Source organism: Mercenaria mercenaria, chromosome 16, assembly GCF_021730395.1.
Source record: "Mercenaria mercenaria strain notata chromosome 16, MADL_Memer_1, whole genome shotgun sequence".
Lineage (NCBI taxonomy): Eukaryota > Metazoa > Mollusca > Bivalvia > Venerida > Veneridae > Mercenaria > Mercenaria mercenaria.
In genome coordinates, this window is record NC_069376.1 from 19002451 (window position 1) to 19290808 (window position 288358).

The 288358-nt window shown below is 34.4% G+C and overlaps 8 protein-coding genes across 15 annotated transcripts; 4 read left to right on the top strand and 4 right to left on the bottom strand.

Annotated features, from left to right (window-relative positions):
- Positions 1-30297: 30297 nt before the first annotated feature.
- LOC128549511 (uncharacterized) lies at positions 30298-114507 on the bottom strand. Of its 3 annotated transcripts, none has more exons than XM_053526275.1 (3): positions 114311-114507; positions 37033-37744; positions 30298-32587 (listed from the first exon to the last, which is right to left on the bottom strand). In XM_053526275.1, exons 1-3 carry the CDS (start codon positions 114317-114319, stop codon positions 32580-32582), a joined length of 729 nt encoding a protein of 242 aa, XP_053382250.1. In that variant the 5' UTR covers positions 114320-114507; the 3' UTR covers positions 30298-32579. The 3 variants fall into 3 exon arrangements, with proteins under 3 accessions (XP_053382250.1, XP_053382252.1, XP_053382251.1); XM_053526277.1 differs by lacking the exon at positions 114311-114507 and adding an exon at positions 99376-99597; XM_053526276.1 differs by lacking the exon at positions 114311-114507 and adding an exon at positions 95824-96781.
- LOC123546739 (uncharacterized) lies at positions 85099-88638 on the bottom strand. The gene is made up of 2 exons (XM_053526278.1): positions 88023-88638; positions 85099-86093 (listed from the first exon to the last, which is right to left on the bottom strand). The coding sequence occupies exons 1-2, from the start codon at positions 88101-88103 to the stop codon at positions 85758-85760; spliced, it is 417 nt and encodes a 138-aa protein (XP_053382253.1). The 5' UTR covers positions 88104-88638; the 3' UTR covers positions 85099-85757.
- Positions 114508-117221: 2714 nt separating the features above from the next.
- Positions 117222-126030, top strand: LOC123541407 (heavy metal-binding protein HIP-like). Of its 3 annotated transcripts, none has more exons than XM_053526279.1 (5): positions 117222-117352; positions 120213-120483; positions 121842-121949; positions 122981-123436; positions 125230-126030. In XM_053526279.1, the coding sequence occupies exons 3-5, from the start codon at positions 121862-121864 to the stop codon at positions 125655-125657; spliced, it is 972 nt and encodes a 323-aa protein (XP_053382254.1). In that variant the 5' UTR covers positions 117222-117352; positions 120213-120483; positions 121842-121861; the 3' UTR covers positions 125658-126030. The 3 variants fall into 3 exon arrangements, with proteins under 3 accessions (XP_053382254.1, XP_045182801.1, XP_045182802.1); XM_045326866.2 differs by having other exon boundaries at positions 120213-120394; XM_045326867.2 differs by lacking the exon at positions 120213-120483 and having other exon boundaries at positions 117235-117352.
- Positions 126031-139041: 13011 nt separating this feature from the next.
- LOC123541139 (complement C1q-like protein 4) lies at positions 139042-143127 on the bottom strand. Its single transcript, XM_053526281.1, has 4 exons — positions 142974-143127; positions 142064-142174; positions 141448-141585; positions 139042-140617 (listed from the first exon to the last, which is right to left on the bottom strand). The coding sequence occupies exons 2-4, from the start codon at positions 142152-142154 to the stop codon at positions 140202-140204; spliced, it is 645 nt and encodes a 214-aa protein (XP_053382256.1). The 5' UTR covers positions 142155-142174; positions 142974-143127; the 3' UTR covers positions 139042-140201.
- Positions 143128-154524: 11397 nt separating this feature from the next.
- Positions 154525-169238, top strand: LOC123540450 (adapter molecule Crk-like). Its single transcript, XM_045325486.2, has 10 exons — positions 154525-154697; positions 161096-161745; positions 161925-161988; positions 163263-163385; positions 163829-163988; positions 164584-164628; positions 165578-165712; positions 165833-165916; positions 166780-166872; positions 167536-169238. Exons 2-10 carry the CDS (start codon positions 161118-161120, stop codon positions 167650-167652), a joined length of 1449 nt encoding a protein of 482 aa, XP_045181421.2. The 5' UTR covers positions 154525-154697; positions 161096-161117; the 3' UTR covers positions 167653-169238.
- A 28965-nt stretch (positions 169239-198203) lies between these two features.
- Positions 198204-204438, top strand: LOC128549834 (caprin-2-like). The gene is made up of 4 exons (XM_053527504.1): positions 198204-198303; positions 199730-199837; positions 200262-200507; positions 201735-204438. Exons 2-4 carry the CDS (start codon positions 199750-199752, stop codon positions 202157-202159), a joined length of 759 nt encoding a protein of 252 aa, XP_053383479.1. The 5' UTR covers positions 198204-198303; positions 199730-199749; the 3' UTR covers positions 202160-204438.
- Positions 204439-240574: 36136 nt separating this feature from the next.
- On the bottom strand, positions 240575-259254 carry LOC128549513 (adapter molecule Crk-like). Of its 3 annotated transcripts, none has more exons than XM_053526283.1 (10): positions 259088-259254; positions 253967-254616; positions 253726-253789; positions 248882-249004; positions 248432-248591; positions 247723-247767; positions 246624-246758; positions 246423-246503; positions 245489-245581; positions 240575-244548 (listed from the first exon to the last, which is right to left on the bottom strand). In XM_053526283.1, exons 2-10 carry the CDS (start codon positions 254592-254594, stop codon positions 244432-244434), a joined length of 1446 nt encoding a protein of 481 aa, XP_053382258.1. In that variant the 5' UTR covers positions 254595-254616; positions 259088-259254; the 3' UTR covers positions 240575-244431. The 3 variants fall into 3 exon arrangements, with proteins under 3 accessions (XP_053382258.1, XP_053382257.1, XP_053382259.1); XM_053526282.1 differs by having other exon boundaries at positions 258556-259254; XM_053526284.1 differs by lacking the exon at positions 248882-249004 and having other exon boundaries at positions 258556-259254.
- A 17137-nt stretch (positions 259255-276391) lies between these two features.
- LOC123540451 (uncharacterized) lies at positions 276392-285324 on the top strand. 2 transcript variants are annotated; one of them, XM_053526285.1, is made up of 9 exons: positions 276394-276548; positions 279524-280173; positions 280353-280416; positions 281867-281989; positions 282310-282469; positions 283131-283175; positions 284141-284275; positions 284396-284479; positions 285175-285324. In XM_053526285.1, exons 2-9 carry the CDS (start codon positions 279546-279548, stop codon positions 285310-285312), a joined length of 1377 nt encoding a protein of 458 aa, XP_053382260.1. In that variant the 5' UTR covers positions 276394-276548; positions 279524-279545; the 3' UTR covers positions 285313-285324. The 2 variants fall into 2 exon arrangements, with proteins under 2 accessions (XP_053382261.1, XP_053382260.1); XM_053526286.1 differs by lacking the exon at positions 284141-284275 and having other exon boundaries at positions 276392-276548.
- The last annotated feature ends 3034 nt before the right edge of the window (positions 285325-288358 follow it).

The window sequence follows — 288358 nt, forward strand, 5'->3', positions numbered from 1 at the left end:
ACTTCGGATAGAATATCAAGTAAAGACATGTGTTGATAAAAAATAATTTGTAAGGGTAGATTTCTCGGAAGCACGGAGTACTAAAAACACAGCCTCAGAGCAACGTATTTGTAAAGTAGGCCAACAACAAAAAGAAGCTGTAACGGAAAAAAATATTGCAGACGGGTTACTTCAAAATCTAACAAGTACAAAAAATTATGCCAATAAATGATAAGGGAGTATGTAGGATGAAGGGTGGGGAAGGATTGGAAGGGAAAGTAAACAAGGTGAATATACAAAGGAAATGCCACATTCCTTAATTCACAGTTACACTACAACGTAAACCAAAATAGCACAGAAACTCATATATCAAAGATAAACACACACCCAACTAACTAACATAGAAAAACAGACAAGTAGGATTTAAGAACACTGCATGGTACCGCTTTAGACACTCAAAGTAATTGTGCATCGCCCCAGGACCCCGGTAGCCAAGATAAAGGGGGTGGGGGCACGAAAACCAACTAATAGTAAAGGGGGAGGCGACGCCAAAAAACGGAGGAGCGCAAATGCAAGGGGAAAGGAGGGGCGACAGGGGAGCAAGGAGAAGGAAGAAAAAAAACGTTTAAAACAAACAAGACAACATACGCAACAGAACGCATTTATATTCTCTCTCTTACTTCGGACAGAATATTAAGAGTATTAAGTACTGTTCTACGATAATTAAATGCGTTTTATATACCAGTCTCTTACTTCGTACAGAATATTAAGTTGATAAAAACGCGTTTTACATTTCGTCTATTTCTTTGGACAGAATATTAAGTTCAATTTTGTGATGATAAAACATGCAATTAATACTCCTTTTATTACTTCCTGCAGAATATTAAGTGCAGTACTATGTTGATAGAATGCGTTTTATACTTCATCTCTATTTTTTATACTTCATCTCTAAAATTCCTGCAAAATATTAACTGCATTCGAATATTGTTATACGCCGTCTCCCACATTGGGCAGACTTTTTAGAACAGAGCTGTTTGTGAAAATCTTTTCTTTGAACATTATCCTGTATTACACCGTTAAGCCTTTGAAGCTGGTAGACCTTTTAATAACTGATTTTCAAAAAGGTAATAGAGAACTATAAATATATTTGCATTTGCCTCGTTACTGGTGACAGACAGTTCCATTATTTTCTGGCGTGTCAAGAACATTGTGCATTATCCACTTGTATGGCATTTATGATCAGTCAGCAAATAATATTCATCTATTTGTAATGAAGAAATAAATTAAGCTTTCTTTTTTTCGTTTACATAAATCTATTTCTAGCTACCCTGCAGTTCAGTATTAGAAAGAGATAAGTCGAAACGTTATTCTCCATGGGTCCTCTTGGTATCTTAAATTCTTTCATTTAATGTTAAAAATTTGATACCAACGAATTCATTTCCCCTCTGAATAGCCGCTTTGTTCAAATAACGAAGTGTCATGCCCTTTTGGCCAGTGCAAGGAAATGTTAACTGATTTCACAGTTTTCTCAAGATACCAAATCAAATTTGATGTAGTATATATATAGATTATGAACACTTAATTAACAGCTTGTTCATGATTATGTTAATCAAACTGATGATAACTAACAACAGGTACAGTTGGGATTATTTTTCTTCAATGCTATTCAATGTAAAAATATCATGAACAAAAGTTCAAAAGGAAAAGCCACTATCAAAGAACACAGCCAAAACATTATTTGATTTTATTTACGAAAGTTTCTGTTCTGTTGTAAAATTAAACAAATAGTAGCCTTAGAGTTTTGTATACGTCTGAGATTGTTATGTTAAAATATTATGAATGAAATATTTACTGTCAATTTCTGGAATATTAGGATCGATCTATACGCTCCTGGCGTTAGCTCAGCATTAGAAACATGTTACTAGTTAAATTTGCTCTAATATAATTGATCTCTTCGCGGCTGCGTCCCATGAATGTAATTCAAACTGATTTGCCCTTGCTTTTTGTATAAATATTTTTAGGAATTACGAAAAAATCAAGATACAAGGTATTAAAACATCATAGTTGCCATGGTAACTTTTGACTTTAAGAAATGAAAAGGAACCAGGTTCAGTGTTTGATATTCTGTTCATAAAGTAGCAATGGTATTCCATTAAGGTCATAAAATGGTACAAAAGCCGTCGAAAGCTCGTTATTATATATAATTGTAAAATGAGAAAAGGCATTACTGAGGCACACGGGCCCGCTGCATACGTCTTTTATACTACTGCAGTTTTCTTATAAAAAACATCGAACAAGTAGACTTTTAAATATACAAGTAAACCCGAAATAAGCTTAAATGTTTTAAGTATCAATACTCTCCTTCTTTCAATATAAAATACGTTTAGAGGCGATAAGATCTTACTTGAAGGGACAGAAATAAAAAACAAAACGTTACACCAGCTAAAACTAAAAAAAAACACGAAATTCAAAGAATTGCTACTGATAAATAAATTTGAATCTATCCTGGTGGCAATTGAAGAGGTTAGCTGATTGACCGCTTAAGGTGCGTGGCTTTTAAGTACAGGTAGCCGATAAGGGAGGTTCAACACTTTGGTGAAGGCTTACAGAGGTTATTCAAATGCTTTTGACATATCCTTATAAATGGATTATATGTCTTACTTTCAAATCTGTAATATCAACGGTTCAACGCAACAAGGGCGTATCTACATATAATTATTATATGCAGATACGCCCTTATTGCGTTGAACCCTCGATATGTGTGTTCAGGTTTAACGTCTTTTTCAACATTTTTTCAGTCATAAACGACAGTGACTACTTGTAGCAGTGAGCACAATGTCCAACTTTATAGTGCTGCCTCACTGGCAGATTACGCCATAGACACGTGACATGATGCCACACCCAGTCACATTATACTGACACTGGGCTAACCAGCCCTAGCACAATCCTCTTAATGCTTAGCGCCAAGCGAGGAAGCTACTTGTACCATTTTCACGTCTTCGCTATGACACGGCCAGGGCTGGAAGCGGGCGCTCTACCACTAGGCTACCGAGGCAGTCAAAACTGTAATGTATTTGATGCTATGAATAACATGCATTGTTTAGAATGGTGATAAATCTTTAAGCTTTTACGATAGCAACATTGATCAAATCTATTTTCTTCATGGTAATGCAGTAGATCAGAAAGCATTTCCTCCTATTCCGCTATATATAATACTTCCCAGCACGGCATCAATAGCACTATAGTGCCTTTGGCTTTGTCTGGGGATGTAGTATTGAAATGTTAGGTTTTGATACGTTTTGCAATTGCATTGCGAGGGTTGGACATAAAACTGTCGCAACTCCATTTTGCAGCAACAAAAAAATAAGATAAATGTATACCCGAATTAATCTTACTTCGTGCTTTTCTTTTTCACATCGACGTCATAGAAACTGAGATCCCGCCTATGTACATTGCTCTATGTCCACCTTTTTCGTCACGTTTTGGCCTGTATGTTATCATATGCCCATCACATAGAACAATTTAAGAATATTAAATCGCTTCAGCAAATCAGTGTGACGAACAGCTGCCACATGTCTCTTCGTTATGTTAGAATTATTTTTCAAGTCAAGTGAAGGAAACCGCAAGAAGTTAGAAAATGTTGAAATTTTGCATAAAAGCAATGCTGCTGGATACTTAAAGAACATATAAGTTTTGTTTATATAAGTTTTGTTTCATAGTCTTTGATAGATAATCATAATTATCTCTTGCGTATGTTGACTATTATTTCCAATTTTCTTTCTTATATCTGTTGTATGAATTGTGGATGTACAATTTCAGATCGAATAATGTCCAAAGAATGGCACTTTACGCCATGCTAGTAACGCAGAATGAAATGTATTGAATGTATTATATCTGTTTTTATATTATCTATTCCTCTCAGAATCAAAGCTAGCTGCAGAGAAAGTGTGCAAACCATTCATTTTAGACAGTGCTGTAATGAAAGTTACAGTTCATATTGACACTAGCCATAGATGTGCAATTAGAATATAAAATATGTTTTGCTTTTAATATCATTAAAATAAGCTATAATTTCATTTCAGGACACGGTTCTGCTGAAAATCTTGGTATTAATTTGTATTCAAGAACTATTGAGTGATCTGATTTGAAGTGTTGTTTTTTTGTGTGTGTGTTTTGATATTTAGAACGTAATTCAATGTCCATACGAATGAATCAACTTTCTTTTAAAGGCAGAAGCTTTAGCGTGTTTAAGACGACCGGTCATTGTTCCGTTGATAAAATGGCACACAATATTATGTGGAATGAACAATTTGCAGGTCGTGGTTCAACTGTTGCTGTGATATTAGAGAAGGTTTTAGAACACATCCCAACATTACAAAGGTAACTCGGTCGTCTGATTACCCAGAACAGAAATAGCATTATGTAAACGCAGTAAAAGTGTTCAGCAAAGCCACCCTGAAGTAACAGAAACGTTTGGTACACCAGGTCATTGAAGTATAAAACAGATAATGTCTATAGGTATTTAAGCTTAATTAGAAAACTAAAAGAAGTTTGTCTAGAGAAATGCTTAATGGTTTTCATTCAGTTTAAAGGACATGATTTTTTACTTTGAAAGTGCAGCTGCCAAATATTGTTTCAAACAAATTCTTTTTGTTTAGGTTGAAGCTCTGCAATAGGTGATCGGGCTTCATTTTAACTTGTTTTTCAAGACTTTATTTGGCAGTAACTACATTTGTATGCACATGTCAGTATTCTAAGAAACACCCGGTTTTCAGGAATATCGGACAAACGTCCAGGCAATATAAATACAATCCAGAAATGTCTGCAGACATAAAAAGAGGAGACATTGCGAGCATGTTAAGGTTCATGCCAACAGATGATTTTATTTTCATGGAAGAAGTATGCTGTATTGATTAGATAAAATGTTCTTTCTGCTTAACTTTTAAAATATACGAAGACTTTGACAAATAATCGTGTTTGTGAAATGACATTTTGACTTACTGATTTCCAAATTCACTTTTGTGTGGAATCAAAAAAACAAACTGTCGGAACACTTCAGACTTTTCTGTCAGAACATTTCAGGATGTCTTTAATTTGGTAGAAATTTGAGGTGGAATGTTTCTATGAACGTTTCTTGATCTTGAGTCTTGCAGAAAGCTTTAAAAAATTCTATGTAGTTTAATACAAACGCTGCTGTACGATTTCTAAACTCTTCTGTAAATGACGCCATTTCAAGAATGCGTTGCAGGTGACCTCACTATGTGCAGGCAATTATAATATACATACTGCCACTTTCTTTTCATTATGCAGTAGAGAACGAACATTCCTTATTAACTACATATAGGGACGTCAAATATGATGTTTTCTTGAAATGATGTCATTTTTAGAATAGCTTAAAATTCAAAGAGCGATACTCGTATGTTATGATTATTGAAAACGTTTCAAAGGCTCGTTTTGCTTATTTTGTTCAACATTTAAAAGCACATATTTTGATTTTGAAGTATCATTCTTTAAAAATGATCATAGAATAGTATCCAGTAAGCATATGGGATACTTGAACTTTCAGTTTGTATTCTGTTAAATGTTCTGTTAAGAGTAATAAGATCATTAGAAGGTGGTTTATAAATTTTATGTTTTTAGCTCACGTAAGCAACACCACATGAGCTTTTGTGACCGATAATTGTCCGTCGTTCGTCCGTCTGTTCATCCTTTTCGCACATCAGAATGCAGTGAAGTCTTTGTTCGAACCCAAGCTTTACTACTCTATCAAGGTGTTAAACAAAATAACACCCAGTTAGAACAATATTGGTGGCAAACTTGCATATCATTACTTGCATAGTCGCCCCATAAGTATTGTAAAGCATGCAGCTCGGCTGCATTAGGATTTTATAGTAAAAAGAATTAGAAAAATTATTTAAGTTCCACAGTGCTTCTTAATGCTGTTCAAAACATACAGTGTTAAAACTCGCGTGTGCTAACTCCAGAGTCTTTGTTTGTCAATGTTAGCATTACTTTATCCTATCTCCGGATAGTATTTTTTAGAGTAACTTGTTTCCTAAAAAAATGTTTTTGCTCTATCTCCAGAACAGTTTTCTAAGTTTCTCAAAACTAGTTTGCTTTCATGTGTTATTATAGTGTGTAATAGATTTAATTTACTACCAACAGATGTCAACTTCCGAAGTATTATTTCGACCAACTGTGTGATGCAAAAATTATGAAAGGTGAAAACTTCGATTACCCCACAAAACGTAAAATGGCAGACGGGAGATTTTAAGAATAAGGCGACGGGTGTTTTATACGTCACTGAATACCTCATAACAATGTTTTTCTAATTTGTCCCTATTATACCCTTAATCCTTCGTTTTTATACGTTTCATTATTGCGTATATGTTTATTCCCTACGGAAAATGTCACTGAAAATGTCATCAAATTATGGTGTCTCTGTTATACTTGAATTATTCGTTATTTTCATACGTTATATTGCATTTATGTTTCTATTCTCTGTGAAAAAACGTGCATTGTAAACATCAGTGAATACGTCATGACGTTTCGTATTTAATTTTCTCTGTTATCCCAAATCCTCTGTTATTTTCTCTCTCTATTTTTTATGTTTTAATTACTTGATGTTGACCCTAATAATGTAACGTTAAGATACAATCATTAGCATAAGACAAGGGTATGTTTTCTTCGTCAGTATGTGATTAAGTTTATAATATAGATAATATAGGACAAAACTGTTCATGTATCATTTCTCGTTGACAGGGATATATGTATTTATATAAATGAATTGAAATGCAATATAATAACAGAATTTATGACATTAATAAATTGCGATGCTTTGATAACACTTAAAGGTATCTGTCAAGAAGTTACTCAATCAACATTATTTCAGGCTTCAAAATGTTATATTCAGCTCCAGATTATATGCCAAACGATATATACGATATGCATAATATCTCAGTACGTCTTTAAATGTCTCAAGTAGGTCATGTTTCCCATGATTATACCCAACTATTTGATGTTACTCGTACCTTATACCGGTATCTACATCTTTAGAACATAAAAAGCCCTCGTAGACAAATCAATTGATCTGTCATTATGTGATTTTCACATCATTACATTTGTTATCCTCTTGTCGATCTCTACGTCTGTCATAGATTATAAGCTACATCGCTTCAATAGCTAGATTGTGGTGTCTACTTTGAGTGTGGGAGGCTGGGAGTTTGCTTGCTGGCCGCGTCATACCAAATACGTGAAAAATTGTACTGGTAGCTCCCTTGCTTGGCTCTCAGTATTTAAAGGGTTATACCAGGATGTAAAATAAGCCAGGGTAAGTAAGTATCTGTTACAAGATAACTATTTTGTAGCATAAAAACGTCGTCTGTGGACCATAAGCGATATTACATGAAGCTGACCATTTACAGTTTCCTCTGCAAATCAGTCACACGTTACATTGAACAATTTTTTTGGGAAATGTTTCAACGCAAGCATGTAATCTTTAACGTAAATTTGTAGGAATAACTATCAAAGGTACTTACCATCAGCATCTAATTATAAGATCCATGCATGTGTTCTTTTGTTATTGTAATTTAGTGGAAAATACTTGATGTGCAATAAGAAAAATGGTTTTCCTAACATTAAGAAGTGGAATAAATCCAGTAAATAGTTTCTCTGAAAGAAAACGACAATTTCCGCAATTAAGTCTGAGTTGGAAGTCATTCCGTTTACAAATTGTGTATCATGAAAACCTCGGTAGTGATTTAGTATCGTATTTGTGTCATAAATAAAATAGCTACGAACGACGTAATATGGTAATAGTGATATTATTAGTAATTTGTTTCTTTTATTCTTACTTATGACACACTATAAGTGCATACTAGTCGCATTATGTCTCTCAGTGATGCAAATTGCAGAAATTTTTTCGTGGTGGAAAGCAGAAGAAATATTTGCACATAATCACATTTTGACATTCGGAGAAAAATTGTACGGAGCTTCATAGATTGAAAGTCCCAGTCTCACCATTGAGATACGGTGAACATTTATAAGAAAGACAATGGGGAATTTTTGTCGTAGTAGATGTTTACTATCAAATTGGCGATTAGAACAATATTTTGGGCAAAAAAGATAAGGTTTGTACAAAGTTTGTCTTTGATTCTTTAGCAAGATGCCGTTTCTGAAATGTTTGCAAATTAACCACGTGCTGCACAATCTTGTTTTTTGCCAGTTTATGAGACCAAAATGTAACATAAGAACTTTGATACCGTGTTAAAATCGAAATAACATATTATCTCAAATAGTAATATTTACTTGGTCAAAATCATTGGTGTCTTTCGGATGCAAAGCAACATATCACTCTGATTGACAATGATTTCATTCAACTGTTTGTAATAATTGTATTATTTCTTAAGTATAACATTTCAGTCAGTTTAGAACTTTAGTGCAATAGTCTAGAAGTTCTCTCAGTATTCTTTTAACATTATATTTGACTTTTAATGTATCATTGCATGATCATATCACAGAATAGTTCTTTCAGAATTATACACTTACAACTTATTGCGTTAACAATAATTGTATATTTGATGGTAAATTTTTGTTAGTCTAATAAATGACGTTCAATAAGCTAGCTTGATTGTCTCATTCATACAACAAACAGTTACTAAGGTCGTAATATCAGTATTCATGCGTTATCCCTTTTTTTGTTCCGTTTATCGCAATTAATGCCACAACGCAAGTGCATGTGTTTTGCAAACTGCCGCTCTTCCCAATAATTATAATTGCTAACAGTTTCTCTGGAAGAGAACGACAATATCCGCACATAAATCAGAAAGTGATGTCATTTCGTTTACAATAATATTGAATAACAAGAAAACCTCTTTGGCAAAACGCGAAATAAGTTCTATGTGGTAATTTCATTAGTGTGTCACAATAATGTAGTAATATCTGCCATTGCAATGTTGTTACAACTGGTTGCTCTTATTGGTGTTTATGCCACAGTATAAGTTCATTTGAGCTGCTAGACCCGTTCTGTCTCTCAGTGGTGTAAATTGCTTACATTTTCTAAAGCCATATCCGCAAATAAACATCAGACTACCAGACCATGAGATAAATTAATGGAGCTCATATGAGCCGTGCCATGAGAAAACCAACATAGTGGCTTTGCGACCAGCATGGATCCAGACCAGCCTGCGCATCCGCGCAGTCTGGTCAGGATCCATGCTGTTCGCTTTCAAAGCCTATTGCAATTACAGATACTGTTAGTGAACAGCATGGATCCTGACCAGACTGCGCGGATGCGCAGGCTGGTCTGGATCCATGCTGGTCACAAAGCTACTATGTTGGTTTTCTCATGGCACGGCTCATATATTGAAAGTCCTTATGTATATGCTTTTATTTCATTTTTAGATTTAAACATTTGAAGCAAACTACACTTGCCTTATAAAAATTAAGGGTGATGCATTATAAGTATTACTGTAGGATGATATAATAAGTCGGTTGTAGCAAGTGCTAATACAGACTGACAGTTTTGTTTTTGTAGGGTTAACTTACTAAATCACAATTACAGATCATATGGAGTCTTGCCAGCTATGATTGTGGAGGAAGATTCCGGTTATTTCACCACTAGCGGGCACCTAGGTTGCACCACCGACCTTCCGTAAGCTATCTAAATGCTTCCTCACTCAAAGAATTCAGCAACCCGAACGAGGTTCGAACCCACATCGTTGAGGGAAAGGTTATTTCATTACTAGCGGGCACCTGGGTAGAACCACCGACCATCCGTAAGTCAGCTGAAAGTCTTCCTCACTCAAGAATTCAGCACCCCGAGCGCGGTTCGAACCCATATCGGTGTGGGGCAAGTGTTTTAAAGTCAGTGGCTTTAACCACTCAGCGACGGAGGTCTCCGGACAATATTAAGACGGCATGCACTAGCCACATACTTACATAAAAGAAAATGATCCGACTTCCAAGATCACAAAATCAACCGGAGTTGTTTTACATTTTATGTCGTTAGATTTCTCTTAAGAGGAGTCACCATAGTATGAACTAAAAAATCGATGTTCAGTTGTAGGATATAATTACTCGGCTGCAGTGGATGCTAAAGCAGACCGACAAGCAATTCTCAATTATTTATGATAATCCTATTACATCTGTAATTCGTTTGCATGTAATTTTCTTGCAAACCCAATAGTGTCCATCAGCAAGAGATTCGGAAATTGTACGTCAATGACTGTCCATGTAGCTCAAACAAATTGTATAGCCTATTAACTTAGCATATTGTTAATCGGTAAATATACTATGGTTTATGGTTTATCTAAATGTGGAATACAACTTCGACAAATGTTCCTGTAATAAAAGTACATTTCTGTTAATACATCGACTGACTGAAGGTTAATTACGTATCGTCTCTTCATTACCTCTTTATCATCACAATCCTTTAGCAGATAATTCTGATGAAATGTTTGACATGAAAGCGAGGATTACTTCGTTCAACACGACAATGTAATCGATAGGAAAGGAATTACTTACTTAATTATTGTATACGAGTACTCGTTGGTTATAATGTATGTATGTACTTTGGAAATATATGGTGTTGATGAAGAACTCTGAATATAAAATAGCGTCACTTTCTATCATTCCAAATAACTGACTTATTTAACACTTGACCTACATTAGCTATGTTGATCAAGGAACTGCTTCTTCAGTCAAGTGTCTACGTCGTTTAAGATATTTTATTAAAGATCTTCAGCTAAGAATGCAAGACAACAGCGAACTTTATAGCCATTTCAGACGTTGATTTTTCAACCATCCGCTCATTTTATCCAACATGTATCATTTGCATTTACGTATTCACCAAGTGCTATTGTAGCATTGTCCAACCGCTTATTTAATCCATAAGAGCAACAAGTCGGAGATGCCGAAATCCCATAGGGAAATACGTAGAAGCACAGATATTACCGATTGTCAGGCCCGGATCGAGGGCCGGGCCGGGCCAGGTTGTCTCGTGCCCCCCCCCCCCCCACCCCCCTCACTCCCCTGACTGAAGCACTGTTGAAAAAACAGCGTTAAACCCCAAACAAACAAACAAACAAACAAACAAACAAACTTTTCCATGTGTATGCATTTAGCTTGTTAATGATAAATGTACAAATCCACATACCCGGTAAAACGGTTTTCGTATGCTGCATTTTAGAACTCGATCTCTCCGATTTGATATTAAAGTTTGCTTTACATACAGAATTGATAAACAAGGAAATATCGATAGGTATATTTTTTTTTCTGCCCTGTTTCGTCGGTCCCTTAAGGGTATTTCTTTTGATGCAAAGGCATTGAGTACATAGGTTCTTAAGGTTTGCCTTTTATATAATTATACAGGAACATTTTTGTGTTTTACAAGTTATGCCTTTAGTTACCACTGCGTGTGTTGAGAGATTCACCTGGCGGGGATTACTTTTATTTACGCTGTCCCATGACTATTGAACATGCTGGGGGTAAAAGTGAGGTTGGGAGCGCACCATAAACCGGTTTAATCTCCCCAGTGGTGTTTTGCCACTGATCGATCCAAGGCGGTGCCCCACTGTAGTTCTGTATTTGTTTGTTTCGTCCGCGTGCTTTGTATACGAGTATATGTGTTAGAAGTGTGCGAATCTTCGTGCTGTAGGTTTCGTTTTGGGAAGGCTGCGTATTTGGAACGTGGCATTCCCTGTTTGACATTTATCCTTGTTTTTAGATACATATCATTCACGAATATGTTGTCCTGCTTGACAACAATTCAAATTGTTTCTTTTCTTGCCAGTATCTCGTATTAAACGACATTATTGTTGTCCAAACATTAGACAGAATAGGTTATTGACGCTTAACAAATATTTATCCCTGACCTTTCTTTATCAATCAAGTTAACAGTGTTTATAAAATTGATTAACTCTAACTCAGTAAAGTGAAAAGTTCTGGATAATGTAGTAAATCTGGAAGTAATCTCCAAAATATTTATTTTTAGCCCGCGCAGAAAAAATGAATACTCTGTGATTAGGAACAACGATCAATAACTTAATGTTATTGCTCTTTCGCAAGATTGTTCCAGTGGTTTCTACATTATTACACTTCGTGTTTCTTGGTCAGATTCTATATTTGTCATGGATTAAAAGCTGTAAAGCAATTACATGGTACATTTAACACTTTCTTGGAAAAGTATTGTGACATGAACATCATCCTTAGACATAAATAACAGCACTCTTGATACCACAAACATATTACTGTTTTGACACGTTAACAAGTTATATTTTATCCAAAAAATAAACAGCTCAGAAAAAAAACGGTTTGTCGAGTACAATAGATCACATCTGTAGTAATACGAACTGACGAGGGTAAAAATATCAACAATCCATGTAAATTTTGAAAATTTAACAACATCTTTCACCACTTAATCTGACAAACTCTGACAAACGCAGACCACATCGGGATTAGACAGGCCTTAAAAACAACTCCACCATAATTTAACACACTTTAAAAGCATTTGAATTATCATTAGTAAGCGATAGAAGCACTAAATGATATTCTGCATAAAACCAGTAATCGTGTGGTTTCCAAAGCAAATATATAACGAAAAATACCTGATTTTCTAAGATTGCGATACACTCTATTCACTTCGTTCACTTAGTTAACTTTAATGACTTCATAAATTTAAAGAATAACTGTGTTAATATCAAAGTTTTGACTTCTGTTGGACTTGTTTTTATGCTAAGTAAGCAATAATGCCAGTTGCATCAAATGTATACACTTGCCATGTTTAAAACGGAACAAGTGAAAATACCACTGTGTCGCCCAACACGACGAAAATGAACGGTAGTGAAAATGCATACTACGGTCCACGCCCTGTAGTCAAGGATTGAGCAGAAGTCGACACTTTTATAATTAAGGTGCAATATGGTGTCCTGTCTTAAGTTTGTTTGTTTGTTTTGGGGTTAACGTCGTTTTTCAACAGTATTTCAGTCATGTAACGGCGGGCAGTTAACCTAACCAGTATTCCTGAATTCTGTACCAGTACAAACCTGTTCTCCGCAAGTAACTGCCAACTTCCCTACATGAATCAGAGGTGGAGGACTAATGATTTCAGACACAATGCCGTTTATCAGACAGTCACGGAGAACATACGCCCCGCCCGAGGATCGAACTCGCGACCCCGAGATCCGTAGACCAACGCTCTTACCTACTGTGCTAAGCGGGCGGGCATTCTAAGGTATATCTTATCACGAATCACCGTATCGAAAGGGATATTGAATAAAGTGTGTTATAAACGTTAAGATGTGGGGTACTGTATAGGCGGCTACGTTAGTTGAATGCTTTTCTTGTTGGACGTTTGTCCTTGTTTATAAAATGCTATTCACACACACACACACACACACACACGCGTGCGTGCGCGCGCATGCACGCACGCACGCACGCACGCAAACTCTTACTTCGCGCATAATAATAAGGATAAAATTATGTTGTTAAATATTTGTTTTTCATAATTTCTTTTTTCTATCATGTAAGAGTAGTTTAGTCTGAAAAGCGTTTTAGCGTTCTGCTTACAATTGATTTTGTAAAAGCTACGCAGTGATGTATACGATGTAGGAATACATGTTGCTGGCAGACAGGTCCATTATCTTCTTGCGTGTCAAGAACGTTGTGTATGTCTTTAGCGAAAATATATAAGGCCAGTTTGCAAATGATTTATCAATCGCAAATGAAGAAACTGTTAATACCATATCCGCTTGTAGGTAGACTAGACGGGGTGTGTAGTGCTTGAATTATGTACAATTAAGTTATTAGGTTTGAAATAGCATGTTTTTCGCTTTGAGTCCTCTCTGGTAGCTTTTCCTGTTTCCTTGTATTGTATAGAAATTGGCATAAGGTGAGTAAAATCATTTTACTAAAAAAATGCAAAATGCGTAATAATGATGCGGTTTATATTTGGCTTATAATTACACAATAAGGAGTCATTTCCAAAATTACCGCCGTGACCCATGAAGTGTATAACAGATAATGTATACCAAATTAACAGCTTTCTTAATCAATGAACCTAATGCTTTAAATGAAATTTAAAAATGTTTTCATCAGGTCAGTATCAAAACACGTAGCAGTTGCCAATAATAGAGGATTTTCATGATAAAATAGAAAATTGATAATAATTACGCATGTTTATTTTTGTAGTGTTCGTAGGGTACAAACTTTTCTTGCAAACATGATCTTAATGTAGAAACAGCCGATTGTATTACTTGCTTGATAAATACACATTATTTCTCTTAAAACTTTTAACACTGTTTCCTTTCTGTATTGATGTGTGTTCCTTATTCACGTTTGCATGTAGCTCTTGTTTTGGGCAAGGGGTCATTTCTTTTCTGTTAAAGACGTAAAAATTAAGTATTGCTACGGTCTTGACCTTCAGCATGATATTGAATTATATCTCATGAATATAACGGATAGCTTTAATATCAGCTAGAATGGGGATAAAATCGAGAGCTTTTATAATATCGTGTTGCAATAAGATGGTAATGTAATTATTCGGAAGTCGTTTTCAGCTTTTATAGAGATAAATTTCGCTTTAGAGAAGATATCACAGCGCAGAATCCATTGTAGCAAAGCGCGTTAGGGAAAATACTGGAATCTTAAATACAATGTACGTTAAATGTACAGTGAGCAGAACATCACGGAAAATTGCAGGACGAATTATTTGTTGCATAGTGTGTGATCATTTCCTTTGAGAACAAGTTTATAGAAGTTGACGTCATTTAATACATAATATGTGTTTCATCGTTGAAAGGGAAAGGCAACGTTGTTCTAACGTTAATTCTGTCTGCTGGGATGTTTTAAATCATTTAAAGAAATGAAAGAATTCTCAAGATTAGAGTAAAAATGAGAAAGTTATGCGCATTTTAATATTTGATCAAATTTGCGGCCATTTTGTTTCCGTGGCAATAAAAATCAAAAATGGCGGATTTATTAAATCTTTAGATACACATCTGAACTGTATTTACTTAATTCTGTAAAATAATTTCTCTACTCTTTTCCAGTTATAATGAAAAAAATACATATATATTTTACTCCTTACACTCAAGAAACATGTGAAAATTAATCTTTTTAAAAGTTATTAACTAAATAAAGAATTCAGCAGTGTGTAAATGACGTCATAAGTACACTAAAATGGCTGCCTCCATGATCAGCAATTTTCTTAAATTTCGATTTCCGATTTTTAAAATTCTTTCGGCGTTATGGAAGGTTTGAGGATGGCTTTCATATAAAATTAACCTATTGTCATGCTTACCTTACCCTTTAAGGTATAACTAGTGATAGGTTAATGGCTTTTGTAATTGCTAGTTTGTAAGTTTCCCAACATGCGAAAGATAGAGGGCACACGCTGTTTCAATTGAAGTATTGTTTCTGTTAACAATTTAAACTCTTTTCTGTCAACCGAATGCCTTGCGCTCAGGATAGTCAACAAATACATGTTTGGTATATCATCCCCATACGTAAATGTTTAGTTTTGTAAGTTTACGCTTCATGCTTTTTAGTCCCCTACTGGTTGAATGGGCTTTTCCGTCCGTCCGTCCGTCCGTCTTTCCGACGGTACGTCCGTCCGCAATTTCGTGTCCGGTCCATAACTCTGTCATCTATGAAGGGATTTTAATATTAATTGGCAAAAACGTTCCCCATAATAAGACCACGTGTGATGCGCAAAACTCGGACCCATAACTTAAAGGTCAAGGTCACAATGGGAGGTCAAAGGTCAACAGGGCTTTTTTCCTGTCCGGCTCATAACTATGTCATCCACGAAGGGATTTTAATATTATTTGGCACAAATGTACCTCATAATAAGACGATGTGTCATGCACAACTTTCAGACACCTAGCTCAAAGGTCAAGGTCACACTTGGCAGTCAAATGTTTACATAGCATGAACAGGGTCTGTTTCGTGTCCGATTCAAAACTTGGCACAAATGTTCCCCATGATGACACGACATGTCGTGCGCAAAACCCGGATCCCTAGCTCAAAGGTCAAGGTCACAATTGGAGGTCAAAAGTTAAAGGTTTTTTTTCTGTCCGGTCCAGAACTCTGTCATCCATCAAGAGAATTTAATATTACTCGGCATAAATGTGCCCCATTATGAGACGACGTGTCACGCGCAACACCCAGAACCCTAGCTTAAAGGTCAAGGTCACACTTTGAGATCAAAGGTCAATGGGACTTTTTCCTGTCTGGTCTATTTGTCATGCAAAACAGGATTTAAATATCAGTTTGCACAAATATTCCCTTGAATGAGACAATGTGTTGTGCGCAACACCCGAGCCTATAGCTCAAGGTCACATTTCTTCTTCATGCATGGAGGGATTTTGATATAACTTGGCAAAAATGTTCAACACCGTGAGGCACCCTTGTTTTTAGAATTATGTCCCTTTGTTATTACTATAAATAGATTATATTGTAACTTATTTATTACTGGCCGTAGGGAAAATTCGAGACCAGTTTTCTTTGGTACAACATGCATGTTACATCCAATTTTTAGGAGCATTTTTACCTATCTACCTGGTAAAGAGTTTGTGGTGGACTTATATTATATATATATTTTAAGGATCAGTTTTCCTTTGTTCTTACTATAAATAACTCATGACACTTTTTTGATAATTGGCCAAAAAATGCCATATGAAAACAATTGTGGGTTTATATATATATATAAATTTTAATCCAAGTGTTTTGTTATAACATATTGTATATATAGTACAATATTGTTTTAACATCATTGACAGATATCAGTTCATTATGTTATACTGCAGTAGAGAAAATTAGGTGCCTTCCAGTTGGGGACTTTGTATTGCATGGCAATACTTCATTCACTTGTTGTTATCAAAAAATTGCGGATGGACATGGTGGGGATTAAAAGTATGGAGCTGGCCGCAATTAATGGGTTTAAGCTCCTCAGTGGTGTTTTTGTCACTGACCGTTCCAAGGTGGTGGCCCCACCCCACTGTGCTTGTTTATGTGTTTGTTTCTCAGATATGTGTCAACAGTGCGAATATTTGGTCGAAGGTTGAAAGTATTGCTAAATTCGTTATTTTTGATTACTTCCCGCTATGACTATACAAGTTCATATGTAAGATTGAAAATTTTGTTGATTCATCATTTGATTATGTAGATTTGGACAACTTTTTTATCTGTTTTTTTTCACATAAAATTAAAACCACTGCGGAGGCATCAATTTATATCCGTTACATTTCCGAAACACGTCCTGAATAACTCATAACATTTCTAGCGACGTGTGTAATCTGTACCATTTGTCTGTTTTTCAAAGTATAAATGTTATGTGTATTACTTTTTATATCATTTTTTTGTTGGATTTAACGCTGCACCGACATATGATAGGTCATATGGCGACTTTCCAGCTTTTAATGATGGAGGAAGACCCCAGGTGCCCCTCCGTACATTATTTCATCAGAGCTGGCACCTGGGTAGAACCACCGACCTTCCGTAAGCCAGCTGGATGGTTTCCTCACATGAAGAATTCAACGCCCTGAGTAGGGCTCGAACCCACATCGATGAGGGGAAAGTGATTTGTTTTTATATCATATATTTATCAAGATGTTTTACTTTAAGTTCCTGCCAGACAAATATTATATTTATGCGTGTTGTAAAGCATTTAAATGATGCGTCTATGATATATTTATGACCAGGCTGCAAATAATTTATCACTCGCTAATGCAAGTAATGCCAAACTATCACTGTAGCTAGAAGGCAAACACTAACTTAAAAGTGTTAGATAGGCAAAGTTCTACAATAGCTTTCTCTTATATGCCGTATGTGCGTACATGTAGTTCTCTTTTAAACGCCCTTGTTTTGTTTCTTTTTCTTTCATTGTTTTATGAAAGTTACTTAAGTTACTTTTAAGATGGACTATTGAGAAATACATTTCGGGCAATGTGTTGTACATTTGTATATTGCGACTTACACACGCCAAGAGACACCGACATTATTGCTTGTTAAGCATAAACTATTTCATTAACTCCCAATTAACTCTCTTTATCCCTACCTTTTTCGATTAATAGAGTTAATGAAGTTATCAAGTCGGAGAAGTGAAAACAAATAACCAGTATCAAAATTGTGAATCTATACACAATCCGGGAATCGCCGCGCGTAAACCATTTGCTGTGTGGCACTACGGCTGTGCTTGGGGTGTACTATGCCACCAGGAAATTTACCTTTACCTATTATCTTAAACACCACCTTTGCATATAATTAATTTGTGGTTGATAATGAAACGGCTTATACAGCTTATAATAAAACACCCTCGACAGCACTCATGTTTTCCATCACAATGGGCCAGTTTACCAAAAACAAGGGAGCTCCTGTTACCACTCGTCTTTGTCATGACGCTGCCTCCGCTGGGCTATCGAATTAGTTGCACATCTAAGTAAATTACTGGTTTCTAAACTGATTTTAATTATACGAACATTGTTTCCAAATACACACTCTATTTAGTCTTTTGTGTGTTTCTATTATTTGTTGCGGTGGTTCGATTTTAACGTTTTCTCTTTGTTGATAAGCGAAATGGAATTGTACTTCCATTACGATAATGTGATTATTTTCCTAAATGAAACGCGTTGCTTTAATAACATGTAAAATATGGGATATATCCAAGTGCTTTTGTGATTTCAGCATCAGATTAAATCTACTTTCTTTATGTTAATGCAATTTATCATCTAAGATTTATTCATCTATAGAGAATATATACCAACATGGCTTCAATTGCACCACAGAGCGTTTGTTGTAACGGGCAATCCAGTTCGATCAATATAGTCTTTACATAAGGCCTGTTATACTAACTTCGATAGCAGTAACTTTTGGATATGACATTCACATAGTATCTTAGATATAAACATATGCTTATCAGCTACCAAATTGACAAGAGCTTTTATGATTTCAGAATTCTTTAGGTCTATTTTCTTTATGGTAATGCAATTTATCAGAAAATGTTTTCCTTCTAAGTTTTATTCTACTAAAGAGACTGTAACCAAACATGACATAAAATGCTGCAGTGTTTGTTGCAACGATCGATATGGTCTTGAAGTTAGGCCTGTAACTAGTTTTGATACATGTAGCAGTAATCAAGTTTTGGATTTGACGTTCCCACATTTTTTAGATATAGATATAGGCTTATTTAATTTGCTATAAAATTTGCTAATGAAGCAATATTCTTTTGCAAAAAGATGAGTTTGTACAAATTGCTTCAATCAGTAAGTACAAAATCCAAAGGGATCGAAGATATCAATTAATAATAAACAACTCTTGTTTTTGTACGTATAAAACAGAGTTGTTTATTACAAATTGTTTCAGTCATCTCTTTTGCAAGATGCCATTCAGATATTTGCGAAAAAGCTACGTTTTTTTTTCCTTATCACAATTATTGCATTGTTATTGTCAATCTATGAGAGCTGATTCTTTTTTATTCTTTCTTTTAAAATTACTTTGACGTATATTTTTACATGTTCCATATTTTCTTAAAGGTATACAAGATTTATCAAATCACATTTTGTTTAAAAGTGCTACATACAGTTTATATGAACGTTATATTAACAAGTAACTCGCTATTATGCATTAGCTTTAAAACAGCAAACTTTTGATACATGTATTTTAATTTTTATAACAGCTAAACAAAGTAGAGTAAAAATGTGTACTAAAACAATGGATATTTTAATAATCGACTGTTACTACATGGTATTTTAGCAAGAATTTAGCTTTACATAAACAAGAAATTGAATTAATTTACAAAATTAGTAAAGTTAAGTGACTGTATATGTTTGAAGCAAAAAAAAAAACTAAAGATAAAATATTTTAGCGAAAGACGGGCATTGGGTATCTATAATGAAATTCCACTCACTCTTTTGAATAGTTCGTCAGGAAAATAAGCATAAGGTCATACAAAAAAAATTGTAAGTGAATGCAATAAACAAAATGTTAAATATTTGTATTGTTACTAATATATTGTGTATATAGAGCTATGGTTATAAATTATATATGATACAAGTCATGCAGTAACCGTTGCCTATTGAAAAAAAAACTTACAGTGTTTAGTGGTGGTTCACATTTCTACTGTGTTTAGCTTATACATATATTAAGTTTGTATAAATTTTAACTTTACGCATGGCACTGTTAATAAACACAAATATATTTACTTAATGTTTACATAAACTGTATGTAAAATTGTTAATATTTTCAAATATAACATATTGGCCTTGTATAACTTTAATAGTGTATTTAAAATGAAAAAAAAAGCGAATGTCGTTAAACTTCGTAGTCCATTTTGGTTGTAACTTTTATTGTAATTTATCATGCAGTACATTATTTAAAACGCGCAAATATTATTTTCTTCTGTTCTTCAGTGTTGCCATCCGAAAGTAAAGGACATATCATTACACAATGAAGAGGTGGATGGCATAGTGTCTTCGAAGAAATAACAAGAGGGAATCGGGTGTTCTTCAGCTTCAAGATGATAATTAGGCAGTTTCATACTCAGTCTGTCGAAAATAGATCGCAGTACCAATCTTTCCGTTTGTCAAACTGCTCTTATCATATACTGTAACTGGCTTTTATTCAAAATTTAGAGAAAATAAATCATGTACTGTCGATATTATTTCATAAGGGTTCTAGAATGAGAATTTCATTCTATACAGTGGCAGTTGTTTTTTGATAAGTCATTTTTAATTTTAAAACCCATTTATGATTTGTCTTGCTTAAAGAAAAGCAACAAGTAGAGTTGTGTTGAATGAAATAAAACAATGCTTATTTTATATTGATCCGTTTAGATTTTCATTCGACGCCGCCAGGAGGCGGTGTCGAGTATATGGGATACACTTTTATTTTGGACCCTGTAAAGATGGTAATGAATAGTTTCGGAATGATAAACTGAATACAGTGAATAGTTTGTAAAAGGACCCACGATATTGCACAATAGATTTTAGTAAATAAACAAAAAATGGCAAAAAGAAAACGTAAGAAATGTATGTAATACAACTTATTATGTGATATAAAACAATGTTATCTGTCTTTCATCTCCTTATTTGTAGAGCAGAAAATATTTTTTTATTTGTAATTTCGTCAAAATATTGATCCATTTATTGATAAGGGAGGTTACTCTGTAAGTCAAGTTTTCTATTTCTGACCTTAGAATGACCTACTTACCTATCTAATTTTCTATAAATAGAACACACCACATATATACCATACTGCAACGCGTGAATTGCGGACAAGGGAGCGTTCATGTAGTTTACAATTAGTAAACTTCGAACAGAATATCAGAAAATAAAAATACGGAAAATTACACTTTGCCTGCATAAAATTCCTTGGAAAAAAACGCATTAACAAATTAAATAACGGAATCAATAAGCATATATATGTTGAAATGAACGTAGGAAGTGCCGCTGTTAACTTTTTTTAATTAATCTTTTGTCTTATTTTCTTTGTTGGCAGGTACAGTGATGTTCAGAATGCGCGCATTTTTGCAGATTACTTTTACAGTTGCATATTTATATAATTGTTATGGTTACCTTAAGTTTGAAGCATAGAGTTTCCCATTTGTGACCATGTACAACTGGTCAGAATGTTTCTAAATATTTTATAAACTCATCTTTATTCTAACCTTTGGCTTTTTTTTGTTGCTTATGTGTCAAATACTTATTGTTTACAGATATTCACTGTTATCTAAGGTGTGCAACAAAGGGCCATCATTTGGCTGAATTTGTCAGTGACGGATTAATACTTCTTTAAAATACGGTTAGATCGAAATATCAAAAGCCATGGGACGATAACTTATCAAAGCATCAGTGACTTTCAAATATATTTCCTTGTTGAATTTATATTTTCATTAATTTTATATGACTAGTCAGTTGCTCTGGTTGTATTATTTTTTGTATATGTCCATTCCTGTCTAACTTAAAAAAAGATTTTCATTAAAACATTTTCTACACTTTGGCAGTGGGTTATTATGCTTGCTAAATGCTAAATTTCTTATAATATTAGATTTGAATCTAGACACTGACATATTCCTAGTAACCTTACGGTTCAAAGAGGACTTCAAGTTTACCGTTAGTCCAAAAAAAAAAAAAAAAAGAATTCTATGATATTCCAAAAGTATATAAGGAAGATTCATGACATTTGTTTTGTGAATAGGGGCAATTTAGAGATTATTCATGTTATATCATTCTTTTCTTGGACAAAATATTTGGTTGTTTTGGCAACGGAAACTGCATTCTGAAATCTATAATGTAGATGACTGACTGAAGTCCATGAAACTTCATCAGTGAATAGAAAACACTCATTACATTATATGATAATAAAAATAATGGTTTCTGTGAACCACAAATTTGAAATAATTATCTTTCAACATTTCCTCATTTCCCAACAAACTGCATTTCTGTGAAACATCATACACATGCTCCTGCATTAGTTGGTGAAATAATTACTTTAATTTTGTGTCTTAAGGGACCACCTACTCGCAATGTCAATGTCATTGCAGGTAGAGGATTTGTATTGCATGGTAATACTTTTCTATCATGCCTATTTTTCATGCTTTTAACAGTTTATAACATATATTGTATTATGTGGTAATGTTGATAATTTGTAACCAGTCAGACTAACCAAACTAATAATTAGGTGATTTCTCATATTGCAATAAATGTACTTCAAACACAACACTTGGTGGCGTCTTTGATGCTTGCATCAATGAATTTCCTTGTATACAAATGTAGTATTATTAACAGCTAGTACTTAACTTGGAGATACATGTTTATAGATTAACGTAAAAGTATCGAAGCACATCCTGCAATCAAGCCCGTTATCACATTTCAGTACATTCAGTTATAAAGTAACTAAAAATATGCTTGTGTTTTCAACATAGTACATACGTTTAATTGTATGTCTCTAGAACAACTGATATCTTATGACGAGTTTAAACTTCATCTGTTGTATTTTCATGTACTGTCGGATTATGGGGTTTATTTAGGAGTACCTCATGGGGCAGCTCGGCGTTGTAAATTTCATGACCCCACATAAAATGACTCGTTAAAAACGAGCGTGCAATTGTTTTTGCTTGGATGCCTTCCGTGCTTCTAAATGGCATTATTCAAGCTTTTATTAATGAGTGCAGAAGTTTAATGTTTTACGATACACACATCAGAAGCTTTGTCAGAATTACGGCCATTATTATCGACTTAGCCATGTATGTCGTGCATAATGAACACCTAATTAAGGACTTTGTCTCTGCTTTCACCAATCAATACTGTTTCAGTCCAGGAACCTAAACGCATTGCCTAATACCCCAGTCACACATACGGCGAGGATAGCTACGTCTAGCCACGGATAGAAACGTAGTAATCCGTATCGATCCGTATCGATTTGTACCTGAGCCGTACCTTAAAGTAGTAACCCGTATCAATCCGTACCAATCCGTACGGCTCAGGTACGGATCGGTACGAATTACTACGTTTCTATCCGTAGTTAAACGTAGCTATCCGCGCCGTATGTGTGACTGTGGTATAAAACACATACTGGTTATTACTCCGAAAGGGACCTCCGTGGCCGAGAGGTTAAGGTCGCTGACTTTAAATCACTAGCCCTTCATCGATGTGGGTTCGAGCCTCACTCAGGGCGTTGAATTCTTCATGTGAGGAAGCCAACCAACTGGCTCACGGAAGGTCGGTGGTTCTAACCCAGGTGTCCGCTCGTGATGAAATAATACACGGAGGGGCACCTGGGGTCTTCATTCACCATTAAAGCTGGAAAGTCGCCATATGACCTATCATGTGTCGGTGCGACGTTAAATCAAAAAAAAAAAAAATTACTCCGACAATGGAAGTATACGATTCACTCTGCCTTGCAGGTAAAGACTTGTGTAACTGATTGATATGTTGAATTTTTTTGTGTTAAAAACTTACCTATCGTTTACTATAATACGTTCTCGTTTACCTCCTCAATATAACCATGCATGTTTCATTGAAAACAAAACTGTCATATTAACGTTCGGTGACTGATGTCTGGACCTCTTCTGATAATTACTTACTACAAATTATATGAGTAATTGTAATGTTTAATGTATATTACAAGTATACTTACTTGCCAAGTGGTTGCTCCTTCGCTCTTTTGCCGCAGTTTATTGAATGGTCCACGTAAAAATTTCTATCAAATGCCTCTCAAACACATACAATTTGAAAACTATCTCAATCAAGGATGGCCATATACTTCTGTGATAATTCCTGACCACCTGATTTTAGTAGCAACGTATAACTTTAAGCAAATTAATTGATCCATTTGATCATTACAATTCTTTTCTTTTTTAACATTTGAAACATGATCAGTCCCCATATTGATTCATCATAATGTAGTTGCCATATCTTTACACTTTTTGTCTTTTCTTACATTTCAAGCATGTTAAGTAACCATTGATTCGTCATTATGTAGTTTCTACATCATTAAACTTCTTGTCTCTTTGTCAGATTCTATGTCGGTCATGGATTAAAAGCTGTAAAGTAATTTCATGTTTAATTGAACACTTCCTCTGAGAAAAGTGTCGACGCTGGCACATATCTTAACGTTTATTCATTGGAGCAAGATGAATATCTGCGCTTTAAATACTATCATAGATATGATTTTATTCCAACAATATTCAGTTCAGGCGTAATTGTTTGTCGCGTCCAATATACGACCGAATTACTTTTTAAAAGCATTTTGGATTTGCGTAACGAAAGGCGATGATGAAATTTATTATTTTTTATTGATTATACTGGTATGTCTGTGATTAAGGCACTTATAAATTTTGTTGTACATAAGGCCAAATTCCATCATTTACACGAAGATTAGTCATTAATTTACGGCCGTGATTATGAGAGCCTTGTACTCATGAGACTTTATTGGACTTTTCATTTTGCTTAGCGCCAAATCAAAGACGTCCCCGTCTTGTTTCACCTATGCTCCTTTCAACGCGACCTTTCTTTTTAAAATGATTGTTTGCGCTCATAGGCAGTGTCACATTAAACATAACGTATTTTGGCCCGGGTACGTTTCCTGTATAAAAATCTGATATTCACTTGTTTTGTATTTTACATCCTTTAATTTCAATCGGTTGTATTTAATTTTTTTATGATTTAAAAATTGTTTTGTTTCTAAACTTTTTATAATATGCATGATGTTTTTTAAAGGTAAAATTCACTAGTTATTTATTCGATAACTTTATTTTTTCAAAATACCAGAATCATTAAAAATAATATAATATACGTCGACGACTTTGTATTGTGGATTTTATGTCCTGCGTTGCGTCTAGATGATTAAATTCAGCGAACACAATAAGTGCTAAAAATATTTGACCTGATATTTTTCTAATTCCATTATCTTCATTGTACAAATAGACAGAAATACTTGTTGAGGTAGTAAAATGACAGTTTATTTCATTATCTCACATGAATAGACTCGGTCAAACCGAACCTATATGTACCATTGTTGTGTTTCCATCGGTAATATAATTCACACAAGAGTTATATATGTTATAAATATATGTTCATACATTTTTCTTCTCAGAATAATGCATGTCGCACAACACATTGACACAATTTGTGACAGCTAAAAAAATAAGAATTGATTTTGTTAATCATTTGAAGGAAGGACTTTGAAATTCTAGCCATGATGGAATATGAATTGGATTTGTGTAAACATGTATACTTGGTCTCATCCATGGTTAATACCAATAACATGTAAAGTCATTTAAAAAATTAAAAAATGATACTGCGATCTAATTAGGCGCGTTGTTGATCATTTATAACACATATCATCCTTGAATGATTTACAGTATTTGAAAAAAAAAAAAAAAAAAAAAAAAAAAAAAAACACAACATTTTCTAACAATTATCAAGCGCAGTTCTCTTGAAACAGTAAAACGCTTGAGGTATAACAAACATTATTCATTTAATCATTATCATTATTTGAAATGAGTATTCACTTCACAAGATAACCTATGAGGTATTGTCGCCACTTGATCGCTGGCGATGGCCTTTGCTTTGATTTTAGTTTAGGTCTATTTTAATCGAAAAAATTTAAGAGCCATAACATTGAAACTTTGCACACTTATTTATCACCATTAGATGCTTGCCTTGTTCAAGAACTATAACTCTCTATGGAATTTGTCAGGATTATGGCCCTTTATGTACATTGAAAATTTGAATTTCGTATTTAAAAACGTAAAGAATCATTTGATAAACTTTATACATTCAAGTCTCATCTTTTTTTTTTCGCTGAGGAATATTGTTCATTTTATCAGTTGAGAGTACCATGCGAACGTAAATTCCAAAACTTGTTTAATGCTATGGAAGCTAGTTATAGGCCTAATGTAAAGGCAATATTGATCGAACTGGATTGTCCGATACAACATACGCTCTGTCATACAGTTGTTAGGGATATATTCTCTATAGAGGAATAAATCTTAGAAAGAAAAGATTTTCTGATAAATTGCATTACCATAAAGAAAGTAGATCTTATCGGATGCTGAAATCATAAAAGCTCCTGTATGCATCCCTGATATTTAATGTTATCACAGGAACGCATTCCAATTGTTATCATATCAAAAGTACAGTTCCTTCTTGCTTAGTATTAGCAAAGAAAAAAGTTGGAATCGAACGACTGCATCAAATTATAACAAAAGGAATAACTGAAAAGAAAAGAAAGGTCCCATCCATCAACGAGTTACTTAGATAGATCATGCCTGAATAGCCTAGTGATAGAATCTAAGCAGAGTCTATAACACAGGTGTTAAAATTGGTACCAGTACCTCTACTGCTGGTCGCTCAGTATAAAAAGGAAACTGACTTCTCTTTTCTCATACATGTACCTACGTGAGAATGAGGTGCCGAAAAAAGGTTTTAAAACATAACAGAACGAAACAAAAGTATAGTTGAAAGTTATGACGGGCAAGGGATTGAAAATTTGAAAATTCCACGAAAGTACTGATATCATGTCAGGAAAAATCATGAAATAAAAGTTTAATGAAAAAAAATCGGCTTATGTTCACAATATCTGTAGCATCTGATCGTATGTAATTTTCAGTAGTTCTTTCATGATAGACACAATAGTTAAATATCATATAGTGTTTCACAGAACTAAATTTGAGCCGTGTCATTAGAAAACCAACATAGTGGCTTTGCAACCAGCATGGATCCAGACCAGCCTGCGCATCCGCGCAGTCTGGTCAGGATCCATGCTGTTCGCTTTCAAAGCCTATTGCAATGAGAGAAACCATTAGCTGACAGCATGGATCCTGACCAGACTACGCGGATGCGCAGGCCGGTCTGGATCCATGCTGGTCGCAAACCCACTATGTTGGTTTTCTCATGACACGGCTCATTTTATTATTTATAACAATTATAGTCAAAATTGCACACTTAGTGAAACCTATCCCGTATAATTACATGCAAGTGACTGACCTATAATGTATGAGTAATTTTAGAGCCTGCCACAAAGATGTAAACAGTGGTATTTAGAAATGTGTCTCCTAACAGTTCACATTTGCACAAATAAGCTTCTTACAATATAGACGGATAGATAACCGTTCCCGTTTTGTAATATTTTAGACTGGCCCGACTGCTAGGAGCTAGGCAAATTGATTCAAGCATGAATCTATTTTGCAGAACAATTACTTATTTGAGATAATCAGTAAATATATATAAACATTTTAAAAAAAAAAACTGAAAATAAACGACTATGAAATAACCCAACTTTTTTATCCTGGAAATGTGCACTTGCCAGAAATACGTAATGTTAAAAGCGACATTTCTCATCAGCGCAAACATGCTTTTTCACGAGAAAGGTCTCGTTGGAAAGAACATTGGTGAAGGTAGACGCGGACGATTTTGGTTTGGCGCTAGGCAAATTGAAAAGCCCTAGACAGTCTCGTGAGTATAAGGCTCTCATTATCATAGTTGTAAATTAGTGGCTGTAATCTTGTAAATGATGGAATTTGGCCTCACGTCAAACAAAATATAATAAGCCTTAATCACAGACAGGCTAGTATTAGTTACATATGGATTTTTCAGTAGTTCTTTTACGATAAGAACGAGAGTTAAATATCACATAGTGTTTCAGAACACTAACTACTTTAGACAGGTCCGGCTCCAAGGAGCTAGGGAAATCGATTTAAGCTTCAACCATTTTTCCAGAACTATTATTTATTTCTGATAATCAGTAAATATATATAAACATTTTAATAACCAATTAAAAATAAATGCCTTTAAAAAGCACACGTCTCTTTTATTCGAAAAAAAAAACTTACACGGGTCAAAATACGTTATATTTAATGTGACAAGGCTTACGATTGCAAACGTGCATTTTAATGAGAAATGTCTCGTTGGAAAGAACACAGGTTAAGCTAGACGGGAACATCTTTGATTTGGCGTTAAGCAAAAGGGAAAGCCAAGGATAATCTAGTGAGTATAAGGCTCTCATAATCATGGCCGTAAATTGGTGACTGTAATGTTCTTGTTAATGATGAAATTCGGCCATACGTTAATCAAGATGTAAATAGGCCAGAATCAGGGATTTGCCAGTATTATTAACAGAATGTTAGAATGTTATGAGGGCACATTGATCACAAACTTATTCTATGTATACTAAGTTTGACTGACACCCAATTATCTACTTTATCTTTTCTTTTTTCTAAAGTTTTTTTCAGATCAAGAACGCTTAAAATTATTTTGGCTTCTTTTGAGAAAAGCGCTTTTAGCAGAAGGTATATTTTCAATGTTCATAAAATGTCTATAACAGAGCTGAAGACTATTATCAAAAACAACCACCTAGAAATTCAATACTGATTATTTCCGTATTGATCCATGCGCTTTTGTGCTAGTAATCAGACATGATTATATTTATGTGCGATGTATGCGAGCTGACCATGGTTTCAGTGTTGTTATATTTTCTGGGCCTTTGGGATCATGGAGTCCATTCTATATCACTGTAATAGAGATCTGCCTAAGCCGGTGCTACGGGACGCGAGAGTTGTTGCACATTGCATTACCTTTTACGAACAGACTCAATCAAACCGAGTCCGCCATTATTTTGTTTGGTTGCATTCTATGCTTCCAAAGGATCTTCATACAGATTTTATTAATCAATGTTTAACTAGTAAATTAAAGCTAAAAAGCCAAAGGTATTGAAAATAACCATTTTAAACTCAACAGTGGCGTTTTGCAAATGATTCTTCGAAGGTGGCGCACAGCTATATTCCTTTATGTGTTTGACTTGTCTTAGTTGTCTATTCGTGTTTACTTTGTCTATTAATGTGTGTATAAATCTTTAATACAAACATACATAATATAAGGTTTTGCTTATTAATAAATAGTACTCGTCTGTTCGCTCATCTAGGCTAAATTCTGCTGTTTTTGCGCATGCGTGTAATCTATTTTTAATATATGACAGCAGCTGTAAGCAATCTAAGTGACGTTCATATAAATAACTTTAGTATCTATCAATTCAAGCAATTTCATTGGCTTAAACGAGATGTTCATACATCGATGAACCCCTTTTGTGTCTTTTTTTATATCATTTGTATATTTCAGCGTTCTTCATTTGCTGAGACTGTTATAAGTAATATCCAAATAAATAAAAAGAAACTACAAAAAAATGAAAACAGGACAAAAAAGAATCCGGCGACAACTGTCTTATTTCTGAACGAGCACTGATTTACTTAGCTCCGGTGATTATGGTTTCGATTCAAAATTTGATAAAATGTTCTTTCCGAAATTTTTGATGAGGAGAAATGAAAAATATGTGCGAAATCAGGTTTCTTTCATAAGGGTTAATGTTCATATCGTTCAGGACAATATTTATGTTGTGTTTGTGTATATACTGTTTAGTTTTTCATCTTAAAACATTCCGGCTTGGGCGGTTCCAATACTCCCGCTATAATAACTTTGGTTATTGTTGAATCGCCCCTTTGATAGGTGCCTGCTTTTCTTTCTTTTTTTTTCTTTTGGACACTTTAATTCAGTTTGATTGCCAATTCTTGATATTTAACTGGGGACCATACGCCACTTTTAATGGATTTGCACACTGTGTATCATTGAAGGTTCATGTGCACCGCCGTATGAATACATCTGCGGATGTCTCTAAATTGTATTTTGGTACTTATAACATGTGTAAATGTTGAGTTCTGCTCAACCCGGGTCTAGCATTTTGAATTCAAATTTTACAGTGATGATATATATATATGATATTACAGTCTGAATTTTGGACAACTAGACGTTTGTCATAGAAACCTTAAAAAACAGGAACAACTGTTATCGCACTTTATACTTTTATTTGAGCAATAATAAGAAAAAAGACCTTTATGCAAAATATACAAAATTACAAATATATTTTGTGAATATTATGAAATAAATGATAAAACAAATGAAATATTTGAAAATATGGTTGAAAATATGATTAGTTTATACACTTTTTATTTCAATCTAAGACGCGCAAACTAAATGTAATGTTAACTAATTAAAGTAGCAAATGATGTTCTCACTAAAATATGTAACAATATTTTAAAAGCAATTGAATATACAAAAAAAAAATGTACTGTAATACGGCTTGCGCCAGGGATTGGAATTCACACAAGTTTATGTTCAGCTGACTGCAACATTTATCATTAATTAACACTGGTTTGATCATTTACATATTGAATTAAGTTCGTTGGTCCGTAATGACAATTCGTTTAATTACGTATTTTCCGTATGTAATACAAGCACGGAAATCAATGTGCTTGTGACGGACGAACAATGCCGAAGTTGGATACTGGATACGGACATTACGTAATCACACGGAAACTGCCGAATGTCATTACGGGAGATTAGGAATAAGAAGATCAGTAACCAATCACTCCCAACCGGACTTCGGCAAGTACTAGTGATCAATTTTTTTGTATACTTACATTTACATTCACAATATGCGGACTACTTTGCAAACAAAAGTACAGAACTGATTACGCGTACGACTGTATATCATATTACTCAGATTACTGAGCACGTCATTTATATAATTTCATCTCGGTTTAAAGTCGTGTTTTGTTTCTTTTCTCTTTTTTTTTTTCTTTTTGGATTTGGAATTTTGTAATCCGTATCTCAAACTAACTGTTTCATTCACCTTTTCCGTAAAATGGTTTTTCATAAATTGCAGCTTTATTCTGCAAGGTCCAGATATAAACTTTACACTATTTTTTTGTTTTACGATATTAAATAGAATTTAAAAGAAAGAAATCTCCAATTGACGAAATACTCTGCTGAAATGCGTTTGTACAACACACTGATATGACGTGATGACGGTCAAAGCTGGCGAGCCAGTGTGATCTCGAGAAATGTTGCAACTCTCGGGTCAGCAGATTTCATATAGCAGAAAGCAGAAAATAATATTCATGCCTGCTGCTATCGTTCATCTGACTCATTTGTATGTTGATTAATATATAGCTATTTCATCTTGTTTGTAGTGTCAATAGTTTCCTTCTTTATATAGTCCAGCACAGCATACGTTTTAAATTCTACCATTTTTGTGAAGGGTATAGGGTCAGTATGAGAACATGGACCTCACATTGTATTGTCGAGCAAGCGTTAGTTTTATTTGAAAATTTCTCTTAATAAATTATAATGAATAATTCAGAATATTTCTATCAGGCCTAAATCTTAATTGTCTTTGTTGTATCTTTGATGTTCTTTCAACTTCCAATGTTAATACTTTTTAAATAAATCATGTTGTAATATTCCAACTATCACTCCGCAGTGTGAGGCATTCCGGTGTTGGTTTACCATGTTTACTAGTATTTCAAACTTAGATTTTTAGACTCAGTTTGAGAAAGAAATACATTATTTGTACTGTTACATTAGACAACTAGATTTTTGTTCAACTTTTGATATGTACAATCACTTTCGAGGAAGAGTGTCGGGTTAATACAAAAGTATGTTCCCAGCACCCAGCGTTCAAGCCTAATATATTCCATTTTAACTTCGTATATTTAATTACTTCATTTTCATCAGGAAACATAAATGTAATGAAATTATTGGAATGACAACAGACATCGTGGAATATGTTGAAAACACCATGCACAATATTGCGTTTAAGCGTTTCCCGTAATTTGAGCACTGTGAAATGAAATTTAAATAAAGTTATTTACACACCTGCGCCTTTTATTAGACATAATATCATCACAGTTTATGAGCTTCATAGACATAAAAAATTAACTTGTACCACTTCAAAATATTTCACGAAAATAACGTGCATATTTAAAAGTGATTTAAATTGAAGTCTGTAACTGTATCCGACGTCAGTAAAGCCGACATCAGTGTATCCGAAGTCAGTGAATCGGACTTCAGTAAAGCCGACAGCAAAGTATCCGACGTCAGTGTATCCGAAATCGGTAAATCCGACGTCAGTAAGTCCGACGTCAGTGTATCAGACTTCACTGTTTCTGGCAGAAATTATGTTGACTCAAATGTACAACTAAGAAAATCGACGTAGAGTCAGTCCTGTGTACAGTTGAAAAAAATGACCAAGTCAACTTTCATGTTACGCTACTAGGAGTCTGAAATTAAAGGTAAGTTATAATTTATATTTATTTAAACAAATTAAATTATACAATAAAGTAGGCATGTTTTCCACTTGGCATTTAAAAAAATAATACAATTATTTGTTGAGAAACATAAAATAATTCTATGAATGAAAGTCTTGTTAATACTTTTAATACTTTATATAACATATATATTTATTCTATACACTTGTATGCTCACTCTCTTGATTTTGTAACATTAAGCTAGCTGTTGGCTATTACAGTAAGGTAAATACCTACATTGACATATATGCAAAAATGAAAATGGTGTCTTATATGAGATTTAAAGGTATGCTAGACCCAAAGTTCATATTTGAACATTTGAACACTTACTACATATAGTTTATGTAAGTATAAAATTCACAAAATACTCTGCGTTAGACACATAGTAAATGTGTACTACCACAAAACTGGAGGATCTTTTGGCGATCGACTGTTTCTGCGTGACATTTGATTATAAACATAGTTCTCCATACAATTAATTTACATTATTTAGTGTGACGAGGATTTCTATATTTGACGATAAAATATTTCAGTTAAAGACGGATATTGCCTTGTCTGGAAGAATATTCAACCACTTATGTACATGTCTATAGGCTACATAAATTTCAATATGTCTTAAGTATTTTTTTTCCTTAAAAATGTATAAAAATGTATGTAATAAGAGGGATCCACAAATAAATTTGTTCAAGGTCACTCTAGGAATTGTCCCTAAATCAGTCAAGTCCCATCATTAATGATTAACAATTTACTGGCGATTGCATCCCTGTCTGTACACTATTGTCAGTTTTAATCAACTTTGTAAAATTTTATAAATGTAGCGCCCTTTTCTGAAACAAATACTTGCATACCAAATACAGTCAGAATCTGATGTTTCATTTATCTACTTAATATCACTTGAGGCTGCATTTTTTCGGATGATTCAAAACCAGTCATTGGATTGATATTCTGATTCCACTGCTTTTGTATTAAAGGACGTCTTGTTTTTCAAACAGACAAGTTGTCAAACTATTGCCATCCAATATGGTAAAAATTCGTGCATCGTTATGCAATATATAATCAACGACTGTCAATGAAGAGAGAGAAGCAGCGCTGTTAGTGTTACAACTTCTGGTAGATTTGATTCCGTTATCAGAATGTAATTAATTGTATTAACGTTTTCTTCTTGGAAGCACGAAAGGGTTAATGAAAAAAAAATCTCATTTAGTTGCAAAGAAATTCCTCTTATCGAACAATAAAAGAAGCAGTAGCATACATCATGCACCTCATTAAATAAACAAAACTCAAATGATACCGGGCATGCGCAATAGTAATCCAATTTTTCAAAATGGGAAAATATAGTAGTAAGAGCTCTCCTGAGCGCCATGATGACATAGATACATATACAGTTTTGAATACTTCAAGAGCAGTAACGCTGACGTTAATTAATATAATAAATTCTTACACGACCCGATTTGTTTTCCTGTTAAACAAAGAAGACAAAAAATTGTGTGTAATTCACTTTACAAATACGTCACAGTTATTACGTCACAGTGTCAAACGTATACTTTTTCTTAAACAACCGTACCTATTTTTGTACTTAGTATGAGATTACATGACCAAATATAGGTACATTATGACGTGTGTGTTTCATGAAGATTCCTACAAAATGTGGTTACGTCACGTGTTACGATCTGAAATTTTATAACTTTTTCTCCAACAAGGGCAATGACTGGAAGCCATTTTTTCCAAGTTGGCCGCGTTCTCTGGCCATACACATTAAGGGAAAAGAAAGATTTTCAAAAAGATTGCTCAAACAATGAGGTATACAGTGCGTTGAGGAAAAGACGGCGATGTCGATGTAGGATGCTAAGATGAGCTAAAGTCAGACATCATGCTATCGCATGTTTCTTTATTTGTTTGTGTTATTATTGTTGTAAAACCTTTCCAACATCATGTTATATGAGTAAATGCATGCATTTCACAAAGCATCGTTACTGAATGTTTTCACATTTGATCACAGTCCCTTGGACAGTTGTAGAAAGGAAAACCTGAAACAGACTGACATTTGACGGCCGTCTGTCTAAAATATCTCATAGAATTTGATCTTCTGAAATGTCATATTAAATGCCAATATGGTTGAAAATGATTTAATTTTAATCTGACAGTCTCCGTATTGTATTAATGGTTAGACTAGGGAATATTATTCGACATTAATGGTATAATTGCGACATTGTATTAATCGACTGCTTTGACTGAACTCGTGTTAAGAAGAAAAGCAACGTCTGCTTCAAGTAAAAACAACCTCAAAAGATTGTTGCGATAAATGTCTTGAACCACATCCTAATTTATTACATAAGTTATACGACAGAATATTACAGGGGAATATCCGACTGGATCATTAAATGAATGAAGGAAACATGTTATTAGAAAAAGTATTTTTATACAAAAATGTAAATGGGCTATCCTGCAGATGGCGCTTTATTCTTGATATACAACAAACGTATATACCGTTGGTCTACATTCTGGGGTTCGGTCTCCGGACTGACAGCAAAACCGTCTACCCCTACATCACCACGGCTCATACAGAATGAACTTTTAAAACTTGATACTAATGAAATAATTATTTTGTTACAGCGGATGACAAATGAAATATTGATTTCAGAGTGTGTTTTCTAATTAAATATTTTACTGCGTCTCTCAAGGGGAATTTTGTATGCAATTAATGTCGGCTGTGGATAAAAAATATAGGGCAACTGAGTTCAAATGACAAAATTCAGAATTGGTCTGAAAACAAATTCTGATTCGGAATATCCAGTTTTATTACAATATTTTTACAGTCACTGTGCGTTATTGAAATATGAACGGTATCTTGTAATTTTACAGTGAAATGGCAATTTCTCAGCGAAACAAAAAACGTGGAAATAAACTACAACCTTATTTGCGTTAATGTGAAGGACAGGTATGTAAAAACATTCGGCAGTATCCGTTCGTTTACGTATACCCGTATGCAATTCCGGCATTCTTTGGCTGTTATGAAAAGTAAGTTTCTCTTATGACCGAAGGATGCCGCAATTGCATACGTAAAATACGAAATGGCACGGAAATTACCGAGTGCCATTACAGGCCGACTACCTTCATAACTGAGCCGCGCCATGAGAAAACCAATTTTGTGCGTTTGCGACCAGCATGGATCCAGACCAGCCTGCGCATCCGCGCAGTCTGGTCAGGATCCATGCTGTTCGCTTTCAAAGCCTATCGCAATTAGAGAAACCGTTAGCGAACAGCATGGATCCTGACCAGACTGCGCGCATGCGCAGGCTGATCTGAATCCATGCTGGTCGCAAACGCACTATGTTGGTTTTCTCATGGCGCGGCTCATATGTTTATTTGTAATGCAATATATTGTATACTGGTAGTAGCATTTTCAAATACTGAAAATTACACTAATCTAAAGCGCTCGTGTTCTACATTCAGTACAACAGTTAATTTAAAGATATAAAATGCATATGTTACGTGTTTGTTGCCAATGCAGCATCACATTGTATTTACTCAATCTAATATAATAATTTGAATTTTAGTCCGTTTAATTGAATAATTTGAATTTTGTTTTCCCTGAAAAGCGATCATTTCTAATGGGCAGCAATAGCGCTTTTGAAATACACAAAACAGCAACAGTAAACGTGCATTTAGTTATTAACTGTAAAAGGCGTTCACACGTATTTTCTCTTGCTACAACGAATTTCAGAAGATACCAATAATTGCATTTTGCAAATTAAAAAATGTGTAAACAACTCTAAACTGCATCGTGAAATTGCAATTTCAAGCGTGTAGTTGTTTAACTATCCTCGTCAATTTCAAGTCCTCCTAAGTTTCAAGTGTATAACCGTCGTCTGCTAGGTTAAATTTACAGAACTGCCTAACTTGTTTACGGCTCATGCGAATATTATCATGATGAACAGAATAGTAGCTCCTAACAGGAAATTGTCTTTATTTTAACTTCGTGATATCCGATGTCCATTTCTTAGTAGCGAAAACTTCTTTTTTATCTTTAGATATTTGACATGAAGAAAACCCTTACTGAATGTATTTAAATTTACTAAATATATAGATTAAAGGTGTAAGTAGACCTACATGCATTCTCCAATGCCATGCAGTAACAGTTCGTTGTTTTATTAAAACTGTTTTTTTTTTCGTGGAAGTGGTAGCTACATATGTATTAAATGTATACAATTTTAAGTTAATGCAAACAACTGTTTATACACATACACCTGTTTATCATATATGTGTATAGTATACAAACTATATGTAGCAGTTGTTAATATTTTCAAATCCGACATTTGGGTGTAATATACCTTTAAATAAAATATATATTTCATACATTTTCGCGCCAAATCTCGTAATCTAAAAATAGATCTTGAAGCTGTAAAAATTCAACTTACCTATACTTGAATAAATTATCACAATTAAGACTGCTACCAATAAGGCAATTCCAACGCTTAAAAACGTAGTATTTAACACTTTTTTTAATATCCTATATTCTTGTGGATTTGAGCTGGCTAAAATTTCTTCTGCATTGGGTTCTCCTTTCATACGGTTATCCTGTAAGCACAAATAAAATCTTTTAAAAATTGACTTTTTCTTTTTCACTCTGTGTTGATTATTTTCCGTATCCGTTACAACAATATCAATTCCCGCCGTATCCATTGTGTCGTCTGCTAACGGAACGTTATTTCCTTGAATAGTTCTAACATTCGATATGGAAGCACTGGCATTTGTTGCCGGTCTAAAAATAGCACTATTGGAATTCTGTTGCAAACTTGTAGGTCTCGCTTTCGCTCCGGATCCAATTACTGCATTTGGTGCGCTTATCGTGCGCGGTTCATTTGGCGCGTTCGCAGTCGTCTGTGTCGGCGAACGCTTCTTTTCAGGTATTATTATTCTGTTTTGATAGTACAAGGCACTTCTCAGAATGCTGGTTGTTGGCGGTCTACCAATACTGTTCACGGCAGATTTCGAACCAGTGTTATTTTGCGGTGAAGGTGTACCAGATTTGTGATCGTTCGTCATCTTTGATGGTTTTTTCTTATCGTCTGCTTTTCCTAATGTTTTGGTTCTAGACACATCTTCAACGTGCACACCCTGGCCTGATGCCTGAAACGGAGAGGTCAGTATAGTGCACAAAATCAATAAATTAGACATATAGATAGATCTGCGATTGAAGTTATATTAATGTTATCAATATTCAAAAGTGATTCACTGTAGATTGTGTAATATTCGCGATTGTCTTATTTTTGAATATATTTGCGAATGATGCCACTCGCGAATTCAAAATATTTATTATTATTAATATGCATTGTGTCAAAAACAAAACAACCTCCTATTTCGCGAATTTCTAACACCGCGAATAATGTGGCTAAACACGGAATCGCTAAATAAAGCGTACCCACAAAAATCCTAATCTACGGTATTCGAATCTATCAATAGTTCAATATAACACAGTTTTAAATAAGCAATTTATACTGTGTACTGAACAAATCTTCTATGTGTTCAGTAATTCCATGTCTGTACAGCCAGATGAATTTATAGCTTTTGTTCAAACATAATCTTTTTTCCTGCTATGTAAACATAATTTAGTTTTCCCGGTAAGGTAAACACAATATCACTTTCCACTTTGTCAATATTAAAACACAATTTACTGTCCGCTATTATTTCAATTGAAAAGGATAAATAATTCAAAATTGCTCCATAAAAGCTTTATATTTTTGACAAAATATCATATCCCACGTATCAATTATTGAATTCCGGACACATTTCGATTTACTCATAAAAGCTATATTGTACTCACATGAGTAGGTTTGTAAATAATATATGAGTTATGACAGGAGAACAGTCAACCGCATGAATGGAAATTTAAAATCGAATGCTTTTATGGTTTTAAAATTAGCCTATGTGTTTGTTAGGTTTTCAAGAAGAGGCGATGCACATGTACTAATTCGGACACTATTTCAAGAAGGAGCAAGCATTTTTGTATATTATTAAGCGACTACGTTCCTGAGGTCCCTTGGATAGCTTCCTCGCATGTAAGCTCGCTTCATCATGTGCAGCGCTCCAACCAGCACAGGCGAGATAGTTTTTTAGCGATTTGTTTTGTCTGTTACATAAGACAGAATACATTGTATATCAATAACATTGTTTGGAGTTCAGATGCAAATGATTAATATCACGAGGGTGCAGCCCGAGTGATATAATAATACACGGTATTATGTACATCTTAAATGGCATCCACTAAATATTTGCCTTTGTTCGTGCAGTTTACTTTTCCATCACGCCGCTATGACGTTTGACGCTCTGACGTAATAATTGTGACGTGCACACTGTGTTTTTGTTGCATATTAACACACAGTTTGGCATTCTTTGTTTGTATGAAAACAATTAGAAATGTTTCGTTTTTAAGTCATATCGACATACTTTTGTCAAATTGCGATTATTGAGCTTTCTGGGGTCCCCTTATTCCAACCCTGAAGAATCGTGTTTCTTATGTTTACAGCCAAATAATGATACAATTTCTTCCTTTTGGTATTTCTTCAAGTATTAATTAAAAGCAAACTATTCATTTTGAAAAATCCGTGCATTTTTACAATATAAGTTTTGCTCATCACACTTGTCAAGATGTGATCAAAGTGAACAATTAGCAAGCGTTGTCATCGTTACGTGTGTTGTAGATTGCCCTGGTGGGACTACTTGCAATTCCACTGTCATGTACAGTGTAAATATGTAGTTTTAGAACATGCCGGGGTTGGTGCATCTTTAACTGATGCAACTGCGCAAGTGGTGTTCTTGCCACTGACCCTACCAAAGTGGTGTTCCGCTGTTTCTTTTATTTGTTTTGTCTCTGTTATCAACATGTCGTATTTTTGTGTATGTGCTGATAACGTACACATTCGTACGTACACTGATATAGAGACCTGGCTTGGGGCTGCGATTTTGGAACGTGGCTTTTTTTTCGACCGCGTGCTTAACCTTATTTTTCAGCGAATTTGAGGTGGCAACTGCCTGATTTTCCAGAAACAAGGCAATGCTTTCTATCTCAGTACTTTCAGCGTTTTAAGTTTTAAGAAACTGGAATATCACAATGTCAAAATGCTTTCTGAAATTGCCTTTTATTGACATTTTGATAAAATGATATTGTTTTTTAGCATCCAGGATGTAGAAATCAGAGATACTCAAGATTGCGAATGCAATTATTTCCCGTACTGAAAGAGATAAAGATTCCCCAGAGTATTCCGTGAAACTAGTCATGAATAATGGATGGAAAAATGAGATGGCTCTTTGCTTCAAATGATTTGTCATCTGAAAAAAAAGAATTTGCGGGTCGATAACGGATATACATTTCAACATGTTGCAAACATATTGCTGTCCTATTTTTTTCATTTGTTGGCACGAGACCTTGAAAGTTCGAATAGGTTTCCTCAAAGCATTTATAAGCAGGCGTTATTGTATACCACAATGATGGATTTGAAAATGTGTAGTTATTCTTTTCGCAAGTACCAGATACAAAATTATTTAGTTATAATTGCACAAGTAGACTTTTGATGTATGTAAGGATAATAAAATTCAATTCCGTCTATTTATTACACGTTTTTCTGTGAATTATCGAAAAGTTAGAGTGATATATATCATATATTTTCCGAAAATTAAGTCAAAAAATGAAATAAAAAGAAAATGTGTTCGTTTTAGGTGTAAGATCAAAATATCTTTCACGCTATATCTTTACTCGTGGCTATAGGCGACTCCTGTAAAATTGCGTCTGTTGTTCACTCGTGAAAGATATTTCAATCTGACGTTGAAAGAAACAAATATCCACTATATTTAAGGCAGTGGACCCGTAATGGCAATCTGCAAATTACGTATATTTTACGTATATTTTCCGTATGTTACTTCGGCATTCTCCGGCTTTTTACGGAAACCCATGCAAACGTTTATCCGAGGACTGCCGAATTGCCAAACGGCAAAACGTTATCACACGTGATTTGCCGACTGTCATTATGGGTCCGCCACCTTAAAAGATATTTATTTTGGCAATGTTTATCATGCAAGGGCATAGGCGAAATTTTATTGCATGTACAAAGTATTAAGGTGTTAAACATTGCAATTTTTATACCGCAAAACCAGCCTTAAACGCTTTTTCAAAAGTTCAAAGTAACATTGTAACATATGATGAACAGCAGTCAATCTTAACATTGTAACATATGATGAACAGCAGTCAATGTTCTTATGTAGATAGTATATTTCACGGATATTTCACGGATAGAAGAAAATGCTACATGCTACTGTTTAGGGCAGGTTTAGTTCACAAATTCATGAATACTCTCTCAAAGAACCAACGATAACATACACACATATATAACATTTTCTCAACTTTTTTAATGTCGTAGGAGTACATGTAACATTGTTTTTCTCTTATTTATTTGCTTTTCGTTTCATCAACATCATGTTTACTTTAGACAGAAAATCTGTGAGAAAAATTCCAGTTTGCAATGTGCGTGCAATTAAAAGATTAACCTTGCCACTTTTGAAGAAAACAAGTAAGAGATTGCAAAGGTGATGGATAAGATGTCACTTAAAGTGATATGGTAGCAAGTAACGGTTACAGCCTGTTATCGCCTTAGCCCTGCGCGCTGAGCAAAGAAGACGACACTGTAACCTATACATTTATAATTACTTTGTAATTGTATCACCTACTTTTAAAATATGCTCAGTCAGCAACTAGATGGTTTTTTTACCTTTACACTTAATGTGTACACTCTGTCCTTGCTCCCTAATAGTCAGTAACGATTTTGACGGGGAGGGGCTTGGGTCTTAGTACCAATAATTTCAAAGTTACAGATAAGTTTGAAAGACATATTCAGATACTTTGGACCAAGATTTTTTGCGGGTAGTCACATTGTTTCTTTAAAGAGCTTAACCAATTAGTTTATGTATTCCGAAATTCACTTGGATATTCCTACGGTGAAAATGATTTAATGAGCTGGGAAATATGTAACTAGTTCCAGCTAAAAGGGTTAATATGGCTGTTTGTAAAAACTGCTATACAGGTTATATAACACACTAAATAGTTGTTGTTCTTTATTCTATATAAAATTGACCTATTTCCAATGACCGCAGCATACATCAGGACCCATTTTAAATGTCTGTAATCTACATTTTCTTGAAGAATATTGTCAGTGCTAACTAAAAATCAAAAGAAAAGTGGAGGTCATGTTTGATGCAAGAAAAATAATTTGTCAAACACACAAACTGCAAAATCAGCTAAAAAATGAGACCCCAAATTATACTGGTGGTGTATGATCTAAGTTTCCATGAAAAATTTTGTTACGTTGTTATTTCATTATGAAAATGCTACCTACATGTCAAGCATAGATCTGTCATGTGATTTTAGCAAAAAAAAAATGCAAAGAATATAAGGAAAATAGCTCTGTAGAGTAAAAAAGAACAACAAAATCTGAGGACTATTTGTATCCGCCATTATTTTCCGCGCCATTCTGTATGCCTACAGATAAGTCCACTATTCAAGGTAGGAAACTATTACAAGAACGATGTCTGGAATAGCTGAATGAGTTGCCTCTCTTAGAATATTGACGCTGATAGCTATTTTCTCATTCCGCTCCCTGAAATCAAATTTATTTGTAGTAGTCTATTAATACATCGTTTTCACAAAGTACTAGTATCTCAAACCGGGTGTATGGATTGAATTTATGTGTCGTCTGCAGACCGTTATACACTGTATCTTCCATACATTACAACTACCAAAGACTATAAAAACCCAGCCCAAATTGATACATGAATGTTTATTCTGATCGGGTTCCATCAAAAAGGTTTTCGTGAGATTTCTGTATGAAGCAGGCTTTACTTTGAAGTCAAATGCTACATACTAGTTATAAGGTTAAATACGGTACAAGCAAAAACCGTCGTCACTTTATACCGCCTTTTACACTCTCAAGACAATCTTTACAATTCCTCGATGCTTCAGCTATACTTAGATTTCAAGTGAACACATAAAATTATGCAAAAAACACACATCGCATATAAGGAGTGAACCCTTGCGTAATGAGCGTCATGTCAGCACCTACATTATTCCAGGAATAATCCATTAATTAAAACTTCATTCGGAAGTTAAAAACGTGTCGCGTGTTCCGTTTGATACTTGAGAAGAATCAATACTTTTCTCGCCTGAGAAACACTACTAAGAATATCAAGACCTCCCAGATGAACAAATTTTCCAACTTAGCTGGGGCATTCATCACGTCTGGTTAAAGAATGTATCATATTTAAGGAGCTGTATGTATAGGCAACCTGGTGTCTGTTTTAAGGTAGTGGGACTCTTAATGACGCTAAGCAATTTTTGTGCGATGACGTATTCTCCTTATCATACTTCGGCATTTTTCGGTATTCTTCGGTATTCGTCGGCATGATAAGTACATGGATTGTCATACCTGCCGGGAAATGCCGGAAACGAACGGATATTTTAGAGTGTCATTACCGGCCCACTACCTTAAGAATATACATTACAGTGAAGTTGCTTTCTACCAGAAAGTCACGAGACTGCCATATCCGTGGCTAGTAAAGATTTGTCTGAGATATTACCAGATTGGTAAACTAGCTTCTATCATTGTCTATACTAACAGATAAAATAACATATCAAAATCATTTACATTGTTTTAAAACCTAAATATGACAACTACACACACATAAAAATATACATTTTCGGAAATTAGAATGATTTAAAATGGCGTCAAAATATTCTTGCAGGCGCAAAAAGATATCTTTATGATAATGTCAACTTAATATTTCGTTCTTCAAAAAGTTTGAAGGCATTTTAAATCCCTGTAACAGACCGGATGAATTTGTTGGGTGAAGAAATATACTTCTCTAGATCTACATACAGTTTGAAAAATGGGCTTTGTACTTAAAATTGATATGATTTATATTCTTGTTCAAAATCCATTTATAACAACTAAAGAAAAAAAGACTATAAGAATCTTTCACTGGTTGTGGGAAAATGTGGAAATATCCGGCACGAGGGTAACTGTTTAGGCGGTAACGAGGCACGAGGGTAACTGTTTAGGCGGTAACGAGGGATGAGGGTAACTGTTTAGGCGGTAACGAGGCTAAAGAGTTACCCGAGTGCCGGATATTCCCATCTTTACCCGCTGCCAGTGATTGATTCTTTTTATTGCATGCCTTATTCTTCAATTTGTAGAAGATATAAAGAAAAACTAAGGCGTTAAGGTGTTTGTTAACGAAGGCGTTAAGGCGTTTCTTTAAAGCGTTTATTTATTAAAGTAGCGTATAAATTTACGCATACATTCATAAATTATAGTACGAGAGTCATCTTACACACCTGGGTGTAAGATGAGTTTTTCTAGCACCGGAAAAGCACGGGAAAATCCTGTCCGGCGTGCAAGAAATTACTTCCTAATTCATAGACATAGGTTTTTCACAAAACTGTACCAACTCCACCAGCTACATTGTACCACCGAAACAAAACTTGAAGTTATTATACGAAGAGTACATATTTTTGTTCATTGTAAGAAATTATGCTTATCAGGTTTGTTTACATTTCTATAATTCTCCTTGAAAATGCTACCAAAATGTCAAGTATAGGTCCACAAGGAAATAAAAACAGGTTACGGCATACACAAAGCGTGAAAATGCCAATTTAATTGGGAAAGTGGGTATTTTTTCTTTCCCTTTACGCAATCACCCGCATAGCCCGGAAGTGCTGCTTGATAACCTATTTAGTACTTTTGTAACTTCCGGTGTTGCGTGATTTGAAATATACCGCAAAATCATTAAGCCCATGATACCAAAGGAAATTATAATTATAAATAATCACATTCATTGCTGTATTGTGTGTGATATTAATTGATATTCTCCGCGGCACTTTTACATGATGTCGTAAAGATTAATGAATGGATAATGGGATAACTGATTGACGATTTTCCCGCTACTGAAGCGATATTCCAATGCAACAGACTGGTTGACATCACTTTGGTAACAATATAAATACAAAATATACTTGTTGATAGGGATAGGGATAAACCTTGTCAGTAGATTGAACTCAAATCCTCGGATAGGTCATATCGCTCTGGAACTAAGTTTCATGTAAAGACGCAGAAAAGTTTTGTTTTGTTTGCATTGGGTTTATCCCTGTGTTTTTTTTTTCAAGCAGTTTTTCAGTTACGTAAGCAATTGCGTAATCAAATCAGTGTGCCTGGTGATTTATAAGAAACGGATACTGTTGGTAAATGGCGTAAATTTAGTAAAAAAATGCAAATTGTGATTATTTAAGGTAGTGGACTCTTTATGACAATCGGCAAATGCGTATGCGACGACGGTATGTTCCGGATATATATGCCGAATGGTCTAACGGGAATAAGTCATCACACGGAAACTGCCGAGTGTCATTACGGAGCCACTACATTAAGAGCTAATGCTTCCTCACCTATATAACCGGATTTGCAAACACAAACTATGAAAATGGTGCCAAAAACGGTAGTCGCTTAATGGCGGATTCAGCTAGTTCTCAGCTGTTGTTGATTTGTTTGTTTTTGCTCTGTATAGCATTTTCCCTCATCTTCATTGTATGCCCGTTAACTTGACATTTAGATACCATTTGCATACCAGAATGTGTCATGGAAACTTTGGTCATACACCACTACTATACTTTTGGTGTCAGTTTTGTTCTTATTTTGCAGTGTGTTTGACATTACATGTAAATACTTTCCAGTATAAAACATACCCACACTTTTCTTTTATTTATTCATCACTGATAATAGGTCATAAGTTTTAATATAAGTTATATACGATGGTAAAATTCAACAACAACACGTGAATATTTATCTTTTATCAACGTTTCGGCGCTTACGCCTTCATCAGGATAAATACATAATAAAACAACGGACGTGACGTCATGAAGTAAACGTTACGTTGAATGGCGGAAAAACGTATAGATCTACTGTTTTTTTAAAATATTACATAAATTAATGTGAATAATAAATAGCAAGTTTAGTACATTACGGATATAAGAATACAGGATTTCCTATAGCAGTATATATAAAAAACCATAAATAGGAAAAAAACGTAATAGTACTAAACAAACACATATACATGTAAAATTCATTACACATTAAACAATGTTTTTGAATCATGTCCATCAGGACTGAGTGTTTTTAACTTATGAATCCAGAATGTTTCCTTGCATAACCGGTTAATTTGATTATTTACCACATCAATAGGCATAAATGTGAAGTCATCAATACTATGGTCATCTTGATTAAAATGACCAGCAACCAACGTGGAATATGCAGGATCTGTAAAATTAGATATGTCAAATTTATGGCTATTCATACGCCGTGAAACCTGTTGCATAGTCTGCCCAACATATTGCATATTGCATCTTTTACACGTTATTAAGTATACAACATCTTTAGATTGACAGTTTGTATCATATCGTAAAGAAAATGTTTCTCCTGTAACTGTACTGCTAAATGTGGATCCAGAGTTGATTCGTAGACAGTGGGAACATCGTTTCCTGTTACATTTCTGCGTGATGTATGTTTCAGTGTTCAGTTTGAAGTCGGAACTTACTAAGTAGTCGCTTAAATTTCTTGTACGTCTGTACGCCACTATAGGTTTGTATTCGTCATGAACAAATTTAACATTTGTATTCTTTGCAATGTTCAGAAGATCCCAATACTTGTGAATTGTTCCACCTATATTTGGTAATGATGGATTATATTCTACGGTGAAAGGAATAACACTTGTTTTATTTTTATCTGAAGGCGTCAGGGCTTCGTTTTGTGACGACCTCGACACCTTATTGAATGCACTGTCTATCACAGAATCCGGAAAATTTCTATCTTTGAAGTAGCTCCGTAAATCATTAAGAGATGAGTTGAATTTTTCGTCATTAGAAATAATTCTCCTGTACCGCTTTGCCTGACTGTATGGGATTCCATCTTTGCATTGTTTCGGATGACAAGAGGTGTAATCTAGGTATTGATGGGTATTTGTTTCTTTCACGTAAATATCAGTGTCAATTCCTAGCGATTTTTTTTTTTTAATATAAGTTATAGACATTTTAAAGGATCGTGCTGTGTGCTGAAGCCATTGGATTTTTCTCAATTTAATATAAGAATAAAGAAGGCCAGCCATTTATTGTGTATATATGCCTGTAGAATAGTACATATAGAGAAACTTGACAGGACATGTACAATTTTGCAACAGAATATTTGTTGCTTTAACGATGTATTAGTGTGTTTATTTTAAACCTATTATTTTCACATCCAATCACCGCTTCCTATTCGCACCACGTGGTTGTGCAGATATTTCATACATTATTTTCCATCTTCTTTTTTTTTTTTTGTACGAATTTACGAATTTTCAAGTTAACTTACGACAATGGCAGATGACCAATAAAAGTGCCCTAGTGGGTTTCAAACGGCCTTGTAGTTGGGAAGGCTCATATATGTTACGGTACGTGTACATGTTAGATTCTTACATTTCTGCACTGTGCCTACGCCTGAACATTGAAACCTGTAGAACTTTCCCCACGATAATTAATCTGCAGCAGCGCTATTAATTAATTATTGTTCATACGTAGGCGCCTCTCTAAAATCCCCTAAGCCACTACCACGACAGTCGCTGATAATACGAGCGGAAATTGCTTACTCGTGTCTCTACAACAGAGACTTTAAGCGGGATTAAAAATACAGCTTAGAGATTATTCAAGGCGCCATCTAGACTGCTTTTTTGGACAAAAGCTGCGTGATTTATGAGGGGAACGATCGTGTCATAGCGGGTTTCAACCTTTATCCTGTTTTATCTACCGACAATAAATATATATTGACTTGACTTGTCTTGACTTGGAGAGGCTCTTCGTTCATTTTTTCAACACATAGGTAACAATAAGACATTCCATGCTGACGGTAAATACCAAACATTTCCGAAGGTAAATGCACGTATATAATTATATTTTTAATCAATTTTCTGTCATATTGTACACCAACGATTTGTATACATATTCATAGCATACATTCGTGATAACACGCAATATTTGAGAATTTGAAATACATCTCTCTTAGGTGAAACAGGATAATTACGCATTGACACATTCTTATTCAATGTAACAAAAGGACAATTCATGATCTGGTAATTTTATTTTCTAGTAGTTGGTATTGTCTGGTTCTGTCGTTTAGGCGGATTCTGTATTCCAGAAGGATCATATTGGGCTGTTCGCTTGGTATATATAAATATATATATATATATAAATATTATATCGTACAAGTTACTTTTATTGGGAATGCATGCACTATCGGGCAGTACTAAAATAGCCTGATATAATTTGTGTAATTAAAACGCTCAGTTTTTGATCAACATTTTTCTTGTTTTCTCTTTGATTTTAAGACAATAGTCTCCATATAACAAAGTATTTTAAAGAACGCCAATGATGGATCCTTTATAAATGTTAAAACCTTCTTGGTATATTTTCAACTTGTCTTTAAAACTTGATACTAAGATATTTTCAAGTGTAAATCTCATTCAGTTTGAACCCCAAATCAAAATTTCAACTATAATCATTATTAATTTTGTTGGTGCATGCTGAAAACCCAGTACACGTCCATTCTTACGACTTTTAGTCGTAACAAATCAATGAGCGTAGCAGTGTATGTCGAAAAATTACAACAACAACTTAAGAACCCATTCAAATAGATATTGAAAACAATTCTTCTTATTATTAAGCAAGTGCTAAAGCCACGGAATATGTTACCTTTCATGCATGAACAGACTACAAACAGTGGCAGATATCCAGCAAATGATTTAATTTCCTCAAACCGCAGCTATAATGCAGCACAAACATGCGATAAGCAAAGAACAACAATTAAACAACAAGCAGAGAGCAAACTGGGAAAGGAAAACATCAAGGTACCGCCTATCGGAGTTTGCTGTTATTTTCATTGTACAAAACTCAGAACTTTTTCCTGTTCTTAAACATGTGGCCAGCGTAACATTACAAGGGTGGGGTTGTGTAGACTTTGTTTTATTTGATAGGTTGCGATCTCTTATGTGTGTTGTTGAATATTACCACAAACTACTTTTAATTGTCGATAATTACCGATTTTCAATAACAAATAAAATTTTAAGGAGACGATTTTATTTACTTTTCAAGAATTCAAATATTGTCAGTTAGCAGGTTCATAGAATGAGGATTTCAAGAAAATCGCATATTACGTTTCCATTCATCAATTGAGTAAAACAATATAAATAGGTCTAAATAGTAAATGTCAGAAGACAAACCATGGTGTCAACACATGAAGAAGATAGTATTTTAAGCTTTGTGACGTAACAAAAATGAGCACCGCCTCGGTAGCCAGGTGGTAGAGTGCCCGCTTCGAGTCCGGGAGGTCGCTGATTCGCTCACATATCACGTCACACCAAAGACGTGAAAAATGGTACTAGGAGAGTCCTCGTTTCGCACCCAGCATTAAGAGAATAGTTCCAGGACTTATCAACCCGGTGTCAATATAATGCGAGTGGTAGGGGTATCATGTCACGTGTTAACGACTTGACATTCCAGTGAGGCAAGACTAAAAATGTGGGCATTATGCTCGCTGCTAAAAGTAGGCAGCGTAATTTAATTAACTGAAAAGTTGTTTGAAAAAGACGATAAACTCGAACACACTACGGACATTAGAACTTGTGACAATAATTTGGGGCAAAACGTAATTTAAGCAGTGTCATCTACTTTGAATCAGTCGCTAACCACTGTCTCGTATGCAGAGATTAATATCATCATAATACCAATTACAAGGCGGAAATTCCATCTAGAGTATCAGTCCAATATCTAATGCCGTTTCACTTAGCTTTGATACATAATTTGTACACGAGAAAATGATCTTTCTAGATAATCAAGTGTATATTCAAACCGAGCCAGCCCATTTCAGTTATTTATAAACTTCCCTCATTTTGCATTGTGCATTAAAGGTTATGGGGATTATGATAAACGCATAAGATTTGTAATTGTTATGTGCTCTCTATAACACGCCATGTCTCTGTCGTAACGTAATAAAAATGTAGGACGATTTTACCACAAACTACAATAGTTTTTCATCATATATATCCGATATTGCTATAAAATCGGCGTGTTTCTCAGACCATTGTGATTCTATCATGTTTCTCCCTTTATTGTGATTTTATCATGTTTTTCCGATTACTGTGATATATTCATGTATCTTCTAGCAGTGTGATGTTTGTAATATGACCCCTATTACTCTAAATTCTATTTAGACTAGTAGCTTTAACTAACTATTATTATATCAATTTGTTTTGTTCGTTTTATAATCAATCAATATATCTAAATTATCTACAGTCCATAAAATAAACAAACGTGTTTGCAAACATGGACGAATCTAAACAGAAGGGGAAGAAGCATTTTTTAGAGATATTCCGATGGCAAAATTCAATACATATCCGTAGCTCTGACCAACATATAAACCGGACCAGTCTATTTTATAAGTACATCAACACGGCTGACCCATTTAAACGAGCTGTAGAAGTACTAATAAGCTTTGATAATGTGGCAGTTGAGTCCAATAAGTCCAGGGGTTTTCACTGCCACATTATCAAAGTTTATTAGTAATACTATTTTGATTAAAATAAAATAACCACACGTACTGCATTGAAATGGACATGTCTTTGCAAAGACTGAACAAACAACTGCCTTTACATTTGTTGCAAAAATACTTACCTTTAAAAAACATAACTTGCATCTTGCTCAAAGCACCTTTTAACCACGAAACAAATCAGTTTAGCTCACCTTTAAAATTAGATCATTTAGAAATTATTTTGATGTATTATAGTCTGCCTTTCTAACCATTTTAATCCATAAAATAACACTAGGACAGTTCTGAACAATTTTCTTATTTCTAATGTTTAAAACCTCTACATATCCAACGTAGAATGGCGTACTTTTATCTGTCATTCTTCACATGAAAATTCTGTACCACAGTTGTTTTATTGGCTCTTCCGCCCACTCAAAAGTTGATAAAACACTAAACTGTTCTTCTTTAAGAGTGTTGGTGCAGAACAGACGCCATTGAATGAGAATTTATTAGAAGCTACAGATAATTAGAATAGAAAGTAACTGATGTTCTGCCAGTTACCTCTAAACCTGACTGCCTGTAATTTTTAGGGTTGTGTATGTTGATTTTATTTTGGCATTTAACATTTGAAATCTCTTACGCGTCACCGAGAAAAAAAATCCAATAAAAATGACGGCACTTCAGGTAGTTACGCACATTCGATTCATTTCCTTCTACAATGCAGATTTTTATTAAACTATGAAACTGAAGAATAAACTAGAAAACGTGGCAAATAGAAAAGATAAAGTTTTGCGTCTAATTTTTTGCCAGACCGATATAGAAAATTTGGACCTCCCTTTGTTTTCAGAGTAGGAGTCTGTGGGAGAATCAAAATTTTGATGACATATTCCCGAACTGATTTGTTTAAAGTAGTTTCAATGGAAAGTTTCAAAATCATAGTAAATCAACACATTGCCTATTAAATGGTCAATTAAAATGTATATGTCCGCATGCTTATTTCTGAGATATGTGTCCATGTTTTAAGAGATCAGCAATTCAATGCAGATCTGACGGTATTATTTGGGATTATTTCATGTGTCAACATCTAATCTATCATTTCATATCTTAAGGTAATAAGTTAAGATACCATTTTATAAAAGTGAACATGAGATGATATACGCAAGACAATTTTCCGTATACCGTACACCAGTCCCATGTTTTGTTCTATCATGTTATTCGGATAAATTCATATGAAAATTTGTAATAATTTACTTTTGTCTGTATACTCACATGTTGCATATGTAACTTGAGTTAATAAAGTCATGTTCTGTTCTGTTCTGTTCTGGATAAATGACGTTACGCAATGACTGTCATTTGATAATATGTGCAGAACTACCTTAACAATTCTTTCAAAAATACAAGCAAGATCTAAGTACAGGTTTACTTTAAACTGTATAATCTGAAAATTTATTCCTGTTAAGAATTTCTTCATGTGTATATACCAAAGATTCGAGCTTCCTAAAGACTGCATGCAACATTATCATGTACAGATAGTTAATAGTCAATGTCTTTTTATATTAAGGGTCTGGTAAATTGGAGATCACAGTATCCCAACTGTTGGCAAGAAAACTTATGTCGGTACACTGCACATGAAATTAATGTCGCTATTAAAAAATCTATTTCAGAATACATAACAGATATGTCTACATTCGACACTCGAGAGACAAAGAACTATAAGGTAATGTCTTTTCGTGGTAAGGTCCTAAATAGCATTAGCCATAGCTTTGCTAAGATTAGCAATTGTTTAACCTCAGCTTCTTCATGCCTCTACATGTAACGCATTGCATTTAGATATGAATATCAATCTGTTATATACAAAGAGAAAAAGGATGCAATGCTTTTAAGGACTTGCTACCTCTCCCAGGAAACATTTTTAGAACCTGCTCATTTTATTATTGTGAAGCAAAAAAGTGCTCTTTGATATTATGTTACATAGAAAAAAGACTCAAAGTACCCTGAAATAAGAAATAAGACAGTAGTATGTTACCAGAACAGAACAGAACAGAATATAACATACCTTTATTACCTCGGAACTTGTACATAACAGTTATTTGAGTATACAAAGCAAAAATAATATTCAATTCAATTCAATTCAACATGACATGGTGATATAAGCATGTACGAAGTCAAATAGCATGTATAATTTTATCATGGTTGTTCTTTTGTAAATCATTCAGAAAGATGATTAAATTACAAAATATATATGTATATATATAAAGCAAGAGTGAGTGGACCAACAAAAAAGAAAAAGAAAAAAAGAAAGGGATGGGGAAATGTTACTACAATTATCCCGCAATCACGGTAATATTTGAAATTACCTATACTGTGACCGAATTATAATTTCCGAAAAAGACTGTATAGTACTTAAAATTCTATTGAAATAGACTATACGTTTTGACCCTGACGTGTAACTGTGTCAACATGTGCACTTTGGTTGGCATAATTGTCATGAGTAGTGTGTGATTCATGGATACATTTTTTTTCTCCCATTCTTATTCTCTTGGTATTATATTATATGAAGGAATATTCACAGCAGGTGAGTTTGTTATTCCCTATCATTAAACAATAAAGCATTTCCAATATGGGACTAGGGATTTGAATCTAGGAGAAAGAGAGAATAAATAGGAAGAAAAAAAACACTCCAAATAACAAGCAGGTGTAAACTTGATTACTCATGGTAGAGACTAGAACAGCTACTTACTCAAAAAGTAAAATTAAATAAATCTAATATAAAGTTTAACATATAACCAATATTTGCTTATTGACATCAATAATTAAAATAAATAGGAAAGAATAGATGAGTTATGAGTGATATAGTGCATATAATCATGTATAGATCTATACATAAGATATAAAAAAAAATTGACATAATTAGTATCTTATTTTGACCTGTGCCAATAATATTTTTAAAAATTTACAAAGTTTTGATAACTGGTAATTGGAATTTGTTGTCAAAATTTCTTTGTATTTAAGAACATTTGGCCTAGTATATAATAGTATTTTTTCAAATAATTTTTTCTTTCTTCTGAGAAGAAGGGACACTTTAAAAGGTAGTGAAATTACCAAATACATGTACAAGGACAGTATTGTGACAAAGGACAGCTTGTCTTGTCAGAAATTGCATCAATGTAATAAAGTGCATTTAAAGCGTATGTTTTATGACCGCTTGGAGCCGTTTTACGTTTTAAATACCACTCAAAAACAGACTAAAATAAATACTACTTTTATGTTGCTTTATTGTGCCCCTGCTTTAAAAGAATCTTCCTATATTCCATACGACTGGACATATTTTTAACGGAACGTGTATTTCTATATTTAAGCTTGTTTGAAAAAAATTATAACTAAATATTTTGATGCTTCCGTTACAGGAAAAAAGAACGAAAAATGTATTTGTCAATTAAAACTAGTTTGGAAAAAGTATAAAATAAACTGTGATAATGCAATTTTTAATAACTGTGAAAAACAGCGGCAAATATATATCTTTCTCATTTGTAGTCCGATTTTCACTTTTTTTTTATTCGTGTTATAACCAGGTCGGAGACTTCCCCTGGATTGAGAGACATTCTCCCGGTCTATACATTGTCTCTCGTTCAAAAGACAAAATGTCTTTAGATCGAAAGACTCCAATTAGCTTAAATAATGAAAATCAATGAAAGAGTAATTAAAACTCTCTTTTTAGAATGCGCAAATTTATTTCAAATATAGAAAATTATCTTTCTTTTATCAAATTTTCAAAATAAAATTATTTGGGAATTTTGTTTAAGCATTATAATGCTTAAGCAAACTTCTACGATAATGTGTCTCTTGTAAACTTTACTTGAAATAACAAGTTGTTTCAATGAGTAAATAATGCGACTGTAATAAAATGATAGTTTTAATAATGATTTTATGTATTTTCAATACTTAAGCTAAATACAGCCTTTCGATCGAAATACATTTTGTCTTTCAAATGAGAGACAGTGTTTAGATCGAGAGACTGTCTCTCAATCCAGGGGAAGTCTCCGACCTGATAACTTCACCTAGTTCCTTCTAAACAGAAATGCTTCGTAATGTAGCACATAACCCTTGTAATAAAAAAAGAAAATATATTACTTCAAAACGAGTATAAGCATATACATAAAATGACATCATTTGTCATCTATGACAATTTTACTACAGAGTGTAAAGCCCACGTCTCCACCCTGCCGCCCCCCCGGGTGTTCACTTATATGTATGTAAATGGGAAAAAACTTTAGACAACTTACCTACACAATATCTTCAATCAATACAATCGTCACATCAAATTGTTCAATTCTATATTCTGAAAGCGATATTCCATCTACCAATATCATAATGTAAACTATAGAACATAGCTTCCAACAGTTAATAAATTAAATACGGATGTTTTCAGTGAATGTAATTGTTATTGTTATAAATCCACCACAAAGGCGGCAAAGAGCACACCATAAAATATCCCAGTAATTTCTAATCATGTACATTTCATGGAAAACATGCGCTTAGAAAACACGGAATTCACATGATTATTGGTATCGCTGTCCTCCATAACTGATAAATAATAAATCTGCTGTTGAACGAAAGGGCTTGTGTGACAATTTAATTGGACAGCATATGAAGCTTCCATACAGTTGTTGCGTAAAAATGGAATTGTTTCGTCCGTAATAAGGAATAACATTGGGAAATTTGATTGCATTTATGATGCTTTTAGGGTCTATGTTAAAAAAGAACAAAAAAGAAAACGTTTCATATAGGAAAAAGAAGCTCAACAAAAATATATTGACTACTTGCGTGCGTGCGTGTGTGAGTATGCATATATAGTCGTCATACAGGCAATTCTTCTAGAAGACTCTAAGTAATTGTAAGTGGGAGATAAATGCACCATATAGGAGACAATTAGCCAATTTGCATTTAATAATATTTTATAGTCTTTTGACCATGCCAACCACTAACTTTCATGTTGTTCCTAGGTCTACATGCGCCATAAATATTATTATTGTCATTCTAGTTTGCTAGTTATCATTGTTTAGGGGCATGTTACCACGTACTATTCACACTTTTCCCATGTTTCTATTTTCAGTATGAATACAATTCAGAAAGATGTTAATATCAAATATACATAGCTGTGAATCAATCCTTCCATTACAACACGTATCTCTGATGTAATAATACATTTGTAGGGTCTAAAACAGATGTTGCCGCATATGTTTAATTCTTATATATGAATTGCAATATGATTAATATAATATGCAAGCGCATGATGTACATTCTGAATTTTTAAGCGTAAAAATAATATGAATAATGTGAATTAAAGAAATAATCAACTGGTAACAAACAAAGAAGCAACGAAAAATATCCAAGATAGGCACAAGCGTGTTTTAAGAACGCAGCCATCTAACTTAGGTCCTGGTTGGTATGTACAAGGCGGTACAAGGCGTGAAAACAGCAACGACAATAAAAAGGCATTTTTTTTTACAATTTTTGCAATTATTAAAATTTGGAGATTAGTCTAGAACTCAAGCGTCTGATTGGTTATTTTGAAAACAATACCGACCAATGAAAAGTCTGTATTCTTAGCCTTTAAGTGAGGTGTTGATAAACACATTAAGATTATTTCTCCAGCTTTTTGATGTATCAAGTAAAGATACTCTGGTCTAGGAAAAAGCGGTTGAGGAGTACTTTTAACTGTTGTATAATTAGTTTATTTGTTTTTTAAGCTTATTTGCAGTCGCCACTGGACTATTTCTCCAGAAGACTTAATTAATTATGCTAGTGGAAGGATACTGCAAGATACAGAAAACGCTCGAATTCTAGAAGATTCCCTGGTTCTTAAGCGTGGCAGGTGTAAAACATCCGTCACAGGTCTCTAATCGCAACGTTAGTAATTTTCAAGTTGATGAGCTGGGGCTCGAACTCAAGACCCCTTATTTCGTTTTCAGACCGTGTTACTACTGGATCTCTGCGTCCACTCGTGTAATAAAATTACTTAAATAAATAGTTATTAATTCACTTTAATACATACAGTTAATACAGAATTAATTATCAATTGAAAACACGATCGAAATTAATCATGAACTTTCGTCCTTGTAATAAATTATTAAAACAGCATATCAATTATACGCGAACATATCATGCAAGTAAAAATATTGCAACAATAAAACTACGATATGATCAAAGTGCTCCTGCTATTGCATACCTCTTCGCAATTCTAAAAGTCTCCCACACACTTAACAGAACTTACAATTTACAAGTGCATTTTACTGGAAGGCAGACGTCAATGTAACAATTTTATCGAACAGATTTTTATATAAAGCATAAATATTCAGAAATAAATTGCCATAAGGAATGTAGGTGCTGTAACAAGCTGTATCCGATTTTGAATTCAGGAATCTATCTCACTTGCATGTTTCTTATATTAAAGAAACTTTTGATTGCAAAATCTGTATATACAACGATCTCTAATATTTTCTTATTGTCGCACAAAAAAATATATGGATGACTCTTATCATACAAATTATAACTTTTTCATGTATTCGCTCAATACATATGATTAACTTTTTAAACTGCTCCAAGTTTAAAAGCAATAGCTTTCACCGTAAGGGAGAAAAGTTGACCTAAACGCAAAACCTTTCCAAGGAATCTGATATGTTCTAAGCCCAAAAAGGGGCCATAATTCTTGCAAAAAGCAGGATGGAGTTATGTTTTCTGACGTACAGAGTCAGCTTTTGATGGTGAGCTAGTGTTGCAAGTTTTAAAGCAATAGCTTTCACAGTTTAGGAGAAAAACTAAACCTTAACACAAAACTTAACTAAGAAATCTGATTTTCTAAGTTCAAAAGGGGCCATAAAAAGCAGGGTGGAGTTATGATTCCTGCTGCACAGAGTCAACTTTTGATGGTGAAAAGGTGTTGCAATTTTCAAAGCAATAGTTTTAATAGTTTAGGAGAATATTTGACCTAAACATAAAACTTAACCAAGAAATCTGATATTTTCAAAGTCCAAAAGGGGCCATAATTCCTGCAAAAAGTAGGATAGAGTTACGTTTATTGCTATACATAGTCAGCTTTTAATGGTAAACTAGTGTTGCAAGTTTTAAAGCAATATCTTTGATAGTTTAGGAGAAAAGCTGACCTCAATATAAAACTTAACCAGGCGACACCGACGCCAACACCAACGCCGACGCAGATCAAGTGATGACAATAACTCATCATTTTTTTTTTAAAATTAGTTGAGCTAAAAATGGCGTTAAACCCAAAACAAAGAAACAAGCAAAAGAGAGAGATATATTTTTCAGTACTCCTTTATAAATAGTGGGATCACATCACATTTTTTTTCTGTCTGACAAGGATGCAGTTCTTCTATTATTGAACTATTTTTTTCAGCAAACTCTTTCAAAACCTATTAAACTCTAAGGATTAGTGTCAGTATATAACACTTCTTCGGGGATTAGGGGATCCTCCAGGCAAATGGCATAACATTTTGATTATTTTATTTTTTGTATTTTGCTGCTATGACATTTGATCAAAATAAACAACTTTATTTAATTATCTTTCTCTCCTAGATAATAAAATTAAAATGATAATTACGTGGGATAAAAAATTCAGATCACTATGATGAAAACACCTATCTTGTCACTTTGCAACAATTTAAGATATGCTTTCAAGGTCAAAATTATTCATTTAAAACACGTTTTGGTCATAGTTTTAATATAAAATATTATCTTTGCATTTCGCTGATTGGGGTTGTTGATACATACACAGAATGAAAGTCAGCAAGAGGGCATATATTTGTACAAAGGATATGATAACATAAGAATAATCTGTATAGTTGCAGTGGTGCTGACTTAATCAAGCTTATTGCTAGCAATCATATGCCCTCAATAAGAACCTATTTAATACCTTGATGTGGGTAGAAAAATGTTTTTCTGTTTTCCCCGGGCAAATTACCTGGGCTGAATATGATTCCTATCACTCTAAATGCTATGTAGAATGGTCGCTTTAACTATTTTTAATTATATCAATTGGTTTTGTGAGTTTTATAACCCATCTATAATATCAATTTACCTAGGAATAACACTACTTTAATTAAAATGAAATACTATAGCAGTTCAAAGAATGCAGCCACATAATTATACAGCATGTTTGCAGAGACTGAACAACAACTGCCTTTACAATTATTGCATAAAATGCTTCCCTTTAAGAAACATAATTTGCATCTTGCACAATGCACCTTTAAACCACGAAACAGTTTGAAGTAACAGATAACTTTAACTCACCTTTAAAATTAGATCATTATTTTAATGTAATATAGTCTACTTTTCATACCATTTTAACCCATAAAATAACCCTAAGACAGTTCTGAAATAAATTTCTTATGTCCAATGTTTAAAACCTCTACATATCCAACGTTTGATTGCGTACGTTTCTTTGTCATTCTTCGCATGAAAATTCTGTACCACACTTGTTTTATTGGCTCTTCCACCCACTCAAAAGCTGATAAAACATTAAACTGTTCTTTAGGAGTGTTGTTGCAGAACAGACACCATTGAATGACAATTTATTACAAGCTACAGATACTTAGGGTAGAAAGTAACTGTTGTTCTGCGAATAAACTCTAAACCAGACTGCCTGTAATTTTAAGGGTTGTGTTATGTTGATTTTATTTTGGCATGTGACCTTTACAATCTTTCACACACTACCGAGAAAAAATCCTATAAATATGACGTCACTTCAGGTAGATAGGATCTTGTGTCTGATTATTTGCCAGACTGATATGGAAAGTTTGGACCTACCCAAAGTTTTCATAGTGGGAGTCTGTGGGAGAATAAAAATTTTGATGACATATTCCCAAACTGATTTGTTTAAAAGTAGCTTCAATGGAACTTTTTAAAATCATAGTAAATCATCACATTGTCTATTAAAGGCTCAAAATACTCCGAAAAAAAGAAATAAGACAACAGTATGTTACCAAATACATGAACAAGGACAGTATTGTGACAAACAGCTGACAAAGGACAGTTTGTGATTATCACGTCTTGTCAGAAATTTGCATCAGAATATAAAGTGCATTTAGAGCGTATGTTTTATGCCCGTTGGAGCCGTTGCACCTTTTATCACCACTCAAAAACAGACTAAAACAAATACTACTTTTATTTTGTTTTGTTGTGTCCCTGCTTTAAAAGAATCTAATATATTCCACACGATTGGACATTTTTTAACGGAAAGTGTATGTCTGTTTTTAAACTAGTTTGAAAAAATTATAACTAAAATTTTGATGTTTTCGTTACAGGAAAAAAGAACGAAAAATGAATTTGTCAATTAAAACTAGTTTGGAAAAAGTATAGATTTTCTAAAATAAATTGTGATAATGCAATAATTAATAACTGTGAAAAGCGGCAACATATATATCTTTCTCATTTGTAGTCCGATTTTCATATTATTTTCATTCATGTTATATCTTCACCTAGTTCCTTCTAAACAGAAATGTTGCGTAATGTAGTTCATAACCCTTGTAATAAAATAAAGAAAATATAATATTACTTCAAAACAAGTATAAGTATATATATAAAATGACATCATTTGTCAAACAGTAAACGGTTTCTATGACAATTTTACTACAATTATTATTATTATTAGATTCTATCTTTATTTCCTCCATAACTAATTTTAAAAGAGCATTTACATGATAAATATATAAGTACAGGAAAGGAACACATTATAAACACAATATAAATACGAACATTTTTTATCATAAATAACAATAAATGTAACGTAGTAGATCCTCTATTATAGTAATGTAACATTCTAATATGGCTCGATTTGATTTCCAGTTAAAAAAAGAAGAAAATCAAGCTCTGTATATTTTACGATAAACAACGATTGACGCGCGAGAGCATTATGACATCAATTATGACGTCAAATTGCCGCATGATGTCCGATACATTACTACTCGGGTAAATGAAGTCCAGCGTTATATTTATTAAAATATATCAATGAGCATGTCAGAATTAAAAAAATCAAGGCCTTCTTGATATTTATCGTCTACTATACCACGGTTCATCGTTAAGATGCTTCAGTATTTAACCACTCCAATATTATATATATAACCGATTAAAACAGCTAACCTGCACAATATCTTTAATCAATACAATCGCAACATCAATACTATTTTCTGAAAGCGATATTCCATCTACCAATGTCATAATGTACACTATAGAGAACATAGCTTCCAACAATTAATGAATTAATACGGCTGTTTTCAGTAAATGTAATTGTTTAATACATCCGCTTCTCTTTACCAATAAGTCGGCAAAGACTAGAAAGAATCCTAGTAATTTTAAATCATGTGCACTTCATCGAAAACATGTGCTTAGAAAACAAGGAATTCACATGATTATTGGTATCGCTGTCCTCCATAACTGATAAATAATAAATCCAGTTTAAAATTTCTGCTGTTGAACGAAAGTGCTTGTGTGACAGTTTAATTGGACAGTGTATGAAGCTTTAATACAGTTATTGTGTTTACACAAAATACAGATTTATTGAAAAATAAATATATTTATGCAAGTACGGGACGGTACGGGTTTTAATATTATTCAATTGCGGAGCACGAAAAGCTTACGCGCAAATTATCAACAACTTCAAGATTGTCAATAGAAGAGGTTCTAGCACGTACAGTTCTGATGTTTTACTACAGTTTGATGTCCAACACAATGTAATGTTATGCTGCAGACATCGCCGTAGTGTACAACACTGGACAATCGTATTTGTATGGTTTTAATTTTCTTTATTCGTACTCGGTCATTTTCGACCCAGTAATATAGTTTACTTGGTGCTAGAGATGTCTTTGCTGTTCATGGGAGATTCTCATAGAGCTCTATTTCTTGCGTATATTTATAAACTGCAAAGATATGATTTACTTAATATTGATTCGGCAATTGACGTGAAGTTCTGTGGAATTAGTGGCGGTTGTTTAACAAACTCGAACCATGTCCTGTTCTTTCAAGATTTATTAATGAAGCATCATCCTGACTATAGTGTCATGTTCATTGGTAGTAACGATATTGATTAACCAGGCTCTACTGCATTAAATGCAGAGACCACAGCATTACGAAATGTTTCAATTGCTAAACTTTTCTTACGTTGCTACAATCCGAAACATATCTTTATTTGCCAATTTATTCTAAGGCAACACACCCGCCACATCCCAGCGTACATATACAATGATTTTATTACTGAGAAAAGCAAACAGGGTGTTTAAGCAAGAACTTGGAATACTTAACGTACTGGAATTTGAAAGGAATGAAACATTCTAATGCTAACATTTTACAGGTAGATGGTACGTGTTCATTTCAACAACCTGGGATTTGAAATTTTTCCACAATGTGAGAGAAATGATTTTGAAGTGCATTGCAGATATGTAATTCACACATGTACTGGAAGATACTGTATTCTAAATGGTGGCACAGTTGTATCTATATTATCATATAACAGTAAGTATAGACATAGTAAGTAAATTAGCCATCATATATGATAGAACCAAACCCATATGGGGTCCATTTCAGTTAGATAAACAAGACTTCCTGCAGGTTTATGAACATGGCAGATCTTGTATATCACAAATTTTCTGTCCATTTGTGGTAAAAGACTAAATGTAGTTAAATGGACTAATACAATTATAAAGTCTAAACACATTGTCTGTATGTGTTTATATAGTTTAAATGTAGTTAAATGGTCTACTAGAATTATAAAATCTATACACATTGTCTGTATTTGTTTATATTCTGTTCCACTATATAAATAATGGTTACAGACAAGTAATCTGCAGTCAAATACACCGCAAGTTGTCAAATGGGCAACAAAATATGATCGTTTTGACAACTGTCTACTTTATGTAATCAAATGGGGCTGCATGGAGTCAAATAGGTCTATGTTACTCTGATTTTTTGTCCGTATTGATGTAGTCAAATGGGCTACAGTGTAGTCAGATGGACTACTTTGTATAGTCGATGGACTTCTATTTATAGTCAAATGGACTATAGTAGTCATATGGACTACATTATTTAGTCGATGGATTATTTTTACTGTATGGCTAAAACACAGGATGACTGCCATACACTTAAAAATGTTAAACAAGAAGAGATTGTTGTAAATACAGTATTATCTCGTGGAAGTTGATCTTTACATGCTGTTTTGGGTATAAGATTATAGTAAGTAATATTAGCCTGTCATATATGATATAACCATTTCAGTTAGATAAACAAGACTTTTCTGCAGGCTTATGAACATGGCAGATCTTGTATATCACAAATTTTCTACCCGTTTGTAGTAAAAGACTAAATGTAAGTAACTGGACTAATAAAATTATAAAGTGTAAACAGATTTCTGTATTTGTTTATACGTTTGTGGCCGATTAGTTTAAATGTAGTTAATGGTCTACTAGAATTATAAAATCCAGACACATTGTCTTTATTTTCTTATATTCTGTTTCTACTATATAAAAAAATGGTTTACAGACAAATAATTGTAGTCAAATACACCTCAAGTTGTCAAATGGACAACAAAAAATGATTGTACTTGACAGCTGTCTACATTTAATGTAGTCAAATGGGCTGCATGGAGTAAAATGGGCTACTAAGTCTATGTTACTCAGATATTATGTCCCTATTGATGTAGTCAAATGGACTATAGTGTAGTCAGATGGACTACTTTGTATAGTCAGATGGACTTCTTCGTATAGTCAAATGGACTATATGTAGTCATATGGACTACTTTGTTTTGTCGATAGATTATTTTTACTGTATGGTTAAACACAGGAGGACTGCCATACACTTGTAACATGTTACAAGAAGAGATTGTTGTAAAAACAGTATTTCTCGTGGAAGTTGATCTTTACATGTTCTCGTATATGGTTTTCTATTTCATATGCCACCAAGACAGCGAAGGCTGCTGCATCTGGGGAAGCAGCTAAACCAAACGAAGAACAAACCAAATTGAGCAGGTTTTAGAAGCTAACACATCCAATTTATCAGAAGAAAGACTTGAACACAATTATATCAAATGTTGTTCCTGCTGTCACACGAGGTATGTCGTAGGTTTTAAAAGATCTCGATTTGAAGGTACTACCGCCTGACTATTCAGAACCAAAACTTCGGAAAAGAACATATACCTTTGGAATCCACACAAAGCACTTCAACATTTGCGTCAACACCAACTTTGCCAGCTTCAGTTATGAATCAAAATTCTGCCACATTTTGCATCCATATTTTTTTGGTATTGATGAAAAAATCAAAGCTAAGATTGTATCAGATCAGTTTGTGGAGTTAGATTCCATATAAAATAAAGGTGATTATCAATATCATTTAGTCGAAATGGCAGTGGGAAACCCCCGTTCAAGAAAGTTTTAAATCGTCGACAAGTATTAAAATGCTGGATCAAGGGTTTAATACATTTCATTTTTACAAGTGTTTACACAGACAGACACCCAACATCTGCTGCTACTTTAATGAAACATTGCGACATAGTTCGTAAACTTGCAAAGCAATCGGGGATTCCGCTGCCATTTTTACGATAGACAATTTAGTCTCTTATAAGAAGCAAGATTGGCTTCGATTTCATATGGGGAAATCGATACCCAGTATACACGCAGGCACTGGTCATGGGTTAATTAAGCCAAAACAAAAACAGTCTTTTCTTGGCGCAAGATCCCACTAAAACAACCCGTGCTTTGATTTTAACAACGGGTTTAGTGCCAGAAAATCGTGCATCTTTCAGCACAGATGTCAAAAGTGCCCCGGTCCTCATGGACGAATTGTGTGTTTTTTAAAAGGTGCAATCAAATTTCAAGTCAAAGAACTGATAACTTAACCCTATGCATGGTGCCTGCAGTCTTAAATAAGGCTACTTTTCATATTGTTACACCAATTAATTCTGATAACCTACGATACTGGCTCCAAGGTGCGACTTGAAATTAACTGAATATTTGATGAATGGCTTCACAAGGGCTTTAAAATACCTTTTTAAAAGGTACTCATTCTAATAAATTTCCTGGAAATTTAAATCTGCGACTGAAAATTTAGAGGGCATAAAATCACTGTTGAAATTGATGCGGGTCGTGTTCCGGGTCCTTTGAATGAACCACCTTTCAGCAACTTTATGACCTCAACTCTGGGTTTAGTACCAAATCAAGAACCCAGTGAATTTCGTGGAATACATTATTTATCATTTCCAGAAGGTCAATCTGTTAAGGCTGGAATCCCATCAGAATTGTGTTTTGCTCAATATCAAAATATTGATGATGCAGTAGAACTTGTGAAAACTATTGGACCTGGTGCGCTTCTGTCAAAATTTATGTCCAAAATGCATTTAAAATCATTCCAATTCAGTTGTAGGCTTAGTAAATAAACAAACATCTCAGGACCTAAGTATTATATGCCTGATCAAAAGATTAGTTCTACAATGTTTGAGATATAACTTTTTGTTTTAAGACACACATTTTAAAAACATTGCAAGGTTATCATAATTTAGTTCCTAAAACAGACACACGTTTGCCAGTTGCATAACTTAATACGGTCAATGGACGTAGTTTGCAATTCGCAATTTCTACTTATACTGTTAACAGCCATTTATTTATTGACCTTTCATGTTTTCCTTCGAGTTGGAGAATTTACTTCTTCCTCTCCCGACTCGTATATCATAGTAGTAGAACATGTATATATAACATTCAATCGAACTAAATAGCTTTGACTTGGTTCTGAAAAGCTATAATTATAGTCAAGGCAAGACCCATAAACTGCATATATCATGTTGTCACTATGAATTAGGTATGTGCCCATTGCATGCATTGTACTCGTATTATACATTAAGTAACGCTCCACCTGGCCCACTATTTCCGTTTTTGATAATCATCCAGTGACAAGATATATGTATATTTTTTTTTTGTACCAAGCTTCAAATGTCACTCACTCGGTTACGGTATAGTAATGACTTTTACAAAGGTCATAGTTTCCGTATTGGTGCGGCATTGCAAGAGGTTTATGGGAGTTTCAGAAAAAAAAAATCGACCTTTTGGCAGTGGTTTTCAAACGCTTATAAAAATGTATATTCGCATTCCTATGGGAAAAAATTAGATGGGGGTCCAAGCTCCAATCATATAGGTATATCATGGTCACAAATGTGATGGGGTCAAGGGTCTCTCGCCTTGTGATTATCATGTTAACAAGTATTATTCAGTTATCCTCTTAAGACAAATATCAGTATTGGATTTTAGAAGTCATACACCTTTGTTTGGGGTGGATTATTTTTATCAAGTTGATATCTAGTTTTCTTATGTTTGTAATTCTTATTGCTAATTGTGCGATGGGGTCATGGGTCTCTCGCACTTATGTTATCATGTTACATGTACACAAAGTTTATTAGAAGGCAGTTTTGCATGTTTTCATAAGTTACTGATATTTTGCTTGTATGATGGTGCCAAGGGATGCTCGCCTCTATTTTGTCATGTTAAATATACTTGTACCATTGTCTACAATTTCTGCATGTTAGAGGATGTAACACTTCAACGAGTATTCTTCAGTTATCCGCTTAATACAAATATCAGTATTGGATTTTAGAAATCATACACCTTTGTTTGGGGTGGATTATTTTTATCAAGTTAATATCTAGTTTTCTTATATTGTAATTCTGATTGCTAATGGTGCGATGGGGTCATGGGTCTCTCGCACTTAAGTTATCATTTTACATGTACATAAACTTTATTAATAGGCAAATTTCTAATATTTTGCTTGTGTGATGGTGCCAAGGGATTCTTATCTCTATTTTGTCATGTCAAATATACATGTACCATTTTCTACAATTTCTGCATGTTAGAGAGTGTAACACGTTAACAAGTATTCTTCTGTTATCCTCTTAAGACAAATATCAGTACTGGATTTTAGAAATCATACACCTTGTTGGGGTGGATGATTGTTAGCAAGTAATATTTAGTTTTTTATGTTTATAATTCTTATTGCTAATGGTGCGATGGGGTCATGGGTTTCCTCGCACTTATTTTATCATGTTACATGAAGTTTAATAGTATAGGCAATTTTGCATGTTTTTATGAGTTACTGATACTTTGCTTGAGTGATGGTGCCAAGGGTTGCTCACCTGTATTTTGTCATGTTAAATATACCATTTTCTACAATTTCTGCATGTTAGAGGGGTGTAACACAACACAGTAGTAAGTTTGATAAATAAATGATACACTCACTTTCTTCGGATGGGGTTATTGCTAATAACTTAATAAATGAAATTCAATTATATTATGTTTTGCAATATGTGGCATAAAGGTTAGATCCCCACCTTGATGATGCATATCAACTGTTAATATTTGTCTTTTCTTGATAAAATTAGTCACCTATCACATATTATGTATGATGCTGTAACAGAACCATTTATTGTTAATTGTGTTTTCAAATTCGTCATTTAGATATTAAATGACAGATTTCAATCAAAGATACGTGTTGGGTTTTGATTTGATTTTACTACATCATCAAACAGAGCTCATAAAGTGAGTGTAAGATATATATGCCTTGGTTATATGGAGCTAATGCAACGGAGCTTGCATAAATACAGATTTATTGAAAAATAAATATATTTATGCAAGTACGGGACGGTACGGGTTTTAATATTATTCAATTGCGGAGCACGAAAAGCTTACGCGCAAATTATCAACAACTTCAAACCCTCCTCCCATCCCTGGTATGCTCAGTATACCTATTGTTGTAGATAGTTCAACATGTGTCATCAATTTTTTTTGTCTTGATAGATATGTCATTACCGTTTCATTGTAAAAATGATGTTCAACATATGATAGTCATTGTTATAATAGATATTTCTCATACTTCTTAATTGTTAGCATGGCATTCAACATACATTTATAAATGCTGTATTGATACTTCACATGTAAATATAAATATATTGATATCATTACTTTTATAAACTGTAAGGCTGACATTCAGCGTGCTATTATTATTATGCTAGTTATTGTGCCATTACTTTTTGACTATAAGACTGACATTCAACATAATATTATACTGATCATTGTTAATTAATGGATATGTATTTTAGTATTTTCCTAGATGTAAGACTATCATTCATTGCTTATTGGCATAAAGGTTAGATCCCCACCTTTGATGATGCATATCAACTGTTAATATTTGTCTTTTCTTGATAAAATTAGTCACCTATCACATATTATGTATGATGCTGTAACAGAACCATTTATTGTTAATTGTGTTTTCAAATTCGTCATTTAGATATTAAATGACAGATTTCAATCAAAGATACGTGTTGGGTTTTGATTTGATTTACTACATCATCAAACAGAGCTCATAAAGTGAGTGTAAGATATATATGCCTTGGTTATATGGAGCTAATGCAACGGAGCTTGCATAAAATGAACTTGTTTTGTTGTTTACCGTAATAAGGAATAAAGTCGGGTAATTTGATTGAATTTATGATGCTTTTAGGGTTTATGCAGCTCTACAAATACATATACAACTTGCGTGTGTGTGAGTGTGTTTGTGAGAGCATGCATATAAAGTTGTCATACTGTCAATTCTTTCAGAGGACTCTAAATAATTTTAAGTGGGAAATAAATGCACGATAAAGGAGACAGTTAGCCAATTTACAGTTAAATATCTTTTATAGTCTTTTGACCAATCCAACCGTAAAAACTGTCGTGTTGTTCCTAGGTCTACATGCGTCATATATTATTGTCATTCCATTCTATTTTGCTAGTTATCATTGTTAATGGGCATGCTGCCACTATTTACTTTTCACACTTTTATCGTGTTTCTATTTTCATTATGAGTAAAATTCAGAAAGATGTTATCAAACATACATAGCTGTGCATCAGTCTTCCCATTACAACATGTATCACTGAGGTAATAATACATTTGTAGAATCTTAAACAGATGTTGCCACATATGGTAATATATGAACTGCAATATGATTAATATATATGCAAGCGCATGACGTGCATTCAGATGAAAGTTTAAAAGATAATATAAATAATTTGAATTAAAAAATAATCTACTGCTAAACAAACAAAGAAGCATTGAAAAATACACAAGATTTAAGTAGCCGTGTTTCAAGAGTGCAGCCATCTTACTGAAGTCCTGGCTAGTATGTACGAGTGGGTACAAGAAAACAGCAACGGGAATAAAATTGCAAACTTTTCTACAATTTATGCAATTATTTAAGAAATAATAAGTTCCCAAACGTGGTTTATCGTAGAATAACCCGAGTTTTGAGTTCTTAAGCGAAAGAATATATCACGAAGGCCGTAGGTCTAAGTGATATATTGTCTCGCATAAGAACGAATACCTCGGGTTACTCTACAATAAATCACACTTGGGAACTTATTATTTCGATTCTAACACGACAAACTAGTATCAAAAGTGTTAGAAAAATGGTAACTACTTTTTACGACCGTGCTACGCGCCTGGATCGGATGACGTCATTGCATGCGAGCGGTTTATTGCAGAATAACCCGAGATAGATTTTGCTATACAAGTATGTAGGTTATTTGCTGGTTGTGTTAGAATAAAGTTTGGAGATTAGTCTAGAACTCACGCGTCTGACTGGTTGTTTTGAAAACAACACCAACCAATGAAAAATCTGTATCCTAAGACTGCACTTCAAACTTGGTCTTTTACCCTTTGAGCGAGGTGTTAATAAACACATTGACTATTAAGATTATTTCTCCAGCTTTCTGATGTATCAAGTAAACATACTCTGGTCTGGGAAAAACCGGTTGAGAAGGAGTAATTTTAACTGTTGTATAATTAGTTTATTTGTTTTAAAGTTTATTTATAGCCGCCATTCACGGGGCTACTCCTCCAGAAGACTTAATTAGTTACGTTAGTGGGGGGGGGGGGGGGGGGGGGGGGGGGGGGGGGGGGGGGGGGGGGGGGGGGGGTACTGCAAGATACGGAAAACGCTCCAATTTCAGAAGCTTCCCTGGTTCATTAGCCTGACAGGTGTAAAGCACCCATACACAGGTCTCTAGTCCAATGTTAATTATTTTGCAGATTGATGAGGGAAGCTCGAACTCTTTGTACGCGAATATATCAAGCAATAAAATATGTAAATGCTCTTCGGTATGATCAAAGTTCTCCTGCTATAGACATATTTCAAATTGCAATTTTAAAAGTCTCCCACACAGTCTACGGAACTTATAATGTACAGGCGCATTTCACTGGAAGGCCGACGCCAATGTAACAATTTTATTGAACGAATTTTTATGTTAAAAACACAAAAACACTGAAACAAACTGCCATAAGGAATGTAGATGCTGTAATTAGCTGTCTCCGGTTTTGGCATTAGAAATCTATCTTACTTGCGAGGTTTTTATTAAGAAACTTTCCATTGCAAAATCTGTTTATACTACGATCTCTAATATTTTCTGATTGTCGCGCACAAATAAATACACGGATGACTCTTATCATACAAATTATTACTTTTACATGTATTCGCTCAATACATATCATCAAGTTTTTAAATTTAAAACAGAATCACTATTGTCACATTTATATTACTCTTGAATCTTAAATTATGATTACTATTGCTTTAAAGTTTCAATGTATGATTACTGTTGCTTTAGATTTGTCAATGTATGATTACTGTTGCTTTAGAGTTTCAATCTATGATTACTGTTGCTTTAGAGTTTCAATGTATGATTACTGTTGCTTTAGAGTTTCAATGTATGATTACTGTTGCTTTAGAGTTTCAATGTATGATTACTGTTGCTTTAGATTTTTCAATGTATGATTACTGTTGCTTTAGATTTTTCAATGTATGATTACTGTTGCTTTAGAGTTTATATCTATGATTACTATTGCTTTAGAGTTTCAATGCATGATTACTGTTGCTTAAGAGTTTCAATGTATGATTACTGTTGCTTTAGATGACAGTTTAAATCCAAAATTGCTACTGCTTTCGAAATTTCTTCAGAGTTTCAATTTAGTATGATTACTATTGCTTTGACTGAGAATACATATTAATATAAAAGTACAATATACAATGTTTTGGAAAGTGTATTTATTTGCTTGTATTTGGTGTTTTGCTTAAAAAAGGGGAGCACTTCAAACGACCATGAAGGTATGGATAGTAACAGAATTGCATGTTTGTATAAGATGTGACCGCCCTCTACGTTTTATTGCAGCTGCAAACTATTGTTAATTGATATCAATGTTCGCTAATATCAATTTAGATACGTACTTAACACATTTAAATCGTACACATAATGTAGACAATATATTCTTAATCAAATGTTGAAATTAACTCAGAATCGAATCATGCAGTCATATAGTCTTATTTTGTTTTAAAAGCTCAAGCATTTTGTTTAAATAAGATAACTAAATACTAATTTAAAAACTATATTGCATTTATTTAAGTGACTCGCTTATATTTGTATGATAAATGACAGTTGCATAGAATATTTCAAAGAGTACCTTTTAGATAGTCTTATATCTGTTTATTACGCTTGTGTTGCGTTAAATGCAATACATGTTCAAACTATGTGAAACACTCGTACTGTCTTATTATGCCAGAAGAAAACTTTTTGATTAACTCCACACAGTTAATTTTGAAACAATATTCGTTCTTTTAAACAGTACAACAAGACAATGATATATTGTGTATTTTTATGCTAATGGCATATAATGATATATTACTATTTACACGCAGCTGTTTTGAATTCAAATCTCCACTTCAGTTGTATTTTTTGTAAGCTTATTTATAGTGGCCACTATTTAGAGTATCCCTATTAACCTTAAGCCTGCTGGCGGCAGCTGATTCTGCCTTTGCAACCAGAGTAGACCAAGATCAGCCTGCAAATCCGTGCAGACTGATCTTGGTCTACACTGTTCGCTATTCATTCAGTAAAATTTCAGTAAACTCCCCTTTGAATAAAAGTGGTACTGCCCAAACTGAATTATGGGCCAATTCATTTTAGAAATTTGGCAGGGTAAGGGTTAAAGCATCAATTCATAGGTCTTTTATGCAAGCATTTTGGAATGAAGGAGCACGGGCCGTCGCACTCACTAGCCCTGGTTTTATTGTCAGTGTTACCACTGAAACACTGCGTTTGCTCTGAATATACAACACTTACCTTACTTTAGCTTGCTTACAAAGCTAGATTAGGCATTATTTGAAACGCCATCTAGATATTATAAGCGTAAAATATCTTATTAGGTAATGCGATCATGTCCTAGCGGGGCTTGATCCATATCATCCGAACGAGGCTCACTGGTTTCTCTGTACTGAGCAACTGTCATACACTCCCAACGGTCCCATACAATATACATTATCAAATACAAAATTCCGAAGGCAAAACTATCTAATTATTTATAGTAAGTTATATTCGAGTTGCATATTTATAGCATCCATTCGTGACACCACGCAAACTTTGTTAACCTTTTAGCTCTAAGTAATTAGAAAGACGTATAAAATTCTACGTCTATCTATTTTCAGATGTCTGAATTTTAGAAAAGATGAAATATAGAATGCATGGACACACAATGTTCTGTATATAAAATATGCATTATATTATATGACGCCAATACCGCTCCGTTTGAAGTATTTCTTAACAAATCGGCGAGAAACCGGCACAAAAGTGTGCGTTTAGCGTATTTACCATTGCCATCGGTTTAAAACCATATTCAATTGGTGAATACAAAAATAAACGGTTTTGCCTAAGTAAAGGTTGTATAGTCTTCCATTCTTTGTCCAATTTTCCCACCTTATATAGATATTATTTTACTGCAATGTCCTGTGGGAATATTCCGGAATTTGTATGACGCCAATTACGCTCCGTTTGCAGTATTTCTTAACAACAGAAAAATAAATATAACTGTGTGCGTGTTTAGTGTATTTACCCTTGCCAGCGGTTTATAACCATCACAAAGTCGCTTTTAAAATAAAATCTACTACGGAATACAGAAATGTCTACATTTGATACTCGGGACATGTAACATAATACAGATAACCTAGGACCAATGTCACTTTCCTAACAAAGTCGTAAATATCATTAGCCTAGGCTTCGTGACAGGCTAGCTATCAATTCACACAAGTTTCTCTGAAATACGTCCTCCTGGCTTATGTAGGTGTTACAGAATGATACTTAACATTCAGCTCAACAAACGGAGACAGAAAATACAACAAAGTTAACACTTTGCTAACACTCATTGGAAGCGGCTAAGCCAGAACCGCCTTATGAACCAAAAAAAGATATTTTTATAGAGGTCTTAAATAATGAATATGACTGTTAAAATATGTACTGCGACAAAGAATAACATATAATTATAAATTCGTGTCAGTACTTTGCATTACATACTTAATTCGGACTAAAGACGAAGCCATTGTTATAGTGGACGTGGAAGAATTAGATATTCGATGTTTTTTTTCGGTATTAATGTAATTTAGTCGTTGAGTGACGCATATAGTTACCAAAGCAAGATACTAAAAATCTTGTAAAAGAAGCCATATATTACAAAAATGCAAAATGTACTGAAATGGTACTTAATTTAACTGTTTGCATTTTTTGATTATTTGATGCGCTTCCAAAGACATCGACTTGCAAAATTCCTTGTATAATCATTTAACATATTCCAAGAAAGAACATTTAGTTTTGATTTCAGATTATTTTTTCATATATCTGAAGTAGTGATGACAGCCAGTTTTATAAAAATGCAACGAATACTTTTAGTTTAATACATTTCGGCCACATAGACATTACTTTGATAAATGCAACAGCACGCAATACAAATGACGCCCATTCCTAAACGTCAAAGTAAAAATAAACATCATATCATATCATATCGTATCGTATCATATCATATACCATTTATATATCATATCAGATTATATTCCAGATTTATTTAGCACCCATGTCGTGAGTGATAAACAAGTTCAAAGGTTCTTTACACACAATGGCAGCCACCCAGGGCTTCAAATTCATCCTTTACCAGTATAGCCGTAGAGCTAACAGAACAAATCAGGACAGAGCAAAAGAAACCTCACAGAAAATCTTTTAGATATTTAGACATTTCTGGTTAACTTAGCCCGGCTCTTTGCAATAGACAACCTGCTCAAATAAAAACACATTAAAAGAAAGCATTCACCAAAAGAACTCATGACACAATTAACAAGAGCTGCCGTAGGACAGCAACGCTCGACTATTCAACAGCCTTGTCAATTGAATGAATACAAAAATTGAAAAAGTGGCATACTTTTGTAAAATGCGAAGTAGAGTAATTGAACCTCTGCACTGCATTTCATATCATGACAGTGACATGTGTGTAAAGTTTCAATCCTTTCCCATTAGTGGATACTGAGATACCAGCTTACATACAAAAACTTAACCAAAAACTGCTAAGTCGAAAAAGGGGCACCATTTTGTAAAACTGCAAAGTAGAGTTATGGGACCTTCACAGTGCATGTAAGATCATGACAGTGAATGAGTGTGTGAAATTTCAATCCATTCCAATTAGTGGATGCTGAGATATTAGATTACAAAAACTTAACCAAAAACTGCTAAGTCAAAAAAGGGGCATAATTTTGAGAGAAAAAACAAAGTAGAGTTATGGGACTTGCTTAGTGCATGTCAGATCATGACAGTGAACAAGTATGTGAAGTTTCAATCCATTCCCATTAGCAAGTACTGAGATACCAGCTTACAAACAAAACCTTAACCAAAAATTTTTAAGTCGAAAAAGGGGCATACTTTTGTAAAAAAAGCAAAGTAGAGTTATGGAACCTGTGCAATGTATGTCAGTTTATCACAGTCAATAAATATATGAAGTTTCAATCCATTCCCTCTAGTGGTTACTGAGATACCAGCTTACATATAAAACCGTAACCAAACATTTCTAAGTCGAAAAAGGGGCATAATTTTGTAAAGAAGCAAAATAGAGTTATGGAACCTGTGCAATGTATGTCAGTTTATCAGAGTGAACAAGTGTGTGAAGTTTCAATCCATTCCCTCAAGTAGTTACTGAGATACCAGCTTACATACAAAACCTTAACCTAAAATTTCTAAGTCGAAAAAGGGGCATAACTTTGTAAAAAAGCAAAATAGAGTTATGGAACCTGTGCAATATAAGTAAGTTTATCACAGTGAATAAGTGTCTGAAGTTTCAATCCATTCCCACAAGTGGTTGCTGAAATACCAGCTTACATACAAAACCTTAACCAAATCGGGACGCCGACGCAGACGCGAACGCAGACGCCGACGCATGTGCGAGTCCAATAGCTCTACTATTCTATGAATAGTCGAGCTAAAAATATATCCTTTGGATGTATACAAAAATACTAAGGCAATGTAAAACAAAAGTGTAAGCAACGAAAACAAACAAATAAAAGAACTTAGTACGGTCGGTCCCGCACTAGAAAGATAACCTGGGGACAAAGGTTTTGACAAATCGTATTTAGTCATTTTCTCTTGAATATCCAGTCACCAAAATAAATCGACAACACAGCCCTCAGGAAGACATCTCAATCTTTACAAATGAAAGTGAAGGATGTTATGTAGCTATGATTTTGATACCACCTACCTACACGTAATCATTCTCACTAGCAAACACGCTACGTACAAGCTGACAGAGTTTTGCTGAAACTGCTATTCCACATATACACAACAATTTTCACTGATAGACGAAGCAAGTATCTATTCTTGCAGAATTCTTATATAATTCTTGTCCTTTAAATAAATTATTAAAACAGTCGGTCGCTTCTGAACGAAAATGCCATGCACAGTAAAAAGGTTTTGCAACAAAACATATGTATATCCCATAGGGTATGAGCATATTTCTTATATTTCTCATGATATTGGCATATCGTATCGTTACTCTAAAAGTCTCCCACGCAATCTCGGTACCTTGTAATTATTACTGCCATTTAAGGATGTAGGAGCGAATTTTTTCTAACGAAAAGAATTTTTTCATACTCTGTGAGCTTGAAGAACATTTGTTTCCAAGACAAACAAGAGAAGAAAAAACATAGGTCACCGAACTCGTTTTCATTTTATAGGGCATTTTCTTCACCCACTGCTTAAGCATTTCTGAAATTTTGTAAAATTAGAAAAATGGTGATACTTTATGAAACATATAATATAACACTTAATGTTATAGGGATTTCAGGCGTTATAGGTTAATATGAATACAAGGTGATGCTAGTATTATATAAGCATAAATGTCACTAACAATTCTGTTTCATTTTCACATATTGACATAATTACCCCACCCACTTTATAGTCAATGGAAAAAATGTATTTAGATCTACAAAAAAAATTTCTGACGTTAAGATTTTCAAAATATTTTGCAGCTTTAATGACCCACAAAAATGCTTCAAAATGGAAAGAAAAGTTGGGGTTACCGTGCATCTAAGAGATTTTTTAAGAAAAAAATGTTAAAAATTGGTGAATTTTTATATTTTTTGTTCTTTTTGTTTTAATATATGTTTTCTAGATAATATAATGTGCTATCTTGAAAGCTTTTATTTCAATTATAGCTCATTATTATATGTATCAGTCAGGAAAATTTCAAAACCAAACCTAATCTACTTTAATAGATATTTGACATTACCTACCCCTACCCCATTGTAAATCTTACGTCAATTTTAGGCAAATACCAGCCAAAAATAAGGGTGAAAAAAATTTTTTTCGCAAAAAGTAGAATTTGTTTGCTTAAAAGGTACATTATTAGCCATATTTTAATTATCTGTCATTAATTTTTGGCAAAACTTTTGTTAGAAAGCACTATTCGGAGAAACATTTTTCAAAATGGTGGATATCCTGAAAAAAAACGCTCGTACATCCTTAACAAGCTCTCCTGTTGAAAAGCAGACGACAATGTGACACTTTTATTGACCGGATTTTCCTTTTAATGCAAAGACACTGAAATAAACCGAAAAAAGAAATTTCAGAGTTTCACATGAGAAATCTATCTCGCTTACATGTTTGCCTAATTTTCAGAAAATTTTGATTTGCACAATATATTAATTTCTTATAACGATTTCTTGTCTTTTGGTTTTGTCACACACAAGAAAAGACAAGATTGTCACTAATTATATCAATTATAACCAGTAGTTGCTTATAAATAAATAAATATTATAAATACTGCTTAAAAACTTAAAAAAGAACAAATACTTTCGCAGTAGTATTGTCCTTAAAAGCACATCTGGTAGTTTCCTTCTTACAGAAAAAGATTTGTCTGAACTTCTCTGAAGAGTTACATCCATTTGAAGGAGTGAATATGATAATAATATACAATGTGTACGAAGTAATATTTATTTACTTATTATTGACGGAAAACTTCAAACGAAAGCTCATGTAGATATGCGTAGTAACACAGTTGCATGATTGTACAAGGCGTGAACAGCTTTTAATGTAATACATTGTTAACTGATATCCACCGCGGCACTTCAAACGCTGTACTAAAACTGCAATAAAGTGTAAATTGTAAATGTTCACACTACATGTAAATGATTTATGAATTACCGATAGTTAATTATTCCGGTGTAACAAATTGGTGGACATTAAATTTATGTTGCTTGGAGAGAACACATATTTAGACTAAATAACTTTCTAAGTCTAAGGCTGATTTGATTAAACGGCCAAACGTTTCTTGAACTTTGAAATACAGTGATACACTGTACTGTCAATGAAACGTTTATGTTAAACGGTGTAGTTAGTATTAATTCCTTTGAGGCCAAAACTCCGTAGTGCTGGAGGAAAGCTATTCACTATGGAAGAAAAAAATAGGAGGCGTATAGTAACGCTGTTAATCAAACACAATACTTGACATGTTTCCTTAATTAAGCGTCTATGTTGTTTATTATCTTGAATGCTTTGTTCATCAATTAATTGTCTATTATGTTTATTACCTGGTGTTGTTTAAGCAACTATCTGTTATGTTTATTATCTGGTATGATGCGTTAATCAATAAATTGTCTATTATGTTTATTTCCTTGTATGCTCTGTCAATCAATCAATCAATCAATCAATCAATCAATCAATCAACTGTCTGTTATGTTTATTACCTGGTATGCTCTGTCAATCAATCAATCAATGAATCAATCAATCAATCAATCAATGAATCAATCAATCAATCAACTGTCTACTATGTTTATTTCCTGGTATGCTCTGTCAATCAATCAATCAATCAATCAATCAATCAACTGTCTATTATATTTATTACCTGGCATGCTGTGTTAAATAATCGTCTATTATGTTTATTACCTGGCATGCTGTGTTAGTTAACCGACTGTCTATTATGATTATTACCTGGTGTGCTGTGTTAATCAATAAATTGTCAACCAGTATTATGCTTATTACCTGGCATTTTGACAATCATTAAAATATCTCAGTCAACATGATCAAGATCAATCAACATGATCAAGATAAAATTCGTTTTGTTACAAAAGAAAAATACGGTATTTATCGTTAAAATTATATACGAAGTGAGCGAGGAAAGTTCGTTCCAAAGGAAAACGTAAACCAGCAACAACGCGCATAGTATTTAGTGATAAGTTGACATACTGCAGAAATTTGCTCAATATCAGATTTTTTTTATTGGAGAAGGTAACTTTTTTCTATACACTCATTACAACAAGGACTTCGACTTTTGGAAATTAACAAACATACTTCTTTAACTGATTCTAGCACCAGCAGATCTTTAGTAATTCTTTGTACAATACAAAAGCGGCAAATTATTGATAAAATTTGTAAAACAAAACTAATCACTATTTAGTGCACTGCGACATATTTGTGTTGGTAAGTCTGTAAATGCGTAGACCAAAGAAATATACTAATAAACCATTTTTGACAACGTTGCATGAATAAAAGGCAACCTTTCAATGAATGTCAAACGTTCATTTTAACTTATCCCGTAATAAAACCCACAAAAAGACCAAAAGGCAGTCATTTTTTTTCAGTGAATAGCGTGTCCATTATGAACCTCAGTAAAAAATACAGAAATTTCGTACTTGTAAGGGAACGTTTAATGTGAAGACTTCATTCTTATTTTCTGAACTATCAAAGTTCAAAACATGGCTACATATTGTAATATAACATAAATATAGCAGAATGTGTTAACGCCCAAAATTTAAACATTTAAAACTATTTCTTCCTCATCTATATTCCACGGACGACAACAATTACTAATATCACTACATCAGTGTTAAATACACGTAAACATCGGCGTAGATGTAGACGTAAATGCAGGCGTAAAGAAAGACCAAAGTAGGCGCTAAGATTGACATAGATGTTGACGTAAACGTAAAAATAGGCATAGAGATTGACGTAAACGCAGGCGTACATATAAGTGTAAAGATAGGCGTAAAATTGTCATAAACGCGTAACAGAGGCGTAACAAAGGCGTCTAGAAATCTCACCCACTTTCATATTTTCTTCTAAATTACATAAAAACCACTAAGAAGCTGATGATACAAGCGGAAATTATTACTCGAGTCCATACAATCTTACTTAAGCTGTATTGTGAAACAAGCTTCGGGATTATTAGAAGCACCCTTTAGATTGTTTCTTGGAAATAAAACACAGTTACGTACGTATCTTATACGGATTTGAGAAAACCTCTGTAACGGAACACATCCATCTATTTCCGACAAAAAAGGTAACAACTGTTAGACATTTGGACGATCTAATATAATCAGGGTGGTCAACTCACTTGACATTGGGATACCGTATACACGGAGAGAACATCTTGATTTGCCTATATTTTACTTATCAATTGGCGGATTTTCCTAAAAAAAAGTGAGTCGAAGACAGCAAAATGAGTGGTTTTTTTTCCAAACAAAGCACCTGCCACCAGTCCCCAGTACCTTTCTCAAACACTTCGCTCAAATGTTTTCCATAGAAAACTTGTGTAGATAACATATACACTTTCGCAGTTGAGCGAAGTGTTTGAGAAAAGAACTGAGAACAGTTTGCAGACATTTTGTGCGGAGGAATGCACTAATTTTATACTGTTTTCGATGTTATTTAACTTATGAAAATCCGTCAATTAATTAGAAAAAAAAAATAGGCAAAATACTACCTTAATTGGGATATATTTTTACGATATCCAAAAGTCACGATGGTTGGCCGCCCTGATACAATGTGCATTAACAAACAGAAAATATTTCCAAGAAAAAAAATAGTATTCAATAAATTTTAATCAACTTTCTGTCGTTATATTGTATCTCAGTATATGGAGCCTATATCTATAGCAACCATTCGTGATAACAAGCAATGTCTGAGGCACGGCACATATATCTCTAAGTAATTAGAAAGATGTATAACAATCACCGTCTATGTAAATTTAGATGAAGGCGAAACATAAAATGAATTTGAACGTCAAATGAATTTGAACGTATATTCTTTTGGGAAATTATTCATTGACACTTTAGTTAAATGACTACAATATTATCTTCAACGGCGGCTCCTGAAATGCACTATCAGAAGTGACTCTCGCTATTTCACTTTAGAAAATACAATATATGCCCGAGTTTTGTTTGTTTGTTTGTTTGCTTGTTTAGGTATTTATTGTTTTTCCTAAAAATCAGTTAATTACCAGTCGAAAACTCGCGTTTAAATGTAAAGTAGCACAGTCATCGGGATACAACGGTGATGTAAAATGTTAGTGTCCATTACAATACAACTCCCTTGCAAATGATCCAAACTTATTTCAGATATATACCATAAAACTCTTACCTAAAGATATTGTGATATTTGCTCTCCTGTACAAAAACATAATTCACTGCTTACAAAAGGCACACTTTTGTGACAAAACAAGCCAATGCCGTCAGTTTTGTTCAGCTCCTTTAAGCATTCAATGAGTATTTAATGAAATACAGTACGCCGTTCATACCAGTAAAATACATAAAATCAGATCAGTATTTAATTAATCTTCTAATGTCCTATACGATGTATTCAGACACTGCATATTCTGAATTCAACATGCACTTTTGTGTTATTCTTCTCATGACAATGCCATAAAACACAATTATTCTCCATGTCTCTTGTGCCCACTCAATGCCTGATAAATTACCGAAGCGTTCTTTAAGCTGTGCTGTTGAACAATAGATCACTGTGTGAAAAGTTATTAGAACTTCTGAGTATTGTTAGAAATACATAATAATGTATTGGCGAAAAAACCGTAAATAAAAAAAAGTCGGCACTCCTATAAAATGTTGTGCATGTTGCTTGAATTTGGCATTTCTATGGAAGCGTCCTGGTGCCAGCAGAGAGGTTTAAATTTGTTTTACGTACGACTTACTATCTCCTACGTAGGAGTTAGTTTCTCCTACGTAGGACTTAGTATCTCCTACGTAGGACATAGTATCTCCTACGTAGGACTTAGTATCTCCTACGTAGTACTTAATATCTCCTACGTATCTCCTACGTAGTACTTAATATCTCCTACGTAGGACATAGTATCTCCTACGTAGGAGTTAGTATCTCCTACGTAGGACATAGTATCTCCTACGTAGGACTTAGTATCTCCTACGTAGTACTTAATATCTCCTACGTAGGACATAGTATCTCCTACGTAGGACTTAGTATCTCCTACGTAGGAGTTAGTATCTCCTACGTAGGACTTAATATCTCCTACGTAGGACATAGTATCTCCTACGTAGGACTTAGTAACTCCTACGTAGGAGTTAGTATCTCCTACGTAGGACATAGTATCTCCTACGTAGGACTTAGTAACTCATACGTAAGGGTTCCCATTTTGCGGCGCTGCAACGTTCTGTGGTCCTACTTGCGTTTCCGGTACATGTGTTAATTGAACATTGCAAGTTGACTTTTTAATTGCGTGCTGATAAAAGGCATTTATTGCAATATTTCATTTATTTTCTAAACTATTTATACTCTTGTATTTTATGTGTTGTCTCGAGAAGGGGCTTAAGTAAATAACTTTTCATTGAATTCCGTGAAATAATCTCTTAACCACTGTTTCTAACCAATATTAACAAAGAACGAATTTATATAGACCTGATTGCATGATACGATTATCAATGTTCTATAAGATTTAGTAAGTTTCAACTAGTCAATTATTCTTTTATCTAGTCACTCTGATCAAACAAAATTGTAAAGGTTATTTCTCATGAAATTAGCTCTTATAAAAAAATAATAGCCTCTACTGTGAAGAGCGATAAAGGGGAATAAATCATGTTTACCAAGTTACTCGTCATTAATTTCTTCTCTCTAGGCATAAACTTAACAAAACAAATGATAACCAGATTTAATGACTGAAACCTACAAATTCGCCGTGATATTCGGTAATTAAAAGATTTTACTGTAAAAAACAATGCTTCACTTCATTTAAATACTATTCTATTCTTCCTCTTTTTCACAACATATACAATATATAGAAGATACACACACCATGTTAAAGAAAGCAAAACCGTCGGACCACAAGTTGATATGACATTAGTTTTTCGGAACACTATTATTGAGTGTATTCTCCGGAATAGATCATAAAATTCAGTAGGAAAAATATATAAAAGTGGGCTAAATATAGTACTGTAATTAAGAGAAAATATACAGTAATTAAGACTCTGAGAGAGAGAGAGAGAGAGAAAGGTCAAGGTCACTTTCGGCCGGGACGGAACTATTTTTGTCTGTTCTAGATCGGTATTTAACCAGTCGGGCGTTCAATTCATACGCATCTGAACTCTGTCAGGGTTCCCACGGTCAGGGAAAGTCGGTGAATTTTGTAATTAGTGAGGGAAATTTGGACTTTGGGCAAAGTCAGGGAAATTTGGAGTTGTACATGCGCGAATCCAGCTTATTTTCTCAGAGGGGGTCCGACCCCCCTCCCCCACCCGGAAAATTTTGAAATTTAGCGCTTTCAGCATTCTGGGCATTTTAGGAGCATTTAAGAACACTTTTCCACTGCAAGTTTATATATAAAATACCCCTTATTTTCACAGTTTTACGTGCTAACCTGTAAAACAAGTTTTCTTCAAGGTACAATTCTTAGTTTCTTTTAGATAATTGATATAAATATGAATTATGTCGGGATCGTATGAAGCAGCAGCCGCATATACTTTGAATGCGGTCCTAATATTGCCTTTTTCGAAAAAACAAACATTTTCTTTCCTTTTTCTCTTCTTTCCTTTTTCAAGGATTTTCCAGAGGGGGTCCGGACCCCCGGTCCCCCCCCCCCTCTGGAACCGCGCATGTTGTAGGTCGAAGGTTTTAGGAATCAGTTTTAACATTAGCTCAAAAGATAACATTAGCTTAAAAGATCTAGCAGTGTTTTAAAGCTACTTTGTAGGCAAAATTATTAAGGCACCTTATTTGAAAGATTTAGCTTGTAAATCTTAACCCTAAGACTGCACTGCCTGGTGACCACTTTTGTGGCCCGACTAATTAGTGTACTAAAATTGACAGAGGTCCACTTTTCGAAACCTGCTCATTTTAAGACCGATGTCAAATGTTTTATTCATTATTTAATTGCTCAAAAGCGTTTTGATGAAATTGAAATAGTTGTTATTTTGTGCACATATAGACGTCAGTTCCACCATGACTTCGTCTACGTGATATTTCGCGCCATACATTTTAAATGTATAAACTAATTCTGACTATTTTTTCAAGGAAAATTAAGCACTTGTTTTTCATAAGAATAAAGGATGAATAGTTCAGTAAAATATAATTTCTAAAACACTCGCCTTTAAATATAATTACAGACTCCCAATTACTACTCAATCATTAAGTTTAATCATATTTTATTGTACATATATACGGAAACATAAACAACAATCACATACATCATATATGTCATATATACAAATGGGTTGGGCTAAAAGTTATTGAAACGTTATGTCGTGCTATAATATTAGAAACATCAACGTTCGTAAAGCGACGGTTGTATTTGGATGTCGTCGTGAACGTCGTTAGCAATTTTGAATTTATAGTGTGGCAGCATTTTTCGCAAGAGAGACAAGAAATAAAGAAATGTTTAAGAAAACCCAACTTTTTGACCAACCTAAAAACGCTCAATGTAATTGCTTACAACGGTAAGCCAAGAGCTCTTTTGGTTTAAAGGCATGCAGCAAGCATTTTCTTGAAACAAGATATATCATAAATTTTATTTGATTTCTCTTAGAGAGAGACAGAGAGAGAGAGAGAGAGAGAGAGAGAGTCTACTTTTGTTGATAATTGTATCTTAATTAAAGAGCTATCTGTATAATTAATTTCATTACCTTAAAAGATATTTCAAAAGAAGATATATCTCTTGGAGAAGAGCTTTCAGTCACAGACAAGAGACAGGTTTAAATATAGCTTTCTCTCAATTAAACTTCTATCCCATCATAATGCAGATATTGAATTGAAACTTCACATGTGTCTTTGGGGTTATAAAACTAGTTGATAGCATCAAGTCCCATAACTCTGACCTGCATTTTAGCCAAATTATGCCCCCTTTGGACTTAGAAAATCCTGGTTAAAGTTTTGCGTGCAAGTACATACAGTACATGGTGCATCTTTGATGAGTATAGGTCACTTCTCAGCCAACTTGGGACGGGGGCACCATCTGCCCGTCCCTGGATCGGGGCATGTTCAGAGATGATTTTAATAAGCCTTTCAAAAGGAGAAACAGTTAAATGCGAAGAAACAGTTCTATCATATTTGAATGAAATTTTACAATGGACATATTAGAATCGAAATAGTTCATAGCAAAGCTGTGTTTGAACACTATACACTCCACAGATTATACGTCGTATGAAATATTTTCTCGGTATACGCCCTCGTAAAATTATTACGCTCGGCGAATATAAATAGTGTTGAAACACGGTTTTGCTATAAATCATTTCTTAAATGGCTACATCGACGCCTGGATTGAGTACAATAGCCCTCTTCTTCGAATAATCTAGGGGTGTAACGATACATCGAACTATCGATGCATTGCGATACTAAGTGTCCCGATAGCATGCATCGATAGAAAAGTCACGATCCAATAACAATCGCCGATAGTTCCTTCAACAATCGATAGTTTCGATAGTTTTGAAATTTTAGTAAATACAGAAATAATTTATAATATATAAACCAAGAAACAGAGCCAGCTTTCATTTGCACCTCGGAAAATGTTTACGTCTCCATTACAATAATTACCCTCACGGAATTTAACTACCATAAAGGACTGAGAAGTCTGGGAGATAATAAGTTTAGTTTCTTCGTAACTTTGATTAAATATATTTAAATAACCTGTTAATCTTAGATGAGAAAATGTATTATGGACATGGAGAAAGAAGGCTACTTGTATTATACAGCAAACTGTTCGGTAGGGCCTTTCATTTAGTGCTGGTACACCTTAATCCGATCCGTTAATTTTCGTCTTTTTCGATGCTTTGGGTTATTAAATATGTTGACATTCGCAACAAAATGGCCGATTCGTTTGAGTATACCTTGCATAGGTTTATTGTTTTACTTATTGTTCCAAAGCCAAGGAAGGCAAGAAATATTTAATGTTAGAATTATTTCTGTCCATTTCATTTATACAAAAATCTCAATGTGTGTTAACAGCAATTATAAACAGTGCCGTCTCTTACACTGTAACAATGCCAGTTGGTAGCTTTACTGTATAAAATATGATGGCCGATAACTATTGCAATAGTATCGCAATAGTAACCTGCGATAGAATAGTATCGCAATAGTTTTTAAGCAATATCAATAGTATTGCAATAGTCAAAATTGGCCTCAATAGTCACCCCTAGAATAATCTAGTTAAAATGCTTATATTGGCGTCCGTTAATATTAAATATTTATAGGTTATTAGCTTTGTATCGGGAAATATGCACGAGTTCTTCAGCGGAAATATTGCGCGACTTTAGGAGCGCAATATTCTTCCGCTGAAGAACGAGTGCATATTTCCCGATGCAAAGATAATAACCTTTTTATTACATACGCATCTACACGTATAAATTTTATGTAAATATCATAAATATGTTAATAGCCTGAATAGGATTGACAATACTGAACTAAAAAGAAAAAGTAGTGCAACAACACTGAATTACGTCACGCACCCGATATGAAATTCAGGCGTCAGTGTATGGAAAATATTGACGTTTCCGGTACCAGTGCAACTTAACGGGGAATAAAAACGAGTATGTAATAAATAACTAATATCCATGAACTTTTGGATCAATTCTCGCACAAGAGCAAAGGGTTACAATAGATGCGTTTACTGGTTCTTTAAATTGTTAAACACTGAAATTGTTCCTGCTTTGCTAATACTGAGATTAACTATGAATTGATTTAAAAACACTATTTAATATGTTTACAACACTCAGTTAACAGTTATACGTCATTTTCATGTTTTACAAATGAACATGGTCAACTTGTTTAAAATAACTTGTAAGTAACGGAGTAGCCTGTGCGTCGACAGACTTCGCCTTATATTGGTTGGTCTTGCATTTAGGCTTAGTCCTGGTGAAGTTCGTTTAATATTTCCCGTCGGAGAAATTGGTAAAGCAGTGCAGCATCGTCTGCTGTTTTGGCAGGCATCAGATTATGGTCCGACATGATGATGGTACACAGTTCAAACACCGTTTCGTCACATGTAACATTTCCCTTTTGAATACTTTCCTCAAGACACAAGTTCACCTGTGCTTCAGATGTACGACAAAGGTAATCCTGACAGCCGAACATACCAGGACAATGATACATCAGAAATGGTCTTCCGTATGGCTGGTTTGGATTGCTTGATGGTCTTATACGATGGTTATTCCACAGTTTAACTATAGAGTTAAGTTCTTCCTGAAAAAAATATATAGATAAAAGTATTATGGCGAAAGAAAGTATTTAAGATACACGCTATATATAGGCCTGTATTTACACTTTTTAAGACTTCGCACACACTTTTAAATGTATTTGTTAACACTCCTTTTAAATCTCTATTAAGTTTCAGTGGAATCTGAAATGTTATTTTTTACGTTCAAATTTCATACCGGGTGTGTGACGTCAGTTTCAGGTATATCGTCACGTTTAAAAGTTCTTCAGCGACGATAATTTCAACTTCACTCACGCTTCATAAAAAGATGTGTACCAAGTAACAATAATTAAAAGTGAGGTATGCGTAAGTAATAAAAAGAGTACTGTATTGGATTTACATTGGAAAATATGAATTCGTTCTTTTGCGCTCTAAAAGTCGACCAATATTTCCGTTGCAGAACTCGTGCATTGAGAACTTTTTATTTCATACATACCGGTATCTGCACGTATAATGTATATATGCAAAGATAATAACCTTTTTATAACATGCATATCTACATGTATAAACGAAATGTGTATATTTTAAATTTGTTCGTCCGTGTATTGAAAAATATTGACGTTTCTGGTACCATTGTAACTTACCACAGACACGAGTATCGGACCTGGGACAAAAAATATGGCCTTATTTACATCCTGAATGATTCCAAAATGAAAACTATGTAGTGAAATATTGGCCCCTTCAAAAGATACATATATCTACTGAAGGCTAGAATCTCGAGAATCGAGCCTGCGAGCGATGGGTTCACTTCCCGAGCCGTTGTGAAATAAAGTCTTTAGACAATTGAGCAAACTACCTATCACAATTTCGCATGTACAATTAGCTACAAATTGAGACCAACCCCAAGTTTCTAACCCTCCCCGTTCATGAAATATCTATCAGAATGCTGCAAGTTCAAGGTAGAAAGACATGTGGCACAACGAAACGGTACGAAATTACGGACTAAAAGATGTTTGTCAGCCTAGCACGGATCAAATGCATTTGCCATGAATAACAAGTATTACTAAATATGTAAATTATGGCCACTCACCACCGTCAGTAGCATCTGCTACACGCGATTTTTCCGTCGGTCTTTCAATTGTATTCTCCGCCATTGAAACAGATATGATAATATCCGAGTAATTTTGTACGAAACGTTGCGGTTCTGTCGGAGGTGTGTCGCTATTGGCCAATCAGAAATTGAGTTTAAAAATACTTAATGAACTCGGTTCAATGGCGTAGCATTCAATTGAAAAACCGTGGAAAAAATTTGAAACGCAAATATGTTGAGATGTCACTGACGATTTTGAGTGGCCCTAGTTTATGTATTAAGTTATACTTTTTAGTACTTTTTTTATTGAATTTGAGCCGTAATCGGCGGACAGCTATACTTTAGTCTATGTTTACGTACCGATTCTTTGTGCCGCATCTTTATCTACCAGGGACTTTCAGAAGGAAGGCATTCGTTTCCTGATAGATATTTCATAAACGGGAAGGGCTAGAGACGTGGGATCGGTCTAATTTTGTAGCTAAATGTATACGGGAAACAGTGATATGTAGTTTGTCCAGAGAATTTATTTCACAACGGCCCGGGAAGTGAACCCATTGCTCGCAGGCTCGATTCTCGAGATTCTGGCCTTCAGTAGACATATGTATCTTTTGAAGGAGGCTCATATTTCACTACATATTTTTCATTTTGAAGTCATTTAGGATGAAAATAAGGCCATAATTTTTGTCTCAGGTCCGATACTGGTGCTTGTGCCTGGTCACTAAATTATATATTTTAACACGACCAGCAAATAATTAACCTACATTCTTGTAGAGCAAAATCTGTTTCTATAAAAGTAGCATCATTATACGATGAACGATATAATCGAAAATCCGTGTAGAAAGGTCAGAAATCTGTCATATGTTTTATAAAAAAAATATAGACGTACCTGAATTAAGTCCATGAAACAAAACTGCAGAACAGCCTTATCAAGGAAGCTTCCGTTGAAATCACCAGTACTTTTCAGCATTGTGAAAAAATCTATCCAGTACTGAACATTTTCATTTCGAAGTATACCCCACCAACGCTAAATTCTTTGATTATGGTTACTTGATCCTTGTAAAAAACAGCTGTTTGTTAACTGTTCGTCTCTCTGACCCCTAAGAAAAATGACCATCTGTCGAATGTAAACATTCTCGGTGCCATAATCTGACCTAGCACGCGTTGGACAGCCTTGCAAATGTTTCACAGCATTCATAAAATAACTAGCAATTATCTTAGGATCGCTGTTTGTTTTGTGCACCTCAAGCCAAATTATGAAACGAGAAAATCCATCGATAGCTCCGTTGATACACAGCCCATACGGTTTCAATTTATCATACCCGTCGATATGCCATAAATAATTAGGTCCAAGATTCAGGTACATCCGACGTTGAAGACGAGTTCTCCTTCTCTGTTCAATACCTTCTTTGTCACAAATATGCATCATCAGGCGAACTGTTTCCTGTGTAACAACATATCCCTCTTGAAGGAGTTTCTGATGCATCATCTTGTATCCAAGTTGTTTGCTGGATGTCATTGTATTTTCCATGACATAGAGAGCAACACTAAGTTCATCACTTTTATTTATGCGTCTAAATAACTTCATACGTGACAATATCCGTTTAAGGCTTCCTAAAGAAACTTTAAACCCATTTATTTTTTCAAGACAAATTAATATTTTACGGTATTTCATACCAGATGCAAAATATGTTTTTATAAAGTCATCCATGCCGTTTAGTTTTAAATTACACACGTTTCCTTACTAAATAATAGTACACACGAGTATATTTTTCCACTGCGCATGCTGGAGACTCTTTTAGTCAGTGACATACGTACGAGTTACTAAGTCCTACGTAGGAGATACTAACTCCTATGTAGGAGATACTATGTCCTACGTAGGAGATACTAAGTCCTACGTAGGAGATGCTAACTCCTACGTAGTACTTAATATGTCCTACGTAGGAGATACTATGTCCTACGTAGGAGATATTAAGTACTACGCAGGAGATACTAACTCCTACGTAGGAGATACTATGTCCTACGTAGGAGATACTAAGTCCTACGTAGGAGATACTAACTCCTACGTAGGAGATAGTAAGTCGTACGTAAGACAAATTTAAATCTCTCTGCTGGCACCAGGACGCTTCCATACATTTCACATTTGAAACATTTACGAACGTAACAATAATTCCATTACATTTAGTCCTAAAGAAAATGTGAAAATATGCGACCTTACACTTCTGTTTAAAATCAATTTATAGAAATGTGGTTGCTTAAACAAATGGCTGCTTAATAGAGATGACCGCTAACACTAGCAAGATGTTATCAGCTCTTGGCATATTAATCATGATTATAAAATCTGTAAAACCGGAACCCTTGGAAGCATAGACTGCAACCAAGCAGAATAATAGCATACTCGGTTTGATTGAGTCTGTTCATGACTTACTTAAGAACAGCTAACGTACACTATATCCGACACCATAGGGGCCGTTATCATACTTTTTGTATATTTTAATTAAGATGAGAATAGCAGCTATTTAGGCTTACAAAGATGTCTGTTCACGTAATCTCAATATGACGCTCTCTAACATCCGGGGAATTATGCCTTTGATAGGACTGGCTTAGATACATCGATGAATTTATAGTTGACTTTTGAAATGACACATCCTGGTTACGTGATCCAGTTGAAGCGCAATGCGGAATGTTTGTTCTGTTTGGAAGACTGTTGTTTTACTTTCAGAACTTTGTATGAAATATACGATTTGGGACTGAGTTGGATTTTAAAATGGGTGTTAATGTTCGAAAGCGCCCTTGTATTGTGATATAGTATACAGTAGGCCAGTTTGATAACGGTCCCTGTGTGTGATATGCAACAGAGGAAGTCGTGCTCATCAATAAGCCACTTACTATATCTTTAGCTTGGCATTCACATTCTCATGCTATTGAAATCTGTTTCATTTTCACATCTGTATTGTGTCTCCATCGGTAATTTTGGACTTATTATGTTAAGTTTAATTCATATACCAATACTCTTAACTGAGAAATGTACAAACTTTATATAGCAAAAAGTTAGACTAATATATTACGGGTGTAATGAATAAGAAATTCAATATACGTTGACTGAAGAATTGTGCCGCGGCATGCCCATATTGTTTGCACAAACTTTGTCAGTACATTGCACACCTAATGATAATGATGAAGATGGCCATCAAATAAAAATTCGCATTTCAATGATAATTTTCTTCTATTAGCATTTTCTACTTAAAAGAATTGTCTATTTATAGAATGTCATGGAATGTAATGCTGATTATCTGTACTCAGTGTCTTTTCGTGACAAAGTTGTAAATAACATTATAGGTCTTATAGTTATGGAAGGCTACTAATCAATTCACACAAGCCTGTCTGAAATACGATTATGTGTTATTTATACTTTGTCAACAGAAATACCTAACACTCAGTTCAACTTATAACAACGTAGAGGGAAAATTCATTATAAAACAAAAAAGGTTAATAAGCAAGTGAAAAATGCAGAACCCGGTCTTTTGAATGTTTTTGCAACACAAAAACAACTTTTTCAGAAAAACTCTTAGATAGCATATTAGGCAAAGGAAACTAATGCCGCCGATGTTGTTAATAGCACTAGCGTAAGTCTAATGTAACGAATCAACACACACCAGACTAAGCATCAATTATGGACCGAGACTGAAATCGAAGGTAACTTTACTGTTTTTTTTTCTGTGTGTTTGAACTTGCACTGAAAAATTGCTAAACACCAATATCTATGTCCTAAATTACATGCAATGTGTATTTTCTGCAGACATTCATGATGATATTCCCCAAGACAGTTACATAAAGATAACAGTCTAGATGTGACCAGTTTATATATTAACTATTTATGACGGCACAACAAAAATTTAAACATTCAAAACACGGATAACTAAAATTTAACGACAATGTGTGGTAACAAAAGTCCAAAAGAGAAAGCCATATTCAACGAAATTATGCGCCAAAAATTTAAGTATACGCCCCTGTAGAACCACCGCCAGCCAGCTATATAGCTTCCTCACAAGATAAATTCTACACCCAAGCGAGGCTTCAAACCCTTATTATTAGGGGCAAGTAATTCGAAGCAAGCGATCTTACACACTCGGCCAGGGAGCTCCCAAAATTGAGTGCACATGTGGATAAAGAAGATATCAATGGAATTTAAAAAAAAAAAACAGCAACAAAATATAACAAACAAATACAAATATACACAAATAAGGCACACAGCAAGACACCATGTTTAAACTTCAGTGGCACAACGATTTCCGGAGAGTTAGAACCGGTTAAGCCTTTTTTTGTCCAATTGCATTTGTTCCATTTTTTTTCACACTTATTAGTCATGTTTCTATCTTCACAACGAATCAAACACCATTGTTAATATTCCAGAATGGCGTTATCTGATACACAGTGGTGTAGGTCAATTTCACACAACAACAGCATAACGCATCTGTATGTGATTGAAACAGATGTTGCAATATATGTTAATATGTCTTTTATATGTGTAACGCTGCGCGTGTTCCGGGAAGTTTCTTTGGGGAATTTTTTAGCTCAAATTCTGTTTTTCGAATATTTATTTGTTTGTCTTAAGTTCGCTTAATTGAGGGAATTAGCAAAATCCAGATTCTGTTTCTTCATTTATTCAGTTTTCAACAACAATATATGGATGTCCACATAATAACAATAATTTCTATCAACACAATTACATTAATTAAAACTTTGTAATTATCTAGTCGGATATCTCGACATGAAACACAGAAGTATATGTCCTTCTTATTTCGTAGGTAAAAATCTTCTGATTTTCTTTAATCATTCACTTTTTATGAGGTTCATGACAACAATAAAATTAACCAATGATATTGCAGGAATCCTACATGTCCCCTAGCAACAAATCTCGCATACCGCGATACCTAGTGAGATTTCACGTGATTTCACGTGGTCAGGGACCTTTGTCTGCGTGTCAAAAGATTATTATCTTACAGATATAAAGATTATGTAATAAAATGCAATAAGTCTATTAACAGACATTTAAAAGCAATTACTTTGACACCGCAAGATTTTATCAATCTAGTAAGATATAAAACATTTCTATAATGACAGCCTGTAAATTTTTTGTTCTTTTAAGATTATTTACAAAATTCGAGTTTTTACATATACAACTATTTTTAAGCATTTTAAAACAAATTATTCGACCGTTGTTTAACACTAATGTCACTGCATGACATATGAATGACAATAAACACATGCATATAGTTTATTCTGTTGAAAATTTAGTATCAAAGTTAAACAACTAATAAAGTCAAGTGAGAGAGTTCCTCTTGTAAACGAAAGCCAAAAAATATCGTTTAAAGTAAGTGTAAAACTAAAATATAACACTAACAGTCAAACCTGTTGTAAATTCCCCTTCGAATAAAAATCACCGCTATAAAATCTGCTTAATAAGGACAGTGATTTCGTTTCCTGTTTAACCAAAAATAATGTAAATTTACCAGTGACGAGATAAGATTCTTTTGAGGCAAAACTATTGTAGTTTACTTAAAAGATTTTATAGCCTCCGTGGCCGGCTGATTAAGATCGCGCTGATTTGCCTCTCAAAGATAAATTCAGTTGGGGTGTACATAACTTTATATGAGGAAGCTATCCAGCTGGCTTCAACAAGGTCGGTTGTTCTACCCACGTGCTCGTCTATGCATGAAACAATGTCCAAAAGGACACCTGGTTCTTCCTTCGCCAACAAAAGCTGGAAACTTTATCATATAACCTTAAGTGTCTCAGTTTGACTCTATAAACAAAAGAACAAAGTAAAAAATTTATTTCTACTGATGTCAGTATAAGCGGGTTCAATAATCTTGCAAAATGACAACTGGAAAATTTACTGAGCAGATCGTTTAATGTGTTTTGTTTTGTAGGAGGATTTAAGATGAAGGTTTTTAAGGATGGCGAAATTGTACTGCAAACCGTAAATCAGGCGACAAATTTTTCAAAGAAGTTGTAGATTTATGTTTTTGGGGGAATATACAGGAACCCATTTACCGAATGTAGTACTAGGAACGTTTACGCATCTGATACCTCAAACAAAATCCTGGAAAAATACATTACAGAATTTGAGAAAGACATCGAGCAGGCATTAACAATTGTATGGCGTTAATTCATGGTTTTGCAGTAAGCTATAATTTTGAAAAAAAATCGGGTAAGAGTAAGAAAATATAACAATGTTACAAACTGAGCCGCGCCATGAGAAAACCAACAAAGTGCGTTTGCTACCAGCATGGATCCAGACCAGCCTGCGCATCCGCGCAGCCTGGCCAGGATCTATACTGTTCGCTAACGGTTTCACTAACTGCAATAGGCTTTGAAAGCGAACAGTATGGATCCTGACCAGACTGCTCGAATACGCAGGCTGTTCTGGTATCATGCTGGTCGCAAACGCACTATGTTGGTATTCTCATGTTGCGGCTCATTTATTAACTCGCCCAGTCTATGATTTTGTCAAGGTAACTGTCTATTTCATGTCTTCCTACAACCACTAAAAACTGTAAAGTCACCATATCTTGAATAGCGCAAATCTCATTTAGCTGTGTAAGAGAGCCATAATCAAATCACGTGAATCAGACATTTTGACATTGTTCTTATTGTAAAACGTTATTAGCGAAATTCAATCAGTGAACCGCGCATTGTTCATAAAATGTATGCTTCAAGCTAGATATAAAAGAAATCCCGAAAAGCAACATGTTGTGAAAAATATAAATTATAAAAAATGTATATGGTACAACGCATTTTTGGTAGTCTCTACCAAAATTCAGACGAGTTTTGGTAGTCACTACTAAAATGCGTTACACTCAACGCAAGTTAGTAGTTTACAAAAATGTAGTACCAAAATACTTTGGATATGTACATATCCAACGCAAAACAGTATTAATAATTATTAATCTCATGATTCACATATAGAATATGTTGTGAAAAATGAACAACATTATTTCGAAGAGAGTCATGAACTCATCAGACCTGGACCTTTTGACTTTGAAAATATAACGGCCCTAGATTCAGTCAGACAGGACCATTGGAACACACACGAGAGAGGTCAATGAAACTAACTTTGACATACATCGAGATATATTGAAGGAACTTGGCACAACTGTTCACTACAATTATTTGACATTCGTTCGCATGAACTAGTGCCAGGTTTCACAATAAGACTGGTTGTATAATACCTTTAAAAGTATATGCAAGGTAGACATGCAGCCTTAATCCACCAAAAATCTTTAGAATATTTCAATGTTGTTTAATATAGTGAAATACAATTAAAATATCCAACCAGGTAGTGAATTTGATTCCGAGGGTTACCGATTATTAATTCACCGAGACTTACTGATGTTGGACAGGTAAATATCAAACGCTCGTAATTTTTGTATACCGGACATAACTTTCTCGTACTATCACCTAACGACGGAGAATTTATTTTTTGGAAATAGTGACTACCGAAATGCGTTGCTACCATTCTGAGGTGTAACAAAGCTATCTCATGCAAATACTGGCCAACATCTGCCTGTCATGTGAAATTTAGAATACACAGTACCCAGAAAGACACACGGTATTTAAAACGGCAGTAACGATAATAAATGTACAGTAGGGTTTTTAATCCCACTAACCGGCATAAACCGCAATATTAAAAAACACGAGAAAGCAGTTCTCAAACTACCAGAATTTTATTTGCTTTTAAAATGTCTCACACACATACACGACGTGACAGTTTTAACCAATAAGCAAGCAAACATATTTATCAAGATAAAAATGTTCAAAACAGTCCAACGCTCTCGTCCTTGAAATAAATTATTTACAGAGAAACTCAAAACGAAAATATCATGCACAATGAATAGATTACAGTAATAACAATATTTATATGTCCCTGGGTATGACCAAAGTTCTAATGATATTGGCATATTGTATCGCTATTCTAAAAGTCCTTCGCATATTTCTCGGAAACCTATAATTAATACTCCCATTTTGTAATACAAGCCCTGTTGTTGAAAGGCAGCCGTCAGCGTGACAATTTTATTGAACGGCTTCTCCTCGTAAAGCACAGCTTCACTAGAATAAACGGTAAGAAGGAATATCGAAGCTATAATAACCAGTTTCCCATTTTTTTTCACATTTGACACTGGTCTTACTTAATGTTTGCTCATTCAGAAACTTTTGATTTACAAAATCTTTTTATTCATAAATATTTTATATTTGTCGCGCACAAGAGCGGACATATAGTCTACGCTAAACTTTTCTATTAAATTACAAAGTCACACTGCACAAACTACTTAATGCTACAAAATTCTTCTATGTTTTGTAATTGGTTTATTTATCCAGATCTCTCAAACTGCCGAGTTATGTAAGACAGCGTTTAAATCGCTAAAAAATCGTGAAAAGGGAATATGTCTTCTAGTACGTGAGAGTTATACACAATACTTCTATTTTCTTTACAGGAGCAGGATTTAAATCCTTAAATGCAGCAAAACTTAACGTAAAAAAGACAATGACTTTAGAAATAAAGCAAAGCACAAAAAGAAAAGAAAATTATTAACATTTCGTCACAGTGCCTTTCGTTGCGAAGGTCTCTACAACTGGCGTCCAACCATAAATATAAGTACACAAAACCTTTTAAATTAATGCCTTACCTGCATAGTTTAAAAAGGTAAATGGGATCAGCGTGTATAAATCCATACGATCTGCTCATTAATAGTCAATGTACACTTAATACTAATTGTTAAAATCATACAGTAATCCAACAGCGTGCCGTTCTAGCATTCTAATTGTTGATTCCAACAGCGTCCTCAGTACCCGGTAAGCAATTTATCCAGCCTCAGTACCCGGTAAGCAATTTATCCAACCTCAGTACCCGGTAAGCAATTTATCCAGCCTCAGTACCCGGTAAACAATTTATCCAGCCATGAAAGGCAAACATTATTTTCCAATTCTTTATTATGATTTTTTGCCACTATCCGTGAACAATATTCATGACAACAATAAATATCTACAATGAAAATATGTACCGCACGTTTAACATGGACTTGACACAATTGTTGTTATTACGATATTGTATTGCTATGCCCAGTGCCATTCGCTTTCTCTTAGAAACTGATAAATAATTAATCCAGTTTACAAGTTATGTTGATAGACGACAGACGTCAGCGAGTGGCAATTGAACTGAAACGTGTTATGATGTAGCAGGCACACTGGAGATAATGTTTGTGAGACTCAATTGTAATTTAAATAAGGTGTTTGCAGCGTCTCAATTCTGTGTATTCGCATCAGGTGAGATACTTTTGACACTACCGCATGCACAGAGATTAATGAGGACAATTTTAACTCAAGGGCAATGATTGGGATAACTTAAAGGAATTTTGATACATGTACTAATACAAGGACAAAGACTAATGAGCGTTTTTTTTTTTTTTAGTTTTTTTTGTTTTGTACTGACAAAAGGGTATAGATTGATAGGGAGAGTTTTGATACTAATTCTAATTTGTGTACATTAAGATTAATAAGGAGATTTTTGACACTTACACTAGAGCGAACTTTAAGATTAATAAAGAGACTTTTGACACACCAATACAACAATACAAGGCAAAATGATTAATAAGGAGACTCTTGACACTAAAACAAAGACAAAGAAAAATAAGCAGATACTTGACGCTAACACATGGACAAATATTAACAAAGAGATATTTGACGCTAACACATGGACTTAACAAAGAGATATTTGACGCTAACACATGGACTTAACAAAGAGATATTTGACGCTAACACATGGACTTAACAAAGAGATATTTGACGCTAACACATGGACAAATATTAACAAAGAGATATTTGACGCTAACACAGGGACAAATATTCACAAAGAGATATTGGACGCTAACACATGGACAAATATTAACAAATAGATATTTGATACTAACACATGGACAAATATCAATAAAGAGATATTTGACGCTAACACATGAGCAAATCTTAATAAGAACAAATGATACTAACATAAGAACAAAGATCTTAAGGGTATTTTTATACTAACGTCAGGGCAAAGATTGAAAGAAATTAGCACGTTCTAAGAATGCAGCCGCCTTATAACAAAATTCTAGTGTATGCATGCATGTTAAATTATCTAATTTGTGCACACAACTCATATGTAGTGTGTAGGAACAACTGATATGTAAATACAACTGATATGTACACACAAGTGATAGGCAGGTAGTATAAAACAAAGACGTACCTCTTACATATTGTTAAACCTGCAATTCTGTACAAAAACATAATTCACTACTAGCCAAAGACACCAATTTGCTACCAAACAAGTCAATACTGTAACCGATCATTTATGCTCAATTTTTTTTAAAAAAGGAAACTTTCACTTTATATTTTAATGGAAAAAGAGTCTGCAGTTTCCATTATTTAATGACATACCATTACACCACGTGCAGTCCTGAACTTGATACAGGATTTTCCAATTTCCAATATAAAAGAACTGTGCACATTTACTGGTTGCATTTCTCTTGCAATGTCTTTCCTAATGTATCTACTGCCTACTCACTCTCTGATGCATTATTAAATCGTTCTTTAAGCTGTACTTTTGAATTCTATTAATGCAATTATGTTTACCGAAACGGAGCACAGCGTAGTGAAGGCAAAACCTAATGCATTAGAATATCAATAAATGATCTATAACAGACTTATAGTTAAACACCTCCTCTCATTTTTTTGAAAGGTTAAAACAACAACAACAAAAAACTATGTCTAAAGTAAACTAATCGGCGCCTTCTTCAGTCTCTTGAATTTCATTGGCTTGTCTAATCTTCACTCATGAACGAGGGGTGCATGTTTATCGAAATGACATTTTAATTGTATTATCAGTCCCTGTATTTGGCAGTTGTTCCGCCCCTTGAATGTTGTTGATTCAAAGTAAGCGTATCTATGAATTCTCATACATTTTGAACCACTTCGAGATTAATTGACTCATTTATTTCCTTTATATAATAATGTGAAAATAAGCTGGTTACTTTTTTGAAAATCCTTCACTTTTCATTGGTTAAAAGATGTTTGAACTATAAGACGAGTTATACGACGTCGCCTCATGGTTTCTTACACAATTGTGCAATATATATATAGTTTGTATATCTAATGTAACTGGTTGCTATAGATCATCATTGAATAAAGTCGATTTTCAATAAAATCGAATGGAATATATAATTTTCCGGATATGGTACAAAACAATGATAATCTCCACACAATCTTTTCTCGTGACTGTCGTAAACAACGTTAGGCTCACCATTGTGAAAGGCAAGTAATCAATTTACTAATGCGACCTAATTGTCCCTGCAGGTGTCACAGAATGTACTGCCTTCAGATATACATAACATTTAGTTCAATTTATTCGAAGAACGACGGAAAGTACAATAAACGTTTACAAACTCCTCTGTTAAAAAGCGACAATATGTATTAATGATTTCATATACTAACTACATCTTAACAAAATAACCTGAAAGATACTCTCCGAACAAGTTTCACGAAAACATATACACGTAGCAAACAAACACATCTGCAGCTACGTCGTGTTCAAACTTGAAGCCAAATTTAAAATGGTAATAGGGAACAATTAATTTGAAAATTACACAAGGCGGACCGATATCAATGCAAGAAAAAAAAAATAAATAAAAACCAAACAATTCTGAGTAATGTCAAGGGAGAGCAGGTTGACGTTTTATATATACTCAGCACTTCATCGTACGACATTTTCAGCCTGTCGATCCGGGTTTTCACACGATGAAAACAGGTAAAATATCGGTTTCAGAACACTAAATTTCTAAACAAAATATTGACCCAAAATGAATACCTAGTTAGACCGGATCTGTAATATCTTTAAACGACGGACTTGACCTGTCCGAATATTTTACAGCATGAGGCTATACATAAACAATGATGACCATAACGGTTTACTTTTTTCGCAAGTTTGAGTGCAGTCTTCATGGCATAACCGTTTCTGTTTTGACTGAGATTCGATACCTCTGGTAAGTTTTTAGACCCAATTGTTTCTATGGTGCTATCAAAATCGATTCAAGACCTTAGTTCTTTAAAATAATAAATAATCAATTGAATATTCAATACATGATGCTCTTGTGCACTTTGATTTCTTTCATGGTTGTTCACTGATACCAAACATATATATAACAGCTTACCTTTATACCTTAACAGAGCACTATGTGTCACTGACAACTCCAATTCTATACATCATTACATCAAGACGAGTACTAACTCCATACGAGTGACATGATGTAGACGATAGACATGACAGTTTTCATCACCCGATAAACAAATAAAGACGATTGTATGATATAGTCATTTAGAAATAATCCACATTTTCCTGCCTCAGTATGGGCAAACGCTATACTAAAACAACACCAACGTTATATGAAAAAAATGTTTTCTCCATACAAACAACACGAACTTTGCACAACTACAGTTATTGCCTTATTGGTATCACAGTTCTCCATGTCTGTCGCCTGCTCTCACAAACTGATAAATAATTAATCAACATCACAATTTCTGCTGTTGAACGACGGCACGTGCATGACAATATTAACTGAAATGAGTTTGAGGCAATAGAGACACTAAATTGTGTTGGTGTTTTCTCTATAGGAGGAGTGTTGTTCTGTAATTATTTGCTTTAGGAATTAAGAGTGTTAGTGAACAAAGCATATCTGATAATAATAAAACACTTCGACATATTGGAACTTTACAGTAGTAGTTAAGATTTCTCAGTGTCCTTCTTTGTCATATTTATTCTAATATATACACTGCTGTTTAAATGATAAATGTCAATGATAAGAAATTAACAAAATAAAAACAACAAAATGAAAGAAAGATCCCAAAAGCCAACCCAAAATATGGGTTATCAAAATGCCACGACAAGGGGCAGTATATCTTTTCCACCATTTACAGATTCCAATGATATTTCAATATTGACATTCTATATCAATAGCTAAACAATTTTCATACATCTGAACTTAAAGGTTAGTTCCTATTTAAATGTACATAATTTACTGAAATTCGAAATCAATATATTATATTCAAAAGGAGGTTCTTGCCTTTAGATAAATATGGTTATGTTAACTTTAAAATTAAAAATATGTGCAAAATAGCATGAGCATCCTAAGAACATTTGTAGATTAAATGATCAGTGCATCTTGCGTTGTTTATCGTTCCTTTTACCACGTTCCAGAGTTAATCTGAACGATGAACTCTCTTAAGAAAGCGATTAATTAAAACCTCGGTCATTTGAACTTTTTAGCTACTTCCATTACGAAATAAGAAATAACACAAAAGAAAATCACACCAGAAGAAAAACGATCTCAAAAGAGTATGAAAAGGCATTCATTTTCGTTATTATAATCAATTAGCGTTTACTCGCTTCAATCTTGCCAAAAACCAGTAATAAATTTAGACAAGTTTGTCTGCAAAACGACTTGCCAACCTAACAGAAATTGAAATCAAAAGTAGATGTATTACTTTAAGTTCTTGAACTTGTACCAGCAGAACGCTAAACTACGAATGTGTAGGAAACTTAAATAAATCAGTTAAATTGGACCTTGCCTGCTGACGGTTGTGTTAATTTCTTGCAAGAAATGTCTATATAAGTCAGTACATTATGTTCAATTGCCAATTAACATGTGATGACGACAAAAGTGATACTTTACTGAACACATTATGATACATAGACTCCCCAGAGATACACTAAATGTAATCAAATCCATCTGTTGCAAATAAACCATTCTAGAACGGTCCTCGTACCGTAGCTGTAACTGCAGGATATGATATATATTGAGTGACTTATCTACAGACAAACGTAATAAACAACGGACTGTGATGAGTGCTCTTGTGAAGGATATGGTTTTGTTTTGGCGTGTATATTAAAAAGTAGTGCCTTTGCAAAGAACACGATATTGTTTTGGTGTTACTGTTATAAAGAGTGATTTTGTGAAGAACATGATATTGTTTGGTGTTACTGTTACAAAGAGTGATTTTGTGAAGAACATGATATTGTTTGGTGTTACTGTTATATGTTATAAAGAGTGATTTTGTGAAGAACATGATATTGTTTACTAATAGGTGGTACTGCTATAAAGAGTGATATTGTGAAAAACATGATATTGTGTAGGTGTTACTGTTATAAAGTTTGTTTGTTTTGTAAGAACATGATATTGTTTTGGCGTTACTGCTATAAAGAGTGATTTTGTGAAGAACATAATATTGTTTGGTGTTACTGTTACAAAGAGTGATTTTGTGAAGAACATGATATTGTTTGGTGTTACTGTTATATGTTATAAAGAGTAATTTTGTGAAGAACATGATATTGTTTACCTAATAGGTGGTACTGTTATAAAGTTTGTTTGTTTTGTAAGAACATGATATTTTTTTGGTGTTACTGTTATAAAGAGTGATTTTGTGAAGAACATGATATTGTTTGGTGTTACGGTTATAAGAAGTGTTCAAATGTAATCAGTTCTGATACGCGTTTGGTAATTTGTGAACCAAACATATTTGATAAAAGCAGAAAAATTCTGCAAATGTAGTAGGTATGGTCTCATAGTGTCATCTTTTATTTCGATAGTCATCCTATATTTCATCGCGCTACTGAAACTATAATTGCCATTGATGAGGACAAAATGCAAAGACAAAGGCGAGATTGTTAAAAGAACTCGCAAGTGATTCATATTACTTATATGGAGGTCAACACCATGCCAAAAAATGTTTTGTCCCATAGCAATCAACGTGATATAAGCTGCAGGAACATTTTTGTACAGGGCAAAATCTCAGAAAATACGTATATATGTATGAATATTTGTACAGGGTAAAATCTCAGATAACACGTACATATATGAATATTTCTAAGGGTAAAATTTCAGATAACACGTACATATATGAACATTTGTACTGGGTAAAATCGCAAATAACACGTACATGTATGAACATTTGTATAGGGTAAAATCTCGGATAATGCGTACATGTATTAACATTTGTACAGGATAAAATCTAAGATAACACGTACATGTATGAACATTTGTAAGGATAAAAACTCAAATAACACGCACCTATATAAGCATTTATGTAGGGTAAAATCTATATGTATGAATATTTGTACAGGGTAAAATCTCAGATAACACGTACATATATGATCTCACATGGCACGTGTGAACATTTGTACAGACTAAAATCTTAGGTAACATGTGGTTATCCACAAGAAACTGCAGTAGATATTTTTTATGTAATCGCTTGTACACGTTTAACTCTGGATGTTTCTGTTTTTGGCAACGAAGACGTTATTTTGTTGCCATTTGAATAGCTTGATGAGTTATATAGAAAACAAACAAACAAAAAAAAAATAAGATAAAAAAAGAAAGGGTTTAAATGCAGACTGTCAGAACATAATTCTTATGGTGGCATATTTCTGCATACGATAATCATAACATTTACATGAAAAAAGAAATCATGAACTTTCGTGAAAAAAAACAATACTTTTCGCGAAAAATTGAATAAACTTTCGTGAATTTAGGAGAACGTATTCGTGAAAATCTTATCTGGATGTCGGTTATCGAACATATGTCACAATATTCTTTTTATAAGATTTCCATGATGCTTATATTTTTAAGAATGGCGTATGCACAAAAATTTAACATTTCATTTTTCACGGAAACAAGCATGGTTTCGCAATAAATATCTAAATCATTTATTTGTTATACCGCATGCAGTAGTTGTCACACTCGTGATTATTTTTTCACTTGGAACAAGAGTTTCTTCTCATGAAAAACTATACGAATTTTCACGAAAAGTATCTTCTCATGGAAAACTATACGAATGGAAAACTATACGAATTTTCACGAAAAGTATCTGCTTAAGTGGATGCAGAAATATGTCACCATACATTCTTTAGCTGAAACAGCCTTACCATATACACCGCAAATCTGATTAACTTTACCAGGCAATAAGATAATAGTAATCAAATTTTCAGAGATAGTCTGTCCTTACTGTTGAAACGTATTTCGCGTAATTCAATCACTGAAAGGCATATGGGTCTTCAGTGTTTAACTCTACAGATATTGCATGACTGTATGTAGGCATTACCGTAACTCTTTTCTAGACCAACAACGTATAAGTAACCATCTATTTAAAAAATATTTCTCAGATGTAAGTCTCTTCTATGGACGTCAAGTCATATGCATACAAACTTAATAATTTAAAGGAACAATACATGGTTCACCATGACATTGTACAAACCAATACGATTCACCATGACATTGTACAAACCAATACGATTCACCATGACATTGTACAAACCATACGATTCACCATGACATTGTACAAACCAATACGATTCACCATGACATTGTACAAAGCAATACTATTCACCATGACATTGTACAAAGCAATACGATTCACCATGACATTGTACAAACCAATACGATTCACCATGACATTGTACAAACGAATACGATACCAATACGATTCACCATGACATTGTACAAACCAATACGATTCACCATGAATTTGTACAAACCAAAACGATACCAATACGATTCACCATGACATTGTACAAACCAATACGATTCACCATGACATTGTACAAACCAATACGATTCACCATGACATTGTACAAACCAATAAGATCTGCCTTTTAATAGTTGCTATACTCAAAATTATTTTGAAACTAAGCAATTTCAAACAGCCTGCTGTTTTTCAAACAAGTTTACTAGTTCTGACAAGACAAACATTAGTCTCCAAAACTGTATTCCCATTTCTTTGTGCTGCGACAAATATTCACGACAATACATATCTACAGTAATAATGTGTACCACGAATCATTGAATGGACATGATTGTTATTACGGTATTGTATTGCTATGCCAAGTTCTCTCAGAAACTGATAAATAATTAATCCAGTCTTACAAACCATGTTGACAGATGACAGATGTCAATGAATGGCAATAACTGGAATATGAATAAACAGCAGAAAAGCTGCAGATCATATGTTTTGGTGGAACAGTTGTAAGTAGGTAATTTTAACTTGTTGTATTATAGATGTCATAAGGAATATTCATAATCCACTTGATCTGTGTATAAATCTATTGGATAAGCGCAGGCTTGCTTAACATGAAGCATTTTGTAAGGGGATTCCATGTTAACTTAAATATGTTCTAAATCGAGAAATATATTAAAAGGAACAGTACTTTTAATTTCTTGATTTGGCTTGTAACGGTCATTATTTAAGTTAAAGATGTCATATACGGCAACACTGGCACCAGAACAGAAAGAAAATGCCTCTGTACATGTTATACCAACCCCCTATAGGTATTCTATAAGAACCATGGTCATGAAGGGGAAAATATACTAACCCGTTTCAATCGCGCATTTCATATCTAAAACACGCAGTTCGGTAAATGTGTGTTATGGACATCGAAGAAGTGGTAATTTATCTTCCATTGTGTACCGGTCACATTTCTTCAATACATCTTAAAGCGTAGTTTATAGTTATTTCAACGTTACACAAGAAAACTTGCTTGAGCTTCCCTGGTGAAGTTCCGTTCTAGATTACAAAACCATTCTGATTGGCTGTTGTGAAAATGTATGTCAATCGTCATTTTACTACACGTGTTCGCTAAAATGTGAAAATGCAGCATAAAAGTGCAAAATGAATAAAATAAACAGAACAGATGCAGAACAATGTACGATTTCAAATTAAAGATCATACACAAGATGAATTTCATTCATCATTTCGAGTTTTAGTGTAAAATTGATTTTTTTTAAATTCTGTTTTTGTTTGTTTACATTTCGCCAAACATGTGCACACTGCCGTGACCTCTAGACACGATGTTCATTAGGGAAGGTCAAGCAAGTTTTTTCTGTAACGTTGTCGAAAGCATAAAATATGTTGATAATCTCAGCAATATGGAATATTGTGACAATGTGACTGGTGCACGATGGAAGACAAATTATCACTTGTTCATACCCATTCACCAAACTGCGCGTTTAAGTTGAGAAATATACGATTGAAACGGGTTAGTACATTTCCCCCTTCTTGACCATGGTTCTTATAGAATACCTAGGGGTAGGGTATAACATGTACAGAGAAATTTTTCCTTACTGTCGATTTTCAATATGAATGAGCACTATTTCACCCACAATTAATAACCGCGCAAAATGCGTAAAATTTGCTTAATAAACTGTTTATTTGAAATATTGCCTTATTGTCCTTACGTCTCCTTCTTGGACCAATGTCCTTGACTTTCCATGTTTTAGGTAGTATACTCGTACATATAGCACGATAAAAGGATCTTACTTCCCGAAATTTCATGTCAAGCGCCATGTAGCCTAATAGTTGTATATCATAGAAAACATGCAGTGTGGTGATAAGGGTAGATTACTCATTTAATTAATCAGTCTTGTATCACAGGAAAATGCTGACTGGCATCCCTTGATGAAAGAAGATAAATGACAAAGAAATGGTTCGCTATCCGTCTGTTTATGATACCGATGCCACTGCCAAAGATTTTGAAGACCAGTGAAAGGACAAAAATGTGTAGGACTGCAGCGTGAAACATATCTTTGCTCTGACACGTATAAAATGAAATCACTTATAATATTTGATCAATATTTTCGCGGATTAAGATGTGTGTAGGGGTCACATGGAAATTTATGGACTGGAGATGCCAAAATCAGCAACCTTTCAACTGTAATACTATTCCTTCATTGTTTATGCATTTTGTAACCCATTTTAGTCGTAAATATGTAAAACAAATACTCAAAACTATTGTGAAACCATTAATATTCGTTTGGGACTAATTTTCGTGGTTGAGTCAGTCCAAGAAATTTAATCCCAACGAACAAGTAAAATTCCCATTGATTTTATATTCAAAAGTTGAAATCCACAAATTCATATCTCCAGAAAATTGTCGTTTTGACCGAAGCCACGAAATTTCTTGCCCACAAAATTAAATGATTTTACAGTATTTCAATAGATAAAATCTGAAATGACATGATTAAATAAAAGGGATTTATGAAAGTCTTGTTAAAATCATGTAATTAAAAAGGTCTCCTTAGATTGAGATTGTACAGAAAACTGTATCTAGTTATTAACAAAAAAATGTTGGACATCTACTCAGGCAAGAAAAACATCATCTGGGTATTTAAACTGCTGGTTTATGCACAAATGTTCACCCTTTATGTTATAACTATTGCTTATTGCTAGGCAGAAAAATGAAACGTATAACAGACATTTAACACATAAATCAATTAATATACAGTTTATCTGCCTCTCTGTAACTTCTGTGTAAATCATAATGGTTCTCAATAAAGCACCGATTACTGAAATGTAATCAATTTCTACTTAACCATAATCAAGCCAAGAAAACCGATAAGCCGATTATCTGATAGACACACTGTCACAATAAGCCTATATATTACATAAATTCGTTTGAATATTCACAATTTCTGTATCTTTTCTAATGCTTATATCTAATGGTTCTATCAGGTCTTGTGCCATTATGAATACCGCAAATAGACTAATTCCGTTGGTGTATTTTTTATCATTCTAGTAAATGTTTCTACGATTTAAGTCTCGTTTGAATGTAGATTGCTTAAATAGTAACGGTATCATACTGAGTTTTTATATTATTATTGTTGACCGCAAAGTGTACTTATTTCATTTGTACCAAAAAATGTACAAAGTCACGTGATCTAAATTTTACTGACCACACGCGTTATTTTGATACTACATGCGTGACATTTATGTTTTAAGAAAAGTGAGAGTTAAGAGGATCAGACGTGATTTGTTGCTTACAATGACTTTAAGCAATCATCTCCATATATGTTGTTTCCTTAGTACTTTTCACTGATTTACCCCTACATCCTCCTGTTTCCATATCGAGATATACCAAAAGTTGAATTTTCATTCCTTTATAATTTCTTACGTCTGATTACTTTCTCTCGACATTTGTTTGCATATTACAACAATGGCTGCGATACTATAATATCGGCTACGATACTAATATGTCGGACACGGTCTTACAGTGTCGGCTGTGAGGCTACAACATTGGCTGCGATGCAACAACAGAGGCTATGATATTGAAATATCGACCGCGGTACTATAATAGAGGCTAAGATATTGAAATATCGACTGCGGTACTACAACAGAGGCTAGGATATTGAAATATCGGTTGCGATACTACAAAAAGAGGCTAGGATATTGAAATATCGGCTGCGATACTACAACAGAGGCAAGGATATTGCAACAGAGGCTAGAATATAGAAATATTAACTGCGATACTATAACATCGACTACAATACTACAACATCGTCTGCGATACTACGTCATCGGCCACGATATTACAACATCGTCTATGATGTAACGTCATCGGCCACGATATTACAACATCGTCTACGATACTACGTCATCGGTCACGATATTACAACATCGTCTACGATACTACGTCATCCGTCACGATATTACAGCATCGGTTACGATACTACAACAGGGGTTACGACACTACATACGATAGTACAAACTGGCTATAATATAAAAACATCAACTGAGAAACTTCAACATACGGATACGATGTTACAACATTGCTATGATGAAATCAAATTATTTACGATATTGAAATATCAGTTTCGATACAGTGGACTACAGTATCGTGTACGAAATCACAACAAAGGCTACAATATTGTAACATCGGTTACAATTCTACATACTAAAATTATTATGTACGAAACTACAACATTGCCTATGATTTTGATAAACAGAGTCTATATCAGTAAGTCTTATGACGAAAGCAACTGCCTTGTACGATTATTTCGTTTTCGTCTTGAGTTTTAATTTTTTAAGGATTGATTTCAATACTTTATGTAGATACTGAGCCGCACCATGAGAAAACCAACATAGAGCGTTTGCGACCAGCATGGATCCTGACCAGCCTGCGCGGCTTTCAAAGCCTATTGCAATTAGAGAAACTGTTAGCGAAATCCGCGAAAGGCTGGTCTGGATCCATGCTAGTTGCAAACGTACTATGTTGGTTTTCTCATGGCGCGGCTTATATCATCTGAAAGGTGAAAAAAACGTATAAAAATTTAATCATTTGCTACATCAAAATAGTTTACTTGTTATTTAACCTATATCGGGCTTGAGTTGTTTTTTTATAATGCTTTGCTAGTACACTTCTTCTCAAAATATGCGAATATCTACAGATTACTTTTACTAAATTTTTGATTGAGGATACTTATGGGGAGCATAAAAAATATATCCATCTGCAGCGATTTCATCTACCGAACATTTAAAAGACGTTTTGTTATTTTAAAGGTTGTTAGTATTTCTGCAGAAAAAGCTCAGCAAAGTGTTTTCTTTCAAAAGACTAACAATCTGAAATGTTGTACTTTGTCTCTTTCGGATTTTGATTAATTTTTATTGAGTATTTTTATGGAAAGCATATGAGCCGTGCCATGAGAAAACCAACATAGTGGCCAGGATCCATGCTGTTCGCTAACAGTGTCTCCAATTCCAATAGGCTTTAAAAGCGAACAGCATGGAGCCTGACCAGACTGCGCGGATGCGCAGGCTGGTCTGGATCCATGCTGGTCGCAAACGCACTATGTTGGTTTTCTCATGGCATGGCTCATATAAATATATCAATCTTTTATGATGAAGATCTTGTAAGTTTACTTACCTGGTGACGATTGCTTTTTTTAAAATTATACGAGAACAACATTTAGGTAATGCCGGCTTATGTTACATTATATAACTTGCTTGAAGTGACCTTGATGACTTTGTGGAATTTGTTAAAACAGGTTTAGTAAAAACTAGAAGGAATTCAAAGTACACACTCAGTATATGACATAGCTTGCAAAAATCTGAAAAAAAAAATCGATTTTTTTTTGTGTGTGCCCACACCCCTTCTCCCTCATATATAAATAATACCCTCCCCCCCACTCCCTCTCCCTCGTATGCAAATAAAATCTGTGTATGAATGTGCAGTGGAAAGACTATTATTTATGAAAGAATGTTGTTGTGAAAAAATCTTCGAAACTCAATAATTGGTTAAGCTAAACTCAGTCGCAAATGGCAGGAAGTGCAGAAACCCGAACATACACATACACAAAACATAAATTCATTCTATTTTTTACCTGTTATGTAAATTATTGAGAACTACATTTCACAAACATGACAACTAAGTTAATCCTCATAACTTTTACGATCATCCGACATTTAAGCAATCATTGAGAAAGGTAAACAGAGGGTTTTGAAATACATGAAACATTTTATTTCAGCAGGTTCTGTCCTTCAAAGCAATGCCAAACACAAAACACCAATACCAAACACAAAGTAGCAAATTGAATACGAAACATAAAGTATCAATACCAAACACAATGTAGCAATGCCAAACATAAAGTAGCAATACCAAACGCAGATGTTCTGTTCTGTTCTGTTCAAGAAGTAATAACTGACATAAAGCAGGGCTAACAGACGCGGAATTCAAAGTGTATAAACTTTCAGTATAGGTCTTTCTTTTTGAAATTCATGCTATAAATCAGAGAGACAGAGAGACAAAAAGCAAATGTTACAGAGAGGATGTGCTCAGTATAACAAGGACCACCCTGCTGACGTCAACATGTACGAAAACATGAAATGCATTCAATAAGTCTGAATTTGAAGTTCAGGTTAACTATAAGGTTTATTTGATCATTTCAAACTTTATAAAATATGATAAGTAGTATATAAGACCTTAAGATTTCGTGCGCCACTTAAATGTCTGTAACAATGCTAAACTCGGTATTTCTCACAGACAAACGAACAGATGTTATTGAAATGTATTTATGGAAGTGGACTCCTAATAAATATCGGCAAATTACATGTTCTCCGTAAGCGATTTCGGCACTGTCCGCTATTTCGTCTCGCTATATTCGCTTTGAGCTATATTTACGTCCCCGAATCGCCTAACGGAAGCAGGTTATCACACGGAAATTGCAAAGTGTTAGTACCGGAGTTAAGACACATGGAAACGATTATATGCATCTTTTAATGTTTTTGTTAATAGATCTTTCTTTCGAGGCTGTAGGCTACAAGCCAATTCGACAAACCTTGGAATTTTTACTCATCCCATCTATTAGCATTTATATATAATATAACACAGCGAGACGGGATTATAAATTTCAACCTACGTTTTTCCGTATAAAGAGATCCTCCTGATTTACACTGTAAGACACATTTTAAATTAACTATGCTGACTTGATAATCAATCTTCATTCTTGTTGGAAACGGAATCTATTTGTGGAGTTGCTTGTCTGACATTTAAAAAGTGTTTCCCTACCAATGATAGTCAGTCCATCGTGTATTTATCAAATGGTCTTCTCGCATATTTAGCTGCATAAGCACTGTATCTGATAATTATAGGTTATTAGCTTTGTATCGGGAAATATGCGCGAGTTCTTCAGCGGAAATACTGGGCGACTTTAGACTTTAGGAGCGCAATATTCTTCTGTTGAAGAACGAGTGCATATTTCCCGATGCAAAGATAATAACCTATCATGAATTTGTTCAATAGTCTAAATAGGACTAACAATACTGAACTAAACAGAAAAAAAAATAGTGCAACAACACACACTGAATTACGTCACGCACCCGATATGAAATTCAGGCGTCAGTGTATAGAAAAATATTGACGTTTCCGGTACCGGTGTAACTTAACGGGGAATAGAAACGAGTATGTAATAATCATATCCTGTACCATTAAGTGCACTAAATGAATCTCTACAGATCAACAGTCTAAGTATAACAAGTATACTTCAATGTATCCATTGGAGTTTCACTACAGAAGTTGTACTGTATTTCTAAAACCATCTCATGTCATTTAAATCATTCTGCGGCAGCGCTCCGTGCTACGTACAAGCAACCCCTCTAAAATATTCAAATGATCGATCACATGTCTTCTATAAATTACTCTTCTCCCTTAATTAACATTATGTAACTGGTAACTAAGGAAACGATATCTCATAGTAAAACTGCTTGTATCATATAACACGGTCGTAGCTGTCATATTACATTCATCCCGTAGAAATCCAAGAGCATACTCTGCTGTTTAGTTCCGTTCTTAAAAACATAAGTCAGTGTGTGACAAGTTAATTGATTGTTACAAAACTTAAGTTCTTTTGTCAAGAACTTGAGAATTGTTCCTATTGGTCTATAAATCGTCTAAATAGACATCTCACATTAAATCGTCTGGAAAAAAAGGCACAGACGTCACACGAACAGTAATCAGATACAGAAACACGAAGCACGGACATGACGGCCCAAGATCGCTTGCACATTTATCATTCCGCCCGCAGTCGGTTATAAGCTAGGTCGACGACATGTGACCGATATTGAACCACTATTTTTTTATTCAAGAACAAAAACTCTTTTAGGTAGTAGTTCACACGCATATCTTGAAGATAAATTCACATGGTTCATATAATATTGGCAGTCATCGGGCCTTTGTCTGGCCTATTCCGACAAACAACGGGAACACTCGCCGGGCTGTTACATTACATAATCATGACGAAAATGAGGAAATATAAAAAATGTCAATTCTAATTTGAAAAATCCATGCAACATTTTACGTCAAAACATGGAAATCTGACGTCACGTTGGAGTATTATTTAGCACCATACAAGCGCCTAGAAAGAGTGCTAGAACATTTGATCTGTCATTCTGTATAAAAGGCTTTTCAGAATAGAAATGATAAAAACAGAATGGTGCTACATTTAATTCACACATACTGTGAAAAATAACCCATTAGACGTCCACGCGCTCTGGAGTTATTCAACGGGACCTGTTACTTCCCGTATTTTCCATTTTACATTCATACAGGAAGATTTTTAAAATTTTCACTGTATACATATTGGGAAATGTGACCGCGCCTTCTGGTGGCCAAACACAGTTACGCTTAACGTCACGTCGACCTTCGATATTTGGCACAATACATGCGCCATGAAATAATGCTTTCCTATTTCATCTACATGCTTACATAAACGACATATTAGAATCGAAATACATGTAATATATCGCGGAACCATGTTTCCACATATCTCAACAATAAAAATTGGTTTTAGGCCACTCGAGCTACGCCCTCGTGACATTATTCCACATGCGTATTACTTCTTTGTATTGTTTCGATATATTAAAACATGGTACTGCTGTATATTATTTCCTAATTCTTACTCATGTCTTTTGTTTCAAACAAAAATTAAGTCCCCGAGAGCCAGCATACACCACCGGAAGAAATGCTAACCTAAAGCATACCGAATAATGAAGTAACATATCTAATGCCAATAATAAGTTTTATAAGAAAAAGCTGTTGTGATTATGTTTTGAAAAAAAAAAAAAAGAAAAAAAAAAAAAAAGACGAGTCGTGTTTTCAATAAACATAAGATTTTTATCAAGACGTTGGAACATAATGCACGTGTAGTTTTAAATTGGATTATACCCTAAACGTGAATTTGACTTCGCATAAGAAATACTTTTTTAAAAAGTGTTGTGTATAGAAAAATGTCTTTTTTGTAATCCCCAAGTAGTTGCCATGCTGTTTTAAAAGAAAAGTTATCTAGATACTCATTTTTATCACTTAATTAAGGTTTAAATGTTTTAATCCAAAAAGTTTAGAATTGCTCTTTACTTTTTAGCTACTGTAAAATTTAGCATAACCTTTCCTTTTTTAAACTATAAAATAGCCTTTATAAAACATTCCTTGCGACTACGCGACTGTCTTTGAACATTCTTCTTCTAGACAACAGGAATCATTTTGCTTATTGTGTATGAAAATTTCTTTAGATCTTATTAAAGTCAATATTATGATTTTATTACTTTTATATATAGCTTGAATATATCGTATTTAATTGACAATCGTCGGCTGAACGCGAAACTATTGTAACTGTATATACATAAAGTACAACATAAAATAGTTTCTCGCTTAGCCCTCGGTATGTATTCACAACGATATATTTATAGCAATGAAAAGTGTTTATAGATCTAGGACAATAACTTTACACGTTATGTATATAATATGGTAGCAATTTTACAAACAGGTAAAGGGAGGTGGTTAGGTTTCACAAGTACCGAATTTGACTGAACTGGTCTTTATTTAAATTTTAAAATTTGGTTTATTCTTTCTTCAACTTTCCTATGCACCTCAAATCATCTTATCTTCATCCTATATCATCAGTACGATGTCTTACATAACCGTAAATTAATACTGTAAAATCTGTATTAGGTAGCCAGTCAAGGGAACAACACAACACGTCTGCTTAAGAAAGGGGACTGTTTAAGTCAGGTTGGAATTAGAACAAGCTGCTTAAGACAACTGGCTGCTTAATACAGGTGATTGCTTAAGGCAAATGGCTGCTTAATACAGGTGATTGCTTAAGACAAATGGCTGCTTAATACAGGTGATTGCTTAAGGCAAATGGCTGCTTAATACAGGTGATTGCTTAAGGCAAATGGCTGCTTAATACAGGTGATTGCTTAAGACAACTGGCTGCTTAATACAGGTGATTGCTTAAGACAAATGGCTGCTTAATACAGGTGATTGCTTAAGGCAAATGGCTGCTTAATACAGGTGATTGCTTAAGACAACTGGCTGCTTAATACAGGTGATTGCTTAAGACAAATGGCTGCTTAATACAGGTGATTGCTTAAGGCAAATGGCTGCTTAATACAGGTGATTGCTTAAGGCAAATGGCTGCTTAATACAGGTGATTGCTTAAGACAACTGGCTGCTTAATACAGGTGATTGCTTAAGACAAACGGCTGCTTAATACAGGTGATTGCTTAAGGCAAATGGCTGCTTAATACAGGTGATTGCTTAAGACAACTGGCTGCTTAATACAGGTGATTGCTTAAGGCAAATGGCTGCTTAATACAGGTGATTGCTTAAGACAACTGGCTGCTTAATACAGGTGATTGCTTAAGGCAAATGGCTGCTTAATACAGGTGATTGCTTAAGGCAAATGGCTTCTTCATACAGGGGACTGCTTAATTCAGGTTTTACTGTATAAGCATAAACATTTTAAACCCTAATTATAAAATATGACTTACCTTTTTCATAATTCCGTCTTCAAGTTTCACTTAACACTTTGTTTAGTGGGATATTGTTTAACTTTAAATGTTCAGTTATTACTAAGTGTCATTTAAATAATGGTTTATAAATTTTAAAAATAAACGCGCATTTTTAACTAGGAACTACAATATTTTCCACCATATTATCCCTTATTCAGTTGACAAGTTCGTATACAGGCATTAAGGTAGACTATATATTTTATTTGTATAAAGTATTTGTTAATGGGCTATATAAAGTATAGAATTCTTTCACACAACGACACACCGTCATTTCAACAATAATTATTTTCGTGTATTTATAAGTAGAGGAGAAAGGCTATTCAAGCGGAAAAAAAACCCACTATATGTATTCAAGTCCGTCTTAAAACTTAATTTTGATAAAACAACAAACGTTTAGACTGTTTAAAAATAAAAGCAATCGGAATGAAGCATGTGGGAATTAGATACAGAGTAATGTCTGTAGCAGATAGAAACAAACACACTAAATATATCTCAGGTTTTTTTAACGTAAACACCACATTTATGGTGTAAAGCAAAATTTAACACCTGGTACAAATATGCAGAATACCTAACTATGTCGTAACTGTGTCCGAAAGGCATATATCAAACAATCAAAATAGTTTTTCTTCCAAAGTAATGATATATTTTGACGTAGGAGGACAGTATTGCACTAATCTTAAAAGGGAAAAAACTACGGCTAAAATCTTTATACAAATTTATAGGAGTTACTTTTCCAATAAGTATACTAAACACAGAAATTGCTTAACACTTATTCTGTGTTACTGCTATACACAGTATATGAACTATTGACATGATTAACAATTCAAACTGTGATTTAATCGATCTGGATTATCTCTTACTCGTGACTACTGCGTAAATTTTATATAACGGCCTATTACGGTGTTCCGTTTCCGTTAGGGCCGTGAACGCGAAGCGCGAAGGTACGACGGTACGATGGCGAAGCGCGACAGTACGATGGTGATAACACGACAGTCTATCCAGTGTCGAATTGATCAGTTTCAGTGATAACTGAATTACCAAATTGAAATTCAAAGCATAGTCAATATAAGTGAAATAGCCGTCCAGTCATCATGATCCTATCCATGTTCAAGACCACGGAACAGGGAATTTGTCTATTTTAAAGCAATCAGTCTAGAACAAACTTTAGCTTTTACTATTATAGAAATTGCTTCAAATTTATTCTGTGTTGCATTTATACATAGTACATGACCTATTAAAATGAAAAACAATTCTATTTGTGGCTGAATTAAGAACTATCTCTTACTAGTGACTACTGCAAAAACTCTATTCAACGGTCCATCCATTGCTGAACAGATCAATTTTAGTGATAACTAGATTACAATCAAAGTCTATCATTTTGAAACCATTAGCTCAATATTTCATTCAATCATTGACCGCAGCTCTGTATTTCATTCAATCATTGACAGCAGTTCTGTATTTCATTCAATCATTGACAGCAGCTCTGTATTTCATTCAGTCATTGACAGTAGATCTGTATTTCATTCAATCATTGACTGTATTTCATTCAATCATTGACAGTAGCTCTGTATTTCATTCAGTCATTGACAGTAGCTCTATATTTCACTCAGTCATTGACAGTAGCTCTGTATTTCATTCAATCATTGACAGTATCTCTCTATTTCATTCATTTCTATAGGACGAGAAAATACAGCACTGCCTGAAAGCTCTGCTTTCTCTTTTATGATTTCAATATTTTAGCTCTGAACGTATACATGGTGTAAGAACAATGAAGTTGAAGTACGTTGCCTTTTTGCTTTACATCAATATTATTTTAACATTAAACAGTGTTGCCGCCCTAAACTGTATTCGATGATTTGTCGAGTGTCTCAAGTTGTCAAAAGAAAAGAGGTTCTATAATCATTATTCTGCACACCATATTTAAATTCAAAGCATAGGGTTTCAAATGAGATCAATATTAGTGAAATAGCTGTTTTGTATCAGTCACCACTCATCATGGTCATCAAGACCGTGGAATAGGGAAACTGTCTATTTTAAAGCAATCAAACGAGAATATACAAATGTAACCCGCCATTTGCTATTTTGTGACTTTTCAAAGATGAGTTGAAGCCACAAAATAAGCAAATTTATTTGATAGCATGATTTGATTTCTTTGAAATTGTGAGAACATACCAACAGCATAATGTTCTAAGCGTAAACTAAATTTCAAAATTGTACGTTCAGTAATTTTCAAATTACTAGCAAAAGAACAAATGGGGGGAGGGAGGTGGGGGTGGGGGAAGCTATTTTTTCTGTATAGGTAGGAAAACAGAGATATCATGAAGGGTATCAAGGATAAAACGCAACACACAGCACAGCATGAGACGGTCAGTTGCTGCTTCACCGCTCGAGACTTGTGTTTCGCTCCAAACCCCGACCGACAGTCCGTCTACAGTAAATAAGTAGATTCTGTCAAAGAATGTTGAAAAATAAAAAACAATAGCTTATCCATATAACTTGGAGCAATATAGAAAATATGCATGCGTTATTTCATCTTAGTTTCAGGCTGATTGAGTTTGGGTTTTACTACCTCCGAAAAAAGTTATCAAATTTATTTGAAATGAAACAGTCCGAAGATCTAGATATGAACTTTGTTCTACATACAAACAAGGCTATTTTAATTTCCAAATTTTCAAAAACAACTAGTTGAGCTTCAGAGCGATCTAGGCTGTCTCTTAATCTTGCCTAAGTAATAATAAATCTGAAATAATTTGTAGCGAGCGAAGCATTTTTAACATGAACTCAGACCCAAAACATCTTGTAAAATTCTTTCACTGGAAACCTATTACGTTTAAAATCCTTATTTTGTTTACTAGTTATTACTAAATCAGATAACAACATTTATGTCTTAATGGACAAAGTAAATTTCCCTTAACACGATTAAAGGAAGTTGTTTGTTCGGTTAACATGGTGTTTATATTAAAGACATACGTTCTGTCTGGAAAGTTGTTGGATTTCTGGAATAGAGGTGTTCCGAATTAAGTAGGTATTTTTCCTTTTTTCTGGTAAAGGAAGAAGGATAATTTTCGGGACCACATAATTCGCTCGATATGGAAAGCTTCGCTGTGTTCCGACGCTCAAATTTAGAGAGTTTTCTGTGTATAGCCTTAAGCTGATGTGTAATAGATAGCGTAATAATATTCGGATGTTTACTTGATCAATATCGATTATTCACAATTCTGACTTCAATTGTGTATGTGATCATAATTACTCAATTTAAATTCGAAGTATGTAACCAGGATTATAGGGAAGGATATCAAATATGTTAGACCCTGTTCACATAAAGCGTTTAATAACATATAAAGCACATGATAACAGAATCATTATTTCTATGTTATGTCGACAAACAGAAACAGCAGTACATTATATCGAGTAACAAGTTATAAGACTTACATGCATTGGTTTTATTTATTTATTTAACATTAAAATTATTTTTTGATAAAATCTATTTTAGAAAATAAGTATATCTTTCGAGAATAATCAGTCATACCTAAATAAAAGCATAAACATTTCAAAAAGGCGGGTCATCCTGTTCGAACCGGAAGTGGACCTGCAATTACAGTCGATAATTCTCGTTAGATTACGTATTTCTGCGTATGTGAGTTCGGCATTCCGCATCCTTTTTAACCCTTTTCATGCTGAACGCGATTGATTAGAGCGGACGCGGTGGTCCAGTGGTAATACTGTTTGACTACGAAGCCAGGTGTCGTGAGTTCGAGTCCCCGCTCCTCCAAATAAGATTTTCTAACATTGGGATAAGAGTCCCGTGTATGTGTTTTGCACCTAAAGAACCAGGGAAGGTTCTGGAATTGGAGCGTTTTCTGTAACTTGTACTATCTTCCTACTAACAGCCTTCTGGGTCACCGGTGGCGACTATAAAATAGGGTTAGATCGGATCTCACGACCGACCATGCAAAATCCACGAGAGCCGAATACAAAATCCCAGATCTAGTTAATGTTATAATGACCCTTTTATTATAAACTCTACCTTTTTATTTGTTGTTTTGTTATTGAACGAATGTGTATCGTTATTAAGATGGAACTAAGAGACATTTTTAAAGTGTGCTATTTACAGAATTGTGTCAGGTCATGCATATTAATGAAAGTAGTCCGGTGTAATGAAGTATTTCGACCCCCATATAATAATGACCCCCCGGTCATTATTCTATAGAAAAAGTGACCCCCGGTCATAGTATTATGACCTCCAGATCATAGTACTATGAAGTAAACTGAACCTCACGAAGAATATTGACTCCCATAAAAAAAAACGACCCCCGGTCATTTGGTCAAATTTAGTGATAACTCGTGTATCTAAGGCCTAATTGCTGCATTTTATGACCCCACTCGGGGGAGAGGGCATATAGATTTGCCCTTGTCCGTCCGTCCTTCCGTTTGACCATTAGCCCCAGATACCATCACTTGACACAGAAATCAGAGCATTCTGCAACGGGAAAAGGGATTCTATTTCTAGACGCTGTATCTTGGTGTATACATTTTTTTTCAGGAAAATAACACTTCACAATACGTTCACAAAACACACCAGTGTCAATAATCCCTGCAAACTTCGGTATGAAGTAAATCTTCAGAAGAAAACTGCACAAGAAACTGCTAGCACATAACTTAGTATTAATAGAAGTTGCAATACTTAGCAGTGGCAGTAAAGTACGGTAGCGGCAACAATAGAAAGTAGTAGTAGTAGTAGTGGTAGTGGTAGTGGTAGTGGCAGTGGCAGTGGTAGTGGTAGTGGCAGTGGCAGTAGCAGCAGCAGCAGCAGCAGCAGCAGTAGTAGCAGCAGAAGTGACAGCAACAACAGCAGCAGGAGAAGAAGAGGTAGATGTACAAGACGTATTAGTGGAAGCAGGTATAGTAGTGTCAGTAGTAGCAGTTGTAGTAGTAGTAGTAGAAGTAGTAGTAGTAGTAGTAGTAGAAGAAGAAGAAGTACATGTAGTAATAGCAATAGAAGTAGCGGCACCAGTAGTAGTAGTACAATCAAAATGTTAACTATTGGCAATGGAGGGTATTAGAGTTGTAGATCTAGTAAAATTGTCCGTTAGGTTTGGTGGGGATCACTTTTTAATAGATATTATCGTCGAAATTCTTTTTAGGAGCCGGTGTTTTACACGGAAAGACGGTAACTTTTTTTAAATAGAATAATGTCCGGGAATCGATATTGTATGAGAGTTCGAATGTAGTAATTTCGGCAGTGAGTATTTTACATGGAAGGAGTCACTTTTTCTATAGAATAATAACCGGGGTCGTTATTCTATGAGATTCGAAGGGAGTCATCTTTAGGGAGTCAGTATTTTACTTGGAGGGGTCAGTTTTTCTATAGAATAATGACCGGGGGTCGTTATTCTATAGAGTTTTCAAAGGGAGTCAGTTTTTATAAGGGGAGTCAATATTTTACAGGAAAGGAGTCACATTTTCTAATATACAGAATAATGACCGGGGGGTCGTTATTCTATGGGGGTCGAAATACTTCATTACACCGGCTGCATACAAAAGTGAAGGTACAATACGGAATTTAAAAGGTACAGTACGGATTTTCCCCGTCTGTTCATATTTAATTGTGAAATACAAGCCGATTTTTTACAGAATTTATGTAGGTATATAATAAATAAGCTTACATACAGACACACACGAGTGATTCTGCCTTTCGACCAGTTTAGATTATGATCAGTCTGAACATCCGTGCAGTCTTATCAAGATCTGCATTGTTCGCCATTTAGTCAGTATCTTTTTGGTAAGCACCCGTTTTAATACTTAATGGTACATCAGAAATGAATACATTATGTATTATATTCAACAAATACTTTTCACATTTTAACATAAATGATTTCAGGAGTGAGTGCCAAGGAAAAGACTGCAAAAGTTTAGCATCAAACACAGTATCGAACTGATGGAAGACAAATAAATAAAATGTGTACCTAACTGCACAAAATTGCATTGTACTATCACACTTGCAGAAAATCGCAAACGTGTGAACGTGGCCTGACTGAATACGAGGAATAAAGGTCTTTACAAGTAAAGTCATCTATCAATACTATATAAACATAGTTTTGCATAATAGTAAATCATTACTTGATTACTTACAATAAATATTCAGCTAAAAGGTAAGAATTATCTTGTTTTAAAATATAAATTCCGTTATGTAGTAACAGTCGGCAACCAATGTATTCTCTGCATGTGATTTCGGTATTCTTCATTTTTTTTTTTTTTTTTCAGAAAGCAATGTTCGCGTTGAATTACATTTACATACGAAAAATGCCGAATTGCGTAACGATAATACGTAATGACACGGAAAATGCCGAGTGTCTTCACGGATCAACTTTACGTAGGTCTACACGTTTGAATAAAAAAAATACTACGACATAGAATTTAATTAAACATTGATTTTTCAAAACAACATTATATACAGTTACTAAGAAAATTCAGCCATAAAAGTAAACGGATCGTGGGCTTGATTTTTTTCTGTACTTATTTGGAAAAATGGCAAGTCCTCAAATTTAAGTCAAAATGAGAATCCATGGGAAAGTGAAAATTATGATGGCATTTTTGCGTGTAGAATTATCCAACGATGTAGATTTTAATCAAACGATATGACAGTCTACTTATTTTTGGGATACTTGCCGTATGATTCCATAGATCCGAAAATTTCAAAGTAATCTTTAGACTTCAGTTGGAGTTATCCCGCGTGTCAACATTTTTGGTTACTTTTCATCTTTGGAAAGCTAGAAACTTTGTCGGTTTTATCAGTTAACACAGCTGTACTTAAACAATCAGTGAAATTATAGCAAAAGAGTCGGGCAACAAGTTTTGCCAATATTAGTAAACGGCTCAAAAAAAGCAATTACTGGCATCAACATGCGCTATGAAGAACACAGTCACTAATTTGCGTTTTTGAGACTACTGACATTAATCTGCGTTATAGAGATTACTGACGTTAACTTGTGTTGTAGAGATTGTTGACATTAACTTGCGTTATAGAGATTACTGACATTAACTTGCGTTGTAGAGATTACTGACATTAACTTGCGTTATAGAGATTACTGACATTAACCTGCGTTATAGAGATTACTTACATTAACTTACGTTGTAGAGATTACTGACATTAACTTGCGTTATAGAGATTACTGACATTAACTTGCGTTATGGAGACTACTGACATTAAATTACGGTTTGGAGACTACTGACATTAACTTGCGTTATGGATATTACTGACATTAAGTTGCGTTATGGAGACTACTGACATTTACTTGCGTTTTCGAGATCACTGATATTAACTTGCGTTTAGGAGACTTCTGACATTAACTTGCGTTACGGAGATTACTGATTTTAACTTGCGTTATGGAGATTACTGATATTCATTTGCGTTATCGAGACTACTGACATTAACTTGCATTATGGAGACTACCAACATTAACACGCGTTATGGAGATTAATGACAAATAAGTCATGTTATATTTTACAGGTGTTACATATTCCTGCAGTATGTGGTCAATGATCTGTCTGTTCATATTAGCCTTCCCGGCGTTTATACCCGCCAGATTGATCAGTAGTCCTGACGACCTGACACAAGGTATGTTTGATGTACATTTTTTTTACTTCAATGATCCTAATTCAATATTGTTACTTTTATAAACTATTTCCTCTTCAAAACTCTCTTTGGTAGTTAATATGTAATAAAAACAGTATATGAACGGAATTCCTTATTTTTCATACGAAAAAGTTTACTGTAAAATCAAGGGAATGGACCCGTAGTCACAGTCGGCAAACTTCGTACTCTCCGTGTGTACTTTCGACATTCTCCGGCATTTTACGGAAAGTAATATTCTCCTTGACTTACAATTACATCCGAAGAATGCCGAATTGCCTAGGAATAATACGTACACACACGGAAATTGCCAAGTGTCATTACGAGTCATATCTTTTTTGTGCCCCTACCCCCCATGAGTGGTGGGGGCATATAGATTTGGTATTGTCCGTATTATCATGGTATGAACTTAAGCACCTCCTATTTTTCATTTGGGTCCGCCCCCATTTCCAGAATTATGGCCCCTGAAATAGTCAAAAATGCACATTTTCTTCTTGTGACGCACCTAATTCAAAAAGTATTACATATAAATTAATTAAACATTGCATAAGTCTTTATCATGAAATGAACTTGCGCACCTCCTATTTTTTGTCTGCAAAATGCATATTTTCACCTTATTATGCCTAGCTCAAAAGTATTTGATGTAAATTCATGATATCTTGCTTGAGTCTTAATCATGACGTGACCTTGCACACTTGGAATTCTTCTGGAGAATCTTAGCGCTTATTACAGAGTAATTGCCCTTGAAATAGCCAAAGAGTGGATTTTTTTGTTTGTGATACTCATAGCGCCAAAAGTATATGGCCTAGAATAATGAATCCTTTTCATAAAATGTTTGTTGAGGCCATACCCCATTAAAAAGACTGCGAACATTTCAATTATTTCTACTTATTTGTGACAAATGTACCAGTGTGGGCACACCCTGTGTCCTACAGACACATTCTAGTTTAAAATAAAATAAGATAGGAACGAACCCAGTTCAAAATGCATTGTTTAATGATGAAAAATACATTTAGAGTTTATGGAAATGTACGACGAAACCCAAAGTGAACCATGTAAAACTGTCGGCGATACAAGAGAAGATAGCTTTGTTGGCGATACAAGAGAAGATATCGATGTTGACGAAACAAGAGAAGATACCTCTGTTGGCGATACAATAGAAGATATCGATGTTGACGTAACAAGAGAAGATACCTCTGTTGGCGATACAAGAGAAGATACCTCTGTTGGCGATACGAGAGAAGATATCGATGTTGGCGAAACAAGAGAAGATACCCCTGTTGGCGATACAAGAGAAGATACCTCTGTTGGCGATACGAGAGAAGATATCGATGTTGACGAAACAAGGCGTTTCGATATTAGCGATACGAGAGAAAATAAAACAATGAACCAGTTGATAACTAGAGTAAATGACATGAAAGAAACGATTACATATCTTGGATCAACGGTACAGAAACTGCTCAGCGAAATTCGTGAGTAATTCAATTTCAACAAACATTTTATTAGTTGTTTCATTTATTTCTTTTTAACTGCCGAACGGTAAAGTAAATACTCGAAACAAAAACTGTTTTCGGGTAGTTTCAGCCCGCAAGTATTTACTTCAAATGATGCAATCTTGAAACGTTTTTGTCCTCAGGTTTTCTGTATTTTTGATGTCCATTTGCAGGCTAACTCACTCAAAATCGTTGTATTAAAACTGTAGAACAGTCTGAAGCTACAGTGAACATTTAGTCATGAAGCGGTAAACATTAGTGCAGTATGAAACTGTTTAATTTTAAGTAAACAAGGCATAGTTTAAGGTATATTAATGTACACTGTAGGAGATAAAGTTATGGAACATTTAAAAATCAACACATTCTAACATGACTCGGTTTGATTTCCAGTTAAACAAAGAAGGAAATAAAGCTTTGTATATTCTGCGATAAACAACGGTTGACGCGCGGGCCGGTAAGGGAGCATTATGACGTCAATCATGGCGTCAAATTGCCGCATGACGTCCGATACATTACTCCTCGGGTAAATGAAGTCCAGCATAATGTTTATTGGAATATTTCAATGAGCATGTCAGAATGAAAACAATCAAGGCCTTCTTGTGATTTATCATATAATTTACCTCGGTTCATCGTTTAGATGCTTCAGTATTTAACTACTCGGGCTAACGCCATCGTGGTTCAATTCCTACGCATCTGAACTCTGAACCGTGGTAAATCAGACGATAAACCACTCAAAGGCCTTGATTATTTGTTAAACAAGGATACCCAAATAACCTTGTACATTTTGTATAACAACAGCTATCGCGAGAAAAGCGCGATCATTAAGTTGGAAATACTTATAATAGAAGAGTGAACGTTTTGAAAAAGAAAGTGTGCGAAAGTATGATTATGGTAGTGCTGAGTCATGCCCACCTTAAGCTATGTGTTTGTCCGAAGAAAGCCGAAGAGCTAACGGAAATACGTAATCACACGGTAATTGCTGCTTAGACCAGTCCAGGATATCTATATAATGTCTTTCATTCTTCTTGATTTCGCCCTTGATTTTCATCTTAAAGAATAGAATGAGTCTAAAATTTTTAGTCTATAGCTTATAAAGATCATCTGATACTCAATTTTGTCCAATTTGTGCAGTCACTATTGCTGAACGCACTTTAGTTATTGCCACAAGACCGTTTTTAATGTATCCTTAAATATGAGTGGTATGACGGTCTAGAATTACTACGCGAGTAATTATCAACCGGCGGCGTGAAAATCACACGATCGTAATAATCACACGGGCACTGGTAGACTTAGACAGATATATATATATATATATTTTTTTTTTTTTATTTAACGTCGCACCGACACATGATAGGTCATATGGCGACTTTCCAGCTTTAATGGTGGCACATTATAAATGTTATAATATACCTATGTATAATGTGCCAGAGTGATAAAGGATCCGGAAGATAGCAGGGTCGGAATATTAACGTTGTCCACATTTTCTGCAGAATAAATTTCTGTGGGGCTGTATATAGGTCATTGATTGGTCACAAATTAATCATTTAGATAAATATTGACAAGGTCTGAAATATAATCACATTTGCCTTCCTTCCCGTGACAGACGCATAAGATATTCATGATTTTTAGGACACTTACGCCAAAAGAAGGGCTCCAAAACAAGCAAGAATAAAAAATAAGCCGTTCTAAAAAAATAAGCCACCAAATACTTATGATAAACTAAAATCAACATTTAGGATATATTTATCGGTAACTGTTATTTTTGTTTTCAGAATCAATGAAAAAAATGCACGAGAGGGTTATATTCCACGCAGTTCTGGATACGATCATAGAATATCCTCTTCTGAATAGGTATCAGCGAATTATATTTGAAACAGTCATGCTTAACAAAGGAGATGGCTACCAGGCCAGTAATGGCAAGTTCACCGCTCCAGTAGCCGGCATGTATATCTTCTCGGTGTCTATTTTAAGCGACAACGGACCCTTAACCTCATTTTTTGAGGCAGAAATTCTGAAGAATGGGATTGTACTTGCAAAGCTTTACGGTCATGGAGTTAACACATACCATGACCAAGCTTCGGCAACCGTGGTCACCCACTTAAGTATTTCGGATCACGTCTGGATCAGATTAATATGTTGCGGCTTTGATTCGCTATACGGCAGTCGCTATAGTACTTTCAGTGGGGCTTTGCTCAATTAAACCAAAGTCTTATATATACTCAGTATCAGTGGTTTGGGAGTACTGCAAGGGGATAAAATTTTTCCGATACTCTTTTCATTGTTTGTAAATGATACAGAGCTGTTTTTACAAAACGACAATAGCCGCTTGATTTACGTTAGATCAATTATCAATATATGTTTTGCTTTTTGCTGATAATGCCGGAATTCTCCCAAAGACGACACCAGGGCTACACAATACATCAAACAATTGTGATAATTAATTGATAAAAGAAAGTTCTAGTTTTAAAAAAGGATGGAATGATAAATGAAAACGAACACGTACAATTTCTTTATTTTTTATAATGATGGCGAAGAATTGGAATTCGTTTAATGTTTAAATTATATTCTAGGTTCTCAGTTGTTGATCTTTTTTTACCGCCACTAAAACGCTAGCAGATAAAGCGCTAAAAGCTGCGGGGTCGTTATTCTCCAAAACAAAAGATCTCGAAGTATCTGACCTGGGCATGATACTCCGTTTTCTCGGCTTTAATTGGAATACCCACCTCATCACAAAATTGTAAGAAAGTTGAAAGTGCCTTTTGACAATCGCCATATGTCTTAACTAAGAGCAAAAAATCATCCAAAATATGAACCATGTGTGGAATCTGCAGTTCAACCTGTGCAACCCATTGAATTGCTGAACTAAAAATTTCAAAAATGGCACCTGAAGATGAGCTACCCATAACCAGGCACACATTGTAATAAAATGCATCCTCCCAAACTGGAATCCTAACAATTCATGGTCCTCTTGTTGGATAGGAGTGATTCAGAAAGCATTTGCAATATCGGTTTTGGCCATGTAACAACCTTGGCCCAGCTGTCGGACCAGTAATGCTGCATAATCGAATGACATGTACTTGACCGTAGCTAATTCTGGCCGAATGAAGTCGTTGAAGGAGTTACCTTTTGGGTGACTTAGGTTTTGAATAAATCGATATTGACCAGGAGTTTTCTTTTTAACCAAACCTATTGGACTTAACTGAAAATTGGGAAAAGGTTTTACTTTGAAAGGACCTTGAATGCGCGACAATGCTAACTCCGATTCAATATGTTCTTGTATAACTGAAGGGAATTCGTAGCAAGATTTTAATTTTTTGCATTCATAAGGACGTCTAGGACCAATGTAACCAATATCAATTCCATGTGAAAAAACTTTAACCAAATACCCATAGTGTTGGTGACCAAGCAAGTGAAACTGTAATTTCTCGATTTTAACTGGTGTAACCACTTCATTTTTTGTTTGGCCTAAAAGAGGAAGGGACAGACTTTGAATTGACAGTTGGTCCTGCTGCTGCGGCCTGCTCTTTACTACTGAAAGAACATGCGTCGGCATGGTGTTAACCCCTCCAGTACCCACAGATGTGAGGATGACGACATCCTGTGCAATTGCAGTTGCCCCATCTGCTATTGAACACCCAGCATGTTTTTTTGGGGGAAAACCCGTTGCCGAAATTTATTTCTGTGTTGTTGCGAACCTTGGCAAGAGGCCATTAACCAGAATTCTGTGTGTAACCTATCCCAAGGAAACCCCTCCTGTTCCCTCAACAATCGGAACTGCATGTCATACTGCTGCCATGCCAAGCCCGAATGTCTCCGTGCGAGATCCCTAACAATCTCTGCGTATTTCCTCAAAGCAAGAGTTTCATCGGGATACGTAACCGAATATATTGCGCAAAACCGCAAAAAGTTGTGGTCCACATTTCGATCGAAGTGATTTTTCTTGATCTTTACTGTGGAACAAAAGTAAAATGATTAAAATGATCAACATGAAGGGTAAATTTGTTGTTTTGACTGTAGTATGAATCTTGTAATTGTAATAAAACTGCCAGATCTATGTACTTGTTTGCCCAAATACTTTTCTGAATTTTACGCGGTATCTGAGACTGAATAGTTGTCGAAATCGGTTCAACTAATAGAGGCTTATTACCTCCAGAAACAATGTCCCAGACATAGTGGTTAATCGCTTCCCCTACAGACTGCCCAACTTCCTCCTCTGACCCGTCAGAATGATTCTGAATCCTCATTTCCCTCATCACTGTATGAAGGTTCATATGGATCAAAGTCATTTTATTGAGCCTCCACTAGGTTTATCTGTTGAAGCGGAACATCCTGATGCATACCTAAATGTATGACGTACCATTTGGGTCAAAAGTCTGAAATCGCTCGAGCGGTACCATAATACACGGTAAGCGTGTAAATTTACACACTCAACGTGTATTTTCGTTGACCCGATTCTAAATTTAGAATTCGAGCGAATAGACCAATCAAAATTTAGTTTAGATTTGCAAAAATGACTGCATTCACCACGGACTAGTAGTATGATCGTCTTCTGTATCCATATGGAAAAAAAATGCAGACAGCAGTAGTTTCTTAAACGAGTGTATATTATTAAATGGGTAAGAATTCATAACTTCAACCAAATGGAGAATAATTTCATTGAAGAAATGGATAATATCTATTTCCGGGTAGCCAACGACCGGCTGCGCGAAGTCCCAGTAATGTTGTAACTAACAAACTAATACTGAAATGGATAATAATTTTTAACTACACCGAAATGGAGAATTATTTCATTGGCGAAATGGATAATATTTATTTCTGGGGAGCCAACGACTGGCCACTCGAAGTCCCGGTAATGTATGTGATGCGTACCTGTTAAAAACAAAGAAAAATATCAAACAGGGAATGCCACGCACCAAAAGCGCAGCCTCCTCAAAACGAACCCCCCAGCACGCAAACGCGTGCACCACACACACACACACACACTCAAAGCTTACACATCAGGACAAAACGAACAACACACACACACACACCCAAAGCCAACACATAAGGACAAGACGAACAATAAGCATACACACGCGCGCACACAAAGTCAACACACAAGGACAAAACGAACAAACAAAGGAACACAGTGGGGCACCGCCTTGGAACGGTCAGTGGCAAAAACACCACTGGGGAGCTTAAACCGGTTTATGGTGCGCACCCAACCTCACTCTTACCCCCATCATGTTCCAAAGACGTTAAAACAAACTTATAAATGAAATTGATAATAATTTATAACTACAACGTGTAACCTGTGGAACAACTGAATCGTTTCCTTACGTCCCTTATATTTAGCTGGTGCATTTTTGTGTCCACTGTGCGTGTTAACTTATGTGCAGTTACACTGTTAGTAACATTGGAGTTAGTAGTGGTTGCTTCCAACCCTGTTTGCTGTCTCGATTGTTTGCCTTTTGGTGGACAGCATGGACACGATGATGTAGCTAGTGGCCACTGCTTGCCGTATAGCCCTCATCTGAAACAATGAATTTCTTTATTTATGCATGAAAATCTGAATTTAAAAATGACCATGCCCCTATCAATTATAAAATATTCAGCTCCTGTGGTTTAAAGTATCTGTACTTGAACCAATAAACATTTTTTGCACCAGTGGATTCATGTAATAAGACTGTAATAAGTATCCAAACCTGCACGTTGCCGTAAATATCATCTGAAAAGTAGATCCCTTGGAAGCACCGAGAACAATGCAAACAGTGAAAATTGCAGATTCGGTCTGACTGAGCCTGTTCATGAGCAGTAATGGAAAATGCAACACTGCCCACGCCCCCTAACACCGGCTTAAGCAGTATTCAATCTTCAAATCTAAATGTATTGAAATCAATGATCCCGAAGGACCAGAAAATATAACAACTCGTAAGCCTATTTATTAAGGTAACTCAACAATTGTAACATAATTAGGGTTATTGCTAAAAACTAACCAGGTTTATTTTAGCGACGGTTATTCGTTTTGGTTAGATATTAATCGTACAGAATTTAAATAGATAAATAAGTAAATAAATAAATGAAATATAATTTACTATAAGAATAGCACTCCAGCTTTAGCGAATACGGCGGAAACTGCCGATGATTATCGAATTTGTCGTCATTATCAATAATGACGTCATAAGCACCCTCTTTTCACGAGGAAGCCAATGCCTGACTAGCAAAATTCTGACAAAAAACTTTATCCGATTTAATCGCTGAAATGAGGGAGAAACTTGCTAAGAAAAGAACGGCAAATGATAAACAAGTGCCTAGTACTTCTCAGAGCAAACGATCGAAGACGGATGAGGCCAGTCCGACAGAAAATTCTGAAGTTTTAGCTGAACATGTCAGATTGTTGGTTACACAAGATTCGGTGCATACAGGTAATGTTGATTGCAACGTTATAGATTGTGATTCTTTGCTAAATAAACTCACAGATAGTTCTAGTAATAGAATGTCAGGGTGTGGTGGTGATAGTCTGCCTTCTGTGGCAACAGATGCCTATTCTGCTTTATTGACCGGCCAAGCAGGTATCGAACCTATGAAATCGCTCTCAGACATGCCTATACATAGACCAATACTGTAAAGCATCGAACTCGCAAATATGGTGGGTGGAATATATAAAGCTGTATTGAGCTGTAGGTCATGCTTTAAATTTCAATTGCTGCACTGTAAGTATTCTGGGAAAGGAAGTGATTAATAAATTCATAGGTCTAATAGATAAAATTTAATCGTGACAGTGAGGCGATGATTCGTACCCTTAATATTCCGATATCCAAATGCCTTTAGTAATTAGGCCTAGTATAGAATCTAGTTTAATAATAATTTATTGATTTTGTTATCAAGGCATACAAACAACAATATGAACATGATAATCATAAGGAGGATAATTAATTATTTATACAAATGGATTGGGCCAAAAGTTATGTTAACATTTTTACAATTAATCACTTTCATTTCAGTCTGATTAGCCACGTCTGAAAAAAGGCGTTATCGTACATTAGTGATTCACATTAAAATAAACTGTAAGTTCCATATATTGCTCTATAGGAAACGAAATAGATATTATAATTTGCTGTAGGTGGTAGCTCTACTTTTATCTCGTGAACAGAAACTTTCTTCAGCATGTTCTGCATCAAACCTATAGAAAAACAGTTAGCTTCTATTAAAATTATGAATGAACCTATTGCATAGAGCTTTTAGCACAATGTAAAGTCACGTTTGTTTTATCTCGGATGCTCACGAAAGAAAAAGCACACAAGAATAGATATGAATATATCTCCTCAAATATTTTTGCTTTCAAATGTTGTAATTTGATGTTAGAACCTTGTAAAAATATAACTTATAGCGCTAATAGACTTAGAGCTATATAGTTGGCCTATGAATATGCGTTACTTATTCACTGTTATTCAGTACTGGTACATGACGGCGAAAGAAATGCGCCGTGACGTAATAAAGCTGTGACATCACCAATGGAGAAAAGCAAATCGATAATATAGGTCAGAGAGTGACTTTCTTCAGGTAGTGCGAAGTGCTCATAACATGACATATAGCGTATAACACAAAAACAAGCATAAGAATAAATGTTCTATTTGGAAATATTTTTCTTTTCGCCCTTAAATCTTCATTGTGCTGGTACATCTTATCTGAAAGACCAAAGTACCTCAATAAGATTCTACGCCTATTTAAAATAGTTGACTCTAAATAAGTGACAGCTCATCTCTGTGAATAATTTATCAGCTATGAACTTTGAACTATGATTAGATACTGATCATCAGTTCATTAAAGCAAGTTATTTTATTATGGTCGACCGCCAGCACCTGCAGCCACACACAAACACCACTTAAGGAACGGCAGTAGTTAAATACACGTATTAGTAAAACATTCTTAGCTCGAAAGCAGATTCGTACCTTGCATCGTACATGCTATAATCTCTATAGCACATCTTCAACGTATAGTAATAGGTATTATAAAGAATTGCCCCTGTAATTGAATTTCTTTTCAAACTGAGGGCGCAGCACTCGATGTATTTCCATAATTAGAAATTTGGGTGATCAGTGTCGCGCATCCCGCACCAGCTTATCCTTATCGCATATTTTTCGAAATATATTTTAATAAACACGACATTGTACGTATGGATTATTTTTCAAATTAAAATCAATATCCTTCACTGGAATTATTGCAAGGCCACTTCCGATTATATAATGATAACAATAAAATGAAAGACGAACCAGTTCCTACACAACATTTTGCAGTAATTTGATGGAGCTACAACTTTTAAAAAATGAAATACCTGACTTTTATGTGGCTGGTGGTTTTTGTCCAATAATAAATGTCACCTAAGCTTTTGGACCAAATAATGGTCTTATTGTGAAGATGTTATCATTCGGAAGACAGTCATTTTAGCATGACATAAAACAAAGAAATCAATCAAGTCGATCAAAGATTAACATTTGTTCCGATTTAATAGGACATACTTGACACAATAACAGATACTTAGTATTTAAAATATCTACACGGTAACCATATTTAAGGTTTGAAGCAATATTTAGGTTAATCGTGCATCAATTTCGGATTGATAGCTATTTGATTTGAATTTTCGGGTGAATATTTTAAAATCTATCGTAGTGGCAAAAATGAAAAACGGATAAGCGGCAGGCGCATGTGTTGATAATTTAATTCGTTAATTTTATAGACTGAATATTATATGCGTTAACGGATTGATTTCTCCATGGGTAGTTCATAGTTGTTATTTATGTACTGTAAGGGATTTCAATCTCAGTAGAAGTCAGTGCCTTAGTTGATTTACCGTGTATGTACACAACCGCAAGTTTGTCCGTAAAGGTAGGAACGTTCAAGTTTGTCCGTTAGTAATTATGTACTCAAACGCCATTCTGTCCGCAAAAGGAGTACCGCCAGTCTGTCTATTCAGTGCCAGGGTTTATATCAAGTAGTAAATTAAATGTAGTCAAACGCAAGCTTGTCCGTGTAAGTTATAAGGTATACAAATGTCTGTTGGTATGTATAAGTGGTGCGGTATACAAATGCCAGTATGTCCGTGTAAGTAATCAGGGCGTGTCCGTCCCCGTGTATAGAATCAGTTTTGTCCGTTTAAGTGCAAAATTGTCCGTGTAAATAATAATGTACACAAATGTCTGTTGGTATGTGCAAGTTGTGCGGTATACAAATGCCAGCATGTCCGTGTCAGTAATCAGGGTGTGTCCGTGTCCGTAATCAGGGCGTGTCCGTGTCCGTGTTTATACTAGCATCATTTTGTCCGTTTAAGTGCAGAATTGAATTTGTCCGTGTAAGTAATAATGTACACAAATGTCTGTTGGTATGTGCAAGTTGTGCGGTATACAAATGCCAGCATGTCCGTGTCCGTAATCAGGATGTGTCCGTGTCCGTGTTTATACTATCATCAGTTTGTCTGTTTGTGTGCAAACTTGTCCGTGTAAGTAATAATGTATACAATATCTGTTGGTATGTGTAAGTTGGGCGGTAAACAAATAAACTTCGCCGTACAAATGGATTCCAGGAATAGGGCATAAGGAAATAGTTCAGAACAGTCGTAACAGGATTCTCAAAATTGACATTTCTTATAAAGCGATAGAATTATAATCATTATTTCGCGCAGATGTATCCATTCGTCTAACTCCGGCCTTAATTTTTTCACTTGATAAACTTTGCGTCGCACTTCGACTCGACGAGAGAACTTAGGCTAGAATTTGGCGGAAATTTTCTCGAGAAAATTTTGTGGCGGAAATTCTAGCTTTAGAGTTGCATGTATTTTCCAGCTATTCGAAATTCATTAAAACTGATAATCTTAGTAAATCTTTTACCATTAAACGTGTTAAAGTGAACGTATTTTAAGCCTCCCCTGTTACTGCGTACAACAAAATTTAAAAATACGATCTTACAGGGCCTCGAGGTTCGCTCGTGCATATTTTGGTGTCTTTCGAGTAAACCTTGTTGTTTGGCTAATGTTTTGGGGGGCCCTGCAGCCGGTTGGTGCATACTAGTGTAGCACGTTGTGCATGTGTAACACATTAGTGTGTGGTGTAGCACGTTAGTGCGTGGTGTAGCACGCAAGTGCATGGTGTAGCACGTTAGTGCATGGTGTAGCACGTCAGTGCATGTGTAGCACGTTAGTGCGTGGTGTAGCACGTCAGTGCATGTGTAGCACGTTAGTGCATGGTGTAGCACGTTAGCGCATGGTGTAGCGCGTCCGTACATGGTGTAGCACGGTAGTGCATGGTGTAACAAATCTTGCGTGTTGTGTAACACTTTGATAACTTACCATATTAGTCCACTGGGTCAAGCAAATCAGGGGATGGCTTAAAATAGTTTTTATTCTTCGTTTGTCACATAACACCTTAAGCTTGAGTTTCCGCTACGCGCCAGTCAGATGTGCTTAGTTGTGTTTCTATCGCGACTTCAGAATTACTTAGCGGCCACATATCTCCACAACGACAGCAGGACAAATTATAGGAAGCTTTACGCAATACAGGGACAGACGTTTAATTTGAAAACAGTGTTCTAAGGACTTGATCTATCTGTCGCCAATATGGTCCCGCGGAGGATCTGATCTATCTGTCGCCTATATGGTACCGCGGAGGATCTGGTCTATCTGTCACCTATTTGGTACCGCAGAAGATCTATCTATTGAAATAAGCATATTGACACTGACTGTTTAAATAAGTGACAATTCATAGTGCTAGCTGTAATAAATTTATCACTGTGTGGGCATTTGCCCGATATGAATAATGATAATAATAATAATAATAATAATAACATGATGTCTTTAATTGAAGTAAAGTTGTTGAGTTTTTAATTATTGTTGGGAGACCTAATCTTCCGTTTGGGTATGAGATTCCCCCAAATGTACATGAATGGCCACCATAAACAACTATTACGCAAAGCAGACCAAGCTGTTCGGGAATCGAACCAAGTGTGTTGGATTCTGGTAACCGGAGTCTTAAAATAATATCGGTCTGTTCTGTTGAACAGAAACTGTTCCCGTAGACAGCCGAAAGTGGAACGTTTCTCTCCGACATATTCAGTATGAGCTCAACTGCTACCATTATATCTATATACCCGGGTAGGCAGCATCATCAGAAATACTGTCGAATAGCTTTGGAAAAACTTAAAACTCTAAAACAGTAAATTACGAAATTTCGTGAACAACTGCACAACCTAGTAAGAAAAGCCAACGGTCATTACTTATAAACCATTATGTGGCGTAACTGCATACCGAATAGTGTGGTAACACTCTCAAGCATGAAATTTGTGTGAACAATTGCACTAGAACCTTATGAGAAAAGCTAACAGTAATAAACCGTTATATAGCGTAAATGAATGCGGAATAGTGCAACTACACTCTCAAGAACTTATACTCAAGAACTTATACTCATGGGTTTATAAGTATAATAACTTAAATAAGGCAAACCAACCGCCAAAACCATAAATGGTTACTGCAGAATAGTAAATACTCTCAAGCAGTGCACACTAAATATATAAATATAGATAACCATGAAAGTTAAACAAAAATTGGTATTATCTGTGAAAAACAAAATTATTCATTTATGTATGTTACTAAGTTTAGGTACCATTAAATGTTTAATCTTTACTGTAAATTGTACAGAAATAAATATAGGTGCCATGAAAATATACGTATCTTAACAGCCTAGCTGGCTAGCCTTCAGCTCCGCAACCACCGCAGCTCAGATGTTGTTGTACAGCTTTTGTTGACCCCTGTACGAGAGATGGACCCCGTCGCTACTTAGCACCTCTGCTAAAGCCTCGTCCGACCAGAAACCTTTGGGTACCCAGTAACGTACTCGCTGGTGGGCACAATCCTTGATCTTTGATTAAAGAAGAGCATTTGTTTCGAACCACGTCCAAATTTTGTTTAAATGTATGTACATGTCCCCCTCCGAAACCGGAATACTGCACTAAAGGATTCGCACGTAATTCCAAATTTGAAGGAAAAACTTCTTGATTCATAACAAAATCCTTTAAACGTTTCACAAAAGAATGTCCAAACAATTGAAGTTATGATACACAAGCTTCATCTATAAAAGCGCAAGACAATGTAAAAAGGAGCAAAAGCCGAGAAGAGTGTCACGCTCAAAGATTCCACAAAATATTTAAAATTACATGGACACCGTTTCCGGTTGCGGACACGTGATTACATTCGTAAAATTACGTTTTCTCCGTATGCGATTTCGGCATTCTCCGGTTTTGTAAGGAAAGCCACCTGAGCGTCAGAAGAATGCCGAATTGCCTAATGAACATCGGATTAACTTTTGATACTATGCAATATTTAGCTTCGGCGCTCCTCGGACATAATTTACATTCGGATACCCTCGGTACCAGGCCTAACTAACCTAAAGGAACCAGCGTGGGAGCCATCTAGTCTAGTCGCGTAATGGCTGCCAGGTATTTGAACACTAATTTTTCACTTGGCATGGCAACAGAGGTCTAAATTAAAGCTAGTTTCTGTTTAAATTTCATTGTGGATGTATTTGTGACATTTTGGTAGAAAAGAGGGGACAGCAGGTTGTATTTGGTAAAGTGAATCTCAATTGTAGTATGAGTAGTACTTCCAGGTCTCAGCAGTGTGATTTTGATGTCAGTTTACAGTAAGCAAATGTGACCACAGAGATCTCTCTTAGAAGATACATGACCCCTACTTTTCTCTTCATTTTATATCAGTTTTATCATAACCCTTTAAAATGAGGTAAGGATTTGTTCTCTGAAATGGGTCTAGTTATGTTTAGTAGCTCTTTAAAAAATGTCAGTTTTATATAGAATATATAGGGAAAACTATTTAACTGGTTGTGACCACCACATGGGATCTTTTGGCCGCCATATTGCCTCCTTTACCAAAATGTACATAGCATGCATTGAGAAATAAGAATTTAACTACGTTTTACTGTAAGTATAACTGTCTTTGATGCATAACTGTGATAAAAAAGAAATATATTCAATTCACTATATTGAATTTTTTGAATACGTTATCACACGGAAATTACCGAATGTCAACACGAGTTTACTACCTTAACTCGTATCACCGTTAAAAGATAAATAAATTGTCAAGTAGCTCTAATGATAAGAAATTGAATTGTATGTATCTCGTGGCAGACATATCTAACCATAGCATTGATATTTACTTAACAAAACGTTAAAGGAAGCGACGTTGAAGAACTAAAACGTTCACGTGCTGTTGCCAAACGTAGGACCCAAGATCGCAGTCTGTCAAATATATTTTCTAAATTGCGTTTATATTGTCGCGTTACTTATTGCCTTACATTTAATTATTTTGCAAAACGTTTTCTTTTGAAAAAAGTAAAATTCGATAAAAATTTAAAAAAATTTAGATTAGATATATTCATGTCGAATATTATTAAGAAAATGTTGTTTATGAGTATGCAATCATTTTATCGTGTAATAACATTTATTTTTTTGTAAATGCACTCTGTGAAGTTTGAATGGCATGAATTACAACACGTTCTTTAATGTGTTTGAAGACTATTAATAAAGTCAATATGTACTTGAGACAGAAATTTTATTGTTTCGTATATCTTGCATAAAGCGAATTTGACTGGATGCAAATCGGACCAATGTCGCCTATAAATGTTTAGGTGCATGTATGACTAACATCACTTGTGTGGGCGGCTTTGCTCTTTGAATGTGACTTCGCGTGTTGGACTTTGTCCTTTTTTAAAACTTTTTTCAAAACATTGCTGATATTGTGTACTTATGCAGATAAAGCATTTTTTCATAATAACATTTGGACTACAATATCGTTGAATACATAATCAAATAGATGCTAACTTACAAGTTTACAACTTGACAATAACTTTTTTCTCACAGTTTGGATAGAAAAGGTAGAGGAGTAGTTTTACATGGGTTATATTTTATCTACAACTCTGTATCATCGGCCGGCTTGTACCTGCAGTTGACGTGTCTTTGATTATGAGCCTGTATATAGCTTTTATCCCATATACTTTGACCACCATTTACTACAAAGATGCGTGCTTTGATATTTTCTTTGCTCTACTTTATTGTAAAATTTGCTGATTTTGATACCAGACAATAGGCAGGTAGGCAATCGATAGCCGTTACTTAGCTAGTCTAGCGGCTCAACAACCGCTGTCCTTTTAATATCAAGACACGCCTATGACAGGACTTGAACCTTGGACATTCTGATTGCAGGAAAGACGCGGCAAGTAAAACACCACATATCGGTTACATGTACACTTAAATTTCAGTACGACCAAACACCACAAACTCTCGTATTTGTTGACAAACCATATTCAGGGATATACTTATTTACCAACCACTGATTCAAATGTATAATTAACGTATTTCCCGATTAAATCAAACAATAACTAACATGGTAAAACGCATTTAAAGCTTCCTTTGTTACCAAGTTCCCAGTCTTCATAGGTATAGGACGACCCTTGTTGTCTCATCGGGCAGAATTCCAGGTGCATTAAAACAGTGATTTTTTTACTTTTTTTGGCAACAGCCCATGCCTTTTCAATTGGGAATTTTTAGCGCGATAACCTTCAAAATTGGGAAAAATTAACAAACCTTTATATTAATAAAGAAATCATTTTGAAAAGTTTTGTTTTAAGGTAAATTTATTTCATTCAAATATGCACTGAGGTTGAACAGACAGGACAGACAGGTTATTTTCTGATGTCACAGAATCTGATGGCTCAGATAGCTTAGGGTCACCATAAGCTTCTGTTGATTTCTGAGGGTCATTTTGTGGGGACTCAGATTTCTTGGACAGATCAATTTGCTTTTCTGACGTTTGATTTGAATTTAATTTCTCTTTAACTTTACCAAAAGATGTTCGAATGTCCGGAGTACCGATGGCGTGTTTAAATTTTATTTTCTTATTATAATATTTGGAATTATGCGACATTTTTCGATAATTTAGGTAAGTTTCTAACAATTGTTTTTCCGACTCATTTTGACGCATGAAAAAGCGTTTAGCGACCGTGATGAAAGTCATACTAAATGCCGTACTATGCCGTGACCCGTTCTATGTAAACAACGCACTTCGAGTTGGCAACAAAATTCTGCGAATAAACCATAATTAGAGTCAGAATTTTTATGATTATTTGCATCATTTTAGTTAAACTTTCACAAGAAATCAATCTAATTGGGAAAAATCATCTCGTTTTGGGGAATTTTTAAGCATTTTTTGGGAATTTTGACCATTTTTGTCAGTTGGGAAGACGCCGAATTTCGGAGTCAAATCGGCGCAAAAAAAATCACTGTAAAATTACAGTGTAGAATGAAACCCGCGGTAATTTGGGGGACATTATTTATCGTGAGCGGCCTAGCCAACTCGGTACCGCATGTTTAACATGACAATCAAACCGTATAAATGCTACGTCAGACATTTGTCAGTATCTATGACTTGTATACGTGACTTGCTTAAACCTTAAAAATAAAGGTTATGCGTCAGACTTAAATTTTATTTCTTGTTGTAGGAACTTACTGTACAAGTGCTTTAAAGTGTTCATAGAAAATAAACGATGTAAAGAATATGATTTTGATAAATATTTACGTTTAGACTGTCAGAGGAGTACCGTAGTCTGGGTACCGGCTTTCGTTCGGTACAAAAATGCTGTTATATAACAGCACGACGGAAGACTAACCGGTACTGGTGATTTGCACAGATACATTAATTTGCGACAGAGGTGAAACAAGACTTAAGCATATGCGCAAAACTACATTTTTTTCAGATTCAAGATCTCTTTTTTTATTGCGGTTTGTAAGTATAAACAAATATATAATACATTTAGAAAATCAGAAAAAAATAGCAACATCTACTAAAACATCCATCGGAAGCATAAATTTCAACTAAGCAAAACAATTGTAGACTAGGTTTGATCGGGACTGTTCTATATGAAACACTTCTCATGCCCCTCAGGTGAACTCTCAAAGGTCCGTGCAAGTATATAAATAAATATATATATATATATATAAGAAAAACATCCAATGGGTTTTCCTCTATATATATTTTTGTACCGATCGGTTTCATCTACAATCATCAGGGCAGACATATACTATATATATATATATATGTACATGCACACAGTAAAAGTATAAATATTGAGAAACTGTAACTACTTATATGTTATAAGTTGTATCAGATGTGATGTAACAGTGTACAGAATGCATGGATATTAAAACTAGATAAAAGGCTTCCGATGATGAAAACAGGTTGATAGGTCAAACTTGTACAATATTAGTCTATACTATCGTCTAGTATTTGGTAATTTGATGATATTATATATATTTTTTTTTATCGTATCCGTGAATTAACAAACTAAAGATCATAGAAATGAAATAATTTGTGTTTATTCATGTGCATGAAAGCGCGTGATAGTGCCGACGTTACTCTGACGTCATCAGCGATTCTCATGTCTATTTTCGGTTTTCAATATTTTTTATTCTTTATGTCTGTTCGCTGTAACCGAGGGGTTTTCCATTGAATTTCGTACTTTGGGACTGGAAAAAGTGTTCCTTATAACCGAGTGTTCCTTATAACCGAGTTCCCTATAACCGAGGATTTTTACATTGAATAAAGAAGGAATTAGATCGGGGAATTGAAAACTGTTCCTTATAACCGAGTGTTCCTTATATCCGAGTTCCTTATAAGTGAGGTTTACTGTATAGAGTTACGGGGTCGATTTCAGAAACTAATCAATGACCCGCTAAAGGTTGTATAACGACCTCCGTACAGCGAATCATTCGGAGGCCAGGCTTGCCGAACCCAAACTTGTTCTCCAGCTTTTAACTGGGTGACCACTGTAGCCGATCCTTGGTCATGGTATCCATTAACTCCATGACCGTATAGCCTGGCAAGAAGGTACCCGCCCTTAACGATGTCTGCAGCAAACAAGGATGTCTTGGGTCCATTGTAGCTTAAGATAGAAGCCGAAAATATATACAAGCCAGCTTTGGGGGCAGTAAAAATGCCATGGTGGGCGCTGTATCCATTCCCGATGTTAAGTAAGACTGTACCAAATACAATGTGTTGATTGATTCCAAGATGAGGATATTCGTTACCGTCCCTCACAGCGTGAAAAGCAACCGGTTTGTGACCCACTGAAAAATCAATAACAATTATAAATATAAACGGACCGGAATTATCGGTCGGCATTTCGGCTGACTAAACAATACTCCTGTAACACCGCCATAAAAACCTATTTTACAGCTGCAGATTGTCTGTAAAGAATCTAATTTTTCGAATTACATAGGAATGTGCACAAGTACTGTAAAATCATTAATTTTCGTAGGGGACAAATTTAGGTTGATTTCGCGGTTGAGTCGATTAAAAAAATCAAATCAAATGAACAAACAAAATTCCAATTCATCGTATTTTCAAAATTGAAATCCATGAATTAAAATGTTCCACGAATTTCAAATATTTGTTTTGACCAAAGCCACAAAGTTTCATGTCCACGATGAAATGATTTTACAGTATTTCATAAAACCTGAAACACTTTGCTAATAATTATGTTACCTTTTTTCCTTTTTTAAGTTCTCTTTCGTTATTCTAAATAATGCGAATTGTAAATCATATTGTAAGGTTTTAAAAAAATTAACCCACACATTTTAGGGGAAAATATTTTCTCTCAAAATTCTAAAATAGTGAGTACTTTGAAAGTGACAAAATATTTTTGCAAGACGTTCTTATAAATAACCGAAAATATTATGCAGAAGGTAGTAAACCGTTGAAACGCTTTTAAAATAACACAGAAAATTTACATTTTTCTTGCATTTTTACCAGCATCTAATTTTTATTTTCACCCATTATCATTTTTTTTCAGTGTCATATTTACATTCTATACCAAACTCGGTGGAATTGAAAATGTTGAAAAATTTCCCCAAAACTGTTGGCGAGAAGCTTTAAGAAAACCTCAAGGAATACTCACGATGTTTAATCGTTTCTTCCAATGCAGTTATTCTAGTTATCAACTGATTCTCTTCTGTTGTACCGTCCGTGGTGTCTGTTTTATCGTCCATGGTGGAATATGGCCCTAGTGAAGTTTTTTCACGTGCGTCAATTGACTCTAAAATGTTTAGGAAATTAAATCATGCAATGTGTGATTTTGAAATTATTTATGTAATCATTTATTTTGCAAGCAAAAAATAAAGGAATTATGTTTTTATCATGTATGATAGTACTGGTAGTAAGTTGATTTTAAGACTTATCTTTTAAATAAAACCAACGCGCGCTTTAAATAAAATAAGGTAGAATATCCACCAGGGAAATCCACATGCAAAAACCGCAACTGACAGCGAGTTAACGTTGCAACGCACGCACGCACTAACGCCCCTCCACCCGACACACACACGCACGCGCACGCACGCGCGCATACAAAAATAACACGTTTATATCCGATAAGTAAACAAACACCATAGGCTTGTAGCTATCAATAAAAAAAATTCGTTTCATTCCAAATTACTTTTTAAAAATGACATGAAAGTTTGGAACTCTTGGAACTGATTATATCTGAATAAAGTATAAAGAATGTTAATCAAAAATACCTTCTGGAAAGTTGTCATAACTATTGACCAGTCTGGTAGATATCAACGCCGGAGAAGCGGCTAATACAAGCAGAAATATCACTGAACACATCCTGTATGTATGTACACCACCTGTTAAACATAACATGAAAATATAGGTCTAAAATAGATCTTGTATCGAGTCAAATTCAGTATGATCAACGTATTCAAAGAATATTTTTTCGGCCAATTTTGGCCTAAAATATGATCGCGGGATGACGGATATTTTAACAACATGTATTGCCATGGAATCGTCTTAATAGAAACAGGAAATATTGAGCACAATAGTAAACCAAAATACATTGTTTTCAAGGGCCTCCGCGGCTGAGTGCTGATAGTCACTGACTTCGAATCACTTGCCCCTTATCGATGTGGCTTCGGGCCTCCATCGGGGCGTTGTATTCTTCACGTGGGGAAGCAATCCAGTTTCCGAAGGTCAGTGGTTCTACCCAGGTGCTCGCCCGTGATAATAAGTGCACTGATGCACATCTGAGGTCTTTCTCTACCATTAAAAGCTGGGAAGTCGCCATATGACCTAGTGTCGATGTGATGTAAAACCAGCCCCGCTCCCTCCCCCTCCCCCCCACTAAAAAAAAAAACAACAACAACACACACACAAAAAAAATCCACACATTTTTCAACAGGTGAAATAATGAAACGGCAATATTAAATGACTAAATATGCTTATTAATAAATATTTGTTCGTTGCTTCTTGTTTAATTTTGTGTCAATTTAAAATTTAATACTATTTTAAGCCATCCACATTTAAATTCTCATAATCAAATAATTAAATTTAAACATGTTATATTATTGTAAAATTTTATTGTTGAAACATTAACACAATAGCAACGGTAACACTGATCGTTAAACCGCAATTAAGTAAATGTATTACCTTTCAGTTGAACTGTTTTCTGGCGAGGAGACGCTGTAGTAGTGTTTGAATGATATTGATATGTCTGCAGTATATATCTCCTTTTTAAGTACTGTCTTCCGATGACGCGATGGAGGCATGTTCACGCACTAAACTCGTGCATTGCCGATATTGTAGCTATGTTCACTCATGACTAATATTGACCTCAAAATCGTTTTTCCCTTCGTAAGTTTCATGTTGGAAAACGTTAAAAGCATCTTATTTTTACAGAAAAGAAGATATTTGAGATTATTAGATACTAAATGTTTTATCTTTTCATGTAATTTAATGTTCTTGTTATCTTTCTCGAGTTCATTCTCTTAACAACACCGTGTCATCTTTTCTCCCTCAACATTAATAAATGACCTCCTTGGACGTATAATTGCAAATGACTGGCGTAAGATAAAGGACAAACGGTTTATTGAATCTAGTTATAGTACAAAGCAAGGATAAAATCTGTTTTGCTACTGTCTAAGAGTAGAGAAAAATGGTTAATGCTAGTAAATGATTAGGTTTTGGTAGATGAAGAGGCCTCTGTGGTCGAGTGGTTAATGTCCCTGACTTCGAATCTCTTCCTCATCCCCTCCCGAATGTTGGTTCGAAACTCAGTTCGTCTGTAGAATTCTTCATCTAGAGGTCGGCACTTAGAATTATCCAGGCGCCAGCGCATGCCTGAGATAATGCATGGATGAGCACCTGGGGTCTAGCTCCACCTCTGAAAGCTGGGAAAACCGTCTGGATTAGCACCTGCGGTCTTGTTCCACCTCTAAAAGCTGGAAAACCGGTATGTGACCTAAATGCAGTCGTTGTGACTTTAAACCCAAGAAATAGGTGTTTTTTTCTGAAGAATGCATTGAATTCTATATCTTTGTCTGAACGAAGACTTACGTATTTTTCTACGCTTGTTCTATTGAAAGACTTGGATAATGATAATATATTAAAATAATTTTAAATGTATACTAGACCCAATTTCATATTAAAATATGAACAATTACTACAGATAGTTTATATAAACATGAAATAAACAAGTTCGTGTGTATGAACAATTACTATATATAGTTTATATAAATATGAAATAAACTACATATAGTTTATAGAAACATGAAATTAACAAGTTTGTGTGTATGAACAATTACTGCATATAGTTTAATTCTATATAAACATGAATGTGGCTCTGCATGCACAATTATGTTATATATTTAGTAGAGTTAAATAGATTTTATGATGATTTTCTACATTTGAAGTAAATATCTAAAGCTAAAATATCTAGATGGCCTTTGGATACCTTTAACTGAAATCAGACACTTAGCTGCAAACAAGGATATGCATACGATGGGTGTATAACTGTACACTTAAGATAAGGTACAACAATGAAGTATACAAATGACTGTGCAATTAAGATAACGTACAACAATGAAATGGCCACAAACATTGGGCATGAACATCCTGATGAAATTAAGATTAATAAAACACTCCTTGAAATGATATCTGCTGTTAAGTGGACAGGGCTGAAAATTGGACAATTTATTGAATACGTGTTTTATAAACAGTTCTTGTTCCTTTTACGTTTACTTTAATCATTAATGGATTACTTTAACAACTTATGTTTTAACAACCACTCATACTAGTTGTACATTGCCGACATGAAGGTTTTGGTAGAGTAGCTATTTGATACCGCATAAAGCTCCCATCCGTATAACACACGTTACTTTAAATCCGAATAAATTAGAAAAAATGGAAACTCCACAGGTCGATTCCCGGCCCTCGCGGAGCTTTATACAGAGTGTATGTATACACATTTCGCATAAAGCTTCAATTTGTAAATACGGAAAATAGAGTTGTAATAACATACAAGAATGACAAACTGTGAAACAATATACATGTACCCATTGAAATAATGGCATCGAAAACACTTCATTGGGCAAATAAAGGGCCATAACTTTAAAGTGACGTAGGCGATCGTGTGGGTTAACGAATTTGGCCATTGACATTCTGACCAAGTTTGATGAAGATCGGATAAAGGCTTTCAAAAGGCTTTATAGGTTAAAGAGCGTATAGTGCTAATTTGGCAAAATTTGGCAGTTAAAAGCGTTTACTCCAGAGTGTCTAGGCAGATCTAACTGGTTACCAAGATTGGCCGAATTATAATGTATATGAACATTCTGATCATGTTAGGTGAAATTGGAATATTGGCAAATAATTAAGGAACAATGTTTGGATTCGCCCAAAGCCCGCCTCGGGTCATTTGGTTAAAACAACTTCAGGCAAAGCTTTTTTAGTTTTTAGACTTTTTAAGTTCATACATTTCATGCAAAAGCCGTACATTGGTATGTTCGGAAGGTGTATGTACCCTACATTCACTGAATTTATGGAGTGTGTGTGGGAGGTGGGGGCAGGGACGGTGGGAGGGGCAACTGCAAGGGCTAAAATGTCCATTTCATTTTTTGAAAAAGTTGACATCAATAATTGAGCTAAAAAAATTCATATATAACATACAGATGTATGTATTTTACCTCACTGACGGTCTCAGTGAACCCTGGCCTGTAAAGTGTTCAAACCGAATACACTAAACAAATCTTTAAACACGCTTGTTCTGTCAATATTTTATAATTATTTTATTAAAACTTTTGAAATTTTACACATACTTGGAATATATATATTTTAATATCATGTCATAATTGAAGCGAAACCTAGTATTTAGCTCCACTGATCGGAGAATAGGGGGGCTATTCTACTCGCCCCGCCGTCGGCGCCGATGTCGGCGTCGGCGTGAGCTTTCTTGGTTAAAGTTTTTCGGCAACCTTTGTTTTTCTGTCATATCTTTGTTACTATTGGTTATATCTTATTGTAACTTCATATAAACATTGTCCAGCGTACAAACAAAGTATGTGCACTGGCTGGGCCCATTATACTTAAGGTCAAGGTCACCAAGGTGTTATACTTAGGTTATTTTTAAGGTTAAAGTTTTTCGGCAAACTTTGTTTTTCTGTCATATCTTTGTTACTATTGCTTATGTCTAACTGTAAGTTCACATAAACATTGTCCAGCGTACAAACAAAGTATGTGCAGGGCCTGAACTCGTTATACCCAAGGTCAAGGTCACAAAGTCGTTATACTTGGAATTATTTTTATGTTAATTTTTTTCGAAAGCTTCGTTTATAGACATTTTTTTGGTAACTTGAAATTAAAAATATTTCTTTATAATTTTCATCTGCATATGTGGTTACATTCCCCATAACTCTAATTGTATTTTTGACAGAATTATGCCCCTTTCATGCTTAAAGTTTTTTGGCAATCTTCGCTTTCTGGATATAACTTTAGTTAGTGCAATATAAGATAAAGACTTGAAACTTAAAATGTATCTTTATCATCATCATCTGCTTGTGTGGTAACAATGCCCATAAACTCTGATTTGTATTTTTGACCAGATTATGCCCCTTTCATACGTTATTTATTTTTATTTTTTTTGACAAACTTCGTTTTCTGGACCTTACTTTGGTACTATATAAAATAATGGCTTGAAACTCAAAATTTTTACCATCATCATCTACATGTGTGGTAACAATCCCAATAACTCTAATTTGTGTTCTTGACAGAATTATGCCCCTTGGTGTATCTTCCTTTTAAAGTAGAGGTCTCTTATTGAGACATATGTTCATTTTACTGTCAAATTGCCGAATAGTGGAATTGTTTGATTTTTTTTTAAATACCTCAATCGATTTCTTAAAAGTCGGAAAAGGAGTTGATAGATAAATTGCATTGATTTCATTCGCTCAAATTTGTGTGGTTACTAGTAAATGAAATTTTTATGTCAAATATCCCGATTATTGTTCCTTCTCTTGAGAAGGAATATCTTAATGCGGTAAGTCACACTTGACTGAGCTACTGATATCGAAAGCTGTTGTAATTACAAGCTGGCCAATTAAACTCCGTGACTTTAGAAATAACCTCTGACGTTAAACTATTCTTTCTCAATTGAGGCGACTCTCTGACTGAACGCGTTCCATGGATTACATAATACTAAACCCGAGGTTGATTGATTGATTCTTTTATTTCCTTCATTCTTGAAGCACATAACATATGTACATTTAGTCGACCAGATAGACATATATCAGCAAAAAATGTAAACAACCAAATATTATCGTTACCTTCAAATGCATGGTTAATATGTGAAAACAAACCCCATTGCGAGCCTCTAATTATGCGCAACAAAGTCACACATCGAATCTTAATGGATTGACCGGGTCAATGTCTTATTGCCGTATTTACTCTACTGAAAGTGGTAACAGATTTAATTTGTTGTTGGATTTAACAATTTATGTTAAATAACTAGCGCAAATATTTACCTGACATTTTTGGCAGTATAAAACAGACATTGCAACCAAAATTTTACAAGATGATCATTTCATATTTATATAGATGTGCCCTGGAAGGAACTTTTGCTATGCTTTAACTTGTGTATGAATACATAGTTTAGTTCGGTGATTTACTTAAATTGGTACTGTTTCCAGCAGTATCGACTTAGACTGGATGCTGGAGACCTGGCGTCGGCTCGGCTGGAAATAGTTGTGACATAAATTCCAGGGTCATCCCACGATGAACAAGGAAGACCTGTTAAGTGTAATCTATCACCTGTACATACGAAATAAAAGCGTAACCCCAGTAAGCACAAATAGCTTCTAAGTAACGTAATTATTTTATTGTTTTACAAATACGAGTAGTAAGTACCCTGTTAGAAATTTTGAACAATAAACTCAATTCGTTAGCCTGAATAATCGACGCTGTGCAATGAACCATGTAAGTACCCCACGCAGTAAGTCTTTAGTTAATAAAATAATATCTTTAAGGAAGGTTGAAAAATTTCTTAAAAGTTATCCTTACCTAAAATTCTAGACAACTCAGTTGCGTATAACTATGTCAAATCACCATTAATTTGTTAATCTGACAGCAACATTTTAACACATATATGTAAATGTCAAAACAACTGCTGCACTAAGCCATACGAAATTCATATATGTAGTACTGTGTTACAACAACCAGAGCACTAAATCATATTGCTACTTTAAATCATTTAAAATGCGGCAGTACGACGTATGCATGCCTTACTGTCGCAAACGACTCAGTGCGTCGTAACAGTGCTTTTTAAACTTGTTTCAGTCTTTAAGACCACTTTCAATCATTTAAAATGCGGCAGTACGACGTATGCATGGCTTACTGTCGCGAACGACTCAGTGCGTCCTTATACAGATCAACACACTCAAAATTGAAAGTTCACACCGGACAAAGCGAGAACCGCACACGATATACAAACCTTAATAATATCGGGCCACTGTTACCTGTAAGCGTTGAATAGATAACTGTGTATTTTGTTTGTGAACTGCAATAAGAGGTGCTGCGCTCGTTCAGTAGTCCGACAGGATGACAGTCTGAGTTTGGACAAAAATTGATTTTTTTTCCATTGACTAGCACGGTGAGAACAGCACACGATATTTAAAGCCGTAGAAATTTCAGGCTTCTGTGACTCAACTGTTTTTCGCTCAGTTGCAATGAAAAACAATCTAATTGTGTATTTAGACTGTGAGCTGCAATTAGACGTACTGCGCTACCGAACTTGTTCAGTAGTTAGGACAGGATGACGGTCTCAATTTGGACAAAACTTAAAAGTATACGCCGGAAAGTCAGAAGCACACACGATATTACAGGCCTTAGCAGTATTCGTCCACTGTGACTAAAGTGTTTGCTCTCATTTTTGCATAAAAACTACTTTTTTCACTGGATCCGCCCATGTATTAACGGGAGAAAAATCGTGTGCAAACAAGGCAATTCACGTGCTGTTAATACATGATTTTTATTTTTGAAATGCTTTGCCAGGGCCGTATGTATGTATTTCTGCGCAGACTGATATTTGGCACCTGCATCTTGTTTCTTCCATAATAACCTCTTCTTGTAGCAATATAGATACAATGTAATCCATAGTATGTTTAGCTGTATTAGTTTCCAACCCCAAACGTACTGCCCCAATCAATGTACGCTCTAGCTTCTCTTAGAGTTTACTCCCTTTACAAAGCGTCTGTTCAGTTATTGTAAATAACTGCGAATAAATAAGTATCGCGTGTAACTTGTGCTATTGCCCGTTTTTAGGTATTATATTAATGATTTTTGTTAGTATCAGTCTGTTTGTTTTTACCTGATTGTTCGCAGAATTCATAAAATAAACCTCGAAAGCTAGTCACTAGCTTCGTACTCATCCGTACTCTGTTTGTTCGTACTCAAAATAATTCGAATGTAAAGTTGTTATTCTTAAAATAATTGTGTTCCTGTTTATCAAATTTTTAAGTTATATGCAAAATTTTGTGTAATGTAACGTTTGTAATAACTAAAAATAAAAATAAGATGCTCAAAAACCTTCAAATCACGCTTTCAGTAGTGTTGTTGTTATGTGTGCCCCGGTTATGGATATTTAAAACATGTTTACCGTTTCCAAGAACAACAAGAATGGTAAATAAAAAATGTACCGGAATCGTCAAGTCATCACAAATGAAAACAATGCATTTAGTCGTCGTGTAATGTTTTTTTACGCTAGAATAGCGACAATACACGTTTGTTTTGTGTATTAACGCCTGTAGAAGCCCTTGGGATATGTTTGTGACCTCGACCTTCGGTCTCGGTCACAAACAATCCCGCGGGCTTCTGCAGACGTTAATACACAAAAAAACGTGTATTATCCCTACATTTGCATTAAAATGCTAACTGTAAATTTAGCTTGTGAACTGCAATTAGAGGTGCTGCGCTGCCGGGTCGTTCAGTAGTAAGGGCGATGACGGTCTCAATTTCGAAAAAGAAGTTAACACCCGAAAAAAGGAGAACCGCACACGATATTACAAACCTTAGTAATATCAGTCCACTGTTGATATTGTGATCTTCGCTTAATTTCGATCAAAAAGCTTACTGTGTATTTAGCCAGTGAACTGCAACCAGAGGCGCTGCGCTGTCATATTCGTTCAAAACTTAGGGACAGTTGACAGTCTCAGTTTGGAGAAAACGTCAATGAACACGCTGTAAAAAGTGAGAACCGCACACGATATTACAAGCGTTAGTGATATCATGCCACACTGACTGAAATGCTTTTTGCTCAATTTCTATAGAAATAAAAGAAATATGTTTAGTATTTGAATTGCAATTAGAGGAAATGTGCTACCGAACTTTATCAGTGGTTAGGGCAGGATGACAGTCTCAGTTTGGGCAAAACCGGACAAGTGAGAACAGCATAAATATGATAATACATGTTTTAGGAATATTGGTCCACTGGCATTAAAGTGTTTTTCGCTAAACTGGAATGAAAGAAATACGTGTGTATTTAGACTGTGAACTGCAATATGCAATATTTGGAGCTGTGCTGCCGAATTTGTTCTGTAGTTAGGACAGAATGACAATCGCAATTTTGATAAAAATTGACATTCTTCACCGAACACGGTCATAACCGTACACGATATTACAAACCTTAATAATATCGGGCCAAGGTGTCTCAGGTGTTTGTCACTCAGTTGTATTGAAAGAATAAATGTGTATTTCGTTTGTGAACTGCAATAAAAGATGTTCGCTGCAGGATTCGTTCAGTAGTAAGAGCATGATGTTAGTCTCAATTCGGACATAAGTTGAAAATTCCCCTGACGAGTGTGCATCGCACATGATATTCTTCTTCTTCTTCTTGGCGGTCACCGCCTTCACCGTCACCCCTGATCCAGCAATGAAGGATGCCGTCTTCTTCAGGTCCTCCATCTTGCCGGGCACTTTGATTCTCATTAGGGTGCTGTTTGGCAGATTGGAACAAGTCATCATTTTAAGCTTCGCACAGGACATAACAGGTTAAATGCCAACATGTGCACAAAGCTTAATTAACTCCTTCTCCGATGTGCCCCTGTGGCCTGGAACAGCAAACTGCTGAGCACATTCTGCAGAGATGTCCACGTCTGGAGAACTAAAGGAAAAGTGTTTGGCCAAACAACACACGATATTAAAAGTTTAAGTAATATCAGGCTACTGTGACTAAACTGGTTTTAGCTCAATTGCCGAGAAAAACTGTGCATTTAGCCTGTGAGCTGCAATTAGAGATGCTGCGCTTACGAATTCATTCAGTAGGTAGGACAGGACGACGGTCTCGATATGGACAAAATTCAAAGAAAACGCCAAAAAATCAAAATCGCACAAGGTATTACAAGCCGTAGTAACATTCGTCCACTGTGACTAAAGTGTTTTTCGCTCAGTTGCAATGAAAATGTAACTGTGAATTTAGCTTGTGAACGGCAATTACAGGTGCTGAGCTGTCGAATTGCTTTAGTACAGTTGCTAGGGCGAGATGACGGTCTCAGTTTGTGTCAAACTCAATTTTTAACTCTGGACAAGTGTTAACGGTACACGATATTACAAGCCTTAGTAATATCGGGTCACAAGTGTTTTTGTCTCAGTTGTCTTGAAAAAAGTAACTGTGTATTTAGTTTGTGATTACGCTGCCGAATTCGTTCAGTAGTCAGGGCAGAATGACGGTCTAAATTTGGAAAACTAGTGAAACTTTTCCCATGACAAAGTGTAACGATTTTGCAACCCTTAGTAATATCGGGCTACTCTGATTCAACTGTTGTTCGCTCAGTTGCAATAAAATACAGTGTAATTAGTATTTGAAATGGTCGCCAATTTTAATTTGCCTCGTCAATATGTGGCAAAAACAGCAAGTACTTCTGTGCACGCTATCTTAAACATTCTTTCACGACAGTAAAGTACTGCAAACCCTTATGCACGCCAAACTTTTCAGTTTGGTATGATGCTACTAACAAAGCAGCAAACAACATTGAAATCTTAACTTTCCCATGGAAACAGCTATTTTCCCATAGGAATGCGGTCTTTCGTTTAGTAGTCAGGACAGGATATCGGTCTCATTTGGGAGAAAATTGAAAGGACACGCCGGAAAAGTCACAATCGCGCGCAATCTAACAATCCTTAACAATAATCGGCAACTGTAACTTAAGTGATTTTTTCCCATTTGCAATGAAAACATGACTGTAAAATTAGTATGTGAGCGGCAATTAAAAGTGCTGTGTTGCCGATTTTGTTCAGTAGTTAGGGCAGGATGACAGCCTCAATTTGGAGAAAAATTGAATGATTACCCTGGACGGTAAAATAAAAATTATTGATATCAGACAGCTGTGATAAACCTTTTTTGTTTGCTCAGTTGCAATTTACAAAAACTATTTATCAAGATTTTGAAATGCATAAAGACGTGCTTTGCTGCAGAATTCTTTCAATAGTTATGGCCAGATGACGGTCTCAGTCTGGACAAAAATTGAAATTTCCCCCTGGCATAGTGGAAACAGCTAGCAATAACAAGATCGGGCTTCTGTGACTTAACTGTTGTCCGTTCAGTTGCAATAAAAAACGAACTGTGTATTTAGCATGTGAGATGTAATTAGAGGTGTTGCGCAGCCGAATTCGTTCAGTGGTTACCTCCACCTAACCCTAGAGCGGAGTAAATTCCGAATATTTCGAATCTTAATATAAAGTTCAGAATTATTCTAGAATCCGACGCTGCTTGTTTTTGCTATTTCAATCAGTTACTGTAGTAGTTGCTCACATACTCACACAATACCAAGAATATAAAAAATGAATATGGAACTTATTTTACACGTCCATGATATTTGTGTGATGTGGTCACATACAGTTTTGTGATTTACCGTAAACATTTCGTCTCAAAGGAATTAAATTAACCTATAGTTTATATTACGGCTGACGAGTCAATATGTGTTAAGAAATCAGAGTACGTTAAAAACCTAAACGAAAGGTTATGTAAATAAGACTAGATTTAGAAAGCGATTTATCTAATTTACTATGGTATCCATTGTTAGCCAGTGCTTTAGAAACTGGCTATAGCTCTAAATCAACTACCAAGTTTCAACCTTGCGTCGATTGAGTTTTACTGTTTTTCTTTGCAAATGAGCTAAAACCAGTTGAGTCAAAGTAGCCCGATGTTACTTAGGCTTTTAATATTGTGTGCTGCTTGGTTCTCCAGACGTGGGCATCTCTGCAAATTGTGCTCAGCAGTTTGCTATTCCAGGCCGCAGAGGCACATCAGAGAAGGAGACATAAAAAGCTTTGGGCATTTAACCTGTCATTTCCTATGCGAAGCCTAAAGATGATGACTTGTTGCAATCTGCCAAACAGTACCCCAATGAGAATCAAAGTATACGGCTAGATGGAGGACCTGAAGAAGACGGCATCCTTCATTGCTAGATCAGGGGTGACGGTGAAGGCGGTGAACACCAAGAAGAAGAAGAATATCAGAATTCGTTGAGTAGTAAGAGCAGGATGTTAGTCTTAATTTAGACATAAATTGAAAATTCCCTTGACGGGTGTGCATCGCACACGTATTGTACAGTACAATGTTAGATAAACTTTTTATTCTATATCTATTTGATCTTAGTTTAAATTAAAAATGATTCATCGAATATTGTATTTCTGCCTTTTCTGATTTCAAGACGCATGATCAAACTCTATACATAGAGCGCCTACTTCACCCGATTTTCGGCCTCATCATATGTTTAACATAGGACTGTTGACCGTCCAAATACGGAAAAAATACAGGTATTTTTGTACGCACGTGCGTCCATTACGGTTACCCGTAATATATTGTACAGTCTCGTGTTGCAAATAAACTTCACGACTAGATAAATAAAATAGATATAGAATAAAATGGCGATAATACTAAGGCTTGTAAAATCGTGTGCGGTCCGCACTTCGTCATGGGAAAAGTTTCAATTGTTTTCCAAATTCAGACCGTCTTCCTGCCCTAACTACTGAACGAATTCGGCTTTTGTCAATTAACGCTTTGAAAAAGCTTTAAAATTGAATTGACTCGAGTTGAATATTGTTACTCTTGTCATGAAAAGATATTTGTTATACCACTACGGTAACATCGTAGTAGAGAGATAACTCTGTGTGCGAAAGGTCGTAGATTTGCACCCTGACCGCAATGTACCAAATACTTGAACCAAAAATATCTCTTATCGTTCGGCGATCAGCATTTAATGATAGTTCAAGGACTGGTCAGCCCGGTGACAGTATAATGTGACTGGGCGGTGTATCCTATTACGGCGCGTATACCAGTGAAGCAGCACTATAAATTGATCATTGTGCTCACTGCTACAAGTAGACACCGTGGCTTATATGCTTGAAAAAAAAGTGCTAAAAACGCTTAACCCGAACACATGCGCATGCGCATGCACACATATGAGATAACTCTTGAAACTATCTAAATTTTATATGATTATGTTCCTTCCTCCACAACACACCAGGACACTTTACTAAAACAAATTTGAAACACATTTCTAAAGAAAGTAACATTTCGTTTTAAAATTTCAATTTATGTTATACAGGCCAGTGATCAGGTACAAGGGCATGTGACAAACCGCAAATCTATATCCAAATTTAACTTCCTCTTGTAAACCTAGTTATCAGAGCTTTTTGTGTAGGTTATTTATTTAACGAAGCGAATATGTGAAACACTCACTTATCTATATACAAACTTAACATAAAATATGATTCATTCCTGGGCCCAATCAGGAAGAGTTATATGTATTTTATGTCTACATGTGAAAATTTTATACTTTTTTACGTTTTAAGTTTTAGTGTTTCATCAGGTATCGGATATCTAACCAGGTATTTTTTCACATGTTTTCTTTACTTTTAAACAATCTTACTTATTTATTATTTCCGCAAAATAACATGTTTCATGGAAAGAATGACAATGTAAACATATTTATAATTATACATATTTATGTTTACTCACTCTATGTCGTGAGTAAATCAATTATTCACTAATTTCATGTTCCTAACTACAAAAACAACAAACAAAAATATAGGATACAGGTCTTAGTATTTGACAGCATTCCAATGTACAAAAAATACGAATATATTTGTCTTGCAAATGTCAGACGGTACGATGTTGTGCGATGTGTTGATGATCGACCAGTAGAAGTGGGGTAAATGTGGTTATCTTTATCTTTGTACACCACTCAGCCTGAAAACATACTATCAAAATTTAAGGCGAACATACAATTATTATTATTATATACCACATTTATATAGCACTCTTTTCATATAAAAATACGTTCAAAAGTGCTTTACATAAAAACATTTATATAATGTTCAATAAAAAATGGGAATTGAACTATTATAGAAGAAATTAAAATTATATTACGGTAATAAGATACCAAGCATTTTAAATTGGAAGGTAGGCAGATCAAAACATGAAACAAAAATACAATATCATAAAACATTAACTGACCTATCAAAGACACAGGTCAGAGCAGAATAGAACAGAAGATATCTTACATTTTGAACAGACAGAATTAAACGGTATGATGTCTGCGAAATGCATCACAGCATGCAAACCGTCCCGGATGATTGGGTCAATCCCTACCTAAACGGTCCGGAGAACATCCATGATACATCCCACAGAAAAAAAACACCGCCAACATTATTCTGTCACACTGGAGTTCTTAATTACAATGTACATGAAACTGTAAAAATGTGCTTTCTATTAGGTCCCGAATGAACCAAATGTAATAACTTGAACTCATCTTATCTAGAATTGTTAAACAGCATATAAGATGGCAATTCTACGGTGCCTCTAAAGTGACATGTTACACACTTATTTTCCAGTTAGGTAATGTGAGACTTTTTTTATTTCGTTTAAACGAAACGATTTCGTTTTAACGAAATGATTTCGTTTAAACGAAATAAAAAAAGTCTCACATTACCTAAATGGAAAAAAAGTGTGTAACATGTCACTTTAGGGGCACCGTACAATTTTGGTCTCTCGCAGCTTTGTTGAATAACCACAAAATACGAAAAAATGTGCAGTGTGTAAAACATAACATTCTTTCAAGGTAAAACCAAAAATAAAATGAAAACTAGCTCAAAAGAGGATAACGGCAATTTCCATTTGATAACGAAAGAATAACATTGCATGGGAAAAAACAGCATAAAATATATTGATATAGAATTAAATGCGTACTTGTGAATGTTACTTTTATAAATGTAGATACCGAGTCTGGCATGAAGAATTCAAATGTTCTCATATAATGTTAAATGTATATCTGCCTTTAAAGTTCAAGTAATACATGAATACTCAACAGTAATAATTATCAAGGAACTGTTCATGTCTAAAGACCCTTGAAATATAAGGTACGTAACTGTGAACCTTATTTTCAATCAGAACATAAAGGAGACGTAATGTCTGGCCTGAGGAATCTCTCTAGAACTAAATGATTACTCTTGTTTAAATCACAGTCAAAAAGTCAAATCTGCCTTTGATTTTCGAATACAGCTTCAAGCAATCAGCAATAACTATTAAGAAACTTGAAATGTCTGTAAGGGTGGGTGGGAGGGAATAAACAAATAATCAAAATACTTGTTATGCTGCCAAATATTCAACCTCGAGTGAAGAATATCAATTAACAATCACTTATATAGTGCACTGAAAACATGAGAAAATCGTGAATTGCAAGCAGAAAACGCGGTAAAATAACTACCGGGAACTGGAGACAAAATAGTTAGCAGACGATGAAAAACGTGAATAATTTTATATACATTGCTACAGTATGTCAATACGCATTTTTGAATGCGCGATACATACATTTCTACGATTAGGTTTAGTTCAAACATAACCAGTGCGCATCAGTCAGTAAAATAGATTATTTTTGGATACATACTTTAAATGTATGAAATATTTAGCTGACTAAATATATGAACTTATTGTTTTTGCAGAGCCACATAAACAATCAAATGCCATGTATAGCAGTCGTTTATTAAATAAAACTTCAGCCTTTTAATGGTACAATGTACTCTACATTTGTACTGTCTGTAGATATATACGTATTAGGTGGGAACTTTTTATTTTAAGTACTGTTAGTACACACAAACATGTTACTTTTATGTTTACATAGATACTATAAAGTTATCGTACATATTTTCAAATATGATTTTGGAGCTATCATATCTTTAATCTACCTTTACTTATTTATTGACTGAACGTCATTCTCAGCAGTTGTGTACCAAGTGAAGTATCAAAATAGATAGGTAGGTAGATAGATAGATAGATAGATGGATGGATGGATGGATGAATTTGGCTGGATGGATGGATGGATAAATAAATAAATAAATAAATTAATTAATTAACAAAATAATGTAGCATCAGCGGCGCTTATATTTTTGTCGTTCTGCTGTTAATTGTTTATATCATACCAATATACTTCCCAGTTTTATTATGTCTGAGAAAACATTTAACTAAAATCAGTGTGAAGTAAAAAACTTTAAAGCCTAAATTCTAGCATTTACTTACTGGCCGGGTAGAGGCATCCGCGCAGTCTGGTCAGGATCCATGCTGTTCGCTAACAGTTTCTCTAATTCCAATAGGGTTTGAAAGCGAACAACATGGATCCTGACCAGACTGCGCGGATGCGCAGGCTCGTCTGGATCCATGCTGGTCGCAAAGCCACTATGTTGGTTTTCTCATGGCACGGCTCATATATCTTTTCAACATCTGCACAATACAGCATTACATTGAATTTCTCTATTGTTAGGACATGTTAACAGACTGGAGTTCAAGGGCTATCTCGGAACACTTTGAACTTACATTTTACAGTTATTACATTCGCCTAAAAATATTGCGCAGTTTATTTTATCTCGCTTATTTACTTGCTTGGGATGATTCGCTGTCATAACTTTGTTATTCAAAAATGTAGCAGGTAAATGGGATGTTTATTATAACAGATGAAGAGATAACCAGTCGAATAAATGGTACACCGTAACACTTCCATATGTATTAAACGTTTAAGATCACTTCGACGTAGATTTATTTACTAGCGTATAGTGAATACTGATTTAATTTAAAATACTACACTGGGAAAAAACAATGTCTTAATTTTCATAGGTTTGTTGAAAAAAAGGTTTAGATTAAATCCTGATCATTTTACTATTTTGATCATGCAGTCATCTTATCTTGATTTCGATAGTTTTGACAAACTCTTAAACGCGAACGATTATGAAAATGAAAATAATCGGAAATTGTTAATAAAGCTGATAAGTAAGTTTAGTATACACCTATTTTTCTTAGCAACCTTCAAAAATATTTCCGTAATGGATACAATATAATAGGGTTATTATAACAGTAGCTTGATCTGGGATGCAGTATTCTTCTCGAATGGATTTTGCCAGATCGGATCTCACGAGGCGCGCAAGCGCCGAGTGTGATCCGTCCTTGCAAAATCCACGAGAGCCGAATACAAAGTCCCAGATCTAGCTACTGTTATAATGACCCTTTTATTATATACCTTTACCATTTTGATTCTTGTTTTGTTTTTGAACGAAATCTTCAATGTTTATTGATATTAAATGGAACTTAGTGAAGTTTTTATGTGCGCTATTTATAGAAATGTGTTGCGTCATGCATATTGATGAAAATAGTCCGGCAGCATACAATACGGAAGGTACAATACGGAATTTAAAAGGTACAATACGGAATATTTGTCTGTCTGTTCGTATTTAATTGTGAAATACAAGCCGATTTTTTACAGAATTTATATAGGTATATAATAAATTCCGTTATCAGTTTAGAGGATGTGACAACGTTGATTCGAATCTCCGCGTTAAATGCCGTTGATCGATACGTATCCGTTTTAATATCAATGCAGCACGTTTTTCCCTTTCTCTTCTTTATTAAGAGTTAGGTCCAGGTTTTGGAAAAAAATTTCGAATATCACCAAATCATAGAAAGAAAGAATTGTTTTACATGAAAATTAAACAGAATATAAAACATATAAATAAATCTACAAAAGCATCATAAATTTGCTCACATATATTTTGAATTCTGGAAAGGGACTGCATGAAGGGGCTGTACTTCTGGACAGTTCAACGCCTTAACTCACACCATTGTTAAAGAACTGTTACATGCCTTTGTTTTGATGCAATTGCAATAATGTCCCAGTGCTTAAACTTCACATAACTTGGTTTAAACATCGATTTGAACAATTGTTTATTACTTGTATTTCTTTACAAATGGCATTGTTTTATAAAGGGGAGGCGGGTGGGGGGGGGGGGGGGGGCAACTTTTGAGAATATTTTAAGTATCAAATGGTACTGGACAGTACGGTGGTATGTTTAGGACATGCATTTATTTTTTTTAAGATTAAATTATCCCGTGCGCACAACATCTTATCTCGAGCGCACGTCATCTTATCTTGAGCGATCAACATCTTATCTCGTGCGCATGACATCTTATCTCGTGCGCACGAGATAAGATGTTGATCGCTCAAGATAAGATGTCGTGCGCACGAGATAAGATGTTGGTCGCTCGAGATAAGATGTTGATCGCTCGAGATAAGATGTTGTGCGAACGAGATAAGATGTTGATCGCTCAAGATAAGATGTCGTGCGCACGAGATAAGATGTTGGTCGCTCGAGATAAGATGTTGATCGCTCGAGATAAGATGTTTTGCGAACGAGATAAGATGTTGACCGCTCGAGATAAGATGTCGTGCGCCCGAGATAAGATGTTGATCGCTCGATATAAGATGTCGTGCGCACGAGAGATGTTGATCGCTCAAGATAAGATATCGTGCGCATGAGATAAAATGTTGATCGCTCAAGATAAGATGTCGTGCCCACGAGATAAGATGTTGATCGCTCGAGATAAGATGTTGGCCGCTCAAGATAAGGTGTCGTGCGCACGAGATAAGATGTTGATCGCTCAAGATAAGATGTCGTGCGCACGAGATAAATGTTGATTGCTCAAGATAAGATGTCGTGCGCACGAGATAATTTAATTAAGAAAAAATAATTGCATGTCCTAAACATACCACCGTAGGACAGTAATGTAAAATATGCATTAGACAGGTAGATTGTTGGTAAAAATGTTGTTTCTTTACCAATCATTTCTGTGATTGGTGATATACTGCTGCTAAACCTTAAGAGAGTGAAACACACACACACACACACGCATACACACACACACACACACACACACACACACACACACAGAATGAAATTATTATTTTACATTGTCCTGTCAACACGGGATATATTTGGACTTCTATACATCCGAAAAATATTGTTGTTGAATGGGTACTCGTCCTATTATATCACCGTATTATAAAGAACAGTATTCAATAAACTAATAATATTGGCTGTATGATAAAAGTTCACTTCATACAAAGGAGATTATCCTTATTCATAATGAAAATGTATTACTTTTCAGGGAAGCTACAGTTACTTTAGTTTTCTGTTTGCTGTCCAACCATGCGTGACGTTACGTCATACATTTGGGGTTCCACCTGGGGTTCTAAATGCTTTACTTATTTATTTTGGACTGCAACATAATAAAATTCAATGAACTGACAAAAATATTTGTAAAATTGTGGTGACAGGGATAGTCGTAGAAGTAACATGTACATGTATAGTGTATACTCGATAAAAAAAAAATTACATTTTAAACCTGTAATATATATCGTCATTGTAATATATATGTATTAATTTATTGAGATGGCTTATTGACACACAAACAGAACAAGACCCGAAGGATGGTTTATATATTTAATATGTGTGTTGCATCCAAAGTATAAACTCACACTCTCTCTATAGAAATATGTATATATCTTACATACAGAAACAATAATGGAATATGATATCATAGGCGGAGCTTAATCTATCTTGTAGACTTGCTTACTACAAAACCAAAACAAACAAACATATCATTAATTTTGCCTGACTGTAGAGGTAAAAGTTCAGGCCAACGGATATTATCTTTTAAGTTAGGAAGTTAAGACAGCCGATGCTTCAGATGGGCATTTTATTGAGAAGTTTATTATTGCGCTTATCTAAACAATGTGCTTTATGACAGTGTTTAGCAAGTTATCTGCATGCTTGAGAATTCTAGAGAATTTCGCTTTTTACATATGAAAATTACTCTTTGTATGAGAATAGTATGAGAACTTTGATCGAATCTTTAGCATTTATAACAAATTATTATCAAAATACTTTTAAATTGATGATTGCAGATTGTGACATGATAAATTAGCTATGGCAGCATCTGACAGTGAGAGATATTTGAGGTACTTACTCCTGCTAGGAGAAGGTGGACTGCTTGTTTTGCGAGGTATAGTGCTTAAAGAAGCATCCAAGAGAAGACAATCATTACATGCCATACTTGAAAACAACAGAGCTATGCTTTCTAGTAAAATAAGCAATCAGCAACAATGTAGACACATATATCCAACAGCATCCTCTGTGGATGCCGACCTTTCGACATGGGATATAAATCTGCTTGGAATAGTTATAATACATGTCTTTGGCAACACCCTTGACCAGAGAGAAGTAAATGGAGTGAAAGAAATACATGACAGTAGGGTTGATATATCAGAAAATGAATCATGCATGTATTTAGAGGAGATGGAGTATCGCCAAAAGAGACTGAAACTCTCTTTAACACTTTTACACTTAGCGGATGAGACAGATTTCAATACCCATTATATGTGTCTGGAAATCATATCTACTACCGGAGCCGCACCATACAGCATACACACGTTACTTCAGAAACTGGCGGATCTTCGTGAATTTCAGAGTGAAATGATGGAAACCCTTTACACACAGCTAGATATGGTCATCAAAGAGGAAGATTATATGAATGCAAAATCAAGCGAAGAGAGAGGTAATTAATAAATATGATTTTAGGACATTTTTCTCCTTTTTTGTTTTTAATGAAGGATTTAAATGTATATATTATTTATATATCATATGAATATTTTCCACCATTTGTTGTGCAAACTTGATTCCATATATAAAAGGCATTTAACCGACTAGTATGTCTTTTATTTCTTTTAACATTAGATAGCGATGGCAACATAATCACACACACACTTGGAGAAAGAATGACTGATCTGCACGTTGAGAGGTATAAACTAATTCCTAAGATATTACTAAGAATTGTAAATATTAGTCACCATTTTCTTGTGTTTTATGATATATGAAATATGTACGCTTTGTTAGCATATAATAAGGTTATTATAACAGTAGCTCGATCTGTGATGCTGTATTCGGCTCGAGTGGATTTTGCCAGATCGGATCTCACGAGACGCGCATGCGCCGAGTGTGATCCGTCCTTGCAAAATCCACGAGAGCCGAATACAAAATCCCAGATCTAGCTACTGTTGTAATGACCCTTTTATTATATACCTCCACCTTTTTGTTTGTTTATTTGTAATCGAACGAAATGATGTTAATATGAAAGGAGTGATGTTTTTATGTGTGCTATTTATATAACTGTGTCAGCTCATGCATATTTAATGTGAGTAGTCTGGCAACATACAATACAAAAGGTACAATACGGAATTTTTCTCTGTTGGTCATATTTACTTGTGAAATAAATCCAAATTGTTGACAAAATTTATATTAGTAGATAATAAAAACAAATATTGTATATAGATGAGAAGGCAATACAAACAATATTAAATATTTTTTCGTATTGAAATTTACAAGCTTATGAATTACTTTCTCGATTCTGAGATTCTGAAAGTGTTCTCAATATAGTTGAAATCAAGCTTGTATTATAGAGTATCTCACACGAGTGGCTTTTCATATCGACTTTATTAAACGAGTATAATACAGTTATAATAGGCGAGGCTCTGTCGAGCATTTTATCATTATTATTCAACGAGTTGAACACATTGAATGTGAAAAGACGCATACGTTTGAACTTGATTTATCTTGAAATACAGTCAAACCTGTCTATAACGACACCTTTGTGAGAGCCAAAGTGTGGTCTTTTATTTAGAGGTGGTCTTTATTCAAAGGTAAAAGTACACTGTAAATGTTAAAATGGGAAACAAAACATGTGGTCTTTAGAGCCGTGTGGTCTCTGTTCAGAAATGGTCTTTAACATAAGTTCAACTCTATTGCAATTTCTTCTGTCTTACCTGATAGAGTCAACGTGAGTTTGACCAACGTCTCTATACTTGAAGCGACGTAAACGTAACGATGCTATTATTACAGTAGAATATAATCAAAATTAGGAAAGGAAATATTCCATTTCCATGACGTCAGACATGTGATAAAGACACGATATATGTAAACTACCTGTATACCTGTTTCTGAAGTTTTACCTGAAATGACCTGAAATGGATTGTATATATGTACAGTAACAAAGCCTTGACTTTTTTAAATTTGCAGTTGGTATTTTGGACCTTTAACAAGGGACGAAACAAGCGGAATATTTGACAATGTGGATACAGATGGTGTGTTTCTCGTACGTGACTGTCAGTCGAACCCGGGAAATTTAGTTCTCAGTGTTAAGTGTGTAACTTTTACATTTAGAAATTACATAATTTACAAACCTTTGTCCTTGTTTAACCTTAAGTGCCATTAGTGCCACTATATTATATTTTGGTACTTGTAACTTGTGTAAATGTTGAGTTCAGCTCATCTCTAAGCTAGAGGGCTTGGACGGTAGCATGCATTTCCACTACCGTCAGGGAACAGGCTTAATCAAACCGATACTGCAAACATTTTCAGTAATGTTGTGTCGGGTCTACTTTCCTAGTTTCCAAACAAAATGAAATAAAGTCAACTTATAGAGTGTTGACAGGCGTATTTTCATTTACTTTAGCGAGCTGAGCAAAATAATAATGAATGAAATGGAGATGGCGATGAAATCTATACAACTTGTGTATCTTTTTAATCATATTTCATTTCAGTTGTTACAGTATTCATAAATAGAAGATCTTTTTTTTTTTCAGGGAGGGTGGGAAAGTGAGTCAATACTTTATCCGTCGTGTACTTGTAGACGGGCATATCAAGTTCCATATTGGAGAGGGGGATAAAACCTATGACAGTGTGGCCGAGATTGTTGACTTCTACTCCACACACTACTTAAATAAAACGGCTCTCACAAAACCGGTGAGCAGACAGATGTATCATTAAATGTTTCTCTCACTATGTGTGTTGTTATATTTCTGGTCCTTCGGGATCATTGATTTCAACTCATTTAGATTTGAAGATTGAATACTGCTTAAGCCGGTGCTAGGGGGCGTGGGCAGTTTTGCATTTTCCATTACTGTTCATGAACAGACTCAATCAAAAGGAGTCTGCAATTTTCCCTGTTTGCCTTGTTCTCGGTGCTTACGATGGATCTACTTTCCAGATTTTATTAACATATCAACGGTCCATTTAGTGTTTTCTCAAATAAAGCATATACATCTGGTTTATAATTTGTTAATTATTGCTTTAGAAAATCTCTGAAAAATATAGGTCAGAGCGTATTGTAAAAGAAATCCATACAAAAAAATAAAATTGCAATAAATGCATTTTTTTTTCAAATCTCCCTGCAACAGTTGAACTTGTGTCAAAGAAAAGTAGAGGAGTATATAGAATGAATATTATTTATATGTGTATTGTGACGTATTTTACCAAACAACAGAAGTTAAATGCAGTTGGTTTGAGGTATATATTTAAACAATTGAAATCGGAATTGTGTTGCTTTTGATTTTTTCAGGCTCCAAGACAGAAGTTTGTCACAAAGTCAGACTTTGAAGGCAATGTAAGTTAAACATTTCCTTAAACTAATTACAACTGCTGTAATTTGGTTACCTGTTCATTTTAGTCTGAATTGTATCTTAAGGATATGACCCTAGAGGAATGTTTAAATCAAAAAGCTTTCAAACATTGTATAATTATTAGAAGCTGGTCAAAATAAATACAGTTTTTTACCTAAACACACTGCATATTTACAGATTTACGAAATGGGATGAATATAACTGGTGAATTTTCCTTGATTGTTATTTGTCCAGTAATCATAATATGATGCCGCCTGTTTTACGCTCGACTTCCGTCTTTATCTAACTGACAAATAAAATCAAGCTATTTAAATTAAGCTATTTGCGACGGTTATAAAGTAGACATATAGACCGTGAAAAAACAAACATTTCACAATCAGATTACTTATTAACATAACTTTCTTCAATTCAAAAGATGGTTTAAGTTTCAATCCTGATATTTTACGTAGCAATTTCAAAGATCAGAACATAATCAACAGTGCCTTGTACAACAGTCTCTTTAGTTACTTGCTAAATAAGTAGATATTTACCCATTGTTACAGAGAAACATTTTACATTTTGTGTGACTAAGCTGAAGAAAATGTGATAACCATCTGTTAGTAAAGATTTGATTTTCTTTTATCAAAACATTGTTCACTATACATATATCCTATATACCCTCACATAGAAATAGAGGTTTGATTAAAAATTGGATGCTACGTTGTGCGGTTTTAGGGAACGTGTCTAAAACACATTGGAATTTCTTCTAATTGAGCTAGCGATTTTGTGATGATATGCAAGAAGTTCCTTTGTGGTTTATACACGTCTAAACGCATTCAACCCTCTTATTTACATTTTTTACAGTAGTTTGCTGCAAAAAGAAATTAGATTGCTTGCTTTTTTATGAATGAAAGGAGGGTAGAATGAATTCATAATTTTTATGATATTTTACAGAATCCAAAAGATTTGTCGTTTAAGAAAGGTGACATTCTGGAAATTATTTCAAAGGAGGAGGACAGATGGTGGTATGCTAGGGACTCTGATGGCAGAATTGGAATAGTACCCGTACTTTATCTTACACATTTACAGGTAAAATAATAAATGTTACTAAAGTTCTAATATAGCGGGTGTATGGGGATTTATCGTCGGGTTTAAAGCAATTAATTGTAATAAAGTCTTCCCACAGAAACTATTGTTATTGCATTGCAGGATGGAGAAGAAGCCTCCGGACAAAAAGAGAAGCCTGCAGTAGCACCAAAACCACGTAAAGAGACACCTAGAGATGCATCACCAGTGAGTGTATAAAAATACGACTTGCAATTTTATCCTATTTCGTGTTGTTTTCCCTCCTGTAGACTTTCTTGCATGGTATTCAATTCCTTTGGATTTTGGAAGTATTGAAGAAAGTGTTTAAATTCAAAAATGTGATACATTTATTATTTAGATTACAATAATTCTAAGCAACACATCATCAACTATTGGCATGTTCTTGAATTTCATCTACATTAAAACATAGAAAACAAAACGTAAGATTTACAGTGATGAAACTGATAACTTATTTCTCCAATGGTGATTTGGGTTTTCGGCAGATTACTGGACAGGTTGTCCGTCATGAGTCAGATAATGTTTATAAAAATACAGACAATTAGAACAGTTCAAATCGAACAAATAATTAGCAAGAGCTGGAACACACAAATTTTGAATGTTATATTTATTTTTGATGGAAAATGTTGAGATTACTAATGTATGAATTTTGTGTTTAGGCACGCATTTCTTTATTGCTGTGGAGTATTAACTTGAAGCGATCTATTTATTCGGTCATAACACATATATTTATGAATGAATATGCAGAACGAAACTACTTATCTTTTTATTTCTTTTTCTTTTTGTTCCTGGCGATCTGGTGAAATACTTAATTCGCTTCAGTGTTATTGATCTTTCTTATCATTTTAGAATAATGAGAGTCCCACATACTAGTATTCCAATGACAGAGATGGAACGAAGTTGTATGTTTGTTAGCCAATTATTCATCAGTCCTAGTCTATTTGCTTTGCTATGCTCCTTTGGTTCAAAAGAAACTTATAATCAATTTGGCTACAGTTACTGTAATTGAACAGTTGTAATCGAGTTGTCATGTTAAATTTCTCTCCTTGCAGCCACCGTCAGTCCCAAAGCGGTTACCATCAAAGGCTGTAGTAACTAAGGCAAGGATTTCAAACCCTTACGACAAGACTCAGCTAACACTGCATGTAAGTAATGTTTGTTGAATGAGGTACATCTTATGTAATGTCTGATATATTTGAAACAGATGTCATGTACAATGTTATGTCATGTTTCCCTTATTTAAGGCAGGTGTCGTGTACAGTGTTATATCATGTTTTCCTTATTTTTGGCAGATATCTTGCGCAATGTTATATAATTTTTCCTTTTTAAGGCCCGAGTAGTCGATTATGTTATATCATAATTTCTTTATTTGAATTTGATATTGAAGTCATTTCTACATGCTAATCAGTATTCTTTAAAACTACTTCTAGAAGGTTACTGGCATTACAAAATAACACTAATACAAATAGATAGAAACAAAATTAGTATTTTCATCCGTATTGCACCTTATCTGTATTCTGCCTGTACCTGGATTTATTCCAAATCGTATTCATGGCCAATTAGTAGTTTGTTTCAGTAAATATCTATTTGGCAAAGACAGATCGTAGCAGTATTTGAAACACGTCATCGGAGTAATAAAATAGATAGATAAAAAATATTTAAAACAAGGGCAATTGGAGAAAGGCCTACATCCAGTTGAGCCGGACAGAACAACCAGGTCATTATCTAGTTAAAAAGTATATCACATTACCATTATATTAGACAGGTTACATGTATGTCGAAAATTATTTTGATGTTTTTTACTTCAGGAGGGGGATATTGTTGTTGTTACGAAGATGTTTGCAAATGGACAATGGCTTGGAGAGTGCAGGGGAAAAACAGGAATGTTTCCCTACAGACACGTGACATTTCTTGACGATATGTGATTAGAAAACAAATAATTTATGAAACAAAACTTACACGAAACAAATTATTTAGGTACAAATTACCAAAAACCTACAAAAATGTTGATTTATGCCGTGAGTGATGTAAATGTATATTTCCAAATGCTGAGTGGAAAGTGTATCTATGTGCAATAGTTGTGTCCTATGCAAACATTTCATTCATCATATTCAGTTGGATTTTTCTACAGTACCATAACTCTTGATAAAAGCCATTGTCTAAACTATATCTCCAACAGCACTGTGTGGTGGGAGGCATATTTATTCATTCCTATATGTCTATCTGTCTGTCGTTCTGTCTGTCTGTCCGTACGTCTGTCACAAATCTTGTTCGCACTTTAAGTCGAACATTTCTCATCCGATCTTCACCAAACTTGAACTAAATGACCGTGTTTGCCAATAAATCCCCGGCAAAGTTCGATAACTAGCCAATCGGCCAAGGCTCTTTGGACTTATAGCTCTTGAATTATCGAACATTGCTTAGGACTTAGGAACATAAAAGGCCGCTGCATCTTTCTGTTTTAAATCAGAATGGATACATTGGGAAACAACGATGTTCCTAACAGAACACCATAGCTTTGGCCTAGCAAAACATCATAAGTATTGAAAGTTATCCAGATGTTCTCGTGGCAATGTTTGAAATATGCAGTATATATAAGACTTGCCATAGATTAATTGTGTTCCTTTTTGTTTCCATGATGGTAATTTTACATTATTTGCATGAATAATGTGACAAATACATGCATCTACTTACATACTGACTGTGATACGTATTAGGCCGAGATGGCGTGTATAATGATTAAACATTTTATTGAATGATTGTAGCAGTGTGTGTGTGCGTGCGTGCGTGTTCGGGTTCGCGATGAAGCTACTAGTGACTCTTTTTACGTCTTTGGTATGACGCGGCCGGGGATCGAACCCACGATCTCCTGCACTCGAAGCGGACGCTCTACCACTAGGCTTCCGAGGCGGTTAGCATTTTGCACTGTATTTGATAGTTAGGCTGAGTTAAGACCACGGCTAAGATAGTTATTTAGTTATGTTTTTAAAACTATACTGAAAAGATATTGACTGAAAACGCTTGCAGACGAAGTTGTTAAAGTACATTAATTCAGATTGGGACTAAATTGTCCGCCAGTCATTACGCTGTATTAAGAAGTATAATCAGAATGAATTTCACGAAGACAGTCCATGTGGGAGGAAAATGTAAACATTTTGGTTGTGGTTTGCCTTTAAAGACCCAGAACAACCTAGTAAACAACTGTTTCCTTCCATGTGAACTTGGTAAAAATCTTTCTGATACACTATACACTTTGTTTTCGTCTAATATATATCACTTTAAATTTGTAACTACACTCTTTTATTTCACTTCTTTTTCCATGCAAATCATATGTAATTACTATCACGGAAATACAAAAGAATCCAGTAATTCTCAGCTCCTTTCTTGCAACCTTAATTGGAAATTTTAAATGGCTGTTAGAAGTATCGGCTTATAATTACACACTGTGATAATAGATGACAAAGTATTTGCAAATTTGTTTAACAAACTAGAGTAAAACTGTATATTAGTATGTATTTTAGTTGCAGTTTCGCCTGTACTAAAGATGATGCTTTTAATTTTTAGCTCGACTTTTCGAAGAATAAGAAGAGCTGTTCTACTCACCACGGCGTCGGCTTTGGCGTCGGTGTCGGCGTCACACATTGTTCAAGTTGTTCGTACCTGTTCACATTTTAACAAAATCATTTTAGATAAAGCTTTGAAACTTTCACCACTTGTTTAACATCACCATGACCAGTTTTAGGCAAGAGTACATAACTCCATCAAGGATTTGTCTGAAATATGGCTCCTTTTAACTTACTAAAGTTCGTTCAGTTTTTCGTACCAATTTATATTTCAGGTTAAGTGCTTGGCATATGGCTTTAAAACTTTTATCACTTGTTTGTTATAACAGTCTCTATCTGTAGGCAAGAGTGCATAACTCTTTCTGTCATTTTGGTACATGTATGACCCTTGGAAATTGATTCCATTTTAGTACAAGTCAGCGTTTTGTCAAAACAATTTGTCTTGTGGCTTTGAAACATTGAACATTTGTTTATCATCGTGATTCCCATCTATAAGCAAGAGTACATAATTCTGTTAATATTTTTGGCCCTTTTTGGAGTTGGAAATTGGTTTAGTTTTCGCACAAGTCAGCGTTTTTACAAAACTCTTTTACATGTGGCTTAAAACTTTGAGAAATCGTTTATCGTCATGATTTGTATCTGTAGGGAAGTGTACTTAAATCTGTCAACTATTCTGGCTGAATTATGACCCTTTTTGGACTTAGAAATCAGCTATATTTTTTTCATACAAGTCAATATTTTACCTAACCTGTTCGTCATATTGCTTTGAAACTTTGATCACTTGTTCATCGCCACAGCTAACATATGTTGGCAAGACTACATAACTAGGACAAGGACTTAAGCTCAGTTATAAAATAGTTTCGCATTCCATTTCATATTTTGTCTAAACTGTTTGATATATAACTTTGAAACGTTGAACACTTGCTTACCATCATGATAACATATTGCCATACAGTGCAAGACGTATTCAAATCCACAAACACAGGTACATTGTTTCTTTTATCTATTATGTTTTTGTCTGAATATCTCTGGTAATGTTTTAACCCCATACTTGCATAAATTCTTCGAATTGTCGAGCGCGATGTCAGCTGAGGGCTCTCGACATTGAACAATTATAGTGTGACACAAACCTATAAGTCACAATAGCCCGATATTAAACAGACTTGTAATGCGATTCGCATGCCGTTTCCTACCACTTGTTCTGTAAATATGAAATTTTGCTCAAACTGATACAGTCACCCTGTCCTAACCAATCAACCGAATCGGCGGTGAAACGCCTCAAATTGTAGACCAGAATATTAATTCAACAGATATATCTTCAATAATCGGGAGACACAAACATATAGGTCACAACAGTCCGATATTAAAACAGGCTTGTAATGCGATTTGCACACGGTTTGCCACTATTTGCTCTGTAAATATCAAATTTTACTCAAATTGTTATCGTCACAATGTCCGAACCAATGAACCGAATCGGCGCTGAAACCCCGCAAATTGTAGATCAGAATATTAATTTTACAGATATATCTTCAATTAAAGGGAGACACAAACATATACGTCACAGCAGCCCGATATTAAAACAGGCTTGTAATGCGATTTGCACGCGGTTTCCTACTATTTGCTTTGTAAAATTTAATCAAATTCTACGCAAATTGATATCGTCTCCCTGCCCGAACCAATGAACTGAATCGGCGAAGAAACACCTCAAATTGTAGATCAGAATATTAGTTTCACCGATATATCTTCAATTATACTGTGACACAAAACTATAAGTCACATCAGCCCGATATTAAAACAAACTTGTAATGCGATTCGCACGCCGTTTCCTACAACTTGCTCTGTAAATATGAAATTTCACTCAAACTGATACAGTCACCCTGTCCTAACCAATCAACCGAATCGGCGCTGAAAACCCTCAAATTGTAGATCAGAATATTAATTTCACAGATATATCTTCAATTATAGTGAGCCACAAACTTATAAGTCACACCAACCCGATATTAAAACAGGCTTGTAATGCGATTCGCATGCCGTTCCATACCACTTGCTCTGTAAATATGAAATTTTATTCAAACTAATATAGTCACCCTCTCCTTACCAATCAACAGAACCGGCGGTAAAACGCCTCAAATTGTAGACCAGAATATTAATTTTACAGATATAGCTTCAATAGTAGGGAGACACAAACATATAAGTCACAACAGTCCGATATTAAAACAGGTTTGTAATGCGATTTGCACTCGGTTTGCCACTATTTGCTCTGTAGATATAAAATTTTATTCAAATTGATATCGTCACCATGTCCGAACCAATGAACTGAATCGGCGCTGAGACCCCTCAAATTGTAGATCAGAACATTAATTTCACAGATATATCTTGAATAATAGACAGACATAAACATATAGGTCACAGTAGCCCGATATTAAAAACAGGCTTGTAATGCGATGTGCACGCGGTTTCCTACTATTTGCTTTGTAAAATTTAATCAAATTTTACGCAAATTGATATCCTCACCCTGCCCTAACCCATCAACCGAATCGGCGCTGAAACCCCTCAAATTGTAGATCAGAATATTAATTTCACAGATATATCTTCAATTGTAGTGTGACACAAATTTATAAGTCACAACAGCCCGTTATTAAAACAGGCTTGTAATGCGATTCGCACGCCGTAACCTACAACTTGCTCTGTCAATATGAAATTTTACTCAGACTAATACAGGCACCCTGTCCTAACCAATCAATCGAATCGGCGATGAAATCCCTCAAATTGTAGATCAGAATATTAATTTTACAGATATATCTTCAATAATAGAGAGACACAAACATATAAGTCACAGCAGCGCGATATTTAAACAAGCTTGTAATGTGATTTGCACGCGGTTTCCACCTATTTGCTTTGTAAAATTTAATCAAATTTTTCGCAAATTGATATCGTGATCCTTCCCTAACGAATGAATCTAATCGGCACTGAAACCCCTCAAGTTGTAGATCAGAATATAAATTTAACAGATTTATCTTCAATTATAGTGTGACACAAACCTGTAAGTCACAACAGCTCGATATTAAAACAGGCTTGTAATGCGGTTTGCACGCCGTTTCCTACAACTTGCTCTGTAAATATGAAATTTTACTCAAACTGATACAGTCACCCTGTCCAAACCAATCAACCGAATCGGCAGTGAAACTCCTCAAATTGTAGATCAGAATATTAATTTCACAGATATATCTTCAATAATAGGGAGACACAAACACATAGGTCACAAAAGTCCGATATTAAAACAGGTTTGTAATGCGATTTCCACACGGTTTGCCACTATTTGCTTTGTAAATATCAATTTGTTCTCAAATTGATATCGTCACCATGTTCGAACCAATGAACCGAATGGGCGCCGAGACCCCTCAAATTGAAGATCAGAACATTCATTAATTAGATATATCTTCAATGATAGAGAGACGATAGAGAGACACAAACATATAAGTCACAGTAGCCCGATATTAAAACACGCTTGTAGTGCGATTCGCAGGCGGTTTCCTACTATTTGCTTTGTAAAATTTAGTCAAATTTTACGCAAATTGATATCGTCACCGGCAGTGCCCTAAGCAATGAACCGAATCGGCGCTGAAACCCCTCAAATTGTAGACCAGAATATTAATTTCACAGATATATCTTCAATTATAGTGTGACACAAACCTATATGTCACAACAGCCCGTTATTAAAACGCTTGTAATGCGATTCGCACGCCATTTCCTTCTACTTGCTCTGTAAATATGAAATTTTACTCAAACTGAACAGTCACCCTGTCCTAACCAACCAACCGAATCGGCAATGATATATCTTCAATAATAGGGAATTCAAACACAAACACATTGGTCACAACAGTCCGATATTAAAACAGATTTGTAATGCGATTTGCACAGGCTTGTAATGGGATTTGCACGCGGTTTGCCACTATTTGCTCTGTAAATATCAAATTTTACTCAAATTGATATCGTCACCATGTCCAAACAAACGAACCGAATTGGCGGTGAAACCCCTGTAACTGTAGATCAGAATATGAATTTCAAAGATATATCTTCAATAATAGGAAGACACAAACCTATACGTCACAGCAGCCCTATATTTAAAAGGCTTGTAATGCGATTTGCACGCGGTTTCCTACTATTTGCCTTGTAAAATTTAGTCAAGACACCCAGCCCTAACCAATGAACCGAATCGGCGCTGAGAAACCTCAAATTGTAGATTTTACGCAAATTGATATCGTCACCCTGCCCTAACCAATGAACCGAATCGGCGCTGAAACCCCTCAAATTGTAGCTCAGAATATTAATGTCAAAGATATATATTCAATAATACTGTGACTCAAACCTATATGTCATAAGAGCTCGATATTAAAACAGTCTTGTAATGAGACTCGCACGCCGTTTCCTACAAATTGCTCTGTAAAAATGAAATTTTACTCAAACTGATACAGTCACCCTGTCCTAACCAATCAACCGAATCGGCGGTTAAACCCCTCAAATTGTAGATCAGAATATTAATTTCACAAATCTATCTTCAATAATAGGGAGACACAAATTTATAAGTCACAACAGCCCGATATTATACAGGCTTGTAATGCGATTTGCACGCGGTTTCCAACTATTTGCTTTGTAAATTTTAATCAACAATTACGCAAATTGATATCGTCACGTTGCCCTAACCAATAAACCGAATCGGCACTGAAACACCTCAAATTGTAGATCAGAATATTAATTTCACAGATATATCTTCAATAATAGGGAGACACAAACATATAAGTCACAGCTGCCCGATATTTAAACAGGCTTTCAATGCGATTTGCACGCGGTTTGCTACTATTTGCTCTGTAAATATCAAATTCTACTCAAATTGATATCGTCACAATGTCCGAACCAATCAACCGAATCGGCGGTGAAATCCCTCAAATTGTAGATCAGAATATTAATTTAAAAGATATATCTTTAATAATAGGGAGACGCAAACATGTAACTCAAAACAGTCCGATCTTAAAACAGGCTTGTAATGCGATTTGCACTCGGTGTGTCACTAATAGACACAAATATATAAGTCACAGCAGCCCGATATTAAAACAGGATTGTAATGCGATTTGTACGCGGTTCCTTCTATTTGCTTTGTAAAATTTAATCAAATTTTAGGCAAATTGATATCGTCACCCTGCCCTAACTAATGTACCGGATCGGCGCTGAAACCCCTCAAATTGTAGATCAGAATATTAATTGCACAGATATATCTTCAATTATAGTGTAACACAAACCTATACGTCACAAGAGGTCGATATTAAAACAGGCTTGTAATGCGACTCGCACGCCGTTTCCTACAATTTGCTCTGTAAATATGAAATTTTACTCAAGCTGATACAGTCACCCTGTCCTAACCAATCAACCGAATCGGCGGTGAAATCCCTCAAAATATAGATCAGAATATTATTTTCACAGATTCACAGATTTTTACTACTTGCTCTGTAAATATGAAATTATACTCAAACTGATACAGTCACCCTGTCCTAACCAATCAACTGAATCGACAATGATATATCTTCAATAATAGGGGAACACAAAGACATAGGTAACAACAGTCCGATATTAAAACAGGTTTATATCGCGATTTGCACACGGTTTGCAACTATTTGCTCTGTAAATATCAAATTTTACTCAAATTGATATAGTCATCGTGTCCGAACCAAAGAAACAAATCGGCGCAGAGACCTCTTAAATTGTAGATCAGAAAATTAATTTCACAGATATATCTTCAATTATAGTGTGACACTAACCTATAAGTCACAAAAGGCCGATATTAAAACAGGCTTGTAATGCCATTCGCACGCCGTTTCCTACCACTTGCTCTGTAAATATGAAATTTTACTCAGACTGATACAGTCACCCTGTCCTAACCAATCGACCGAATCGGCGGTGAAGCCCCTCAAATTATAGACACAAACGTATAAGTCAGAACAGTCCGATATTAAAACAGGCTTGTAATGCTATTTGCACACGGTTTGCCACTATTTGCACTGTAAATATCAAATTTTACTAAAATTGATTTCGTCATAATGCCCGAAACAAGGAACCGAATCGACGCTAAAACTCCTCAAATTGTAGATCAGAATAATAATTTTACAGATATATCTTCAATAATAGGGAGACACAAACATGTAGGTCACATCAGCCTGATATTTAAACAAGCTTGTAATGCGATTTGCACGCGGTTTCCTACTGTTTGCTTTGTAAAATTTAATCAAATTTTGCGCAAATTGATATCGTCACCCTGCCCTAACCAATGAACCGAATCGGCGAAGAAACACCTCAAATTGTAGATCAGAATATTATTTTCAACGGTATATCTTCAATAATAGTGTGACACAAACCTATATGTCACAAGAGCTCGATATTCAAACAGGCTTGTAATTCCATTCGCTCGCCGTTTCCTTCTACTTGCTCTGTAAATATGAAATTATACTCAAACTGATACAGTCCCCCTGTCCTAACCAATCAACCGAATCGGTGGTGAAACCCCTCAAATTGTAGATCAGGATATTAATTTCACAGATATATCTTTAATCATAGGGAGACACAAACATATAACTCACAACAGTCCTATATTAAAACAGGTTTGTAATGCGATTTGCAAGCGGTTTCACTCTATTTGCTTTGTAAAACTTAATCAAATTTTACGGAAATTGATATCGTCACCCTGCGCTGACCAAAGAACTGAATCGGCGCTGAACCCCTAAAATTGTAGAACAGAATATTATTTTCACAGATATATCTTCAATAATAGGGAGACACAAACATATAAGTCACAGCAGCCCAATATTAAAACAGGCTTGTAATGCGATTTGCACTCAGTTTCCCACTATTTGCATTGTAAAATTTAATTTAATTTTACGCAAATTATTATTGTCACCCTGCCATAACCAATGAACCGAATCGGCGGTGAAACCCCTCAAATTGTAGATCAGGATATTAATTTCACAGATATATCTTTAATAATAGGGAGACACAAACATATATGTCTCAACAGTCCTATATTAAAACAGGTTTGTAATGCGATTTGCAAGCGGTTTCACTCTATTTACTTTGTAAAATTTAATCAAATTTTACGGAAATTGATATCGTCACCCTGCGCTGACCAAAGAACCGAATTGGCGCTAAAACCCCTCAAATTGTAGAACAGAATATTATTTTCACAGATATATCTTCAATAATAGGGAGACACAAACATATAAATCACAGCAGCCCAATATTAAAACAGACTTGTAATGCGATTTGCACTCAGTTTCCTACTATTTGCATTGTAACATTTAATCTAATTTTACGCAAATTAATATTGTCACCCTGCCCTAACCAATGAACCGAATCGGCGCTGAAACCCCTCAAATTGTAGATCAGAATATTACTTTCACAGATATATCTTTAATTATAGGGAGACACAAACATATAAGTCACAACAGTCCTATATTAAAACAGGTTTGTAATGCGATTTGCAAGCGGTTTCACTCTATTTACTTTGTAAAACTTACTCAAATTTTACGGAAATTGATATCGTCACCCTGCGCTGACCAAAGAACCGAATCGGCGCTGAAACCCCTCAAATTGTAGAACAGAATATTATTTTCACAGATATATCTTCAATAATAGGGAGACACAAACATATAAATCACAGCAGCCCAATATTAAAACAGGATTGTAATGCGATTTGCACTCAGCTTCCTTCTATTTGCATTGTAAAATTTAATCATATTTTACGCAAATTAATATTGTCACCCTGCCCTAACCAATGAACCGAATCGGCGCTGAAACCCCTCAAATTGTAGATCAGAGTATTAATTTCACAGATGTATATTCAATTATAGTGTGACACAATCCTATAAATCACAACAGTCCGATATTTAAACAGGCTTGTAATGCGATTCGCACGCCGTTTCCTACTACATGCTCTGTCAATATGAAATTTTACTCAAACTGATATAGTCACCCTTACCTATCCAATCAACCGAATCGGCGGTGAAACCACTCAAATTGTAGATCAGAATATTAGGTTCATATATATATATCTTCAATAATAGGGAGACACAAACATATAAGTCACAGCAGCCCGATATTTAAACAGGCTTGTAATGCGATTTGCACGCGGTTTCCTACTATTTGCTTGGTAAAATTTAGTCAAATTTTACGCGAATTTAAATCGTCACCCTGCCCTAACCAATGAACCAAATCGGCGCTGAAACCCCTCAAATTGTAGATCAGAATATTAATTTCAAAGATATATCTTCAATAATAATGTGGCAAAAACCTATAGGTCACAAGAGCTCGATATTAAAACAGACTTGTAATGCGATTCACTCGCCGTTTCCTACTACTTGCTCTGTAAATATGAAATTTTACTCAAACTGATACAGTAACCCTGTCCTAACCAATCAACCGAACCGGCAATGATATATCTTCAATAATAGGGAAATACAAACACATAGGTCACAACAGTCCGATATGAAAACAGGCTTGTAATGCGATTTGCATACGGTTTGCCACTATTTGCTCAGTAAATATCAAATTTTTCTCAAATTATTATCGTCATCGTGTCCGAACCCATGAACCGTATCGGCGCTGAAACCCCTCAAATTGTAGATCAGAATAATAAATTCACAGATATATCTTCAATAATAGGGAGACAGAAACATAAAACTCACAGCAGCCCACCATTAAAACAGGCTTCTAATGCGATTTACACTCAGTTTCCTACTATTTGCTTTGTAAAATTTAATCAACAATTACGCAAATTCATATCATCACCCTGGCCTAGCCAATAAACCGAATCGGCGCTGAAACCCCCCAAATTGTAGATCAGTATATTATTTTCACAGATATATCTTCAATTACAGTGAGACACAAACCTATAAGTCACAACAGCCCAATATTAAAACAGGCTTGTAATGCTATTCGCTCGCCGTTTCCTACTACTTGCTCTGTAAATATGAAATTTTACTCAGACTGATACAGTCACCCTGTCCTAACCAATCAACCAAATCGGCAGTGAAACCCCTCCAATTGTAGATCAGAATATTATTTTCACAGATATATCTTCAATAATTGGGAGACACAAACATATAAGTCACACCTGTCCGATATTAAAACAGGCTTGCAATGCAATTTGCACGCGTATTGCCACTATTTGCTAGATAGATGAGAATATTAATTTTACAGATATATCTTCAATAATAAGGAGATACAAACATATAAGTCAAAGCAGCCCGATATTAAAACAGGCTTGTAATGCGATTTGCACGCGGTTTCCTCCTACTTGCTTTGTAAAATTTAATCAAATTTTACGCAAATTGATGTCGAACACTGCCCTAACCAATGAACCAAATCGGCGCTGAAACCCCTCAAATTGTAGATCGGAATATTAGTTTCAAAGATATATCTTCAATAATATTGTGACACAAAACTATATGTCACAAGCGCTCGATACTAAAATAGTCTTGTAATGCGATTCGCTCGCCGATTCCTACTACTTGCTCTGTAAATATGAAATTATACTCAAACTGATACAGTCACCCTGTCCTAACCAATCAACTGAATCGACAATGATATATCTTCAATAATAGGGAAACACAAAGACATAGGTCACAACAGTCCGATATTAAAACAGGTTTATATTGCGATTGGCACACGGTTTGCTACTATTTGCTCTGTAAATATCAAATTTGACTCAAATTGATATCGTCATCGTGTCCGAACCAATCCTACTACAAGAAACCAATCGGCGCTGAGACCTCTTAAATTGTTAATCAGAAAATTAATTTTACAGATATATCTTCAATTATAGTGTGACACTAACCTATAAGTGACAAAAGCCCGATATTAAAACAGGATTGTAATGCCAATCGTACGCCGTTTCCTACCACTTGCTCTGTAAATATGAAATTTTACTCAAACTGATACAGTCACCCTGTCCTAACCAATCGACCGAATCGGCGGTGAAGCCCCTCAAATTGTAGATCTGAATAATAATTCCACATATATATCTTCAATAATAGGGAGACACAAACGTATCAGTCAGAACAGTCCGATATTAAAACAGGCTTGTAATGCTGTTTGCACACGGTTTGCCACTATTTGCACTGTAAATATCAAATTTTACTAAAATTGAGTTCGTCATATTGTCCGAAACAAGGAACCGAATCGGCGCTGAAACCCCTCAAATTGTAGATCAGAATAATAATTTTACAGATATATCTTCAATAATAGGGAGACACAAACGTATAAGTCAGAACAGTCCGATATTAAAACAGGCTTGTAATGCTGTTTGCACACGGTTTGCCACTATTTGCACTGTAAATATCAAATTTTACTAAAATTGAGTTCGTCATATTGTCCGAAACAAGGAACCGAATCGGCGCTGAAACCCCTCAAATTGTAGATCAGAATAATAATTTTACAGATATATCTTCAATAATAGGGAGACACAAAAATATAGGTCACATCAGCCTGATATTTAAACAGACTTGTAATGCGGTTTGCGGGGGCCTTCGTGGCCGAGTGGTTAAGGTCGCTGACTTCAAATCACTTGCTCCTCATCGAGGTGGGTTCGAGGCTCACTCGGGGCGTTGAATTCTTCATGTGAGGAAGCCATCCAGCTGGCTTACGGAAGGTCGGTGGTTCTACCCAGGTGCCCGCTTGTGATGAAATAATGCACGGATGGGCACCTGGGGTCTTCCTCCACCAGTAAAAGCTAGAAAGTCGCCATATGACTTATCATGTGTCAGTGAGACGTTAAATCCAAAAAAAAATGCGATTTGCACGCGGTTTCCTACTATTTGCTTTGTAAAATTTAATCACATTTTGCGCAAATTGATATCGTCACCCTGCCCTAACCAATGAACCAAATAGGCGCTGAGACCCCTCAAATTGTAGATCAGAATATTATTTTCAACGGTATATCTTCAATAATAGTGTGACACAAATCTATATGTCACAAGAGTTCGATATTAAAACAGGCTTGTAATGCCATTCGCTCGCCGTTTCCTTCTACTTGCTCTGTAAATATCAAATTATACTCAAACTGATACAGTCACCCAGTCCTAACCAATCAACCGAATCGGCGGTGAAACCCTTCTAATTGTAGATCAGGATATTAATTTCACAGATATATCTTTAATAATAGGGAGACACAAACATATAAGTCACAACAGTCCTATATTAAAACAGGTTTGTAATGCGATTTGCAAGCGGTTTCACTCTATTTGCTTTGTAAAACTTAATCAAATTTTACGGAAATTGATATCGTCACCCTGCGCTGACCAAAGAACCGAATCGGCGCTGAAACCCCTCAAATTGTAGAACAGAATATTATTTTCACAGATATATCTTCAATAATAGGGAGACACAAACATATATGTCACAGCAGCCCAATATTAAAACAGGCTTGTAATGCGATTTGCACTCAGTTTCCTACTATTTGCATTGAAAAATTTAATCTAATTTTACGCAAAATAATATTGTCACCCTTCCCTAACCAATGAACCGGATCGGCGCTGAAACCCCTAAAATTGTAGATCAGAATATTACTTTCACAGATATATCTTTAATTATAGTGTGACACAAACCTATAAATCAAAACAGCCCGATATTAAAACAGGCTTGTAATGCGATTCGCTCGCCGTTTCCTAATCCTTGCTCTATCAATATGAAATTTTACTTAAACTGATATAGTCACCCTTACCAATCCAATGAACCGAATCGGCGGTGAAACCCCTCAAATTGTAGATCTGAATATTAATTTTGAAGATATATCTTCAATAATAGGGAGACACAAACATATAAGTCACAGCAGCCCAATATTAAAACAGGCTTGTAATGCGATTTGCACTCAGTTTCCTACTATTTGCATTGTAAAATTTAATCTAATTTTACGCAAAATAGTATTGTCACCCTGCCCTAACCAATGAACCGGATCGGCGCTGAAACCCCTAAAATTGTAGATCAGAATATTACTTTCACAGATATATCTTTAATTATAGTGTGACACAAACCTATAAATCAAAACAGCCCGATATTAAAACAGGCTTGTAATGCGATTTGCTCGCCGTTTCCTACTACTTGCTCTGTAAATATGAAATTATACTCAAACTGATACAGTCACCCTGTCCTAACCAATCAACCGAATCGGCAATGATATATCTTCAATAATAGGGAAACACAAACACATAGGTCACAACAGTCCGATATTAAAACAGGCGCTGAAACCCCTCAAACTGTAGATCAAAATATTACTTTCACAGATATATCACCAATAATAGGGAGACTGAAACATATAAGTCACATCAGCCCAATATTAAAACAGGCTTGTAATGCGATTTGAACTCAGTTTCCTACTATTTGCTTTGTAAAATTTAATCATATTTTACGCAAATTAATATTGTCACCCTGCCCTAACCACTGAACCGAATCGGCACTGAAACTCTGGTCACATTATATATATATCTTCAATAATAGGGAGACACAAACATATAAGTCATAGAAGCCCGATATTAAAACAGGCTTGTAATGCGTTTTGCACGCGTTTTCCTACTATTTGCTTTGTAAAATTTAGTCAAATTTTACGCGAATTGATATAGTCACCCTTACCAATCCAATGAACCGAATCGGCGGTGAAACCCCTCAAATTGTAGATCTGAATATTAATTTTGAAGATATATCTTCAATAATAGGGAGACACAAACATATAAGTCACAGCAGCCCAATATTAAAACAGGCTTGTAATGCGATTTGCACTCAGTTTCCCACTATTTGCATTGTAAAATTTAATCTAATTTTACGCAAATTAATATTGTCACCCTGCCCTAACCAATGAACCGTATCGGCACTGAAACCCCTCAAACTGTAGATCAGAATAATAATTTCACAGATATATCTTCAATAATAGGGAGACAGAAACATATAAGTCACAGCAGCCCACCATTCAAACAGGCTTCTAATGCGATTTGCACTCAGTTTCCTACTATTTGCTTTGTAAAATTTAATCAACAATTACGCAAATTCATATCATCACCCTGGCCTAGACAATAAACCGAATCGGCGCTGAAACCCCTCAAATTGTAGATCAGAATATTATTTTCACAGATATATCTTTAATAATTGGGAGACACAAACATAAGTCACAACTGTCCGATATTAGAACAGGCTTGGAATGCGATTTGCACACGGTTTGCCACTATTTGCTCAGTAAATATCAAATTTTACTCAAATTGATTAGGTCAGCGTGTCCGAACCAATGAACCGAATCGGCGCTGAATCCCCTCAAATTGTAGATCAGAATATTACTTTCACAGATATATCATCAATAATAGGGAGACTGAAACATATACGTCACAGCAGCCCAATATTATAACAGGTTTGTAATGCGATTTGAACTCAGTTTCCTACTATTTACTTTGTAAAATTTAATCATATTTTACGCAAATTAATATTGTCACCCTGCCCTAACCAATGAACCGAATCTGCGCTGAAACCCCTCAAATTGTAGATCAGAATAATAATTTCACAGATATATCTTCAATAATAGGGAGACAGAAACATATAAGTCACAGCAGCCCACCATTAAAACAGGCTTCTAATGCGATTTGCACTCAGTTTCCTACTATTTGCTTTGTAAAATTTAATCAAAAATTACGCAAATTCATATCATCTGGCCTAGCCAATAAACCGAATCGGCGCTGAAACCCCTCAAATTGTAGATCAGAATATTATTTTCACAGATATATCTTCAACTACAGTGAGATGCAAACCTATAAGTCACAACAGCCCGATATTAAAACAGGCTTGTAATGCTATTCGCTCGCCGTTTCCTACTACTTGCTCTGAAAATATGAAATTTTACTCAGACTGATACAGTCACCCTGTCCTAACCAATCAACCAAATCGGCAGTGAAACTCCTCCAATTGTAGATCAGAATATTATTTTCACAGATATATCTTCAATAATTGGGAGACACAAACATATAAGTCACAACTGTCCGATATTAAAACAGGCTTGCAATGCGATTTGCACGCGTATTGCCACTATTTGCTAGATAGATGAGAATATTAATTTTACAGATATATCTTCAATAATAAGGAAACACAAAAATACAAGTCAAAGCAGCCCGATATTAAAACAGGCTTGTAATGCGATTTGCACGTGGTTTCCTCCTACTTGCTTTGTAAAATTTAATCAAATTTTTCGCAAATTTATATCGTCACCCTGCCCTAACCAATGAACCGAATTTCATTTCCGTAAAATATAGTCTGTCAGTAATTGAGTTTCAAAGCATTCTTAAGAAATATAGCGATGATTAATTTCCAGATACCTATATTATTTTTTGCTGAACGATCTGGAGACTTTTTTAATCTTCGACGCGGTCATCTTCTTTTTACGGTTGTATGTTTAGGACATGCAATTATTTTTTTAGGATTAAATTATCTTGAGCGATCAACATCTTATCTCGTGCGCACGACATCTTATCTTGAGCGATCAACATCTTATCTCGAGCGCTCAACATATTATCTTGAGCGATCAACATCTTATTTCGTGCGCACGACATCTTATCTTGAGCGATCAACATCTTATCTCGTGTGCACGACATCTTATCTTGAGCGATCAACATATTATCTCGAGCGATCAACATATTATCTTGAGCGATCAACATCTTATCTTGAGCGATCAACATCTTATCTCGAGCGATCAACATATTATCTTGAGCGATCAACATCTTATTTCGTGCGCACGACATCTTATCTTGAGCGATCAACATCTTATCTCGAGCGATCAACATATTATCTTGAGCGATCAACATCTTATCTTGAGCGATCAACATCTTATCTCGTGCGCACGACATCTTATCTCGAGCGATCAACATATTATCTTGAGCGATCAACATCTTATTTCGTGCGCACGACATCTTATCTTGAGCGATCAACATATTTACTCGAGCGATCAACATATTATCTTGAGCGATCAACATATTATCTTGAGCGATCAATATATTATCTCGAGCGGTCAACATCTTTTCTCGGTCATCTTATCAATATCTATTAAGGGCCTTTGTATGAATTCAGATCATTAGTAAAAACATACGGCTGCCACCGTTTTTGTTTTTATTTAGATTATACTTATAACCGTTTCACATGTTTGCAGGGTTAGACATTTAAATACGGAAACTGATATAAAAAGGCAGCAAAAAATCAGTGATGATGCAAAGAAATAAATTTAAGTCCTTGACAAAAACAAAAAATAGTATGTAGGCTTCGCTATGGAAGCCCTGGAGGGACAATTGATTCCCGTACTTCCCACTTCTGACTTCTAACTTCCAACTTCTTGACTTCCTACTTCCTACTTCTAACTTCCACACTTCTGACTTCTAACTTCCGCACTTCTGACTTCCAACTTCCCGACTTTCGACTTCTGATTTCCAACTTCCACACTTCTTACTTCTGACTTTTGACTTCTTACTTCCTTCTTCTAACTTTCGCACTTTTGACTTCTAACTTCCGCACTTCTGACTTCCAGCTTCCTGACTTCATACTTCCGACTTCCAACTTCCACACTTCTTACTTCCGACTTCTAAAAAAGGAAAGTTGGCAGTCAGAAGTGCGGAAGTTGGAAGTCGGAAGTCAGGAAGTTAGAAGTCAGAAGTGTGGAAGTTAGAAGTCAGAAATGCGATAGTTAGAAGAGGGAAGTAAGAAGTCAAGAAGTCGGAAGTAAGAAGTGTGGAAGTTGGAAATCAGAAGTCGAAAGGCAGGAAGTTAGAAGTCAGAAGTGCGGAAGTTAGAAGAGGGAAGTAAGAAGTCAAAAAGTCGGAAGTAAGAAGTGTGGAAGTTGGAAATCAGAAGTCGGAAGTCTGGAAGTTAGAAGTGCGGAAGATAGAAGTCAGAAGTGCGGAAGTTAGAAGAAGGAAGTAAGAAGTCAAGAAGTCGGAAGTAAGAAGTGTGGAAGTTTGAAATCAGAAGTCGAAAGTCGGGAAGTTGGAAGTCAGAAGTGTGGAAGTTAGAAGTCAGAAGTGCTGAAGTTAGAAGTAGGAAGTAGGAAGTCAAGAAGTTGGAAGTGAGATGTGCAAAAGTTATAAGTCAGAAGTGGGAAGTACGGAAATCAATTGTCCCTCCAGGGCTTCCATACTTCGCCCATATATTAAGCGATTTTCCTTGTTTTCCCTTAATTCATACATGCAACTTTTCTGCGCGAATTTATCAGTCGAACTGAAATTTGTTGCTGTTCTAACATGCAGTATGCATCATTGGTTATGTTCATTTGATTTTGAAGATAGGATGACCAATTATATGCATTGCTTTCCCAATTGATGTGATAAACTTGTACATGTACTTGCGGGAAGTTTAAATAACAGCGGAATAGGCGGGACCCTAATTAACAACTTGTCCGTATGTTTTACTGATGACCTAAATGCACACACAAAGGGCCTTAATATATATAAATAAGATGTCGTGCGCTCGAGATAAGATGTTGATCGCACAAGATAAGATGTTGATCGCTCAAGATAATATGTTGATCGCTCGGTATAAGATGTTGATCGCTCAAGATAATATGTTGATCGCTCAAGATAAGATGTTGATCGCTCAAGATAATATGTTGATCGCTCGATATAAGATGTTGATCGCTCGAGATAATATGTTGATCGCTCAAGATAATATGTTGATCGCTCGAGATAATATGTTGATCGCTCAAGATAAGATGTTGATCGCTCGAGATAATATGTTGATCGCTCAAGATAATATGGTGATCGCTCGAGATAAGATGGTGATCGCTCAAGATAAGATGTCGTGCGCACGAGATAAGATGTTGATCGCTCGAGATAAGATGTTGATCGCTCAAGATAATATGTTGATCGCTCGAGATAAGATGTTGATCGCTCAAGATAATATGTTGATCGCTCAAGATAAGATGTTGATCGCTCAAGATGATATGTTGATCGCTCAAGATAAGATGTTGATCGCTCAAGATAATATGGTGATCGCTCAAGATGATATATTGATCGCTCGAGATAAGATGTCGAGCGCACGAGATAAGATGTTGATCGCTCAAGATAAGATGTTGATCGCTCGAAATAAGATGTTGATCGCTCAAGATAATATGTTGATCGCTCGAGATAAGATGTTGATCGCTCAAGATAAGATGTTGTGCGCACAAGATAATATGTTGATCGCTCGAGATAAGATGTCGTGCGCACGAGATAAGATGTTGATCGCTCAAGATAAGATGTCGTGCGCACGAGATAATTTAATCTTAAAAAAAAAATAACATATGTCCTAAACATACCACCGTATCTTTTTGTTCAGATGGGATTTTTAATAATTTTGAAACAAAAAAAAATAATTTCCTATTATTTATAATATGACCAAACTTTAATTTGAAAGATAGCCTTGATGAACTGATAATTCTGCTTCTTTACGAACCGCCTTTGTATATATTATTCTGTATTGTTAAATTAATGCATGTTTTTGGTACATTCTTTAATCAATCGTTTAAAAAATTGCGAGATCTATTATTTGTTTTAGTCCCAAGATAGCACACAATCACATTAAGCATAAAATAATTTAATTGTAACAAATATCTTAAAATTACCCTTTGACTTTTATTGTGTATTACAAGATTGCCTAGGGGTAACCAATATATAATTATAAACTGATAATTCTGCTTCTTTCCGAACCGCCTTGGTATATATTATTCTGTATTCTTAAATTAATGCATGTTTTTGGTACATTCTTTAATCAATCGTTTAAACAATTGCGATATCTATTATTTGTTTTAGTCCCAAGATTGCACACAATCGCATTAAGCATAAAATAATTTAATTGTAACAAATATCTTAAAATTACCCTAGGGGTAACCAATATCCGGTCAGAGTTGTTTCAAGCCGGGTCATAAAAGATATGTTACCCCGATAGGTATTTTTATGGTTTTTGCGTTGTAAAATATATATATTTCACTTTCTTCTGTCTTTATATAGTCTTTTCCCTTTCTTTCAGGAATTTTGTTTTTACGATTTTTACCCTTATTTCATGAATCGTATGACAGTAGGAAGAATCAGTACAAATTTAGAATTCACATCGTTAATAGGGTTGTTCCGTAAATATTTACTGAGTAAAGATCCTGGCCCAATTTTCACGAAAAACTTAGTTAAGTCTGCTATTCTAAAATTGTGATATTGATGAAGTTATTGTTATTTAATGTTGATTATTTTTCCTGTAACAATATATTTACAGTTAAAGTATACTATGGTAGTAGTATTTGTCAGCAGTACTTATTCAAGTCACGCAAATATGATATTTCTATTTAGGCACGATTTAAGAAACTTAATCCTTACCATGCTAAATTACAATAATGAACTTGTCTATCTTTCAGTTTGGACAGTACTATTAATTATGAAAAGGGGTGCATACCAAACAGTTGCTGGCTGAATGGCAGACAGTGCAGATCATGATCAGTCTGAACGGATGTGCAGGCTGATCATGATCTACACTGATCGCAAAGGAAGGAAGAACCAATCGTGTCCAGCATGGTAAGGGTTAAGTATTTCCTTTTAAAAGTATAAGTCTTATTTCTATACTTCTTTTTCTTTGAAGCGACTGGCCTCCAGATCGTTCGACAACAAAAATATTTTTTAGATATCTTGAAAAAAAATGTCATATTTCTTATGAAGGCTTCAAAACTTAATTACTGACAAACTTTATGTTACGGAAATACATAAGAATTTGCTGTTTTACTACCTTTTACGATGAAAATCGAAAAGCGTTAGTGATTTAGAATTTTGAAAATAGTTTAGAAACAAAAGCTCATATTCTAATGTTCATAATATGTGAACGAAAGCGCGTATATAGGAAGTATATACGCTTTCTAAATATTTTAGATAACATATTAATATTCTTGAATATTTATTTTATTTACAGACAATTTCTTGTGCGTAAATATTTCTTTTCTGTACATAAATATATGTTAGCATGATGCTTCAAGTATTAAAAAGAAAGTAAATTTATGTGTTCGTTGTTCGAAAATGTAACGATTTCTAAATATTTTAGATAACATATTCATATTCTTAAATATTACTTTTATTTGACAATTAATAAAGTATTATATAAATTTTCGACTTGTTCCGATTTTCACTTTAATAATTATTAAAACTTCATTCAAGTATATCATTTAACAAACCGCCCGCCAGTAAATGCATCAGATAATCATAATGACCAAATCTGTTAATTATCGATTCTCCACCCCCCCCCCCCCACCCCCCACAACAAAGTGAATCTCAGTTGTAGTATGAGTAGTACTTCCAGGTCACAGCAGTACTTGTGATTTTGATGTCAGTTTACAGTAAGCGAATGTGACCAGAGAAATCTCTCTTAGAAGATACATGACCCCTACTTTTTTATATCAGTTTTATCATAACTCTTTAAAATGAGGTAAGGGTTTGTTCTCTGAAATGGGTCTAGCTATGTTTGGAAGCTCTTTAAAAATGTAAGTTTTATATAGAATATATATGGAAAACTATTTAGATGGTTGTGTCCTATTGGATTATTGGTTTTATTGATTTTTATGATAGGTAGATCTGTCCCGCTTTATCGGTTTAGAGATGTTACCAAAAGTTGGTAATGGCATTATTTGCAAAAAAACTATCGCGACACAAAGAAGCAACTACTCCATATTACTGACCGGAAGTTGTTGTTTTTATGTTGTTTTACATTTTAATAATAAAACGGGGGTCAATTTTATGGATTCCGCACCAGTAGTAAGTCAGCAGTCTAACTAGCTCGGTCTCGAAGGCCTAGAGATTTTTTTTACAATGCCGATGTTAAAAGTACATTATTAACAGAAATATGCTACGTCGGACAACGCACCGATATGCTTTGTCAATATCTATATATAAGAAAAACATCCAATGGGTTTCCTCTTTATATATTTTTGTCTACCGACCAGTTTCATCTTCTTATTACTAAGTGTCATTTAAATAATGGTTTATAAATTTTAAAAATAAACGCGCACTTTTAACTAGGAACTACAATATTTTCCACCATATTATCCCTTATTCAGTTGACAAGTTCGTATACAGGCATTAAGGTAGACTATATATTTTATTTGTATAAAGTATTTGTTAATGGGCTATATATAGTATAGAATTCTTTCACACAACTACACACCGTCATTTCAACAATAATTATTTTCGTGTATTTATAAGTAGAGGAGAAAGGCTATTCAAACGGAAAAAAACACTATATGTATTCAAGTCCGTCTTAAAACTTAAGTTTGATAAAACAACAAACGTTTAGACAGTTTAAAAATAAAAGCAATCGGAATGAAGCATGTGGGAATTAGATACAGAGTAATGTCTGTAGCAGATAGAAACAAACACACTAAATATATCTCAGGTTTTTCATGCCGTGAATTCCCAGTCAAAATTACCACTTTAGATTTTCGCAGTAGAGAACTGTGGCAAGTCTATATCTGCATGCAGTTTTCGTGTGGCTATCGGTGTGTAACATTACCGTATTCGCATTGACCGTTAATTACAGGCTATAGCATTTATTTTTATCCATCGGTATTTAACAAGTTAGAAGAGTTAAAGACCCACCAATACCTAGTGGTCTACTTTTTCCTCCCACATGAACTTTGTGCAAATAATTCTGGTAATACTGGTATCATACAACTATTCTACAAGATGACAGGTGGACAAGCTCAGTCCGGTTTTCATAACTTCATCTGCAAACTTACTCAATCATTCTCTTCTCAGTATAGTTTTATAAAAAAAATAGAACAATAACTATCTTACACTGTATATAGAAACAAAGTGTGATCTAAACTCACCTTAATACATGAAGTACCGTGCATACTACTACATTAATTGAATAATATATTTAGTAATACATTGTCTTAGCCTTATATCTGTTACTGTCAAACTGTAATTAGACACTTGTTATTTCTCATTTCTCCATACAAAAATGTATAATTACAATTATGGGACAATCTGACTGAAGTACTTGATCTTCTAAACGAAGATCCGAGAATGACCCATTCTTAATCGTCTTCTGTATATTTTTGATTTCCAGAATTGCTATTTTTATTTTCGCAATTCTATTTTTTTATTTTAACCAATCAGACGACTTGTTCGAATGTCAAAGATTAAGAAAAATTTGTAGGCTGTCAGGGACTCGAATCCGGGACCAGTCGCTTACAGTGCAAGTGCTCTACCGACAGAGCTAACGCTTTACCGACAGAGCTAACCGGCTGACACTTTACGTCATAAAAAATGTAACTATCAAAAACCCAGTCTAAATATAGAATTTTTATTCTTACAAAATGTTGTAAGTAAGTAAAAATGTGTAGGCTGTCAGGGACTCGAATCCGGGACCAGTCGCTTACAGATTTTTTATTCTTACAAAATGTTGTAAGCCTTCTGCCTGGGTAACGGAATGGTCGTCAGAACGAGGCTATCAATAGCACGTCTTCAGATCCTAAGTATAGCATAATAGGAGATGTACTTTAGTCAGACAGCATTATGGAAATACAAAAGGTTACAGTTAGTTAGTGGTGTGTCTTTAAGGTAACTTGACAATAGCCACTACTGACCTTGACATTTTAAAAGGATAAGTACAAATATATATAACTCTCAAAGTTAGAATTGAAGCTCAAACAAGAGATGGCACTATTAGTGAGAAACGCCCCGAGGTTTGTCCAAGAATGCTACAGTTCGATGCGCAAAATATGCCAGAATAGTTAAGGTTTGACTAATTTTTCGACAAGAGAAAAAATTTCTCCGAAGGTAACCTTGACCTTAGAGCTAGGGTCTGGGTCTTGAACATGACACACTAACTCATCATAGGGAAAATTATGACAAATAATGTTTGATGATGGCAGAGTTATTGACTCGACTAAGTATAATATATATTTATTAAGGTATTTCCGCAAATTGAAATTAGAAATTCATGTGAAAAATCAGAACCCTCGAAACATTTAGTCAATATCATCTTTGATATAATGGTAAACTTTTTGACTGTCATATCGGCTTATGATACTTCTCTGTTGTGTTGTCACATAGTTCATGAAGGAATCTAAATGTTTACGAGAAAAAAAATAATGTCGATGGTGAGTTTCGAACCCACACGATAAAAGATCTGTTTAACATGGACTGTATGCTTTACCACTGAGCTAATTTGCAATTGGTACAAAATCTTAAAATATTTAGATTGTAACATGATTAATGACAGAGTTACGAATCGGATATGAAACAGACCCTTTTAACCTTTGACTTGACTTCTAAGTGTAAACTTGGTTCTGGAGCTAGGGGTCTGGGTCTTGCGCGTAACACATTGCCTCCTTATGGTAAACATTTATGCCAAGTTGTTTTAAACCCCTTCATGGATAACATAGTTATATATCGGACACGTAAAGATCTATTATGATATGACTTCTAAATATGACACTGACCTTGGAGCAAGGGATCTGGGTCTTGCGCGTGACACATTGTCTGATTATAGTTACCATTTATGCCAAGATATTTCAAAATCCCTCCATGGATAGCAGAAATATGGATCGGACACAAAAATAACCCTGTTAACACCTTGACCTTGGAGCTTGGGTTCTCATTTTGATAAACATTTATGCTAAGTACTTTTAAACCCTCTTGATGAATGGCAAAGTTAAGATCCGGACACAAAACAGACTATTTGACTTCTAAGTGTAACCTTGACCTTGTAGAAAGGGTCTGAGTGTTACACATGAAACGTCGTCTCATTAAGGTTAATATATTTATGCCAAACTATTTCAAAATTCCTTCATGGATGACAGAATTACAGCCCGGACAAGAATTTACAAAGTTATGGTAGGCATTAAAATCAAAGAACATACTGTAGTGTAAATAAAAAGTTAATCGCTGAGGATGTTATCATTAAATAAAATCCTAAAATTATCTAATGTTTTTTTTTCTTGAAATAAATATTGATATATACTTAATCACTTAATAACAACATAATACATTAGGCCCTAACAAAATCTGAAAAATAGATCCCTCAGAAGCAACGAGGACAAAACAAATAGTAAATATTGCAGATTCGATGTGACTGATAGTTGGTTTAATTTGTACGCTAGTCAGCAGTGTACATGTATTTAGATAATTTACCACCATGCTTTGCACAGAATGAATTTGCAACCATGCTTTGCACGGAATGTCATGGATCAGAGGGATAGACTGGCTATATTCATCACTAAAACCCGGCAAACTGTATGCAATCTGAAGTGGTAGGATATTCATGGCATGTTAACGTAAACACCACATTTATGGTGTAAAGCAAAATTTAACACCTGGTACAAATATGCAGAATACCTAACTATGTCGTAACTGTGTCCGAAAGGCATATATCAAACAATCAAAATAGTTTTTCTTCCAAAGTAATGATATATTTTGACGTAGGAGGACAGTATTGCACTAATCTTAAAAGGGAAAAAACTACGGCTAAAATCTTTATACAAATTTATAGGAGTTACTTTTCCAATAAGTATACTAAACACAGAAATTGCTTTACACTTATTCTGTGTTACTGCTATACACAGTATATGGACTATTGACATGATAAACAATTCATACTGTGATTTAATCGATCTGGATTATCTCTTACTCGTGACTACTGCATAAATTTTATATAACGGCCTATTACGGTGTTCCGTTTCCGTTAGGGCCGTGAACGCAAAGCGCGAAGGTACGACGGTACGATGGCGAAGCGCGACAGTACGATGGTGATAACACGACAGTCTATCCAGTGTCGGATTGATCAGTTTCAGTGATAACTGAATTACCAAATTGAAATTCAAAGCATAGTCAATATAAGTGAAATAGCCGTCCAGTCATCATGATCCTATCCATGTTCAAGACCACGGAACAGGGAATTTGTCTATTTTAAAGCAATCAGTCTAGAACAAACTTTAGCTTTTACTATTATAGAAATTGCTTCAAATTTATTCTGTGTTGCATTTATACATAGTACATGACCTATTAAAATGAAAAACAATTCTATTTGTGGCTGAATTAAGAACTATCTCTTACTAGTGACTACTGCAAAAACTCTATTTAACGGTCCATCCATTGCCGAACAGATCAATTTTAGTGATAACTAGATTACAATCAAAGTCTATCATTTTGAAACCATTAGCTCAATATTTCATTCAATCATTGACCGCAGCTCTGTATTTCATTCAATCATTGACAGCAGTTCTGTATTTCATTCAATCATTGACAGCAGCTCTGTATTTCATTCAGTCATTGACAGTAGATCTGTATTTCATTCAATCATTGACTGTATTTCATTCAATCATTGACAGTAGCTCTGTATTCCATTCAGTCATTGACAGTAGCTCTATATTTCATTCAGTCATTGACAGTAGTTCTGTATTTCATTCAATCATTGACAGTATCTCTCTATTTCATTCATTTCTATAGGACGAGGAAATACAGCATAGCCTGAAAGCTCTGCTTTCTCTTTTATGATTTCAATATTTTAGCTTTGAACGTATACATGGTGTAAGAACAAAGAAGTTGAAGTACGTTGCCTTTTTGCTTTACATCAATATTATTTATACATTAAACAGTGTTGCCGCCCTAAACTGTATTCGATGATTTGTCGAGTGTCTCAAGTTGTCAAAAGAAAAGAGGTTCTATAATCATTATTTTGCACACCATATTTAAATTCAAAGCATAGGGTTTCAAATGAGATCAATATTAATTTAGTGAAATAGCTGTTTTGTATCAGTCACCACTCATCATGGTCATCAAGACCGTGGAATAGGGAAACTGTCTATTTTAAAGCAATCAAACGAGAATATACAAATGTAACCCGCCATTTGCTATTTTGTGACTTTTCAAAGATGAGTTGAAGCCACAAAATAAGCAAATTTATTTGATAGCATGATTTGATTTCTTTGAAATTGTGAGAACATACCAACAGCATAATGTTCTATGCGTAAACTAAATTTCAAAATTGTACGTTCAGTAATTTTCAAATTACTAGCAAAAGAACAAATGGGGGAGGGAGGTGGGGGTGGGGGGGGGGGGAAGCTATTTTTTCTGTATAGGTAGGAAAACAGAGATATCATGCAGGGTATCAAGGATAAAACGCACAGCACAGCATGAGACGGTCAGTTGCTGCTTCACCGCTCGAGACTTGTGTTTCGCTCCAAACCCCGACCGACAGTCCGTCTACAGTAAATAAGTAGATTCTGTCAAAGAATGTTGAAAAATAAAAAACAATAGCTTATCCATATAACTTGGAGCAATATAGAAAATATGCATGCGTTATTTCATCTTAGTTTCAGGCTGATTGAGTTTTGGTTTTACTACCTCCGAAAAAAATTATCAAATTTATTTGAAATGAAACAGTCGGAAGATCTAGATATGAACTTTGTTCTACATACAAACAAGGCTATTTTAATTTCCAAATTTTCAAAAACAACTATTTGAGCTTCAGAGCGATCTAGGCTGTCTCTTAATCTTGTCTAAGTAATAATAAATCTGAAATAATTTGTAGCGAGCGAAGCATTTTTAACATGAACTCAGACCCAAAACATCTTGTAAAATTCTTTCACTGGAAACCTATTACGTTTAAAATCCTTATTTTGTTTACTAGTTATTACTAAATCAGATAACAACGTTTATGTCTTAATGGACAAAGTAAATTTCCCTTAACATGATTAAAGGAAGTTGTTTGTTTGGTTAACATGGTGTTTATATTAAAGACATACGTTCTGTCTGGAAAGTTGTTTGATTTCTGGAATAGAGGTGTTCCGAATTAAGTAGGTATTTTTCCTTTTTTCTGGTAAAGGAAGAAGGATAATTTTCGGGACCACATAATTCGCTCGATATGGAAAGCTTCGCTGTGTTCCGACGCTCAAATTTAGAGAGTTTTCTGTGTATAGCCTATCCTTAAGCTGATGCGTAATAGATAGCGTAATAATAATTATTCGGATGTTTACTTGATCAATATCGATTATTCACAATTCTGACTTCAATTGTGTATGTGATCATAATTACTCAATTTAAATTTGAAGTATGTAACCAGGATTATAGGGAAGGATATCAAATATGTTAGACCCTGTTCACATAAAGCGTTTAATAACATATAAAGCACATGATAACAGAATCATTATTTCTATGTTATGTCGACAAACAGAAACAGCAGTACATTATATCGAGTAACAAGTTATAAGACTTACATGCATTGGTTTTATTTATTTATTTATCATTAAAATTATTTTTTGATAAAATCTATTTTAGAAAATAAGTATATCTTTCGAGAATAATCAGTCATACCTAAATAAAAGCATAAACATTTCAAAAAGGCGGGTCATCCTGTTCGAACCGGAAGTGGACCTGCAATTACAGTCGATAATTCTCGTTAGATTACGTATTTCTGCGTATATGAGTTCGGCATTCCGCATCCTTTTTAACCCTTTTCATGCTGAACGCGATTGATTAGAGCGGACGCGGTGGTCCAGTGGTAACACTGTTTGACTACGAAGCCAGGTGTCATGAGTTCGAGTCCCCGCTCCTCCAAATAAGATTTTCTAACATTGGGATAAGAGTCCCGTGTATGTTTTGCACCTAAAGAACCAGGGAAGCTTCTGGAATTGGAGCGTTTTCTGTAACTAGTACTATCTTCCTACTAACAGCCTTCTGGGTCACCGGTGGCGACTATAAAATAGGGTTAGATCGGATCTCACGACCGACCTTGCAAAATCCACGAGAGCCGAATACAAAATCCCAGATCTAGTTAATGTTATAATGACCCTTTTATTATAAACTCTACCTTTTTATTTGTTGTTTTGTTATTGAACGAATGTGTATCGTTATTAAGATGGAACTAAGAGAAATTTTTAAAATGTGCTATTTACAGAATTGTGTCAGGTCATGCATATTAATGAAAGTAGTCCAGTGTAATGAAGTATTTCGACCCCCATAGAATAATGACCCCCGGTCATTATTCTATAGAAAAAGTGACCCCCGGTCATAGTATTATGACCTCCAGATCATAGTACTATGACTCTCCCACGTGAAGTAAACTGAACCTCACGAAGAATATTGACTCCCATAAAAAAAACGACCCCCGGTCATTTGGTCAAATTTAGTGATAACTCGTGTATCTAAGGCCTAATTGCTGCATTTTATGACCCCACTCGGGGGAGGGGGGCATATAGATTTGCCCTTGTCCGTCCGTCCTTCCGTTTGACCATTAGCCCCAGATACCATCACTTGACACAGAAATCAGAGCATTCTGCAACGGGAAAAGGGATTCTATTTCTAGACGCTGTATCTTGGTGTATACATTTTTTTCAGGAAAATAACAATTCACAATACGTTCACAAAACACACCAGTGTCAATAATCCCTGCAAACTTCCGTATGAAGTAAATCTTCAGAAGAAAACTGCACAAGAAACTGCTAGCACAGAACTTAGTATTAATAGAAGTTGCAATACTTAGCAGTGGCAGTAAAGTACGGTAGCGGCAACAATAGAAAGTAGTAGTAGCAGTAGTAGTAGTGGTAGTGGTAGTGGTAGTGGTAGTGGTAGTGGCAGTGGCAGTGGCAGCAGCAGCAGCAGCAGCAGAGGAATAAGTGACAGCAACAACAGCAGCAGGAGAAGAAGAGGTAGATATACAAGACGTATTAGTGGAAGCAGGTATAGTAGTATCAGTAGTAGCAGTTGTAGTAGTAGTAGTAGAAGTAGTAGTAGTAGTAGTAGTAGAAGAAGAAGAAGTGCATGTAGTAATAGCAATAGAAGTAGCGGCACCAGTAGTAGTAGTACAATCAAAATGTTAACTATTGGCAATGGAGGGTATATGAGTTGTAGATCTAGTAAAATTGTCCGTTAGGTTTGGTGGGGATCACTTTTTAATAGATATTATCGTCGAAAGTCTTTTTAGGAGCCGGTGTTTTACACGGAAAGACGGTAACTTTTTTTAAATAGAATAATGTCCGGGAATCGATATTGTATGAGAGTTCGAATGTAGTAATTTCGGCAGTGAGTATTTTACATGGAAGGAGTCACTTTTTCTATAGAATAATAACCGGGGTCGTTATTCTATGAGATTCGAAGGGAGTCATCTTTAGGGAGTCAGTATTTTACTTGGAGGGGTCAGTTTTTTTATAGAATAATGACCGGGGGTCGTTATTCTATAGAGTTTTCAAAGGGAGTCAGTTTTTATAAGGGGAGTCAATATTTTACATGAAAAGGAGTCACATTTTCTATAGAATAATGACCGGGGGGTGGGAGGGGGGTCGTTATTCTATGGGGGTCGAAATACTTCATTACACCGGCTGCATACAAAAGTGAAGGTACAATACGGAATTTAAAAGGTACAGTACGGATTTTTCCCGTCTGTTCATATCTAATTGTGAAATACAAGCCGATTTTTTTACAGAATTTATAGAGGTATATAATAAGTAAGCTTACATACAGACACACACGATTGAGTCTGCTTTTCGACCAGTGTAGATTATGATCAGTCTGAACATCCGTGCAGTCTTATCAAGATCTGCATTGTTCGCCATTCAGTCAGTATCGTTTTGGTAAGCACCCGTTTTAATAGTTAATGGTACACCAGAAATGAATATATGTATTATATTCAACAAACACTTTTCACATTTTAACATAAATAATTTCATAGGATTGATTGCCAAGGAAAAAAGACTGCAAAAGTTTAGCATCAAACATAGTATCGAACTGATGCAAGACAAATAAATAACCTCAAGATGTTTAATTTGCTGTAATATTGCACTATATACTATCAAACTTGCAGAAAATCGCAAGCGTGTGAACGTGGCCTGACTAAATTCGAGGAATAAAGGTCTTTACAAGTAAAGTCATCTATCAACACTATATAAACATAGTTTTGCATAATAGTAAATCATTACTTGATTACTTACAATAAATATTCAGCTAAAAGGTAAGAATTATCTTGTTTTAAAATATAAATTCCTTTATGTAGTAACAGTCGGCAACCAATGTATTCTCTGCATGTGATTCCTGTATTCATCTTTTTTTTAAAAAAAAAAAAAAAAGCAATGTTCGCGTTGAGTTACATTTTTATACGAAAATGCCGAATTGCCAAACGATAATACGTAATGAGACGGAAATTGCCGAGTGTTCTCACGGATCAACCTTACGTTGGTCTGCACGTTTGAATAAAAAGATACTACGATGTAGAATTTAATTAAACATTGATCAAGTTTTCAAAACAACATAATTATATAAACTAAGAAAATTCAGCCATAAAAATGATAGGATCGCGGACTTGACTTTTTTCTATACTTATTTAGAAAAACTGGACTTCAAGCAAGTCATCAAAATGAGAGCCTACGGGAAAGTCAAAATTCTGATGGCATTTTGCATGTAGAAATATTCAACGTTGTAGATTTTAATCAAACTTCTCGCATCTATATTCTATCATATGGTCTGATAAACTATATATATGGCAGTCTACTTATTTTTGGGATATTTGCCCTATGATTCCATAAATCCGAAAATTTCAAAGTAATCTTTTGACTTTAGTTGTAATTATTTCGTATGTCAACATCTTTTGTTACATTTCATTTCTGAAAACCTAGAAACTTTGTCAGTTTTATCAGTTAACACACGAGTTGCCATTTAACGCAGTTGCACCTTAACAATCACTGACATTATAGCAAAAGGGTCGCAACAAGTTTTGTTAACATTAGTAAACAGCTTTCCCTTAGATAATCAAGTATTACATGTTATAAATTATTGTAATGAAAAAAAGATTTCTTAAAACGTATTACAAGCGAGATTGAAAAAGAATATCCCCAAAAAGCAATTACTGGCATTAACATGCGTTACGAAAAACACTGATATTAACTAGTGATATGGAGACTACAGACATTAGTTTGCGTTTTTGAGATTACTGACATAAACCTGCGTAATAGAGATCACTGACATTAACTTGCGCTGTAGAGATTACTGGCATTAACATGCGTTATGGAGACTACTGACATTAACTTGCGTTGTAGAGATTACTGTCATAAACTTGTGTAATGATAGAGATTACTGACATTAACATTAGTTTTGGAGACTACTGACATTGCGTTGTGGATATTACTGACATTAACTTGCGTTATGGGGATTGCTAAAATTATTTGCGTTATCGAGATCATTGCTATCAACTTGTGTTAAGGAGACTACTGACATTAAATTAATTGCGTTAACGAGATTACTGACATAAACATGCATTATAGAGATTACTAATATTAAATTGCGTTATCGAAAATACTGACATTAACTTGCATTATGGAGACTACAAACATTAACTTGCGCTATGGAGATTAATGACAAATAAGTCATGTTATATTTTACAGGTGTTACATATTCCTGCAGTATGTGGTCAATGATCTGTCTGTTCATATTAGCCTTCCCGGCGTTTATACCCGCCAGATTGATCAATAGTCATGACGACCTGACACAAGGTATGTTTGATGTACATTTTTTTCTTACTTGAATGATTCTAATTCAATATGGTTACTTTTATAAACTCGTTCCTTTTCAAAACTCTCTTTGGTAGTAAATATGTAATAAAAACAGTATGTGAACGGAATTCCCTTTATTTCATACAAGTTTTTTTCTGTAAAATCAAGGGAAATGGAACTGTAGTGACAGTCGGCAAACCACGTACTCTCCGTGTGTACTTTCGGCATTCTCCGGTATTTTACGGAAAGTTAAATGTTCTCCTTGAGCTACAATTACTTCCGAAGAATGCCGGATTGCCTAGGAATAATACGTACACACACGGAAATTGCCGAGTGTCATTACGAGTTCATATAATTTTTAGATAAAAATGAGATGGGAATGAAGCATGAATCGCATTGTTTAATGATGAAAAATACATTTTAGAGTTGATGGAAATGTACGACGAAACCAAACGTGAACCGTGTAAAACTGTCGGCGATACAAGAGAAGATACCTCCGTTGGCGATATAAAAGAAGATATCTCTGTTGGCGATACAAGAGAAGATATCGATGTTGACGAAACAAGGCATTTCGATATTAGCGATACGAGAGAAAATAAAACAATGAACCAGTTGATAACTAGAGTAAATAACATGGAAGAAACGATACAAAAACTACTCAGCGAAATTCGTGAGTAATTCAGTTTCAACAAACATTTTATTTGTCGTTTTCTTTGTTTCTTTTTAAATGCCGAATGGTAAAGTTAATACTCTAAACAAAAAATGTTTTCGGCCAGTTTCAGCTCGCAAGTGTTTACTTCAAAGGATGCATTTTTCAACAACGTCATCAGGTTTTCTGTATTTTTGATGTCGATTGCAAACTGACCATTTGCGGGCTCATTCACACAAAACCGTTGTATTAAACATTTATAAATCGACGCAATAAGAAATCATTTGCCGAAGATTACGCCATGTTGGATGTTTACTGTTATGCTAAGAGTGTAAGCCATGATCTATGGGCGTATCATACGAAAATAAAACTAAACCATAAAATGATACCTAACTAATCTAGAAATATTACGCGTGTAATTACCAAGAGGCGGCGTGAAAATTACATGATCGTAATAATAACTCGGGCACTGATAGACTTAGACATATATACCAATATAATGCACCAGAGTGATAAAGGATCCGGAAGATTGCAGGGTTGGAAAATTAACGTTGTCCACATATTCTGCAGAATAGATTTCTATGGGGATGTATGTATGTCATTGTTTGGTCACAAATTAAGGACTCACCATTACCTAATGAGCTGATTTTTTTATCACCCGCAAAAACTTCATGATAATCATTCTAAGACTTATAATACAGGTAATATACAGCTATACTACAAGTTTTCAGGTGGACATTTTAGGTCCTTCCTGAATAAATGTGTTTTGACAACTTCATCTGTAAACTAATATAATTCAGTCAGTTTCAAAAATATATAGATAAATAAGTATCTTACACTGTAGAAACAAAATGATATTGAAATTTAACTAAATACACTGATTTCTGTACATACTGCAACAGTAATTCAATAAAATATTAAGACATTACACACATTGTCTTGGCCTAATATATGTCACTGTCAATTTCAAACTAAATACTTCATGTAAAATTACAATCATGAAAATACAAAAGTTAAGTATTCAGATAAACATTGACAAGATCTGAAATATAATCGCACTTGCCTTCTTTTCCGTGACAGACGCATAAGATGTTCATGATTTTAAAGACACTTACGCCAAAAGAAGGGCTCCAAAATAAGGCAAGACTGAAAAATAAGCCGTTCTAAAAATAAGCCGGCAAATACTTATGATAAACTAAAATCAACATTTAGGATATATTTATCGGTAACTGTTATTTTTGTTTTCAGAATCAATGAAGAAAGTGCACAAGAGGGTTATATTCCACGCAGTTCTTGATACGATAGAATATCCTTCTGTGAATTTCCATAATAGAATTATATTTGGAACAGTCATGCTTAACATAGGAAATGGTTACCAAGCCAGCAATGGCAAGTTCGATGCTCCAGTAGCCGGTATGTATATCTTCTCGGTGTCTATTCTAAGCGAGAACGTACCCTTAACCTCATCTTTTAAGGCAGAAATTCGGAAGAATGGGATTGTACTTGCCAAGCTTTACGGACATGGAGTTAACACACACCCTGACCAAGCTTCGGCAACCGTGGTCACCCACTTAAATATTTCGGATCACGTCTGGATCAGATTAATATGTTGCGACTTTGATTTGCTATACGGCAACCGCTATAGTACTTTCAGTGGGGCTTTACTCAATTAAACCAATATCTTATATATGCACAATATCAATGGTTTGGGAATACTGCAAGGGGATATGATTTTTCGGTACTATTTTCATTGTTTATAAATGATATAGTAATGTTTTTAAAAAACGACAATAGCTCTTGATTTACAATAGATCAACTAATAATATATTTATTGCTTTCTGCTGATAATGCCGGAATTCTCCCAAAGACGGCACCAAGGCTACACAATTCATTAAACAGTTGTGATAATTAATTGATAAAAGAAAGAAAGTTCTAGCTTTTCTGAAAAGATGGAATGATTATTGAAAATGACACATATACATTTTTTATGATGATGGTGAAGAATTGGAATCTGTTTAATGTTAAATTACTTGCTTGTAAATGGTTCTTCAGTGGTAGATCTTTTTTGACCGCCACTAAAACGCTAGCAGAACACTAAAAGCTGCGTGGTCGTTATTCTCCATTCTCGAAGTATCTGTAAACATTATGTTGAATTAATTTGATTTATATATAGCATCTGTATTAAATTACTCTTTGGGATGTATGGGGTTTTGATAGAACGAATACTTAGAACATTTATGAAAAGGCTATAAAATGATAACATGCCTCCGTGAAGTTCTACGTTATATGGGGAATTGATAGGTACCCACTATATACATGTATAGTGTGATAGGTTAGAATTGTCAAATATTTTTAAAGTTATACGCTGAAAAGAATAATAACTGTATTTTATTAAGCACTATAAATGATGTCTCAAGATATGATGCTGAAAATAATAATACTATTAATTTGGCTTTACAAGTTAGGGATTTATTATAAAACACTAGCTGTCATGAAGTATAGATATTTATCACATGTTTGACGTCGCGGGAGTGTAATAAAGCCATTAAATAAAAACGATAATACACTAGTGTAATAAAGTTTTGCCGTCTACGTCGTTTATAGTATTGGAAACGTTGGTCAAATTGACTTATTTATATAGTAAAAGAAAGTAGACTTTTCGATGTTTCGACAGGAAAGACTAACATGTGATAAAAAGAATATTACATTTGTGACTTTCCATATTGAATTTTATTAAACTCGTTGAATAAATTTAATAAAATGCTCGACAGAGCCTCGCATTTTATCATTTTATTCAACTCGTTTAATAAATTCAATATGAAAAGACACTCATGTAATATCTTCTATTTCCAAGAATTTTTTTATGTATAATAATTATATAAAGGATAAACAGCATTTCAGAATTCAGAATATACTCGCAAAATGAAAGGTTATAGTTTAAGAAAAAGCGTAATTACATCTGTCTTCGCACCAGCGTTCTATTGAAGATGGTAGACATAGAAATATAGATAGAAACGACAGAAAATGTTTTGTCAATGTAAAGACTCTGAACATGAATGCCTTATTTAGAGCACAATATATTCTTAGATATTACCATAGACCACTAAGAATGTTAAACTTCACTCAGTTGTTAAATCCTACAAAAGTGAAAGTGCTAAATAATTAAGATCAAATGAACAGCGATATTTGCAGTAGATGATAATATTTTAATATTATGCTTTCCTTTATTTGTTCACATAACTGTGTGCATGTATGGTTTTGTTTGTATGTAACGATGAGCATGTAATGCTGTAAATGTAGATATAAAATAAATTTAATAATTGCAATAACTGGTTCTCAGCTTGTCAGTGAGTGTATTCGCTTGCGCAAAAGGGGAGAAAACCCTCTATGGTATTCGGAAGCTTCGGTCTTTTCTGCTGTTTTTAACAAAAAAATCTTACCGTAATACCAACTTTCCGAGACGGAGCGGAATAGTTACAAGAACTTGAACAAATTACCATGTACATAATATTCCCTTCTGAAAGTTTACTGTCTATACTTAAAAATATAACTGCAAATGTGAGGTTGCAGTTTCGATGTCACAGTATGTTCCCTTAAAATCGTATGTTAATTCAAGGCAATATTCTGAAAATAATTATGTCTTTGAAAAACACATCCATATGAAAATTAAAAAGGCATTGCTGAAAGTTCACAAGACAATGTCATAATTAAATTGAACCTGTGCTTATATATATTTAGACAAATCGAGCGTTCAGCGCGAAACATCTGTATCTAATTCTTTATTGATATACAGTTACAGTTGTGTCGCCCTGATCTCTCAAAATATGTTTTGGACAGAGGAATCTATAGATGAATTATTGACCTATACGAGTGCCTGACGGATGAACAAATGGGGCGCATTTTGATATATTAATGCTCTTTTTTCTTTCCGTTTTTCAAGTGTATTTGTTTTGCTAAATTGTTAAATTGTAAAAGTAAACTTTGTGAATAGTGTATTGTTGTTGTTGTTGTTGTTATCATAGCATAATTCCAGGCCCATGTTGAAGAAACCCAGTGACTCTGCAACTATGTATGTAAGGAATAGATGAATCCCAGGCAGTGTTAGACTTTAACAACTCTGTTTGCAGGGGTGTATATCCACAACTGCATATAGTAGGTCAGAACAGATGGTATCAAGCCTGTGATGCAGTCAACAACTTTACGAATTGCTTTCCTACCTAGCATTAGCTTTCCTACCTAGTATTCACCGTATTGCAAAAACGACAACATGTACAAAACACAGAAGCTCGCATTATAACTAGAACATCCGATCATAGTAAGATTACCCCTGTATAGATGGAGCCCTATTTGGCTTGCAGCGAAATAGTACAATATAAAATACATATTAAAAATAGTACAATATGAAATACATACTCATGCATAAAAGTTTCTACTCAATCTTCCTCAGTCTCAGTCCTCAGAAGCAGCCCAGGATCACAAGATCAAAAGACACTGTCTTACTAGAAGTACCGGAGTCTTAATTAAACCTTGATGTGTGACAATAGAAGCAATCTCACTGACCAAAACGCATTGAAAACGGAATATTGTATAAGTATAGCCACCGGTTTTAAACGTTTTGTTGGTATTTTTATTGCAGTTGGTCACAGTAAGGTTTCTTATATCTATTCTTTGCATATTACACACATTTTACATCAAAAGTAGACCAAGTAATGTTTGGAATGTTGTTTGGGTGGCTGCATTCTTGGAATGTTTGAATTTCGTCCACACATACACGCGCACACACAAAGCCAACACATTAAGACAAAGCGAACAAACAAAGGAACATAGTGGGGCACCGCCTTGGAACGGTCAGTGGCAAAAGCACCACTGGGGAGCTTAAACCGGTTTATGGTGCGCACCCAATCTCACTCTTACCCAAATGTCGTCCACTGCTGTGGATAAAGCCCGGAACTTGTCTATCTGTAAACGGGAAAGTAAGTCAGGCATTGGCCTTACCCGGGATGTGACCGGCTCTCACAAGAATATTGTTTTACATGCATGCTAAAACCAGGCGTCTTACTAGAACCATAGTACATTTATATTTATCCTTACTAGATTGCTTGTTGATAGTGTATACCACAGCTCCATTGTCTGAATGAAGAATAATGCATTTATTCATCAGTTGCGGACCCCAGATATCTAAGGAAAGAACAATTGGAAACAATTCATTCCTTAAATGTAATCTGGTGATGTACCAGATGAGAAGAGCAGCTTCCGAAAAACCAGTGTGAGCCATAAATAGCCCCATAACCTAAAGACCCTGCTGCATCTGTAAACAGGTGTAACGTTTTATCTGTCACCCACTTGAAATCCAACAAAAGTTTTTTACCATTGAAATGTGAAATGAAGAGTTGACAGGCCCGAATGTCCCGCCTACTCTCTGCTGTCAGTGAGATGTACGAGTTTTTTTTTTAACATTTTTAACATTTTTAGTAAGATCGCATAAAAGACAACCCTGGAAAGACAACATTACAACAAATATTAAGTAAACCAAGTAGGGATTGCAGTTCCACTAGTTTGACCTTCCTACGCTTTATATACTGTTGCAGGAGTGTGCGTAGTTTGTACAATTTATCATTAGGTAATCTGGCTTCCATCTTAACCGAATATAGCTCTAAACCTATGAAAGTCATGACCTGGGCATGATACTCCGTTTTCTCGGCTTTAACTGGAATACCCACCTCATCACAAAATTGTAAGAAAGTTGAAAGTGCCTTTTGACAATCGCCATATGTCTTAACTAAGAGCAAAATATCATCCAAAATATGAACCATGTGTGGAATCTGCAGTTCAGCCTGTGCAACCCATTGAATTGCTGAACTAAAAATTTCAAAAATGGCACATGACGATGAGCTACCCATAACCAGACATACCTTGTAATAAAATGCATCCCCACAAACTATTCATGGTCCTATGGTCGGATAGGAATGATTCTGAAAGCATTTGCAATATCGGTTATGGCCATGTAACAACCTTGGCCCAGCTGTCGGACCAGTAATGCTGCATAATCGAATGGCATATACTTGACCGTAGCTAATTCTGGCCGAATGAAGTCGTTGAAGGAGTTACCTTTTGGGTGACTTAGGTTTTGAATAAATCGATATTGACCAGGAGTTTTCTTTTTAACCAAACCTATTGGACTTAACTGAAAATTGGGAAAAGGTTTTACGTTGAAAGGACCTTGAATGCGCGACAATGCTAACTCCGATTCAATATGTTCTTGTATAACTGAAGGGAATTCGTAGCAAGATTTTAATTTTTTGCATTCATAAGGACGTCTAGGACCCAATGTAACCAATATCAATTCCATGTGAAAAAACTTTAACCAAATACCCATAGTGTTGGTGACCAAGCAAGTGAAACTGTAATTTCTCGATTTTAACTGGTGTAACCACTTCATTTTTTGTTTGGCCTAAAAGAGGAAGGGACAGACTTTGAATTGACAGTTGGTCCTGCTGCTGCGGCCTGCTCTTTACTACTGAAAGAACATGCGTCGGCATGGTGTTAACCCCTCCAGTACCCACAGATGTGAGGATGACGACATCCTGTGCAATTGCAGTTGCCCCATCTACTAATGAACACCCAGCATGTTTTTTTTTTGGGGAAAATCCGTTGCCGAAATTTATTTCTGTGTTGTGTGTTGCGGGGTCCCCCTCCGACCCCTCTCCCCACCCCCTGTTGGTAATTCCGAAAGGAACGAAAAGGTTGCGAACCTTGGCAAGAGGCCATTAACCAGAATTCTGTGTGTAACCTATCCCAAGGAAACCCATCCTGTTCCCTCAACAATCGGAACTGCATGTCATACTGCTGCCATGCCAAGCCCGAATGCCTGCGTGCGAGATCCCTAACAATCTCTGCGTATTTCCTCAAAGCAAGAGTTTCATCGGGATACCTAACCGAATATATTTCGCAAAACCGCAAAAAGCTGTGGTCCACATTTCGATCGAAGCGATTTTTCTTGATCTTTACTGTGGAACAAAAGTAAAATGATTAAAATGATCAACATGAAGGGTAAATTTGTTGTTTTGACTGTAGTATGAATCTTGTAATTGTAATAAAACTGCCAGATCTATGTACTTGTTTGCCCAAATACTTTTCTGAATTTTACGCGGTATCTGAGACTGAATAGTTGTCGAAATCGGTTCAACTAATAGAGGCTTACTACCTCCAGAAACAATGTCCCAGAATAGTGGTTAATCGCTTCCCCTACAGACTGCCCAACTTCTCCTCTGACCGTCAGAATGATTCTGAATCCTCATTTCCCTCATCACTGTATGAAGGTTCATATGGATCAAAGTCATTTTATTGAGCCTCCACTAGGTTTATCTGTTGAAGCCTTACATCCTGATGCATACCTAAATGTATGACGTACCATTTGGGTCAAAAGTCTGAAATCGCTCGAGCGGTACCATAATACACGGTAAGCGTGTAAATTTACACGCTCACCGTGTAAATTTACACGCTCAACGTGTATTTTCGTTGACCCGATTCTAAATTTAGAATTCGAGCGAATAGACCAATCAAAATTTAGTTTAGAACTGCAAAAATGACTGCATTCACCACGGACTAGTAGTATGATCGTCTTCTGTATCCATATGAAAAAAAAATGCAGACAGCAGTAGTTTCTTAAACGAGTGTATATTATTAAATGGGTAAGAATTCATAACTTCAACCAAATGGAGAATAATTTCATTGAAGAAATGGATAATATTTATTTCCGGGTAGCCAACGACGGCTGCGCGAATTTCCCAGTAATGTTGTAACTAACAAACTAATACTGAAATGGATAATAATTTTTAACTACACCGAAATGGAGAATTATTTCATTGGCGAAATGGATAATATTTATTTCTGGGGAGCCAACGACTGGCCACTTGAAGTCCCGGTAATGTATATGATGCGTACCTGTTAAAACAAACTTATAAATGAAATTGATAATAATTTATAACTACAACGTGTACCTGTGGAACAACTGAATCATGTTGCGTTTCCTTACGTCCCTTATATTTAGCTGGTGCATTTTTGTGTCCACTGTGCGTGTTAACTTATGTGCAGTTACACTGTTAGTAACACTGGAGTTAGTAGTGGTTGCTTCCAACCCTGTTTGCTGTCTCGATTGTTTGACTTTTGGTGACAGCATGGACACGATGATGTAGCTAGTGGCCACTGCTTGCCGTATAGCCCTCATCTGAAACAATGAATTTCTTTATTTATGTATGAAAATCTGAATTTAAAAATGACCATGCCCCTATCAGTTATAAAATATTCATCTCCTGTGGTTTAAAGTATCTGTACTTGAACCAATAAACATTTTTTGCACCAGTGGATTCATGTAATAAGACTGTAATAAGTTCGAAACCTGCAGGGTGCCGTAAATATCATCTGAAAAGTAGACCCCTTTCGGAAGCAGGGAAAAACAATGCAAACAGTGAAAATTGCAGATTCGGTCTGACTGAGTCTGTTCATGAGTCTGTTCATGAGCAGTAATGGAAAATGCAACACTGCCCACGCCCCCTAACACCGGCTTATTAATAAGCAGTTTTTAATCTTCAAATCTAAATGTATTGAAATCAATGATCCCGAAGGATCAGAAAATATAACAACTCGTAAGCCTATTTATTAAGGTAACATAATATCGATCTGTTCTGTTGAATAGAAACTGTTCCCGTAGACAGCCGAAAGTGGAACGTTTCTCTCCGACATATTCAGTATGAGCTCAACTGCAAACCCTTATATCTATATACCCGGGTAGGGAGCATCAAACAGAAATAAATGTCGATAGCTTTGGGAAAACTTTTAAAAAATCTAAAACAGTAAATTACGAAATTTCGTGAACAACTGCACAACCTAGTAAGAAAAGCCAACGGTCATTACTTATAAAAACAAAGAAAAATATCAAACAGGGAATGCCACGCACCAAAAGCGCAGCCTCCTCAAAACGAACCCCCCAGCACGCAAACGCGTGCACCACACACACACACACACACACACGTACATGTAAACGCAAAACCCAAACGGGGATGTAAGCTATAAACCTACCAATGGAACTTCTTTATTACTGTAGCTACAGTTATCATATTTCTATCAAAATCTTATTCTTATGACTTAAAATTATCTGAGGCTTAGATTAAAGCTATCTTCAATTGTTAAGCAATGAGGGTTTTTCACATTCAGAGCGGGGAATTTTGTGTTTTAAACCAACTGAGGTGAATGTGTAACAACCCGGGGGTTTTGTTATGACGAAATGTGGAATTGTGTGTTTCCCAAAAAAACGGGGAGTTAGTGTAAAGACTAAATAGGTACAAGTGTTTTAAAATAACCGGGTACGTGTGGTAAAGTTGAAAACGAGGAACTAGCTATTAAAATGGTGAATGGGAAGCTCCTGTTATATATCATTAAAAGAAAAAGACACCGAGGACTTAATTTTGATTTTTGGGTTTAACCCATTTAAACACTTTTTCAGCATGTCAGATGGCGTTTCCCCAACACTTTCCCTAAAAATCAAGTACTATATCAACTGCCTCTTTTTTACATAAAGAACCGGTCGGTTAAAGGTTTAAAACCCCAGCCCCTTAATAGTGATATTCGAGTGTTTAAGTCAGGATTCTAACCAAACCTGAAAACAGGGCGGCAGACAATAAAAAGTTCAAATTCGTATGTGGGTACATGTACCGCAATCATTCGCATTAAAGCAAAAATTGTCTATGTCAAATGTTAAAAACGATATTATAAATTCTTTCCTGGTTGTAGGGCAATAAAATACCCGGGCCCTCGAGGGTTATGAGAGGGGATATTTCCATCTGCACCTAAAACCAGGGGTAAAAACTTTTTTTGATACCGGGTTTTTCAAAAAATAAAATGAAAAAAAAATCAATAAAAAGCTTTTTTTTCAGATATTTTTAGGGCAGAATTTAAACAAAGCGGGGGGAAACCAACGTCTGTAAACGGGGAAAAAGTATGCTTTTCAAAACAAAACAATGTTTAGTTCCCGGTTTTTTTTTTACCAGTTCAGAGTAATTTTTAACATTTTTGAAAAAATCGTGATTTGAATGGGAAAATATACTTCAGAAAAAAAAAAGGGGAAACTGTCAGGTTTTGAATTTTTTTTCCTTTTTTTTAAATAAAAATTTTAAAATTACTAAAAAAAATTTTTTACATATAGTAGTTTTATACCATTTACAGCACGAGATCATTTACCCCACCCCGGGGGTAAGATTATAAGATTCTTTCACGGGTTTATAGGTGCGAGGGGAATTTTCCCGCCTCGGGGAACTGTTTAGGCGGAAACGGGGGTTCCTCCCAGTTACCCCCTAAACAGTTCCCCGGACCCGGGATTTCCCATCTGCACCTTTTTATAGTGACAGAATCTTTTTTTTGCTACCGATTAAAAATTTTAAAAATTTAAACTAAATCATTTCGAACGGCTTTTTTTTTTTAGAATATTTTTAAGCACGTATTTAAAAAAGCGGGGGAAACAACGCCCGAAAACAGAAAGAGTCTGACGTTTTAAAGACAAAAAACATGTTTTTTTCCCGGGTTTGTTTTTTTCATTCCCAGCGAAACGTTAGAATTTTTGAAAAAAAAAGTTTTTTTGAACGAGAAAAATATATCAAACAAAGAGGAACTGAAGGATTGGATTTTTTATTCTTTTTTTTCGAAAAAAAATATAAATAATACTAAATTTCTACATAAAAGTTTTTTTTTTCGTAATACCATTAAAAGCACGAGGTCATTTTTACCCCCCGGGGGTTGTAGAGGATTTTTCCAGCACCGGTAAAAATGCCGGAAATCCCCGTCGGGTTTGCAAAAAGGGACTTTCCCCACTCCGGTAAAGATACCGGAAACCCCCGTTGGTTTGCAGAATAAGTAATTTATGTTTTAGTTCCTTCTTTATGATTTTAAAAATTAGTTGGGGAAACAAAATTGGGGGGATACAGGATTTGGTGAAAGGGGTGCAAAATTTTGTAGTAGAACAACTAGGAGGGCGTGGCATTTTCCCCTCTCCCCCCCCCCCTCCCCCCCCCCCCCACCCCCCCAACCCCACCGGAACATTTTGAAAAATAGACCCATCGGTGATTCTTGGCGTTTGAGGTGCTTTTTTTGGCTATTTTGAAAAAGGACATTTTTTATGATAAAAAAAACCAAATAACTGCACGTAATCCATTTTTTTAATGATCGTAGCTTTTCTTGCTTAAGTATCTCGGAAGGGAAAATTCTAAGCCCGATTTCTGAGGATTTTTTTGAGGGGGGTTACAAGTTTATTAACGAAAAATAAAAAGCTTTTAGGAGCTCATCAACTTATGGACTTTTATTGTGCAGCGTAGCGAGAAAAAAAAAAAGCATCGTTTTACCCAAAAAAAAACAAATGCCTATGGAGCATACGAGCGAGAAAAAATGCATATTATTTTTTTATAGCAAATAAAATTTCCTATGCAAGCGTAGCGGGCGAAAAAAAAATCCCCAATCCCGGTTTGACCATGATTTGATAGAGAGATATGAAATTATTCACGTTTCTCCATCGTTTGCTAGCTATTGTTGTCTCCAGTTCCCGGGTAGTTATTTTTCCCCGTTTTCTTCTTGCAATTCACGATTTTCTCATGTTTTCACATTATTTACGTGATTGTTAACTTATCATTCTTCACTGGAGGTTGAATATTTGACAGTATAACAAATATTTTGATTATTTGTTTGTTCTTATAAGAAAAATTGACAAACCCTTATCAGGTGAATATTCAGTTTTGAACAGCATCTGTATATTTTGTAAAGGACATTCAATCTGATACACAGCGAAAAGGTGTGGCAATTTCGGTTAGGTAAAGATTGATTACTTTTTGTATTTTTGGTAGTGTTTTGTCAAAATGAATATTTTGAGTTTGAAATTTAGACGAATGTAACGAAGATGTCTTAGAATTTATCAGCAATTTTTCCAATAAAAGGTACATTTTATAATGTTTAAAGGTTTGATTTGGCTAGAATATATTGCATGAAAATTATTGCCATGGTAAGGTTTATCGACGCTAAGGGATATATTCCAATGCGGAATTACAAAATATCTTGTTTTAATTTCGGCTTGTTATATTTTCTGGTCTATTCAATAGATGTGTAATCGAGTTTCGCTGAAACCGGTGTCGCGTGAATATCACACGCGTGGTAATATTACCACGCGTGTGATAATTACGCGGCGGTGTGAGAATCGCACGGTTCCGGGTATAGCCGTGATAATCGCACGGGCGGTCTTAGCTTTAGATATATATACCAGTATGATACATAAAATTATTCAGGAATGATTTCTGCATCAATGGGTATAAAATAATTGGGTGTTCAGGCACGTATCAATTCGGGGTTGTGCATCAAAGCCACATACTTTAAAAAAAATGGGATTTTTTTTTCATAAATATAATTAAGTCTTTCTTTTTAGAATAGTTTCAATATTTTATCTGAATTGGACTGACATGAATATTAGGAATCCAGGGGCGGACAATGATGGGGAAAACACGTGCGTGCATACTAAAATATAATAATATTTTGGTAAAATGTTTATTTAAGGGAAACAATTATACTCTGTATAAGCGGACTATTTATGTGCGTGGAAACATAATTATAGCATTGCATGCTCTTCTTTTTTGAAAGAAATAAAGAAATCTATCTATCTTCGAAATCAATTATAAATATGTTTGTGTACTGCAATAAAACGAAATGTTTTATGATGAGCTAATAGGTCTTTATAGAAACCAGGGGCGGATTATAATTGACGCCTTTTTGATAGAGAAATATGACGTACAGCGTATGTTAAAATCATACGGGTGTTGTTAGTTTTAGACATATATACAAAAACCACGTACAAGGTTATCAGGAATGATATTTAATATGCAGGTGCGTAGCAACTCGGTGTGTGCATCAAAGCAACATAGTTTTAAGAAAAAGGAAAGTGTTTTTTTTTTTTCATAAACAAAATGTTTCAGACCTTTTAAGAATAGTGTTAACACGTGTCCGTACATTTATTTTTAAACCGAATATTATGAACTGATACAATCTTTGATAATCCAGGGGCGGTTAGTAACTGATACGAATTTTAAAAAATCCAGGGGCGGCTAGTGAGGAGTATACCACGATAAATGTCTATGCAGGCGGCGTAATTGTAGGTATATATGATATACCTATATAATGCAAAAATGATTCAGAAAGACTTCTGCATCTATTTTTAAAACTTTATTTTCTGATGCGTAGCTTGAGGCCATCGCAAGGGTGCACACTAAAATGTAATAGCATTTTGATGAAAATATATTTATTTCTATTTAAAGAAAATAATTATTCTGTATTGAGCAATTATCTGCGTGGCAACACAGCATCCTGTGGAATTAATTTCGACGTGATTTTTTCCGTGTAGTGCATTAAAATCAATGTTTAACGACGAGTTGATTCATTAAAATAAACAGGGCAGGGCGGTTACTTAGCATTTTTGCGGTTCGGCGGCCGTTAAAATCGAACGGACGTTGTTAGTCTAAGCTGGAACAACTGATACATATTAGACCTTCCTGGTTTAAGACATATATAAAATACGAGTACGATGTATTAATTTTTTCAAGAATAATTCCAGCATTTAATGGCTTATTTTTTTCTTTTTATATTCAGGTGTGAAGAAACTCGGGTGTGAGCACCAAAGCAACATATTTTAAAAAAATGGAAAATTAATAAAGTATTTCATATTAAAATTTGTCTTAAAAGGTTCCCGTATATTGTGATAAATACTCGGCGGCGTGAGAATCACACGGTTTCGGGTATAACCGTGATAATCGCACGGTCGGTTTTAGTTGTACACATATTTTCCAAAATGATACATAAAATTGTTCAGGAATGATTTCTGCATCAACGGGTATAAAATATTGGCTATTCAGGCGCGTATCAATTCGGAGGTGAGCATCAAAGCCACATACCTTGAAAAAAAAAGTGTTTTTTTTTCATGAAAATATTTGCCTTTCTTTTTAAAATAGTTTCAGTTATTCAATATATTTCATCTAAATTGGACTGAAATGCATAACCACGAGCTGATAAACTATTAAAAAAATCCAGGGCCTGGGCGGGTACTAGGCATTTTTTGCGGGGTATTTATTTATTAATTTAATATTCTGGTGCGTAGCAACTCTAAAGTGAGCATCAAAGCAACATATTTTGAAAATAAAATGGGAAAAGTAATAAAGTATTTCATATTAAAAGTTGTCTTAAGGTTTCCGTATCTTGCGATAACTACGCGGCGGCGTGAGAATCACACGGTTTCGGGTATAGCCGTGATAATCGCACGAGTGGTCTTAGCTTTAGACATATATACCATTATGATAAATAATATTATTCAGGATTGATTTTTGCATAAACGGGTATAAATAATTGGGTATTCAGGCGCGTATCAAATCGGGCGTGTGCATCAAAGCCACATCCTTAAAAAAACGGCGTGAGAATCACACGGTTTCGGGTATAGCCGTGATAATCGCACGGGCGGTCTTAGTATTAGACATATATACTTTGAAAACGAGATGCCCAAGGGCAACATGTCGAGCCTGCCGGCTGTCAAAAGGACTGGGAGTTGCACACGAAACTCTGTCCCACCGAGACAAACATTTGTGCCAAATAAAACAGTTGTGTCAGGTTATTTTATAATCCCACATTCAATGACAAATTTATTGTCCGAACAAGGTCAATTATAGCCATATTTGACCTTTAAACTGCAAGTCTGACCTTAACCTTTGAGATATTGACACAGGCGTTGCGGGCGATACGCCATCTCATGGTGGTGAAGAAGTGTGCCAAATTATTTTAAAATCCCACATTCAATGACAAGGTCAATTATAGCAATATTTGACCATTAAACTCCACTTGTGACCTTGACCACATTGCGGAATTACAAAATATCTTGTTTTAATTTCGGCTTGTTATATTTTCTGGTCTATTCAATAGATGTGTAATCGAGTTTCGCTGAAACCGGTGCTTTGAGGCGTGATAGTTGAGCATGCACATTTTATTACCTGTCATGAACTGACTAAATCAAACCACGTCTGCTATTGTTATGTTTTTGTTGCATTCTTTGCTTCCAAGAGATCTTTTACTGCAGAATTTATTAACTAGCACAACAGCAATCTTTAAGGTTGGGTAAGTGCGAGGTTGGCATGCGTTTAAAGCTCCAGTTTCCTTTATATAGGTTACTGACCGAGGCGGTGCCCCTATTTTTAACTTGTTTTCTGTCCGTCTTGGATTTTGTGTTGCGTATGTTGTCTTGCTTGTTGTTGGCATTTCTTTCCTCTTTCTCCTCACCCCCTCTATGCGCTCCCTTGCTTTGACATCCCCACTCATTCTGCTGTGAATAAGTTATCGTGTCTACCTTTATTTTGGCTGCCGGAATCCTAAGGCGGTGCCCAATTGTTGGTTTTCCCATTGTTTGTGTGTATGCGTGTGTACATGTGTGTGTGTGTGTGTGTGTGTGTGTGTGTGTGTGTTGTTTTATCTTCGCTGCTGTTGTTTACGTTGTAGGGTAACTGTGATAAAGGAATGAAGCTTTTCCTTTTGATTATTCGTCCTTGTACCACACTCCTCCCCACTTTCTACCCACTACCCCTTCCTCCCCTTTTTTCGGTATTTTCCATATAATTAAGATGTACTCGTTGGATTTTTGAAGCAACCCGTCTATAATATTTTTCCGTTACTGCTTCTTTTTGCTGTGGGTCAACTATACAGATGCGTGGCTCTGAGGCAGTGTTTGTGGTGTTTGTTATTTTATGACTAATTTTAATGCGTCGGGTACTTCCATGGTACATTGCACAGCGTCGATACTACAGGCAAACGAATTGAGTTTATTGTTCAAAACTTCTAGCAAGGTACTATTACTAAAACAATAAAATTTACGTTACCTAGAAGCTATTTGTGCCCACTGGGGTTACGCTTTAAATTCGTGTGTACAGGTTGATAGATTACATTTAACAAGTCTTACTTATTTATCGTGGATTTATGTCACAACTATTTCCGGTCGAGCCGACGGAGGTCTCCAGCATCCAGTGCTGGAAACAGTACCAATTTAAGTAAATCACCGTACTAATCTATGTAATCGGAATGTTCGACACAAACATTTTATTTACAAGTAACCATAACAATTTGAGCGAATGAACTAAATGCAATTTATCTATCCTATCCTATCTATCTAACTCCTTTTGCGACTTTTAAGAAATGGGTTGAGGTATTTAAAAAAACAACTATAATTTTGATAGAAAAAACTAGGTTTCGCTGTAATTTTGACATGATATTAAAATATATATTTTCCAAGTGTGTGTAAAATTTCAAAAGTTTTAATAAAGTAATTCAAAAATATTGGCAAAACAAGCGTAACAAGATTTGAATAGTGTGTTCGGTTTGAACACTTTACAGGCCAGGGTTCACTAAGACCGTCAGTGAGGTAAAATATATACATCTGTATGTTATATATGTATTTTGTTTAGCACAGTTATTGATGCCAGCTTTTTCAATATGAAATGGACATTTTAATCCTTGTAGTTGCCTCCTCCCTCCACCCCCCCCCCCCCCCCCCCCACACACACAGAGTCCATATTCAGAGAAAGACGGTACATACAGTTTCCGAATATACCAATATCCGGCTTTTGAATAAAATGCAAGATCTTAAAAAGCATGTATCATATGCTTTGCTTGAAGTGTCTTTAACTAAATGACCGCGGCGGGCTTTGTGCGAATCCAAACGTTGTTCCTTAACTATTTGCCAATATTACAGTTTCACCAAACATGATCAGAATATTCATATACATGTACATTATAATTCCGCCAATCTTGGTAACCAGTAGACCTGCCTAGACTCTTTGGAGTAAAAGCCTTTTAATTGCCAAATTTTGCCAAATTAACACTCAGTCTGTACGCTTTTTAACTTACAAATCCTTTATCAAGCCTTTATCTGATCTTCATCAAACGTGGTCGGAATGGCCAAATTCGTTAACATACACAATCGCCTACGTCACTTTGAAGTTACAGCCTTTTATTTGTCCAATGAAGTGATTTCTGTGCAATTATTTTAATGGGTATATTGTTTGACTCTTTGTCACTCTTGCATGTTATTACAACTCTATTTTCCGTATTTACAAATTGACACTTTTTCAGAATAATTTGTATATCTGATATATTGTTAACGTAACACATAAGCACAGATAGTGCTTGACTCCCTTTTCATGTCGTCATTGCTACAATTATTGTTGAATTGCTGTATATAATAGAATTTGGGTCATTTGTGGCTGATTTGGGTTCATTATGTGGATGGCTGGGTCCCAGCTTCGCACATTATGTCATATACAAAAGTTAATGGGAACCAGACAGTTGATAGAGCAAGTACTCATTGTAAAACGTTATGTTTAAATTTGGACCAATTAGAAACAAGTTCTAAAAATAGCACGTCTGCTGAGGTATAAATAGGTAGATTGATGACAGAGAGCTCATTCGGTATCAAGCGGTTGAAAAAGACACATCGAGGATTTAACTAATAATTTATCCCAGTACCTTGAGAAGGAGACTATTGCAGTTACCCTGTCAGGGCGGATAAATTGTTAAAAAGAATACTTTGGAAGTTCTTAGACTAAAGAAGAGTAGCAGAATTTCGATAAGGTTTTGAACTATAGGGCCAGCGCATAGGAGTTTTACCTTAAAGGTAATTGAATGCTATAGTATATATAGGCTGAGCATCGGGAAGTTGAGACAGAGACCCAGAGTTTGGTAATCTACTGAGGTAGTAGGAGAGTTGCAGCTTAAAGACGGTTCAGCGTTACTGGCGACGTACAGCCAAGGCATCGGGGATATACCTATATGGTAGGTGAATGCTCCATATGATAGCATATAGGCGCTGAGCATCCAGGAGTCAGGGCAATCAAATAGAGTTTGAGAGGACAGAGGCCTAGCATCTATGCGTTAGGACTCGTATGTTGTTGATTCAAATACATTGTCTGACGGGAACTTCAACAAAAAGACCAGTCAAGTATAGAGTCGCCAGCCTATAGGAGTTTGAGCTAATCATTTTTAATTGAAAATTGTTAGTTTGAAACATTTAGTGATTTGCCTGATCCCTGAAATTGTCTAGCTCATAATAGAAATCATTTACGAATCATTGGTACACGAATCATTTAGGCAAGGTAGCCAGAGGAAAATTCTATATCTGAGATATTTGGTCTCACCAGCTTTACATTTTAACAAAGGACATTCTACATCGTTTGTCAGCTAGTCTTAGACATAGTCACCTAAACGATTGGACCCAAACCATTGTTCAAGATACTAAAGGCGTAGGCTCTTCCCTGGGTCATATAACCAGTATCCTGACACACTTTATGCGAAATGTGTATACATACACTTTGTAAAAAGTTCCGCGAGGGCCGGGAAGGATTATTCGGATTTAAAGTATTTAGCTTCCAAATGTGTGTTATACGGAGGGGAGCTCTTTGCGGTCTCAAATAGCTACTCTACCAAACCTTCATGTCAGTACAACTAGTATATGACAAACTCGCAAAATAAATGTGTAAAACAGTCTGACTCAGGCATCTGTGTGGTTGTTAAAATGATTCGTTGTGGGGGAATCGTTGTACAACCTTTAGTGGTCCATTGATTAGTTTCTAAAATCGGCCCCGTAACATTATATAAGCTTGAACTGTCAAGAATTGTTTCATTATCGGAAGACCTTTATCTAGTTTTAAGTTCCATGCATTCTGTACACTGTTACATCACATCTGATACAATTTATAACATAACATATAAGTAGTTACAGTTTCTCAATATTTATACTTTCATTGTCTGCAAATATATATATATCTGCCCTGATGTCTGCCCTGAAAATATATATAGAGGAAACCCATTGGATGTTTTTCTTATATATATATATATATTCTTAAGCCTTGTTTCACCTCTGTCGCAAATTAATGTATCTTTGCAAATCACTAGTGCCGGTAAGTCTTCCGTCAGGCTATTATATAACGGCATTTTGTACCGAACGAAAGCCGTTTACCCAGACTCCGTTACTCCTCTGACAGTCTAAACGCAAATATTATTAAAATCATATTCTTTTCATCGTTTATTTTCTACCAATATTTTAAAATACTGGTACAGTAAGTTCCAACAACAAGAAATATACTTTATGCCTGACGCATAACCTTTAATTTTAAGGTGTAAGCGAGTCACGCATACAGGTTATACATATTGACAAATGTCTGGCGTAGCATTTATACGTTAACTACATACTTGTTTGATTGTCATGTTAAACATCGGCATTGTAAAAGAATCTGAAGACAATTTAAAAGCAGCAAATATTCATTGAAATCATATTCTTTACAATCAGTCGTTTTTTTTATTCTATTTTATGAACGTTTAAGGTTAGTAAGCTCATACAACAAGATATACAGTTTTATCATAACGCATAAGCTTTATTATCAAGGTTAAGGCAAACCATATTATACAATAATAAATTGACAAAGCATATTGGCGGTGCGTTGTCCGACGTAGCATATTTCCGTTACTAATGTACTTTTAACATCGGAATTGTAAAAAAAATCTCTAGGCCTTCGAGACCGAGCTAGTTAGACTGCTGACTTCAAATTATTTGCTGCATGTTTACAGTGGACTTCAGCCACATTCGGCACACATGTGCGAATTGCTCTACTGTGATTCACTTTATTGTATTGGGAAACAACAACGATTGTTTTATACCGATTTGATCATTGGTTTAATCGGGAGATGTTTTCATAGCTTAAGATGTAAAATAAACGTTTGAATCAATAGTTGTTATATAGAGAATATTACACGAGTTTCTTTTCATATTAAACGAGTTGAATAAAATGCAAAGCTCTACCGAGCATTTCATCAATTTTATTCAACGAGTTTGATAAATTCTATGTGGAAAATCACAATAATTTTTGTAATATTCTTTTATAACATGTTAGTTTTTCCTGTCTAAGCATAAAAATCTACTTTCTTTTACTATAATTATAAAAAATTACTCCTAAATTGTAAACGACGTCGACGCCATGGAGGATATCACATGAGTGTCTTTTCATACTGAATTGATTAAACGAGTTGAATAAAATAATGAAATGCGAGGCTTTATCAATTTTATTCAACGAGTTTAATAAATTCAATGTGAAAAGTCGCAAATGTAATAATCTTTTTATCACATGTTAGCTTTTCTTGTCGAAACATCAAAAATTCTACTTTCTTTGACGTCGACGTCAAAGCTTTATTAGACTAGTGTATTATCATTTTTATGCAATGGCTTTATTACACTCCTGCGACGTAAAAAGCTTTCTTACATTATATTTGTTAGCTTGCAGTGTGATGTCGAAATATATCTTCACCGTTAAGGAAGACAATTGAATATTTTCACGAAGGCGGAGCCTGAGCGAAAATATTAGAATTGTCAAGATATATTTCGATATCACACTGCAAACAAACATTTTTTTATTTTATGCTAATTGTTAAAGATTAACGAATTTTCTGTTTATTGCATGCTTACATGTTGAAATAAGACCAATATTTCATGATGATATTAGGATTTATTTAGATTACCGTGTTACGTCCCTAGATTATCATGGACACTCAGGCATATTGATATCGAATATAGGTGAAATCAACACAACGCCATTTTGTTTTTGAAACCAAAAACTACATTTGAAATATTTTGTTTAAAAAATGCACAATCTGCGGCCAAAAGACAGTAGTTAGATAAGCATATTTAAAACTTTTCGGGTCAATGTCGTCAGTTTGTTGAATAACCGGAAGCTTGCTTTGTTTACAAACGCTGAAGGTCAGATTAAAAACCAACATGAAGCACGTAAACAGCAGTGGGGAATATTCGAAAGTCCTTGGAAAATCAAGCTGCAGAATTTAATCTTTATCATAGATTTAATGGAAATATGGTCCTGGAGCTGAATATCACGACGAATATGGATGGACTTGGGAACACAACTGGCTGAGCGGGGAAGAATTTCGACGAAAATGCTGGCATTTTACGAAAGCACGACGGCTTCTGAGAAGAAACAGTTTTAAATACTTTGCAAGGTTTTGAACCCACATAAGTTATGGGCAAGATATACGAAGCCAGCGACTTTATTTACTCGGCACTTGTAAATTGATGGAGTCCACGTCACTACTAGTGTGGAATCCATAAAATCTTGTTAGATTAACTGACTCCCGTTTTGTTATTAAAATGTAAAACAACATAAAAAACTTCCGGTCAGTAATATGGAGTAGTTGGTTCTTTGTGTCGGGATAGTTTTTTGCAAATAATGTCATTACCAACTCTTGGTAACATCTCTAAACCAATAATTTAAAAAAAGCGGAACAGATCTACCTATCATAAAAATCAATAAAACCAATAATCCAATATCATCGCTACCGGACGGACTCGTGGATTTCCGTACTAATTGTTGTTGTTGTAGTGACACGGGGGAGGGGGGCGGTGGTGTAATCGATAATTAACAGATTTGGTCATTATGATTATCTGATGCATTTACTGGCGGGCGGTTTGTTAAACAATATACTTGAATGAAGTTTTAATAATTATTAAAGTAAAAATCGAAAAAGGTGAAATTTAAATATATTTCAATTGTAAAATAAAGTATTTTAAAAAATTTTGAATATATTACTAAAATATTTGGAAATGTTACACTTTAACGGAAAACGAAGATAGATTTAATTTTTTTAATATGAAACTATGTAACATTTTTATGAAAAGAAAAAAAGAAATTTCGCAAAAGAAATTGTTGTAAATAAAATAAATTTTAAGAATTGAATGGGTTTTTAAAATTTTAGAAAGGGTATTATTTCCCTATTAGCGTTTTCTTTCAATATTTTGAAATTTGAATATGAGTTTTGTTTTTAAAAAATTTTAAAATTCTAACATAATGTTTCGTTTTCTGTAAAAGGTAGAAAAACACAAATTCTTATGTATTTGAAAATGAAGTTTGTAGAAATTAAATTTTTGAAGCTTCATAAAAAATATGACATTTTTTTTCAAGAATTAAAAATTTTTTGTTGGAACGATTGGGAGTGCTAAAGAAAAGAAAAATGAAAAAAAGTTTTATACTTTTCAAAGGAATACTTCCCCTTCCCAGCTGGACAGTTGGTTTTCCTTTGGATGTGTAGATTTCACCCTGCACACCTTTTCATAATTATAGAACTGCCCAAATTTAAAATAGAAAGTTCTTATTGTAATTTGGGATTAATTTTTAAAAATCGTCCCAAAATAAAAATTTTTTTGGGGATTTAAATAAAACTGCTGACAATAGTAAAGTATATTTTAATTTAAAATTATTGTTACAAAAAAAAAAATCCATTAAAAAAAATTACTTCATCAATATTAAATTTTAGAATAGCAGATTAATAAGGAAATTAAGTTTTTCGTAAAAATGGGCCCGGGATCTTTATGTAAATATTACGGAACAACCTAAAACGATGTAAATTTAAAATTTTGTCCCGATTCTTTTTGTCATACTTATAAAATAAGGGAAAAAATGTAAAAAACAAAATTCCTAAAAAAAAGGAAAAGATATAAAAAACACAAAAGAAAGTGAAAATTTTAAAATTTAGTTTAAACGCAAAAAACCATAAAAAAAATCGGGTAAATATTTTAATGCCCAAAAATTTGATTGAAACAACACTGAGGATATCGGTTCCCTAGGCAATATTGTAATCACAATAAAGGTCAAAGGGTAATTTTAAGATTTGTTACAAAAAATTATTTTTCCCTAATGTGTTGGTGCAATTTGGGTAAAAAAAATAATAGAATCGCAATTTTTTAAACGATTGTTTAAGAATGTCCCAAAAACAGATTTTTTAAGATACGAATAATTGTTATTACAAAGGCGGAAAGAAGCGTTTATCAGTTTCAAGGCTTTTTTTAAATTAAAATTTTTGGTCTTTTAAAAATTTAATGGGAAAATTTTTTATTTTTTTTTTTCAAAATTTTTTTAAAAAACCCCTATGAAGAAAAAAAAGATGCCCGGTCGGATCAAAAAGGACCGCGCGAATTTAAAAAAATTTCCCCGATCGTACGGCAAAAAATAATTAGGTATCTGGAAATTAATCATGCTTTTTTTAAGAATGTTTTAAAAATAAAATAGAAGACTTTTTTTACGGGAAAAAAAGGAATTTGTTTTAAGATTTTTTGACGATAAAAATTTAAAAAGCTTTTGTATTTTTAGCAAATTTGAAACAAACCTCAATAGCATTTTTTTAAACGGCGGTTAAATTTTGGGTTTTGAGTTAAGAATTAATTGTTTTAATTTGTTAATTACTATTCATTTTTTTGTCAATTGAAGTTGCCTTTTTTATGGGGGTTTTGAGCAAAAAAATTGTCGAAAAAGTCAGGTAGCAGTAGCAATTTTTTCGTAAAGTTTCCCGAGATTGGATAACGGGGGAAAAAAACCCGGGAAATTTTTTTAAAAAATGTTAGTACCATAAAATGCAAAAAGGACCAAAAAAACCATTTTTAAAATTTTAAAACAATTTAAGATAAACGAAAAAAATAATTTTTCTTTTTTGGGGTTCGATTTTTTTTTTTTATTTGGGAAATTATTCATTTTATTGTTTATTTTTGAAAAAGCAGTTTTTCCCCTTTTGCAAGGTATTAAATAAGTGGGTTTTTTAAAGTAAAAAAGCCCAACAAATAAATTTTTTTTTTAAAAATTTCAAATATGGAAAAAATTAAATTTAATTAATTTTTTAAAAGTATATCTTTGAAATTAATATTTGTTAAAATTGGGGGGTTCCGGCCGATTCGGTTCATTGGTTAGGGCGGGTGCGTATAATTTTCCCAAAAATTTGATTAAATGTTAAAAAGCAAAGGGTGGAAAACCCGCGTGTAAATCGTTTTACAACCCTGTTTCGGGTGCTGGACTCCTATTTTTGAAAAATTTTGTGAAATTATATTTTGATTACAATTTAGGGGTTTTTCAAACCCTTTTTGGGTTCTTGGTTGGAATGGTGGAACATTTTGAGTAAAAATTTTGATATTTGAGCAAATAGTGGCATAGGTGAAAATGATTAAAAGGTTTTAATTTCGGATTTTGTGATTATATTTTTGGTTTCCTTTTATTGAAGAATATCTGTAAATTAAAATATTTGATTAAATGGGGGGTTTAGCCCCGTTGGTTTCATTGTTGGGGGGTGAGTATCAATTTGGTAAAAATTTGTTTAAATTTTTAGAAAGAAAGTAGTAGCGAACGCGTGAAAATGCATTTACAGTGTTTTAATAGGGTGCTGTGACCCCCTTTTATTGAAAGATAATTGCAAAATTAATATTGATCAAAAATTTTTAAGGGGTTCAGCCCCGTTGGTTTATTGGTTCGGACTAGTGAGATATAATTTGAGTAAATTTCATATTTGCAGAGAAATAGTGGAAAAGTGTGAAATCGCATTACAAGTTTTTTAATTCGAGGTTGGTTATTTTTGTGTCCCCCTATTTTGAAAATTACTATAAAATTTAATATTCGATTACAGTGTAGGGGATTCGGCCCCGATTCGGTCAGGGTTTGGGGGGGGTGCGATATCAATTGGTAAAATTTTATTAAATTTAAAAGAGTAGTATTAAACGGTGAAAAATCGATTACAACCCGTTATAATATGGGTGTTTTGATTTTATTTTTGTTCCCCTTATTATTGAGATATATTGAAATAAATATTTGATTCAATTTGAGGAGTTTCGGGCCGATGGTTTTTGGTTGGGAAATGGGGACGATTGAATTTGAGAAAAAATTTGATATTTAAGAGAAAATAGTGGCAAAGTGTGCAAAATGCTTTTAAGTTGTTTAAATATCGGCGTTGTGACTTATTGGTGTGCCCCCTTTAAGAAGATATATTGTGAAAAATTTCTTATTTCAATTTGGGGGTTTTCAGCGGTTTTGGTTATTGGTTAGGAAGGGTGCTTATCAGTTTGGTAAAATTTTTTTTAAGAGAAGTAGTAGGAATCGGCTGCGAATCGCATTAAAAGCCTTTTTTAATATCGGATGTTGTGATTATATGTTGTGTTACACTTAATATCTGTAAAATTAAATTTGATTAAAATGGGGGGTTTTGGCGATTCGGTTGTTTGGTTTGGGGCGGGTGCGAAATCTTTGCGGAAAATTTGGTTAAATTTCCAAGCAATAGTGGAAAACCCGGTGGAAATCGCTTTTCAGATTTTTTAATTGGATGTGTTCTTATTTTTTTGGTTCTTTAAATTAAAAGAATATTGGAAAAATTAATATTGTTAAGGGGGGGGGTTTCAGCGCCGTTGGGTTCTTTGGTTCGGACATGGGTGAGATATAAATTTGGAAAGTTTGTATTTACAGAGCTTTGTGGAAACCCGGTGCAGAGATTCAACCCTATTTTAATTCGTGCTATTGGGGACTTATATTTTGGTCCCCCATTATTGAATTTCTTAAAATTAATATTTGTCTAAGTTGTAGGGGTTTCAGCGTGAAGTTCTTTGGTTGGGGGGGGACGTATATTTGGAAAAAATTTGTTTAAATTTTTACAAGCAGTAGTGGAAAAGCGGAAATGCATAAAGGTTTAAAGGGTGCTTTGATTATATGTTTGTATCCCCTTATTTGAAGTATATCTGTAAACAAATTCGATCTAAAATTTTGAGGATTTTCAGCGCGACTCGGTTCATTGGTTGGAATGGTGCGATAAATTTTGGAAAAAAATTGATAATTAAAGAAATAGTGGAAAAAAAGTGTGAAAAACCCATTAAAAAGCCTTTTGATATCGGACTGTTGGATTATTGGTTGGTTTTTAATGAAGAATATTGGAAATTAATTTTCTTATTTAATTGGGGGTTTAGGATTTGGGCTGATTATTTAAAACGGGGTGACGTTCAGTTGAGTAAAATTTCATTTTACGAGCAAGTAGGGAACGGGTGCGAATCGATTAAAAGCCTTTTTTAAATATGGAGTTTTGATTTTGTTTGGTTAAAATTTATATTTGTAAAATTAATATTTGATCTACAATGTGGGGGGGGTTTTAGGCGTTGGTTCATGGTTAGGGAGGGGGAATAAATTTTGCGGAAAATTTTGGTTAAATTTTAAAAAAAAATAGTGGAAAGCGTGCAAATGTTAAAGAGTTTAATATCGGACTTTTGTGACTTAAATTGTGTCCCCCATAATTGAAGAAATTCGTGAAATTAAATTTTGATTAAAAACTTGAGGGGTTTTCAGCCCCTATTGGTTTCATTGGTTCGGAAGGGTGACGTATCAATTTGAGTAAAGTTGATTTTACAGAGAAATAGTGGCAACCGTGTGAGATCGATTACAACCCGTTTTAAAGAGTATTGTGACTTTATGTTGGGTTTCTATATGAAGATTATTATAAATTAATATTGTTAAGTTGTGGGGTTTTCGCGTGATGGTTCTTTGGTTGGGGCAGGGTGACGATATAATTGCGAAAAATTTGTTAAATTTTTACAAAGCAAGTAGTAGAAAAAGGTGAAAAATCGTTTTAAAAGCCTGTTTTAATTCGGGTGTTTTGAAAATTGTTTGTTCTATTTATGAAATATATTGTAAACAAATTTGTTTAAAAAATTGGGGGTTTTTAACGCCGACTTGGTTCTTGGGTTTGGAATGGTGACGATTTAAATTTGGTAAAATTTGATATTTAAGAGAAAGTATTTAAAAAACGCGTGAAATGCTACAAGTTTTTAAATCGGGTGTTTGACTATATTTTTGTTCTCCTTATTTTTGAAGCTTTTTTGAAATAAATATTTTTTTTCGTTTGGGGGGTTTCACCCTTTTGGGTTGGTTGGTTAGGACGGGTGACTGATCAGTTTGAAAAAATTTATATTTAAGGCAAGTAGTAGGAAACGCTGCGAATGTAAACACCCGTTTTAATTCGGAATTTGGATTATAAGTTTGTGTCACACGAAAATAAAGAATATCTGTGAAAAAATTTTGATTCCTTTTTGGGGGGTTTTGGCCGTTTGGTTCTTGGGTTTGGGTAGGGTGCGAAATGAATTGGGGAAAAATTTTGATTAATTTTCCCCAAAGAATAGTGGAAAGGTGCAAATCGATTAATGTGTTTTAAATATGGATTTTGTGATTTAGTTTTTTTTTTATAATTAAAGATAATCTGTAAAATTAATATTTTGATTACAATTTGAGGGGTTTTAGCATCGATTCTTTTTGGTTCGAAAAAGTGGATATAAATTTGTTTAAAAATTAGTATTTTACAGAGCAGTAGGGGAAAAGGTTTGGGGGAATGATTTAAGCTGTTTTATATGGGCTGTTGGATTTAGTTGGCTCCTTTTAATTTGAAGATTATCTGTGAATTAATATTTGATCTACTTTTTAGGGGTTTAGCGCCGTTGGGAAATTTGGTTGGGGAAGAGACGAAAAAATTTTGGGGGAAAAATTTGATTAATTTTACAAAGAAAAAAGGAGGAAACGAGTGAAAATGCTTTAAGCTGTTTTAATTCAGTGCTGTGACTTATATGTTTGTGTTCCTTTTATTAAAAGTATAGTGTGAAAAATTTACCGCGATGTTGCCCTTGGTGATTATTATATCGTAATTATTTGTAATAAAGGGTTTCAGTAGCCGGTAATTTTATTGAATAAGTTGTATAATTGCAGTATAAAAGTTTTTAAATATTTTACAGGGGGCAGAAAAATTTCTCGCTAATTTTTATCTACATAAATCTTATTTTTTTTTCTCGCCGCTTGTGTTTTAGTACGCCTTTTTCAAAATGGGTTTGGGCCTCATTTGTTTTTTATAAGAAAGGAACCATGGGGAAGTTGGACCACTATATCCCGGAAGAAAAAACTCTGTTTTTTAAAATTTGAGGGGCTTCAGCAGATTCGGTTCAGGGTAAGGTCGGGAGGAATAATTGCGGAAAATTTTGAAAAAAATTTTAAAAAGAAATATTTAAAAAACCGGTGCAATCGCATTAAAAGCGTTTAATATGGATTTTGGGAATATTTTTGGTACACTAAAATTAAAGATATTTGTAAATTTAAATTGGATCTACAATTGGGGGTTTTTTGGCCCGATTGGGGTTCATTGGTAGGGTGGGTGAGAAACAATTTGGGAAAATTTGATTAAATTTTCAAGAAAATAGTAGGAACCCGCGGAAAAGTTTCAAGTATTTTTATCGGACTTTTGGGTAATTTTTTGTGTTCCTAAAGGATTATCTGAAAATTTAAATATTTATTACAATTTGGGGGTTTTCGCCCCGATTGGTTCATTGGTTCGGACTAGTGACGATATAATTTGAGTAAAATTTGTATTAAGGAGTGTGGGAAAGGGGTGGGGAATGCTTTTTCAAGTGTTTTAAAAAGGGTGTTGTGTTTTATAGGTTGTGAATACAAAATTAAAAAATATTAGAAAAATTAAATTTTTTTGATCTACAATTTGGGGTTTGGCGTTCGGTTAATTGGTTAGGGCAAAGTGACGTATAATTTGGATTTTATTTTTTTAAAAAAGGAAATAGTGGGAAAACCGAGTGAAATGTTTAAAAGCTGTTTTAAATAGGTGCTGGATTTTTTTTGTTTCCCCCTTTTTATAAAGTATTTTGTCGCAATTCACACGAGGGTTTACCAGGTGATTTTCTATCGATATTTTATTATTGGGAGAGTAAAGGATTTTATTGAAACAATTTGAGGCAAAAAAAGTTTATAATTTTTTTGGAAAAATATTTTATCTCCATGAAAATTTTTTAAAAGGTAAAAGCCGTGTTTTTTTTGTTCCTTTGTTTGTGATAGGGGTGGAAAAAAACCATTGAAAAAATTTGGGGGGGTGGGTAAAAGTTTCGTCTCCCAGTTTTTTATGTTTTAAAAGGTAGTATATGTTTCATTTAGTTTTATGTCAACCCAAAGTCAGCAAAAAGAAAAATTATCAAAAAGGAAAGAAGGGAAATTGTATTTAAGGAAAGGTAAACTTAGTTAAAAAATAAAAAGGATATTTTAAATTTTTTTTATTCTTAAAAAATTTGTTTGTTAATAAATTATCAGCTTTATATGTAATGGGTTTTTTTATGGTAAAGAGAAATACAAATTTATTGCAAACGCCAAAAGGGCAACTTGATAATTAAAGGGCAAATTTAAATTTTTATGCAAAAAAATTTAAAAATGGTACATTTTCTTTTTGTTTTTATTTGTATTACATTTTGATGTTAATTTGTTTTTTTGTTTGTTGTAGGGAGTCAGAGTGAAAGGGAACCCAAACTGCCCAAAGGGGAAAATTAATTTAAAGGTCAAAGGTCAAATTTTTGTGAAAAATTGATGAGTAGTTTCCTTTTTGAATTATAAAAGCTTTTTCTGATTTTTTGTAATTTTGGGAATTTATTTTAATGTATATTTGTCCGACAAAATTTAGTAATAAAGAAACGTTAAAAAAGAAAAGTTCAAAAGTGATATTAAAGGGTCAAGGTTTTTTTTAAAAAGGGAAAGAAAGGGAAAAAAGCCCCTTTAAATTTTTTCTTTGTTTTTTTATATTTTGTCGAATAATAAAAAAATCAGTTTTTTAAAGTATAAAAAAAAGGGATATTTGAGAAATACAAAACATTCAAAAGGTAACCTAATTTCAAAGGAAAAGGGCAAAAGTGAATAAAATGTGCAAAATATACCGTTTTAAAAGTTTTTTTTTGTTTTTAAAATATTTGTTTTGTATTTAGTAAAGATCGTCTTTTTTTTTTATGTTTAGTCGACGTTTGGAAGAAAAAATAAATTTAAGGCGAACCCGGTATTAAAGGGCGTGGTATTTTTTAAAGATGAATTGTTGGTACTTTCTATTTTTGTTCAAAAGTAAAGTTTGTTAGAATTTTTGTTAGAAATTTTTTTTAAAGTTACTGTCAAGCAGGTCGGAAGGGAGGTTTTATCCAAATAGGCAAAACCAAATATTTTCAAAGGTCAAAAATTAAATTGCGGAAAATAGCCCCAAAAATTAGTATTTTTTCAATGGTTTTTTTTATTTTTAAGGGTATTTAAAATTATACCCAATTTTTATATTTTAAAATATATTAAAAAGATGTTATTATTGAAATAATAATGAAAATTAGTAAGGTAAATTTCATTTGGTAAAGGGTAGGGCCCAAAAAAATAATTATGAAACAAATGGTGAAACAAATTTGGGAGTAAATGAAAAAAACTCTGCAATTCACAGGAAAGTAGGCATGAGAGTAGCATCAACCCCATTTGGACTGTTCTAAAACAGTAAAAATAAAATGGGAAGGTTCAAATTTTAGTTGAGGATAATCCCCGGGGCAATGAAAACCCAATAAAAAATAAAACGAAAAAAAAAGCCAATCCGAAAAATTTGAGACAAGAGAAAAGTACAAAACTTTTGTAGCAGGAAGGCAAAGAGACTACCTCCCCCCCTATAAAAATTCGGAGAGAACTAGAAGATGAAAGAGAGGTTTAACCCCTGTCAAAAAAATGCAAAAAAGGGGGAAAACAGCAGATGGAAAGAGGGGGAGCCTGAGCCCAAAAAATGGGTTCCAGAAAAGTGTCCAAAAACAGATTGGAGGTGCCAAAAGTAGAAGAAAAGGAAAGAAAAATCGGGGTTACAACGTTTTACGTGAAAAGATCAATAACGTATAGCCCCTTTGGTCCAAAAATACAAAGGTCGTGGAAAAAGGAGTTTAGAAGTTGGGGGGGTGTACATCAAATTTTCGAAATCCCTTTTATTCTTTTTTAAATGGCAAAAAATGCTCCAATACAGATCAGATCAAGCCCTAATCGGAAAACTGAAAGTATGACGGGGAAAAAGGGAAAATAATTCTTAACAGACCCCCAAATCAGTCTTTAGGGTTTTCAAGCGGTCCCTAAACATTATAGCAGCTGTTTAAAAAATAAACCCCCGAGAACAAATGTAGCTTTGATGATTCCGAAAAGTTTGGGGGGCAGCTGGAAAAGAAGCTGCGAAATTTAAAGACGCAACGGGCAATAAGCCCAAAATCCAATTCTAAGTGAAGCTCGACTTGCGGAAAAAACACTTGGTCAGTTTGGAAGAAATAAAAAGGAGGTTAAAATCCAAAAGGGGGTTTAAAAACAAAAAAATTAATGTTTCTGTTACGATGAGATTGGTGAGAAAAATTTGAAAAAGTGGAAATTTGGGGAAAGCTAAAAGTGTGCGGATGGAAACCAAAAGTTTAAATTTTCGGGGTTTTCCATCTGGAAGAAAACGAGGAAATTTGGCCCAAAGAATCCCCTTGAGGAAAGCCCTGGAGAGATTTCAGGACGCAAACGGTGCGTTCATTTTCCGATCTAAAATTTTAAAAAATAAAAAGGCCCTAAGAAATGGAAAAGGGTAAAGGGGTAAGTAATTAAAGGTAAAATTAAATAAATTTTCGCAAATTCAACAAGTTTTTTTGAACAAAAAAAAAAAAAAATAAAGTGATTCTTTTGATTTATTTCCGAAAAAGAATTTTAACTTAAAATTGGGTGATTAAACCGCTTAGTATTCCAGTTTATTTTGATCCAAATTTTATAATGTATGAAAAAGGAAAAAAAAGTATTAATAATGACAAAAACTTTAAAAAAGTGAAGGTATTGAAAAATGCTTTTTTGCGGTTTTACGAAATTTCATTTTACCTTTTAATAAGTTTACCCAAACCGTTTTTGAATTAGATCTGCATTGCTGCATTGATTTTCAAATAAAATAAAAAGAAATTTTTAAGAAAAAAAATGGGAAAAATAATTTGTAAAAGAAGAAAAAATAAAAAAACTGTTTTGAAAATTTTTTAAAGAAATGACATTCCTTTAAGTAGGGTTTTTATTTATATTTTTTATTATTTAACGTGATATTGTCAGTTGTATTCTTTAAAAATGAATACAATGTTTTTTTTGTGACGAAATAAACCCACAATAAGAATCAAAGTTGAAAATTTTGGTTGGGGTTTTGGTTTTATTTGTTTTGTTTAAAAAGGTCTATGAAAGTAAAGAATGGAAAAAAAATACAAATTAATTTTTTCATACTAAAATGAAATTGCCCCAGTTTTTGTGTAAAGGGTGGAGTACCCTTTTTATTAATAGATTTGTAATCTAAATGGTCAGTGTGAGTGTATACAGGGTTTAATAAGAATGTTTTTCTTGTAATTATCCGCAGTTTGTGGGACTATTTTTTGGGAGCCATGAAATCTTTTTGGGCGTGATTTGGAATAAAATAAAAATGTTTTTGGTTTTCGAAATACACTTTAATTTTGTGCGGGGGAAGAACCCAAAAAAAAGTGCAAAATTTTTGTTATTTTGCGAATTCTTTTAAAAATTTGACCCTTTGACCTTTTTAAAAAGGTTGCTTTTCATTTTAATGATAAGACTACATTTCTGACTTGTTAAAAATGTAAATTAAAATAAATGTCAGGAATTTTAAAAACAAATTTTTTGTTTTTTTGTTTTTGTTTGTTTGGGGTTTTTCCCCCTTTTAACAGTTTTCATCATGTAAGGGGGTAGTAATAACCCGTATTCCTGGATTCTGCCCGTAAAACCCGTTTTCCCCCAAGTAAGCCCAATTCCCCCAAAAGAATCAGAGGGGGGATAATGATTTCGACACAATTGTTTATCAAATGACAGAGCAAAGCCCCCCGAGGAGAAATGCGCCGAGATCCCTAGACAAGTTTATATTGGCTGGGGGGAAAACTTTTTTGATAAAAAAATGGAAATATGGAAAAAGGGTTTTAATTTTTTTTTACAAAGTGATGACCCCCAAAGGTTTTACTTGACTTATTTTCTTTTAAGAATGTTGAATTTGCAGTAAAATGAAAAAACGATGTTACTAAAATGCCCAAAAAAATATTAAAACAATAAAAATTATTTCAAATGGGGATATTTTTTCAAAATTTTATTACTTTTTTGCCTTTGACCTTTAAATTTGGTTGACCTTGAAATTTTTGAAAAATGTGCTACCAAAAAAAGTCTTTTTTTTAATTAAATGAAAGTATTTTTGATTTAATATGACAAAATTCAAAACAAGAGAAAAGTTTAAAGGGTATTTTTTTATTTTTTATTGAAAAAGACTTTGCCCTTTTTCCATTTGATTGTTGATTTAGCGTTTTTATTTTTGATATTGTGGAAAATAAATAAAAAAATAGAGCAATTTAAAATAATGATAGAAAAAGGTTTAAATTCAAAAAAGAAACTATTCATGTTTTTTTTTTTAAAAATTTTCCTTTTCCCTTGAATAAAACTTTTCCCCTTGGCGTTTTTTGGGTTTCCTTTTACTGGGATTTCCCGAAAAAGACATTTAAAAAGAATTACTTCATTTAAACAATGTGAATAAAATTAAAAAGTTTTGAAAAGTAAAGTAATTTTTTTATTTTTTCATGAAAATGAAATTTGACCCTTTTAAATTTCAGGTTTATTGGGGTTTTTCAATAAAATTTGTATTTTGACTTTTACCCATATATCCCTTACATATATAAAATGATTGATTATGTAACAAATAATTTTTAAAATAAAAATAAAATTTAAATAGCAAATTTTTTGAGTTTACTAAGTTTGACCTTTTATTAAAAATCAAATTTGTTATTTTTTTGATGAAATTTTTTTTTGTGACATTGGTTTTAAAAAATCATTAATGACTCATATAGCTACCCTAATTAACAGTGAAAAAAAGGTGACGTAAACTTTACCCTCCCCCCAAATTTTTACAAGTGGTTTTCCACCCCCCATAAAAATAAGGAACAAAAATAGATAGGCCCGGCTTTGCACTTAAGAAAGGGGGTTTTTAGGAGGTATGAAATTGTTCCAAAAAGTATAAATTCTTTTGGCCTCAATTGTTGCAATAAAAGTCCGTGAGCTCTCGGACCATATAGCAATCAAGGGTACTTACAGTAGCCGTGTATATTTATATTGAATTAGTTTGTATACATTGCATTATCAAAGTATTTATACTTACATTTGTTCAGTTAAAACTTTCCTATACACTCATTTTTATCTACATAAATTTATATTTCCTTTTTCTCGCGCAGCTCGTGTTTTACGTACGCTCCTTTTCAATAATAGGTTGCGCCTCATTATATATTATAATGCAAAGGTCAACCATCGGGGTCAAGTTGCGTCCACTACATACCTGTGAAGTTAAAACTCTGATTTACAATTTAAGATGCTTCATCGCCGATTCGGTTCATTGGTTCGGACATAGTGACGATATCAATTTGAGTAAAATTTGATATTTACAGAGCAAGTAGTAGGAACGGTGTGGGAATCGCATTTCAAGCCTGTTTTAATATCGGGCTGTTGTGACTTATAGGCTTGTGTAATACTATAATTGAAGATATATATGTGAAATTAATATTCTGATCTACAATTTGAGGGGTTTCAGCGCCGATTCGGTTAATTGGTTAGGGCTAAGTGACGATATCAATTTGCGCACAATTTGATTAAATTTTACAAAGGAAATAGTAGGAAACCGAGTGCAAATCGCATTACAAGCCTGTTTTAATATCAGGCTGCTGTGACTTATATGTTTGTGTCTCCCTATTATTGAAGATATATCTGTGAAACTAATATTCTTATCTTCAATTTGAGGGGTTTCATCGCCGATTTGGCTGATTGGTTAGGACAGGGTGACTGTATCAGTTTGAGTAAAATTTCATATTTACAGAGCAAGTAGTAGGAATCGGCGTGCGAATCGCATTACAAGCCTGTTTTAATATCGGACTGTTGTGACTTATAGGCTTGTGTCACACTCTACTGAAGATATATCTGTGAAATTAATATTCTGATCTACAATGTGAGGGGTTTTAGCGCCGATTCGGTTCATTGGTTAGGGCAGGGTGACGAAATCAATTTGCGGAAAATTTGGTTAAATTTTCCAAAGCAAATAGTAGGAAACCGCGTGCAAATCGCATTACAAGACTGTTTTAATATCGGACTGTTGTGACTTATATATTTGTGTCTCCCTATAATTGAAGATATATTTGTGAAATTAATATTTAGATCTACAATTTGAGGTGTTTCAGCGCCGATTCGGTTAATTGGTTCGGACATGGTGACGATATCAATTTGAGTAAAATTAGATATTTACAGAGCAAATTGTGGCAAACCGTGTGCAAATCGCATTACAAGCCTGTTTTAATATCGGACTGTTGTGACTTATATGTTTGTGTCTGTGAAATTAATATTCTGATCTACAATTTCAGGGGTTTCAGCGCCAATTCGGTTCATTAGTTAGGGCAGGGTGACCATATGGATTTGCGTAAAATTTGATGAAATTTTACAAAGCAAATAGTAGGAAACCGCGGGCAAATCGCATTACAAGGCTGTTTTAATATCGGGTTGGTGTGATTTATATGTTTGTGTGTCCCTATTATTGAATATATATCTGTGAAATTATTATTCTGATCTACAATTTCAGCGGTTTCAGCGCCGATTTGGTTAATTGTGTCGGACATTCTGACGATATCAATTTTAATAAAATTTGATATTTACAGTGCAAATAGTGGCAAACCGTGTGCAAGTCGCATTACAGGCCTGTTTTAATATTGGGCTGCTTTTACTTATATGGTTGTGTCTCCCTATTATTGAAGATATATCTGTGAAATTGATATTCTGATCTACAATCTAAGGGTTTCAGCGCCGATTCGGTTCATTGGTTCGGACATGGGGACGATATAAATTTGAGTAAAATATGATATTTACAGAGCAAGTAGTGCCAAACCGCGTGCAAATCGCATTACAGGCCTGTTTTAATATTGGGCTGCTGTGACTTATATGTTGGTGTCCCACTTATTGAAGATATATCTGTGAAATTAATATTCTGATCTACAATTTGAGGGGTTTTATCGCCGATTCGGTTGATTAGTTAGGACAGGGTGACTGTATCAGTTTAAGTAAAGTTTCATATTTACAGAGCAAGTAGTAGGAAACGGCGTGCGAATCGCATTACAAGCCTGTTTTAATATAGGGCTATTGTGACTTATAGGTAAGTGTCAAACTATAATTGAAGATATATCAGTGAAATTAATATTCTGATCTACCATTTGAGGTGTCTCTGCGCCGATTCGGTTCTTTCTTTAGGGAACAGTGACGATATAAATTTGCGTAAAATTTTATCAAATTTTACAAAGCGAATAGTGTGCAAATCGCATTATAAGCCTGTTTTATATCGGACTGTTGTGACATATATGTTTGGGTCTCCCTATTATTGAAGATATATCTGTGAAATTAATATTCTGATCTACAATTTGAGGGGTTTTACCGCCGATTCGGTTGATTGGTTAGGACAGGGTGACTGTATCAGTTTGAGTAAAATTTGATATTTACAGAGCAAGTAGTAGGAAACGGCGTGCGAATCGCATTACAAGCCTGTTTTAATATAGGGCTATTGTGACTTATAGGTAAGTGTCAAACTATAATTGAAGATATATCAGTGAAATTAATATTCTGATCTACCATTTGAGGGGTCTCAGCGCCGATTCGGTTCTTTCTTTAGGGAACAGTGACGATATAAATTTGCGTAAAATTTTATCAAATTTTACAAAGCGAATAGTAGGAAACGGCGTGCAAATCGCATTACAAGCCTGTTTAAATATCGGGCTGCTGTGACTTATCTATTTATGTCTCCCAACTATTGCAGATATATCTGTGAAATTAATATTCTGATCTAAAATTTAAGGGGTTTCATTGCCGATTCGGTTCATTGGTTCGGACATGGTGACGATATCAATTTGAGTAAAATTTGATATTTACAGAGCAAATTTAAATAGTTGCAAACCGTGTGCAGATCGCATTAAAAGCCTGTTTTATATCGGACTGTTGTGAGCAAAGGTATTTCTATTGTAAAAAATCATTATGTTACTATTATATGGGTAAAACTTGATAAACATTTTTTCAATTTAGATGCTGATATTTTTCTTTCTGGTGTATATATTTGGGTGGAAAATTCACCTGCTTATAATTTCATAAATATAGACTTATTTGAGTTGTTGCAACAGGATATAAACCATTTTCAAACACATGGTAAAGTACTATTGACAGGTGATTGGAATGCACGTGTTGGGACAAGGAGAGATTATATAGTATAAGATCAGGTCACGGATTTTATAGACGATGACAGTTATATGCCCGATTTTCAGTGTGAGCGAAAATCAAATGATACTGTTACTAACTCGCATGGATTAAAATTGATTGATTTATGTAAATCTATGTCATTACGAATTGCAAACGGTAGACTGGCAAATGACCTTGACGGGTCATTTACTTTTGTTAACAGTCAAGGATCAAGTACCATAGATTATTTGCTATTAAATGATCAACACTTTTATTGCATTGATAACTTTCAATGTCGAACCGTTATGTGAATGGTCAGATCATTGTGCATTGTCATTTACCATTTTGTGTAATTATGTCACACAAGCTGAAAAATCGCCTTATGAAAAAACGACTATTAAATGGTCAGATGATAACAAAGCTGCTTTTAGGAGAAATATAATCGGAAGTTTACCGATTTTGAATAATGTTGTTTATGAATGTAATAGTAATAGTGACAGTGAAACTATAAATTGCTGTATTGAACGATTTACAGAGGTAATAAATGATGCTGCAAAGCCACTTTTTTTGTATGGTAACTACTGTCGATCCAGTTAAATCACGGGTTGATAATAAAATATGCAAAAAGGCTGAATAGTTTGAACACGACTGTCGTCAAGCTAAATGTGAATATTTTGATGCTCTTGCATTATTTAATAGAATCAAAACAGATGAAAATTGGTTATATATGCTTAGACTGAAATCGATTTATAAACGTTCAGTCAAAACGAAGAGAAAAAAGTTTGAATATGGTAAAGTGAAAGAATTAGAAAATTTACGTCATTCTAAACCAAGGGATTTTTGGAGACTGTTTCGCAAAAATAAAAAGAAATCAAATAATTCCATCTCTGTAGATGATTTTTATAAATATTTTTCAGGCTTACAAAATGATATACAAAATGTTGTTAATAATTAAGCTGAGCGCTTTTGTTCGGAAAATAATTTCGAAGACAATGCTTGTAGATTCGAGGAATTAGATAGTCCAATTACTGTATTAGAAATTGAATATGTTATTAAAAGGTTGAAAAGAAATAAAGCTCATGGTAATGATAATCTGATAAATGAATACTTCATAGAGTGTTTTGATATATTGTCATCTCATTTAGTTGATATATTCAATGCTGTATTGAATTCTGGACATTTTCCTGTGGAGTGGTCCACGGGTATAATTGTGCCTGTATTTAAAAAGAACGATCCCTACGATGTTCAGAATTACAGAGGCGTAACGCTTGTGAGTTGTTTATCAAAAATATTCACTGGAATTTTAAATAAGCGTATTAGCGACTGGGTAGAAAATAATGATATTTTGAGCGATGCACAGTTTGGATTTCGCAAGGGTCATTCCACTTTTGATGCTGCGTTTGTGTTAAATGCTATTATACAGAAGATTTTAAACGAAAAAAATCGTTTGTATTGTTGTATGGTAGATATGAAAAGGGGCGTTTGATTCTGTTTATTTAAATGGTCTTTGGCTAAAGTTGTTTAAATTAGGCATTGATGGAAAATTACTAAGAATTGTTAGAGATATGTATTCACAAGTAAAGGTTTGTGTTAAAGGTTGTAGTTCCTATTCTGAGTATTTTGAATGTGTGTAGGATTAAAACAAGGGGAGGTAATGTCTCCTTTGCTGTTTTCATTATTTGTTGATGATCTTGAACTGTTTTTACAACAACAGCCCGACAGTGGCTTAAGCTTAGATGATATCACATTTATACTTATGTTGTTTGCAGATGACATGGTCATTTTAGGAGATACTGTGGTCGATTTGCAAAATAGTCTAGATCTTTTAAGTACATACTGTAACAAATGGGGACTTGAAGTAAATACTCTAAAGACAAAGATTATGGTTTTTAGAAAGCGGGGTCCAGTTAAAAATAATGAAAAGTGGTATTACAATAATCAGGAACTGGATATTGTTGATAATTTTAATTACCTTGGGATAGTTTTAATTATACAGGTACTTTTGTGTTAAATCAAGAAACCTTGGCTGGCAAAGGGCTCAAATCTTTAAATGTTTTAATGAATAATATTAAAGGTTTAAGTTTAAAACCCAGTGTTATATGTCAGTTATTTGCTGCTTTTGTTGGTTCTACTTTTAATTATGATTGTGAAATATGGGGGTTTGGAAAATCGAAAGAAATTGAACGTATTCACATTAAGTTCTGCAAATCTTTACTGAATGTCAAAACATCGTCTAGCAATATAGGTGTATATGGAGAACTAGGACGTTACCCGTTATATATAAATAGATATGTACGAATAATAAAGTACTGGGGTAAAATTGTTTTATCTTCAAATATTTTATTAGTCAAATTGCATGAATGTTTTCATGTTAGTAAAACTAATAGAAATAATTGGGCTTATCAGGTGAAATGTCTTTTAGACAACTTTGGCTTTTCCTATGTATGGAATAGACTTAGATACCAATAATGTTGGTAGACTTAGATAAGTTCCACCTAGCCTTTAAAGAACGTGTAATAGATACTTTTAAGCAGAATTGGTGCCAACGTATGAACGATTGTGGAACATTAGATATGTACAAAAGTTTTAAAACTAGTTTTCTATTTGAGAAATATTTAGATTTATTACCGTTTAAATACAGGAGTGCTTTAGCTAGGTTAAGACTATCCTCGCATAAATTAGCAATTGAAACAGGTCGTTACTCTAGAAATAGAACAGATAGAAATCTGCGTTACTGCATATTTTGTCAGAACAGAGATATAGAAGACGAATACCATTTTATCATAGTGTGCCCATTGTATGAGAATATAAGAAAAACATATTTAAAATCATATAATTACAGAATGCCAAATGTAATGAAATTTATTGAACTTCTCAATAGTGATAAACAAGTTGTTATTAAAAATTTGTCTAAATTCATTTATCATGCATTTATACTGAGAAAATCATTATTGTAAATAGTGGTATACTTTTAGCTCTACGTATCCAGATGATACTTCCATGTATAATTGTTAAATGTATAAGACTCATCCTTCATAACAATCTATGTTACATGTAAATTCAATTATTTCATTCAAAAATGCTTACGCTTTTTGTTATTTGTATAAAATCAGATGACAATATTTTGATGTATGTGTATATATTGTATGTATGACAAAAAACTGTACAGTTTACGTCAAAAAAATATTCTGTCTGTCTGTCCGTGACATATACGTTTGGGTCTCCCTATTATTGAAGATATATCTGTGAAATTAATATTCTGATCTACGATTTGAGTGGTTTCACCGCCGATTCGGTTGATTGGTTAGGACAGGGTGATTGTATCAGTTTGAGTAAAATTTCATATTTACAGAGCAAGTGGTAGGAAACGGCATGCGAATCGCATTACAAGCCTGTTTAATATCGGGCTATTGTGACTTATAGGTTTGTGTCACACTATAATTTATATGTTCTATGTCAAGGCCAACGAGAGCCCTCAGCTGACAGCGCGCTCGACAATTCGAAGAATTTATGCAAGTATGGGGTTAAAACATTACCAGAGATATTCAGACAAAAAACATACCGTATAAGTACTTTTTTCTGCGGGAACTTTATTTCTGCGTTTTCTGCGGAACACAACAAGAACGCAGATTTAAAATCCGCAGAAAATTTTGTCTTGACATGCCCTGTTACGCCATTATGATCCGGTTAAGTATAAGACAATGTCCGATAGCGTTATCGGCTTTGTCCCACATGTAACCGAAGGCCGACGAAGCAAGTTTAAAAAATTTAGTAGTAACGGCAATATAATAGAACTGTTTTGTTATTGTTTTGCAGTTGAATAAACATAATAAAACCATCAAATTAATTGTAATTTTCGTTCACTATTGAGCAGTCAGCTGCCAGTTTCAATTTTCTTAAATTACGTGATAAACACAATCCATTGTATCCTTTGTGTCTATTGTTAATCGATCCGTCTGGTGATGGTCATATTTGCCATTTTTTGTATGGGACTTAAAAAAGGCGTGATTAACAAAAATATCATACCGTTACAATGCACAGATGAGAATGTTTGCAAAAGCATTTTCTTGTCTGTTTGGCATGACTGTATTTATAAAATGACTGTTTTTTCATGCGTTTTTATTTATCATTCAACATTATGTGATGATGATGATGTCACATTAGTATTCGTCAACTTTTATTTTCAATCCGGAAGTCAGCATAACTGTCAAAATAACAACAAAATACGTACCTGTCTATTTGAAATTAATGAAACAAACGGTGAATACAGAACCACAGAAATAAATCCAATCAACGTGAGAAGGAATACACCGCAGAAATAAAGTACGCAGAAATTGAGAAATTAATACCACCTCAGTTTTGAAAAAATCGCAGAATTTTAAGCTCGCAGAAATAAGTACTTATACGGTAATAGATAAAACAAACAATATACCTGTGTTTGTGGATTGGAATACGTCTTGCACTGTATGGCAATATGTTATCATGATGGTGAGCAAGTGTTCAACGTTTCAAAGATATATATTAAACTGTTTAGACAAAATATGAAATGGAATGCGAAACTATTTTATATGTCAAAAGGGGCCATAACTGAGCTTAAGTCCTTGTCCTAGTTATGTAGTCTTGCCAACATATGTTAACTGTGGCGATGAACAAGTGATCAAAGTTTCAAAGAAATATGATGACCAGGTTAGGTAAAAGTTTGACTTGTATGAAAAAAATAAACTGATTTCTAAGTCCAAAAAGGGTCATAAATCAACCAAAATAGTTAACAGATTTAAATACACTTCCCTACAGATACAAATCATTACGATAAACGAGTTCTCAAAGTTTTAAAGCCACATGTAAAAGTGTTTTGTAAAAACGCTGACTTCTGCGAAAACTGAACCAATTTTTCAAGTCCAAAAAGGACCAAAATTCAGCCAAAATAGTTGACAGAGTTATGTACTCTTGCCTATAGATGGGAATCACGATGATAAACAAGTGTTCAATGTTTCAAGGCCACATGACAGGTTGTTTTGACATAACGCTGACTTGTACTAAAATTGAAACAATCTCCAAGGGCCATACATGTACTTTAGCCAAAATAACAGAAAGAGTTGTGTACTCCTACATACATATAGTGATAAAAGTTTCAAAGCCATATGCCAAACACTTTACTTAAAACATAAATTGGTACGAAAAACTGAACGAACTTTTGTAAGCTAAAAGGAGCCATATTTCAGACAAAATCCTTGATGGAGTTATGTACTCTTGCTAAAACTGGTCATGGTGATGTAAACAAATGGTGAAAGTTTCAAAGTTTTATCTGAAAAGATTTTGTTAAAATATGGACTGGTACGAACAACTTGAACAATGTGTGACGCCGACACCGACGCCAAAGCCGACGATAAAGCCGACGCCGTGGTGAGTAGAATAGTTCTTCTTATTCTTCGAAAAGTCGACCTAAAAATTAAAAGCATCATCTGTAGTACAGGCGAAACTGCTACTAAAATACATACCAATATACAGTTTTGCTCTAGTTTGTTAAGCAAATTTGCAAATATTTGGTCATCTATTATCACAGTATGTAATGATATGCCGATACTTCTAACAGCCATTTAAGATTTCCAATTAAGGTTGCAAGAAAGGAGTTGAGAATAACTGTATTCTTTTGCATTTCCATGGTAGTTATTACAAATGATTTGCATAGAAAAAGAAGTGAAATAAAAGAGTGTAGTTACAAATTTAAAGTAATATATATTAGACCAAGACAAATTGTAATATGTATGATACTTGTCGTTTAATCAGAATGATTTTGACCAAGTTTATATGGGAGGAAAAAGTAGTTTAATAGGTTGTGCTGGGTCTTTAAAGACAAACCACAACGAAAAGGTCTAAATTTTCCTCCAAAATCAAATAACTTCATGAAAGTCATTCTGACTATACTGCTATAATACAGTAATCATGCGTAATTGCTAGTGGACAATTTAGTCCCAACCTGAATAAATGTGCTTTAACAACTTCATCTGCAAGCGTATTCAGTCACTATCTTTTCAATATAGGTTTTAAAACATAACTAAATAACTGTCGTAGCCGTGGTCTAAATATCGAATACAGTGCTCGATGCTACAGTCATTCATTAAAATGTTTAATCATTATACACGTCATCTCGGCCTAATACGTATCACATTCAGTATGTTAGTAGATGCATGCATTTGTCACATTCTTCATACAAATGATGTAAAATTAACATCATGGAAACAAAAAAGAACACAATTAATCTATGCCAAATCTTATATATACTGAATATTCCAAACATTTCCACGAGAACATCTGGATAACTTTCAATACTTATGGTGTTTTGCTATGCCAAAGCTATGGTGTTCTGTTAGGAACATTGTTGTTTCCCAATGGATCCATTCTGATTTAAAACAGCAAGATGCAGCGACCCTTTATGTTCCTAAGACCTAAGCAATTTTTTATAATTCAAGGGCTATAAGTCCAAAGTGCCTTGGCCGGTTATCGAACTTTGCCGGGGACTTATTGGCAAACGTGGTCATTTAGTTTAAGTTTGGTGAAGATCGGATGAGAAATGTTCGACTAAGAGTGCGAACAAGATTTGTGACAGACGTACGGACGGACAGACAGAACGACAGACAGACAGTCATATAGGAATGAATCAATATGTCTCCCACCACACAGTGCTGTTGGAGATATAGTTTAGACAATGGCTTTTTACAAGAGTTATGTTACTGTAGAAAAATCCAACCGAATATGATAAATGAATTATTTGCATAGGACACAAATATTGCACAAAGATACACTTTTCACTCTGCATTTGGAAATATACATTCACATCACTCACGACATCAATCAACATTTTTTAGGATTTTGGTAATGTTGACCTAAATAATTTGTTTCGTTTATGTTTTGTTTCATAAATTATTTTTTTCTAATCACATATCGTCAAGAAATGTCACGCGTCTGAAAGGAAACATTCCTGTTTTTCCCCTGCACTCTCCAAGCCATTGTCCATTTGCAAACATCTTCGTAACAACAACAATATCACCCTTCTAAAGTAAAGAAACATCAAAATAATTTTCGACATACATGTAACCTGTCTAAGATAATGGTAATGTGATATAGTTATTAACTAGACTATGACCTGGTTGTTCTGTCCGGCTCAGCTGGATTTAGGCCTTACTCCAATTGCCCTTGTTTTAAATATTTTTTCATCTATCTGTTTTATTACTCCAATGATGTGTTTTAAATACTGCTACGATCTATTTTTGCCAAATAGATATTTTCTGAAACAAATTACGAATGGGCCATGAATACGATTTGGAATAAATCCAGGTACAGGCAGAATACAGATAAGGTGCAATACGGATGAAAATACTAATTTTGTTTCTATCTATTTGTATCAGTGTTATTTTGTAATGCCAGTAACCTTCTAGAAGTAGTTTTAAAGAATACTGATTAGTATGTAGAAATGACTTCAACATCAAATTCAAATAAAGGAATTATGATATAACATTACCGACTACTCAGGCCTTAAAAAGGGAAAAATTATATAACATTGTGCAAGATATCTGCCAAAAATAAGGACATCTGTTTCAAATATGATAAAAAACATGGTATAACATCGTGCACAATTATTTTCATGCATAAAAGCATTGTTCGTCGTCCAGATATAATTATTATCTTATATAAGTCGGGCTGCGCCCTCGTGACCTTCACGTCTGAATTCCGAACAATGGTGTTACTCAACGACAAAATATAATATTTCTTAAATCATGAAAAAAGTGATATATTATCGTGCACTAATAATTTCTTCAATTAAAGCATTGTTTATCGTCCAGATACTTTCATATCAGTCAAGCTGCGCCCCCGTGTACTTCACAGCTGAATTCTGAACAATGGTGTTATTCAACGACAAAGTACTGTACTTCTTTAATCAACATTACATCAGACATTACATAAGATGCACATCATTCAACAAACATTACTTACATGCAGTGTTAGCTGAGTCTCGTCGTAAGGGTTTGAAATCCTTGTCTTAGTTACTATAGCCTTTGATGGTAACCGCTTTGGGACTGACAATGGCTGAAAGAAGAGAAATTTAACATGACAACTGGATTACAACATTTCAATTACAGCCAAATTGATTAGAAGTTCCTTTTGAACCAAAGAAGCTTAGCAAAGCAAATAGACAAGGTTTGATGAATAATTGGCTAACAAACATACAACTTCATTCCTTCTCTATCATCGGCTTAAATTATAAGAAATGTCAATAACACTGAATCGAGTTAAGTACATTCACTAGATCACCAGGAGCAAAACGTAGACTAGAAAAAGAAAAAAGAAATAAACAGATATGTAGTTTTCTTCTTCACATTCCTTCATAAATATAGGTGTTATGACCGAATAAATAGATCGCGTAAAGTTAGTAATCCATAGCAATAAAGAAATGCGTGCCTAAACACCAAATTCATACATTGGTAATCTCAACATTTTCCACCAGAAATAAATATAACATTCAAAGTTTGTGTGTTCCAGCTCTAGCTAATTGTTTGTTCAAGTTGAACTGTTCTAATTGTCTGTATTTTCGTAAACACTATCTGACTCATAAAGGACAACCTGTCCAGTAATCTGCCGAGAACCCAAATCACCATTGGAGAAATAAGTTATCAGTTTCATCACTGTAAATCTAACGTTTTTTTTTCTCTATGTTTTAATGTAGATGAAATTCAAGAACATGCCAATAGTTGATGATTTGTTGCTAACAATTATTGTAATCTAAATAATAAATGTATCACATTTTTAAATTTAAACACTTTCTTTAATACTTCCAAAATCCAAAGGAATTGAATACCATGCAAGAAAGTCTACAGAAGGAAATATGACACAAAATAGGATAAAATTGTAAGCCATATTATACACTCACTGGTGATGCATCTCTAGCTGTCTCTTTACGTGGTTTTGGTGCTACTGCAGGCTTCTCCTTTTGTCCGGAGGCTTCTCCATCCTACAATACAATAACAATCATTTCTATGGGAAGACTTTGATACAATAAATTGCTTTAAACCCGACAATAAATCGCCATACACCCGCTATACTAGAACATTAGTAACATTAATTATTTTACCTGTAAATGTGTAAGATAAAGTACGGGTACTATTCCAATTCTGCCATCAGAGTCCCTAGCATACCACCATCTGTCCTCCTCCTTTGAAATAATTTCCAGAATGTCACCTTTCTTAAACGACAAATCTTTTGGATTCTGTAAAATATCATAAAAATTATGAATTCATTCTGCCCTCCTTTCATTCATAAAAAAGCTAGCAATCTAATTTCTTTTGGCAGCAAACTACTGTAAAAATGTAAATGAAGGTATTGAATGCCATTTTTGTGCGTTTAGACGTGTATAAACTATAATGGAACTTCTTGCATATCATCACAAAAGCGCTAGCTCAATTCACGGATTAGAAGAAATTCCAATGCGTTTTAGACACGTACCGTCTAACCGCACAACGTAGCATCCAATTTTTAATCAAACCCAAATTTCTATGTGAGAGTATATAGGATATATGTATAGTGTACAATGTTTTGATAAAAGAAAATCAAATCTTTACTAACAGATGGTTATCAATATCTTTTCAGTTTAGTCACACAAAATGTAAAATGTTTCTCTGTAACAATGGGTAAATATCTACTTATTATATTTAGCAAGTAACTAAAGAGACTGTTGTACAAGGCACTGTTGATTATGTTCTGATCTTTGAAATTGCTACGTAAAATATCAAGATTGAAACTTGAACCATCTTTTGGATTGAAGAACGTTATGTTAAGTAATCTGAATGTGAAATGGTTGTTTCTTCACGGTCTATATGTCTACTTTACAACCGTCGTAAATATCTATAGCTTGATTTTATTTGTCAGTTAGATAAAGTTATGAACGTTTGATATAATCATTTTTAAATTATGATTACTGGACAAAAATACAATCAGGGAAAATTCACCAGTTATATTCATCCCATTTCGTAAATCTGTAAATATGCAGTGTATTGTGTTTAGGTAAAAAACTGTATTTATTTTGACCCGCTTCTAATAATTATACCGTGTTTGAAAGCTTTTTGATTTAAACATTCCTACAGGGTCATATCTGGAAGATACAATTCTGACTAAAATGAACAGGTAACCAAATTAGAGCAGTTGCAATAAGTTTAAGGAAATGTTTAACTTACATTGCCTTCAAAGTCGGACTTTGTGACAAATTTCTGTCTTGTAGCCTGAAAATTTCAAAAGAGGCAAAGATCAGATTTCAATTATTTAAAGACATCGAATGCCAATATTTCACTAGAGTATAGTTGTCTTGAGATATCTACCTAAACTATGAAACATCCACTCCAAATGTACTTAACTTTTTTGGTATGCTAACCCTTTCTGAGCTAAATTCCTATAATGAATTTGTCCGTCTTCCAATTTGGACAGTACCATTAACTTTTAAGAGGAGTGCTTTCCAAGAATATACTGACTGAAAGGGCGAACAGTGCAGACCATGATCAGGCTGATTATGATCTACACTGGTCGAAAAACCAGAATCGATTGCGTCCAGCATGATAAGGGTTAAAATTAAAATAAGTCACAATATAAATGTAAATAATAATAGCACATATTCTTATATGCTCCTTCTTTTCTTTAACACAAGTGCAATTGTTACAGGGCGATTTAAAAATGTATTTATTGCAGCTTCATTTTTGCATGTTTTTTTTTTCATTACGCCATGATTTGTATTCGTTTTTTCAGAGATTTCCTAAAGCAATACTTAACAACTAATACTTGGTATTAAATAAACCAGGTGTATATGCTTTATTTTAGGAAACACTTAATGGACCATGAATATATGTTAACACATAATGAGACAAACATTTAATCAAACATGTGTCTGCTTACCGGTTTTGTGAGAGTTGTCTTATTTAAGTAGTGTGTGGAGTAGAAGTCAACAATATCGGCTACGCTGTCATAAGATTTATCTCCCTCTCCAATATGGAACTTGATATGCCCGTCTACAGGTTCACGACGGATAAAGTATTGACTCACCTTTCCGGCCTCCCTGAAAAAAATCTTGTATTCATGAAAACCGCATCAACTGAAATGAAATATATTTAAAAAGATCCATCAGGTGTACAGGTTTCTAATCGTACATTAACTAAATCCATTATTAGATTGTTTGGCTGTTTTAAGACCTCTCTAATGTTATGATTTAAACGCATGCCAACACTATAAGTTGTCATTATTTCATTCGTTTAAAAAAATATATTTTATAAACGTCTTAGCTCTAATGCTAGAACGGGAAAGAAAAGCTTGTAAACTATCTATGTTAAAAATGTAAAACTTTCGTACTTAACACTGAGAACTAAATTCCCAGGGTTCGACTGACAATCACGTATGAGAAATATACCATCTGTATCTACATGGTCAAAGATTTCATTTGTTTCTTCCCTAGTTAAAGGCCCAAAGTACCATCTGGAAATTAAAACAAACTCAAGTCTTCTTTAGTGTTCACATCTGACCAAGGACGTCGGTCACTTTCTACATGAATTTGCCCACTCCAAGATTAAAAAAAAAATAAACCACACAGAACTAAATATCTAATTACAAATACCATCAAAGTACATACTAATATTTGTTTCGTAGAACGGTAATTTTTGCTCTAAATAGAATAACGTACCCTGCTATTGTCATATTAAAGCTATTTTTCTTAAATTATTTAACATTGTTACCCCCGTGCATCAAAATCATATTTGGTCAGCACATGTAGATATTAATTATACAAATTTTCTGTAACTATTGAGTTGATGCAAGGGGGGAACAGTATTTTTAAACAAAAATATAACTACAGGTAGTTCCTAAATGTAAACTAACCAAGACTTTTTTATTCATTAAATACTTTGATAGTCACATATTTTTACATCACCTGTTTGTAACTCAGATAACATTCAAATGTTTACATGTATGGTAGTGAGAGAAGCAAATACTGTGAAATCATTAAAAAGAAAAAACATATCTGCCATCACTTATAACAAAACTATACAGACATGTACATGTACTTGAAGAACCAAGTGCCAACTTTAATAAAACTGACCGGTGACTTATACATGTATATCCGTAGCATTCCCACATGTGATGCATCAATAACTTTATATAGTGAACAGTGTATAGTTAAGAAAGTCAAGTAAGTTTAAATAAAGTACAGTTTGTTCGCAAAAATATCGTTCTCTTTTTTGTTTATTTATAGAATTTTAATCTTAAAATGTTATTTTTGTCTTAAATAAACAGATGTTGTCACTTTTTTTCAACTGGAATTCATATATTTGAATCTTCCGTAAAGTGATGACATCATATTTTTACGGAAATTAAACAATATATTTTTTTTCAATAGAATATAGCCTGGCTTGGATTACATAAATAACATCTTGGTAAGAACGGATACAAATCAGTTTCTGTTATAATATGTCAACTAAAACATTGGTTTATATTTGATTTGAAACGATTTGGATATTGTTTAAACACTTAATGAGAATTTTGCATTCAAAATGTAGGCTAGAAGCATATGATAGTGTCCGAAGTCCTTTTTTGGAGGTTATCTCAGATAAACTGCCAAACAACAGGTTTAAAGATACTTAACATGTCATATCTTTATCGTCTACAAGAAATTACTAATACTTCTCAAAAAACTTCAGCCAAATATTTTTGTCATAGTAAACGTACACACTAGAATTTGGACGACGCGTTTGGAAACAGTATTGACATTTTTGCAAAGGAAAGCACTCGTTTTTTCTATCTTCGGAGCTTTTTAATATGATTAGAAAATCCGCCAAGTAGATCTACCAAGGAAATAACAAACACAAATGTTTCATAAATCAAGCGGGTTGGCTCGTTTGTGCGATATCAAAAGGTCTCTTGGGTTGGTCACCCTGTTACCGTAACTAATATTGTTACACTGACATCGCTTCAAATATAGAGGCTGCTCACTACCAAATAGAATGTAAGCCTCCGCAGGTCTAGTCACAAGTAGTCCAAATATAAATAGTACTAATCTTTTTTCCTTTCCTAGTGCATTTTCTCGGCAGCAACGTGCTTACTTTTACCCTACCGCGTCTCAGTATGTATCACTTTGCATTCTAATGAAATCGGCATGTTCCTATCGCATGCTAGATAAAAATGGCGGCGTAAGAATTTAAATGTCACGAAAAGAGAAATTGAAAGAAGCGAAAAGTAGTAAATTCAGCGGGTTGTATTTAACGAACTGTAGTTTTCTTATATAAAAGTTAACACCCACTTTTCTTTTTGTTTTTCTAAAGTAGCGATCTAGTTCTTTATGGGAATATAAGTCTCTGAAAATCTGATATGCTAGAAAATGTCGAAAAACTGTTATGAAGTGAGTGGATTTTATATGAAATAAAGAACAACTGGATTTAGTGGTGTTCAGCCTAGAAACGTTTGGGTTATTAATAAAACCCGGCCCGGACCGGCCGAAACCACGGAAATAGCCGATACCGAATGTACGGAAACCTGCGGAAACTTACGGAAGGAATGCTAATATAATTACGAATGATATCGTGTCGTAATCAACCTAGAGATTTAGAATTTAGAAAAAAAAACACTGGACTTTATGGTGGCCGCGAGGTATTTCTTTGATGAATGAGTTAAGACTGCGTATTCTTTCTGTGTATGCAGTGAGCCTTAATAAAGTATACATGTGTTCATACGTGTTACAACAGAATATATGCAAAGTACCTTGCAGTAAATACTCTAGAATGCCTATGAACTGATCAGACTGCTGAGGGCAAACTTTGACTTATGCACAATTTAAAAACAGACAAAATGATGAAGCTATTTCAACAGATTCTTATTTCATTCTTCACCTAAGTTTACGGTAAATTCTCTTTTAAATATTGCAGTTAGGAAAATGTTGTAAGCATTATATTGATTTCTAGACCAAGTTATTGTTTGCCATCTGTTGCATGTTTTTGGTATCACAATCGTTTTCCTTTCAAAACTTCAAAACAGTTTCAGTGAAATGAATTACTACGTTATTCGAAACCATCAAGTAAATAATTATACAGAGACAAATGTCTTGTGACAGGTGTTAAGGCTGAAATATAAAATCTATATCACGAAACAATGATAAAGGAATTGTGCAGACGATATTAGTAATTAAATATTCACTGGTTCTGAGTATTTATTGCATAGATAGATAGATAGATAGATAGATAGATAGATATAAAGAGAGAGAGACAGAGAGAGAGAAAGAGACAGACAGACAGACAGACAGACAGACAGTTTATTCAAACAAAAGGCAATATGCACACATGTATATCCTAGGTTTCTAAATTACTTTCTGGTACTTATAACATGTGTAAAAATGTTTAGTTTTGCTCATCTCGGGGCTAGAGGGCTTGCACTTCCTTTACCGTCAATCAAACCGAACCTGCAACATTTTCGTTTATGTCGTGTTGGGTGACCTGTGGTTTTCCACTTTTTTATTTTAAAGAAATCGAGGTATTACCGTATTTCAAACGTATTAAGGTGTAGGACGTATTTTTAATCATTTCGCGCGTTACATGCCATGAATATACTATCATTTTAGATTCCCTACAGTTTGTTAACTCAGCGCCAGGTTATAGTGATTAGTACAGCCAGTCTACCTAACCCTCTGACCTGTGACATTCCGTGCAAAGCATAGTTGTAAAGTCGTATAAATACTATAGCCTACTTATTAACGGTTAATAATGTTACACACTGATAGGCGCACGAGAACTATATGCAGATATAGACTTGTCATAGTGCACTACTGCGGGAAATATAAAGTGGAAGTATTGGACTGGGAAATTCATGGCATGATTAATTTTGATTGATGTATTTTTTTTTCTGCAGTAGATTTTGGGAGATGAGTGTAAGGGCATAAGAAGAAGGCGGCTGGAATTGAAATTTGGTTTCTTTATACTAACCCCTCCCTCGACGGAGTGATGTAGGGTTGAGTAAGTGCTTTGCAGTATAATGACACGGAAATATATAGTCATAACGGTATGATTTCCATGTAGAAATTAATGAAGGGATAGTTTATATGACTGAAATTGAGTGTTATACTATGGCAATGAGGATAAAAATATAGGGTACCGTGTGTAATACTTCTCAATATTCAACGCTGCATTCTTCGTGCGTAATCGGTATCCCGACCTATCCTAAATTTTTGACCAGACCCTAAATGTTTTTTGGTCTTTGAGATTTTTTTTTTTTTTTTATTTTTAAGAAAAAGTTTAAAAAACTGCTCATTCTATGCTTTAAAAATGGTCAGTGATATTAGAAATTATTCGTATTCATTTTTTCTTTTTGACACAAAAATAGTTTCCAGAAAGTCTCACTGAATAAAAAAAGGATTAAAAAACTGCCTACTTACTACCTATTTTTTTTAGGCATGTTACCGGACACAAAGAATTATTTAGGCCTTGGGAATGTACATGTGAAACAAAAATTCTTTTTTGTCTGTGTGTGTGTGTGTGTGTTTATAAAGTAAGCAAATTGTGGATTAATAGACCAAGCCTTTTTTCGATGTCCGTCATTTCTTTACCGACATTGTGGAAGTTAAACTACAGAAGAAAAACAAACAACTAAGAAAACACTGAATTTTATAGGGCCCGCGAGGAATTCCTTTCTTCAAAATATAACCACTTCTTGCACAAAACGTGATTATGATATATAGTATATTATGATAACGATACAAAATTTCAGAAACTAATTAGAAGGCTCGTCCTTGCAATAGAAAACAACGCTATCTATAACGACTTCCTGTGTATAAGTTTATAAATAATATAAAGACGTTTTTGCAACCAGAAAGCATACGCAGTCTTAACTCATTCATCAAAGAAATACCTCGCGGACATCATAAAGTCCAGTGTTTCTTTTTCTAAATTCTAAATATCTAAGTTGATATCGACACGATATCATTCGTAATTATATTAGCCTTCCTTCCGTAAGTTTCCGTACAATCGGTATCGGCTATTTCCGTGGTTTCGGCTTGTCCGGGTTTTATTAATAACCAAACGTTTGTCTTACTGACTTAGTCTCTAACAAGTTACATAGAACAAATATTGATATTTCAAAAAAAAAAAATAAATAAATAAATAAAAGAAGCATTTTACGTTATACTAATGATAAAATGCTTGGATAAAACCCGTTTATACCTCTCAGTGTGCAGAGCAGTCATTCTTTCTCCAAGTGTATGTGTAAATATGTTGCCATCGCTATCTAATGTTAAAAGAAATAAAAGATAAAGTAAACGGTAAAAATGTCATCTATACGAGGAATAAAGTTTGCATAACAAATGTGGAAATTATTTACTTGATATATAAATGATATATACATTTAAATCCTTTATTGAAAAAAATAAAGAAAACAAATGTCCTAAATATCATACTTAATTACCTCTCTCATTGCTTGAATCTGCATTCATACAATCTTCCTCTTTGATGACCATATCTAGCTGTGTGTAAAGGGTTTCTATCATTTCACTCTGAAATTCACGAAGATCCGCCAGTTTCTGAAGCAAAGCGTGTATGCTGTATGGTGCGGCTCCGGAAGTAGAAATGATTTCCAGACACATATAATGGGTGTTGAAATCTGTCTCGGCCGCTAAGTTTAAAAGTGTTAAAGAAAGTTGCAGCCTTTTCTTGCGATACTCCATCTCCACTAAACACATGCATGATTCATTTTCTGATATGTCAACTCTACTGTCGTGTATTTCTTTCACTCCATTTACTTCTCTCTGGTCAAGGGTGTTGCCAAAAACATGTATTATAACTATTCCCAGAAGATTTATATCCCATGTCGAAAGGTCGGCATCCACAGAGGATGCTGTTGGAAATATGTGCCGACATTGTTGCTGGTTGCTTATTTTACTAGACAGCATAGCTCTGTTGTTTTCAAGTATGGCATGTAATGATTGTCTTCTCTTGGATGCTTCTTTAAGCACTATACCTCGCAAAACAAGCAGTCCACCTTCTCCTAACAGGAGTAAGTACCTCAAATATTTCTCACTGTCGGATGCTGCCATTGCTAATTTATCGTGTCAAAATCTGCAATCATTAATATTAAAGTCTTTTTAAAAATAATTTGATATGAATGTCAAAGATTCAATCAATGTTCTCATACTATTCTGATACAAAAAGTAATGTTAAAAAAGAAAAAGAAAACGAAATTCTCTAGAATTCTCAGGCACGCAGATAACTTGCTAAATATTGTCTGACAAGGATATTCAGAGAGCATAATGTTTAGATAACCACAATAATAAACTTCTCACTTAAGTACTCATTTGAAGCATCGGCTGTCTTAACTTCCTAAGATAATATCCACTGGCCTAAAATTACCTCTAACGTACGGCCAAATGATGTGTTTATTTATTTTGATTTAAAATGTAATTTTTTATGGAGTATACACTATATATGTACATGTTACTTCTACGATTATCCCTGTCATCAAACTTTTACAAATATTTTTTTTTCACTTCATTGAGTTTTTATAATATTGCAGTTCAAAGATATAAATAAATCATTTAGAACCGTGTGTGGAACCCCAAATGTATGACTTCACATCACGCATGGTTGGACAACAAACATAAAACTAAAATAACTTCCCTGAATAGTAATACATTTTCATTATGAATAAAGATACTTACCTTTGTATTAAGGGAAGATTTAATCATACAAGCAATATTATTAGGTTATTGAATACTGTTCTGTATAACACAGCGATGTAATAGGGCGAGTACTCATTCAACAGCACTATTTTTCGGATGTGTATGAGTCCAAATATATCCCGTGTTGACAGGACAATGTAAAATAATAATTTCGTTCTGTGTTTTTCAAGAGAAGCAATCAAAGGGAACATACTTCTGATATTAATGCGGATACTTTTATCGATCAACGGCTTTTAATATGGAGATTCGAATCAACGTTGTCACATCCTCTAAACTGATAACGGAATATAGTGTATCCATTACGGCAATATTTTGGACGGTTGCTAAGAAAAATAGGTGTATAATAAACTTACTTATCAGCTTTATTAGCAATTTCCGATTATTTACACTTTCATAATCGTTCGCGTTTAAGAGTTTGTCAGAACTATCGAAATTAAGATAAGATGACTGTATGATCAAAATAGTAAAATGATCAGAATTGAATCTAACCCTTTTCTTCAACAAACCTTTGAAAATTAAGACTTTTTTTCCAAGGGAGTATTTTCAATTAAACCAGTATTCACTCAACGCTAGTAAATAAATCTACGTCGAAGTGATCTTAAACGGCAATTCACTTCCTTTTATTACACATGGGAGTGTTACGGTTTACCATTATTCGATTGGTTTTCTCCTCATCTGCTATAATAAAAGCCCTGTTTACCTGCTACATTTTTGTATAACAAAGTTATGACAACGAATCATCCCAGGCAAGTTAATAAGCGAGATAAAATAAACTGCGGAATATTTTCAGGCAAATTTTAAATTTGTAAAATGTAAATTCAAGTGTTTTTTATTTCAATGTGTCCAAATGTTCTAACATCTACCTAGAATTTAGAATTAAAAGTTTTTAATTACAATGTGTTCGTATGTATATTCTACCTACCCACCCACCCATCCATCCATCCATTTATCCATCCATCCATCCATCCACCTACCCAAAATCCCACCCATGCATCCATCAATCCATAATTCCACCCACCCACCTACCCATCCGTTATTCTATCCATCCATCCACCATGAAAAAATACCTGGTTAGATATCCGATACCTGATGAAACACTAAAACTTACAACGTAAAAAAGTATAATATTTCACATGTAGACATAAAATACATTTAACCCTTCCTGATAGGGCTCAGGAATGAATCATATTTATGTTAAGTTTGTATACAGATAAGAGTGTAACACTTTTAAAGATCTTTTTGTCTTGAATCGCAATGCACAAAACTTAGATATTTAGCATTCATGAGCATTGTCTAGTGGACCTCTACCAACATTATCTAAAGCATGACATGTCTATGCACAATGAATTGTTGATTCTTCAGGTTTATCGGTTGAAATATCACTCAATAAGCACGGGATATTAGTCTTTTCAGGGCTTTGATATTTTATTACTTCGTATATTGGTTGGTGCAATATTATCGGTCTGGTGTCGTATGATCACTAAGAAAGAAACACGTATTAAGTAATATTCTACATCTATTACATGTACGCAATTGAAAGATAATTATCTAAAGCGAAATAAATAAAAATGTTGGATAACACTCTTTTATTCGAAATGTTTAGTAGATAGGGAAGGATTACAGACTAAATGTGGACAAAAAACAACAGAATATGCATGAAAAATGAAAAATCGAAACGCACACGACATTACAAGCCGTTGAAAAATTCGACCACTATAAGTGAACGAATTCAGCAGCGAAGCACCTCTAATTGCATCTCGCATGCTATAAACACAGTTCATTTCTTTATTGCAACTGAGCGCAAAACAGTCAAATCACAGTAACCCGATATTGCTAAGGTTTGTAACATCGCGAGCTGTTCCCTCTGTGTCCAGGGGGGGGGGGGGAAATTTTATTTTTTGTTTAATCCGAGAATGTCACCCTGCTATTACTCCTGCTATTACTACTAAACAAATTCTTCAGCGCGGCATCTCTAATAGCAGTTTGTGAGCTTAATTCCAAGTTTGTGCTTTATTGCAATTTAGCAAAAATCACTTTAGTCACAGCAGTCGAAATTCCCTATAGCTTGTAATATCGTGGTCGGTTTTGATTTTTCCGGCATGTTCTTTCAATTTTCATCCATGTTGAGACTGTTAACCTGCCCTAGCCACTGAACGAATTCGGCAGGGAAACACCTCTAATTGCATCTCACATGATAAATAGAATCAAATAAACAGTTCGTTTTTATTGCAACTGAGCGGACAACAGTTAGGTCACAGAAGCCCGATCTTGCTAAGGTTTGTAATCGCTAACGGTTTCCACTATGTCCGGGGAAAATTTCAATTTTTGTCCAGACTGAGACCGTCATCTGGTCATAACTACTGAAAGAATTCTGCAGCAAAGCACATCTTTATGCACATCAAATCTTGATAAACAGTTTTTGTTAATTGCAATTGAGCAAAAAATGGGTTTATCACAGTTGTCTGATATCAATATTTCTTGTTTTCTCGTCCGTGGTAATCATTCAATTTTTCTCCAAATTGAGACTGTCACCCTACCCTAACTACTGAACGAATTCAGCAGCGCAGCAATTTTAATTGCCGCTCAAAAACTAATTTTACAGCCATGTTTACATTGCAACTGTACAAAAATCACTTTAGTTACAGTTGCCGTTTATTGTTAAGAATTGTTAGATCGCGTGCGATTGCGATTTTTCCGGCGTGTTCTTTCAATTTTCTACCAATAGAGACCGACATCCTGCCCTGACTGCTGAACGACTTTGGCAGCGTAGCACTTCTGGCTGTAGCTCTAAGACTAAACACAATGGCCCAGTTGTTCAAAACTTTCGTTAAATTTAACGAATCGTTAAGTTAACGGTCGTTAAATTATGATTATTACCTTAGCTAACGAATTGTTAAATTTTCAGTTGTTGAAAGTGCCGTTAAGATTTTCGTTAGCTAACAAATCATTTAACGAATCGTTAAAAATTTAACAAGGACATTATAGTTACCCCATATAGCCCGGCTAATATATCCTAAAATATGGCCGAACCTTGCACATTTTAGTAGAGACTTAAGACAATACTTTTCTTAAAGAACAATACCAGAATATAAATTCTGGATATGGAACACTCGAATCAGTCAAAGCCTGGGCAAACTGTTTTATGTTACATTATTTTAAGAAATATCAAAGAAAGGTTTCTTTTGGAATAATTTGTATGAACAGAGGTAAATTATCTAAAACGACATATCACATTTCGTAAACTTTACATCCTGTTTTCAAACAAAGACATTTTTTTTATAAAATAGTGTTATAAAAAAGAGGAAGCATGTGATCATACTTAGATTATATCGCTTTAGAATTCTTCCGGCTATAAATGCCTTTTCGGGTCTTTTTAATCTTGTCCACACATGCGGGAGAGATGCTTCATGTTTTGCTCATTCTAAATGTTGTATTTTTTTTCTCTTGTGAATACAAACTAAACCTCGTATTTATGTAATACTGTAAACCTAGAAATGTTCGCGGATACTATATTTCGCGTTTTTCAAAACATGAACATTTTCGCGGATACAAATCTTCGCGGAATGATATCCATCGCGAATCCCGCGAATATGAAGTCGCAAGTGAACATATTTAGTATTATAAGGTAAGTATCACTGCATAGTTGCATTTATAGTATTCTCGAAAACATTCAGTTTTATTGTATCCTTCAATTATAAATGCATCCTAATCCTTTTCATCCATATCAACGGTTATTCACACCTCCAATTTTTGACAGTCAGTAAATTGCTGTTATTACACTGTCATTTGTTTGCCATTTAGATAGGCGATTAATCCACACTTAGCAGAAATAGACACAATATTTTACTTACAAATAATATATCGTATTGGCTGCCGACTGCAAATTGCATGTTTATGTTGTTCGATAGATGCATATTGTTTTTGTTTTCATTCCCTGCTTGTCATACGGATCGATATTGAAAATGCTGTTGCTTCATAAATAAGTAAATTGTAAATCAATTGAAATAATGTGGATTTGTTTACTCACGTTATACAATTACGATGCTAGAATATGAATGATTAACATCCAGGTATGTTAAGCACAAAACCATTTTATAGCGATCTATATAAGCTGAAGCTAGAATCTTTCGCGTTTTTGTTAGAACAGAGTTTTTCGCGGCTATTTAATTTCACGGAAATATACTACCCGCGAAAGGCGCTAATTTAAAAAGCGCGAAAACAATTCTAGGTTTGCAGTAATCAATTCATACGTAGATCTTAATTCGAATTAAACACTTTTCTATACTTTTGCAGCGATATATTACTTGATATAACATAATGAAGAACAATGTGTAAACCCCTTGAAGGATTTTCATCAAACTTGAGTCAAATGATTACCTCATCAAGACGATGTGCAGAACTTACGAGTCAGCCATGCCAGCTCAAGGTCAAGGTTACAACATAGGGTTAAATTATGTTTGAGCCTTCCATTTTGTGTCCACTCTGTATCTCCTCAATCTCTTGAAGGATTTTCATCAAACTAGGGTCAAATGATCGCCTCATCAAGAACTCATGAGTCAGCCATGTCAACTCAAAGTCAAGGTCACAACTCAAGGTCAAAGGTTTGAGCTTTGTATCTCCTAAACCCCTTGATAGTCTTGTAAATAAATGTTATAATTGTTTTAGACCCGGCATTGGGTTGTATAGTAAATGTTTAATGGTATTCTGTTAGGAAATATGTTGTTATTGAAGAATCTGAATGATGCCCAGCTGGCATCATTGAGCATTTTGAGTAATTCAAGATGGCGTCCAAGATGGCCGCCAAAATCAGAAAAAAATGTATCAGTAGTGCAAGAAATAACTTACAAATTGTTATTTGCGGATTGATTTTACTTTAAATGTTTCAGACAGATGTATATATCTTTATTTATTGATTAAGTCAATCAAAGATGCCATCTAAGACGGCTGGAATTCAAAATGGTGGCTAAAATGGCCGCTACAATCGCCTTTTTGGCGTATTATATTAACAAATCAAGTATGGTAATCAAATTTGTTGATATTAGTGTTGCAATATGTAATAACTATTTAAATGCAATAATAACTTTATTCATTTGATTATTTAGCTGATCCAAAATTGCTTCCAAGATGGCCGCCACACTTTAAAGAAATAGGAAACAATGCTTAATATTGGTCTTATGACATTGGTCTGTTAGTATAGGTAAAGTCAATCATCAAGAACATTTTAAACACAAGTTTTAAATTATATTTGCTTATTTTACAAAGAATATGGTATGGATTATGTACAATATGGCTGCTATTATTAAGTAATATGAAATGTAAAATCAAAAAGCGTGTTTGTATTCATAAAGGTATGTTAAAATGCGCATTGAAATGAAAATGCCAGGATGATTATGTGAAGTTCTTTTCACTTAAATGCCTAACGCACGTTCTTTGTTCATTGTTGGATTGATCAGCATTGTCCTGTTGACATGTACAAAACATCGTACATGGAAGTCGAGCCTGATTACAGCTGCACCATTATGTTAAACACGGGTTATCACTAGGGCACCAGCATTTTATTATCTTCAGTACTTCCGGTGGTGCCAAAGCTTCAGTAGGTGCTACTGATACAGGAACCAGTGTCTTCATTACCTCTTTCCTACGCCAAGAATATTCACATGGGTCCATATTTGATGCGAAGAGCATGCTTCCATGTACAGGCCTGTAAATGTTTTATGTTTTCAACAAATGCGTCTTTTGTCGGTGCTAATGAAGCCAGTACTGGCAGAGTTTTGCTGGACTTGCCAACTTTGGTTGCCCATAGAATTTGTCGCATTACAGACATGTCGTTTGAAGTTTGCTGGTTATAAGAGGCTGATACAAACCTTTTTGATTCAGTTATTATAATGTTATTGATGTCAGCTGACAAACCTTTTTGATTCAGTTATTATAATGTTATTGTTGTCAGCTGTGATATCACCCAAGGATTGTAAGCTTGCAACATCTTGATCACCTTTGAATTGCCAATGCCAAAGTAGCCTGCCACAGTGTCACACCCAGAGTCAGCATGGAATGCTAGTAAATCTCACACAATTCCATAATGTTTCTGTGCTGTGTCTGTTGTATGTCAATAACAACTCTTTCTCTCACAGGAGATCTCATAATCAAAAGTATAGGTATTTCTAACACCACATAATAGCGATTTAAAAGATATTATATTTTTATAGGGAATACTTATGTATCTATTACATTAAAAAGATAATGTAAAAATCAGTCACATGTCTCTCCGATTTCAGAATGTGTAACTAAAAACAAAATCGTAGTTTATACACTTGCAGCCGCTACCTGCATGATTGCACCTTCGAAACATTTAAAGCCTTCCATAAATACTAAAGTGACCTCATAAATTGCTTTGAAATACACAGAACAAGTCCCTAGGAGTGAAATATTTCAAATATCCCCGGCAATTTCAGCTGCCAAACGAAGTGATAAAAACCAGGAAGACGTCTGCTATCCGGAATGAAATCACCGGGGATAACTGAAATATTTCGTTCGTAGAGAAATGTAATGTGTTTTTCAAAGCAATTTATGGGGTCACTTTAGTATTTATGGAAGACTTTAAATGTTTCGAAGGTGCAATCATGCAGGTAGCGGCTGCAAGTGTATAAACTCCGATTTTGAAATGTTCTACAAGTTTGCCAAGTAGCTTCCCCTAGCGTTACGCTCGCTTAGTTCACCTTTTCAGTGTATATGATACTGTGACCGGATTTTTTCTCATCCTTTTTTTTTTTCGTTTGACTAACATATGAAAGGTTAATTGTGCGAAAAAAGGGATTTTTTGTATTAAACAAAAAAAATAAAAATAAAAAGATAAACACTGGACCCGTGCCTGTGGTGTGACACTGGCAGGCTACTATGGCATTGACAAATCAGAGGTGATCAAGATGGTGCAAGCTGGTTATCTCTTAAAATCCATGGGTGATATAAAACTGACATCGATGACATTATAATAACTGAATCAAAAAGGTTTGTATCAGCCTCTTATGGCAAACCAACTTCAAACGGCATGTCTGTAGCGCGACAAATTCTATGGGAAGCCAAAGTTGGCAAGTCCAACAAACCCTGCCAGTACTGGTTTCATTGGCACCGACAAAAGAAGCATTTGTTTAAAACATAAAAAATGCACATTTACAGGCCTGTGCATGGATCATGCTCTTCATGCATACACACCAAATATAAACCCATGTGAATATGGTTGACGTAGGAAAGAGGTAATGAAGACACTGGTTCCTGTATCAGTAGCACCCACTGTAGCTTTGACACCATCCGAAGTACTGAAGATAATAATGTGCTGGTGCTCGAGTGACAACCTATGTTTAACAAAATGGTGCAGATGTAATCAGGCTCGACTTCCATGTATGATGTTTTGTACATTTCGACAGGACAATGCTTGCGTTAGTGGTTATGTGCATTTCGACAGGACAATGCTTGCGTTAGTGGTTATGTGAAAAGAACTTCACATAATTATTCTGGCATTTTCATTTCAATGCGCATTTTAATGTGTCTTTATGAATACAAACACGATGTTTGATTTTATATTTAATGTTACTTAATAAGCCATATTGTACAACATATTCTTTGTAAAATAAGCAAATATAAATAAAAACATGTATTTAGAATGTTCTTGATGATTGATTTTATATATACTAACAGACCAATGAAATAAGATCAATATTCAGCATTGTTACCAACTTTTTTCAAGTTTGGCGGCCATCTTGGAAGCCATTTTGGATCAGCTGAATAGTCAAATGATTAAAATTATTATTTCATTTAAATAGTTATTACATATTGCAACACTTATATCAACAAATATGATTACCACCTTGATAAGATAATACAATACGCCAAAAAAGGCAATTGTGACAGCCATTTAAGCCGCCATTTTGAATTCCAGCCGTCCTAGATAGCATCTTAAATTGACTAAATCAATAGGTAAAGATATGTACATGATTGTGTTTGAAACATTTAAAGAACAATCAATCAACAAATAGCAATTTGTAAGTTATTTCTTGCACCACTGATATATTTTTTTCTGATTTGGCGGCCATCTTGGATGCCATCTTGAATTTCTCAAAATGCTCAATGATGCCAGCTGGGCATCATTCAGATTCTTCTATAACAACATATTCCCTAACAGAATACCATTAAACATTTACTATACAATCCAATGCCAGGTCATTTTTAGGATTGACAGGACTATGAAGGATTTTCATGAAACTTGGGTCAAATTATCACCTCATCAAGACAATGTGCAGAATTCATGAGTCAGCCATGTCAGTTCAAGGTCAAGGCCACAGCTCAAGGTCAAAGGTTTACCCTTTCACCATCCATAACAGTGGCGGGGGATTAAGCTGCCTTTCAGACTGCCTTGTTAAAAGTGGCATGTGAGATAATGTTTTGACACGAACTAATGCAAGTTGATCCCGATAAGGTAAAATATCCGGAAAGAAGGTGTGTTGTGTGTGTGTTTGAGGGGGAGAGGGGGTGGGGGTACTCGTCCGAAAATACTTTTTAACTGATGAATGAACATTTGCGCATATTTGAAACGATTTCCTTACTAAATTTCATTTTTGGGGTGTTTTACGTGTCAAAGATACATTATTTTACTATATAAATTAATTAGAAAAAAATGTATGATTGTTTAATGTTGTTATTCCAGGGTTTCTGGAAGCGACAGAGAACGAAAAGCTATACAGTCCGTCCATTGGTGCGATGAAAGTACCTGTACCATTGCTATACACCTTTCCTACATTCAGGTCAGCAGTAAATTTAATCGCTTGGCCTTCATCAAGAGAGTGCACTTCCTGACGCAAACGGGAGTTAAATGCATCTGTAACAGTAATAAATATTTAAAGATATATTAGACCCAAATTTTATATTTGAAAATATAATCAATTACTAAATATGTTCGTAGTTTATGATAATACAAACAAACTCATGTGTATGTCTATTTGCCTAACATTTGGTTTATACTCCTACGTAATAAATGCACAGCTAAACTAAGGATAAATACACCACTCTGATATTTAAGATTTAAGATATTTTTCTTTTAACAGTAGACTGTCACTGGTTAACATTTAATTATGTATGTAAGTATTTAAATCAAATACAGATAAAATATCATACGTATTAAATATCTAACTGAATAATGGACTTTGGATATCTTTAAAAACATCTATTTGTTAGTAGCAGCTTATAATGTAGCGTGTTTTTTTTCTGCAGAACCTTCATTAAATCTAAATGATTTCTTGAAAGCAAGCAGATGTGCATCACATATATTTCTAGTCAAAATGCTGTATTGCTCTCATATATACCAGAAATGTTGCTAAATTCTACTTAGTGCTGCTCTATGAAAGGAGGAGGTTATGTTTTTTTTTATATCATTAAACAATGATTCATAGCACTCTGGTCATGAACTGAACACGATAAAAATTACAATAAACCTCTTTATGGACAAGAGTAACAAAGCATGTAAAAATAATTATAGAAGTTTTAGGCAGTTTTAAACTAGCAACGAACGTTTATATATTTCAAAATCATCCTAATAACGTAAAGTTATAGAGAGAAAAAAAACTCATTGGCCATATAACATGCACTTAAGCAATATGAAGTGTAAACAGGTGTTCTTTTTGATAGGTAGAGAAAGACTAGGATAGAACTGCGTCATTCTTTGGCCGATCGGTTATTTATTTTGCACAATAATATCCTCTTTCAATATTTACCATTTTTTGTCTCGTGTCCTGATATACTTGTTTTAAAGAATGAAAATGACACACTCTGTCATAAAACGAAGTGGTGGTAATACGGTAGCCAAAAATTCAGCAAAAACTGGCCCTCAATCACATTTCTAAACACAATTTAGGCAAGTTTGAAAAAAAATTAATTTTGACGATTTTAAAACATTGTTTAAGATAGATATATATATGTATATCATATACTTTGTATATCATATACTTTGTTTGACCTCGTATATGCAATGTTGTATTCTATATACAAAGTGTTTAAAATGTCATATGAGGTAATGATACCATCAACTGTAAGCCCATAGGTGAAACAACTGCACGTACTATGCTTGGCTTATGCATTTTTCAATTTCATGTCAGTCCACAACAAAACAAACAAACATAAGAAAACCGCTTTAAAAGAGCAACACTTTTTGGACTTCTCTAAAGTATATGAATAATTTCTGAAGTTTAATTTTTAATCAAAAAATGCATAAAACAAAAGGATTGTTTAAAAATATTTATACACGTTTCCGGTCTACAACCCAAATTCGGGGCCGGCGATGTTGTCAAGGGTTTTAAAAATTCGTTTTTTGAGTTTTAACGCGCGATATAATAAACATACAATAAAATCTTTACTTCTTTTGATCTCAAACACTGGGAATGTTTTTAACGACAAAGATAGAAAGTCAACAAAAACATTCTAAAGGAATTGATCTGATACACAAATTTAAGCATGTTATTTTTGCATTCCGAAATTTTGGGCAAATTTTTTCAAAACAACCTTAGGTGAGCCTTACTCTAAAGCCATTCAAATACTCGCAAGAATGCTGTTTCGATCTTCAAAGAAATGATAGACGAAAAAAAAAATTTAGTTAATGTTATTTTGAAGCTTTGATCCTTGCACCTGTAAGTTTTGTGTCATTTTGCGTCTTTCATTCTTGTAGTATGCATACAGTAATTAGTAAAGGTATTTTTGTCAAGTATAAGTTACAAATAACGAAACTTTCGCGAATACTTAAGATTAAAGTTTAAGTCTAAAAAGCTGTTTTTAGACCTAAAGAAGTGTTGCGTATGTTTACGATTCAGTTTGAATAATTTCTAGCGAAAGCTGAAAAACCAAAACTGTTGTTTAAAATTTTTCCGTTCTTATATTCATAATGATTTAAATTTTTTTTTTCTTTTAGCCTGAGAAAAAAAGAAAATTTCCCCCAACTATGAAACGAAAAAATTTAAAATAAAAAAAACTCCTAACAAAACCTTTTTTTTTCGCCGATATTCCCTTTACGACAGATTTTTCCCAATTTTAAATTTTAAATCGCTATATAAGAATGAACCGAATTATAATGAGCTTTTTCAATTTCAAAATTCTTTCATGGCCGGGTCCAAATTAAAAAAAAAGCCACAAACAGTTCTCATGAAACTTTTAATAGCGATTATCTTTTTAAAAAGATGGAGAGATATTGAATTTTAACCAGGACTGGCATAATCAAATATAAAAAAGACAATAGCAATTTCAGATATACAATGCACTAGTATAATTTTTTTTATATCTTCATTCATCAATTTTTTTTTCTAAATTTTGAGTTTCATTTTTCAGACATCTTATAATAATCATTTGGTATTTTACAACATCATAAACCACATTGGAATACAATTAGAAAATAAAAAGAAAAAATCTTTATTTTTTTAAAGTTCAAATAAAATTTACTTACACATCTTTGTTCCTCTTGAAAGGTAAGCAATGTGCTAGCCTCAGATCTAAGCTGCTGATGGCTTATGGAATGCGGATCGTTTTTTTAAAGGGTTTCTAAATCCTTTTCGATGACTTTTTAAGTTTAATAAGGGTCCATCCCCCCCTTTCAGACACAAGAAGCTTTAAATCCAAGTAAGTATAGACCGCAAGATCCTGTTCGTTGGCGCATATTCCTTTTTTGTTTACCTCCCCCCAAATTCTACCCCTTTCAGGGGTTATAGGTCACGGGGTTGCCCCAATTTTCTTTTTTACCTCCCACCAATTCAGCCCTTTAAATTGGTTGAGTAGTGTTTTATTTAAAATTACTCTAAAAAAGTCATGTACTTTAACAAAAACCTTTTTTTACACATGTTTTTAACTTCTGTCTTTTTGTCTTTTTTTTAATGTTTTTCTGTTTTTTCCCACTTTCTAGCCTAAAGTCAAAATATAAGGGCAATCGGTTTTAAATTCTTTACCATTATATAAAAAATTTTTTTAAAGATCGCACTGTAGAAATTAAAAAACATTTTGATTTTATCAAAATTCGACCTTTTTTCTTTATGAATTTTGCTTATTTTTATGTTGTATCTTACTAAAAATGCCCTAGTATTATAGTTTATATTTTTTTTTTATCGATACTGAAATTTGAAGCAAAACTAGAACTAATAAATTTTTTAAAAAAACGCGAATCCTGGTACGCACGTCAAAATACGCGTTAATTTTTTACCTAAATTTACCTGTTGTTTTTTACGTTGTCTGTCGCGTCTGTATTTTTACTGAACATCACACTACTGGAATTCCTATGGTGGCGTCTTTCTAGTACCTGTTTTCCGGGGCTGGCGTTGTTTTGCCACAAATGTCCCTACCACATATAAATTTTTATCTGACATATAAAATTTTTTTTAGTTTAAAGGGAAAAATTGACACAAACAAAATTTTTTAAAACAAAGCATAAAAAAGTCTTACGAGTTTTTTTGACCTACTCCTAAAGGCCCCTAGGGCCATATTTTAAGAAAAAAAATTCACTAAATAATTCGTTTTTTTAAGAGGTTTGTATTTCGAACACAAAAATGTAGTTCAACCAAAATGGAAACTGCTAATTTCTAATTAATCAAAAGTAATTTTTTTTTTTTTTCTTTAAACTTGTTTACAACTGATTCAGTTTTGCATTACTTTTAACTTTTTTTTTCCAACTTACGGGCATAAAATTTATACTAGCATGCATCTTTGAAATGTCTTATGACTAATGCCAGTGAAAATCAAAAAAGAAAAACTTCCTTGATATTTGTAGCCCCGTTTTGGAAAGCCAATTAACTTCGGGGAACATTAATTTCATTCCTTCTAAAATCAATTTTTTAAATTTTTAAATTCCATTTACATTCCCTTTCTTTAAAAAACGCCCGTGGTTTTGTGGTTCACTCGGGGTAAAAAACAATGGACTTTTTTTAGTTTGTAAAGGGCGGTAGTTTTCACAGTGCTTTAAAAAAATTTTTTTATTACATCCCAAAAATATAAATTTGTAAACCACGAGGTATATTTTTAAACACTACTTTGAAATAACAGTCTAATTTTTGCATATTTTGGGAGTTGTATTCTGGGGAAACACTACACAAATGTTTAATGGGGTCACGATGCTTTTTTTTTTCCCTTTTGGTCACACCCGGGAACTACACATTTACTAAAAACCGAAAATTTTTCCCCCTTTTTTCAAAAGTCGTAAAGGGAAAATGGGTTTTTATCTTTTAAATGCAAAGCTTTTTTTAAAACGAACAAGAGGTACCTGTCCAAATTGTAAAGACTTTGCTGATTTTAGAAACATATTTAAAAGTACATTTATCAATATTTTTGTCTACAGCATACGAAAGACTAGCACAGTTTTCCCCACTCCCGGTAAAATGCAGTTTGATATAAATAATTTAAAAGAACCCACACTAAAAAAACTTTAAGCAATCATACATTTTTTTTCTAATTTTTTATATAAAAAATAATGATCTTTTGACAGTAAAAACCCCCAAAAAAATAAAATTTTTAGTAAGAAATCGCCCAAACCCCAAAAAAGTTTAAACTCATTTAAAAATTTCGGGGCCCCCCCCCCCTCCCCCTCTCCCCCCCAAAACCACACAAAAACACACCTTCTTTAAAAACCGATATTTTCCCTTTTTTCGGGATAATTTTGCATTATTCGTTCAAAAATTACTCACAGCCACTTTTTAAAAAGGGCAGTCAAAAGCCCAGCTAAATCCCCCCCCTTTTTGAAGGGAAAGGGGAAACCTTTTGCCGAGTTTTTGGGCCTTGACCTTGAACTGAAAATGGTGACTCAAATTCTGCACATTGCTTAGAGGTGAAATTTGACCCAATTTTCTGAAAATCCTTCAAGGGGTTTGGGAATACGAGCTCAAACCTTTTGCCCGATTGGACCTTCCTTGGGTGTTGACCTGGCTGACTCATGATTTCTTGATGAGGCATCATTTACCCAAGTTTGAAAAAAAATCCTTAAAGGGGGTTGGGGAATACAGAGGGCACAAAAAAACAAAGGCCAAACATTTAACCCTAATTGTGACCTTGACCTTGGGGGCTGGCTACTCATACGTTCTGACATCGTCTTGATGAGATAATCATTTGACCAAGTTTAAAAAATCCCTTAAAGGGTTTTTAGGGGTCAGGGGACCCAAAAGGGAAGGCCCAACCTTTGCCCCAATTGTGACCTTTGGGCCTTGAGCCGGGGCAGGGCTGACCAAATTTTCTGCCATCGCTTTGATGAGGGATCATTACCAAATTTTAAAAAATTCCTTAAAGGGTTTTAGGAGATATAGAGGGGACACCCAAAATGGAAAGGGCTAAAACTTGACCTTGATTGTGCCCCTTGCCGGGGCCCCAAAAAGGCGCCTCTGAGTTTTTTGCACATCACTTGATGAGGTGACCATTTTCCCCCAAATTTTTTTCATAAAATCTTTCAAGGGGTTTTAGGAGATTGGGGGAAAACACAAAAGTGTTTCGAAGAGGGGCCCAAGGGGGGGACAGAGACCATTCCTAAAAACCCCCCACCACCGTGGTGGGGATTAAAAATGGAGTTCTAAAAAAATTTTTTAAAATGACTAAAATAAAAAATAAAATATGAATAGATTCTTAAAAAAAAATAATTAAGTTTTTCTATTGAGCCGCTTCTGAAGGGTTGAGGAAATTGATGTAATAAAACTATTTGATATTGCATTTTCAATTACTGCATTTTGACATTTTACTAACAAATACTTTTCTAAATGATACACTTTGCTTTATAATTTAAAATGTGTTTGAAAATCTTAGGGGCTTTTTGTTTGTAACAAACTCAGTTCGGTTTAAAACCCGGTTTTGCCAAACTTTCGTTTTTTTTTTTTAAAAAACTGGTTTTGATCTCGAAAAGGGTTTTGTGCCCATTTGGTTTCAAAACCGCTAACCGGGGTTTTGTCAAACCGACCAAACTGCCCCCGGAGGGGGGGGTTTGTTTTCGGTTTTGTTTGTACCCAATTTTATTGCATTCGAGAAAAAATCGGACCGTTTGGACCAAAAAGGAAAGGGTTTTTAAAGAAAAAAAATAAGAATTGGCATTTCTGGGAAAAAAAACCCGGGGAATCTTAATGCTCAGCCGAATTCATTTAAATTTAAATTACTCAAAAATATTCCTTTTTTTTTTTGAGGGCAAACGTTTTTCCCACAAATTTTCTCAAACCCGCGAAAAATCCATTCTTTTCGACCAAGATTTATTCGACCTCCAACGTCCAAAACCCAAATTTACTTTTAAGAAAAATTTTTAATTTTGTAAAGGTCTTTTTCAAAATGATACCATACATAGCAATTTTTTGTATTAAAAAAAATTTCTTTTTGCTAACAAGGGATCACTTCTTGTAGTGTAAGAAACACACTTTCTTTTTTAGGAAAATTCTAGGGTTTAAGTCCTACAAAAAGCCCTATGCCTTTTTCAAAACTTTTTTAGCACATAAACATCATTAATATAAATACATATGCAAAGCATTCCACCGACTAAAAGACAGTTTTAAATTTTAAGAGCAAAATATTTTTGATTTTTTTTCATACAACTACCCAAAATTAAAACCAAACCCCCCAAAAAATTTTTTTTTTTTTTTTACCCTACAAAAAAATTTAAAATAAAATTACTGACCGCTCCCGACCTTTTAACTGTGCTAAAAAGGCCGAAAAACACGCAAAGCAAAAACGTGGGGGACTAACATGGATTTCAAGGGAAAACCAACAAGCCATAAATACCACTTTTTTTTTTTCCCAAAATTGAATCCAAAACGTTCCCCCTGAATAGCCACAAAGCAAAGCAAACAACAACAAAAAAAAAAAGACATTATCAAAAAAAGCGATCATTGTTGCAAAAGTTTACAAAAAAACAATCTAACTTCGGAAACAAGTTTGCCAATTTGTTTCAATTGATAAGCATTGTCCGTAGTGCCTTTATGGGTGCTTTCCCATTAACTCACAGTTCTGTTGGTTTTCTGACTGAGCCTTTTAGCTTACCATTTGTCCCCTCTTCATTGCCCGCAAGTCCAGAAAGGGGGGGAATCCACGAAGGGCATTTTTTCAGGGTTTTCTCGCCTGCATTCCCTGGGAGCTCGGGCTTTTTTGTTGAACAGAGCTTCCATAAAAGCATCTGTGAGAAAAACACTGAGGGGGCTTTTCTTCTTTCCGAGTCTTTAATCATTTGAACGGCCTTCGTGAGTGCTTCAGTCTCTGTCCTTTTAATTGCTGCAGTGTTTTCCTGGGCTGCGTGAGGTAGAGAAATTTTAGTTCACCGAAATACATATAATTATATACAAAGACAATTTATTTAAAAATGTATATCCATGGTTTCTGGGCCCCTTTTAAAAAAACATAAAATTCAAACTATAAGTATTATCTGACAATCGGGGGGTCACGGATGCCACCCCCTCATTTTGCCAGATTTGATGTACAGTGGCATCAGAAAAAATTGTCAGAATTAAATATGTCAACCTTTTTTTTAAGAATCTTAATTAATATTTTATTTAAACAATTTTTTTTGAGGTAAATTTTCACCGCTGGCCTAAAATAAACTGGTTCTTAATCTCCAGCCCAAAAAAATCGAGTAAATGTGTCGTTTTAACCCTTTAGTAGTATAACATTACTATTTTTTGCAATTTAAAATACATCACAACTGTCAAAAATTGCTGAGTGTGTCCCAAAACAAGGGAAAAACAATGATTTCAATTTTGAAGGATCCCGTTACAAAAAAACTTTAAACTCAAATTTTTAGCAAAATTTAAATAAAAAAAGTCGCTGGGTATGGATACGTTAAATGATTAATTCATCTTATCTTTTTGGCCGGATGGGGTTTGGGTGTTTATTTAAAATTTTTCCTTCCCCTGTGTGTGTTCGAAACCTTTTCCAGGGTGTAGAATTTTTTCATGGTGGGGTCTTTAATAATCCGCGACTTAAAGGGCACGGGTTAACCTACGCCCCCCCTGCCTTAAATAAGCTTTAAAGTTTATAAAGACCATACTTCTTCACGGGCATTAAACTTTTCCAAAAACAAACATTTTTATTCACTCAATTGGCTAATGGCTTATGTTTTAGGCAAAAGGCATGACTCAAAAGTCTATGCCATAAATTTTGCCTTGCTAAAAACACATGTTTAAATAGTGTCTCACTGAGGGTAATAAAAAAAACTGATATAGTTGGCCTAAAAAAAAACGCATTTACTCCATTTACAATAAAATGAAACAACATTTTTCAGATTCGTCATTTTTTTCAACAAAAACCCCCTGTTTGTTCAAGAACCATTTTAACAGAAACCCGTTTAAGTTATCATTATTTTTTATCCAAACCAAAACCTAAAACCCAAACCGGATTTTTGCAAACAAAAACGCCCTTAGAATTTCGCGAAGATTTTGAAGGATGTTGCATAATTTACAGCTTATGCAAATCGCGGGACAAATAAAAACTCCTGACATAACCTAAAAAATTTCTTTAAGGGAATATTCTCCTTCAGTTTTATATCTTTTTTTCATTTTAACAATTAGAAGGGTCTGCTTTCTTAGTATTTTTTAAAGCCACTCTTAGCCTACTCTGTTGCGAATAGCAGAAAATTTAAACCCCTCACATTGTTTCTCCATTATAATCAAAAACAACGCTCAAAAGTAAGACAAAACGTTTAATTCGAATTTAGATCAACGTATGAATTTTTTATTACAAAAACAGGTTTTTGTTTGTATTCCAAGAAAGAATATCAACATTTTGAATAGCAAAACATGAAACATTCTCCCGTTGTTTACAAGATTAAAAAACCCGAAAAAGGGATTTATACGAAGAATTCAAAGCGAAAAAATCAATTATATCAATACTTCCCCTTTTTTTATAACACATTTTTTAAAAAAAAAAAGTCTTTTTTTGAAAACAGGATGTAAAGTTTACGAAATGTTATAATTTTGGGCGTTTTTGATAATTAAACCCGTTCATTTTAACAAATATTCCAAAAATAAACCCTTTTTTTGATATTTCTTAAAAAATGTAACTTTGGGAAACTCACAAGCCAATTGTTTTGTCACCAGATTATTTGAAAAATTTTGAAAAGGGTGATAAAATTTATACGTTCTGAACAGATCAAAATATTTTTTACGAATTCAATAGTCCGATGATGACGTCAAAAACAGTTTGCCCAGGGTTTTAGGGGTTACTGAATTTGAGTTTCTATATCCAGATTAACCCCTCTTCTAAAATGTGCAAGGGTTCGGGCCATATTTTAGGGTTTTTTAACACCCGGGGTATATGGGGTATAAGTCCCCCTTTTTAAATTTTTTAAAAAGATTCGTTAAATATTCAAAGCTTTGTTAGCTAACGAAAATTTTAAAAGTACTTTTAACAACTGAAAATTTAACAATTCGTTTGCTAACTAAAACATTTTAAAAAAGCCGTTTAAATTAACATTGTTAAATTTTTCGAAAGTTTTAACAACTGGGCCATTTTGTTTAGTCTTAGAGCAACAGCCAGAAGTGGGTGCCAAATCGTTCAAAAAATCAGGGGAGTGTCGGGCTCATTGGGAAAAATTGAAAGAAAACGCCGGAAAAACACAATCGCCCGATCAAAAAACCTTAACAATAAACGGGAACTGTAACTAAAATATTTTTGCCCAATTACAATGAAAACACGACGTAAAAAATTGTTTTTGAGCGGCAAATTAAAGTGCTGCGCTGCCCCAATTCGTTCTAGTTAGGGGAGGATACAGTTTCAATTTGGAGAAAAATTGAAAGATTACCACGGAGAGAAAAAAAAGAAATATTGATACAGACAACTGTGATCAACCTTTTTTTTTGGCTCTTGCCCAATTTTATTAACAAAAACTATTTACAAGATTGTGATGTGCAAAAGACGGCTTTCTGCAGAATTCTTTCAGTAGTTAAAGACCAATGACGGCTCAGTTGGGGCGAAATTGAAATTTTCCCCGGACTAGTGGGGCCGCTAGCGATTACAAACCTTAGCAAGATCGGGCTTCCCCTACCTAACGTTGTCCCTCATTGCAAAAAAACGAACGTTTTTTGATTCTAATTATATGTGGAGCAATTAGAGGTGTTTTCCTGCCGAATTTTGTTTAGGCAGGGTTAACACTCAACTGGGGAAAATTGAAAAAAAAATCCGGAAAAAAACAAAAACCCACCACGATAAAACAAGCTATAGGGGAAATTTTGACTGCTGTGACTAAAAATATTTTTTTTCAAATTGCAATAAAGCACAAACTTGGAATTTAAACTCACAAACTGCTATTAGAGATGCCCCACAGCAAATTTTTTTTAGTAGTAATACAGGGGGTAAAACAGGGGGACATTCTCGGGTTAAAACAAAAAATAAAATTTCCCTTGACACAGAGGGAACACCGCGAGTTACAAACCTTAGCATACGGGGTTTCGTGAATTTTCGTTTTGGGGGCTCAGTTGCAAAAAAGAAATGAAGGTTTATAAGCGAGTGCAAATTAGAGGGGCTTCGCTGCTAATTCGTTCACTTATAGTGGTCGAATTTTTCAACGGCTTGTAATGTCGTGTGCGTTTCGATTTTTCATTTTTCATGCATATTCTGTTGCTTTTTGTCCACATTGAGACTGTAATCCATCCCTATCTACTAAACATTTCGAATAAAAGAGTGTTATCCAACATATTTTTTTATTTCGCTTTAGATAATTATCTTTCTATTGCGTACATGTAATAGATGTAGAATAGACTAATATCCCGTGCTTATTGAGTGATATTTCAACCGATAAACCTGAAGAATCAACAATTCATTGTGCATAGACATGTCATGCTTTAGATAATGTAGGTAGAGGTCCACTAGACAATGCTCATATATGCTAAATATCTAAGTTCTGTGCATTGCGATTCAAGACAAAAAGATCTTTAAAAGTTTTTTTTTCATACAACTCTCTGAAAAAATAAGTTTGGCCCAGGGTGGGGTCAATTTCAACCCTAACCCTAACCCCTAAACCCCAACCTTAGAGCGGAGTGATTCCGAATATTTCGAATGTTAATAAAAAGTTCATAATTATTCTAGAATCCGTCGCTGCTTGTTTTTGTTGTTTGAAACAATTATCCTCTGTTGCTCACTCACTCCCACAATACCAAGATTATACAAAATGAATATGGGACTGTTTTACAGGTCCAGAATATTTGTGTGATGTGGTCACATAGAAATAAAGTAAAACTCAAACGACGCGAGGTTGGAACAGAGCTATAGCCAGTTGCTAAAGCACTGGCTAATAATGAATCATGGGTTTAGAAAGCGATTTATCTAACTGAGATAAATCGTTTTCTAAATCCAATCTTATTTACATAACCTTACGTTTAGGTTTTTAACATAGTTACTCTGATTTCTTAACACATACTGACTCGTCAGCCGCAATATAAACTATAGGTAAGTTTAATTCCTCTGAGACGAAAATTTTACGGTAGATCACAAAACTGAAACTGTATATTTCATCATTTTGACAAAACTTCAAAATTAATTTGACTTTGTTTTGAATATTGTTACTCTTGTCATGAAAATGTATTTGTTAAACCACTACGGTAGCATAATGGTAGAGGGATCATTTCGCGTGCGAAAGGTCGCAGGTTTGTGCTCTGACAGCAATGTACCAAATACTTAAAAAATAGCTCTTATCGCTCGACGATCAGCATTAAAGGGTAGTTCAAGGACTGGTCAGCCCGGTGACAGTATAATGTGACTGGGCGGGGTATCCTATCACGGCGCGTATACCAGTTCAGCAGCACTATAAATTGATCATTGTGCTCACTGCTACAAGTAGAAACCGTCGCTTATATGCTTGAAAAAAAAAGTGTTAAAAACGCTAAACACGAACACATGCGCATGCGCACGCACACATATGAGATAACTCTTGAAACTATCTAAATTTTATATGATTATGTTCCTTCCTCCACAACACATCAGAGCTAACAGGAAACTTTACTAAAACAAATTTGAAACACATTTCTAAAGAAAGTAACATTTCGTTTTAAAATTGCAATTTATGTTATACAGGCCACTGATCAGGTAAAAGGGCATGTGACAAAGCGTACATCTATATCCAAATTTAACTTCCTCTTGTAAACCTAGCTATCATAGCTTTTTGTGTAGGTTATTTATTTAACGAAGCGGATATGTTAAACACTCTTATCTGTATACACACTTAACATAAATATGATTCATTCCTGGACCCAATCAGGAAGAGTTAAATGTATTTTATGTCTACATGTGAAATATTATACTTTTTTACGTTGTAAGTTTTAGTGTTTCATCAGGTATCGGATATCTAACCAGGTATTTTTTCATATGTTTTCTTTACTTTTAAACAATTTTACGTATTTATTATGAAAATGTCTGCAAAAGATGTTTCAGGGAAAGAATGACAATGTAAACATATTTATAATTATACATATTTATGGATACTTTGCTACAGTATGTCGATACGCATTTTTCAATGCGCGATACATACATTTCTACGATTAGGTTTAGTAAAAAAAGATAACCAGTGCGCATCAGTCAATAAAATAGATTATTTTTGGATACATGCTTTAAATATATGAAAGATTTAGCTGACTAACTTACTGTTTTTGCAGAGCCACATAAACAGTTAAATGCCATGTATAGCAGTCGTTTATTAAATAAAACTTCAGCATTTAATGGTACAGTGTACTCTACATTTGTACTGTCTGTAGTTATATACGTATTTGGTGGAAACATTTTATTTTAAGTACTGTTTGTACACCGTACATGTTTCATTTATATAAACATGTTATTTTTATGTTTAAATAGACACTATAAAGTTACTGTACATATTTTCAAATATGATTTTGGAACTAGCATATCTTTAATCTATCTTTACTTATTAATGGACTGAATGTCATTCTCAGCAGCTGAAAGATAGATAGATAGATAGATAGATAGATAGATGGCTGGATGGATGGATGGATGGATGAATAGATGGATGGATGTGTGTGTGTGTGTGGGTGGATTGGTGGGTGGGTGTGTGGGTGGATGGATGGATGGATTGGTGGGTGGGTGTGTGGGTGGATGGATGGATAAAATAACGGATAGGTAGGTGGGTGGGTGAAATTATGGATGGATGCATGCATGGGTGGGATTTTGGGTGGGTGGGGTGGGTGGATGGATGGATGGATGGATGGATAAATGGATGGATGGATGGGCGGTGGGTAGGTAGAATATGCATACGAACACATTGTAATTAAAAACTTTTAATTCTAAATTCTAGGTAGATGTTAGAACATTTGGACACATTGAAATAAAATACACTTGAATTTACATTTTACAGTTTATTTTATCTCGCTTATTAACTTGCCTGGGATGATTCGTTGTCATAACTTTGTTATACAAAAATGTAGCAGGTAAATAGGGCGTTTATTATAGCATATGAGGAGATAACCAATCGAATAATGGTAAACTGTAACACTCCCATGTGTAATAAACGGAAGTGAATTACCGTTTAAGATCACTTCGACCTAGATTTATTTACTAGCGTTTAGTGAATACTGGTTTAATTGAAAATACTCCCTTGGAAAAAAAGTCTTAATTTTCAAAGGTTTGTTGAAGAAAAGGGTTAGATTCAATTCTGATCATTTTATTATTTTGATCATGCAGTCATCTTATCTTTATTTCGATAGTTTTGACAAACTCTTAAACGCGAACCATTATGAAAGTGTAAATAATCGGAAATTGCTAATAAAGCTGATAAGTAAGTTTATTATTCACCTCTTTTTCTTAGCAACCGTCCAAAATATTGCCGTAATGGATACACTATATTCCGTTATCAGTTTAGAGGATGCGACAACGTTGATTCGAATCTCCATATTTAAAGCCGTTGATCGATAAAAGTATCCGCATTAATATCAGAAGCATGTTCCCTTTGATTGCTTCTCTTGAAAAACACAGAATGAAATTATTATTTTACATTGTCCTGTCAACACGGGATATATTTGGACTCATACACATCCGAAAAATAGTGCTGTTGAATGAGTACTCGCCCTTTTACATCGCTGTGTAATACAGAACAGTATTCAATAACCTAATAATATTGCTTGTATGATTAAATCTTCCCTTAATACAAAGGTGAGTATCCTTATTCATAATGTAGAGATAGACCCTAACATTTTCATTGATAGAAATACATTAAATAAAGTCTAGAAATTGATTTCCAAGTCCTTGAAATTAACAAAAATGATTTCACAAATGTTCAATGTATGATAGTTTTGCTAATATCAATAACAGAAATTTTAATATTTAATTCAAAGTTGTGATCCGCAAAGAATGTCAACTCTTGCCTTGGGCTAGTACTTTAAAGCAGAGATATTTATTAGTTTACTTCCCTTGCAATTACACAATAAAGTAGAAAACGAAAATGGTTTAAAACACAATATTATACATTTTTGCACAACAAAATCGTTTAGGATTTATTACTATGTGTCTGATTTACCCCTGAATCACTGGTTCCTATGATTTTGTCAACTTACTTATGGTAAAAATTAACTTTTAACAAGCCGATAATAAAATGAAATACCAGTAAGTATTTTATAGTGCAGATAATACAGTTTTGCTTGTATCAAAATGTCACAATAGAAGCACTTTTTGTAATACAGAACACCTGGTAGGATTAGTAAAGGTGCAATTATATTGATCTCTTATTCCTATGCCTACATAATGAAAATGTATTACTATTCAGGGAAATTACTTTAGTTTTATGTTTGTTGTACAACCATGCGTGATGTGAAGTCATACATTTGGGGTTCCACACACGGTTCTAAATGATTTATTTATATCTTTGAACTGCAATATCATAAAAACTCAGTGAAGTGAAAAAAAAATATTTGTAAAAGTTTGATGACAGGGATAATCGTAGAAGTAACATGTACATATATAGTGCATACACCATAAAAAAATACATTTTAAATCAAAATAAATAAACAAATCATTTGGCCGTACGTTAGAGGTAATTTTAGGCCAATGGATATTATCTTAGGAAGTTAAGACAGCCGATGCTTCAAATGAGTACTTAAGTGAGAAGTTTATTATTGTGGTTATCTAAACATTATGCTCTCTAAATATCCTTGTCAGACAGTATTTAGCAAGTTATCTGCATGCCTGAGAATTCTAGAGAATTTCGTTTTCTTTTTCTTTTTTTAACATTACTTTTTGTATCAGAATAATATGAGAACTTTGATTGAATCTTTGACATTCATATCAAATTATTTTCAAAAAGACTTTAATATTAATGATTGCAGATTTTGACATGATAAATTAGCAATGGCAGCATCCGACAGTGAGAGATATTTGAGGTACTTACTCCTGTTAGGAGAAGGTGGACTGCTTGTTTTGCGAGGCATAGTGCTTAAAGAAGCATCCAAGAGAAGACAATCATTACATGCCATACTTGAAAACAACAGAGCTATGCTGTCTAGTAAAATAAGCAACCAGCAACAATGTCGGCACATATATCCAACAGCATCCTCTGTGGATGCCGACCTTTCGACATGGGATATAAATCTTCTGGGAATAGTTATAATGCATGTTTTTGGCAACACCCTGGACCAGACAGAAGTAAATGGAGTGAAAGAAATACACGACAGTAGAATTGACATATCAGAAAATGAATCATGCGTGTGTTTAGAGGAGTTGGAGTATCGCAAGAAAAGGCTGCAACTTTCTTTAACACTTTTAAACTTAGCGGCCGAGACAGATTTCAATATCCATTATATGTGTCTGGAAATCATTTCTACTTCCGGAGCCGCACCATACAGCATACACGCTTTGATCCAGAAACTTGCGGATCTTCGTGAATTTCAGAGTGAAATGATAGAAACCCTTTACACACAGCTAGATATGGTCATCAAAGAGGAAGATTGTATGAATGCAGATTCAAACAATGAGAGAGGTAATTAAGTATGATATTTAGGACATTTGTTTTCTCCATTTTTTTTTCAATAAAGGATTTAAATGTATATATCATTTATATATCAAGTAAATAATTTCCACATTTGTTATGCAAACTTTATTCCTTGTATAGATGACATTTTTACCGTTTACTTTATCTTTTATTTCTTTTAACATTAGATAGCGATGGCAACATATTTACACACACACTTGGAGAAAGAATGACTGATCTGCACACTGAGAGGTATAAACAGGTTTTATCCAGGCATTTTATCATTAGTATAACGTAAAATGCTTCTTTTATTTATTTATTTTTTTTTTTTTGAAATATCAATATTTGTTCTATGTAACTTGTTAGAGACTAAGTCAGTAAGACAAACGTTTCTATATTTGAAGCGATGTCAGTGTAACAATATTAGTTACGGTAACAGGGTGACCAACCCAAGTGACTTTTTGATATCGCTCAAACGAGGCAAACCGCTTGATTTATGAAACATTTTTGTTTGTTATTTCCTTGAATGATCTACTTGGCGGATTTTCTAATCATATTAAAAAGCTCCGAAAATAGAAAAAACGAGTGCTTTCCTTTGCAAAAATGTCAATACTGTTTCCAAACACGTCGTCCAAATTCTAGTGTGTACGTTAACTATGACAAAAATACTTGGCTTTGAAGTATTGTAATTTCGAGAGTATTATGACATGTTAAGTTTTTCCTTGTTTGGCAGTTTACGATAATCATAAGATTAACTCCAGCACATAGAAATTAAGTGTTTAAAATATCAATCTTTCAAACCATGTTTTTAGTTGACTATAACAGAAATATTGACGTTCTTGAGATTTATTTAATAAGTAGATTAATTGTTAATTTCGTAAATATAATGTATAAGAATAACTATAAATTATGAAAAACAACTGATTTTTTTAAGATTAAATTCTATAATAAATAAAAAGAGAACAATATTTTTGCGAACAAACTGTACTTTATTTAAACTTACTTGACTTTCTTAACTATACACTGTTCACTATGTAAAGTTATTGATGCATCACATGTGGGAATGCTACAGATATACATGTATAAGTCACCTTTCAGTTTTATTAAAGTTGGCACTTGGTTCTTCAAGTACATTTACATGTCTGTATGGTTCTGTTATAAGTGATGGCAGATATGTTTTTTTCTTTTTAATGATTTCACAGTATTTGCTTCTCTCACTACCATACATGTAAACATTTGAATGTTATCTGAGTTACAAACAGGTGATGTAAAAATGTGTATGTGACTATCAAAGTATTTAATGAATAAAAAAGTCTTGGTTAGTTTACATTTAGGAACACCCTGTAGTTATATTTTTGTTTAAAAGTTCTGTTCCCCCCTTGCATCAACTCAATAGTTACAGAAAATGTGTATAATTGATATCTACAAATGCTGACCAAATATTGTTTTGATGCACGGGGGAACAATGTTGAATAAAGACAAATAGCTTTAATAGCAGGGTACGTAATTCTACTTAGAGCAAAAATTACCGTTCTACGAAACAAATAGTAGTATGTACTTTGATGGTATTTGTAATAAGGTTTTTATTTCTGTGTGGTTTATTTTTTTCAATCTTGGAGTTGGAAAATTCATATAGAAAGTGACCGACGTCCTTGGTCAAATGTGAACACTAAAGAAGACTTGATTTTGTTTTAATTTCCAGATGGTATTTTGGACCTTTAACTAGGGAAGAAACAAATGAAATCTTTGACCATGTAGATGCAGATGGTATATTTCTCATACGTGATTGTCAGTCGAACCCTGGGAATTTAGTTCTCAGTGTTAAGTACGAAAGTTTTACATTTTTAACATAGATAGTTTACAAGCTTTTCTTTCCCGTTCTAACATTAGAGCTAAGACGTTTTTAAAATATATTGTCCAAACAGACGTTTATAAAATATATTTTTTTCAAATGAATGAAATAACGACAACTTATAGTGTTGGCATGCGTTTAAATCATAACATTAGAGAGGTCTTGAAACAGCCAAACAATCTAATAATGGATTTAGTTAATGTACGATTAGAAACCTGTACAACGGATGGATCTTTTTAAATATATTTCATTTCAGTTGATGCAGTTTTCATGAATACAAGATTTTTTTTCAGGGAGGCCGGAAAAGTGAGTCAATACTTTATCCGTCGTGTACCTGTAGACGGGCATATCAAGTTCCATATTGGAGAGGGAGATAAATCCTATGACAGCGTAGCCGATATTGTTGACTTCTACTCCACACACTACTTAAATAAGACTCCTCTCACAAAACCGGTAAGCAGACACACGTTTGATTAAATGTTTCTCTCATTATGTGTTAACATATATTCAATGGTCCATTAAGTGTTTTCTAAAATAAAGCATATACACCTGGTTTATTCAATACCAAGTATTAGTTGTTAATTATTGCTTTAGGAAATCTTTGAAAAAACGAATACAAATCATGGCGTAATGAAAAAAAAAACATGCAAAAATGAAGCTGCAATAAATACATTTTTAAAACGCCCTGTAACAATTGCACTTGTGTTAAAGAAAAGAAGGAGCATATAAGATTATGTGCTATTATTATTTACATTTATATTGTGACTTATTTAAATTTCAAACCTTATCATGCTGGACGCAATCGATTCTGCCTTTTCGACCAGTGTAGATCATAATCAGCCTGATCACGGTCTGCACTGTTCGCCATTCAGTTAGTATATTCTTGGAAAGCACTCCTCTTAACAGTTAATGGTACTGTCCAAATTGGAAGACGGACAAGTTCATTATAGGAATTTAGCTCAGAAAGGGTTAGCATACCAAAAAAGGTTAAGTCCATTTGTGATGTTTCATAGTTTAGGTACATATCTCAAGACAACTATACTCTAGTGAAATATTGGCATTCGAGATCTTTAAATAATTGAAATCTGATCTCTGCCTCTTTTGAAATTTTCAGGCTCCAAGACAGAAATTTGTCACAAAGTCCGACTTTGAAGGCAATGTAAGTTAAACATTTCCTTAAACTTATTGCAACTGCTCTAATTTGGTCACCTGTTCTTTTTAGTCTGAATTGTATCTTCCAGATATGACCCTGTAGGAATGTTTAAATCAAAAAGCTTTCAAACACGGTATAGTTATTAGAAGCGGGTCAAAATAAATACAGTTTTTTACCTAAACACAATACACTGCATATTTACAGATTTACGAAATGGGATAAATATAACTGGTGAATTTTCCCTGATTGTATTTTTGTCCAGTAATCATAATTTAAAAATGATTATATCAAACGTTCATAACTTTATCTAACTGACAAATAAAATCAAGCTATAGATATTTGCGACGGTTATAAAGTAGACATATAGACCGTGAAAAAACAAACATTTCACATTCAGATTACTTAACATAACGTTTTTCAATTCAAAAGATGGTTTAAGTTTCAATCTTGATATTTTACGTAGCAATTTCAAAGATCAGAACATAATCAACAGTGCCTTGTTCAACAGTCTCTTTAGTTACTTGCTAAATATAATATTAAGTAGATATTTACCCATTGTTACAGAGAAACATTTTACATTTTGTGTGACTAAACTAAAAGAAATGTGATAACCATATGTTAGTAAAGATTTGATTTTCTTTTATCCAAACATTGTGCTCTATACATATATCCTATATACCCTCACATAGAAATAGGGGTTTGATTAAAAATTGGATGCTACGTTGTGCGGTTAGACGGAACGTGTCTAAAACACATTGGGATTTCTTCTAATCCGTGAATTGAGCTAGCGATTTTGTGATGATATGCAAGAAGTTCCTTTATGGTTTATACACGTCTAAACGCACAAAAATGGCATTCAGTCCTTTCATTTACATTTTTATAGTAGCTTGCTGCAAAAAAAATTAGATTGCTAGTTTCTTTTTGAATGAAAGAAAGATAGAATGAGTCCATCACTTTTAAAATATTTACAGAATCCGAAAGATTTGTCGTTTAAGAAAGGTGACATTCTGGAAATTATTTCAAAGGAGGAGGACAGATGGTGGTATGCTAGGGACTCTGATGGCAGAATTGGAATAGTACCCGTACTTTATCTTACACATTTACAGGTAAAATAATTAATGTTACTAAAGTTCTAGTATAGCGGGTGTATGGCGATTTATCGTCGGGTCTAAAGCAATTTATTGTATCAAAGTCTTCCCACAGAAATGATTGTTATTGCATTGCAGGATGGAGAAGAAGCCTCCGGACAAAAGGAGAAGCCTGCTGTAGCACCAAAACCACGTAAAGAGACACCTAGAGATGCATCACCAGTGAGTGTATAATATGGCTTGCAATTTTATCCTATTTTGTGTCATATTTACTTCTGTAGACTTTCTTGCAAGGTATTCGATTCCTTTGGATTTTGGAAGTCTCGCAGAAAGTGTCTAAATTTAAAAATGTGATACATTTATTATTTAGATTACAATAATTGTTAGCAACAAATCATCAACTATTGGCATGTTCTTGAATTTCATCTGCATTAAAACATAGAAAAAAAAAACCATTAGATTTACAGTGATGAAACTGATAACTTATTTCTCCCATGTGATTTGGGTTCTCGGCAGATTACTGGACAGGTAGTCCTTCATGAGTCAGATAGTGTTTACAAAAATACAGACAATTAGAACTGTTCAACTCGAACAAACAATTAGCTAGAGCTGAAACACACAAATTTTGAATATTATTGAATGTTTATTTCTTTTTCTTCCTCGCGATCTGGTGAAATACTTTATTCGATTCAGTGTTATTGATATTTCTTATCATTTTACAATGGTGAGAGCCCCACTTAAGCCGATGATAGAGATGGAACGAAGTTGTATGTTTGTTAGCCAATTATTCATCAAGCCTATAATATTTGTTTTGCTATGCTTCTTTGGTTCAAAAGGACCTTCTAATCAATTTGGCTGCAGTAACTGTAATTGAACAGTTATAATCTAGTTGTCATGTTAAATTCCTCTCATTTCAGCCACCGTCAGTCCCAAAGCGGTTACCGTCAAAGGCTGTAGTAACTAAGGCAAGGATTTCTAACCCTTACGACAAGACTCAGCTAACACTGCATGTAAGTAATGTTTGTTGTATGATGTACATCTTATGTAATGTCTGATGTAATGTTGATTAAAGGAGTACAGTACTTTGTCGTTGAATAACACCATTGTTCAGAATTAAGCTGTAAAGTACACGGGGGCGCAGCTTGACTGATATGAAAATATCTGGACGATAAACAATGCTTTAATTCAAGAAATTATTAGTGCACGATAATATATCACTTTTTTTCATGTTTGAAACAGATGTCATAATCAATGTTTTGTCGTGTATTTAAGGCACGTGTCGTGCCAAATGTTACATATTTTTTCCTTATTTTGGGACTGAGTAGTCGATAATGTTATATCATAATTCCTTTATTTGAAGCTGATGTTAAGTCATTCTTATATACTAATCAGTATTATTTGAAACTACTACTGGTATTACAAATTAACACTGACACATATAGTTAAAAACAAAATTAGCATTCTTATCCGTATTGTTCATAATCTGTATTTTACCTGTACCTTGATTTATTCCAAATCATATTCATGGCCCATTTGTAATTTGTTTCAGAAGACAGATAGTAGTATTTTTAAAGCAAAGATCATTGGAGCAATAGATAGATAGATAAAAGCATTTTAATCAAGCGTAATTGGAGCAAGGTCTGGTTTAATCCAGTCGAGCCTGTCAGAACAACCGGGCCATTGTCTCATTATTAAGTGTCATCACATTACCTTAATCTAACTAGACTGGTTACATGTATGTCGATAATTATTTTGATGTTTTTTACTTCAGGGTGAGGGTGATGTTTGCAAATGGACAATGGCTTGGAGAGTGCAGGGGAAAAACAGGAATGTTTCCTTACAGACATGTGACATTTCTTGACGATATGTGATTAGAAAAAATAATCTATGAAACATAACATATACGAAACAAATTATTTAGGTAAAAACTACCAAAATCCTAAAATGATTGTTGATTTATGTCGTGCGTGATGTGAATGTATATTTCCAAATGCAGAGTGGAAAGTGTATCTATGTGCAATATTGTGTCCTATGCAAACAATTCATTCATCATATTCAGTTGGATTTTTCTACAGTAACATAACTCTTGTAAAAAGCCATTTGTCTAAACTATATCTCCCACAGCACTGTGTGGTGGGAGACATATTGATTCACTCCTGTCTGTCTGTCCTGCTGTCTGTCGTTCTGTCTGTCCGTCCGTAGGTCCGATCTTCACCAAACTTGAACTTGATGACAGTGTTTGCCAATAAGTCCCCGGCAAAGTGATAACTAGCCAAATCGGCCCAGGCAATTTGAACTTACAGCCAATTGCTCAATACTGCTGCATCTTGCTGTTATAAATCAGAATGGATACATTGGGAAACAACGATGTTCCTAACAGAACACCATAGATTTGGCCTAGCAAAACACCATAAGTATTGAAAGTTATCCAGATGTGCTCGTGGAAATGTTTGGAATATTCAGTATATATTAGACTTGCCATAGATTAATTGTATTCATTTTTGTTTCCATTATGGTAATTTTATATTAATTGCATGAATAATGTGACAAATACTTGCATGTACTAACATACTGACTGTGATATGTATTAGGCCGAGATGACGTGTATAATGATTAAACATTTTATTGAATGACTGTAGCATTATGCACTGTATTTGATATTTAGGCTGAGTTAATACCACGGCTAAGACAGTTATTTAGTTATGTTTTTAAACCTATACTGAAAAGATATTGACTGAACACGCTTGCAGATGAAGTTGTTAAAGTACATTAATTCAGATTGGGACTAAATTGTCCACCAGTCATTACGCATGATTGTTGTATTTAAGAAGTATAATCAGAATGACTTTCACGAAGAAAGTTCATGTGGGAGGAAAATGTAGACCTTTTGGTTGTGGTTTGTCTTTAAAGACCCAGCACAACCTAGTAAACAACTTTTTCCTCCCATATGAACTTGGTCAACATCTTTCTGATAAAACGACTAGTATCATATATTATACACTTTGTCTTGGTCTAATATATATGACTTTAAATTTGTAACTACACTCTTTTATTTCACTTCTTTTTCCATGCAAATCATGTGAATTACTATTATGGAAATACAAAAGTATACAGTTATTCTCAACTCCTTTCTTGCAACCTTAATTGGAAATTTTAAATGGCTGTTAGAAGTATCGGCATATAATTAAACACTGTGATAATAGATGACAAAATATTTGAAAATTTGCTTAACAAACTAGAGTAAAACTGTATATTAGTATGTATTGTAGTTTCAGTTTCGCCTATACTACAGATGATGCTTTTAATTTTAGCTCGACTTTTCGAAGAATAAGAAGAGCTATTCTACTCACCATGGCGTCGGCTTTGTCGTCGTCTTTGGCGTCGGTGTCGGCGTCACACATTGTTCAAGTTGTTCATACCAGTCCACATTTTAACAAAATCTTTGTAGATAAAGCTTTGAAACTTTCACCACTTGTTAACCATCACCATGACCAGTTTTAGGCAAGAGTACATAACTCCATCAATAATTTCGTCTGAAATATGGCTCCTTTGAACTTACTAAAGTTCGTTCAGTTTGTCGTACCAATTTATATTTCAGGTAAAGTGCTTGGCATATGGCTTTGAAACTTTTATCACATGTTTGTTATAACAGTCTCTATCTGTAGGCAAGAGTACATAACTGTTTTTGTCATGTTGGCTGAAGTACATGCATGGCCCTTGGAAATTGATTCAATTTTAGAACAAGTCAGCGTTTTGTCAAAACAATTTGTCATGTGGCTTTGAAACATTAAACAGTTGTTTATCATCGTGATTCCCATCTATAAGCAAGAGTACATAACTCTGTGAACTATTTGGGCTTAATATTGGCCCTTTTTGGAGTTGGAAATTGGTTCAGTTTTCGCACAAGTCAGCGTTTTTTCAAAACTATTTGACATGTGGCTTTAAACCTTTTAAATCTCGTTCATCGTCATGATTTCTATCTGTAGGCAAGTGTTTTTAAATCTGTCAACTATTTCGGCTGAATTATGACCATTTTTGGACTTAGAAATCAGTTTAATTTTTCATACAAATCAATATTTTACCTAACCTGTTCGTCATATT

Excerpts from the sequence above, each read along its gene's own strand:
- LOC123546739 (XM_053526278.1), bottom strand. The coding sequence starts at position 88,103 with ATGCTGAAAAGTACTGGTGATTTCAACGGAAGCTTCCTTGATAAGGCT. Across the intron at positions 86,094-88,022 it reads GTTTCATGGACTTAATTCAG|GAAGAACTTAACTCTATAGT; the intron begins GTACGTCTATAT and ends TATTTTTTTCAG.
- LOC123541407 (XM_053526279.1), top strand. The coding sequence starts at position 121,862 with ATGTGGTCAATGATCTGTCTGTTCATATTAGCCTTCCCGGCGTTTATA. Across the intron at positions 121,950-122,980 it reads TCCTGACGACCTGACACAAG|AGTTTATGGAAATGTACGAC; the intron begins GTATGTTTGATG and ends AAATACATTTAG. Across the intron at positions 123,437-125,229 it reads GAAACTGCTCAGCGAAATTC|AATCAATGAAAAAAATGCAC; the intron begins GTGAGTAATTCA and ends TTTTGTTTTCAG.
- LOC123541139 (XM_053526281.1), bottom strand. The coding sequence starts at position 142,154 with ATGTGTTCAGTGATATTTCTGCTTGTATTAGCCGCTTCTCCGGCGTTG. Across the intron at positions 141,586-142,063 it reads TTATGACAACTTTCCAGAAG|AGTCAATTGACGCACGTGAA; the intron begins GTATTTTTGATT and ends TAAACATTTTAG. Across the intron at positions 140,618-141,447 it reads GGAAGAAACGATTAAACATC|TGGGTCACAAACCGGTTGCT; the intron begins GTGAGTATTCCT and ends TTGATTTTTCAG.
- LOC123540450 (XM_045325486.2), top strand. The coding sequence starts at position 161,118 with ATGGCAGCATCTGACAGTGAGAGATATTTGAGGTACTTACTCCTGCTA. Across the intron at positions 165,713-165,832 it reads TTTATCTTACACATTTACAG|GATGGAGAAGAAGCCTCCGG; the intron begins GTAAAATAATAA and ends ATTGCATTGCAG. Across the intron at positions 166,873-167,535 it reads AGACTCAGCTAACACTGCAT|GAGGGGGATATTGTTGTTGT; the intron begins GTAAGTAATGTT and ends TTTTTACTTCAG.
- LOC128549834 (XM_053527504.1), top strand. The coding sequence starts at position 199,750 with ATGTGGTCAATGATCTGTCTGTTCATATTAGCCTTCCCGGCGTTTATA. Across the intron at positions 199,838-200,261 it reads TCATGACGACCTGACACAAG|AGTTGATGGAAATGTACGAC; the intron begins GTATGTTTGATG and ends AATACATTTTAG. Across the intron at positions 200,508-201,734 it reads AAAACTACTCAGCGAAATTC|AATCAATGAAGAAAGTGCAC; the intron begins GTGAGTAATTCA and ends TTTTGTTTTCAG.
- LOC128549513 (XM_053526283.1), bottom strand. The coding sequence starts at position 254,594 with ATGGCAGCATCCGACAGTGAGAAATATTTGAGGTACTTACTCCTGTTA. Across the intron at positions 246,759-247,722 it reads AGTCCGACTTTGAAGGCAAT|AATCCAAAAGATTTGTCGTT; the intron begins GTAAGTTAAACA and ends GATATTTTACAG. Across the intron at positions 245,582-246,422 it reads CAGCTAGAGATGCATCACCA|CCATTGTCAGTCCCAAAGCG; the intron begins GTGAGTGTATAA and ends CTCTTCTTTCAG.
- LOC123540451 (XM_053526285.1), top strand. The coding sequence starts at position 279,546 with ATGGCAGCATCCGACAGTGAGAGATATTTGAGGTACTTACTCCTGTTA. Across the intron at positions 281,990-282,309 it reads AATTTAGTTCTCAGTGTTAA|GGAGGCCGGAAAAGTGAGTC; the intron begins GTACGAAAGTTT and ends ATTTTTTTTCAG. Across the intron at positions 284,276-284,395 it reads TTTATCTTACACATTTACAG|GATGGAGAAGAAGCCTCCGG; the intron begins GTAAAATAATTA and ends ATTGCATTGCAG.